Source organism: Chelon labrosus (genome assembly GCF_963514085.1).
Source record: "Chelon labrosus genome assembly, chromosome: 15".
NCBI lineage: Eukaryota > Metazoa > Chordata > Actinopteri > Mugiliformes > Mugilidae > Chelon > Chelon labrosus.
In genome coordinates this window covers 13216693-13490682 of record NC_140348.1, presented here as the reverse complement: position 1 = coordinate 13490682, position 273990 = coordinate 13216693, and the positions used below count along the sequence as shown (strand labels likewise).

At 41.6% G+C, this 273990-nt stretch overlaps 4 protein-coding genes across 8 annotated transcripts; 1 reads left to right on the top strand and 3 right to left on the bottom strand.

Annotated features, from left to right (window-relative positions):
- Positions 1–5984: 5984 nt before the first annotated feature.
- plek (pleckstrin) lies at positions 5985–11879 on the bottom strand. Of its 2 annotated transcripts, XM_084562473.1 has the most exons (9): positions 11756–11879; positions 8428–8583; positions 8092–8273; positions 7616–7707; positions 7316–7500; positions 7110–7214; positions 6806–6889; positions 6621–6690; positions 5989–6505 (listed from the first exon to the last, which is right to left on the bottom strand). In XM_084562473.1, the coding sequence occupies exons 1-9, from the start codon at positions 11795–11797 to the stop codon at positions 6366–6368; spliced, it is 1056 nt and encodes a 351-aa protein (XP_084418599.1). In that variant the 5' UTR covers positions 11798–11879; the 3' UTR covers positions 5989–6365. The 2 variants fall into 2 exon arrangements, with proteins under 2 accessions (XP_084418598.1, XP_084418599.1); XM_084562472.1 differs by lacking the exon at positions 11756–11879 and having other exon boundaries at positions 5985–6505; positions 8428–8759.
- Positions 11880–50104: 38225 nt separating this feature from the next.
- On the bottom strand, positions 50105–57921 carry LOC311500818 (uncharacterized protein). Of its 4 annotated transcripts, none has more exons than XR_014699495.1 (8): positions 57347–57921; positions 56532–56744; positions 56075–56210; positions 55127–55638; positions 53111–53259; positions 52502–52973; positions 51507–51721; positions 50105–51349 (listed from the first exon to the last, which is right to left on the bottom strand). XR_014699495.1 is itself a non-coding variant. In XM_084562421.1 (6 exons), exons 1-6 carry the CDS (start codon positions 57676–57678, stop codon positions 52789–52791), a joined length of 1527 nt encoding a protein of 508 aa, XP_084418547.1. In that variant the 5' UTR covers positions 57679–57921; the 3' UTR covers positions 52452–52788. The 4 variants fall into 4 exon arrangements, 1 of the variants encoding a protein (XP_084418547.1); XR_014699496.1 differs by having other exon boundaries at positions 52522–52973; XR_014699497.1 differs by having other exon boundaries at positions 52502–52674.
- Positions 57922–107983: 50062 nt separating this feature from the next.
- LOC311499936 (protocadherin-15-like) lies at positions 107984–236781 on the top strand (the record flags this gene model as incomplete). The annotated part of the gene is given in 41 exon segments (XM_084561076.1): positions 107984–108005; positions 110527–110592; positions 132518–132678; positions 133588–133743; positions 135456–135575; positions 135679–135789; positions 137484–137654; positions 142021–142129; positions 142239–142351; positions 145355–145561; positions 145780–145800; positions 147614–147748; positions 151121–151270; positions 152653–152846; positions 153659–153791; positions 153988–154067; positions 157690–157783; positions 163237–163365; positions 171477–171782; positions 174342–174572; positions 177017–177133; positions 181058–181198; positions 184483–184595; positions 199925–200034; positions 200519–200659; positions 204139–204266; positions 209458–209673; positions 211789–211877; positions 213655–213831; positions 217372–217438; positions 217440–217457; positions 217459–217476; positions 217478–217513; positions 217515–217603; positions 220563–220682; positions 222770–224304; positions 229324–229412; positions 229566–229639; positions 231428–231542; positions 231705–233567; positions 234251–236781. Coding segments are annotated over 41 exon segments (8619 nt in total). The 3' UTR covers positions 234905–236781.
- Positions 236782–267889: 31108 nt separating this feature from the next.
- Positions 267890–270035, bottom strand: LOC311500878 (dickkopf-related protein 1-like). The gene is made up of 4 exons (XM_084562507.1): positions 269591–270035; positions 269333–269477; positions 268998–269132; positions 267890–268882 (listed from the first exon to the last, which is right to left on the bottom strand). The coding sequence occupies exons 1-4, from the start codon at positions 269804–269806 to the stop codon at positions 268617–268619; spliced, it is 762 nt and encodes a 253-aa protein (XP_084418633.1). The 5' UTR covers positions 269807–270035; the 3' UTR covers positions 267890–268616.
- Between the last annotated feature and the right edge of the window lie 3955 nt (positions 270036–273990).

Below are 273990 nucleotides of genomic sequence, written 5' to 3'. Positions count from 1 at the left end.
GCCGTGGCAAGCTCTTCCATCAATAACAATCTTATCAGCGAAAATACCGGGGGGCTTTGAATCTTTGCCAATCACATCTTTCAATTACTACATGGATCTGAAGGCTCATTGTCAAAGATGAAGACACGATGCTGACATAACAGATGGATTACTTAGGGCATGTGGACAGACTCATCAAACCCACGAAAGTTAAATAACAAATTGTTTCAGTTCTAGTTGTATATATATATATACACACTGTGGTTATTTACAGTGTGTTGCTCTCTTTTGTCCTGGCAAACCTTGTTTTTTACACTGGTCATTTATTGTCACCTGGACAGTTGCGGTACAAATTCAATGAGCCTCTCTAGGGTCATGGAGGAGCCCTCAGTGTAATAGAAAATTAAGTGTTCTGGTTTACTGGCTTTGGAAATAGCTTCTCCTTCACCCCAGGGATAAGAAGGAAAATGGAAAATAACGAGGAAGGCACCTTTTTTTTGTTGTTTGCTGTAGCCCTGTTGGTGCTTCGGGTAAGAAGGCAATCTGGATTACTGTCATGAGTGAATTATATGTACTGTATCTGCAGCTCAAATGAATTAGAATGATGCATGTTATATGCAAAGCATTATCCAACTTAAAATAATGCTAAACACGGTTGTACACACATACACATATTGTATGAGCGGTACACTTTACATGTTATTTTTATGGATCACATACAAAATATTAGATGAGTGTATCTCTATAAATACATTCCAGTTAGGGACTAATGCCTTGTTGAAATTCTTATATGGCAGACATCATCCTTAGTCCAGTTAAATGCCAAATACTGTAATATTTCTGTATGGAAGATAACTTATATAGAGACCCTAGTCAGTACTATTATATCTCCGTTCTCACTCTATCTTCCCTGAGATGTTTATGATAAGTTGTGTAAACCTGAATATGGAATTTTTCAGATGAATATTTTTCTGTGGATAAATCAAATCAGACATAAATTATTATTCAAAGCAGAGCATGTGGTGGATCATCATACAAGAACATTTACATTTACATTAAACCATTTCAGGTCCAATCACTCCCACCTGTCCTTTTGCTCCCTAGATAAACACCTGGCATTTTCGGTCTCTCTGGAGCTGTTCAGACTGAGACGCATCTGTCCATATCCGATACGAATGCGATATGAAACTACCTCTGGACGTGGTTTGCAACCGTTTGGCAAAAATCGGATTTCATGTGATCTGTCACTGTTCAGACTTCAAAATCGAGATCCGATTCAAATCTGAATGGGCTAAAAATCGGATTTTGGCTGGCAGTCTGAACGCAGCCTAAGTTGACCTGAATCCACTTCCCCAATCAACACATCCAGTACTTGCAATCCTGATTGTCTTTGAGGTATTTCATTCAAGCATTACCTTTTGCCTGTTCCTTCTGCTTTGTTTGCGTGCCTGGTTCTGCGAAACCTTGTAAAAAAAAAAATAAAAAATCTTTTGCGGCCTCTAATCTGAGTTGTGACAGTGGCATGTTTTATTGAATAAAACCCAGTTGAAATAAAATTACTTCATTCTCTCCGAATCGCAGAGAATGACCTTTTGGAAACAATAAATAGCATGAGTCATTTCTAGTATCTTCGGACATCTTGTCCACCTTCTGTTTTGTTGTTGTTCAATGAAACATGAACACTCATCTCATTACCGAGAGATAGTACCACTCCGAAAAACTGCTACGCTTACATTCCTCATGCTAAATTCTCTGGTGCGGACTCTCATTCTAACCCTGTGATCCTAACCTAACTCGCGCACATTTGGCTGCAAACCATCTAATCGGATGAATTCAACAGAAGTTGGTCATGAGTTAAAGGAGTTGTGAAACCGTGCAGGGATCATGCAGGGATTGCCGGCTATTGTTGAGACTTGCCCAGTGCCAGATGCCCAGTGAACACTGCGCTGACTTTGATGCTTAACCAACTGGATGGACTGCCAACCCTAACCCAAAATCCTGACCACTCTAAGCCACATCATGACCCACAGCATATTCTGCAGGACACATCTCCAGATCCAGATCTACCATCCCAAGGCATTATTTTAATGAAGTCAACAAACTAAAGGCCATTTTTAAGTTTAAACTGTAGCTATGAGAAAAACAGGAGTCTATTGCATTACATGGGGAGTTCTGTACTCGTGTCAAAAATGCATCGAGCATGATAGAGTTTAAATGAAGCTGCCATTCTCCTTACATTACCAGTTAATGGATCTTGCCTTTGGGGAAATTTCATTCACTGTATGTACAAGAAGGGTTCTGTCTTATCTGGGCAATTATTCTGCCATTTCTGCTGCTGGCAGCTATTATAACATGAAAGTAGATTACTAATGTACTAATCATGCTGGTCTGCTTAATAGCTTAAGGTTTTTGAATATATTGAGTTGGATGGGTTATCACTCTGAACTGTCACAATAGCAACTGGTCAAGGCATACACACAGTGCATTGCATGTATGTAATCAAACCAGACTAGACATTAAAAATCTCCCACAGGTGTTTAATAAGATAGAGATGGTCACACAAAGGTCGTGGCATGTGATTCACATTTTTTCCGTGCTTATCAAACCTTTCAGTGATCCATCTTCATCAGATACTCCTTCATTGCTTAGACCTCTATATTCAGGCAACCTTTGCCTCCAAAGTCCCATTGAAGCATGTTGCAAAGGCGAACGCCGAACCCAGAAGCAGAACACAACAAGCCGAGTTTCAGGATTCCACAGGTGTTTATTCTTTAAAAAGGCTTTGAGCAGGGTAGAGACAGCTTCCTTTCTGTTCTTGCAATTTCCAGAGGGTCCAGAACTAGCAGCAGCAGGCACAACAAGCAGGAAGTCAGGATCAGAGGAGCAGGGTCTACCAAGAAAAGAACCGAACAACTTACTTGAATGAGTGGTGAAACATCTGCTAATGTTATGCCTGATCTCCATGAAGAAAAAAACATACTTTAGCTGGGTAGTCAGATATCAGCAGCTTTGAAGTTATAACAAAGACAGCACATACTAATTTTAAATGCTGTTAATAAGTAACATGTTGCAGACATAGTCTGGTGAGCAGTTGATGGAAGACGAGCTTTATGCCTGAGGAGCTTTGAAATATTCCACCTGAGCGGAATCTGAGCTGAGCTCCAACAGCGGGGTACAGATCCAATTTAAAAGCTCGCATTATTTGAAAGCACACCCACGTAAACACACTCCTCTTGGGGGAGTTGCCGGGTCGAAGGCGAGATAAACTTTGTTCCATGCTGGACAGAAAGGGGCTTTCAAAATACGTCGCGATGAGTCAGAAGCCGCCTGACGTTTCTGGCGCTGCGTTAATGTCAATGCAGAGAAAACGCTGCTCTTCTGCTAAACATTGTTACACTCAAATAAATTTTCATTTTCCATTTCACTCAGATCAATAGAAAAGTGGTCTACAGCGCTTCCTCCGGTGTAGCTTATTAGCAGTTGGAAAACATCAAACAGGTGCTGTACCATCTCCTGGTAACACATCAGGAGTATTTTTAAAGGCATGGCTGGTAACTGTGCTCGGTCTCAGCAGGGTGAAACTCCATTATGTTGCTTTCAGCTGTGTGATCAGTCATTTGGTGTAGTACCAATGGTGTTGCCTTTGCAATATCATTCTGCCTCTTATGTCGAATAACTATGATATGAGTATCATTTTTATTGAGTTGCACAGCAAATGCTACCTTTTAAATAAAGGTTAAGTCTGTGCCATTCAGACAGGTGGAGGCAACACAGAGTTGGCCTCCTAATGCTGCTACATGGATGAAGATGGCATATCAATGATTCTGAACATTTTAACTCAATTTTACCAATCCGCTTTTTGTTGACAACTTGAGGACTGAATGTTTTCTTATGAGTGTTTTTGCCGATTAATTGGTCCCATTTTACAGTGTCTGAAACTTGATGGATTGTGCCGTTTTCCTCTCACTTTTGTCTCACTGTGTTTTCCTTCAGAGGAGGAACGCACGCACTATTGATGCAGTCTTAAACCAACCACACATATGGTTTATTCGTTCGCTCAGTGCACGAGCTCCCAATCGATGCCAGCTGCTGAAAGGATGCGTTGGTTGAGAGTGACAAGTTTCCTTTCTTCCACCTTGATCAGTGTTTTACACAGTGACTGAAAGAGCTGCTGTGCCGTAGCGTTGTGCTGTGCTTGAGCCTGACAGTGAGACATTTATTGAATTATTTGCATTTTCCACCCAGCTCGGCGGGCTCTAGACATCTCTGTTTGTGTCTTCCCGATCCTGATCTTTACCACATCTAACACCTCAAATTTCTGTGTTACAAGTCGTTGTACTGTGCACGGCATCTGCACAGCAAATGTGTATGTACAGGTTGAGATTTTACATTTTAAGCATCTGGCTGCTATTTTCAGATTAATCTGGACAATTTGTTTGTGGATTAAACATAGGAATGGTTAATTTAAATGGACCAGTTATCATATTTCCATGTCATATTTTGAGTGACGTGACCATGCTGTTTCTCCACACTCAGTTCCAGCTTAACACAATCAGTGTCTCTGTCCTTTACTGAATGATGACATTTGCAAGCTGACACACACACATACATACATACATACATGTGTATCAAGCGCTTAGGCTATAAATAGGTTACGAAACGCAGGGTGTTTGCATCTCACATCACGGATTCATAAAACTGGTAAAGCGGTGTGATTATTCTAATGTACTCTTCTCAATGTTTTTATAATTACAGTAAATTCACCACAACCATTGGATGAAATGTCCCGCTTTGCCGTGACTCACTTCAACAATCCTAGGCTGATATATAGTGCCCTCATGTGTTCGGATGTTAAAACACCCATATGCAAGCAGACACAATGACGCATTGGTTTAGTGCTTAGAAACCCAAGAAAATATAAATCAAACAAAAAAGGTTGCAGTTGAAGCCAGCTACACATCGTACACACCTTTCTTACAAAAATTAGGAAAATGTAGAAAAGGAGCTCAACAGACAGGCCAGTGTAAAACATCCTCCACACCATTAAACCTAGTACAGAACCCGATTAAGTGTCCTTTTAAGCGACGGCTTCCACAGTGGGGAGCCATGGGTAGACTTGTACTCTCATTTTCTGTCCAGTTTTCTTTCAGTCCTACAGATCTGGAGAATGAAAGGCCCAATTAACAGAGACCCGGGCATTGCATAATCTTTATTTAATTTTTGTAGAAATACTGGGATAAACCCACTTTAAAGTTTAATTAAAAGTTATAGCTAGTTAGTTATAGCAAGACATTGCTCAACAAAGTAACTGCTCACACAGCACCATGTCCCATGACAAATAGGTGGACCGTAAGTGGATAAGACAGGCTGGAAACCACCTAAAGTTTCATTTTGATATATTAACTTTGACTAATGCTACAGGTAGACAATGATCACCACTATTATCTGGGAATTTCTTCAGTTTCAGAAATCTGTGACTGTCTGAGTGTTTCTGTTGAGTTCTTTTATGTTCCAAGCCCTCAGCAAATAACTTAGAAAACATAGGGTCAATCCAACTAATTGAAAATATGGACAAAACTGTGAAGCTGGCACTTCTAATAAACTGGAAGTGACCCGCACTTTTCTGATGACTCAGTTGCCATCATTACAACTGAAGTTCCCTCGTCCTGTAACTCAAGCCGGTCACTACTGTCACAGATAAACTTTCTCACAGAAGCAGCCGGGGGGCCCTGTCAGATTCAAAGTGACACCGTGAAACTGTGAAGGCAGTGCGTGTTTCAGAGTCGGTTCACGCTGAGGAACTGAGTGTGCTGGTGTGATAGCTCTAGCTATCTGACACGTTTGACAGACAGGAGAGTGAGGAGGAAATCAGAGAAACCACAGCTGAGTGAATAATAAGCCTGAAAAAAATTCTCTTTCCTTGTAATGCCCCTTCTCCGCCTTGTTGCATTTTAGATTATGTTGCAAGATCTGTTTTAGGTTTGTGGCTTTATGAGACTGTCTGCTCATTGTTCTACACTGAAGCACATTTATAGACACATATGACTACCAAGTACAACTAAGATATTTTTATTTCACCATATTTTTAGTCCATTATCATTTTGTATCTGCTTTATAGTGAAGAACTCTCATATTGTTAAAGTTAAACAATATAACCTTCATTATTTCTTTATTAGTCACATGGTGCACAATACATTTTATCACTAGTTTGATGGTGTGAGTGAGACTTGCCAGTAACTCTAGTATGAATTAAAACAGCATGAATAGTTTAGTTTAGTTTAGTTTGGTTTCTATGCTTAGCAGTAATTGAACATCTATCAAACTTGTACAGTCAGGAAGTTCAGCTGTGGCTGACAGATATTCCCCCTGCTGCTCTACCATTCTTTTTATTTTCCACTTTTCGACACGGTCTGTATCGCTTTGATCCACTCCTTCCTTTCCTCTGTGGTAGCAGCTTGGAAGAAGTAGTGGACCTCATCTGAGGTGATGATCTCGAAGAGGTTGCCATCGACGTCGTATTTCTTGGCTGACGCCGGGGAAAGGACAAAGAGAAGCAGTCAAGAAATGGTATATATTTTCCGATCACAGTTTGTCACACTGCGGAAGCAACATGTGCATCCTGTGACAACAGGCTCACCCACCATCAGGCACAAACTCCACAGCTGTGACCACAGCCCCACGTAGATGGATGGAGCCCAGGGGATCATCACCCTGGTGAAAAGATAGGAGACAAGGAGAAGGATAAAAAAATATGATCAAGAAAACATGTGGATGTGGCCAGTTGTCTGTTTATTATGAGCAAGGTTGTACAAGTCAGTATATTTACCTTTGTAGGATCGTAGTAATGGATGTAAGCGGGGTCATCTCTCAGTATGAACTTTCGCACCTTCCAGTTTTTTCTCCTGTGTCCCTGTGACAAAAATACACAATGTTCTTTATCAGATTTAGTGACATAACTAAACAGCGAGCTTAGCCATGCATCAAGCACGTGGACTTCCTGTTTAAGTGAAAGTGACAACAAGGTTACTGTGTTACATCTCCATGATTATGTATGACACAGAAAAATGGCTTTGTCACACGCCTTGTGAATTAATGATGAAAAAGCATTTGTGCTACACAAACAGAATCACCTGCTTAAGTAAACATCCTTGTTTTATGATGTTCCCTCTGAATTCTTCCTTGACAAGCACATCTTCATCACTGGAGTAGCCTTCGCAGAAGAACCCACTGTCTGCCTGCAATCCCAGCCATGCACGCAAATTTATCAAATGAAATATACATATATATATATATATAAAACATTTATGACGAGGATACAACCCTCAGCTGAACTTACAAAGTAGTAAAGAGCTTTTGTGTCATCTAAGAAAGTGGTTTGCTCCGCACTCTCCGCACCCTCCTTTGACAGGTCACCTGCAGGCTGAAGAAAACCCTCATTCAGGAGCCCTGTTGCTAACATGAGGGCCTCGGGCCTGTTCCTCGCTTTCTCCTTCGAAATGAGCCACTCCACCGCTGTCGCACCTGTGGAAAAAATAGGGGGAAACAGTGGAAAATGATGAGAAGAATGCAAGATGACAAAAATAAATAAATCTTCCACACCTGTGGCATTACTGTAATAAATCGAAGACTGAAGTACCAGTGAAGCAGTGGTTGAAGACTCGATTATCCTGCTCCAGCTTTAACTCTTTCACTCCGTCATCCTGGTCTTTCATCAGTGCGTACAGCTCACTGAGAGAACACAATGTAAACGAGGCCATTAGTTCTTGCCATTCTACCGTTCTATCGCTAATCACAAGCATTTGTCCAAGCTCACACTAGTTTGGCGTTTGTGGCTAACTGCAGGCCTGTCAAGCTTCAGGTTCTCTATTCCTGCTGAACTAGTATGCACAAGGCTTTACCTTTTTGCTGTGTTTCATTAAAATCCAATAGCAAAAGGTCAAAGGATCGAATGCAAATTGCACATTTCTGCAGTTCTGTGACTTACAAGAGTTAGCAAGACCATAGATTACGACTGATTGTGGTTTGTTTTAACCAGGAAGTGCAGGGTTTAACCAAGGGTGGACTGAAATCAATTTATTAGTTTCAGGAAGAGGAAGACTTTTCTGCACTTACGCGAGGTTGACCGCGTCAGGCAGGCGAATGGAGCGTCTTGTGGACTTTCTGGCGAACCTTTTCCCACCCTGTAGGCAGGTGATGACTCTCTTGATGTCCTTGACCCAAAACTCTCTCTCCTCCACATGTGAGGCTTGGAAGAAGTGATCCTGCTTCTTGTCTGTGGTGATCTTGAAAACCAGCTTAATAAAACAAACATATATTTTTTTCTGTCAGTTAATCAGTATATAGGTTTAACTGTAAACATTAATTGTAGCCATGAACTAGATGTTCTGTCAAAACATTCTCCTACAGGACTAGCATTATAATCAATGGGTATACGTGGCACACTCTTACCGCCCTCTTGCTAAAATCCTGACAGGGGGTGATGAGTGTGGCTCCTTTTAGCGGGATCATTCCTTTTGGAGAACTGTCTGTCTTCTTTTTGTAGAATTCCACCCCATCTTCTGACAACACCACCCACACTGCCCTCCAGGAGTTTAGTACTGTACCCTGCAGATCAATGAGACAGATGCAGAACTGTAGGCAGCATTGAGCAAGAGTGCAAAGAAACTGTCTGTAGTCATGCATGCATGCACATGTTGAACATTAGGTGAATATTTCACATCTTCACTTATGTCATCACTGTGGGTGCTTGTGTCTTGGTGTGCTAACATTCTCTCACTAGTCATAATATAACCACCCGTGATAGTACCACACATTACATGTTCAACCCTGACTTTTCTTGAATTCATAGTGGAGAGCATTCTCGTTTCACTTTGTTTTGTTTCACATTCAGACTGTCTCAACATGAAGTGAAAATTACAAAAAAAAAAAAAAAACAGGCTTAAAATGGAAAGCTGGCTGCTGCCATCAGATTAAGCCTGAGAATGCAGAAATGAATCTACAGTTGTGGCAATAAGCGCGGGGAGGAGGAATCATTGACTCTGGCTTTTCTGGGCAATGACCTTGGCTTTCTGAAATGCTACTTCAGTTGGTTTAGTTTTTAACTAAACCAACTATGACACGCAAATTCGTGAAGCTAGGGGCAGCCGTGGCCTACTGGTTAGCACTTTGGGCTTGTGACCGGAGGGTTGCCGGTTCGAACCCCCCGACCGGTAGAAGAAAGCGGCTGAAGTGCCCTTGAGCAAGGCACCTAACCCCTCACTGCTCCCCGAGCGCCGCTGTAGCATGGCAGCTCACTGCTCCGGGTTAGTGTGTGCTTCACCTCACTGTGTGCTTGTGTGTTCACTAATTCACGGATGGGATAAATGCAGAGACCAAATTCCTTGTATACACAAGTATACTTGGCCGAGAGACACTTAATCTTAATCTTAACAAACTGTTATCCTGTCGAGCTTGCATGGTAGCCTGCGCCACTGGACACTCTTAACTCCCTCTGAATGCAGAAGAGTGGCTGTGCTTAACGTAAGGTCACCAAAAACACCAAACAAGAATATTCAATAAGTCATTGCTCCTCTTTTAAAACAATACTGGTAAATGTGACAGAAATGAACATACAAGTGACATTTTATGTGGAAAAAGTAAGCCTACCCTTGTCTAATGCCAGTGATTATAGGCTCCTCAGGAAGTGAGAGGCAGAAGCTGTCTTAAGTGAATCTGAACTGACTGGCATCATTATGCCAAGATCTAAAAAGCTATCTAAGGCCCATGAAACTGGAAATTGATATATTTGAAATAAATTATTCTAATGCAAGGGAAGTCATCTACAAGTGGTACAGATTTAAAATGCCACTTTGCTCAGGACTGTCCGTCCCAATGAAGTCAGATATGACTTCACAGGGAAGGGCAGGGCAGAAAAAAAAAAATAAAAAAAAGAAGTGAATTCTGCATTTGAAAGTAGTGTGTCACCATAAAGGTCATTTCTGCTAAAGGACATCACTTACGGAGGCTTAGAGTGTGCTTGCTATAACTATCACATCTGTTGATATTTATGTTTAGTAACTGGCTGAAATGTGTTCCGTGTCGTGTTCAGCTTCGTCTTTGTACCGTTTCAAGAGGAATTTTCTTTCTCAAAGTAAGCTCAAAATGCCCACGGGATGTACTGTTTATGTCACTTAATATGACAAGAAAAGGAACCAGAGATCATTTAATTTAGGCAGTAAGGGTGTTATTAGTAATGTTATTAGTAACTAATTTTATTAGTTCTTCACATTCTCATTAAAGCACCACTGGTTCCACTATTTGAACCGACAGACATGAACACAAACCACATTGTCCGCAATACAGTGCACATGTACCCTCTCTGATTTTGAAAGTAATTTCCATGTATTTGCATGCATATATAATCTCACTGACTTCTGCTCCCACTAGCATCAATGCCGACTGGGTCTTTTCTTATCTTATAGAAAGCCCAACAACGAACACCCAAAAGTCAGGATCCTGTACCCCGCTCTTCTTGTGGCGCTCATCCCCCACACAGTTTTTGTTCCTCCTGACAAAGGAAAAAATAGCCACAAATATATGGTTTCATTTTTAATAAGTGCAAGTGGGTGTGTGCGGGAAACAAGTTCAAGCGCCAGATGGATCATTTCACTGCGGACACACTGTGACACGCTGATATGATGAATGCACGATACAGTATGGAGGTCTGTCTGTCAGACAATACCTGATAATAATAAGAAAATTATAATTAATTAATTCTGAAATACCATTATGTTAATCTGTATGCTTGAAATAAACAGCTGAAAGTTACTTGGCTCACATGCATCTTTCATTCATTAAGTTTATTTTTTTGACCCGCTTTTCACCTTAAGTGTCATATTTAATGACATTTCATTGGCGCTTTAGTTGTAATTTATAAACAGAGACATTATGGCATTAATGAACCATTTTTTCTTAAACCTAATCCAACTTTATGCATGGCCACCGGAACAGCTGTGGCTCTGTTCACAGCAACCGTACTGTCATCAGATTGTTCAGAAGATAACATTTTCTGTGATGTACCAATCATCTTTAAAGACGAAGAAGTAACACTTTAGTTACTGCCATCCACACTGAATTAAAATGTGTGTGCATCACAATAAAGATTAAAAAAAGGGGTAGTGAATAAATGGTGACACTCAGTTCAAACAAAATAAAAGGAAGAAAACTGAGCGCACAAGAGCAGTTTGTAAAAACACCTCACCGACGTGTCGCTGACATGGCAGGTGTGCAGAAACAAAAAGTCACACTTGGCTCTTTCGAAAAAAAAAAAAAAAAAAGGTGTGCGATGAAGTGTATACATGTGTAAAGCGGCAACTTTCTCATGGCAGTTAAATTCCAGTTTTCACACTGGTAGCAGCTAGTGAACTTTGCATTGTGCGTGTGCCATGTAGCCTGTATAGGCCAGGAAATTGTCTGACCTTTGACTGGATTTAACTTTCATGACATTCTTAGTTTTTTTTTTTTTTCTTTTCTTTCATGTTTTACTCTAGACAGAAGTAGGAAGTTTCTGTTGCAACTGTACAACAGAAGTGAGTGCTGTTTATGTAGCAACGTTCGGATGGCTTGCACATACTATGTATTCCTCTAAACTCTGGTCTGATGTGGAACATTTTAAATTCGTTTTAAATTTTAAGTATGTCTTGATTATAAATGCTGCAAATATTTGTTGCAGTACCAATGAAGTTCCATATAATCTACACAAAGCAATACCTTGAGGTAGTTATTATTTTATTCTTACCTTTTTGACCAAGTATCCCTCTCTGATCTCTTGTGGCTCCATTGCTTTTGTTCCACTCCGCTGCTGATGACTGAAGCTTATCACGGTTTAGTAGGTAACGAAAGCTTTACCCCACCCACTTCAGTTAGTCTACTCTCTCTCTCTCTCTGTGTCTCTCTCGCACTTTTATGAAAACCACTAACGCAAACACAGACGCACAGGCAGGAAGTTGCGCTGTTGGGTGTGTGACTGTGCTGACTGGTCAACCAGCTTCCTCCTCTCTGAGTTATTATTAGTCACAGCTCCTGCTCGTCAGTTAGGGTTGAAACGAGAGAAGTTTGCAGTTTTGATAAAAAAAATAATAAAATTTACTGGAACCAGATGAGGCTGAGCTGGGGAAGAAACCTAAAGAAGCACGATGTCTTCCCATTTTTTTTTTACTTGTCTCTTCATTCACTTCCACATGTTGCTTTGATGCATTTTATACCTTACATGACAATACTTGCTTCTGTGTAATGGAAAAAGAAGCTTCCTTTGTCTGCTGAGTCAATACAGTCTGTGCATGCTTTGACGCTCCAGTGAAGCTTATGAGTGTTTGGGTGGATCTTTATATTTCTTGCGATTTTGCCATATAAGGTTTGCCATGTTGTGTGATGGCTTGTTTCCTTTGTATTGCTGTGAAAGGTATCTAAACTAAAACTAAAAGCCCAGTGTGGGAGTGCATCTTGACCCACTGCGTTCATCTACTCTATTCTTAGCTAAAATATGAGTAGCTATGAGCGGTGGGCGCGTCACACCCTCCGATCCGAGTCAGATACTGGTTGACCTATTTGTGGAAAACAAAGGTTCCTCTTTTCCGAATTGCTCAATGTTCCTGCGGCACAGTGCACCGTGGTTGCTGCAGACTACAAACGCAGCGCAGTCTAGTTTATTTATAACTGGTTTTAAATAAATGTATGTAAAAAGGTGCATAAACCAGCAGTTCTCAGAAACGGAGCCACAGTGAACACTGGAGTACACTACATATATTATCTTTTTATTCACCGTAACACTGGTAACGGCTAAGTTCAGCGGAACTTACTCACTCCTTATCAGCGAATGTGTCATGTGGCTTAACAAACTGTAGACATTTCATTCCGTTAAAGGAAGCCTTGCCATCCGTTACGTCAGTTCTTCCCATTATCAGCTTCAGTGGAATCACTCTAGATGCAACAACGTAGGGATGAAGCAAGGAACATGTTTAAATTATTCCGAGATCCCTCACAAAGACTCTCTGCATACTTTTTTTTTATTTTATTTCAGAAATGATTAAACATAACAAGATTCTTCGCCTTATTGATCTACATGAAGCAGCTTCCTGTGTGCACATAAAAACAGTCAATATCTGCACAGTAGCACGTTCCGATGCTCTATGTGATCAGTATAATGTGTTAGAATTGTGTAGGCAGTGTTGTTATGTTTCTTCTCAGTTCTGTTTTTATCAGAGGCTTTGATGCAGCTCAGTGGCCTTTCTGCATGTGATAATGCTGTTTTGCAGTGACGTGGCTTGAAACCCTTGTCCTGGTTGTGGCGACAGGGAGGAGACCCACTAACAACATCCGTTTCAGTGCTCTATTTTTGTAATGTTGTTAAGGTACCTCTAGAGGGCATAACAAGTACATTTTGAACAAAATAAGAAGAGCGACGTCAGGGAGAATCAGTGGACTGCAGTTAGGGGTTACCATAGAAATAAAAAAGAGGGTGTGAAAGGTAAAAAACTGTTGTACACTGATCAGTTATAACATTATGACCTCTTCCCTAATATTGTGTTTAATGCCAAAACACTTCTGACTCATCAGATAATGGACGTGGGTCTTCTGAGGGTGTCCTGTGGTATCTGGCAACAGAATGTTGTTAGTGGGGGCCTTTGGGTCCTATGGGTTGAGGGGAGGGGCCTCTGTGATACTTTATCAGTTTGGGATCTAGTGAATTTGGAGGCCAGGTCAACACCTTGTGCACCTTCATGTTTTTTGAGTTGTTCCTAAACCGTTTTTCGTGTGTGTATGCCCGTGTCAGGCTGCATCCTGCTGGGGATGGCTGCTGCCATCAAGGAGTGTCATTGCTATGGGGTGGGCGTGCTTCATCTGGCCGAGGGGGATGCTACATGTCTAAGTAACATCCACACGAATGCCAGGTCCGAACTTTTCCCACAGTGGTTTTAATGTTGCGGCTGATCGGTGCTGATGTAAACGCTGTTCAGAGGTATAAAAGTGATGCTAGGTTAACATGATTGATTTAACCGATTAGGCATTCATAATAAAGACAAACGCAAAGAAGTGCTGATAATTAGATCTCACGTGTCTAATAATCTCCCCCCTAATGGGACAAGCGTTTGAACTAACTGCTGCATTTTAATTAACCAGTGTTTTTATGGCGAGGCCATACTATGAAAAGTCACCTTCTGATGATGATCTCATTCCTATAAACACAGATCACCGGGATGTTCTCCGTGACCGTGGCATTTATCAAAAGGGACGCCGGCCACACTGTTGTCTGTCTACCATGAGTTATGCTTTTCTGTTGCCCATGATATGAATAAACATCAAGGGTGCCGGCGTTTATGAGTTTATTGATGAATCTCGGGGCGGTGACTTTCATTAACTGTCAACATGAGAGACATCTTTCCGTGTTGGCGAGTGAAAAGGAGCTCAAGGTGTGGAATTTTAATACCTCCAGGGAAACATAGAGATGGAAGCGACAAGGACGCCACAGAACATTCGCAGTATCTTCTTCTAGTTAAGAGCAGTCGTTAAATTAAAACACATTTATGTGAGATACAGTATATAAAGCTGCACCAAGACACTCCCAAACAAAGAAACTCACACATGCAGTGTAGTGAAAGAATGATGTACTCATCCTGGGTATAGGGAGAAGACACACATCTTCTAGCACTAAGCGTAAGCATGATGAAACTGATGAAACAGGACTTTTAAAAAGTGAAAAATAAAAGCACACTTGCCGTCTTACAGTCTTACAGTAACCCTTTTCACATCTAAAAAAAATAGTCACGCACTTATATCTTATATTTTATAATATTATAATATTAAAACATTTTAATTTACTACTGTTATTACATATTATTGAGGATTGTGTCGTTTAGAATACTCTCATATTGTGGTGATCCATTGTTCAATATAACTTATAAGTCAGTGTGCATGAATAATCACACTGACTTAAATATAATAAATTCTTATTGATCAGTGGTTGAATTTAGCTCCAGTCTAATAAATGAAAGAATTAAAATGCTGCTTAGAATAAAATCAACTTTATTAATCAATATACTGTATACTGTATATATACAACAAATTTTCTACATTCATCCAAATAAGCACACTTGGTGCAGTGGGCAGCCATCCAAGGTGCCTGGGGAGCACTTTGGGGGGTTTTGAGTACTTGCTCAAGGCCATGGACATAAACCTGCCCCAAGCTGCTTCTCCACAGCTCCCCCTGTTTTAATGCATAATACTAGATGCACGGTAATGATGCAGCCTATACTTTGGAGAAATTGTTGATGCATGGCTTGATTTTCTTTGTAAGTCTGTATTTTTATACTGTGCTATTACTACATTTACTGCACACACAGGATCGGCACTTGTGCAAGAGATCTATGTTGCGCCCGCTTCCATTTTTCATCCTCTCTTCCCTCATATTGAACACGGCAATAAATACTGCATGTGTTGTTCTTCCTGCTGCCCCACCCTTCGCCATAGCTCTTGTTTTGCAGCCCAGGGATTGAGACATCTACGTCCCAGTCCTCTGTACCTCACAAAGCGCCATCAATAATTCTGCTAAAGAGTGCACTGAGCTGAAAATGGGAAGGGTGGCTGAGGGAGGGGGGCAGTTGATGGCTTTTCACATGGCACACTCAATCTCTCTACCTCCCTCTGTTCCCAATGGGCTCTTACACTTCCTAACGTGACCTTCTGCAATGGTGTTTATCATTTATTTTTTTATTTTTTTTTGCTGTACGGACAAGAGGAACACACACTGCCTTTAGCTCTCTAATTAACAGGAAGCAGACACTCTGAGCAGCTGAAATAAGTTCAAGGGAGCTTTATTTGTCTATTTTATGCTGCGAAGACCCACGGGCTGTGGCCCTTATTAATCAGTGAAAATGGCTGGAAAGTTACCATAAGCAAAAGATTCTATAATGATGATGGAATTTATTCAGTGCTTGAAAAACATTTAGTATATTAAAACTTCTTGAACTGGGGAAGTTTCCAAAGATACTTTAAATTGTGTCTGGGGCCGTGCACAAATAAAAATAATTCAAAAAAAAGCTTGCAATGCTTGTTCACAGGGGCAGCTGGGAATTTCCGTTTGTTGACGAGACACGGTCTGAAAAAAGAGCCTTACGAATATTTCCATGAATCAAACATTGATGTAAATCAGTCTTCTCGGCTGAGACTGGTACTGGCCTTCCCTCGGGATCGGCATCACAACGTTTGTCTGTTGCTACACAATCTACAGAGACCAGTCACTCAGATCTCATGATGCCGCACAAATCATCCGACGTATTTTTCTTCTCACTAGATATGCATTTTACTATTTCGTTGGGAAATGTAATACGACCTCCGAGACTGGTCTTTGATACCCATTCATTATTCATCTTGCAAAATGATGATGCATTTTTAAAAGAGATGATTTTTCTTCGCACATTGGAGCGCTATCATTTTGACCCATGGTGATTTCACTGTATGTGATAGGTGATCATGACAACCCCTTTTTTTTTACTAACCATGCTGTTGTCTTTGTTCTTGCTACGCCAGTTGCCACACTTCTTATTCATTCCCCCGCTGTTCTACATTTCACCAACTGTCCTGTCAGTTCAGAGCTAGTAATGACTGATATGAACTCTGATTGCATCATAAACTTCTACTTTCTACTTGGCTGTCTTTGAGCTGTGCTTCGGGTTTGGTTAAGGACGAGGCTAGTGCCAGTGTGATCCTTGAATAACAAACCGCTACTGAATCGCAGCAATGTTGATCTGTCGGCTCACCACTTCAGTGCAGTCTGAAATATTTCATGGCTTGTTATGTAATTGTGGTTTGATGATGTTTTTTTGTTCTAGCATCATTAGGTGTTTTTTTCTTTTTTTCTTTGTTTATCTTCTTGAATTAATAAGTCATAAATCAACTTTGACCTCTTAGCTTTTCATCTACTGCCATCATCAGGTCATACTATTTGTCCAGTGCTGTGGTTTATTTCTAAATACTTACTCTTACTCCAACTTGGATACGATTATAAAGTGGCAGTCCCATTAGCCTGCTGGACCACAGATGTTACCATGCGAACACAGCTTACTCCTACAGACTTTTCACAATGAGCTCAGTTTTTAGATGAGAACATGCATACATATTATGTCCACAAAATTTGTTTTCTTGTTTGCTGGAACAAAACAGTTACCAAAAGAGCATAAACTACGAAAATAAAATAAAAAATAACATAAAAAAAAAAATAGCTCAATAATGGTGCTTAAAGTGGTATCATATACATGTGCAGTATTCCTACTGTCTTACTGTCGTTAAATCATTTACGTCTTTAAGTGGCCTGGACATCTCTCTGATCTATCCTCCTTACAGTGATTTTTTTCCTCTAATTACCTCTTGATTCAATCATCAATTAGGGCGTAAAATCCGAGATAAAGGGCAAAGACATTAGGTTCACAACTTTAATTGACAGCAAAGTAAAATGAATGAGCTGCTGGAGAGGATGGCCTAGTGTGGTGGGACTAATAAACCTGCAGGCTAGTTCAGGAGGAGGAGGACGGGGAGGGGGAGGATGAGGAGGGGGCGGCTCCTCCACCTGCCAATTAAATGAAGAGGAAATTAATGGGTAAACAGTTTCATTGGGGACCAGAAAAGAGTGATGGCGCTGGGGGCCCTGCAGAGAGCCACACCACTCTGCCACCGTAACCGCCACCAACCATGTGTTGTTAACAGCCTCGAGGAAGAAGCTAACTTGTTTATTTATTCTCATTATTTTTATTTTTTTTTCTAATCTCTCCGTGTCTTTGCCAGCAACTACCTTCAAGAGCTCAGTTCTGAGGCAAAACTATGCTAATGTGATCTTTTTTACAGTATATTTGCTCCATGCAGATAAATATTCCTATCCGTCTCCTCACAGCTGCTTTGCTGCCGGCTATGTCAGCCCATTATTTTGGATCTGAAAATGCTGCCATGTCTTTCTGGATGATTGGGTGCACAAGCCAGGTTATGGCTTTTTAAAAAAAATCCGCACTCTATATGGATTTCCATATTACTACACTGCACCTGTAACTAGTGAAACGGCCACACACTGGCAACGCCAAATGCAGCAACTGAAAGATTTTCAGTGCGCTCGTGTGTCTAAACCTTTTAAAAAGGTATTGATTTGAGCAAACAGCCCGGAGCCACTGAGGTGATTTCTTCTCATCACTGGACCAAAGCACTGATGAAGACTATCCATATGTCTGTCAGTTCCTGTGCCCTGAAGATTGTTTTTATTTCTCCTGCTTTTTACATAAGTTCTATTTGATATACTCTCACAGCACCTGTGGATGATTTTGCATCGTTACGCTCCTTTAGCTCCTAAAAATGGATGCTGACATTCATAGTCATGGCTCCAGGCCAAGCCATTTCGCCCACATCATTAGTGTACAAATGTTAAATTGTCTTTTCTTTTTTTTTTTCTTTCTCAAAGCTGGGATGAATTATTGTTCCAACCGTGGACTAATTCGCCTCAGGCCTTTATCTCACTTTGTCTGAGACATAAAAACAGATCAGTCTGCCTCCGCACCCTGTGAGATGTGACTTTGACAAGATGCTACTGTTTTTTTTTGGACGATTTTGCATTCCACAAAATAAAAATAAAAATAAAAACGTCACCTCAAAAATAGAAAGCAATCGCCGCTGACTCCCTCAGTACACACAAGAACCACTGTGGCGTGGTATGTTTTTAAAGATCAGCGAAACGCTTTGCAACATCTCTACTGTTGTGAATTATCAAGTTTTAATTAAAATGGGGTGTGTGTGTGTCTGTGTGAGAGCACTGGCATAGAAATAATGTGTTTTGATGGGAAGGGCTGGCTCGCTCCCTGCTCTGGGGGACAGAGGGTAGCAGGGAGTGAGAAGATGCCAAACAACAGACTGAGGCAGGATATAAATCAAATCTCTCTGGAGATAATAGGGCTCACAGCGCACGCACACACACACACACACGTACACACACACACAAACTGTTTTCTGGGGTCTGTCGGAGCTTCAGTACCCCAGACACCAGGTTAATGACTTCAGAACTCTGTGGGAACAGAAGCATGCAAAAGTGATTACAAGGGTAGAATAGTAATGGCGGTGAAACGCCTTAGAAATTAGATTTTTAGAAAAAGTTGAGGGGATAAAAACTGGTTTTCGGGAACGACTGACTTACCTTGTAGTGTCAGAAAACAGCGTGAGTCATTTCATCTCCACTGAAACAACAGAACAGTAGCATAAGGCTGTGGTTGAGGACGATAACGATCTCTCCACAGATTAAAACCATGCCCAAAGTCGGGGATGGGATGCAGTGATGGGACTTTCTGGTTCAGGAGCTAAGAGGCAGAGCAGGGAAGGACATCAGGAAATAGTCTACGCCTGAGTGGATATCACCCTGGCCTATTTAAGTGGCTTGATTCTCTTTTTACCTTCTAGCAGGTATTACAGACAGCTGGCCATAAGGTGTCATACTTTAGTTTATCTTTGCTCAGGTTCGATACATACAGTGTGTTCAGTTTAACCTCTCATGTTTAACTTCTCTTTTGGCCTCTTTGTGACAAATTGTGGGCATGTCAGCGATGGATGCTGACACCAGACAGCTGCAACCCTGTCCTCCTCGCCAAACAAGACAAGCTTCACAGATACTAAAATCAGTGGTGCATTCAGGTCACCTATGACAAGTTGTAGCATCAGACGTTTCAAGAAGCTACTCCCTGATGACAGCCAGACAGAGTAAAGGATCATGTTTAAATATATTCATACAGTATGACGTTATTTTTTCACAAGTAAAGCTGGCATCAGACGAGTGAAGTGCACGTAGGATTACTGGATTTTAAAAGCGTAACAACATATAATTTTTATGCAAATGAACGCCTCATCCTTGTCAGTAATTGTACAAACCCTTGAAATGAAAAGAAGGGTCTTGTTCAGTCTACAAATGCAGATTTTAAAGGCCTTGAACCGGGACACAACATGAGTGTTTTGATATCCACAGATGTCTCAAATTTCCACCAATTAGTTTGCATGTTTTCAGCCAACTTCTCCATTTTATCCGGTGGGATCCAGAGAGGTTCTCAGGTCAAGAGATACACGGTATAATTCCTCCACTGTCTGCCCACGAGTGCACCCTGTTAAAGGTGCAGAGAAAATGTGCTTTGCTATCAAGTGAAATAGTGAAGCTGCTGACTTATCTTTCACAGTCTGGAACTACTGTATGATTCCCTTCATGCAAAGGTAACCCTCGGTCGGTCTGATCCATTAATCATCACATTCTGGTTGGTTACTGCAGCAACATGAGAAAAATGGTCCGTGCATACTGAGCCCAGAGGTCGACATCCTGCCTCAAGCAGCGTTTCAAGTGCTGCATATTGCAGTTCTTCACGAAGCCAGTATTGATTGGCTCGGACTGCTTTGACCATAAGTTAAGCATACAGTTGTGTTTCACATAGGGGTTCAGCAGCTTTTCATTCTCTCTCAGAAGGTATTTTAAAGCAAGTCAGTGTAAGCTGGACAAATTGGAACTGTCAACAACCCACCGTGAGCTTAGTAGTGAAAAATAAAAACTCAGGTCACTGACTTACAACTACTATTAACAAAGTGTTTAAGGGACGTTACAGAAGAAGGCATGTTTGCAGCCAATTGAACATTTTGAAGTACACCCTTTCACTAAAGAAAGTGACTACACCCAGTCAAGAAATGTGAAATGTATTAAACTTCATTTTCTGTACATATTGAGCCAACAGGATAGAATGATGCTAATGCTGACCTTTGACCCAAGCTAGCTATTCTCCCATGTGTTCAGCCTATACGTTAAGATAAGCTAAGTGGCTGCAGGCAGTAGTTTCACATTAATTCTATACGAGTGTCAAAAATCTCCACTGCCTCTTTACTTTCAGGTGAAATCTGATTCACCTACCAGATTAAAGTACGGTATGTTAACTGAGCAAAAAGAAGCTGATTTCCAAACATTTAATACTCTTCACCGATTCATCTATGCTTGACATACACACATATGCATGCGTCCTTCCCCTTGGCTGTTGGATCGCAGGCGCCTGTATTTTTGGCTCTGTAGAGATTTCACAGATAATCATGTCATAGTGGATTGATGCAAACGGATCAGAGTTGATCTCTAAACGTATCACTTGTGTACATGCAGCTCTGCAGTTTGCGGTGCCTGTTGTGATTACATAAAAAGATATATATCATGCGCTTACATCCACTTTAATCTGTCCTTTGGAAATCTTTAAGTTCCATGTAACAAATAACTTGACATACACTGTTTAGATAAATACATCTTCATCAATCATGCGAGAAGTTTTAAATTAAATAATATAGTAGATCAATTTATGGAAGAAATGCAATTTGGCAATTTGCCAGCATACATTTGCTGGCTTCATACATGCTATCCAACAAATATAAATGCCCTGTAGGGCTCTGTAATTTCCATTTCATTCATTATTTAAACATGTTATAAATATGGATTGCATGCCTTTGATGCATCATGCCGTATGTCACACGCATCATAAATCTGTATTGTTGTGACATGAACGATCCCCTTAATGACCCTGAACTAATGTTTTATTTAATTCTGTACAGTAAGTGTCATTCCACAAGAGTATTTTAAGCACCGGTTAAACTTTAGAAGGACCATAAACATGAGTCACTGTAGCTGTAAGTACATACCCTGTAGATAGACTAAGAGTTTTAAACCTGCTGTACACTTGTGCAAGCAATCAGAATATTTAACGTAACACGCTTTAAAATTGTTTAAAACTATAATAACTGCCTGTAACTGTTAATTATCACAAAGAAAACAAACCTAAACCATCTTAGACGTTTATCTACACAGTCTTTGTGCGTGTGCATAACCACTTCGTGAATGTTTACTACACCCGATAACATGGTAGCATGCAATTACTATGATATCTTTAACTGTAATTTTCATTTAATGAATCTTATGAACTCTGCATGTAATTTAAACACATCAAATTATGTTAAACGGGTACATTCACTGTGTACAAGTATACAAATTAGAAACACGTGCTCCTTTCCTTTGTATCTTTTTTCTTTGTTATTTCACTTTTATAGTCCATTATCAATCCTTCATTAACTAGTTTTCTCCATTACATGTCCTCATGTGTGTAACAACCTATTTATTGACCTAAAAGTGGGAGCGTTACCTGATTAGGCCATTATAAATGTTTTATTCAGTTAAAAGATGCAGCATATTCTGTTAATCTGGTTCAGCCACAAATCATTTCCAGATTGTCCCCTGTTCTGAGGCTTTCATGGAGAACATTGGGGTCCTGTCATGATTAACGGGAAAAGAGTCACCTTGAGTCTCTGCCCTCATTCTCAAGCGCATGAAACCCTGTCCTCTACACAAACAATGTACCGTGGAGAGATATGGAGTCAGTGTTATGTCTTGGATAAGCCTGATTTGGATGCAACCTCGAAATGTGCAGTAATTTACGAAGTCCAACCACCTGGCACTAACACACACAGTGATTGGCAACCACCTGCCATTGGCTAGGCTCTTGTTTGATTTGATCCTCGTGCCAAACTTCACCCTGACATTTGTGCTGCTTCATGCATACCAAGCAGAGGGCTGCCTGGGAGGTTAAGCAGTTCATTATCTGACTACAGACTTTGTGAAATCACCACTGACGATGACTGGCTAAGAGAAACTTTTATTTTATTTTTTATTTTCATTGGCAGAGAATCAGATGTGACAGTGAATATTTTTACCACAGACACACCACAATGTGCGCTCACTCACTTTGGGCCTATTAACTAAACGTGTCACAGTTTGTTCTGTGCGGCAGTATCTGTGTCATGTTCACGGTGTCCAAGATGTTAATCAATTCTGAAAAATTACAGGCAGTCCGTGAAGACGTGCCCCTGAATTTCTGAAAAGCAATTTAAGGGATGGCTGTGGTCTTCAGCCGAAAACGTTAGACAAAAACATGTTTGTGTTCTTCTTTCTTAAGAGGTGAAGATGAATATAGCGGTCAGAAATACCGCATTTAATTACACTGACATGTTTCTTTCACCTCGACATAATTTCTCGTGTTTGTATGTATGAATTAATGAGCATTAATTCACTGGCTTCAATAAATAGAGGTCACACACATGAAAATGGATATGCTGTCATGATTAATTAATGACTTCACTGTGCTGGCACTGTTTCGTAAAAGTCGGAGGCATCAGAATTGAAACAGTGTTATAGAATAATTGAACATAGCTAGAAACAATAGGGAGATACGGGGAAACTACAATTGTTAGAAAATGAAAGCAAGAGTAACAGGCTTTTGTGTAAATTAGCGTTCACGCTGGACAAAAAGTCACATGGCTTTGCAGCCACGCCACCACATGGTAAAGAAGACCCATATCTGACATCTTTATCTGCACAACAAGTGAGGACAGTGACTTCTTAAAGACAGAAAGCCTCAACGTTTCTTTCATATAATCCACATGTTTTATTCATCCGAAGCTTACTGTGAGATTTGTGGTTTGGCCAAGTGCTGAGTATTGAGCCATTTAGCACTAATTCTCCTTGAAATATCTGTCATTGTTTGTGCTTTAACAACAATACTATATCCCTTAAATCTGTCGGCTAATGGGGCTGTCAGACAACCACAAATGGATTTTAATTAGATCAAACGTCCCCCTTCATTCACGGCCAAAGTCCTGAGTGAACCAGACAGATTGAGTTATTATGATTAAGCTCTGTGTTTATGGACGAATGATTCCAGCCGACCTGAAAGATCGATAAAGGACACCTCAAGGACCATTTTCTTGAGAAGTAGCCTGTGTTGCATAATAAGGTTTCTCCAGCGTCCACGCGGTGATTAATTATGTTCAATATCAGTGTTGAGCTTAGCCATTTAGTTTGCGTAGAGAGTCATAAGCTGCTTTAATGCCGGCCTCAGATTCAAATGGTGGCTTTTAATCCTGAATAACATTCCCACCTGCAGTTCACAAATCTTTTAGATGTAGGATCACATCGAGATGTGCTTGATGTGTCACACAATATGTAGAACCACTGCTGAAGCTCCTCTCCTGGCAGCCAGAGGTTCACAGATGGGAAACACCTCACTCAGCACATTCTGCCGAGATGAAAGCTAATTAGTCACCTTTATGGCAGCGCTACTTTGCTTCCTGTGTTTTCATAATAATGATAATAACGAGGCTCCTGTCTGCAGCAGTTGCGCATTATATTTGTTGAAGGTTGTTTGGTGTGAAATGCGAAATATCGGAAAATGAAATGCAGTGAAGGCATTCCGTTTTGAGCTCACAGCACATCTCTGTGTCAAAAAGTGCTTACAGAAAAGCCTTATAATTTTTCACAGATATGTGTTTGACCATGGTTGACCTTGTAGCTTACTTCAGGTTGCGTTACCATGAGACAGTTTCTGTTTTTTTCGCTTAGCTGTTTTAGAAAGAAAAATATCTGTATATTTTGGCCCCACTACACCGATAATATTTCAACATTTCAGACATCAGACTCTGATATTCATTATATAATTTCTGTATATGTTAATGAATAGTTATGTTTTACGAGAGTTATAATCTACATTTTTAAATTATTTAAACTTAGTGTGCACGATCATGACCAAAGAAGTGTATGGTGGTTTAAATTTACTATAAATGTGACATTTATAGCAGTTTACCTCCTAACTTTATAAAACAGAGTAAAATATAATCAAATAATCTAATAACAAGCTACTGAAATCCACAACCTTCTCCACAACAGAAATTCACCTGCCTCATTTACAAGTCTGTGATAAGAAGTACATGGAAGTAAGTTTCTCCTCAGTCTGGTAAGGTGTTAGATGAAGAGTCCGTGAATTTATCCTCACGACAACAATGTCCGTGGACACCCCGAATGCATGTTCACGGTAAGACTATCCTTGCATGGAAACCATGGTAATCATCCATCTTAAAAGGTAACTTGTCAACCTTTCTGCGGCACAAACACTTAGACCAAATGAAGCATCAAGTTTGCAAAGATTTACACGGTATTATTCCAGGAAAGTGCTCATCTAAGTGCTTCCTGGAATGATCAGAGTGAAACACGTGTTTTTAAAAGATTTAGAGTCTTAAAAATGCAAATAGAATCAACTTTGTTCTTGACGAAATCATTTTCAAGATCTAGCCCATTGAAAATCATGTAATGCCAAACTCCATATCCATCACATGCATATTTATAACAGGACAGGTTGGAGTGGTCGGGCTGAATCTCAAGAGGTCATTTGACCGCTGGCTTTTTTTTTCACAGAGTCAGTGGTTGTGGACTTTTCAATAATTATATCTATACAACATAATGAGTGTAGCATAAAATCAGAATAGCGTGCATGAAAAATTAATGAGAAAGTGAAGAAGTAACCTTAAAATGGCAGTAAACATGAATCATTTGCTTTCCAGTGGTGTGTTTTTCTAAAGGGAGGCAGAGTTGGGCTCAACTTAGACTAAAAATATGAGCAGACACAAGTTTAAAGCCTACGTTCACTATCAAAGATTGTGCCTTAATTAATGCAAGGATGGTTATAAATTTACAAAATTCAAGGACAGGAAATGTCCGAGTGGGTGAGAGGATTTGACTGGAAGAGATGAGAGGGGTTGAGGGGAGAGGACGAATGAGGTTGAATGTCAATGTAGGGAGCTGAACTGTAAGTGTGTCACTGTGATTTCAGAAAATGTGTCCCTTGCCACACTGGCTTTTGCTACTTTTATTTTGAAATTACCAATGTCTTTCCCTTCTATGCTGTTAAAGCTTTTATAGGCCGGTTGTGGACCCAACTGCGACTATCTTAATTCTGTCTGGATTATATTTTTAAGTTAAGGTCTGAAATTCTCTTTCTCAGCAAGAAATTGAAGGGAAAATATACCACTGAAAATGCAGAGGCATTTGCATACACCAGGTTGAAAGTTTAGAATTTGCAGATTAGAGCTTAGATGGGATCAGAGTGGGATAAGCTCAGGAAAGACTGTACATATAGGCATGTTATGCTATACAGTCTCGCACTCACGAATAATGCTCTTGATACGGAGTGCGTTTTCACTCTGCTTAGCGAGATTTACAGCAGAGACGGGAACAAATCACAACTGATCTTTCCAATCCTGTCTGATGGATGGATGCTCTGCAGATTGTCAACGTTCGCAAACATGGCAGACTAAAAAACGCAGCTCCTTCTTATTCAAACATGAACTCAGGGCATAATGATGTAAAGCACATACGCGCAGCGGCGCCGCGCTATGTAGGAGTGTAGAATCTGATTTAACCTCTGTCTACCTCATTTTCTACAACAGTGGGCAGGCATGTGTTTATCTGAGGAAGCTGAGAAGCCAACAGGATATATATCATTTGCTTTAATATGCTGGCAACCACATTGTTTGGCTCATCTCAGGTAAATGTGGTCTACTGCCAATGGATTCCGAAAAAGAAGTGGACAATATATAGTAATTAGTTGAGTAGAAGTTGGGTAAAAATGTGTAACACAGAATTAGGTGATACATTTTGATTCAGGCTTTATAAACAGTCAAACAGAGGGGAGACAATATGAGGGTAAATTCCACATAGTTTTGTTTGGTCCTGACCCCACTGCATCACATTATGTCTCTCTTTTTTTAATCTTCGGCCTTTGTAAAAACACATTATTAATTTGAGGTAGAAGCCCTCACCTTTGCCACAAACTGTGCTTTCACATTTTAATGATCGAGAACCACCGTAATTATGATCAAAGCAGGGGGGAAAAGTCCACCAGACCTGTCAGACTTTTGATTTGCTGCAAAAAGAGGACTGCCAATACCAGTTTCAGATATAAAATTCTAACTTCAGTCATGAAGTAGAATGAAAATCTGTTGTATTCAACGATGTTTCACCAGACCAAAACCTGATATGAGTTAAAATCAGTTTGATGAGAGAAAAACAACTGCATTCAGGAGGATGAGATGTGTAACACTGGGGTTATGGAAGTTAACCACATAGGACATGGCTTGAAACTGAGGGAAAAGTACACGGGTTTAAATTGCATGATCCTGATTGGGTAATTGGGAACAGGTGGAAGTGGGTGTGGCAGTCAGGTGACGGCTCCATACAGGAAACAGTGCGGGTCACTGTGGGGAAACTGAGAGCAGCGTGTGGGAAGACATGGAGAATTGCCAGCAGAAAACAAATAATAATACAAACACTGTTAAGAACTGGTTATGGCACCCCTTATGGGGTGTCTTCATATAAACTGACAACACCAGCTGTATTGAGGGCATCCAGTGGAGCTGCATGAAGAAAGAAAGCTGTAAGGGTTGAATGGCTGCTCTCAGAGACGTTTGGGAATTCCTGACTGTGGATAAAAAAGCCCCAGCACAACTTTGGGTGGCGCCAGAGCGCAGGGAAAGAGGAAGTGGGTGAAACGCAGCACAACGCACGGGTTAATCTACCCGGAGAATCGCTTTATGGCTTCGGCCGTCTCCTCATCACGCAAGATGATGTGTGAATCTTTTAGGCGGGTGGTTGGACTTGCCACCTGTCAGAAATGCTGAAGAGACTACGCTGCTGAAGACCGTGCCGATCTCTCATGCCACTGCATTGGACAACGTTCACATTTCATTTTTTTTTTTCTTCTTTTTTTGTGCAGGGTTCCCTGCGCGAGTGAGATAAACATGGGCAAGTTTGTCTGACATCGGCGCAGGAGAAAGTGAGCCACACGGATAAGTGGTGAGATTATAAACGGAGTCTCTGTGCGCCCGCAAGGCTCCGACCCCTCTTGCTTTGAAGATTAGAGGGTTGACGACGTCTGAAGGACACTAAGAACGGGATTAGGTATTGTGCAGTCTAACCTACTTCTCATCACTCCTACATCTTGTCCTCTGAAAATTTGCGCAATGACCTTTGGTGCACTTGGAATACAGCGGGTGCGCCCGTGAGGTAAGAAAAAAAAAACATTTTGGTCACTGTTAAGTTTTAAGGCTGTTTGGGTAAATCATTTGAAGTTGTGCCACACAGCGAATTTCCCTCTGAACCCACTGCGATTTCTGTTTGGATATAGATATCATCCGTTAGAGCCTGTTACGCGCAAGTGCCATGGCATTGCCGTTCAATAGTTTCATCGAACAAGACAAGGGAAGTGGAAATTGGAGGGCTGTCGCTCATATTAGTCGTTGTTCAGCTTTATCCAGCGACCAAACACGACATTTTACAAGCTTGGTGCGCCAGGTTACTCAAACGCCTTGTCGATCCGACGCTCCATGCGCATGAGGGCTAATGCAATTTGCAAAATGTGCACCGTTCAGGGACGATCAATAGTTGAGGGATTCGTGTTTTATTCAGTGTTGACTGCGTGCTTAGAAACAACGTTAAAGCTGTTAAATGCCTCGACCCACTCTGACCAGAGCATCAAACATTTTGAGGCTTCTTCCTCTCGAGAACGCATACGATCTGGATCGTGGTTTCATTTTTTTTTTTCTTTTCCTTTTTTCTTTTTTAGCTCTCCTCACGCCAGAAACTAAAGGAGGCATCTTTGGATTTAGGATGGACAGAAATAATAAAACATGAAAAGCATGAAACGTAAATGAGCAAACAAAATCAGCTTTTCATTGTGCTGGATTACAGAACATTGTGTCTCTGCATCAGACTGAAAGAATGTGCAATTTGTGTAACAACTCCTGACCCAACAACTGAGTGCACAGAGAGCTCAGCGTGTACATGCCTTACATTTTTCATCTAAACAGTTGTATAAGCAGTAAAGCTTAGTGATTTGTTTGTTCTGAATCCTAACAGCATGAATCCAAAAGCTCCCTCTGCAACAAGCTGCCTCTGTGTTCAGAGGGACACTATAGTGTGACTGAGACCACCCCCATATTTTGTCAAGTTTATGTGCTTATGGGAGTCATTGTAGTTAGCTAGGGGGCTGGTTGGTATTCATCTGGCAACCGGTGAGATGAAATGAATTGATACTGTATCCTGGAATATGACCACATCACTGCTTACAGTCAGCATCTAGAAAAGCCTCATGATTCAATTATCCAGTTTTCGAAGGAGGTGTTTGAAATTCTCTCTTCTGCTCTCCTCATTGGTGTTTTATTTTATTCCTACTACAGTTTCCAACTGCTGCATGTTTGGGTAGTGCCCTCGAAGTGTGCAGGGAATATTTATAAAGCATTGCTGCAGGATGTCTTCATCAGTTTAAGGATGGGCCTGTTCTTTCTAGAGACGCACATTTGGGAAATGAGAGATGAGGAGTAGTAGCGTGGCTCAGGCTGGCCAGGCTCCATTGATATTCTGCCGGTGTCCCTCTCCATAGGCAGTCCATTGTCATGGTTCGCTCAGTGGGATAGTATCTGATGATTGAGGTGTATTGGAAGAGGGTTGAAAGGCGGCTTGTACAGAAACTAAAAGCTCATTTTGTTGAAGGTTAACGCTATCATCTCACAGTGAAGACGCGTTTGCATACTTTGAGAGTTGCATGGAGATGAGTAATCCCAAAGAAGAAAAAGATCAGCCTCTGGCATGATATGAAGTATCTGCAAATCTTTTTCAACCTACATTCAGTTGAATCTTCTCTGGGCTCAGGTCATCTGAGATGGCCTGACACCAAAGTGGAAGAGTGTGCTGTGGTCCGACGAGTCCACATTTCAGATTGTTTTTAGAAATCATGGACGTTGTGTCTTCCAGGGTAAAGAAAAGAAGGAACATCCAGACCGTTATCAGTGCAAAGTTCGAAATCCAGCAACTGTGATGGTATGGGCGTGTGTTAGTGCCTATGGCATGGGTAAGTTGCACCTATGTGAAAGCACCGTTAATGCTGAAAGGTGCATACTGGAGTAACGTATGCAGCCATCCTAGTAATGTCTCCTTCTGAGACGTCCACATATTACAACGGTGTCGCTTCGTAGTGGACAAAGTGCCGGCACTAGACTGACCTGCCTGCAGGCCAGATCTGTCTCCAATTGAAGATGTGTGGTGCATTTAGAAGCGCAAAATACGACAATGGAGACCCCGGACTGTTGAGTAACTGTTGTAGCAACAATGGGAAAGAATTCCATCTGCAAAGCTTCAACAATTAGTGTCCCCAGTTCCCAAATTCTGGAGTGTTGTTAAAAGGAAAGGTGATGTTACACAGTGGTGAACATGCCCCTGTTGTTTGGAATGTGTTGCAGGCATCAAAATCAAAATGAGTGAATATTTGCAAAGAAACAAAGTTTGAACGTTAAATATCTTGTCTTTGTAGTGTACTCAATTCAACATAGATTTGCAAATGATTTTTCAGCTTTCAAATGTTTTTTGTCCAACTTCATTAGAAGTGGTAGAATACCATCTAGAATAACACCTGGCTTTCCTGGCCCCTTTAGGTTCTCTAATTGCACCCCAGGTGGCACAAAAATAAAGAGTTTCCAATCAAGACAGACGCATTTCAGGTTTCAAAGGGTGCAGCTTCTCTAACATGAGGTCCAATAGTGCCACACTGTGTGGCCACGCAGCCTGTAGACGATTCATGGCCAGCCAAGCAGAAAAGATTTATCTGTCGTGGGTGCATGAAATTGCAATGCTCTGCAGTATTCTGTCCAGGGCAGGTGAGAGAAAGACGGATCCTTCGTTGCTTTGGGAAATAAAGAACCACAACAAGAGGAGCCCTGCTAAAAAAATAAAAATGGTAGCAAGCACTAATGGCCGCCCTAGGTAGAAACAATCAAGGTTTTTGCAGAGTGCCATTGTAGTTGACAAAATGAGATGCCAAAATGTACTAACTTTAACTCTCAGCTCAGCACTCATTTTTTTCACACTTTAGCTGGAACGCCTTCTCCATGTATACTGTAAATAACAATAAAAACTGACCAAAGAGTCGATAAGAATTCAGATTTTTCTTTTTGGTTTTGAAGCAACCCTTGAGGTCCTGTGACCTACAAATTTGAAATACAACATTTCATCAGCTCAGTATCGAGGTGTTGTAAATTTAATGCCAGAAGCCTAAAGCTGCATTAGGCCTTAGTAGAGCTTGACTAACCGTTGTGACCAGCGGACGTAGTAGAAATCTGTGTCCAGGTCTCCACTGAAGCGTAAAGGGAGTAGGTGATTGCATACAAGTTATCTTCATGTGACAACACCAATAATCTCAAAATGAAAGCAAGAGAGCTTGACGTGACAATGAAAAACCATGCGTACGAATACACAAATTCTCTTTCCTCTGCTTTTCGAGTTCCGTACTTCTCATGCTGCTCATTTTCTTCCAAATGAGAATTGTTTAGACAAGTGGCAGGTTTCTAAATTGCACTGTAGTGGGGACCTGAATCTGACAGAGCAGTGAAGGGTAATAGGTGCCTGAGCTCTCCTCTCACCCTCTTGTTAAATCTCAGTAACTACTGCTGGACAGTCATGTGGAGAGGGGAAAGCTTGAAGAGTTAGACAAGTATTATTAGGAATGCCTAGCTTTTGGACTTGTTGTTCTTTCTGAGAAAATACCAGTGTTAAATCAGACATTCGTTCCTTCAAAAATAACTACCCCAGTGTCTTCGAGAAGTGCTGTGGTCAACAGAGAAATAAGAGTTGCCCTGATTAACTCCCCATTGTGCACATGGGAGTGTAAGCCATGTGCAACCTTTTTCTACTGAAACACTCATCAGATGTGTCTGGGAATAATGAAGACAATGCATAATGGTGTTTCCTCTTTACTGAACTGGCCATTTTAATGGCGGTGTGAAACTACAATGCCAACTTTCTGATTACTTTAGCTGCAGAAGCTGAAACAGAGATGTTATCATGCTCTTGAAATTTGGTCCTTTGCCCGTTGAATCGGTAATTGGATAGCGGTTGAAAGATGTTTTCCAATCACTTGCCTTTCAGTTAAAGTCCATCTAATTTGCACAATCTAACGAGTGCATCGTTTGAACTTCTACCAATCTACAACTCATCATCGAGTAGCTCCCCTTGGATGAAATGTGTCTTTTTTTCTTTTTTTTTTTGGTTGGTAGTATTATTATTTTTGCCCACTGGACCACTGCTTATTTGAGCTTTGAGAGGAAACTGTACGACAGCACATATGCAGATTATCTTCGAAATTTGTGAGGAGATTTGCAAGTGACCATATGTTTGCTGACTGCATTTCTATTAGCATAAGTAAATATTTGCAATACAAGGCAAATAGAAAGATGTGAATTTCCATATTATGATAATAGCTTGGCTAAATATTGGTTGCACCATTCATAGGCGCGGACAGATGATATTGTGGCCATGCTTTATTATTACATTTCAGTAAGAGTATTTATCTTGGTTGGTATGGTAGATTATATAGCATATCTTCTGCAACTTTACCATGCAGGATGATTGCATGGACCCTTTGCTTTTATATGTACAGTATTCACTTCATGATCTAACTTAAATATGTGGGTTTTGCTTGTCACCAGCAGATTTTAGTACTGTGTGGCCACCAAGCAAATGGAAGTCCAATTTTTGCTCTCTTGTTGGTTTGGTTTGATCTCCACCAACTTCCGATAAAGATGCATGGCTCATCAGCAGCTCAATACTCCACTCCACCAATGGCTTGTCGCTCATTTTTGTCTTTTACTGCTTGGATCTGGGTTCAGAGCAGTTTTGCTACAGATTGGATCTGCATAGTATGCTGTGGGTCATTAAATTGAAACCGATGTAGATATGCTGTGCTGTAGATGTTTTATTCTGCTCTAAAGTTGGGCATTTTAACATTGAGTCTATGGAGATTGACTCCATTTTGGAGGCAACCTCAAGTGATCATTGGAGGCACTCCCTTGTTTCATTTTTCAGCCACAGATTTTGCCGCTTGGGCTCAATGGATAGAAAAAGAAATGGAATCAACTCCATGAAAACAACTTGTACCTTTATATGTTTGTGTGTACACAGTATGTAGTCCAGACTAGGACGTGTATTTGCATTTTGACATTTTGGTGTCACAGTGATTTGGATGTAAATTGTCATCACCTTATCCTGTCAGACATTTGTGTGAAATCTTGCCATAATTAGCCAATGAATTCTTGTGAAGCAAGCCCCTCAAGGCATTCTAGAGATATCACATTGACTAATGGGCCGTACAGAGCTTTTTTTGAGAAGATCCAAAAATACAGTGCCTCCTGCAGCGGCCGTCACCATCATTAAAAAGCACAAAAAAACCCCAAAACACTATGGCTGTAGAGCTTGGTGCTGCATCTTGTTTTGACTGATTCTGTCTTTTGTGCTGCTATTTTGAACTGGTCAATCAGTTTGAAGCTTGAAATACTTTTTATACTCAAGGATGCACTCAATCAAACCGAGCACTCGTGTTTAGTTGGAGCTGAGACCTCCCTGAGAGAAGCACAAGTTCGGTTTGAGTGTTGGTATAATGATGCCCGAACTGAATTGTGGAATAATCAGTTCTTTCATATTGAATTTCCAACAGTTCCAACATCTAGGTTGCACTGTTGGTAATAACGCGTGTACACAATAAAACCCCACCTACACCCAAGGCAACCTGCTAAGGGCTGTGAAGACGTTTTCGTCTCAGAGGGATGAACCTTGAAGCGCATAAAATCCACCCCCCGCCACCACCGATAAAGCATCTTCAAATTCTCTGGTTCTCTTGCCGTCTATTTTGAACACGCACTCAGACGCACACATACACACCTCTCCTTGAATATCTACTTCAAACCTAAAAATAGAAAGATGTGCACAATGCTATGTAGCGCTGAGACAATCGTAGACTGTGGGAGCGTGATTTGTGAGTCCGTGGTGACATTTCAATGATTACACCTCGGATATGGCGTGGATAACCGCAAGCTGTGGGGTTTTTCTCAGAATGTGCCACGTTTGGTTTGCTAAAAATAATCGCACACCTGTAGGTTTAATTCCCCAGGTAGTGTTGAAAGTAATTGAGGAGCAATTTGTGGCCTTGTGGTAGATGAACCAACCTCTATTTAAATGGCTCTGGTTCTAAGCATTAAAGTCAGGCAGTCAGATGTCTTCATGTGTCCAAAAAAAAAATATATATCATTTTAAAACGTATGTTTATTTACTTTGGTTTGTGATACTTTCTTAACATCTATAAAATCCACCTGTTTGCTGAGTATAAATGTATCAATGGCCAAAAACATTTTAATATATATAAAATGTATTCAGTAGACTCTGTAAATATGTCATAAAAGAAAATGGCCTTCTTATTCAGAAGCAAATCAAACAAAATTAGTTAGGTTTAAAAGGTTCTCAGTCATCCAGATCATATTATATCCAAAAACAGTGAAAAAGCTACTTGGATAAGTGGCAAAACATCTTTAAGAAACAAGTCCAATTGCTGTGATTCAAGTCAATGTTAGGATTTTTGTGTTTTTTTTGTTGTTTTTAAAAAAAAGTTGGTCGTCTTTTTGTTAAATCCCAGCTAAAGAGAAACAACAAGAAACAAGTTGTGTTTTGGTTTCATAATGTTCTTACTAGATAAATGCTTGAACAAAGGAGAGAGAACTGCAAAAGGTTCCGTAGTTGCTCTAACAAAGTGCAGCATTCTTACTAAACTACAAAATAAAAATGGCAGACAGTTCAGGTAAAACAATACCTGAAGTCCAGCAGAAAAATACTAGCTGTGTCGGTTTGAGTTAGCAGAGGGGATACTTAAGAATGGCCCAGATCCCCGCCCCAGTTGAACGGGCATAGTAGCAGCCAGACCCGGCACAGCACAAAATGGGCACAAAAACATGAGACACAATGGCGAGCTGCTCAGATTAACTCACAAGTGTGGTAACTAACATCACTGCTGCTCTTAAATAGGCATGCAGCAACACAGGTCGGCTGACTGGACAGCTAATCTGAAAGCCTCTCCCCTCAGGGTCGAGTACAGCCAGGCAGCGGAGTGACCTACCATGCAGTCACGGACGGGAGACCGCACAGCAAAACCTACAAACTAAAGCACTCTGAGAAGGTTAAGTACACAGTCATTTAGCCAGGATGTTAATAGCTTTCCGCAGCATCTTTCGTGATAAACGAGTATTTTCCAGTCATGCTGCTCTAACCACTGTTTGGTATCGGAATGGATCTCCCTTGTTGTTAAACTAAGCCTCTATTTGCACTTGTTAATGAGACATAAACAGCAGTTATAGCCTTCCTTTTAATTTGACTGTTGATAACTTTGCCCCAGACGGCACAATTAACAAAAACCTGAGCTGCATACAAACACTGACTTAGGGTCAAAGCAGAGCATAAATAACATTTATTCTGCTGAAGCCCTTGAATCACTTACATACCATATCGGCTCACTGCTCTACCAGCAGCACTAAAGGCAACACAACAGCCAAAACAGCAATGCGAGGACGCGTAACTTAAGCGGGCTGATAAATGGGCGACTTTTTGAGTGCGCATATTCAAGTGCAAGTGCTGTCAGTGCAAGTCAAAGATCAGAGGGCAGGTTGTGCTTCTCGTGACCTGACGCATCCGTTTTATTTATGTAGAGAAATTGTGTCTGAAATGTGCAGCGGGGAGAGCAGTTCCTTCGGGTGCTTGCTTTTATTTTGTGTGTACCAAGAGGATCTCAGATTGTGTTCTGAAAGGAGCCAGTCAAGGTTTCTGAGGACCAGAACAGCGTGGTCTGATTTATTTATTTCTTTTTGCCAGTATGCGAGTGGCTTTGACTTAAAGGTCAGATTATTTGGAATTTTTTTTTAAAAAAAGAAAAAAAATATAATTTCTTTTGTATTGAAATGTAAGAAGTTTAGAGCTAGCCACGGTTGATTGGGGAGTTTCTGAAATTCGTGTCATGCAAGGATGGTGAAAAGAGGAATTATGCGTTGTTGTTAGTGTTTATTTTCACCTGCTTGAACTTCAAGCATGTAAAGATTGAGTCAATACGTGACGGTTCACGTTTCCGTGTTTGAAGTTAAAAGAGCTGTTAAGAAAATGTGCTTAGCAAAACAAAGCTCCATCCTGGCAATTATTAATTATCTTTAATGCTCAGTGTATTATTTACTCCTAACGCGAACACATTGGCCTCCGTTTGACGTTCGAGTTCATTTTTTCCATAACGGCCATGTTTTACTCTGTGATGCTTGGCAGTGTAAACATCTGTGTTACTATCTGTTGCGAGGCGCATTTGTTTAGTCTTTGTGTCGTCTGAGACTTTGAGTGTCTTAAACGGCAAACAACAAGAAGCAAGCCGTCGGTTGCATTATTAATTTTTCTATTTAGTGTCCACAGGTGTGGTGTTCGTTATACGCAGTTCAGTTTTACAGAATGCAACCATGCAACAGGAATGTGGTTGATCTCGATAGCAGGGTCTGAAAACATGTTCCACCTAAATCCCTGCTAACCGATACAAACAAGCATCTAGTATATCAGAGAGCATCTCCTCTTCAAGATTGTCCCTCTTGTTTCTTTTGGAGGGCGAAGCACAGCAAGCCCAAGGGGTGAGCAGAGGCCAAAAGGAAGAAAATGTTAGAAGTAGCCCGAGTCAGTTTTGGCTTTGTTGGTGAATATTTAACTGTAACTGTGGCTGCTTTCATTAACATACAATGGTTTTACTGAATAATTAGCTCTGGGATAGTGTAGCGCTGCACTCTCGCAGTATTCATCCTTTCAGCAATGCAAAAATGAAAGCATTGACCTCGTATGACCTATATTATAATAAATTAGGGCACATGCTTTATAGTGGAGGAATTTTAAAAGGGATTCGGTAATATGAAAAAATACACGCAGCAGTCACACTGAGGTATTTGTAGCACTCAGCTCTGACATTTCCATAGTGTTAGAATTAGCAGGTAAGCATATAAGACATTGAAGGCTCATGATTCAAACATCTTTTCGCTTTCACCTTATTATGCTAAACAATAAAATCTCAAAAGCTTGATCATTGATCAAGTCTGTAAAATGTTTAGCTGGTAAACTGTCTGACTGACATTAACGTTAGCGAAGAGCAACTGTTCGTATAATAGCTCTAGTACGCTTGGCCAAAACGTGGCAGATGTGCGCGCCGGCATTCGGACTTTTATTGGCAAAAAGAGAACTTGCCTTACGCCTCTTTGGGTCCGAATGTCAATATTGTTTTAAGCTGTTTGAACAGACGACATGTCCCGTCATTCTTTCCTTGAGAGGGTAGTTTTCAAAGATCATCCAGCTTGATGGGTTCAGTCTACTTCTCTGCATGAAAACAATATCCAGCTGTTCGTTGAATACAGAGACCAGAGGCCTTCTGAGCAGATTTTGAAGTCAGTTTAGCTTCATTAAACATCACAGGATTTCTGTCATTGTCAGTGTAGGCACAAAAAAACAACAAAAATTTGAGCCTTAAGATTATGCACCGATCAGGCATAACATTATGACCACCTGCCTAATATTCTGTAGGTCTCCTTTGTGCCTCCAAAACAGTTGTGACTCATCAGAGAATGGACATGGGTCTTCCGAGGGTGTCCTGTGGTGTCTGGTAACAGTACGTTGTTAGTGGGGGCCTTTAGGTCATATGGATTGAGGGGAGGGTCCTCTGTGGATCATCCCACAGATACTTGATAAGTTTGGGATCTAGTGAATTTGGAGGCCAGGTCAACATCTTGTGCTTTCATGTTTTTTTGGTTTTGAGTTGTTCCTAAACTGTTTTTGTGTGTGTGTGCCTGTTTCAGTCTGCATCCTGCTGGGGATGGCTGCTGACATCAAGGAGTGTTATTGCTGTGGGTTGCCCATCTATGTGGTAGAATTGAAAGATGGAAGAAACTGATTCATCACAGCAGCTGCTTCTGTCCAACAAAAGCAAAGTATTCTGAATTTACAGGAAGGAGATTTCATCCATAAAACCAATGCAGCATAAGTCTGAGGTCTGTTGTTGCTTTTGGCTGTAAGTATATAAATTTAATTTCAGGCTGTAATAAAAAAAGCCTTCTCATTGCAGATGAGTCTGTTTGAGGTCTATTCACTGTCGCCCTTTTGTTACTTTGGTATATATGGTAGTTTATGCTCTGTTTATTTTGTCTCTTCAGTGATTTCTCCTGCCTCTGTGAAATTCTGTAAATTTAAAGAACCAGTCCTTCACAAATGTCTTTCATTAACGCCTTCTAATAGTTTTGTAGCCAAGTCTTCTTGTGACTGATGTGGCCTGGAAAAATGAACCCATTCATCATGAGAGGCGGGCTGTCATTGTTTTGACGTCCGCTGATAATCGGGTCAAATGAAGTAGAGCTTGACTTGATCGAAACCAATGCAGAGCCTCATTTCCAACACACGTACTCCATTAGTCGTCCCACAGTGCACAGACCCTACAGCGTCATAGTGCTGCTTTCGTTTTAAGAAGCAGAGCCTTGATTTGATCCTGACTTGCTCTGATGTCATTCAGACACTCGTGCGACCAAGGCAGCTCTATTTCTTCGGACTCAGGCACCACAGCTGCGCTCCCCCAGTTGGACAATCCCAAGGTGTGATGATAAACACCTGGATCTCTCCTTATATAGAGCCGACTGGTTCAGATGATGGCTCTACAACGTGGTGTGTTAAGAAACCATTGATTTTGCACTATGGAGGTTTAGTCTGTTAACACAATCAATGTTGTGGAGTCACTAGTGAGTTTTTATCGGTCTATTACAAATTATTCTCGGAGACTGCAAATATTATTGGATCGTTTTAGTCTACAATAATTTAATTCTTAAACTGAGCAACACAAAACTTGAAATTCTCAAAATAACATCTGTACAGTCCCTGAGTAATGGTAGTTATTATCTAATACTTAAGCCTATGTATTAATGTGGTGAATTTACTAGTAGTTTAGGAGGGATAGATCTAGCAGTCAATGTGCTAATCATGTGCTTTTCTGGCTGAGCATCTCAAACGAGCCTTTTGTTACATCAATAACAGCTGCAAGGAAAGAAATGGAAAGAAATCTCAGGATGTACAGTCTCTTATGTTATAGTATGGCCTTAAACTCCTGGGCAAGGCCTTGCTGTTTGGAAGGAAATAGCACTTCATCTCATGCTTCGCCTACTACTTACTTCTCACGTGTTGATTCGTCGCCACTCACTGAATCCAGCTATATAACGCCTCTGTCATGTTTCGTTTTTTTTTTTTTTTTTCTTCCATCGTGCTTGAGTTTTAAATTCAAACGTGCTACAGATTTCCTCGTAGAAAATGTTTCTTACTGGGAGCGTTGAAGATAATGGATTGAGTGTCAGAAGTTGAAACACCTGGATGAGGCAGTCACGTTGAGCATTTTCAACACCACTCTGAAGTTCTTGAACTCCTGTCGCTGTGTCTGTGAACCCACTTGTGGAGCGTTGACTGGGAACTGAGAGACTCATGAGTGGTCCGGCCAGTCAATTAGAGGAGCCTTCACCTAATTAACCTCTCTCTTTGTAACAGTACACGCTCGCTCAAGAGCTTGTAGACTGAAATACCAAAGTATATGTCAAGGCACTGAATAATGAGTCCGCTACAGGCCTTTCAGCCTGAAAAGACTTAACATACATACAGTTGCTGAAAAGGAATATGTAATTAGTTAATTCCCAGAGAGGAATACTTACAGGAATGGTTTGGAAATGTGTGGGTTTTCTGTTAACACGCTGTCAAAAATGCATCTGGGGAAAGTAGAACATGTTTTTCTGCTGTATCTGTTATCGTGAAAATCCTGGTTGATGGGTTACACTTTCCTGACAGGTGTGTGTCAGCTTTAGTGGATTTTTTTCTGCTCTATTTTCTGGTATGTTGGTACACACACGGTGATTGCTGGTTCAGTTCTGTAACAGTAACATGGAACTACTGTCTAATCATGCTGCTGTGTAGCATTGTTGTAATGTGTAGAATTCAGTACAGCCTCAGTCCTCTGGGTTTTTTTTTTTGCAGTTGTGTATCATCACCGATATACTGCATGTCAGAGTTGTAATCTTTTGCAAACAACAAAATTTTAAAAAGGAATATCTGAGGACCCCTGAGGCGGATTTCAGCCTGTGGTGAAGATTTGTTTGGTAGTCAGTAATTGTCCTTACCAAGGTAAACTGCAAGGTTTCCTCTTGGTACGGTTCTCTTTCGACTTTTTAAGCACCACTGTATAGCGTAGGCTGCAGTTAAGGAGAAGAAAATACTCACGACAACTGCTGTGGTCCCTTGTTCATGCTGATTTTCCCTTATTTTGTCATTTTATATCAAACATTTAATTAATCCAGTCTAGCAAGGAGTAGTGAACACTGTTTGAACACGACAGGCAAAACGGAATGAGGAGGGATGGGCCTTTAATGAAGAGGATAAGGTTTTAGCTTGGGAAAAAACTGAACACCAGCAAAGAGTGGAAATTAATCTGTCGCTTTGAAGTTAATGTGAGATCTTCAATTAAAAAGGAAAAAAAATATTTTTTTTTTCCTGCACTTTTCTTTTCTTAGCAAATATCCTTAACCTTTAGCGTAAAGAGACTTCTCATGTGCCTCGGGCAGCAGTGATTCTGTATCTTGTTTCACACTCCATGATATGAGAAATTTGGTGTTTTTGCTACATGTGGGATATGACACTCTTGGTCGACAGCAGCGTGCAGATGCACATGGTCAAGGCCCATTACCTCACCAGTGAGCGCTAGTACATTCAATAGAGAAAATTACTTTTTGCTTCAGTGAAATAAGTGAATTTTTTTCTCCATATGTGGGGATAAACACTTGCCATGGGGATCGGAAATGCAGTCGCAAGAAGAGGCCGTTTCAGTCATTTCACAAAAGGAAAAAAACAGGAGGTTATTTGCATTAAACGGGTACCACGCAGTAATCAAATTTGCACTCTTGCTTTGGTAAAGTTTACAACACAAGACATGCTCAGGAGAGGTGACTTTGAAGATTATATTATGAGCCATTTGTGATTTTTAAAATGAAATTCATTCCGTGGAATAGCTGGACCGTTTCTTTTAATGTAAATCTCTCAAGGTTGGCACTGACTTCAGTGCCAACCTCCAATAAAAATGGATTTACTCAAACATCAGTTGCATTGTACACATTTCAGGCGTGACCCTACCTCAGAGGGTGGACTAAGTATGAAACGAATCAACTTATTATTCTCATTTTTATATGCACAACTGACAGTAAACTATACAGTGATTCTTAAAAATACACAGGGCATGTGAAGTACTTCAACTTAACTTTATACAGCTGAATTAAATTCTGCAGTAAAGTGTCTCAGGGCTGCATACTTTTAGGAGGGGTCTAAAATATTTTTAGAAAGTTGCAGCAAATCAACATTTATTTCCGTCGGGTTGTTTTGTTTTTTGTTTTGCAAAGATGTCGAGATTTTGGGTCACAGTGTTCCACATTGTGGAATTCGTCTTGATTATCAGCAGCAGCAGCCGTACAAAGAACAAAGTTTGTATTGTAATAGAGGGCAGCGAGACATCTGTCATATTTTGGCACAATTTTAAGTTGTCTGGATTCTTGCAGCACCAGAGAAACTTTTTGTTCATTAGTAAAAAAATAACCTGGCAGTGAACTACAGTGAACAGGAACATGCACCGATCAGCCACAACATTAAAACCACTGACAGGAGAAGTAAATAACGACAATCTTGTGATAATGAAATGTTCTGCTGGGAAACTTTTGGACCTGGTATTCGTGTGGCTGTTACTTAGACATGTACCACCCCTCTAGACCAGACCAGACACCCCATAGCAATGACACCCCTTGATGGCAGCAGCCATCCCCAGCAGGATGCAGCCTGACACAGGTACACACACACAGATGTCAGTAATTTTAATGTTGTGGCTGATAGGTGTATGTTCCTGTTCGCTGTAGTTCACTGCCAGGTCGCTAATGATCCAAAAGTTTCTCTGGTGCTGCAAGAATCCAAACAACTTAAATGTGAAAAACAGCACAAGGTGTTGATCTGGCCTCCAAATTCTCTAGATTCCAAACTGATCAAGTATCTGTGGGATGTACTGGAACCAGCCTGATCCACAGAGGCCCCTCCCCTTGACATATAGGACCCAAAGGCTCCCACTAACAACATTCTGTTGCCAGACACCACGGGACACCCTCAGAAGGCCCATGTCCATTCTCTGATGAGTCACAACTGTTCTGAGACCTACACGATATTAGGAAGGCCGTCAGAATGTTATCATATAGTTACACTGTCTATTGATAACTTTGAATAAAAATGACGTGTGGACGCTTAGGAGATGAAGTTTACTATTGAACTGGTATAATACGAGTATACAGCCAAGCTAAAAATAGCCTACTCTTACTTTCTGAGGAGGACATCCATTAGAGAGGACATCAAATCAAACCTGTTGCCAGAATGCGCTCTGCTCTTGTCTAATCCTTCGCCCCAAGTACCTCCCTCATGAATTCTTCTGACAAGTCTGATAAAACCAGATGCCGGAGGACTATTTATACACCAAAACTGGCATTTGCATCCAAAAGTCAGCACAAATGCCATTCTCTTAACACCCGCAACAGGGGCCCCTTACAAATATTTCCTCAAGTTTGACAGCACATTTATTGAGCTGGCAGGCCAGGGGAGCAAATGGCTGAGTAACCTTGCATCCCGTCGTGAAGGTTATCACTTTCCGAGCAGTGTTAGAATGTCTTGCAGGTGAGATGACAATTTCACGACCAATTACTCTCCCTCTCACTCATCATTGCTTGACAATGTTGCCCTCTATGAAGTTGAGAATTATGCCCCCGTTACAGCTGAACTTTGCTCATCCTTTTTACTTTACATTTACCAAAACCCTCGGTTTAATAAACCATTTTATCACTCACGCTGGTAGAGAATTCTTCTGAAATGGATTTATAGAAATAAGGGCTTTTATTTGTGATGGCTGCTGGTAGCTGTTGTGTATATTTAGAACAAAACTACTGGGCAGGGTCCGTGCTGATGGATGCGGGGGGAAAAAAGCGATTCTGGAGTCGGTGCAGTCCTCGTGCTTGCAGGCTGTCAACCTGCCAGCACTCAGGCAAAACCTCAAGTGATTGCATACAGATTCTAACGCAGTCATACAAGGACCGCACAGGCTGGTAGAGACCGCATTTGCTGCAGAAGGCCCTGCACAGTTTGGAGCCGATGCGATTTCTATATTTAGGTTAAAGTCTTTTGTTAATTAATACCGCGACTTGTTAGGCAGAAAGAGTCGCTGACATCTATTCTACTGAGGGATCAAAAAATATTTTTCCACGTCCTCCAACGTTTTCCAAGGGGTTAATAACAAGATAAAACACTATTATGCTCCCACTCCTCAGCGGGGTGGCATTTACCCTGAAAAACACATATAGTACAGTGAAAATGGCCTTTATCAAAGCATCATGTGAGGGTGACATTTAAAAGAGTGCCACGTTGCTCTTGTAAGGCCGACATTAAAGAGGCTTCCTCACTGCTAGAGGCTTCATTAATGGATTTGTGAATGTGGGAAAAAAGCGGCCGGAGTTTTTATTGGCACTCAGCAGGATTGTACAGTAGCCATACACACCTTGTGATCTCGCTAAATTAGCTGTGAAATGCAGACTTGTGCTGATGTCAGGTTTTAATTGATGCCTTCTCTTTTACATTTTTTTTTTTTAACATAGCCAAATAGAGCATGGCAAACCCCTGAAATTAAAAAGCAAATCCTGGATCATGCAGTTTTTTCCTCTCTTTTTCCCCTCAAAACACAACCCGTTCATTCATTCTCCGTGCTCGTGTCAGCCTTTTTCAGGGTTGCTGTAGTAGGCTGCACTCATTTTCAGAATGTATTGACAATCTGGTCCATTACATTTATACAGTATAAATTATTTGTGTCTGACAAGCAATCCATCCCGTGTGCCTGTGTTCCCCACAGTGTGTTCCCAGTTTGGAGCTTTTGTTTCTTACGTTATGGTTCAGTATGATAGGTTATACAGCTAAATTGGACATGTCACCCTAGCTTATAGATTTTCCTTTGTGACCTTAAGTTCATACAGTAGAGCAGAGTGCAAGAGAAATAGCCTTGGTCTATTTATGTTTATAGTTCTCGTGTAATCGATTTCCATTTGTAGAACCCAGAGAAAATCTGGGCCATGTTTAGAAAGGCCAACAATGACTGAGCCATCAATGGCCAGCATTCCTTCTTGGAAGGAAAGAAAGAAAAACCTCTACCTCTGTGACATTTAACATGACGCTCGTGTATGTTAGTCAGACACATGTTTTGTCGTACACTTTCCCAGAATGGTTCACAGCACCACATGAGCGCCTGATGGCCTAATGTATTTTTTATTTAGTAACAGGTCAGTTCGAGGTCTTGATTTCGCGTAAACCCACACAGAAGTCAGAAAATGAGGACGCCAGCCTTCGAGCTCCTTGCAGTACTTTTGTCTTAGTAACGGTGTATTGAGTGTTTTCGGTACAGTTGTGGTCTTTCATTTCCTGCGGAGTAAGGTCTGCGCTAATTACTGCTAATATAATCACTGTCCAGTCAGTGATTATCTTGGTCCTCTGGTTATTCAAGGTTCCTTTTCATGCATTTGAAATGAGCCCACGTGCACTTCATCTGTTCATAAAAGGGGCATTGAGTGCACTCTAATTATTAAATTATATCCAATGTAAGGTGACGCTTATAGTAATTATTGCAGCTGTCTGGTTAATAGCTTCACCAGGCCATCTAATTGAATTAAAGACAAAATAACTGGTTGTCACAAAAAATTACCTCTCTCTAATCTACTGCCACGTTGGTGTTTCTTATTAATGAGCCCAAACCAAGCACCAAACTCTTTCATTGCAAATAAACCATTTTAATTAGTCACTGGGAAGGCTGCAGATTGGCATAAAAGCAGTTTCACTTTGTTAGAGTCGGCTGGATTCTCGCAAGATTCAAGAAATCATGAGATCACTTGATAATCCATTTTGCCTGGCTCCAAACGACGCACATAGCTTATCCACAGAGGTGCAGAGCAGTCAAGTGTCCTGTGAAGAACCTCTGGCAGCTATGGGTATATTTTTAGGTGCAAATTTTCCTTGTAAAGATGGCAAGATGCCAAGATATTTTACTAAACTGTCTGCTTTTTAGCTTTCAAAGCTTTGCATACTGTGGATTGTTGTGTTTAGCCTGTGATGACCCTTTCCCAAGTGCACTTTTCAGAAGGTTCTGTGTAACGAACCGTTCTGTGAGTCGGGTTAAAAGCAGTCCACAGTCCTCTATAAATTACTCTAAGTAAATCTTGGAGTACTTGCTGTCCACCGCTTCCTTATACTGCTTGGAAAGCATTAAATCCCCACAGCCAACTTAAAGGAACACGCATGTTCATAAATCTGCAGCCTCCGACTGGAGTAGCACCGCACCAGAGTGCAGCGATCGTTTCCTGTGATTATGTTTATTAAATAACATGCAAATGAGACCGCGCTGCTACATTGCAATGCCATGCAATACTGCGCACAATTTATGACGTGAGATGCGGTAAAATTAAAACTGAAATAGCACCAGATTGCTTCATAACCATTTTGTAGATTTCTATTGTCACGCAAGTTTGTGAAAAAACAAAACGCCATCTGCCTCTCGCAGCAGATTGGCGTGTTCGCGTCGCGCCTCTCTGCACAGAGACGGCTGTAAGATTTCCTGGAGAAGATTCTTGCATTTGTTGAGCTTTTGTTGGCACCCTCTCCTGTTGTTGGCACAGCTGTATAAGAGTGATAAGACCGGTGATGTGACTGGCTAATTTATTAACCACCACTCCCTTTGGTTCATATTCCACTGTTTTATATGTTAGACTGCATGCACACCTGCATGAACCAAAATGGCAGCGGCACAAGGAGTCTAGTGTCTAAGTTATTTTAGTGGAAAAGCCTCTAGATGAAGAATCAGGGTCTCTCCTTGGCTGCTTTGGGCACCATGGATACCTGTATCAAATATAGAACCAAAGTGAAAATATATAAAAGAAGGGGATCCGTGGGACTATTAAGTAAACAAGGATATGTTACAATTAACAAAGTAAATAATGTCGGAACAGACTGCATGCACCTGAGGGGGAAGTCCAGAAAAGTTAAAAGGAACTTCCTCTAGATTATGAGTTACACCTCACGTGGCAAAGTCATCAGTGTGCTGGATGCAGGAAAAAAATAAATAAATTAGTTTTCAATTATTTGTATCACTACTAGCTACAACTGACCCTTCCAGACAGTGTATAAATGATCAATTCCATGAAAAACGTTGTGGTCCTTGAAGTAATTTTTTTGTTGTTCACACCATCACAAAATGATTCTTTTAAGGGCATTCAGCTGTGTTACATGTCAACAGATGGATCACGCACTCACAGTGTAATGCAGTTGTTTCCTTGATCCTTTGTAGACACTCTCTCAATGGTACTGATGTAATCTTTAAGGGTGCAAGTGCTTGAGACCTGCGGCTAAAAAAGTGCTCTATGGACTCTGGAAAACAGCCATCATTGATCATCACTGTGCTGATAAAGATAAACCGAAACTCAATAGATTGCATTAGTCTTTTTACTTTGTATGTGGACTTTAATGGTATCGGCTGTAATTTCCAGGACTAAATGGAGAGATCTGTCTCATTCTATCTCTCTATCTCGTCTCTCATTTACTGAGTCCGTCCACACCCTTTTCCCCTCCAAAGTGCCAGTTTCAGTGTGGCTGTTTTCTCACGAGAGAGTGTCTCAGTGGCTTTCTCTGTCCATTAAAGCACATCAGCCATGACACGTGTCAATAATAAGGAATATCTCAGCTTAATGGCTGCCACCGCAGGTCCAGGGCTGGTCGTGTCACACGCTGAAGGATATTCTAAAGAGGAGGTGCTTTAAGCACCCAGGGTCGACAGCCCTGATGAATGATCTTGTGATGTCAGGTGTCATGTTACTTGCAGGGTGACTGCATCTGTGAGCAGGTGTGAAATTATTTAAAAATGTTTTATTTTGCTAGGGGCCGTCCTACCACTTATTGACTGTATGACCTCTTTGACTGTTACTGACAGGTGATCTTTCATTCATGGAAGTCAGTTACTTATTTTAGACGTGTTTTCACAGTTTAGTAACAGAAATAATTTACCAATGTTGTATCTTTCACAAACTTGACAATATAGTCTCCAAATTCTACCCTTCTCTACCCACTCTTAAACTCTGACTGTTACGTTTATTGGAAGAAGAACCACGTCAGAATCGCTAATGTCAATGATGGTATGAGGGGCCGTACAAGCCATAATTCATTCTTTCACTCTCACATACATACATTCTCCTCACACATACATACATTCTCCTTACACATACGTATATTTTCACTCACACATACATACATTCTCCTTACACATACGTATATTTTCACTCACACATACATACATTCTCCTTACACATACGTATATTTTCACTCACACACATACATTCTCCTTACACATACATATAGTTTCACTCACACACATACATACATACATTCTCCTTACACATACATATATTTTCACTCACACATACATACGTTCTCTTTACACATACATATATTTTCACTCTCACACACATACATATATTTTCACTCTCATATACATACATTCTCCTTTCACATACATATATTTTCACTCTCACACACAGACATTCTCCTTTCACATACACATATATACTTCTCACATATATACTTCTCACATATATAGCTCCTCCTCCTTAAGCAGGAAGTCACTCTCAAACCAGGAAATGCATACGCCAGACTTACTCAGCTTATCCTAACTTGATATTAAATAGCAGAACTTTACAATGAAGCTATTCAAAGTTATCCTGTTTTCTTATTTGGTGCAGTTTTGCATTTTTGGAGCAAGTAGCAATGAAGACGACATTAGACATTTTTTTAACAATGTCTTACAATGTATTGAACGACTGCAAGGAGAAACTACAGATTCTTTTGTTCATGAAAGGCTGTATGGACAACTTCGTGATCACATTCAAACCTTATCTGGATTTCTGTCAATCTCAAGATTTGTTGAAGATTCAAGAAATAGAGTTGCAGTCAATACATTAGAGTCCTTGTATGGATGTCTTCAGTGTTTGCTGACTGCTCATGAGGCCAGACAAAGAACCAGGACTGACAACAGTTATGCTCTGTTGCCTCCACCTGTCATGACTGGACATCAGGGCAGACCTAGATACAGCATTTCACAGGAGCAAATCTCTCATTTAGTATCCCTTGGAATGAACTGGCAAAGCATTGCAACATGCTTGGGGGTAAGCTGTCGGACTCTCTACAGGCACAGGCAGCGGCTTGGTGTTCAGCCACTAACATATGTAACACTATCAAATGACAACCTGAACAGAGCTATTGGTGAAATTCTTCAGTCTACCACAAATGCAGGTGAACGTTATGTGCATGGGAGCTTGAGGTCACGTGGACTACGCATTCAAAGGTGGCGTGTTAGACAGAGCCTGCAAGAAATTGACCCTATTGGACGGTCCTTCAGAAGACGCCGTGCAATACGTCGACGAGTTTACAGTGTTGCAACCCCTAATCAATTATGGTGAGTAAATTCCCAACAATACAACTTAGATTAAATCAAGTAGCATAAAGTCAGTAATCAGTTTCTTACAATACACTTGGATGTGGTGGAAGATGTACTTACTTTATTTGAATGAAAATAAGTGTAAAAACACTTGATTACAAGTATAAGTCATACATCAAAAGTAAAAGAGCTCATAATCAGATTATTCATTTGATTGATTGATTACATTCATGTTCTTATTTAACAAATAAATCATACGTTACTCAACAGTTACTCAGTACTTTAGTAGTTTTTTCAGTAATTATCTGGATGACTACTTTTTTACTTTTACTTGACTAATATTGTTCTAAAGTGACAATACTCATACTTGAGTACAATTTCTGGCTACTCTACCCACCTCTGATAATAATATATTAATCAAAAGAACCAAACACTTCTTTGCAATACTTTAACTACAGCAAGCTCACAATACTTATATACTTTTACTTAAATAAGATATTTAATGTAAGACTTTTACTTATAATTGAGTATTTTTACATTGCTGTATTTGTACTTTTACTTAAGTAAAGGATCTGAATACTTCTTACATCACTGTTTTTCCCACACAATTGACTATGATTTTAATTTCTCTTAGGCACATCGACGGAAACCACAAACTTGTGAGGTGGAGGATGGTATTTCATGGCTGTGTGGATGGTTTCAGTCGAACCATCATCTACCTTGCTTGTCTAGACAACAACAGAGCCTCTAGTGTTTTGTCTCTATTCATTGCTGGTGTTCAGAACTTTGGAATACCGTCTAGGGTTAGATCCGATCACGGAATGGAAAACACTGGTGTTGCCCGTTTCATGCTTTACAGGAGAGGACTGAACAGACGTAGTATTATTACTGGCAGATCAGTGCATAATCAAAGAATTGAGAGATTATGGGCAGAGCTAAATCGAGTAGTGTCATTTAATTTTGTTAATCTTTTCAACTTTATGGAGGAGCATGATGTTTTAGATTCACTTAATGAGTTACATTTATTTTGTCTTCATTATATTTATTTGCCACGAATTCAGAGAGCTGCCTCTGAATTTCAGAACCAGTGGAATAACCATGGTCTTTCAACACAAGGGGGGCTAACTCCTCTCCAGTTGTGGCAAAGGGGCATAGTCACCAATGCAGGAATACATAACCCAAGTATGAATGGTATTTGTGACATATACAGTGGCTTTGGTATTGATGCCAACAGATCACTCTCTGAGTTATCGACAAATAATGTTGTTGTTCCATCAATTAACATTTCCATCAGTAACACAACAATGGATGCAGTTCAGCAGACTTTTGATCCATTTGAAGATGATGGAAATCATGGTATTGATTTGTTTTGCAACCTTGTGCATTTTCTTCAAGAGAGGCATTCCTAAAATCATATTGAGTTCATTAAAGGAAACAAAACCCCTCAACAGATATTTCTGATTTGAAAAGGAAGAGCACGTGAACATAAATAGAAAAGGTCCACACAGGATATTTACTTCCTGTGGTTGTGTAATGCATAACACACTACCGATATTTGTGATAGTACAGCATTACACCTAAAAATATTGGCATATTTTAAAGTTCATTGTTGCCATTTATTTCATTTCTGTGTATGGGATGTTAATACCTTTATCTGTGTAATTCTGAGCTCAAACCTCTGTTTACATTTTACAGACATGTTTCTTGAAATGTTCAAAGAAATTGTTACCCAAACATTATGAAACTAATGTGAAACCACATTTTATTGAAGCTTTTGGCTCTGGAGAACTCAATAAATTGACTGAACTGTTACTTATTTTAACATGTCATCCTTTGCTGAATAGAATGCCTAAAATCAACATTAATACAGCATCAGTGGAATCTGTGAGACAAGGGGCATAAGAAGCAACACAAAAGCAGCACAAAAAATATTTACACATTACACATACACTCATCACCCACTGAAAAAACACACTTTAAGTTGTGTATGTTAAAACAGCAACTTGACTCTTGATTTAAACAAAAACAAAAACACAAGACTCAATTGTTAACTATATCTGACAATTCAGAAGAGTGTACACCATCCGCACATTTAATTAATTATTAATAATTAAAAAAAAAAATTAATTAAGTCTTAGAATACCTTTCCATTACATGCTTACATGTGTAAATCAGGGCCTGATTGTGGTGCTAGAAGAAAATCATTACAAATCATACATTTACAATAGAACTTGCCTTTGTTTTTGTACAAGTATGCCAAAGATAACCTGTTCCACCTATGACTTACCCTCAGATCCCATATAAATGTAAAGTTACTGAACTACAAAGTGAAGAAAATGAAAAGTATGAAATCAGTACACTACTGATCAAAAACAGGTGGGGACCGGTGAACAACATTGTTTACTTATCAATAAAAACAAGCAACAGTAAATTACATTCAGTTCCTACCTAAACTACAGAGTCAAGTTCCACAACAATTTAAAATTACATCACAATAAGTTTCTCATTACAAGTCTGCTTTTGCTTTCACTGAACTTTCTGAAAATCTGAACTGTAGCCTACTAAAGAAAATGTTAGCACCTTATTGTTTTAACAAAGATGCAACAATATGTATTTTTCAAACAAAACAATGTGGAATGATATCCACACCAACAACATCTGTCAGGAATTGTTTTGGAATTGATTGCTGACTTGAGTGTGAACTTGACCTTGACAGAATACTGAATACATGAATTAAGCTATGCCAAAACCATGGGTATTGCCCAATGCAAAGTCCATGTTTTCCTGAAAGTCTTTGTAAGAGGTGTGCAGTGGTAACTTCAAGCAATTGATGCAGGTGTTTGCAATGGGCAGTTTCGAAATGGTACCCGTGTTGTGCTCTTTGTGAAGAAATTCCACTGAAGGTTGTGGGGAGAAGCCAATTGGTGGACCAGTATTGGCACCGGTGGCAAAGGCGAGAATTGTCCCCAGCTTGTGCGTTCCCTCTTGATCTAGAGAAAGCAATACATTGGAAATTAGATTAAAATAAACAGAACAAAAAAAAACATAGCATGCATCACTAGGCCTACTCTTAAGTGATATACAGTGACAAGATGCAGTGCATTATTAATTTAAGTAAGACAAGAAACATATCATTTCTACATTAACCTTCTGCATCTGTTAGGTAGTCTCTCCAGAAAGTAACAACAACTTCTTCAGCACGCCTTCTGTTGCTGCCAACGGGAGATAGGCGGATGGTGAAGAGGCTGTCAACCAGGTCAGCTGTGAGGGTTGTAGGAGACCAGCATAGAAGGGGGCGAAAACTCTCCTGGTGAGCTTGGATTTTGTCCAGCACACCAAGTGTCCTCAGTCCATCCCGAAATCTGAGTAAAAATCACACTTTCTTTTTAAAGTGTTTTGGTTGGCGACTTCATTTTTTACAAAAAAAGTTTTCTTCACATGTAGCAGATGAATGAATCAAAGAAAAAACATATAATTATAAATATAGGAATTTAAATCCTATTAAAATATGCAAATATCTTGTACTTCAGGTTAGTTACAACAGTAAAGTATGTATGTCAAATTCATATTTTTCAGGGTACTTGGTAACCAGTGGTTGAAGAACTACTACTAAGACCTTTACTTATTGTAAAAACACTCCAAATCCTACTACAGTAGTAAGTAAGTTAGTTAGTATTATGAGCCTGATGTAGTTAAAGTATTGCAATAAAAGTAGTGTTTCGGTTCATCTGACTGATATATCATTATATGACATCATTAGATTATTAATAGTGAAGCATCAGTGTTAGAGCAGCATGTTACTGTTGTAGCTGCTGGAGGTGGAGCTAGTTTACACTACTTTATTAGTTAGCTAGTTTAGTCCAGTGGTTCCCAACCTAGGGGTGGGGCCCCTCCAAAGGGTCAGCAGATAAATGTGGTGTGTGCCGAGATGATTAATGGGAGAGGAAAGAAGAAAAAACTAATTACTGATACACAAATGTGTTTTCAATTTTTGGACTTGGCCAATTCATGTGGAGGGTGGGCATGGACTAGCACACTACACACTTAAACAGGAATGGCCTTAAGAAAACCCTTAACACAAGGCAGTCTTCATGGGTTTCAGTTCTTTATTGTAGAGGCAAAAAAGCTGGATACAAGTTTACCTCTCAAAAGGACCACGCACTCTGTGTATCACTTGGAACATCAGGATGTCATCTACAAGCAGATTCTTGTCTTCCAACCTTCGCAGTGGCCTCAGGCAGCCAGCATTGGCCAAGTAATCCTCAAGTGGCTCTGTTTTTGCTAGCAGATCTTCAAATGATGTACATTCTGTGACCTTCCAATAGATACAACAAACACAATTTGAAAGGGCTGTAATTAAACATCTTCCCCTCTACACGAGTCACTAGTGTTGATACAGATGCACATAGACCACAACATATTCTAAAACTCAGAAGAAAATTTTTTCACGCAGGTCACTATCTACAACATCTTCCAAAACTGGCTTAGCCAATTCTGGACCATCAACAAGGCAAGAGAAGAGAGTTGGGGACAGAAAGCTTGCAGGTGGACCCCCGTGTACAAAGCTTACTGCAATGGCCCTGCCTGCAATGAAGTACCTGTCCTCTCTCATGGCTGGAGAAAATAAAATAAAATAATTCATTTGACAGTTCATGTGTACAAAGACTTGACAAAATACCTGTACGATCATATAAAATGTAGTGATATAAAAATAATAATAAAATTATTATGAGATTACTATTAATACATACCAGTACTGTCAAAGGCCAAGTTCATTTTGCCACCTTCTCCCTCAAACATTGGAGATAGGGGCAAAGCTTCCATTAACAGTCTTAGAAATTCTCTTCTTGGTCCACCTAAGTCCACAGCCTCTTCTGGTACTCCCATATCATCAGAAAACCTGACAGAAATACTGTGACATGGATCATAGGTCCCTCGTTTAAAACCTCTGATGGCTCCATCCAGGACTGTGGATCGGTTAATGTTAAACTTGCATTTCCTCTGATGCAAGGAGTACAACAGTACCATGTTTTCGAATATCAGGCATACGGGTTAAAAGTTATGAGGTAAAACGCAGTTTTGCTAATTACATCGCCCCCTAGTGGCCGAATGACACCAAATTTATATTGCGCACTTCTAAGGGAGTCTCAAAGCGTGTGACTAAGTTTGGTCCTCGGAAGTCAAAGCGTCACCGAGATATAAGAAAACTTCCTGTTTGGCGGCTTTGCCGCCAACTGCGATTGGCTAACAGGAAAAGTTGGCATGAACTGTCACTGGGGCAACCCACAGTATCTGTGGATATCACAATTTCATTTCAAATAAAAACGCATCAAGAGATATGAGCAAAAACAATGTTTTGCTAATTATAGCGCCCCCTAGTGGCCACATGACACCAGATTTGTTTCGTGCACCTGGGACAGTGTCTGGAAGCATGCTACCAAATTTGGTTTCATTGCACCAAAGCGTTGCCGAGATATGAGCTCCAATGGAAAACGCCGCCTTCGCCGCCAATTTTGATTGGCTGTTGCGGCCAAACGGTTTCGAAGCTGAGGACGCTTGATAGTAAGGTTTGTGCGCATTGGCCCGTAGACGGTCTGTGCCAATTTCTGTGAGAATCGGACAAATTTGTGACCGCTGACAATTTAGTTTCGTTTTTCAACAAAATCGTAAATTGCGAAAAATCTATCATGACGCATTATGACGTCATAGGGTGCGTTGGAATCGCGATGATCCAAGGTTTCCAACGAGACCTTGTTTTCAAAAATCGGACATACGGTTCAAAAGTTACATTCACAAATGTACTTCAAACTTTGACCAGTTGGTGGCGCTAGACCGTGCTTAGTGCTTACATGTAACTCAGTCAAAGTAATATTGAGACTGCCCTTAAGCTATGTGCAAAATTTCGCAACTTTTTACCATACGGTTCTATGAGCTGCCATAGACTCCCATGGCGGAAGATTAGGAATAATAATAATAAGAAGAAAACCATGAATAACAATAGGTTTCCAGCAGCTACGCTGCTTGAACCCTAATAATAATAAGAAAACATACAAACACAATAGGCTTCTAGCAGCTTCGCTGCTTGAACCCTAACAAGACAAATATAAGTTATAGTATATACTTGTTAAGAATGCAGCATCATGTGTGTATTCTTCATGGTCATTGACAATTTTGAACATCAGAACATAACTGTCAAGTATAAAGTATATTAGTAAGCATTTAGTATAATACAAAGTCAAGAGGTTGTGATATGTAGCACAATAAGCTACGTTTTGTAAACTGTGTTCCAAGCATGCCGTGGCACCTGCCATTAAAGTAACCTCTCTCCTGATAGTAACAACCTTATCACTGTTGTTAGTCTTTGGAGTGATTCTTAACAAACAAACAAACAAACAAACAAAAGTAACTGTTATCTCCAGGGACAAAGTGCAGTTGTGTGGCTTATTGAAGTTTTTTAAAATAGTTTTTGGACAACAACTGAGCTGAACAGCACAGAAGAATAAGATATATCAGGCTTTGGATACAGGTACCGTTCTTCTAAGTAGAAATTTGTAAATTGTTGCTCTGCACAACATTTGTTGACAAAAATAAAAAATATAGAAAATTGCCAGCCTCATCATTTAACTTTTACATACCAGTGCTGTGAAGGGCCAATATACACATATGCATATAAACATAGCAGGTATGGCACCTGAATTCACTAATAATGCAACAAAACTGTCTTTGAAAGTGGCTACCATAACACATTTGCATTTTTTTGTACTAACCTTTCACTCTGTAGGCTTGCTAGTATAGCCTGGTTCAATTCCTCATCATCAGAAGACATGTCAGACAGTGCAGCCGTTACTGAAAGGTAGTTATCATAGTTTGTTGCAGTAGAGGGTAACACAGAACAAAGACTTGCTGGAGTGCTGCTCTGGTAAGGTGAGCTTGAGCTGTTATGGCAAGTCAGGACCACAGTTGGATCAGCTAAAGTTGTTCCTCCAAACGATGAGGTAGAAGGCTGACTGGAAGAAGGGCAGCTTTCCTGTGAGCACACTGGCAATTGACTCGAAGAACTGCTTGCTGAAGTGCTGGTGTGGTTGGTTGAGATACTGCTTTGGTGTGTCAAGGCAGGAGTTTGAGTGACTGCAGAGGTACAGGTTGGTGGGGAGGCAGTCATTTGGCTGGTAAAACTGTCTGAAGATTCAAATGAGTGTCTATCTCGTGTTAGAGATGAGGAGCGCAGCTGCCCTGCTGAACCAGTGTTTTCCTCACTGCTATAGCCTGTATTATCATCCTTGGAAAGACATAACAGATTGTCAGATATATTCATTTTCAACTGTAAATGGAACAGTACCTGGAAAGACCAAGATTTATGATTACAATTCTAAGAATTACTTTTGCTGTTCACGCTTTAAAAGTGCCCATAGAGTACCAGTATCCTCTCCTAATTTTAGCTCTCGGTTAGTCCAATTAAGCAGCTGTCAATTTATTCCATTTCTGTGCTTAGATTTAACATTTTAAAAACAGGCATTCCAACTCTGCACTAGTCTATAGAAAATGTATATAGTTTTTCAACACTCATAGCTACAAAGCTGAACTGAAACTTTAAGAACAACCAAGATAACAACATTAATCTTCATTCATTCATGTTTATGCACCAATTATAGTTGTTATTATGGTTATTATTATTACAATGCTCTGCAAGTCAGTTCAAATGTGATACAACATACCAAAATTGGCTTTGATGGTCTGATGTATAGGGCTTTAGATTTATAGACTTTATGTATGAGATTTGCATCCAGGTCTTGTCCAGCACGCAGTTTGGGTGAAATCAATCTGTTGCCACATGCCATCAGAAACTCAAGGCTGAAAAACAGTGGGTAAAAATGCAAAAGGTTAAAAAAAAAAGGGTCCAAAAAACTTTTTTGGATGCACAAGACACATTGAAAACTGATGCACTGACAGCCTGTGTTCCATTTCATCTTTGAAGATGGACACAGCAGAAAACCAGCAGTCAGAAAAATAAATGAGGAATGTAAGCAATGCCAAAAAAAAAAATCAAATGTACTAAATAACTGGCTTAATAGTTCAGGTTTGATCTGTTGTTTACATAATCTAATTACATGTGATTTTCACTGCTTGAGATATCCTTTTAATTTAGACTTGACATAAATAAAAAGTGCTTACCTCACATCAGCAGAGAGTTTTTCTCCAAAGGCATCCCGTATTTGTTCAGTGACAGTCCTCTGGTCCCAGGATTTCTGGAATTCAAATCCATTCAATATATGTCCTTGTTCGTGTAACTGTTGCTTTGTGCGATGTTTGACAACAAGACTGCTTGATGGCCTCGGAAGAAGGATGACGTCTTTGTTGAAAGTATCGTGATATTGTGTTTTGGCCCTACAAAACAAAGCAGAAATATATGTATTCATCTTAAATGCATTCTGTGCTCATCAACCCTTAAAACATGGCAAATGTTAGGTTGTAGGCTATTTTTTAGAATCCTACCACAGCTGTTCATTATAAGTACATTTTTCATTTTCTCAAGTTCATAAAATATTTTATATTAAAATAAAATATATAAATGAAATTTATATTGATATATGATGTATATATCACAGCTCTTTTAAAAAAATGGCATTGACTTATTGCTGAAAGATATCCTCTAACGTTACCTGCTTGAACCAGCAGCATTAGCGCCAGTTAACCACAAACTAAAATGTGTCATTTAATTTTTGCTATTTACAATCTCTTTGACTTGTGCTAAAAACGTTAGCGATCTAAAACTCCACTGTGTTGGCAATTTAAAAAAAATGCTTTGAAATAGTTAGGTTTGTCACTGCTCGAACTGAGTTGAACATGGATCAAATGAGCCTGACAGCTAACAGTTAGCGGACATTTTCTTAAACTAACCAGCTTTGACTGTGTTGCCAAAGTGTGTTGCTACATTAGCAGGAGTACGTTTAGGATTTAATGTTAGTTTAACGTTAGGTTGTTCTCACCGTTTCCTTGACCGGGTGTTCCAGTTGCCAAAGTGTTGCTGAGTCTGATATCGCAATGACGGCCGCCGCAGTCCTCCAGTTTGGCCTTGTGTCACATTAGCTGCTGCTTGGTCTGCTAAAGGAACTTGGTAGTTGCCTGGTCTGAAAAGTTCTCGCATCTCACTTTCCACCGCGCTATGAGTAACGTTAGGTGCAGCTGAGCCTGTCCTCTGCCGCTCAAGGGACGAGGACAAGGATGGGATGGTTTCAGGAGAAGACAAAATATTCCTTAGTACCCCAATAGCTTGCTGAAATGCCCGCGTCTCATCTCCCCCATGATCTCCCCCCTCCATGCTGATCGTGACCTGACGGACCTGACCTGCATGGCTCTGCTTGAGCTTCTCAGCCAATCACAGAGGGATTCTTCTTCCTCTTCCTTCGGTTTTATGGCGGGTTGCAACCATTATTAGGTGTATACCGCCACCTACTGTACCGGAGTATGTAGACAATGAATGTTGCCTTCCGTTTCCACTATACTCCTTCCGTTTCCACTATACTTTCACTCACACATACATACATTCTCCTTTCACATACATATATTCTCACTCACACATACATACATTTTCGTTTTACATACATATATTACTTCTAGTATGAAAATGTATAAATATGAGAGTGAACATATATATATATGTGCGAGTGAAAATATATGTATGTGTAAGGAGAATGTATGTGTATATGTGTGAGAGTGAAAATATTTTTTTGTGAAAGGAGAATGTATGCATGTGTAAGGAGAATGTATGTATGTGAGAGTGAAAATATATGTATGTGTGAGGAGAATGTATATATGTGTAAGGAGAATGTATGTGTGTGAGTGAGTGAAAATATATGTATGTGTAAGGAGAATGTATGTATGTGTGAGTGAAAATATATGTATGTGTAAGGAGAATGTATATATGTGTAAGGAGAATGTATGTATGTGAGAGTGAAAGAATGAATTATGGCTTGTACGGCCCCTCATATGATGGCAGTGAATTTCCCTTTTATCAAATTATGTCTTATCTTTTTTACTCTATTTTATCAGCATACCTGTGATTTAGATAATCACTGCTTCGTATTTGAGTCTTTGGCAGAAAAAAAATCATTTTTTACTGCAAATGTGAAAGGTCCTCTATCAGCCTCCCTTACAGTGTCCAACAGGACATCATTTCTTCAACCTAATTCAAAGCATTCAGATGACTGATGAAATTTCCATTTAACTTTTTATTTTACCGCTAAATAAAATTATCTGATAAGATCTATGGATTTATGTTTCCCAAACCATTGATCATATTATAAAAAATAGTTTTTTAGATGCACAAGCATTTACAAAGTGTATTAAGAAGAAAAACTTGGCCGAGATGAACCTACCGTACATTTTCAATGCCGCTGTGAACATTGATTCTAGCTTTGTTCGTCTTTTCATTGTTTCGCCAGCAGCAACGTTTCTGTCCCTCCTGGAAACTCATCACGTCATCTGAGGTTGACCCCACAAGGGACTAACTTGTACAAAATAAACCAAGCGTTTATATGGTTATTCAGTGCCAATCATTTCTTATTGAATGGATTATCAAAAGGTTTACACCACCCCTCTCAATCAGTCATCTAAAATAGGCCAATGTGTTCTGACTGAGGTGGTCACATGGGGCATTTTTGTTCTGACTGGGCTGTTGTTCCAATTATTAACTCGATACTAACTGAATACTAGTGTCCATCTAAACATAGCATTGATACGATTTGCATTATGGATGTTCAATGCTCGAGTTTGGATCACAGTTGGAGTGTCTTAGTCTTCAACTTATGAAAAGGAAATCTCCTCATGAAAACAAATGTTAATGCCAGAGTCACCAGTTTCAAACTCTGTCGGCACTGGCCTTAACAGGCTTTTAAGTGCTCAGGCAGAGCGATATGCTCGAGTGAACTGTTAAAATTGTCACATTCAGACGCTGCAGCGCTGGTAGCATAATGTGTCTGTAACAGTGAAAACAATGAGTGTGCAAAATATTTAATTCATGCGTTGCCTTAATCGCCACATTTAGAAAGTCGCTAACCTCAGTGGAGCTACAGCACACCAGCCTCGAGCTTGATGTTTGACTTGTGCTTGTGACTTTGAATTTACAGTGTTTACCTCATGCAGGGCTCCTAAGTGCCCGGTCAGTACAATGCATACTGTAATTACAATCAAAAGCTGGTGCGGGAGAAAACATAAACATTCAGAGAGTAAAGAGACTCCTTCCTCTTCAGAAATAAAATGCAAGGACAACCTGCACAAGTTCACCTTGTCATTTTTAGCTTCATTATTTCAATAGATAATGCCACATTGATATGCATACTTTAAACATATGCTGTTGCCTACATAACACAGTGCATTTTGAGGAGGTGCTTCTACTTTATCCTGGCCAAAGCTGCAAGACACGCACAAGCACTAAAGATAAAATAACGATTCTTCGCCTTACTTTAAAGTCATTTGCTCTTGCTCTGTGTAGCTGACAATTTAAAGGTTTCTGTGTCCCGTTTACACGACTCTGTTTTCTTAGAACAATAAGTCCTTTAATCTTAGCATCTTAGCAATCTCGACAATTAAATATCGATTTGCTTGGAAGAGCTCTCTCAAATACAGCCTAAGAATTCCGATGGATTTATTGTCTTAATGGGGTCATTTTCCATGAAAATGGATTTGAATGTGAGATTCTTTGTTTACTCGCAATTGGACGCGCTGTTATTTCTTAATATGACAAGGAGTGACTAATGCTCGGTTATTGTCATTACCGTCGGGCTGTAAGACGGGTAATTAAGAGTGTGGTGAAGCAGTGGGGGTGGGCTAAAGTCCATGGACCTCGTAATTCGTGTTCTCCAAAGCAAAGCAGATATTTCCCCTCAAGTTTTCTTTTTTCCTTTCTTTATCCTCACTTAATTCAACAACAATTCTTTGTGACCCTCTCCAGAAAACCTCCCTGAGGTTTTTCTTTCCTCATATGACGTTGAGTAAATTGATATTAACCACATGTAATCTTAATGGAATAGACATTTGGTTAAAAATAATTAGTTATACATCAATATCACTCTTATTATTTGTCCTTAAGGTACAGTCAGGGGGCGGTTAACATTTAGACTGGTGGAAATCGTTGGAGAAAAATTCAACTGCTCAAAAGGTTAAAAAAAACAAGACATCTAATTAGCTACCAGAACCCCCAGAGCTCACTAATTAAACCCATATAATATTAGCTTTATTCATGCAAAGCTGAATATGACGTGTTAGATCAGATAACCGGCAAATACTCCATAAAGTACTCGGCTGTTTTCCTCTGATTCCGGTCACTATGTGAAGCTTACATGATTACTGCCTTTCGAAAGTGATATCGATCATCTCATCTAAGAAGGAAAATAAGCATATTTCCCCAAAAGTCCCCTGAAATGCTCATGAAACAGTTCTTCATAATTGATCTTTTCAGAAAGCCTCACATGACTTAAAGGGGAATTACCATTTTTTACAACCTGGACCTTATTTCTGGCATAAAATACGATCGTTTACTCACCCATATAACTTTGGTGTCATTTGGAGTCGTTCAGAAGATATTTCGATCCAGCGGAGCACCACGTATATCCATATAATGGGAGTGACTGGGGCACCGAAACGCAGCCTCTAAATAACGCATTGTCTGCCGCGAAAACTCGTTCATTTCAACAATATTTTGTTATGATATGCTAGTGCTATTCCCTGTTGAGTCCGGAGTTACCTGTTATCTATTCGTGGACGTGCAGCGGTTTGTTGTTCTTTGGCCAGCTGTTCCTCTCTCTGCCTCGCATCCTCCTTTCAATGAGCTCCTCATCCGTAAACTCTGGCTCAAAACGGTAAGGACGTCCATCATAAACAAAGTCGTCGTCCACAACCTCAGAATCGGAAAAATATTCAGCCATGTTGGAAAAAACTAGCAGTAGCAAATTACAGGTAAACGAGCGGATGTGCGCGGCACTCAGAGATGACATCATCCAGGTCAGAGGTTAGCAGGTCAATCTACAGACCCCGGATGATGATAACAGGTAACTCCGGACTCAACAGGGAATAGCACTAGCGTATGATAACAAAATATTGGTGAAATGAACTAGTTTTGTAGCAGATAATGCGTTATTTAGAGGCTGTGTTTTCGGTGCCCCAGTCCCTCCCACTATATGGACATACGCGGTGCTCCACTGGATCTAAATATCTTTGGAACGACTCCAAATGACACAGAAGTTGTATGGGTGAGTAAACGATCATATTTTATGCCAGAAATAAGGTCCAGGTTGTAAAAAAAAAAAACAGTAATTCCCCTTTGACTGTAACCATATGAGAAATTTGTTGGTGTGGTATATTTTTGGGATACACCGACAGACCACGAGTGGCGCTTCTTATGGTGCTTCTTGAACAAGATTGCAAAATGTCAAAGGCTGTTGCAGCGGTGATAACACTGCCACTGGGAGATGCCATTTTGATGGCAGAGAAAAGCACTTTCACAACAGAGATTCTATGCAGTTTGATATTGCCAGTTCAAGATGGCTAAAAATAAAAATGCGCTGCTTTGTCATTATTTGCTGATATGCAAAAGGATCTTAAAGGATGAGCAGTTGTTATACACATATCTGCTCTGTAAGCCGCAGTATAACCTAATAAACGTGTCTCGCTTGAATTGTTTCCTTTTGGACAGACATGTTGGATGTAGCACTTGTCAGGGTGTAGCACTTGAGGCATTCAACTCTGTCCTTCTCCTCTTACTTCTCTCATATTTTCCCTCCCACTCCCCTACGGTGTTTCTTTGCTGCTTCCCCTCTGCTTTTTCCTTTTTCATGTTCCCTTTCTCACACTGTGTCCATCAGTTCCTTTTGTCTTGCTCTCCCTCTCTCCTCGCTTTTCTCTTTTTTCCTTTGAAGTGCAAAACAATAAGAGGGCAACACTCCCTGTTAAGCTCATAGGGAAATCCAGGCTTGAAACTGCATGGCACAGTGCAGCGCAGCAGAATCTTGTCCTCTGGACCGCAGGGAGATGAAAAGGGAGGAGGCGGCGTCAGAAGTATAGTCCCCATGCGGTGACAATGACAATGGCTGCACAGCGCCTTGATCCTCAGAGTCGTCAGCAGACTACATCAGCACAGCACGGTTGATGAACGCTGTGACTCATTTCCAGAGAACATGCCTTTCTGTCTGTGTCGCTCTGATTGTTGAACCTTGACAACTGTCCATTTCTTGACTGGATTCGAAAGAGACTATCAGGATGTAATTAAAGCCACCAGAAGATTTGCATGTCAAGACATTATTGGCTGTAATGATTTAGTCAGAGTATTTCATTAGTCCAGCTCATCAGAGAAGGAGAGGAGAAGGACAGTTACACGTCTTCCATTGTCTTCCTCTCCTGTCTTTCTTCCTTGCGTGTAGCCACAGACACATCCATGCAGTGATGAATGCTATTCATTACTAAGGGATGGAGCGGGAAATGAAGCAAAATTAGTGCTCTGGGAAGCAATCCGTGACTAGGGCAATATAGCATTGCCTGCTGAGGCATCTGAGACATGTGTTTATCCACTCCCACATATTTCCTTGAAGCTATACCTCACACTACGCTGTATGAACCTCTGAAATCTGATGCAGCCTCTCGTCTCTCCAATTTCTTCATTTTTGACTCTCACTTTCTTCCACAGATACTAATGCCAACACCGCATTACGTTCTTTTATGTGACCGTTTGTGCATTTAAGTCTCAGATGAAGTGTTATAATTAACCCTTGATCATCTCCCCCAGCGCAAGCCAATGCCTTCACAGTGAAAATGATTGATTCCACGTAAAGGATTTAGAGCCACATAACTATACATTCCGTATTTATTTTCACTCATCTCCATTGAGTCCATATCTCTGTAGAAATTCCACATGTACTTCATTTTCTTTGCCTAAAAATATTCTCAGTGGTTAAGCCACTTTGAGAAGCATGTGGGCTGTAGCACGCTTTCTCAGCGGGGCTCTGCGGCTTCATCTAATTGGCCTTTAATTTGTTTGATTACGACAATGAGGTGAGCAAGTGTTAATGTTTCTCCATGCTGATAGAATTGCCTGGATTTTTAGGCTCTCTGCAGGTCCTCTTACCCCTTAATTTGATAACTGCTAGTCTATATTGGAAATGATCTGAGACTGGAGTCGCAGTATAGGTCAATAGCAGTTGCATAGATGCATTAATTCGAGAGCTGATTTAATTATTAGATAGTATTTTTGTGTCAATGTTTCCGCCTGATTATCTGACAGTTCTGTCAGTCAGGCGAGAAGATAAATTCATCTGTGTTCAATACAGATTTTGTCCAGTATGTGTTTAGTGTAGCGCTGCATCAGGATGATATTAGTCTTGCCTGATAGTGCTTATACATTGTGTCTGCACAGAAGGTATAGCGTGAGCATCAGCTCCAGCCATACTCGATGAGGAAAGATACACTTTAACTTGCGTTTATCCCTATTGAAATGGGTCCAGTAGACGTCTTTGAGTCATGAATGATTATTGTCTGTACCACATTTTGTATAATTTAATTAGATGTTTCAAGATATTTTACTGATGGGCGGTTTAGGCTTCTGCTTCAGTTTGACCCCGTAGCTACGGTGACAGAGCATATGCAGACCCTAACGGCGTAGCCGGACGTGCACTTCCCCAGAAATGTAACTACGCGTTGCCACAAGAGCTGTGATTGGTCCGCTCGGTAATGGCATGTTTCCACTTTACTATTTAAGGCTGCTTCTCCATCTCCGCATTTTTTTAATTGATTGTTTTGGATCAATTAAGGTGGAACACGTCGAGGAAAGGTTAGGAGAGGAGGTTCGAAAATACACAAATTTGTATGACTAAACTTCGGGCAAACTTTCGGTGAAAGTTTCAGTTGCCATTGTTGAAAGTGGAGCAGGAAGTAGAAACAAAAAATAACCCGACTGGCAAAAAAGACACAGTGCCGACTAGCGTTTGGGTGGCGTTTTCACAGAGCGAGCCAGACTGATGATCGCACAAATGTAAGTCGCTCGCACTCGGCTTCAGCTACGTGCGTAGGTTGCAGTGTCTAGTCCCGCAGAGGCATAAACTCTGCTTGAGAAGGTGAAACTGAGACTTTCTCGTGGAAATGGGTGAAATGGGAATCCAAGGGTTATTTGGGCTCATGCTGCAGGGACCACAAATCTTCTAAATACAGAATTTCATGGCAGTCCCACCAGTAAGTTGTTGAGAACATACCAAATTTTTGACCTGACGTCTGTCAGTTCACACGCTACCAGCTTTTAAATCCAAATTCACTGCCACTGATCATCAGTTGCAGAAATATGATCACAGTAGTAAATTCCCCATCCTATATAGTATATGACTGTAGCTAAAATGAACTAGGCAACCCAGATCTGTGGCTATTGCTTCCTAGATGCTTGCAGCCTCCATGTCCAATAGTTGTTTATAGAGATGCAAGGTAGCGCCAACATGAAAGTTTGTTTTCCCTAATACAAAAGTAAATTGTGAGGTGTTTAAATTGGTCCACTGTATATCAAGCTTACTTTAGTGGTTGCCTTTGTTTCCAAAGCTTGGCTAATTGGCTGCACAATGACAACAGATATATTGAACGCATTTGCTTTACTCACAGACCTGTCATGATCGAGGTAGTTAATTATACAAAACAAAACAGTTTTTCAGACGGAGGATGCTCCAAACTCAATAACGTAAACAGCAGAGAAAACGGAGAAAAGCAAAATGTACAAAGGACCTGTATTTGTAACGTTAGATGTTTATTTACAGTTAAACACTTAACAGTTTGCGCATTTCTGCCATTAACAGAGAACTGATTACAAATCTAAATGCACGATGCTGCAAAATGTCATGTACTCGTGTTTTAGACTTTTGCATTTACCCACAGCATGCTTCTCTCACTGTATCCAGTACACTGTGTCAAAATGGGTTCAGCTTCAGCTTTGGTCCAGGAAATTAGATTTCAATCAGATAAAAGAAGAATCGGCCAGGATCCGGCACAATATATAACCTTGTACAGTACAAGGCTGCTCTCTATCTCTGACAACCTCTGGTGTTTGTAGGCTAGTTACTGTATGCATCACTGAACTCTATAATGGGGAAAGAAGACGTGGGGAGGTTATCTGGGAATGGAATTATGAATTACTTCCATATTCTCAAGATGACTGTACTATTTTCTATAATATGGCACGTCTCTTCATTTGTTTCTACCAAGATGCTGTTCATTATCTTTATATCATAATGTATATTGTGGATCTAACACTTATTTTGTTTATTTTTGCTTTGTAGGTGTGAGACTTTGACTAAAGGGCGAGATGTACGATCACAGGAACTCGTATCAGGTATGTCTGCCTGAAATTGTAATATTTTGGTAGTAACTTAAAAAAATATATATATAAAGGTTCTCTGATGTTCGTGTGCATGTGTGCTTTAGTGGTCTCTCTACTCGGCTAGTCAATTATGCTGTGATTTTGCTCTGGTGGACATCTCGGAGACATACTGAATCAGACAGGATGGACCACTGAGGTTTTTAAAGCATTGCTTTGTTATGTTTTATTTATGACCCTAAGATGATTCACCCTGACATTTGCTGATGCTCTCTGTCTCAAGCAAATCTCTTGCCATCATAAAACTGCTTGTCCAGGGTGCACCTGGTAAATATTTAAGGGGCTCCCTGAGATTCCCTTGATAGTCGGTGTCCCTGGCCTGTATAGTGTTGTATTTAGAGCAAGAATTTTAAGCATTACAAAGGTCTAATATTAGCTTCTAATCCTGGGAAGGAAAGTCGACTCAGAAACTCACTGCAACAATTATCGGAGTGTGGGAGCATTGGCGACCATTTCACATTGCTGGGAATTCTTTTAATCAATGACAGAAATAGTGCTAAATGTAGCTGTATGTGTGTACTTGGCCTCAGGGTTATGGCTCATCTCCCTGTTCATTATTGTTTCAACAGTGTCTCTGTTCACGGCGATGACTCTGTTTTTGCTTTTTTGTGGACTGAGGTGAAAAACCGGCAGCAAACGTTGATAATCAATAAATGGGGTGAGAGATTTAGAAGACAAAGTTGTTCATGGGACCTGCTGCTTGTGCAAAAAACGAAAACATTGTGTTTCTTAAAGCATTCTAAATGAATGACATGACTGACGGACAACTCGGTGTTAGCCTTGCTAGTCGGAAAAAAAAACTATACACCAGAAATCAATTGGTTTTGAGGGTTGTTTGTTGAATAACAACGGAATGGATCTATGCCTCTGCGAAGTTGCCAAACAAGCTGTGATTTATGTAATTATTGATAGAATGGTTATAAAATGCCTTTTTTACACCAGATTATACAGAGTTTTAGCTGATATTTGTATCGTCTCAATCCTTGCCCTACTCCAATTGATGCAAGATTTCCGGTTTTAGATGAGGATTTTAAAGTGTGCTCGATGCAGGTACTGAAATCTTTTACAAATGCACATGAGGACTCCATTGTAAATATTTCATATTCCTTTCACTTAATGTCTTTAACAATCTCTCTCTCTCTCTGTTTCTGACATTTCTTTGTTGTGTAAATGGGAAAAATCTAGTGTTGAATTTAGCTTTTAGTCCGCCACTACTGAAGGCCAAGTAGCTTCTACACAGAGGAACTATGCACACAGATTTGAAATTCACTCGTTGAGTGACAGGTTCGGAGTTTGGGTGTGTGAACTGAAGAACAAGGAGGAAGGAGAAGAGAGATGGGATAAATAAAGAGGCGGTGGTGCAGGAAGTGGGGCATGTTCTACAGCATAGGGGAGATGTGGTTGGAGCATAAAGGCGAGTGGAGACGGAGCTGATGGGGTTCAGATATTTGGACTCCAAGCAGCATGTTTGGTCGAGTACAGGTGCAGATATCAGGCTCAGACGGTGCTAAAATGGGGATCAGATCAACAATTAATGGGACGTAGGAGGCACAGCTGAGGTTGCATTAATGGCTTCAGCTCAGTGGTCTTAATCGAAAGACTAATACACTCCTGCACCACATTATAAAACAGACAGTGAAGGTAATCTTTGTTTTAAGTCCACAGCTGAGCCAACAATGGAGGCTTCAGCCGTTTCATCTCATGATTAATCACATTTGGCATTGTTATCTTTCAAAACAGTCCCTGCCTCTTTGTGGGATTTCTATCAGAATAGAGGGGAGAGAGAAGAGTGTGCCTTTGAGGCAATTCAATTCTGTGTTTTTCTACTGCTTTACTATAACACTAATATAATCTCCCTCCTCTTGCCTTGAATACATCTTTCGGGGGGAAAAAAACAGTAATCAGTAAACAGTTTCCTCTGCCTCACACCCCTTAATGGGATGTTAAAAACTGCGGCATGTTTATGACTGTTGTTTCACTCATCTGCAGTTTCATTTTCCAGTAGGTCCAAACAGCAATTGAGCAAGTCTGACAACTTGGCCTTTTTTTCCTTCTCTGTGTGTGTGTGTGTGTCCTGGTATCTTGGAACCTGCACTAAATCGATTAAAGATCACCTGGAAGCCTTTTAACTGGTTCACGGTACATACAACGGAAGCAGTGCGTGGATGGAGCGCACACAGCACGATGAAATACCTGGAATAATGTCTGTGTGTTATTTGGCAGCGAAGGTCACCCAGTTACATTCAAAAAATTGTCTGTTTAACCTTTTTCTTGTGCAGAGGCACTGTGAAGCAACGCTGGATTTCATAGATGGAATCATTCTGAAGTTGTCGTGCGGCAAACGTGACAAAGGAAATGTTGTTTTTCCTGTTGCTCTCCGAAGCATCTCTCTCCCAAAAAGTCTCACCTGTTCTGTACTGAATTTAACCTGACAGGAAAAAAAAAAAACAGCTCGGACAACTCACGTAGCATGCAAAGCTATTTGTGTTGTTCATTGGTAAAATTTTACGTTACCAACACCTGTTAAAACCCGATGCTTATGCTATTGATTTTTTTTTTAGACCAGGGAAACTTACAGTTATTTTAAAAGAGTTGGTGAAAATCCGGAGGAAAAGACTACAGATGTAACGTGAACTAGCTTAACTTTATGAGAGCAAGCTAGCTAGCACAGGTAGCTAGCCAACCATCAAATACTGTAGACTGTATAAATAGTTTTTAATAGTTGGATCATCATCATAATTTGGGTCTTTTATTAAGACAGTAGAGCCCCAACATTTCAATTTTGCATTAAGATTACCGTTGTAATTATGTGGGCATTGTACTCCTATAATATAAAGAAGATAGTTTTCAAATTATTATAACCTTTGCTCATGATCCAGACATTTGTTTAATAATCTGTTGTTAATATAATGGCCTATTATTTTCTTTTGATAGTTCTTGAGCATCATTATTGTTACTGGATTAGTCAGTGACCTACTCTACTGAATATCCACAACAAAAGAGAGAAAGAGAGATGAAAAATAAAGTCACCGGTTTGTCTTGTTACATTTTCTTTGCCAGTCTCAATCTCATTTTCCTGCTCAAAAGAACTAGACCAAGCTGCATTCACTGATATGCTAAATAAAATATTTATATAAAATATTTTCAAGTTTTGCTGCTTTCCTTTTTTTTCCACGTCTACTCATCAGTAAGCTGGTGTGTCTATGACGAAAGAGCATATTCTGGAAACGCATGATCTGATGAGTAATAAAATTGAGTCACCGCTGCTAAGCTCAAATCTGTGATTCGAGCCCAACTCTGAGGCACTTAATTTGCCGTTTGTCTGACAGCTGTCTGTCTCTGGCCTGGCCCTGCCCTGCCTCCAATGTTTTCTGCATGTCGCGGTTGTGGAGTTCTTGAAAATGGTCCCGATCTACCACCTTCATTTCTAGTCTTTGTAACGTCGTCTCTGCCTGATAGCCTTCGTGAAAGGAGTTCATAAGTGCCTGAAATTACATATTGTTCTTCACGAACATACGTGTGCCTGTGCGCTTACCCTCAGGAAACGGGAAAGAAGTGAACACGGAAATGAAGTCGCAGCTGCCACTTGGGGTGTTTGCAGGTGGAAATGAAAGAGGGATTTTTTTATTTGTCAGAAGCTTTTTGGCTGTGGGTTTGTCTCGTATAAACACGGCGAGCCTTAATTTCCTATCTGCTTAATGGGAACGGAGGTCAAGGGCATTTTTCAGTAAAGCAAAGTATATAGCTTTTGTTTTCTCTCCCTTTCACTCCGTATCTGCGCTTAACATCTTTATCTTGGCTCCATCTCAGTTTTATCCTCCGATAGCATCTACATCCTCTATCTCCCGTATCTTATCTGCAGTGCCAGGCACAAGGAATGGCGAATCAAAAGAGAGAGAGATAAAAGGAGAGCAGGACTTATAGTATTTGGTGGAGCGGGAGAAATGGGACATAAATGGTGTGGGAGAGGAAAAGGACTTTGCAGAATAACACATTGATGGCAAACATAGAAAAACAATCACTAAATTAGGTGTATCGAATAAAATTTTCAATGTTTAAAGCCTTTTCTCAGAGCAGTGTTTAGGTATTAATTCCTGTCGACAAGTGCGTTGTCACTGTCTGCTTTTGGGTATGTACTGATTAGCACTGATTGGTAAAAGACGCACTCCCATCTCGTTGCACGAATTCTAACCCTAATTAATGCTCACTGTGGTAATTACTTGATCCAAGTTTGCAAACTTGTTTGTCAAGTTTTGATGGATAATAATTCCTTGATATGAATCTGCCTAGTTCAAGAGGCTCTGCTGGCCATATGAAGAGGTCAGAGATGCTCTTCTAGGTGCTAATGGACTCTCTAGCGGTCAGGTCGCCTCTGGTTGTAAAAGCAGTAACCTGTGGTAGCTGTCAAAAGAACTCTCTTCCTGAGATTGCTAAGGTGCTCTCTGAAGAAGAGAAGAAAAAGGCAAAAAAAAAAAAAAATGGGAAGAAGGAACATTTTCATTACAACACTCAGTGTTGGTTTCTGTAGCCTTTGGGACTCCTAGTAACAGATCTGGTGCTGGTGCTTTAGTCCCCATGTGATCCAATTATCAAACCCCTTTGGCTTCTATGCCAGTGTGAGACATCACACAGCAGCGGGGCAACTCAAAGAAAGAAGTACAAGTATTAAAGAAGTAGCCATGCAGTTGGCTTCATTTCAGTTGCAGGCACTTTACCTATTTGATATTGTTTCTATATGACAAAGTTTACTTCATGAGACAAAGACAATTATGCCCCAATTCTGCAGGTTCTTTTCAGTGTTTCAGCACCTCTTAATTCAGTGTTTTGGTTCCAACTTGCCACTCTCATTGTCCCGTCATGTTTTTTTGCCAGCTGGCAGCTTTTTCCATTGTAAAAAAAATCTGATAGCGCCGCAGTGCACTTCTTGGTAACAACGTACGTTTAGCAGTTGACTTAAGAGCTGTACATTTTCCTAAGAATTTGGTGGTGACCAACATATAGCTAAAAAAAGAGATAAGAGAATAAGTGGAGGTCTTGGATCCATCAGGTGGCTAAAGACTTACAAGTGAATGTTAATACAGATATATATATATAGAATGTTAATAGGCAAATATTAGCTTTGTTCACATCAAGTTAAAGATTCACCCGTTAATGACAACAGCTCGTTTCCACTGCCCCCAAGCGGCCAAAACATGTAATGCGCAAACGACTTCATGTTTTTTTGCTCGTCTTGTTCTTTTGTTCTGATCATTAACCTGATGTACCGTGGCTCGTCTATCCCTTCAGTTAACCTCCCTAAAAGCCTTTTTAAATAGGACTCCTCATGCAGAAAATTCTTGACAGCAATAAAATATGAATCAACTCCAGGTCTGTACGAGAAATGCTTACACAGTTCCCTCAAATCTGGAAGCGGTAAGATTTTTTTTTTTGCAAAATTGTGCACTTTCAACTCAGTCAAATAGGACATTGTTAGATTAGCGCTTGCATTTCAATTCTTATTCTTATATTGCATGGAGTGTGGCCTACATCGGTGAGAAGCAGGGGAATACCACAACATTTTCAGCAAACTAGTCAGTTATTTTTAAATCCACCCCCTGTGCAGACTTAAGCCTATGGATATTCTGTGCTTCTCTGGTGAGTCAGTTAAACTGCTCTGGCCTCAACCCCCTATTGTATTTTGGTTAGAATGGCTCAGTAACTTGATGGTAACTCGCCTGCTCCCCATGTCACTGGATTCCTTATTTTATCTCTAGTTCTTTTTTGACCCCTCTCTTACTCCTTCTCTCACACACATACACACACACAACGCTGTCTTGTTGGCTTTCTCTGACCTACCTCCCTTCCTCTTTCTTGCTCCCTCCATTCCTCTCTCCCTCTTGCCCGCCCGCGGTCTCAGTTGCTCTGACCTCTCAATATCACACAAGCTGTCAGTGCCAAACTATGAATGTCCCATGACACTTATTCGACTCAGACACCCTTCGGCATTTCCGTTTCCACAGAGCCAATTTCAGTTTTTATAGGGGGCTGGGTTGGGGGCTAGTGTAAAGCCTGCAGTCAGAATAGGCTAAAGTTGAAGCCACACTAACAAGGGCCCTCAGCAGAACTATGTGTGTTTTGAATCTGTGTGTGCCTGTGTATCTTTATTATTATTTATTTTATTTTTTTTAGGAGACTGACTTACTCAAATCTAATAATAATAATAATCTAATCTAGACCCTCCTTTTAGCAATTCTCTTAAACTGCCCACCATCAAACGGCTTCACAGGTACAAATATTGTCGTGTTAAACACATTCCATTAATGTCTGTCTTACTTCTCTAAGATTAATAATTTTCATTCATCTCAGTGTACTATTAAAGGGCAGTGCACTGTGCTGATAAAGACTTATAGTAAAAAGGTCACCAGTAGGAGTCCTCGGTGCTTTTGTGCAGTCGAGGAGACTTTCTTTCAGCACCACGGACAGCACCAGTGACTTAACTGTGTGTGGGAGACTGCCCGCATACGTTTAATCATCTAACGCCACTGTTGTGAAGTTCACACTTCACAAGTGCTAGCACAGAGTGCACACGGGCTGAAACTATTTCATGTGCGTAGTTCTCTATTCTGTATGTTAAACTGCTTTCACTGCACTAGTTCATTTATGTCTTTTCTATAAAACCTCCTCCAACCTATCCCTCTCAGCTCCTCGTCGTTACCGCTCCCCCAGCTTAAAGAATTGACGTTTACTATTACAGAATCGCAGATATTACTTCTGAAAGCCAGCGTTGTTTAGTCGTAGTCGTACATTTTGGTAATGATTTCCTGTGATCATCATTCACTCGACGTTGTATCCCAAGACTGGTGTGATACTTCAACTCTATGTGTTGTTTGAGATTTGTTGCAGATGATGTTGGGTTTGCTTTAGCAAACCCAGAGGCGATGATTTGCATAAAATTGTTAGATTGATTTATTTATTTATTCCGCAGAAGGGGTACTGATTTGTTCTTAAACCTCCTTCAGTGAACTGGCCTGTTCAGTACTGGTAGATGCGTTGTCTGAAGCATATCAGGTGCCGTGAAACACTGCGCGTAATGTTCACGCTCATTTGCAAGCGCATACCATCAGTTCCGCTTTCACCAAAAACATGAGCAACCCAAGAGCTCTTTTAGCACAGTAATGCCCAACACTCTTTACAGCTTTACACCTCACACACAGAGCTATTGTATTATTATGAAAATGTTGGTTGAAGTTCTGATATTTCTTTGGACTCTGTTGGGAGCCTTGTGCAAAGCAGAGCTCTAAAGTTACAGCTCATACGTTTTGAGAAAATAAGCCTCTAATTTATGTCTGCTTTCTGGCGGCTAAGTAACTGCAGGTCGGTGCTCTTTAGGGGCGTCCTCATGAAGTCTGGTGCATATGGCTCCAGAAAATACACTGGGAGAGGAAGAGACAGAATTTGTCATCGCACTGAGCTGGGCTCAAAAAGTTAGTCATCCCTATCGTACCTTAGAATTTCCTCACACTTGCTGTCACACATGAGCACATCTGGAAGGTGTCCTCTCTTCTTTTGAGCTGTGGTGCTTAGTGCAGTAAATGTGTTGTTTTGGAAAATTCAACCCCTAAACACACATAATAACGGGTGTAATTGCAGGTATAAGCGTAGAGCTGAGATTTGAGCCCGTCATCTCTTTTGTGGCTTTAGATCTTTGTGTGTCTGCGTATGTGGCTGTACATGCAGTGCTGTGCACGAGCTCACATTCCTGTGGGACTGCCTAAAGGGAGCTCACAGGCAGGAGGATTTGGGGGACGGTACAGCTGAGTGCATACTCACAGTCCAGGGAAATGATGCTTCAACAAGAAGAATTGCTCCGTTTGTCCTGAGTGGGAAAACAATATTCAATATGAAGCTTGCATTTTTGTACTTCTGTTACTCCTTTTCCTGATTTTTCGTTCACGAGGCTTGAAGCATCACCAGAGCTGCTTTGATGAATTTGTTGACAGTGTAACGGACAACCTTAAATCAGCAAAGCAACATCAGAGAGATTTCTGAAAGAAGTCATCCAAGGAAAAGAGTTCATTTTCTGTTCATTCACGTATGACCATGTTCGCTGAGCCTCTGAAAGATTTATTGTGCCATTGATTCAATGAAGCTCAAAAGAAGCGCACATCACCGGCTGACTCAAACCCAGTTCGGTTGCACTTTGCACATTTTCATGTTGACTGGAGAGTTTTTTTAATTTCACATTGGTGAACTAAATTGATAGTTCTAAATGGATGTTCGCATGTCCAACCAATTACCCAAACGCTGCCTCTGTCCAAGTCTGAAAGCATCCAGTCACCCTTCTAAAACAACTCATATTCAAACATTTAAAGTACACAAAAACCTTTTAATGTGTCGGCAAAATTATATAAATATACAGTATACTTTCTACACAAAAATGAATGCTGCATTTTCTGTATTTCTCAAATGTGAGATGAGAAGGCGTTCTTTGAGAACAATTAAACCATTGCTTTCTGTCACTGCAGGCAGCACGTCTCGGCGAAAAGCTTTAAAGAAATGACTGAAGGGGCTGTATTAATGCGACATCATTAATAGGAATTTCCCCGAAGAAGACTCGTCTGCTCAAACCTCGGCTGAATACAAATAAGCAGAGTACGCCATTCGTAAAAGGCCCTGCAGGCTTCCCTAGTTGTACAGCAAAAAGCCACAAACATCGATACAACTCTGAGCGTCCTCAGAAGAATACACAGGGCCTCAAAGTCAACTCTCCTGCTCCTGGTTAAAAGCATTCTGTGCATGCATAATTAGTTTTAGAGAATGAGAGCATTGGAAGTTTTAGTTATGTCTTACTTGTCCAAGTCTAGCCAGAAAAGCATCCCTTCTAATAAAAGGAAGGCTGTTTCTATACTTCTTTTTATAAACACTATTAGCATGGCAGACTGCAGAACAGTGATATTATGAATTATTGAATAATGAAGAGTGAAGGGCCAGTGAATTGCTAGTTATGAAACCTAATTAAACAAGCGCCTGCAGTTTTTGCTTTCTTTTTTTTTTTCTTCTCTCTTTCTCTTTGACTTGACTGTGTAACTTACATTTGCACATACACATACATTTTAACATATGTACTTTAATGCACAACGCATCCGGACACAGAAACTTGGATATCTGTGGTGCTGGTTTGGTCCTAAGAAGACTTCACTGGGGTGAAGAGATGATCCCTTAATCGCCCTTCTCCGTGGTGTGTCTTCGGTCGTGCCTGAACCGTGGCCCTTCGTTTTCTGTGGGGCAACAGAGACGGTATAAGAGGGAGAATTAGTTCTGTAGTCGGGGCTGATTATTGGAGAGCTTTTGCTCAAATGCTTTCCTCATACCAAAAACAAGCTAGGCCAAGTGGAGGTAGGGTTTAACCCGGATTAGCTTGTCATGCTCTTCCAAGATACTACTATATTCTGGTCATTTTTTTTTTTTAATAACATTTTTATTTTTTAATTTCATAGAACGACTAATTGTGCATTCAAGTGATATTGGAATACCATTAAAAAAATAATTGAACTTCACCTGCCAAGTCATAACAACAGCTGGCAAAGTCAGATTTGGTGGACGTGCGTCACCCTTAGCAAATGTTACAGTTTTGTTTCCAGCAAGGTGTTTGTCCATCTCTCCCAAGCACCGAACGCCAGATGTACGGTTGTTTTCATGATTTAAATTAATCAGATGACGTGTTTTCCCCCGATCCGTCCCTTTTCTCTTTTGCTGTCATGTGAACACTTGAAACGGCTATCAGTGTCTCGTTCAGATGCTTGGAGCAAAAAAGCACATCTAGTTTGCAGCATCCTAATTGTTTCCACATTCCAACTTAAAAGCACATGAGCGCCCTTGAAGCTAGAGAAACGGCTTCCCGGCGAAATTGAAGAGCGCGTGAGTAAACCATAAATATGCAGTTGTCTTGTCCTGCCTTGACTCCTAATAACAGGTCTCGGTGTGTCGTTTGGAGATGTGCTGCACGTCTTTTAAAATTACAAATCGACCAACAGTGATAAAATAAACAAATACAGCCGGGTTGTTTTGAAAAGGTAGTTGCAACCTCTGCCATTCAAACTGACATGATAAACCCTCTGATGAGCCTAAGGTCCTGAATTATGAATGGTGAAGAAAATCTACCCACGTTCATTTAATAAAGATGCAGTTTAAAGCTTCAAATGTAAGTTAGACTGTTGCTTAAGTTGTATGGCCCTTAAATATCACGTTATCAATGCTATTGATATGGTTTTAAACTGGATTATTATGCATTATTATGTTTAATTATCTTAAACAATTGTCATGTGTGTACAGTCGTGGTTGCCACAGAATGAATCCCTCTGAATAATGGTGATCTCCCAGTTTCACCAGTTTCAAGCCAATGTAGAAATGCCCATGGGATACAACTACACCATGTTGGAACACTCGGATTTATAGGACCCTATTCGTGCAGGGTCACAATTCAGTCTGTTCATCTGTCCAGAACATCTGCTGTGCTGTGGCTGCGATGATGCATGGACCCGAGAGTGTCGCTTTAGTTTCCACGGATTAGGCGGTTGTGATACTCCTTTGTTCCATGTAATTTGAGTTTATTGTTCCTCCCTCTGCTTTACTTAAAAGTCTTAATAGATGCTGGCAAGCTGTTCAGATCTCACCGAATTACATTTGCAGTTTGACAAAGGTAATTTTGCACACATATTTTTGTAAGAATTGTCTGAAATTGAACTGCGGTTGACATTGTCTTTGTGTGTAAACTGTTTTATTGAATATTCCCTGCAACCTTTTGATGAGAATTATTCAGCCAAGCGGCTAATTAGAGTAATTAGAGTACATTGATGGAGTTTTATTTGTTGTTGGTTGGCTATAGGGGAAAAAAAACCCTCCATGATTGTTGGAAAGTGACAAGTGAATCATGGCAAACTGCCTCCAGCGGTATTATTTCTAAGCTCCTATTGGTGCACACACAACAGAGAAATGGTTTTAGCTTTGAAATAATTGGCAGGCGCCTGCAAGTGGCTTTTGATGACCTTCAGAACCCATAGTTTAAGGCACTGAGAGTATGGCACTGCAGTTAACGCAAAAAGATACCGTTGTGGATTAGTTTGACCTTCATGTGAAGGTTAGGTGACTTTTCTGCCTTCTTCGTGCCTCACATGGACGCAAGACATCCTGTTGAATGTAATCCATCTTTCTCAGGGAGTGTGGACCTGAGTTAGGTGCTAGGTGCATATCAAGCTGATATGGTGGGAGGAGGGGCAGCGGAGCTTTAGCCGGTCTCACCTTTCATGACCGGTGTAATAAGATTACCTGCTTCACACGTCATGACGAGAGAGAGAGAGAGGGAGTGAGAGAAAGAGAGCGAGAGAGAGCTACTCCATGCTTTATCTCGCTCTGGACCTACAGTCCTCCGGCGGAGTGCCTTCTCTTGCTGTATCGCGCTCAGGACACCGGGGCAGCAGAGTGCTGATGTGCCCGTGTGAGGAGGCAGTCGCTGCGCCTTCAGCCGGTATTAGTGGCTCCTGTGGATTGATGAAAGAGCTTTTTCCTTGAGCACATCTAAAACTAAAACATGGTAAGACGTTTTCTTCTTGTTGGTTTAGACGGCCGTCGTTATGATTTACGCGCAGTGACAACCACGCGAGCGTCGCAATACGCGCGGCTATGCCAAATATTCTCCCTGAGTAGTGGGTCTTTATGACCACGGAATAACCCTCATATCGCTGCCAGTATTTTCACTGTATCATGTCGATTCCCTGCCGTGAAATGAGTAATCCATTGGCAAGACGCAGACGTTCACCTCAACTCTGCCCTGATCTGCGCTGCTAATCTCTGGAGGAAACCTCTTGAAGTTTTTCCAAAAACTGTCTGCAAGCATGAGCGCTCACTTTGGATCCTGCGGGGATGGTATCACTTTCATGCCCGCGATTAACTGTAAAACCTAGTTTGGTTTAACTGCCTGTGAAAGATTTAAAATATTTAATTTATAATCTTTTTTTTTTTTCTTTCTTTTTCAATGAGGCTCATTGAGTGCATCAAAACCACAGCTGCATTTCTTATTAGCAGACTTTTGTAACTCCCCTCATATGCATTTCAATAAGAGCATTTTGTCATGCATATTCATGTAATAACTTCCCCTGCGAGAGTGTGCAGTAGCCCATCACACTGCGGGACATGATGCATACCCCTTCAAAACTTCATTCTCTCGCACAGTCGGGCTTTTCACTGACTCACACGAGCTCTTGCACAGAAATGTAACAAGACTGATTTGGTCCTGACTCATTTTTAGAGAGAAACCTCTTAACAGCCCAAAAATGACTATGTATTCACTATGAACACAAATATCCAGCATGCCTCATGTTGCAGTCGAAGCCTGCAGATGATTGTAAGTGTGGTCCAGATACTTCAGAGATGTAATTTTAAAAATGAGTAAACCGATCAGCCTGGATGGAATGTCGGTGATTAACACTGGCCATGTGTTTGCATCATTTCTGATGGCACTTGGGGCGCAAACTTAATTAATCTAACATGACTGTATTGATGCTTGGGGTGATTTAAACTACTGGAAATCTGTTTTTTCCTCAGCAGACATTTTTCAAATGTCCATGCAGCAAAGCCACAGGTGTGAGAATGTGTATCCTGTCCCTTTCTGCCGCTGCCTTAATAACACATGGTGTAAAAGCATTAAGTATTAAAATGTTTACGTTAATAATACTCTTGAGCTAAGCTTTCAAACTGAGCCTTTTAACTATATCCTTTTAGAAAAATAATCAAAAAGTAAGGATTTGTTACAACAACACAGAGACAGGCTTTTGCATTAATAATACAATCCGAGGGTAACTACCTAGTGATTCTATGCAGACTTCTTCCTTTTCATGTTGGTCTTTCAGCTTCAAATGGAGAAGTTCCCTTCCCTGTGTGTTTCGGTTTCATACCTTAGCATTCAACGCATGGCGGCTAAAAGTCTGCAACAGGTTCTGACGCACTACACCTGAAGAGAGAGCAGAAGATAAAAATATGTTTTTCTTTAGCTGCTCAGAATAGACTTTCTTATGTTGTCATGTGGGGGAATTGCTTTATGCAAAGATAGCAAGGAGTTATCCGAGAGAGAGAATAATTTGCACTTGTACACCAGATAAGCATGGCCCTTCATATTCTTCGGGAAACTCAACCGGATCCTAGTACTAGTATTGAATATATATATATATATATATATATATATATATATATATATATATATATATGCACTGCATTTCTGTGGTTGTTAATATAATATCAAATTACTGCTAACTGTTCCAGCTCTGAAAGCATGATGGCAAACTTGACAAATCCATCGGTTGAATGCATGCAAAAATTTGGAGGACCTTGGTAGTATTCAGTGGCGGGCCGTGCATTTTCCACCTAGGCCTTCAATGCCCTCCAACTTTATTTGAAACACCTCTTAATACGATTGTTATGACGCCACTGCTATAGAAACCATCAACAACATATGGATGTGCAATAAAACAGGATGTTGCATCGTTTCTCGTATAGCAAGATGAATGCCATCACTAAAGCAAGAAACTCACTTAAAATAATTCAAAAAGTCTCCTCTCACTCACTGCAGCCACCAGTGCCACATACGTCAAATCCAGCAGAAACATCAATGTCAGCCCAATAAAATGACAAAAATATACACAAAAGATGTAAATATAATTCATTTTACTCAACTTAAGAAACAGTTTAGAGTTCTCCTTGGAGCTTGTCAACCAAAGGTAGCGCTCATAGTCGCTGTCTTGAAATTTTTCCCGACTGTGTCAGCTAGCTCCATGACTGAGTGGCCTCTCCTCACATTATCCAGCTTTTCCTTCAAAGTCCGGCGCGAAAATGTCTTTCTAAGCAGATCTGCAGCCAAATCGATAGCCTTCCACCATCGTGGGTTCGCAAAATAGCTTGAAAACAGGATCAGGTCGCAAGAGATGAGCATGAACCGCTAGCTTGGCTTAAACGGAGCGGCTCCTTGACCGTCAAATCTGAGGATGCGGAAACGCCACCAAGAATACGAACTTGAAATGTGAGTGGTTTAAGGAACAACATCATTGTAATGTATTTCAAGCTTTAGCCGCGTGCAGTTTTAATTGTGGAGGCCCAGGCAGATTTCTTTGACTCCGGCAACACGTGACGGCTGAAATATGGTTCGATAAAAGCTCTAATACAAGGTTACACTGCCAGAAGCACCGCAGCTGAGGGACAGACGAGCCATGAAATGAAAAGAATAGGCTATTGGGAATAATTTAATAAGATTAATGGGAAAATATTAAAATGTAAGACAGTGATTTTGATAAAGTTTATGTCAGCAGAGAAGGCTTTGCTGTCCCTGACGACCCACCACTGGTAGTATTTGTAAGATTTGTATGTTTCGCAGGTTTTAAGCTATTTTTATAACTGCCACCAAAACATATGTTAGATGATGTGAAATTGCAATTTCGATCCCAAGCTTTATGTTAGATTTTTCTTTATCAAAGTGTTTCTTTAGTGTGACAATGTATGATTTGATTTATATGCTTTCTTGGTCATACCTCTGGTATGAGCTTCTGGTTGAAGGTATATAGCTTTTTATTTTCTGTTTTTCAATAAGATGGAGGACAGTCCGCTTAGGGCATCTTCTGTTTAAATATTAACACAGCGAACAAAGGAGGATATAAAATACTGCAGTAACTGAAGTGAACCAGAGGGGATACATTAGTCAGTGGTGAATTATCCTTAGAAGTAATGGAGTGTCTTGTTCATACCAAAGGATGAGGGATGTGGAAAGCCCAGTGGGTGTGGTGCTTATAAGTAGCAGTCAAAATGACACTAATCTTCCCACTGCATGGTCAGCCTCAACTTTATGCAGCAGGTTATTTATTTCAGGCGGTGCAGCCTTCCAGTGAACCGCATGGCTTTCCATGTCATTTTGTCTCCTCTTTCAGTATAGGAATGAATGGAGTCCACAGTTATGCAGCTTAAGGCGCATCGTGCTCAGATCCCGCTGGGTGAGCAGAGTGCAGTCTTCACCTCTTTATTACATATGTTAACAGCAGGCAGATGTGTGTGTGTGTGTATGTGTGATACAACAGTAATTAACAAGGGCTGCAACACTCCCATAACTGACTAATGATCTAATCTTGTCTGTTGCATCAGCGCCCCACACGTAATGCATTCTGGTGCTGTAACAAATAAGGCTGCACTAATATTGCAGCCCTTGAGAAATGAAGGTAGAAAACAATCTTGGGAGTTTAAAGCGGCGCTAATTTTAGGCTCATAGCGCTGGCTTGTTCTTAACTATGTAACATAAGCCGCTGCTGGTTAAATGTGTATGCTGGCAATATTCTTTGTTTTAGTCGCATTTTAGAAAATCATTTTAAAGACCATCTGGGTTCGGTGCTGCGGTACTCAGCACAGAGCCCATTGGCTCCTGCTGGAGAAGTAAATCTTTCAAAACGGTTCACATGAAGGCCTGTATGTACTTTTCTGTGACATTTTAGCAAATGTCACTTAAATGGGAGTAAAAAATGTGTTAGGGATGACAGTACATCTGCTATAGGTTTGATCCACAGGTGGTTGTTTACAGCAGAACACATATGTGAGATTGATGTTAATTGTGATCAGGGGCTGTGCTGTACAGAGTTATGTTGTGTTAGACTTTTTTCCAACATCATTTGAGGTCTGTGACACGGAAGAATATGCTACAGTATAACAGATGTTTGCTACACAGGCATTACTTCTGCATGCAGTTTGAAGCAACACTCATGAGAATGGCGTGAGTGAACCAAAACTGAAAGGTTGCATGCTTAAAAAAAAACAAAGATCTATTATTTATATAAATAATACCCAGCCAAACTCTATTATTGAGACACTTTAAAGCACCTGAACCTCAGGTTTCACAACGCGAAGAAACAGAGTGAATTATTAAAATAGGATTTCATCATAGGATAAGGAATATTTCCCCCGCAGTGCATTACTATCATAACCTACTTATCATTCAGCAAATATGACTTTATTCATATGCACAATGGACACCTCAGGGCAACCATTTCAATATTATTTGATAAGATACTCGTGTGTAGTGACGCCTGAAATAATTTGGGCCCAAGCGCGTGGTGGGAGGAAGAGGAAACGGGAGCCTCTGTGGAATGTTTTCTTCCTTTTCCTCTTCACTTTCGCCTTGGTGCTTCAGTTTCCAATGATGTTATTTCACAGATTAAGAGGAGATGCTGTGGGTTGTAAGCTTGTGTTGTGATTTACTGTCAGTCTCTCTGTTTCCATGCGGGGAAGGGCAGGTACTGCACAGCAAGACCACCATTATCAGATCAGCAGCTCAGTGTCAGATATCAGAGGTAGTAAACTCTCTATTTCATCTCCACCACCTGTGGTGGAATGAAACGAAAGGAATGTTCCAATAGAAACCATTAGCACTGAATCTGTGTAAAAACACACCGTTTATCCGTTGTAATTGACGCCATAACATTTCGAAGCAATGAAAAAAGTCAAATTAGGTCGTTAAAGGAGAAAAGAAAGAAAACTACCTTGGGGAAAGCGCCCAAGGCAAACAATCTTGTGGTCACATTTTGCTTTGATTATTGCAGAACAATTTAATATTTACATGTGTCTAGCTAACATTGATATGGTTTGCTGACACACTGAAGCTTCATTTGCTTCAGTTTGAGGTGCAACAACGTCTTGTTTCGATGATGGCTTGCATTTATCACATTAGAAATGGTTGATGGAAAAGGCAAGATTCGGAAAAGAAATATCTTCAAATGTGCAAATAACTTTTTATGCTAACTTCATTTTCTTTTTTAAGCGTCAATGGAATAGGAGACGGAAACATAATTTCCAAATAACCTTTAACCTTGTCACTGCCACCTTTTATTTTCTTTTCTTTTTTAGAAGAGATCTCTTTTGTGTGTAAGCCTGCATTTTTCTTTTTTTTTTCTGCAGTTAGCTTTTTTTTTTTTTTTTTTTATAAAGCTTCCTAATCTCTTCTTCTTCTCTGCTTATTGCAGCCATGTGTGTAACATCTAACAACTACGCAGCCCAGAGATTTTTGCTAGCCAGTGTATTACCTTTTTAGCAACATTTGAAAATGTTTGCTTCAGATCCGCCTCACAATTGTATTGAAGCACGGCCATTAATAGCGAATTATCTGTTTCATGGTATCTGTTTTACTGAATTAAATCCAGTTCCCAGCTATGTTCTTGGAATGTCTAATGTGAACAGCTCTCATGGGATCTCCTACTGGCCTGAGATTGGGCTCTGACTGGGTCTAAAGGCACATTCATTTTCTCTGAGGGATTTATTTCAATGAATAGTGCCATTGTAGCGCTGCATCATTGAATTCCTACGTGGCTCTAACTCGCGGACAGCATACCAGACGTTATCCTGTAAGATGGCTCCATGAACTTAATGTCAGTAAGTTGTGCAGGCCATAACATCGGCTTTAGCTTTGCACTGATGTTTCAATGCAGTAGCATTTTTACACCATGGCCTGTTTTCTTCTCAAAAATTTCAAATTTAGTTTCATTAGCCACAATACTAGAATGACCAGGTTCGTGGACAGTGCACTGATAGCACTGTAGCTACACTTTTTAATTTGCAATCTTTTCCAGCTCTATCTAAATCAAAAACTCATGTTTCAGAAATCAGATCCGTGCAATGTCCTTCTGCAAGGCATGGTTCACATCAGAAGATTCTTCATGTAAATAGCAAACTCTGGAGTATTTTTATGAGACCAATTAGCTCCAACCCACACCTTCAATCTCTTTCAATTGATTCAACTCCACGTTTCATCCCCTGACTCCAATTAGCTTTTCAGATGTTGTTAGCATAGGGCTGTGAATGGTTTAATGACGTGTTCACTGTAGATGATGAAAGCAACAATTTGTGTGTTATCAGTTGGGATAGTTTTTATTTATTCATTGTGACTTGGGTGAAGATCTGGCCTCATTTAAGGCAAATGTATTCACTTATTCTGCTGTATGTTACTGAGTCTTTGCTGGCACGTGAAAGGCCAATTTCAATACGAATGAGTGCACTTTGTCTTTTATACCAGCCATTACAGAGTCCTTTGGAGCATTTGAAACAGTCAGAGGAAGTTACCAAGGTGAGTGGGTTGCATTGTGTGATGGCAGACATGCCATTTCAGCAGGATTTTTAGAAGACATAGCATTTATTTTACACCTATTGACTGAGTTCATAGTGTATAAGACATTTCTTTAGAATATGAATAATACGGCCCTCCTCCTATTTCAGAAATCTATATCTGGCAGTGGCAGCCATATGAATTTGTAGGAGTGGTTTCCTGAACTTGGAAGGTCAAATTCAACAGTAAGATATTTTATTTTTTGAGGTCCACATTGCAAGCCGGCAGTAGTATTGTATTGTATTGTATTGTATTGTTCAAGATGTATGAAGTCTTCCACAAGATAAATTTGTCATCCATTTTCTGCAGTACAATCTGTCCAGTTTGTATTTTTCTTTCACATTGATCTAGATAAATGCACCTCAGGTGACCACATTCAAACATTCCCTTTATGGTTTTATTTTTCTGTGTGGGGATTAGTCATTCCATTATGTGTTAAAGCTTTGAGGCAAACCCTGTGACAATCACAGCCACGCTGCGATTAGCAGGGGTAAAAGTCATCCATTGAGGTGAAAGATTTACGAAAAGTCAAAGGCATTTTTTTGTTTTTGTTCTGGCATCAGCTGCATGTGTTTAACGCCATGTGGCTAAGTGGTTCCTATTGTGCAGAGCGGTGCGCCTTGTGACATGGATAGGACATTGTTGATGCTAAGCAGACACAGAGTGGTTGAGGCACCCGTGTGGACTGAGCTCAGTGAGGGTTTAGAGATTTAGAATGTGGTCATGAGATGACTATGGCAGAGGGATTAGAACCTCCGAGATCTGTGCCTCTCTCGCCCTGAATTAAAGGAAATGAGAGGTTTAGTGGACTAGCGGGCCCTGTTGACATTAGCTGTAGTCGAATACATTAACTACTTACTGCCCGCATATTGGTTTACTTTGAACTGCCTATTACGGGTTATTTAATGTGTATATACCGTATGCACACAAATCTGTGAGTGTGCAATGATAGTATACCCTCTTTTTAATCCATGTAATTTTGACTTTCTCCTGCCTGCCCCATAGTTACTCCTTCATGTCCTGCAGCCATCTCTTTTTCCTGACACTAGATAATAGAGTGGCATAAATGCCAACAGTCCATTACTGCTTATCATCTGTTATCTTTTCTACTCTGTGGTATGTAATAGCTTGTTTCAAAATGTGCAGTAACCTATGATTATAGAGTCTGCCCGATTGTAGATTCAACTTAATGCTTCAGATTTATTTCACATCATTCTTGTAATATACACCAACTTGATGCAACCTGGACACATCCTCAGGGATGTTACCTGGGGTCATGGAGTATTTCGCGTCTTTCGAACATCATACACTCTCTAACACAGGCGACCCAGCTAGGGTTGATCAGGCCCCATCTTGTGTCCAGGCAGCGCTACTCTGCCCATGGCTCTCCTCTCACCATCCACAGCCACCTTGAGGCAACTTCTGCCTCCTCAATGACTTTCTTGATGGCCCTTCACTTACTGGTCCCTGTGATGCCCAGCATGTTGTTGGCCCTGCAGAGAGACTGGCCCGCAAACCCTCAGCATCCCACCTCAATGGGCTCGCACCACGCTCGCCGCCCGTTGTTCCGGCACTCCTCCACTAGCTCGGCATATCTTGCCCTCTTCCTCTCATTAGCCTCCTCAATGCGGCCCTCCCAAGGGACAGTGAGTTCCAGGAGAACGATCTGTTTGGAGGCTTCTGAGATGAGCAACAAGTCTGGCCAGAGTGTTGTAATGGTGAATGTTTCTGGGAATTTCAGTTGCTTCCCCAGGTCATCTTTCAACTCCCAGTCTTGTGCTGTTGCTAGCAGGGTAGAGGAGGTGGCCCTGGTGGCTGGTGGAGGCTTCTCCCCAGCCTGGATGAAAGTGATGGTTTTCTTCGCCAGGTGGAGGCATTTGCAGTGGCTAATTCCACAGCTGATGGTGTTCGCTATGGCCTTCAAGACTTAGTCATGGTGCCAGATGTAGCGCCCCTTGCCCAGGGCTTTTGAACAGCAGCTGAGGATGTGGTCCAGGGTCCCCCTCTTCAGGCACAGGTTGCAGGCTGGAGACTCCACCATTCCCTAGCGGATCATGTTGGATGGGCTTGGTAATACATCGTAGACTGCCTGGATCAGGAATCGCATACGATGGAGCTCAGCTTTCCACAACTCCGCCCATGAGACTTTGTGGTTCGCTGTCTGGTCCCATTTTGTCCAAGCTGTTGCTGCATTCCAACAATCCTGCTCACCCGCCCTTCTACTATTTATACCCATACCTTTTCCTGCACCAGTGATGTCCTGTCCTTCCCCTGTGCCTGTCGTATCTGTCGTAGCGAGATGTTGTACTGCTTCCAAGGCCCGCTCTTCCATGAGTCACTGCACCCACCAGTGCCTTGTGCTGTAGCCGTGACTCAGGAACGCCCACCGCTTCTGCTGCCCCTCACCCAGCCTGGGAGACCTTCGGGTCCTCTTATTCTCTATATTGCAGCACCTCCCTAATACAGCTCACCTTGAACTCTTCATTCAGGCTTCTGATAGGAAGCTTCAGCTTGTCGTTCTGGCCGTACAGGGAGATGTTGCTCAGGCTCCAAGGTAGACAGAACCATTTCTGTAGGAACCTGCTGGCTCTCCTCTCAAAGCCTTTAAAGCAGAATAGTGAAGAATGAAGTATCCTTTCATTCCATGACAGCAGTAGTATTCACATTCCCCAAATGGCAAGATCTTTACCAGGAGATACCTGCATTTTTTCTTTGGTTGTATTTCCACAGACTCACCATTTTCACACAGTGCAAGCAGTAAAAAACAGCAGCCGTACAACAAGCTGATAAGTGACTCCACTGCTGTGGCCCTGGGGGTTGACAGGGACTAACTCATTTTCGAAGCCAGCATCAAGTGGCCATTCGAGGAACTGTGGTTTTCTGCACCAGCTTCATTTTTCAGCTCTTGTGGTGTCTGCTTGGGTTCAGCCTGGGACAATTTCCTCCATCAGCCTAAAGTTTTGTCTTGTGCAACACTGTCTCAATGCGCATATGACCGTAACTTTGACCAACGAGTAAGTGCTGTTTTCTAAAGTTCCAAGTTTAATACAAATACAGATTTGCATCCTCTTGCTAAATTTTTATTTTTTATTTTAGTTTGGCGTTTATCTCCTAACATGCTGTGTGTGTGTTTTATGCACTGTGTAACATTAAAAACCTTTCATTGATGCAGTGTAGGTAAGCTTCTATCGTAAAATAACAGTGGGATGTTTAAAGTATGTGTCACCCAGTTAAGAATGTTTCATTTAGGAAATTAGCATATGCAACAAGATGTGGGCCTGTTGGTTGCAGTTTTTATCCACATATTAAAGCAAGGTAACATGAAGCAGTCAGACACCAGGCATGTTTGTGGCTAACCAACAGATTTCCCACCTATTTTTGAATGACGCTCATCATCACATTGTTACTGCGGCACATTTATAGAGTGAAACACATGATTGCTAATTTCCTCTTTCCTCTTACTTCTTGTACTTGCAACAAGTTTATTTTTTTAACATGTGAAAGGACATTGCATAAACAGGTGCACAGGGTTTATCATGTTCAAACCATCCCATCCCATCAAAATAATCATGAGAGCATTTCAGGCCCACATTAAATCTTTCATTTGCTACTAGCATCACCGCAAAAGCACATAATGGTGTTTACATGTTTTCCCATTAGGGTCAGTCTTTCCAGCCAAAATACCCAGGCTAAACATGCCAGCTGTTATGTCTGCGTTTGGCATTAGCACCTGTCAGCTCAGCACGCGTCTTCGCGGGGAAATTGATAGAATCCACCTCCTGTCACAGGTGGGTTGGCACAAAAGTTACATAATTAGAGACACCGAATGACCATTAACTGCATAACAGCTTTTCAGTTCTGTGTCGAGTGCACACAGGGATCCCCGCACGCACTGAGGGCTACTCTCTCCCATAGCATATACATACAATGAGCACTCACTTAGGAATCACTCATCTCATAATAGCAGTTACATCATCGTGCAGAGGGACACACCTGCAGTGTTGGCGACTGGAGACACACATGTAAATTGAATTTTAGAGAAATGCTGTAGGATTTGCTATAAGCCATGACAAAAATCTCCAAAACAAATGCGGCTAGTGTTGATCATATGATTACTTTATGTGCTTTTTTTTTATTATTATTTATTTAAACCTTACCTGCTTAGTAGTTGTTGGTACCAATGAGTCTAAAGTACCAAAGTACACGTGCTTGTTTTCATCACATCACATTTAGGCTTTCTAAATGGGTAGCAGCTGCAAGAAAGAGGGCTTTCATTTCTCTTCTAAACCATCAACAATTTTGTCTGATTCCACGTGGGGGGAAAAAAATAATTTGAAAGCCTGCGTTTCAGCTAAAATGCAATGGAACTAGTACTGTTTTTTTTTTGTGTGTGTGTTTGGTCAATATAACAATGTTTTTTTGCCAAAGATGGATAAATAATTGCAAACCCTAATATGTGATCACGTTGGTATATTTCGCCTAGCACTTAATCCATTTCTCTTTGTCTTACCCTGTGCCATCATGAAGCAATAAGTAATGCATCAAGTGCATTATTCAAAAGATTAAAACTACTCCGATATCTCCATAAAAGGGGTTGTTTGCTCAAATACATTATTAATAAGTTGGTGTATTTGGACCTACTTTAATGCCATAAGATAAATATGCAACATTTTGCAAGAGTGACATTGAAATATGAATATGAAAAGGTTATAAACATGTTAATTTGTGGCATTTAAAAGGGTGACATAGCAGCGTGGAAAACGGAAAACCTAGATGTAAAACTAATTTTTCATTTCCACGTGACTTTAAGAGCAGATTAAAAAATGGTTTATGAACTGCAGTGCGTGCATAGTGAATCTTTACCTTCATTACATTTTGGTTTCCTTTGGTTCAGACATCACCGACCACCAGGATTTGTAAATGTAAGCATAACGTACGCAGTTTAGTAATACTGGGTTGAATTTGAACAGATAGTTGCCTGGTGCAACTGAAATAGTGCAGGGGCAGTTCAGGGCCTGACACAGCAGAGAGCATGAGTAACAGTGTCCTCTCAAACGTCTTCTTCTTGTCTCCGTGATCAAATACCTTATTATAATCAGTTAATGAATTGTCTTGGTATCTATGAACTGGTGTTGGTGAGAGTACAGATAAACACAGAGGAGGAGAGAGATAAGGCTTTGGAAGCAGCTGCTTGCCTGGATGTTTAGCCTGATCTCTTTCTGTTTGGTCTTTCAAGGCTATCGCTAGCTGGGCGTGAGCCATGTGCAGGCCAGACCGTTAGCCAGGGCTAATCACTCCCGTCATTAGAGCACTGGGGCTCTGGGGCTCCCTTGTTACCACTGATTACATTTCTCAGTAGGTAATGAATAGCACTGCCTAGCTTTAGCAGCTCTAGCCGCACACACTTAACATTTCTTATATTTATTAATTTGTTTGCTTTAGCCATACATGCATGTGCCTTTTTGAGTGACCTTGCTTAAAGTGGTGTCGGGTTCACTTACACTCCCTAGTTTTGCGTTACACACTATAGTTGAGCAGGTGGTGTTACATTACTGTGATGTCACATGCTGGATTTGGGGGCTGTTGCCAAGTTAAGCTCAACTTTCAGTCTCAGGTAAGACATTGTATACTAGTGATGTATCGTACTGAGTGTCACGTTGAACACAGAAAAAAACACAAAGGGATGTTTGCTTTTAGGCTAGCTATGACTTTGCTCTTCTTAGCTACAGGATCTTTGCAGCAAAGCACTGCAGCTTTTGTAGTTATAGCCCGGGCCATATCGGTGATTAGATATTATTATTATTATAATATTATTTCTAATGTGCGCTGGTGTTTGTTGCCTTCCTGTTTCAAGCCCAATGACTAGACATAGCATACAATTTCTGGATATATTGGAACAGTTTCTTGCCAGGAGCTTAATGCCATCTGTGTGTGCTCCTTTAATTGGGATTTACATGTGTAGATAACAGCAAATCTCCTTACAAAGCCTCTCCTCAAAACAAGCTGTTTTCCCGGTGCATGCGCAGTCGTTACCATTTGCAGTGCACACAGTCTGCGTGTTCAGAAATATTGCTGATGTCCGGTAGATTCAGCCTGCATATAATGCAGGATTGCGTGTTTACACAGAAAATGTATGGGCTTCCCACACATCACTAGCTACCACTTCCTCAACTTTAAAAGAAGGGAACTTAAACACACCAAATTTAGTCTTTTCATTGTCTCAGTTTAGACTGAACTCCGCTGATTCAGTTTTTTCATGTAGTGAAACCTCCGATGCTTATTTTTACATGAAATTTGAATGTGAACTGTCTTAGGCTTCAACAAGACAGCAGACCAATCATGAAATTTATATCAGAACTCCTTTGGACTGTAGCAAGGCTACCCATTTCAGGTTTACTCACCACTTTATAGATGCTCAATATTGGGTGGCTGTGACTCTGCTTGAAGTAGGGGTAGTACTGACTAGTCGATTTTACTGCTGTGCCATGACGTTTTAAGCAGGAAGTCGACTAGTCGCCGATCACGTGACAATAACAACACGGACACCTCGGAAAGACAGGTGAGGAGCCCGTGGGTCACTGTAGCAGTTCATCAAGTGTGTGGAAATACTTAACTAAAGATCAAGCCCATTCTACCGTGACATGCAGAATATGTAAGTCAGTCCTGAAACACAACAAAATGCACATCCGCTAACGCCAGCAGAGAAACGGTCCAGGCAGTTAATTAACAACTTCACCAAAAGTCCTGCCGTTGCAGAGAGAAGGAGGCTGGTGAATTTCATTGTCTAAAGTTATTAGACCTTCAGTTGCTATACATGGAAAATGATTCAGATATATATCGCATTTTTGTATACTTTTTTTTATCCCGACTACACTGTGAACTATAGTTCAATTTAATGCTATGACATGCCGATTAATATAGGCTAAACATATCTGCAGCACCCCGTGTACTAGCTTCTGTTAACATTCAGAAAACCCTCCGTGGCATCTTTTGTGTATTCAGAATATAGATTTCATTGTTGCACAGCATTACTTTCTAGTAGAAAGAACACTATAGAAAGTTTCTAGAAAGTTTTCTGTGACGCCATTGACTAGTCGATGTTGACTGGACTTTCAACACATATTTGTCGACTTTAAAAAATCAGAAGTCGTTCAACCCCCCTGGCGTGAACCAAATCTGTCTACATGTTTAAAAAATCATTTAGCATGACAATGTACTCCAAACAGTGGCATGCCATTATTAGCATGTGAGGGTGAATGGAAGGGTTTGTAAAGTGGTTTGTGACAGCATCCATGAACTGCTCACATACATTACAACAAGCTGGGTGAAAGTCGTGGTGTGTTTGAGACTAAACAAGTCTCAAAGTCTCTAAAGTTGACTGATCTCTTAGTTGGCGGCTGTGGCTCAGTAGGTAGGTAGAGTTGTCCACGAACCAGAGGGTTAGCGGTTCAATCCCCGGAATGTGCCACATGTCAAAGTGTCCTTGAGCAAGACACTGAACCCCCAGTTGCTCCCAGTGCGTGGCACTGGTGTGTGAATGTGTGTGCTTGTGTAAGCGAATGGGTAGATGTGTCTGTGACTGTAAAGCGCTTTAAGTACCAATAGGTAGAAAAGCGCCATATAAAAGCAAGGCCATTTACATCATCATCATCATCATCATCAGAACAACTTATCTGCAACTGCTGTGCATGGTTCAACATATTATGCATTTTCTCCCTGTATTTGTGTGGTTGTGTTTCTGTGATAAACTTGTTTATCCTAGAACCTAATTTCTTGATGTAAGGAAAAGTGAGAAGTCACATATAACACAACAACACTCAACTTATAATATTAGCATATTTTTCTGTAAAGTACATTAGTTGGAATAGGAGATTTGTCTTTCCAGGGTGCACGAAATTATGCATAACATCTCAGTGGCTTTCCGCCAACTAAGTCAGTCTGGACAGGTGAGAGACAGAACATGCTGCGTAGCTGTAGGGTATGTGTTTTTAATGAATGCAGATGGTGACGGGAGAAATACGCGAGAAGTCCAACACGGGTGCAGGCTGGGTCAAGTTAGATGAGAGTCTCCTGGAAACGCCTGAAGGGATGATAAGGGTGTTGATGAGACATGGTTTTACATCACATGTAAATTGGGAAGCTGAAGCAAACAATGCACACAAATGATCTATCATGTTAATGTGTGCGAAGAGTGCAGAGCTGCTGTGTTAATGAAATTCTTATTAAAAAAAATCGTATAAAGCGTGCCTTTTTTACCAACAACTTCCTCTTGTTCATTTTGCATTATGTCTATGCTCCAAGCAGTTGTTCGGCTGATCAGTATTTACCATATAAAACAATTTATTTCTTAAGTATTTGTTATCCCTGTGCCTGTGAAAGCTAGTTTCCCATAGTTGTATTCATCTAAACTTGACAGGACAGTCTGCTGCTATTATAATTTAAATTAGGAGGTAGTAGGGTTGTAAACATGGTGATTAAACACTTCTTGAGTACGCACCCTGGCACTATTCTGTAAAATAGCATCTGCTGATATCTAATTTATGAAGCCATGTGCTGTTGTTATCTCCCAGGTTTTACGAGTTAGACGTTTGCATAATTTACAGTGCATTGTTTTTCATCTTGATCAATTGGATGTCATGGTACCCTGTACTGTAAATGGAGAGGAGGAGGAGCTGCTCAAAACCTAATCTGCTGTTTTTTATTGCTCTGATGAACCCACAGTTTTCATTACCTGCACTGAGGGGAGGAAGCTGATGTCAAATCTCTTGAGAAATGGTGGTATTCACTAGTTGGTGTTCGAGGCATCCAGTTGCTGAATGTTCAGCTCAGTTTTGGATTCCATGGAATTCAGTGTCTCCAAATACTTTGCACAGAAGGGTATAAACCTTGTACCGTACTGCATGTCATTGTAGCACGTCTTTAGAACACCACAGTACGTGAGATATCACAGTGTAGAATTATTAAAGAGTATATCTACATTAGTTTGTCTACCACATTGATGTCACGTTTACTGACTTTTAACAGACTTTCAGATGATGCTATGTTTTAGGTGTACAAATGTATGTCTAAAACAGTAATTTTAAGCAAACTGTGACTAAGAAGTACCCAAATCCATATCCTTATTGGTACAGTCATAATGATTTCAACAATACTGCTTTATACTAGTATTTAGAATGTGATGAAATATGTAACTGTCGAGATAACAGACTGGTGGTGCGGTGAGTCAGTGAGATGCCTATAATCCATTTTGTTCTGCTACAGTTGTTGACTGTGCTATTCAGATTTAATACACTAGTCTTAGACAGACCAGCTCAAATATCATCTTCTGTCAGCCATAAGAGAGGGAAGACATCAACACCTTCACTTAACAACTGGAAAACATCAGTGAGGTGTCATTACTGCACTATCACAGATGCACACTCTGGCGATTCCGGTGCTTTCATATAACGGAGCTTATATGTGTTTTGACGTAAAACAGTTCACTCAGATCACACAGGGAAGGTACATAAAGGTCTACTCTTGCGCCCAAGTTGTTTCAGTCCATCAGAGTACCAAGCGTGCGCTAAGTTTTATTGTTTATTCCTCATAATGAGTCAAAGCCAGTCTTTTCTTTCTGTAGACTAAAGCAGGGAAATGGGCTTGTGGACGAAACCCTGCTTGTCACTGTGATCTGCTTTTTGTTTGGTTTCCTCCAGTGCTATGACGCAAATGGCGGAGCACCTCAGTAACACCTGAAATAATAGCTCTACCTTTTACTGGTCCACCGACTCGGCGCCTTATGAATTGAAAGACCACAATTTTGATGTTTGAGTGGTTTTCTCACCTTGTTTCTGACTGTTTCGAAGACTAATGAAGAAAAAAAAAAAAAGGGCAAAAATATGAATATGGCTGCGTTGCGTCTGTTATTTTGACGAAACATAAAGTGAATTTACTTCAGGATACTGACAAATTAAAAATTGATTGCGTAGTGACCTGCAAGCTGTACATGAATACAAATTAGCTATTGATTTGTACTCGTTTTGAAATTTTTGGTCAAACTAAATCCTCGACTGATATCAGTTTCGAATTGGATATGACGGAAGAAGTTACCACGTGTCCTTGTGTTGTTGACATTTAACATTAAAGTTAATAAAAAGTTGTGATTTCTGTTATCGGGACATCTCTGACAGTCTGTCAACACCAAAGCACACGAACAGGATGAGGTGGAAAAAAGAACTCAATGCCGGATGAGAGGCGATCGAAGCAACACGGACAGGGCAAGAAAGAGAGAGACGAGCTTTTTTTTTTCCCCCATTCAGGGAGCGCCAAAACCCCTGCACTTAGGGGGCAAAGAACAGCATCTCCACTGTCTGTGTAATCCATAACTGTGATTGCTTCATTCACATCCTCCCCCACATCATTTTAAACACCACCTCCTCTTTCTTATCCTCCCTCAAAGTTCCATCACTCCTTTGCCAAAAAGATACAGTGGCAGAGATACTGTATAAACATATCGTCTTTTTATTCGGCAGAACCACTTAACTCGGAGAGAGTGGTGATTGAATTACTGTGACATGATCTGCATTAAGGTAGAGCAGAGTGGAATTGAACCGTTGCCCCTAGAGTTTCATCAAAACATTGTGTTGTGTGCTGAAAAAATGGATTTCTGCTCATGATGTGACTCATGGGCCACTCTGAAAGGACTGCTACAGAGTATTCATGCCATTTTTCTTTCACCGTCCGGTCAGCAATCTCCCCAGTATCCCTGTTCATTAAGTTTGAAGGAGCATCGTTGTTAGCCTATGTAAATGAGATACAGCGTTCCCATGTCAACCAAAAGAAGATTTGGAGGAAGTCGGGGAAAGAAATGACTTCTCTCTTCAGGGTGGCTGGTTGTTCAGGTCTGAGTTTTCTCATGTGAAAAGGATCAAAGCAATCGTACTCAGCCCTCTTAAGAAAGATAGATGTACGAATGTGGGAAATCAAATCTGCTTCAAAAGGGAACACCACTGGGAGCCGGAGAGATGAGAAGGCAGTGACTGAATAGGGAACCAGTGTGAAATCACTCTTGTTGTTGTAGTGTAAAAGAAGAGAACACAGTCGTCTCCTGCTGTCCTCCGAATGTTTGTGCAGGGTGTCTGTTGTTTGGCTACGCCGGGTAAAGTGGTATAAAATGTGTCTGGGCGAGTGTGTGCGCAGCTTTGAAAGAAAGCAAGTAAGGTAATACATCCTGCGCGCCGTGTGTGCGACAGACAAAAACGAGCGGAAAGGAGAGGGAAATCACCATTAAATGAGGAAGTGCTGATAGTGTGAGTTAGAGATTTTATTTTTGTCAAACACGCTTTGATATGAGAGTGTTGATGCTTGTGAGCCCCCTTTCGCTCCCTTAGCATATGCTATGAAAGCTGATTTCACAGCTTATTGCCTGCTCTGAGAGTAAACCTTGTGAGGAAGGTATGACATCAAATAGCTCAGACAGATAGAACCCCTCTATTCCCCACACTGACACTTTACCTTCCTCTCGCTCGGGGTGGAGGCTGTGTGCGAGGTGCACAACAAGATATAATATATCATCTGCTCCGCTTTGGTTGTAGTTTCCACTCGAGTCTGAAAAGGGTTCCTACTATAAACCAGGTACTGCGTGGACATGAAAGATTGTGCTTAATGTTTTGATTCAAGGTTCAGACAGGGATGTTTTTTGCATCATTGTCTGAAGGGATGCACAAATAATTTTCATATTTTCTAGTCTCTATAAAATAGTCAGTCTTTGTAGACAGTTTGATTCTAAGCTCTAAAACACTTGTTGTTTGCTTCTTGGACAAGAATATAGGTTTGAAAGCTGAAAAAAGTCATTTAAACCTAATTTAAGAACTTTGTTCGTCTTTTAGTCCTTACGAACTACCTAGTTGTACTAGTTAGCTAAGTGGCTGGCTGCTGCAGAGGTAATGTCTGTTGTGGATGAGAGGACAAACTGGTCAGGAAAGGAGTGCTGTGTTTGCCTTAGTGCACCACTTAAGACTGATCACACCGTCTGAACACTCAGCATTGCTTGCTCTGAATCCTGCTGGGGAAAATAATCAAAATCATGTTTCACTAACATTGAATACATAATTAGAATATTATTTGATTTTGCACCATGGTAATAGTTTTTAATGCACAGCGTGTGAGAGGATGCAAATTAAATTAGGGCCATAATTCTATTTAAATCTGTGTATATTGTAAATCAAAAAGTATTACCAGGGGGTTATAGAATTTAACGTTAGCAAATTAAGATTAATATGATCTTCAGAAATACTGACCTAATGATAATGCTGTAGTACATGTGCGTGTTGGTCACAGTTGTGCATGCTTAAAGCCCAAAGGGCTCACTGAGACATGAATGAAAAATCCTCACTTGTCTTTTTGTTTCCTTCTTCTTCTTTTTTTTTTTTTCACGTCTTTGTCCAGGTGGGCAGGCAATAAGGCTTGACAGAAGATGCAACGGGGGTGGTGGCTCGTCAGATGGCTGGGGACAGGAATGGCAATCCTCTCTTTGCTAACCCACAGCTGGGGCCAGGACACAGAAGGTATGAGCAGCCAGCACAGAGGTGATCACCCTCAGGCCTCCCCCGATTCAGTTAACCGTAGCTACACTGCCAAAAAGGAGACTTGTAAGGTGGAAAAGGCAATGTTTTTTTTTTTTTTTTCTCCTCTTCTGTCAGGCGGCCAGCATGGTGGAAAAGTTTTTGTATAACACCACTGCACTGTTGTTACTGATTCTGAATTCTGTGCCAGTCTGAAGTGTGGATTCCTTGAACAAGTTCACCAACTCTTGCTAAATGAATAAGAAGGAAACTTTTTTCTTTTCTTTTTTTTTACTTTGCTGCAAAAATTTCCATCTCCTATTCACTGTTTGTATTCCCCTGATTTGGTTGTTACTGCAAATAATGTGCAAAACGAAATATAATTTCAATATCGTTACAATGTTGATTCGTGTCCAGCGCACCACAGAGGTGTTCAGGTGTCAGGTGCTGCCGACATTGTGCACATTGCCACATAGCTAAAATGAAATTTGCACATACAGTATTCTTACAATCCTCCCGTTCAAGTTTACATAATGTTTTCCATTATTTAAAGAGAGGATTCAAATCCAACTTTCTTCCTACACAGTTGACTGATCGCACTAAGAGGATTCTCCTTGTAGTTTAATGTTTAAGTTCCCATATTACAGAGCGCATCTTAGCATTTATAGTCTCAGCTCGCTGGCTTTGTAGCAGGTGCCAGTTAAAAGTGAATTCCAGCTCTGTAAGACTGGCATGTCTTTAAACATAATGCTAAAGGGAGGCTGCACACACACACACAGACACGCTTCAATTCCCACCCCAGTGTGGCAATGTTGAGATTCAGGCCAATTTTAAGATGCTGTACTTTTCAGAAGCAAATTCCCTTTATCCCAGCCCCATTTCCTTCTCTCTTTTCATCCATTTCCTGCTTCCCAGGCCTCGGTGACAGGTTTATTAATGTGAAAGCCTTTTTACATAAGAGTATTACCTCTTCTTATGAAGTTTGAATTAAGATTTTATTGTTGACATGTTACATGATACATTTCTGCTAGAGAAGAGTAGACCTACTTTATGGCTCTCTGAATCTTTGAAGGAGAACTTTGCTTTGTTTTTTTGGATGGAGTCTTACACCGAGACTCTGACCACATTAATAGATCAGTGGTGTTGTGAAGATGAGGAGGCCATTGACCCCAAAACACAGCTGTGGGACTCAAAAACGGCCAGATGGAATATAAGTTTGCGGGGAATTTCTTTCAAAACTGATGGCTTTTATACATGTGTATATTATTAATTTGAAGTATCTATTTATAAATGTTGATTGACATACAGAACTAATGACTCACTAACCTTAAGGTAAATTTATTCTGCTTCAGGAAAGCCGTATTTGCTTGAGCAAGTGTGCTTAATGTAATGTATGTGCTTTCCCTGCTCACACATCAATATAGGGTAGAAAATGTCTTGAAGCATGCCTTGCAAAAATGTTTTAATATAACAAATAGCAATTATCGTTTAATTTACAATTGCTAGATTAGTAGAGTTCCGGAGTACTTAGTATTTTAAAATACTATTTTAAAATACTAAGTACTTGGTGCTTACATTCGGTGTGAGCTCCACATGGTGGTCAGCCAATTCCCCCTATAGGGCGTGAGCAGAGCAGTGGTCGGCAGATACGTCCCAAGGGAGAGAAAAACCACTCTAACAACCCTGAATAGAAGTCTGAAATAGGTGGAAAAAATCCATAATGCCACAGATGACAGGTGATCCCACCTCTCCCCTCAAAACTCCTCTGCTTTTCAACAGCAAAGCCCAGACACACACTCTAAAGCTGACTGTGTTGTTGCAATTGCACAGTGGAGGTTCGCAAAAGTTTCAACTGTGCGCCGGCAGGAGCAGGGGCAGGGACAGATGTACTTCTAACAATAAGTGGAAGTGTACTTGGCTTACTTGCATCCATAAGACGAATTGGCATGGCGTGTGCTCAAGTACTCTGGCGGAATGAGTCAGAGACTTTGGCCACATCACGGCACTCTAGACTGAGCGGTAAATTAAGTTGGTGTTATAAAACCTTGCTCATGCATAATAGATGTGGTGCTTTTTAAACCTTATTTTGGGGCAAATTAACCAAACATTTTCAAAAAAAAAGTTATGACTATGTGACTTAGCTGTAGCTCCCTCCCCATTCATTTAAATCCCTTTTAACCCAAGTACACGCTCAGGGTTATTACTAAGATGGCCGCCCCGAGTCAAGACTTACCTACAAGGACTTTTTTTTTCCAATTCTGGCTATGCAGGAAGGCAAATGAAAGTGTGTTTCAAGTTAAAACCCTATACAACTTTAATTAAAATTGCCTGTCTGCCTAGCTTTTACAGCTAACCCTTGTTAGCATTCCATAGCTAACAAGGGTTAGCTAGCAACTGGTCAACTGCAAAGATAACAGACTATTTTGACTGTAACTGTTTAAGTCAAAGGGTGTCCCAACAGATGCATCATACTAAATAAATTGTGATTATGTCTGAATGCATGAACTTCCACCCCTAGTTTCTCCACATATACAATGACATCCTGGTAAGTCTTTGTCCCTGCTGTTTTGTTGAAATCCGACATTGTCCTCTGACCGTGCCATAAAGGCATTCTTTCTGCTGATTGCAGTTGTTGCTGCAGCCTGTAATTTCACTGGTTGCAGGCAGAAATGATTATAAGACAACAAAAATATGCTCTGATTGGATCAGAGTCTGACGGCAAATCATCCACGGTGCCAGTGCAGCAGGTGAGACGCAGAATATCAGTGTTGTTGTGTTCCGAAGGGCGAGGGCAAATAAGGGTGCTGCGGTTGTCTCCCTTTGCCATTCACTGTCTCCCAGGGATAATCTTGATTTGAGCAAGGATATTCCACTCCCCTCAACACTACATCCCTCATCTCCTCACTCATAAATCTTCCCGCTCTGCCCACCTCAAGCCGTCCTTGGCTTTCTACTCTGTCAACGTGTTTGTTCTCTGTCGATCAAATGAAAATGGCAACCAGACGTTTTTAAAGGGCATTGAGCTGTGGGCAGATTTCCTTTTCAGTGGATGTCACGGCGGCTTTCAAGTTTTTGTTTAATTGACAAAAAGATGCTATGTCTTCTAATTAATGTGAATGTGGACACGGTGCACGCATACTGACATTGACAAACCTTGGGATTCTTCTTTGAGACAGTTAATTTACTTGATTGAAAAAAAAGCTCCAAATGCTTTTGTGTTATTGTCCCTCGCCTGCATTCATTCTGTAACCTCTTAGAGTGTATTGAAAAAAACAAAAGCTTATTTATGAATACTACTGCGTGCTCACTTTTCAGTAACTAATGGCTCATTCTCTACCGTTTGAAGATCTTCTTCTGCATCTGTTAATACAAAAATGGTCGATTTCCGTGTGATAGAGAGCGGTGTTAAGAGAATTCCTCCCACTTTCCGTCTTTATTCTGTCCCTTAATTATTTTCACACAGTGTCATTTTTCATTAACAATCCTCTCTTCCTTGGGCCATCACCTCATGTTCCCGTCCTTACCTTGCGGCATCTGACCCTGATTCGGCTAGGCTCCACGGAGAATAATTTTTGACTGCACACGTGAAAGTAAACCCCGCAGTGTGCCTCATGTATGTCCGTCGATCCTTGTGTGACTGTGGACTAGCATGCAGCAGTTAAGCAAATGGTAATGAAAGGTCAAACTTCAGCCCGGAGCACAGCGACAGATGTACGCTCTCCATACTTCAAAATCCCTCCTTTGCTAAATCCAGATAATAGACCAGTGCACATGCGCACGCCCTGGCATAAACATTCCTAGGTGTATCCGTGTTTTCCTGTGACTGTGTGTGTGTGTGTGTGTGTGGATGAGTTCCTGCGGCTGTGGCTGTGGACGCTTCTGCCTTGTGCCATCAGCCTACCTTCTTCTCTCGCACATTTCCCATCTCTACCCTCTCTTCCCATCTGCACATCCATTCTGACCCACAATTGTTTGTCTATTTTTGGGATTGTCTGATTAGGGGCCAGATGTGCAGACTGTGTCTGGCTGCAGCAGAAGCCTGTGGAGTGGGGGGGTGGGGGGGAGGGGTGGAGTGACAGAGGGAAGGGGTTTTAATCTGCTCGCCAGTAGGCTGTAATCAGGCTCTGGGAAGCAGAGGGAGGGGGTACTCTCAGTAAGACTAGGGCCCTGTGCTGCCTGGGGTGTGTACCAACAGGCCCATCTTAAAGCTCAGTACGTGAGCATGTGCGTGCTCAACTATTCACTGGGGGTGTGATTGCAACCTTTCCTCTGCTGTCTGTGTGGTTAACCTCACATAGAGACAGGCAGCCATGAGGGGGGGAATCTGAAGTAGAATACAGGAAAGAGTCTCCGTAGAGATTACACGTCAGTAAACTAATCCCCTTTTTCTCTTTCATTATGAGATGCTAATAATTTACACGATGCTGCGTGAATCTATTCCCACCTCTGTCTCTCTGATGTTGTTCTTCACTACAATACCTACTGCTGCCCTCTCCTTTTTCCAATCTTCTCTGCCTACCTCTCATTTTCTTTCCATTTGCCGCCGTACACACATTCAACCCCACATGTGATCCTTAAAAAAAGAACAGACACAATTACAGCAAGAAGCCCCACAGAGAGACCCACACTTTTAATGATTTGTCAGGAAAGAGAGATTTGGCCAGTCAGAAGCATTGCCACCGCACAGTCTGCCTCCACATTGATTTTGCTGCTTTTCTCTCATGTAAGAGAATAGTGAATTGGCTGGATGTCATGCAAGGAGGAGCTGTGCTGCAGGTTCAGTTGTACACAAAACAGAGCTGACGCATACTTTCCCATTTGTTTTGCATTGGTCAGATAGCTGTGCTGTTCCTTGTTCTGTAATCTCTTGGAAGACTATTGGCACGGATTCAAAGCTGCACGTATCCCTTGACCACAAGGGGATAAAACTTGGATTCAATTATCTGAATCTAAAAATAATGTGTTTCATCTGTTCTATTATATGTTTCTGTGCATAAAGTATAGACTTTTTGAGGAAAACATGTTTAAAGCTAAATGTTATAGACATTTTTACAAACCACATGTAACTATTGTATTTAAACACCATGAGGTTTTATTGTCTTTGAATATTTTCTTCTAAATAATCAGTTACTGATGTTACAAGAAGATTGTGACATATTAAAAAATAACTGAGGTCTGCTGTAAAATAGGTTGAAAGAAAACACCTAATCATGTAGTATGCAAGGTAATATGCATCTAAAATTTCAGCCCTGAGCCTAAAAAAGCAATTACAAAAACTGACTCATCATCTTTGTTTCATATACTACGGTGCACTATGCATTTTGTTCACGTTTAATGTCAGTGTATTTCCTGTTCCATGCAATAAACAGCAATTATTTGAACATTTAGCTGCAGGATAATCATTGCACATTTTGCACCTGCATGAAATGTAGGGTGAGTATGACAGTGATTACTTCTTGAACTGGAACATCTGTAGTATAGTAAGTGTATGCGAATGTAATAGCTCAGTTGTAAGGGCGCTAGTGGACAGATGAGCACTGTGTTTATGGCAAGACTGCAAGCTTGGTGTATGTGGACAACAGTGTCGGGCCGTGGATTTTCCACCTAGGCCTTCAATGCACTACAACCTTTTTCAAAACGCTTCTTAATAAGAGTGTTTTGACGCCGCTGCTATAGAAACCATCATCGATATATGGATACGCAATAAAACAGGATGTTGAACTAATGGTTCAACGTCCTGTGTATTTTCTAAAGCAAGAAACTCACTTAGAACAATTCAAAAAGTCTCCTCTCACTCACCAGCGCCACATACATCAAATCCAGCAGAAGCATCAATGTCTGCCCAATTAAATGTCAAAAATATACACAAAATATGTAAATATAATTCATTATACTCACCAGAACTTAATTTAGAGTTCCTCTGAGCCTCTCAACCAAGGGAAGTGCTCATACTTGCTGTCCTAAAAGTTTTCATGGCTGGCTACCTCCAGAATTGGGTAGTCTTTCTCGAAAAAAAATCCAGCTTTTCCTGGAAAGTACGCTGTGAAAATGGCTTTCTAAGAAGATCTCCAACCAAATCAATAGCATCTCCTCCTTCACCATTGTGAGTTCAAGACCCTTCAGTCAGAGGACACAAAAATGAGATGCTACCGTAGGCCACAGAGAAGGCCTAAGATATGAACTTGAAATGTGATTGGTTAAAGGAACAGCGTCATTACAATGTATTTCAAGCTTCAGACTCCGGCAACACGTGATGGCTGAAATATGAAAGCTCTAATGCAAAGTTACACTGCCAGGAGCACCGCAGCTGAGAGGCAGACAAGCCATAAAATGAAAAGAATAGGCTATTGGGAAATATTTAATAAGATTAATGGAATAAAATGATAATGTAAGTCAGTGATTTTGATAGTTTAGGCCAGCAGAGAAGGCTTCACTGGCCCTGATGGCCAACCAGTGGTGGACAATATGTAGTACAGTACATAATTAAAACATGTACCTGAGCATTGGTCATAAAATACTGAAAGCATCTTAGAGTTTTTGCTCATTAAAACAGATGTGCATTAAACAAAATGAATATTAGAACATCAATGTTTCTGTTTAATGTGAGTGGTCATATACATCTTTGTCAGCCAACCCCTAGGCCTTAGCCCTGCTCACTGTAACAGAGACTGCTCATCTGTTTTGACCTGCTGCCTCCCCGTAAGCCATTATGTGGCAGTGTGTGCCACTGGACAGCCGCCCTTAGTCCCTCTCGGCGTCCTTTGCAAGGCCCTACTGGACCTGTCCCAGAATGCCCCTCTGCCCCACTGGACATGGATCTATGCAAAATAAACTCCGTCCATCCAACTGGGAAATTAAACCGGTGTCCATGTTTGTCTCCACTCATCCCTGTCCTGGGCTGACTGCCACTCTGGGGATTAGTCATAACTCTAACCTCCAACCTTGAAGTTTTTTTTATGGGTTCTGGTCAAGCTGGAGGTCAGCATGCGTTCCAGACGTTCCTCCCTCAGGTTGACCATTGTGCATGAAAGCAGAAAAATTATCCATTTAAGATTTTCCTCTCCTTTCAAGAATATCTTTCCACGAGCTTTGTTAGACATTTGCTTATCTCCGCGTATGGCTTGATATTTATGTAGGCAGGTGTGTTTACATATGGGCATATAGTATGGAACATTTGATGATAAGATCTGCCATTCATCTATAGGATGAGAAATGAGTTCCGGCTTTCCCCTTCACTGCCTTTGTCCTTTCTTCATGATTTTTTATTTATTTTTTTTGATTCCCAATTTCTTTGACAGTTTTTAATGACTCCCCACATCCTGATAGAGCAGCAAGTGTGATTCAATGCAGATTTTTAGATGGTTTGCTCTTCTTAGTTATCTAAATAAGTTGCTTCTGCTCCTATGTTGGTGTGTTGTAAAGGTCTGGCAGATTGATTGAGACTCCGGAGCCTCCTGGACCACATTGCTTGTTAGGTTAGTTGTCCTTTCAAGTCTTTTTTTTTTTTTTTTTCTTTTTCTTTTTTTTGAGATCTCCACTCCCAGGGAGCTGCAGTTTGATTTATTGGTTGCTAAAAAGGTGCTTTTGCAGATGAAGCCACAGGAAAGGCACAGGCTATTGAATCGAGTGGCAGGGTAAAAATGCCTTTTGAAACTAAATGTCAGCGAGCAAAATTCATCTCGTCACCGCCTTGTTGCTCCAGCAATGTAGCAGTCGATGAGCCCCCTTGTAAAGGCTGGAATTGCTTAGGAAGTCATCTAAAGCTGGTCTTATTTGAAAATTATAATGAAAGAACTCGGAAAAAAAGCAGGCATATTCTCTACGTTGGTGATGAAAGCTTGAATTTTCTAGTAGACACATTGAAGTGTAGAGACACTGGAAACTCTGACACTCAAAAAATATATAAAGATACTGTAAGACATTACAAAAGTGGTTGTTGAGTGTCGTTTAAAAAGGAACCTATTAAGAAGAATCTCATTGTTGTGTTTCCATCGTCTGATGACTTCTGCTCAGTTCTCTTCAGTTTTGTGAGATGTTACAGTTTGGCAGGGGAAACTGTTGTTTTGTTCAATCACAAGCGTTCTGCGGATTGATTGGGGCTCGCTTGCAATCATTTTATTCTGCCCGATTCCACAAGACAAGCAGTAATCATTTGTAATTGAAGTTTCACGGCTTCAAGTCAACATTGTTAGGTTGATTAGTGAGAAGATCTCTTTCGGTGAGAGCAAATTACGCCAAGGTCAAAATTAGAAGGCTTTGATTGTCTTTGGATTGGGTCTCTGAAGTGTACAGTGCCCTGATTATTATTAGTGATTGAAAGCTGCTTGTTTCATTTCTTTATGATTCAATTCATTTTAAATATCTGACACCACCAACTGAGTAATATATTTAAATGCAACAGACATATAAGGTCATTAAAAGTAATGTTCATTAAGATTTACTAACAACTGTTACCTGTAACTGGAAGAGAGCCACATTAGAAAAGTGGTGGTACATTAGATAATGCGTAAGCACGTGATCTCGGTCCCATTTGAAGAGAAAGTCGTGCAACAAACAAAGAAACCTAAATTCCTGGTTAATACTGAGATTTACTGCTGCCGCCTAAGTAATGCAAATATAGAGTATGAACCTTACAGTTTAAAATACCCACCTAATGTGTTTTTACAGGTGACAAATGTCACAGGAATCATATCTTAGCTGCCCTCTTTAGGGTTGACACACCGAACCGGCTTAAAAGAATTCCTAGCAACAAAGGCCGACAGTGTGATCAGTGATCTTTTTACCTTCAGCTTGCAGTAGCCTGTAGCCTCGTTCAAAAGGGGAAACCAAAAGAGCTAGGACTTGCTAGGAAGAACAACAAACTATTGGTCAGAGCCGACCTTTCCTGATTCATGCTGATCACCTGGTCTACAGTTTGTTCAGAATATTCAGATCACATAAAGATCAAGCTCAGGATGAGCAATCGGTCAGAGGAAACTCTACTGACCTCAAACTTCCAAAACAAAAGTTAACAAAGAGAGAGAGATAAAGTTCAAAAACTGCAATGTTTCTTGCAGGTTGATAGGAGCCCTAGATTTCTATTCTTATATCTGGTTACTGATAAAAATACAAGTCCAACACTATTACCTGACTTCAGGCTTAAGACCTCGGTAATTGAGTGCCCCATGCTGCTCCGTACCCATCTGCCTGAGCTGCGCAATCAGCTCTATCTTTTGTTTTTCACTGGTTACCATTTTTAAACAATATCTCCACAAAATAGACATTGGCTCGTGCACACCGAGAAGAACATGACTCACAGAATATATACATTTTGATCCCTGTCCACATCCAGTGTCAGAGATTTATACATGATGTAGCTACTGTATCTCGTGCTTCCTACTGCACCAAATCATCTGTTCCTCTTTCTCTCCTGTTCGACTTACATATATGTGCATCCTAAAGTGAGTAAGTTTTTAGGTTTGGTTATGTTCTGTCAGATTGGGGGATAAACGTAGAAGTAGTTCAGTATATATGTGTATGCATTAGGCACTGCATATTAGATTCTCTTGCGTCATTATTCTTTAGTTCTGGTGGAGGATTCGGTAGAACAATTTGGCACATTCTTGCCATGGGAAATCACATCGGCCACAAAACATCTTTTATGTTCTCTCATTATGCTGGAAGGCTTTTTAAAATGGGAGGAAAGCTTGATGTCAAATATTACTTGAAAATATCACCAGCTGCTAAAAGGTGCGAATGTGGCAAGAAGTTTGGATTATTCCAATTCTGTAGTGACTATGAAATTTGTAGCTTTGAGTTTTAATGTGTGCATTACTATTCACATCCATTTGAGTGCAATATACACCGATCGGGCATAACATTATGACCACCTTCCTAAAATTGTGTAGGTCTCCCTTGTGCCTCCAAAACAGTTGTGACTCATCAGAGAATTCTGAGGGTGTCCTGTGGTGTCTGGCAACAGGATGTTGTTAGTGGGGGCCTTTGGGTCCTATGGGTTGGGAGGAGGGGCCTCTGTGTATCAGGCTTGTTCCAGTACATCCCACAGATACTTGATCAGTTTGGGATCTTGGGAATCTGGAAGCCCTTGTGCTGTTCTTCATGATGTTTGAGTTGTTCCTAAACCATTTGTGTGTGTGTGCCTGTGTCAGGCTGCATCCTGCTGGGGATGGCTTCTGTCATCAAGGATTGTCATTGCTATGGGGTGGGGGTACATGGTCTGGTCCAGGTAAATCTAAGTAACATCAACACAAATGCCAAGACCAAACGTTTCCCAGCGAAACACTTTATCGTCACGAGATGGTCAATGTTAATCGCTTCTCCTGTCAGTGGTTTTAATGTTGTGGCTGATCGGTGTACGTTTGCACTGTGATTACAATATAGGGCAGTGCAAATGGAGGTGCTATTCTTTCTCTGCTCGGTTCTGCCTTTTGTCTTCAAACCAGACTGCTCACATCTTCCTCTCCTACTGTTGCAACTACCACTTAAAGTCGTACACGCACAGACGTTCACCCGCAGAAACACACACACACACACACACACACACACACACACACACATTTCTGCCTGAACGCACACATGTAAAACTAACAAAACAGGCTGCCTGTGATCCTTTAAAAAGCTTCTCAAAATGAGTGCAAGTAACTTTTATTCCACACACACACACACACACGCAAGCCCACTCTTCTACTTCTACTTCACACAGAGTATATTCTCTCAGAGCAGATCTGCATATTTATTTTGATGTTGCTTGTTGTTTATGTCTCAGATTGCGAGGTGTGACCCACTTGCTCTGTTCATTTTGTCGCTATTAAAGGAAACCCTATTTCTTCAGCTATTCGGGCTCAGGTTTTCTAATTGCTGTGAAATCCCAGAACTTGGGGACATTAACAGTGATCATACTTTTAGGAATTAGCAGTGCAAGATGAGTATTTGTTGGTAATTATTCCACACAGGGGTGAGGAGATTGTGTGTGCCTTTCAACATACTGGCTTTCTCTGAGAATGGATCTTCACTTTGACGCACGAGGAGAAAAGATAACAGACTTCACATGGATCTCTGCTCTCGATAGGTCTTTACCAAAACAAGTTCGGGTCGTAACAGTAGTACATATTAGAAGGAACAATATGCAATTAATAATTTGCATAAAAATATTCCCTGTTGTAGCCTCAGGTTTTCATTACCATTTAATTGCTAATTATTGTGTGTATCTGCACTTTGGAAACTGCCGTAATTAAAATGCAGCAACATCACATCCGAAGGTTTTTGCTATCTATGATTAATATGCACTTTTAAACCATCACATTAGTGAAGGCTCATGGGCATGCATATTTAATAAGAAAGCTATCCGCTCTTTTGCACCTGGCAACAGGTGCATAGTCGCGCGACTAAAGTCAGGGAACATAAGGCGGGTGTGAAACACTAGAGCGCTGACTGTTGATGATGGTGTTACTCTGTCCCTCTCTGATTTCATGTAATGTAAGATGAAACTGCCTGACAGCAAGCTGCTTGAGATTCTATATCTTACAAGATGGAGGCAGAGCAATTTAAGAGTAAGAAAGGAGGATATGTTGAATAACCCGTCTTTCATTCTTTTTTTTCCCCACTCTTTCCAGAACTTGCTGTCTCTTAATTCACATGTAGCAAGTGTATGTATCATGCACCCCACTACTACTCTTGGGGAATAATATCTTGCATGTGCTACTAGTAAGAAGCGATATTCTGGGCATGTCTGTATGGGTGGTGGTTCACAAACGTCCTCTGTTTCTACAGTGAAGACCCTTTTCGGCGTATCTTCCTACAACTCTCTGTCTTCTCCCTTATCTTAATATTTTGTATAATGATATGTTTCTCTTCTCTCCTAACTTCAGAGCTGCTCCTTAACCGTTTCATGCTTTTCTTCCTTTCATGCTTCTGCTCTGTTTCCCTCTGGCTACACTAACCTCTGACTCCTTCAGACTGGCAGTATGAGGGTAAGAGAGCGAGCATCTGTTATCTGTTTTCTTGTTTATTAATGCACTCCCATATTCTCTCTTTTACCATTTCCTTTTATCTCTCCCTCTTCCCCTGTTGAAAGACGTTTAATCCTGAACTTTCCTCACGTCAGCCGCTCCGGCGCGTTAACTTGCGACGCCATTCATCCCGACTAGACACCTCCCTTTCTCCTGCCCCCTCCTCCTCCTCCTCCACCTCTCCGACTGCCCCATCTGGCGCCGTCTGTCAAGCTGCCATTACCTGTGTCCCATGTGCTCGTACTATCTAGCTGCTGTGACCTCCATCTGTGGAGCTGCTCTCGTCAGTGCTCTGCTTATGATGTTGCCACACGCTTTCACTACCCCGTTTGTCTGGTGTCACTATTGCACAGTCCATTCTTGTTGATGTTTCATTGATGCCACCTGCTGTAAAGCGATCACATCAGTGTGACGGCTTATGGGATGACAGCAACGCTTTGAGGTTTATTCCCTCAGACAAATGAAATATTTACACTGTCAATGATTGTATGTCATTTTTTAAGGCAATCATTTCACAGTGCTATATCGGTCCTATTCATTGTCCTATTCAAGTATTAAAATTCATTCTGCCGAAAAATTCATTACATTATTACATTTTTAATGCTGGTGCATAAATGCATACTGAAATCAGTATTTTAATGCTGAAGCCGGTTGAAGCAGAGTTTTAACAACTGTATGCATAAAACTAGGTATTTAGGTTTCCGACCTTTTTTTCTGATAAAATATTGGATCGTTTTTCCTCTTTAGGGCATCAAACTGCAATTTGAATAAAATTTATCTGAGCAGATTATCAGGCATGCAAACTCCTCACCTTTCGGCGAAATTCGCCGTTTTCAATCCAAATTGGGTGACTTATGTGATTCGTGCAAATCCGAGGAGAAAATATTTGGGGGGGGGGGGGGGGGGGGTAGCCTACTCGTTGACTTTTATTTTAATATATTTTAATAATATAATAATATAATGTTCTATATACCGTAAATCCTCTAATATTGGCCTGTATTCCATTAGCGGCCGGGTCTCCAACATTTGCCGGTCTCGCTGTCAGCGGAGGTAAATAAAGGCCGGTCATCTCGGCGGGTCAGGGTTTCGGCGGCACGGTGTGGGAGGATCCCCTCAGCGGGACCTCTCCCCGGCGTCGGCCGGCCCCCGCCGGGCGCATTTCCTCCGTGGCGGTGCGCCGCGACCGGCTCTGGGTCGACCTGGAAGTGCTCGGGGCGAAGGTGGCTCGTCGGCTCCGGCCGCGAGCTTTACAGCGACCCCCCGCATCTCACTTGGGGTCCCTGGGGTCGTGGAATCAGTGCTCACTGCGCCCTCTCTCCGTGCGGGGAGGGACGGGTCCCACTCGCTCCCGGCGCGACTGCCGACCGGCAGCGGACTCACTGTCCTCAGTGCGCTCCGACCGCGTCGCGCCGCTCATTTGTTGTTAATATTCTGTATGCATACCATGTTATGGTAACGGTACGTTTTCAATAAATGAACCTAGTATTTTATAGGTTCAAATAGACACAAAATCTTGTTTTTATTCATTCTACTCGTAGTTCGTTTTGCTCAAATAGAAATTAAGGCCTGCCTCTAATTCTGGCCTCCTTCCAATAAAGGCCTGGACCGCCTTTCTCTGTTTTCTCTGTTTACCAAGGGGGGGGGGGGGGGGGGGGGGGGGGGGGGGGGGTGTTCGTGGCCATTTCCCTCTTCACACTCTTCTCACCTTTTTGACCCCTGACCAGTTTGCATGCCTGGATTATAGCGCAATGCCTCTTTGTTGGAAATTCTAGTAGTACAGTAAGGTTAAGGAAGGGAAACCCCGGCTTAATCGTTAAAATGTTCATAAGCATTTGGTACGCTTAAATTAAAAACGAAAACCTGAAACAAGCTCCCAAGTGACTGTAAAGGAGATTTAAGCTTAAATAAATGTCCCTAGTTACTTTCCGCCAGTTCTATAAATCAACATGTTTGATTTATTATTAACTCTATTTGTTAATTGTTATCCTTTGCTTTGGTTCTGCCTAATATGCGGTCAGTTCTTTCTATAATATTAATTCACGTTTTCTTTTGGCGTGTGCAGAATGTAAGCTGTCTCGGCCAGGCCCCCCTGCAACCATAGTGACCATTGACGAGGAGAGCCCCAACGGTATGTACCACACAGTTGCCCTTCCTTCCTCTCCCAGTCCTGCTGCCACTTTGTGCCATATGCCTGAATGGTAAACGCTGCTGTGCTCAAGCGCAATGGATTACACTGTTGGGGTTGTTTTTGTACTACAGCGAGTGTTGCTTTGGTAATCTAATACATATTAATACTGCCCCTATTGGGAGTGTTGAGCTACGTGGAGCTACGTGGAGCGACAGTCGCTCGATGGCTCTTGATGCGCGCTGGTTGTAGGAGATGTTTTGTCAGACACACTGGATTGTCATTTTGATTGTGTTTTAAATTAAAGATAAACATATTCTACTTGTTCTTGGTATGTGTATTTGTGTCGCTCTCCCGGGGTAGAGCGGAAATGTGCATCCTTGTCTGAGTGAATACAGATGGTGTTTGGCATACAGCAGTAACCCGGGGCTCCGTTAATGAGATGTCTGCTCCATGCACAGGTTGTATATTTACTGTGCTATACCTGTGCTACAGAAGTACAGGAATCACTGAAGCATAGATCTCACAAGCAGCACTTGAGTAGGTCAAACTATTCTGCTCCTCCCTCTCTTTTCTTCAGGCATGTTTTCTCAGGCCTCTCCATCACCTGTACCCGCTTATCAGCTGTCCACAGTTCTGCTATTTTTTTCCTCCCTTACCTTCATAGCTCTACACATTTTGAGGGTTTGCCACCTGCGTTTTGCTGATGGCGTTCTCTGTTTGTGCAAATGTGTGTGTATGTGATAGGGAGTGCTGGCTGCTGCTTGGGGAGGAGCTATATGTTCATTGATGGATTGACAAAGGCTTTTCCCCTAAATGGAGCAGGTGTGCGTTTGTCTCCCTCACTTCTCTCTGCAGATATTAGTGCTGCAGGTTAACAGAGTTTAATAAGCAGCTCTCACTACAGATGGCATCAAGAGCTTATTTATACAAACAGAATGCTATTTCACAGATGCTCCGCTTCCCTGCAATACTGCATGTATCTGGGCAATGCTTTATTGGGTGGCTTTGCACCTTAGAAAGAAAATTGTTTGTGCACATGCCACATGTGCACACACCTTATGGGCATATTTGCATACCAAGAGTAGGAATTGGTGGCTCTGTGTCAGGTCAGACTGCCCATTCCTCAGTGCAATAGCATGCAATTCAGGCTGTCATACTTCCTCACCTACTCCTTCCTCTCTGCGTGTGCATCTGCGATTTGGGACTTTGATCGATTGCTGGGGGAATTTGTGAGATGGAGGTAGCCAAGCCTGTATCCGAAAGCCTCTCTCGCCCCACATGTGCCGATGCTCTGTGTGAGGGATTTGTACTAATCTTCCTCATAAAGCTCTCATTTACCTGGGATATGGGTCTCTTCTGGCCCCAGCGTCCTTTTATTTATCTCTCCATGATGAAACGGCCCAGGGCCCGTCCTGCCCGTAATGGAATGTAAAACAGGCAACCCGCCGTTATTGACCAAAGCAATTATCCTTCTAAATGTGTTTCATCTCTTCTCTTCTGTCACACAAATGGCACATAATAAGATCCCATCTTTTTTGAGCATTTGCCTTTATATTCCTTTTCGTGTCGGTGAATGGGAACGCAAACAACATAATCGCCCATATGTCTGGCTTCGTTTGATCAGGGTCAGAAAATATACACAAGCAAATAAATATATAATGCCCTTTCCCTTGGCTTCTCCAAAGAACAAATTCAATCTGAAGCAGACGAGCCAAAAGGTATAGGGTTCCCTGTGGAAAAGGTGTGTTGCTCAGAAACATGATAACATTTGCAACTGTTGCAGGCCCTACACTTTACCAACAGTTGTTCTTTCATAGATTGTCTGTGTGGAATTATATTGGACTTTTCAGTATAGACATTTAGAAATCGGCCCTTATTTAATCCCTTTTCATTTGAGCTTGCTATGTTTTATACTTGGAGGTTTTCACTTTAGAAAAGGGGAAAGTCACAAGGGGATAGCAACCCAGTTGCACAAATGAAGCATAACATGTTTAATTTATTTAAGCTGCTGCTTCTGCACACCCACTGACAGGTGCCAGACACAACACATAAAGTCTCACACATTTAAAAAGCGGATCTCCACTGGGAGAGCAACGCTGGTTTTATATAGGCTGCTTAGCTTATTTAGCCCATGAGCTAAATCCAAAAGCACTTAATGAGATTCAAGAGGTATCTGTCTGATTGTATAGGGGCAGCTGCTTATGGAGAGAGACAGAGTAGTTTTCCATTGATGGAAAGCTTCCTACAGCAGCACTGGGAAATCAGCGTGTCTGTAAATGAGGATGCTGTCTCCTAGCTTTTATCCTCTCTCTGCAAATTCATGATTTGTATCAACTGTTGCCTGAAGCGTGTGAGGATCCTCTCAACCCTCTGCATATTGAGCAACAGCTTATAGAAAATCAGAAATGAGTGTTACTGAAGGGCTTTAAAGGGAAGTCAATTTGGCATTCTTTTATGTGGTGTGCTGTCAAGGTAGATTCAATCTAAATGCTTATGAATCTTTGCATATTATTGAAGGTTGACACCCACTTGAGTAAGGTAATCAGTGTTAAAAATCCTCCACAGGCAGATGATGCAAGTAATCGTATCAGTCACGAAAACACGAGCTTGACCTTACCATTATACACAGGATGTGCTGAATGTTCAGAACAAGTGGTTTGATGGAAAATATACAAGATTCAACCTTGGTGGAGTAATGCAATGTTGCAAGCACAACGTTTTCTTTCCGTTTGGGAACTAATTTTATTCATAAAACGGTGTGAGTCGGTTGCAAGTACTGGCCTGGGGAGTTATGCTGCTTCAACTTATTGCCATTTGAGATACACCTAGACTTACGGTGGTTATGGTTATGGTGGCTATGGTTATGACAAGCTCTTTGGTTGATTCATTATAATCCTCCTATTAAGACTGCAGCTAATAAAAAGTTCACATTAGCTCCTAATAATATTACCTGAAATATTAAAGGGGAATTACCATTTTTTACAACCTGGACCTTATTTCTGGCATAAAATACGATCGTTTACTCACCCATATAACTTTGGTGCCATTTGGAGTCGATCAGACGATATTTAGATCCGCTTATATCCATATAGTGGGAGTGACTGGGGCACCGAAACGCAGCCTCTTAATAACGCATTATCTGTAGCGAAGCTACCTGTTATCTATTTGTGGACGTGCAGCGGTTTGTTGTTCTTTGGCCAGCTGTTCCTCTCTCTGCCTCCACATCCTCCTTTCAACGAGCTCCTCATCCATATACTCTGGCTCAAAACGGTGAGGACGACCATCATAAACAAAGTCATTGTCCACAACCTCAGAATTGGAAAAATATTCAGCCATGTTGCAAAAAACTAGCAGTAGCAAATTACAGGTAAACAAGCCGGACGGGGTCTGCGCGGCGCTCAGAGAAGACATCATCCAGGTTAGTAGGTCAATCGACAGACCCCGGATGATGATAACAAGTAACTTCACAGTCAAACGGGGAATAGCAGTAGCATATCATAACAAAATATTGGTGAAATGAACTAGTTTCACAGCAGATAATGCATTATTTAGAGACTGCGTTGCAGTGCCCCAGTCGCTCCCACTATATGGATATATGCGGATCTAAATATCGTCCAAACGAATCCAAATGACACCAAGTGTCAGTGGGTGAGTAAACGATCGTATCTTATGCCAGAAATAAGGTCCAGGTTGTAAAAAAACGGTAATTCCCCTTTAAGTAACATTTAAAACTGAGGCACAGTATCGACTTACGACCTTTCCCAACAATGACTTTGGTTATTTTTTAATTATAATTTAATTTGGCTTCATATTTGTACTGAAAATACTGGTAAATATTGTGACTTAATCTTCTCTATCAGGAAGCAGCAAGCAGCCCAGTGTCATGAGAATTAGTGAAACCGTCATAAAATGTGATTGTAAAATGTAAAGTTGGTCATGTACATAGATACGAATTTTCCTTTTCGTAACTCAACAGCCACAGAAAGCTAGACCAAACAGCAACACAAAGGAAAGGAACCGATCAGGTCAACATTAAAAGTTTTAAAAATGGAATAAATTTCATGGACCCCTCACAGGACTCCAGCCCAGTTTCCTGGGTGACAGTCTAGAAACTAGAAACATCAGCACTCCTCTAATCCCTTAGAGCAGTTTGTTGTCCTACTTTATACTTAAAAGTCATGGTCTGTCATGGGGGGAAAAAAATCATGTGATAGAAAGCACAATCTTTTTCTATGAAATACAGTCCTTTTCCTGCTGCTGCATCTTCACTGTTATTTCTGAACTCGCGATAAAGTAAACTGCACAAAACTCATCGGACAGAAAATGAAATGACGACTGTGCCGGAGTCTGTTTGATGCTGAAAGTGAGAGTGTGCAGTGGTTCTGCTGCTCTCTCCGGTCTGCTGTCACCTCTTTGCTTCCACCGATTTATTGGTATGTTCGCTTTTCCGCTTGTGTTTTTAGACCTAAAGACAACTGACCACAAAGCAGCCTCGACATGGCATTATAGGACTTGACAGAACTGAAATGACGGCAAACGGCAAATATAGAGAGCGTGCCAATGCTGAATACCAAACCTATTTAAAGGTCTCTCATTTCATTCTGGATGACTAGCATGCTTTCTCCATGAGCGGAATACCAGGTACGATTTCTCCAGTTTAGCCGGGATTCAAAGGGCTTGGGGGCACGTCAAGAAAGTGTTAAATGTGTTAGGTTTAAACAATTAATGAGATGAGCCAGCCTACGTGAGTGTTTTCTTCTCAGCCACCAAGGACTCATTAGCTCCTCTACTTAAACCCTCGCACTGTTTCTCTCCACTAAGCTTGTCATGAGTTCAATCAGGCTCTCTGTTGCTTCATTTTCCTTTTTTTATATTAGCACGTTGTGTTGTTTTTCTATTTTTTTTTCTTATTAATATTTATTTCCTGACACACATCTTGTAGGATCTTGGCTAGAAATAAAATGTGTGCTTCAAGTTAAGGGCCAATGTTCTTTATTAAAACTGACATAGCACAAGCCTACCCGGAAACTCTGTCATTGTTAATTGGGCCTGGAACACAGGAAGACAGGAACCCTATAATCCAAGGTTAGTCCAACAGTAGACTAAAAGTTCAGTTTAACACCCCCCACAGATGTAGCACCATGCCTTACTATGATGAATCTTCGAACACCTATTCTCCTGAAGGCAACTGGACTCGAACAATAGTAGTTGTCAGCGGGGGTGCAAACTGATGTATGGGGCTTTCAGTGTCCCCCTGTACAAATTGCAAGGGTATAATTTGTAACTCTTTTACCATGAGTGGTACCAAGTATCGATCACTGAATGAAGAGGTGGACAAAGCCTCACCGTTTGGTTTAAAAATAGAACTCGTTAAAAAACCAAACTTAAAATATGTTAATATTCTCACAACATAAGCTCTAATTTTGCTGATCAGGATTATTGGGCATTTCTGTTATGACTAATAATTGCAAGAGTGGAAACATCTGAAGAAACTGAGGCGAAGTTACCCAAGTGGCCAATTTGATTTTGTGGAGCTGTTAACGAAATGAGCGCCGCTGTCCTGTGTGCACGTGCTTTGGGCATTTCTAAAGTGTGTTTGTGCTTGTTTGTGCTAAAGCACAGTTACAGTGTGTGTGTGACTGAATGATACATGACCAGGGACGTGCTGCGCTTGTTCACGATTTTTTTTTCCCTCAGATCTCTGATTCTGTCTATTCCCTGTTCTCGCATTAACACGGGTCTCTGTTCAGTTCTGTGATCGTGTCCAGTTGTGACGACTGCTAGGTCATCAGTATATAATTAGAGTGAAGCTGAAAGGCCAGGATTAGTGTACAACACCTGCTCCTTGTGGATTAGAGAGCAAAACCGAGGGTGGGATGTTCAGAGAGGCTCTAATACATAGTGCATACAGTACACTTTGACTACCCTAGTAAAGCCACCGTTTTGTATAATTTATGCATATTTATGTTATATAAGGCAATTTATGTTAAACTCTGTCTGCTGTCCTGAAACTGGAGGTCTTTGTTTATCAGATTTCAAAATGGCTTGCAAGTGTTTTTTAATCCCAAGTAGATGGGGAGGTGGCAATGGAGGGTCCTCCCCATCTCCTTGCCCCTAATTAGACTACGATTTGTGTTAATGCTGTTGTTTGTCTTTAGAAGTAGGAAACATTTTTTAGTGTTTGATGTGCAAATAAAGACGGCAATTACAGTGTATTGTGGAGATAAATGGTCGGCATAATTACCTCTGTTCCTGTTGTAAATCACTTTGTGCTTATCCCCATTACGCCATAAAAAGAGGCCTTTCATGTGTTACGCTGTGCTGTGTAATTATTTGAATGAACGTACTTGGATTGTTTGAGATTTTAAATATCAAATGAAAATCGCTCTGTATCTGAGATGCAAATAATCTCAGTCCAGTTGCTTAATCTGATGGAAAATGGGCGAGCATGTGAAGTGAATGGTCAACAGGCTCACCCAACCCCCCAGTTTTGTTTACTCTCTTCATATTTTTTGGGGCAGAGGTGATGGAAATAAAAGGCTTTCTTATGAGTTCTGGCCCTGGAGTGAGGACACTACATTATTCAACTGGTTTCCCCCAGAATATGGTTAGGATTGTCACCCTAGATTAATAGTGTCATCACAAAAAGTGTGTGTTTTTTTTCTCATCTCTCTAAGGGAATCCCAGTGTTCTTTCACTGCAGCGTCTCCCACTATGTACAGTACGTGAACAGACTATAGAGCAGGATGATAGTTGCTAGTTTTCCACACTGCACTGTGACACAGATGAGCTGGGAAACTGCAGTCTGTGAAAAGTTCGCCTCTGTGTGAGCAACACTGCAACAAAGCCTCTTCATCGTGTACACATATTATGCAGTGAGCCTCTTAAACAGAATACCTCCAATTTGTACCACAACTCGGTGGACAAGCTGCTTTAATGAAACAGCGATGCCATGGTTGTGGACACCATAATGATGCTTGAGGCGGCTTTAATGATGCTGATATTTTCTGACTCATAACTGGTAACATACAATGAAATTAAGTCTTTGAAGCTGTCGAGAGCAAAGAAGAAGGAGCGAGGTTTTAGCCCATTCATTCAATGTGCATAATTCCACAACTTGTAGCACTTCATAGTAGGTTGATTCTACAGTACACTTAAGGAAGGTAAGGTCCGAATTTGTTATGAAAGGAAACACACATTCATTAGTTATGTATGTGTTCATGCATTTGGGAGTGTGTGCTAGAAAACATCTTTGTTTGTTTTTTTTTTGGACCAAACCTCATCTTAAACTGGCATATTCACTAATACTGCCTGTTATTGTTGGATTATTTGTGTTTGCTAGTTGGTCATTTGCATTTTTCCAGTAATAAGGTGCAAAACATTCAGCAATTCCTATCCAGCACATCCCAATCGGATCATGGATTAATTTAATCCTCACATTAGGCTGAACAGACATTAAAGTGATTGGTCATTCAGATCCCATGAGGTAAAATTGTGATGGTAATGCTGACACTTTTTCTTTTGGCTCAAACATTTACACACTCACACACTGGGAGAGATTTAGGGTTACTTAAATCATGAAATTTATGTTTTGCACTATATTGCCAAACGTATTCACTCACCCATCCAAATGATTGGATTCAGGTGTTCCAATCAAAATAAAATCAAGCACCTAGGCATGCAGACTGCTTCTTCAGACATTTGTGAAAGAATGGGTCCCTCGCAGGAGCTCAGTGAATTCCAGCGTGGTACTGTGATAGGATGCCACCTGTGTCCAGTCGTGAAATTTCCTCACTACTAAATATTTCACCGTCAACTGTCAGTGGTATTATAACAAAGTGGAAGCGATCGGGAACGACAGCAACTCAGCCACGAAGTGGCAGGCCTCGTAAAATGACAGAGTAGGGTCAGCAGATGCTGAGGTTCATAGTGCACAGAGGTCACCAACTTCAGACTACAGACCTCCAAACTTCATGTGGCCTTCAGATTAGCTCAAGAACAGTGCATAGAGAGCTTCATGGAATGGGTTTCCATGGCCGAGCAGCTGCATCCAAGCTATACATCACCAAATGCAATGCAAAGCGTCAGGTGCAGTGGTGTAGAGCAGTGGAGGCGCGTTGTCTGGAGTGATGAATCACCCTTCTCCATCTGGCAAGTATCTGGTACAAAGCAAGGTCCATAAAGACATGGATGAGCGAGTTTGGTGTGGAAGAACTTGACTGGCCTGCAGATTCCTGAAGTCAACCCGATAAAACACCTTTGGGATGAATTAGAGCGAAGACTGCGAGCCAGGCCTTCTCGTTCAACATCAGTGTTCTGACCCCACAAATGCGCTTCTGGAAGAATGGTCAAAAATTCCCATAAACACACTCCTAAACCTTGTGGAAAGCCTTCCCATAAGAGTTGAAGCTGTTATAGCTAAAGGGTGGGCTGACGTCAGATTAAACCCTATGGATTAAGAATGGGATGTCACTTCAACAAGTTCATATGCGTATAAAGGCAGATGAGCGAATACTTTTGGCAATATAGTGTATATTGCCTATCCCTAACATCTAAATGATAGTTTCGTATTTTAGAGTTTGTCAATCCCTGGAAATTCTTGGCCTTTGGTAGCATCTACTAATTTTACTTTCAGTGAGATTCTTTCTTGTATTTCATTGCCCCTTCATCTTGGTTGTCTCTCCTTAACCTGGAGCACTGTTGAGTTTGGAACTCAGCTCGAATATGTAAGGACCACTCAGGCCACTGGAGCTGACCAATCAGACAAGAGTGTGCTTTTAAGGAGAACAGCACTCACCATAGCTTCCTGGTTTTATAGAAAACACATAAATGTGTAGACTCAAATAGCACACCACTAATTATTCCATGGGAACTTTTGGAAGTAATAGTTTACCCAACTACCGGCTCCATCTCAAAAGCTACAGTCCTCCTGTTTGCTGCTAAGACTAGGGTCGATGGTGTTGGTCAGGTGTGGATACCCTAGAATGCTAGTACCTCTAGCAGGTTACAAATTTCACTCTCGTTCAGTTATTCTTTGCCAGTGTAAGAATTTAGCAGTAGCATTTGATAGTTATACCAACATAGTAGGGGAGGGGGGGGGGGGGGCGTTGGCTTGTAGATGCAGTGATGCCCTCTGTTTGTCAGTGGATTTTTTTTTTTTATAGTAAGTGACTGTGATTACACGCACAAAAGAAACAAATTTGCTGTCGAGGCAGCAAATTAGATTTTGCACGCATTGCAATAACCTGGTTAGAGTAAAACCTGTGATTGTGGCAAGATTTCCCCCTTTCGATACCCTCTGCCTTATTTTTTGAATTACTTTTGATTACTTTTGAGTGTGATTTTGTACATGACACATCATCTTAAAGAGACGCTTTTGGAATATTTGGACACCTGCTGCAGTGAGAGGACTGTCGTGCGTGAGAGCACATTTTCCTCGCACAAAATGCGGTTAATGACGGGAAAATCTGAAATCTTGCTGTGTCTTAGCAATGCAAATGCAACTTTTTTTGTTGTTGTTGCAGAAAGCTGACGGTAAATTACTTACATGTTGATGAAGGCAGCTTTGCTTTTATTTGCCTTGTATTATGACTAACAGAGGTTGTGACCAAACTGAAAAATATTCTGTTACTTTACTGTCAAGAAGTATAAATGTCATTCCTCTGCATTGTAGCAGTTTTGGCTGTGTTGATGAATATTTATCACACACGTTTCCAAAGCTTATAAGCAAGAGAGGTACGTTTGCCCCGTTGCTCTTGTCATGCCTTTGTGCAGTTGCATTGGGAATTGTTTAAAAGTGTTAGCACTTCAAATAATCAGGATATCCTTCAAGTTAATGTTCTAGGAATACACTACATCAGCCCTTCATTCTTTATCAATGGACTGTCTCTGGGCTGTAAATGGGACTGCCACCACATATAAAAAGCTTGCTTTTTCAAATTCGAACTTCAGAGACTATATTTGAGATGTGGAAATATACACCATACAATACGCTACAGAAAACATAACTGGTGAAGAAAGTATGACTCAGTACTTTACTGATAAACCCACTGAACTTGAACATCAAACGAAATCTCCATAAACTACTTGGATCCTGCCTCGGTCATGATCACAAAAAATATACTTATAAACGGCCCTGTGCATGTTTCCATTCTTAGGCAGAATTTTATTCAATGAACCCTATTTATCTAAAGTATGAACGACGTCCTCAAAAGCATAGCAGTGACGACAGATCAAAGCTGTCTAAACATTAGTAGAACATGGCTCATAGATCGAGGCTGTTCATTCTCTTTTGAAAAGACTTCGCTCTCACATACCCCTCATGTTACTCAAGGTAATGAATGCCCTTTCCATCCTGGCAACAGGTTTCTCCTCTTAAGGGTTCGACCTGTTTAAAGGGCTTTTAGGAAGCAGATGAAGGTCTTGGGCTACCATGCCTTGCATAGTAAGTGATTCGTTGTGAGTAACCCTAGATACGTGCCGCGAGGATGATTTACAGTCGTCTGACATGAATGTGAATGTGATGTCACTGATCTATGCTAAGTGCATTAGGCCCTTTTCCAAAAGTCAAGATGTTTGACCATGATTTTTAAAAAGGAGCAGAGTTCACCCACATGGATTATTCCACCCACCAACTTTCCCAGTACCAAATGATAGCTCAAGTCTTAGAATACAGAATACAGAAAGCTTTATTAATCCTCAAAGGGCAATTCAGTTTCTACAGTCCATCATCTAGACATACAACCATCCACACAACAATAATACAGAGCAGGAGTAGCATGATATGGCCTGGGTCCAAGTACAATTAATAAGTAATAAACATCAGAAGCAGACTACATAGGTTTACGTAGGTTTGTCACTTGCTCTTGTGGCACAATGATTTTAACCCTGTAACAGTGTGTATGTGTGTAGTCCACTGCCTGCACTATACAGCCAACCAATGAGGTGATGATTGTCAATACATGGTTGTGGGTGCGGGTGGAAATGATTATTGCCCATGTCTAGACTGTAGCATTTATCTTGACTACATATTCTATAAAGTTAATCTATCTTGGAATTAGAGGTGACATTCAAATATTTCTATACACTAAGTGCATATTTAGGCTGTATGTTTTATTGTCCTTTAGTGGTTGAAGCAACAACAACCCCGCAATCGGTCTTCTTAAGAAATGGTGCTGATGGCCTAATGTAGTTACCAACATCATCTTTTAAGTTTGTGCCGTCCATCTTTCAGCACACAATCTCCTGCAGCAAAGCAGCCAACGTTTATCTCTTGGAAAGCACTTGATTCTTATGTAAATGGAACATCACCACCCCAATGACGGCTGCTTTTAGCGTCATGGCATGGATTTATGATGATAACCGGATGCTTTTATGGTTTGCTGTATCTGTGGCAATTTACTCTACATTATATTCCATTCATTCACTCATATAACTGTGTAGGAGGCCCTCAGTAGTCTGGAGTCTGGCCCACAAACTAAATCACTTTGCATTGTTCTGATTTTATGCATGTTGCACATGTTGTAAAACTTTTGCAGGACACTTTTGTGTTAAACCGTATAATGAAATGACACAAGACAAACAAAGTCATCCATCTATATGGCAGATATGACAAAACTCTAAATCAAGTAGTTATGTGTCAAATTTGTTAGCACATTTTTATGATTCTAGTGTGATATCTGGTGCTCCACTGTTCACTTGAAGTTGTAAGTGTGTGTCCTTATTTATGTCAAAAGAGTCCAATTAAGTATTGGAATCCTTTTTCTTTTTAACGTGCAAATGTTTGAGCTATTTCACTTTTCATCAGTTCCAGCTCTGACAAGTTTTACCTCCGCCTGGACTTCAAATTGATTTTTATAGGCTTAATGAAGATGACTTTCTGTCTGCTTCATTTCTAGCAGGTGGTGCCAACGAATCTTTGCACACTGGGGATACTTCGCTAAAACCAACAAGCCTTAACAAGTGCAATACATCACCAAAGAAAAGTTGAGACACAAATCTGTGTGGGAATGGGAAACAGTGGCAATATTTGGCAACTGGCCCAAGAGGTCCCTTGTTCCAAGCTTTCTACTGTGTTCATCACTTTCAAACTAGCCTGTGCAGAGGCTTGAGGCAGCGCTGTGGAATCTGTGCATGAGCAAGGCAGACAGGATCGTTCCCAGTGCTGCAATGCAATGTGGTTAAAGAAATTATTTTGCACTTTGTGTTGATGTATCTTATGCATGCACCGTAGTGATATTTGGGCGCGTATCAGGGTGAGATTACTGTAAAGTATTTTCTATTCCAGTTGCCAGTATGTATAAAATGTTACAGCTCGAAGGCAGTAAGTCAATTTCTCACACTTGCTGTTGATATAAACTGAAGCTCATTGTTGCTTTCTTTGCCAAACTTTGAACGATGTATCTCATAGGGGAATACATTGGCCCGCACTCTCCAATCACTAGTGATGTGTTATGCGCAAAAGAGACGACTCTCAGAGCCGATGCTTGGTAGTGAATCAGAAGAGCCGATTCCCATCAAGTGAGAGCCGACTCCCCACTACTTTTTTTTTTCTTTTGCCCGTGTGAGGATGGGGGCAGAAGTTTGTTTTTATGGGCACGCCATGTGGCCAATCACATGTGATACCATTACATGAAAGCAGAGAGGGGGACAGACGCTGTGGGCAACCAATTAAATCACATATTCAATATTTAATGCCCTTTTTCACACGCGGTTTAGGCTTCTGTGTCTATTTGACGCCAAACCTATGGCGACAGCCCAGACCATATACAGACCCTAAAGGCTCATTCAGGGTACTGCAGGACATAGACGCCATAACCTACGCACGTAGACTACACCGGTGTGAGCCATTTAAACTTGTACACTCGTCAGTCTGGCTCGCTCTGTGAAAACGTCGCTGCTGTATCTTTTTTGCCAGTCAGGTTAATTTTGGTTTCTACTTCCTGCTTCACTTTCTACTTCCTGCTTCTCTTTCAACAATGGCGACAAGTCATACAAATGTTTGTATCTCTGAACCTCCTCAGTTAGCCTTTCCTAGATGTGTTCCATCTTTATTGATCCAAAACAACCAATTAGGAAATTGCAGAGATGGAGAAGCTGCCGGAAACACGCTACTACCAACTGGACCAATCACAACTCTTGCGGTCTGCGTTGCCACGGTGCAGAGTTAGATTTCTGGGGAGGTTACGGCATCAGCTGCGGCATGTAGGGTCTACGTAGCTATGCTGTCAAATTGACGCAGAAGCTTAAACCACCTATTAGACAGCAGACAGTGGTGAACAGGGCAGATATTCACAATAATAATAAAAAACAAAAGTAATAATGCTTTTGTAACAAAATAACTGAACAAAATGAGACAATAATTAGGGTTCTCATAAAAACATTGAATGCAATTTTGAAGACAAACCGTATGTATTTGCTGTGTTGGGCTAAAATATTAGGCAATAAATAATACTAAATCAAGAGGTGTTCGGGAGCCGCAAGAGCCGACTCTTATTTGGGAAACGTGGCAAAAGAGCAGACTCTCCGAAAAGAGCCGAACTTCCCATCACTACCAATCGCTTGATGCAGGTCGTGCGGTTATCCTTGAAATAAATTGAGGTTTTGTTGATAGTAGAGCATCTGCAACACTGCTTCCTGCCTTACGGAATATGGAGTGACCCTGATCCTATCGATATGTTAAAGTCAGAGTTAAAAACTTGACATGTGTGACAGAGTACACCAAACTTCTTCTTTAATTGTTGTGCTGTCTGCACAATATATCATTTTTGAATAGATTATAGCCAGCCAGCGACAGTTCTGCCAATGCCAATTGGTTGGCTGAGGTTAAGTTTTGTGTGGATTATTTATTTTGATTGCCAAGATATTTTGTACAGACAATCTTGGAGCCCAGATGATGCTTTCTGTTGACTTTCCCTTTAGTGATAATTGGTTTCAAAGAGGTCTCTTGTTGGTAATGCTTAAAATACTCAGAGTATTTGCAATACTCAGAGATGTGGCACTGAAGAAAGTGTGTGGTTCAAGATTGAGAAAGAGCTGTACCAACTGGAAAGTAGGTTGGACATTAATGCACCAGTATACCTTGGTGATTTTCATGCATCTCTTTGCGCTGAGGAAATGACATTTGAATGCTTTCTGGGCAATACACAGGCAAATTAGCTGCCTTCTAAAGCGAAGGCAAAAGTGTCACCATGGCTGAATTTAAACTAATTTTGAAGGATGACAGGGTTCCACCCACAATGAAAAGGAAGTTAAAAAAAAACAAAAAAACACTCTACCCACATTTCTCCAGGGAAGAGACCGTTTCTTAGAGCACTTCTTGGGATCACTGTTTACTAAAGGAAACAGCTGCGGCTATTTTTCATCCGTTACTTTGACTACAGTTATTTAAGAAAGGAAAAAGAAAAATGCCGCAAATAGACAGATGTTTTTCAAGTGAAATTATATCAAAAGTAATTAAGGGTTACAGTGCATTTGGAATGCTAACATGGCTGTGATATTGCATGTCAACTCATTTGGTGGCGGCTGTAATACACATACACTATTTTAATTTTGGCAGTGTGTGCTGTGCAGTGGGTCCCTTGACAGCTGGTGCACATATTTGCACTTTCTGTGTTTATGAGAGTCTGCTCCTGAGTGAGACGGGGAGTCCGTGTGTGGGGACAGCAATCAGAAAAGACTGGAAGAAAGTGAACTTAAATAGAGCAGAGAACAAGTTTTGGAGAAAGTCGAACACTTCTGTAGGGGTTTTTCTGAGACACTGATCTTCCAATCTTTTTATGTGCATTCTTAGTTATTCTTCCCATAATTGCTGCTTGACAACCACTTAGTGCAGATAAACAGACATTCTCATTTTTCATCTCGGGTGTAGATCATCCATTTATTTGTCTGCATAATCATGTCGGGCAGCATTGTTCATTGTACAATGATGTGCTGCAGAAGCGTGAGTCATGACTGCACAGTGCTTTCCTGTGATATTTACACTGATGGAGTATTTCATATGGAAAGATGTAGAGTACCTATTTTTTATTATATGTCGTATAATAAAAACATTACACAAACAATAAGAGACGCTGGTTGAAGCAGCAGATATGAAAATAAAAATTAGAATCCGCCTGTCTGCTCCCATAAGATGAGATAAAACAAGGTAAGATAATCCTTTATTTATCTCACAGTGGGAATTTTTTTTCAGTGTTGCAGCAGCACACAGTCCAAAGGACAGTGCAGACAAGAGATGAATAAGAGAGTAAATAGTAGTAGTAGTTATACAATAGTAGTACGGAAGGTCCTGCGGTAACGCTCCTTCAACATGTGCAGGAGAAGCAGACGGCTGCTGAAGGCGCTGCCCAGTGCTTTTCTAGCACCATCAAGGGGGTGGGATTGGTTTTCCATTAGGGATGACAGCTCTGCTATCATCCTCCGATCACCCACCATCTCCACAGGCTCAAGAGGGCAGCCCAGCCCAGCCCAGAGCAGAGCCGGCCTTCTTCGCCAGTCTGTTCAGTCTTTTTTATGTCTGCCACTGAGATGCTGCCACTCCAGCAGACCACTCAGTAGACGAAGGCTGATGCCACCACGGATTCAAAAAAAGGACCTCAGGAGTGGTCCCTGCACTCCAGTGGACCAAAGAGTCCTTAGCAGGTATAGAGTCTGCTCTTGCACTTTCTTATAAAGTGCTCCATCGTGGTCAGCCCAGTCCAGTTTTTTGCTTGGGTGAACACCCAGGTACTTATAGGAGTCCACTATCTCGAAGTAAATTCCCTTAATTATATGTATTCTCCATATACGTACATGTACATATCTTAACATTGTAAACAATGTTATTTGTATTTATTGTATTTTTCATCGCCGCTGTTGACATGCCTTTTACGGCAGGGGTGTCAAACTCATTGTAGTTCAAGGGCCACATAAAGCGCAATTTGTATTAACCTATAAAAAATGACAACTCCAGACATTTCTTTTTGTTTTTGTTCAAAGAAGAACAAGTACGTTATGAAAATGTTTACAATTAATCAACTGTACTATTACAAAACATGTAATGAGCAACCGGACATTTCTTAAGAATAAGAAGTGCAATTTCCGTTTAGTTCTAGGTCTTAGTGTTGTGTTATGTTCACAACTCTTACTAAAACGGTGTAAACCCTAGGAATGACAGTTGCAGTTAATATCTTCAATGTAATTTTTCCATTTTACAAAATTCATCCCGTGGCCCAGATTGGACCATCTGGCAGGCCGGTATGGCCCCCCCGGGCCGTATGTTGACACTCCTGCGGTGAAAAATTTCAAGAACAAATTTAATTCAGACTTTGTAGACTGTTTTATTGTTCCTGTAACTTTTGAAGGATCTGCTTTTATTTTTCTCACTGCAGCAACTAATTAGAACTTCATTTATACTCATGCAGCAAATGTGTAATGTGCAAACATCCATTCCAATAACTACTCCTCACTCTGTATTTTAAAGACCTAAGTGACATTGCTATACAACCCACTTTCATCTATGAGAAACCATAGACTATAAGTGAAACCATCCTATTGCAAATAAATTGGCATTGAGGCAGTAGTAATGGATGTAGACGAGACCAAACCCCACCTGTGTTTGCCCATTCCCTTAGTAAAACTCTGTCGTCCAAAATAAACTTGGAAATAGATCACTAAAGTGTAGATGTCGAAAAGGCAATGTGAAAATGAGAAATAAAACAAGGGGCTTCCCAGCAGAGATCCTTTAAAATAACATAGTTTTAGTGTGGTGTTGTTACCCGAAAGTTTAGGTTTAAGCAGCAGATCCCTGATAGTCTGGTAATACCCACCCAATGCCCACAGAGTCTGTTAAACAATGTTGTAACTCTGTCTGAACAAAGCTGTAGAAAAAGGTAGTCGAGGCCGGAACATTTCCAACATACTGTACGGGCTTTATGAGTTACAAGTCAAACTGTTGTATGTTGATATCCAGCTGATTTCAGAAGAGAGCAATCTGTGTACTATGATTGAAAGCTATTCTCTCACAAAAACAATTTTAGACCACATCCTTTTACAACATATCACAGTTTTTACATGCATGCTTGCTTTCCACTCTCATTTGAATGAAAAAAAAAATGTGGTTTCGTTTTGATTTCTTTGAGCTCAAACTCTGTCGAACACTTTGAAAGGGGAAGAAAAAGTTGTTAGCTGATTCCAGCCTTTGGCAACATTTGTTCTGCTGTTGTTTTAATTTTTAGTTCCGAGTTAACAGCTTGTGTGGCTCCCCCCAAACCAGCCTTTGGTGTGCTTCCTTGTGGCAAACTAAGATTGTGGATTACGTTCACATATTTCAAACCGGACTTTGTGGCAATACCAAAGAATCTTTCAATACAACTAATTTTTTATTTTTTTTAATACTAATCCTGGAACCTTATCTGAAATTGACTTCCACACTTATCTGCTGCCATCGTCTATGGATGCCAACATTATTGATATTTGGGATAAAAGTGAGCCCTCTATGTTGTCTCTGTGGGGTTAGTTTGCTGTGAAGCCCAGATCAGAGGCGACTCTGACCGGGGATGACACTGACTGAATCAAAAGCTGTTGAAAGGGGTTATTTTATTCATTTGGAACTTAAATGAATTTAGTGCATATATGCTATATAGCATGGGAAACTATGGGAAGCCCTTTTCTGAATAGCTCTGACAGACTCTGGCATCTTCCTGGCTGAAATTGAGAGAGGAAATGCCCAGAACAGTGGGAGTATTGCCTGTCACAGCAAAAAAAAAAAAAAAAAAAACGGGCGTTCAATTAACTTGAGAAAGAAGGAAGACTCTCTGTGCCCTCCCGTGTAATACTATCAGCCACGTAATTTCCAAGCTGACAGTTTCAGAAAGATGTAGCCCTCCACTCAAGTTATGGAGGCAGTCATCTTTATGAAAAGCTGTGTCTTAGATTAATGAAGCAGCAACAGGGGGCTCTTTTGGCTTTTAAATTAAATTCTGAGAAGAGCCATTTTTCAGAGAAAGTTTTGGCCAAGTGGGACAGATAATTATTGGTCCTTGTGATCACAACACAAAAATGCATCAAACCTTGACTGCAAACAAGGAGCGCTGTCATTAATAAGGGCCTAAAAATGCAGCAGTGGGTATTATAATTATAATGCAAAAGCTTCCATCACACCTCCATCTGTGCTTCTTCCAGAGCATCCTAATGACTAAACCTGCTTTATGAAATGATAAATTACAAGATGTGAGGGGCAGCAATTAAAAAGCCCATTAAAACACCACCATCCTCTTTAAGTTTTACAGCTGGTAGATTAGCGAGGCAAGTCAAGTGCTTTTAGTTTCGGCAGTACTTTCATACACGGCTATGATTCACTAGCTTAAAAAATTCATATTCACCTTTTGGAGAGAAAACATAATGCACTTCAGAATGACCAGCTGACTTTTCGTTTGAAATTTATAAAATGCAATCTGGGTGAGTAAAGGTGGAACAAAGTTAATAAAAGGAAGACTTTTCAAACTTTTGAAAACTCTTGGCAGATGCGATTTTGTTCAAGTCCTTGAACTATAACTGATTGCTCAGATTATAATGATGCTGTAATTTTTATATGCTTCCGTCCTCTCATGAATGTTATTATATTTCTGAGATGAAAGGTCTGCTTCAGTGGCTATGAAACAAGCAACATATGCCCGTAAATGGAAATTTTGTAAAGTTTCCCTGCCCATCCAAGAATTTCTAATGAGATCAGCCAACCGCATGACTCACAAATTAAAGCAATGCAATTTCCAACAATTTCTACCAACCAAGTCCTGTCATCTAAAGCTACTAACAAGCGTAAACAGTGACATTCAAATTCACAATGTGTGTAAAGGGAGGCATTTCACAGTATATCGCGCATGACATGGATCTCCTCAATAAATAAATCATGGGCTTTATTCAGACATACACTATATTACCAAAAGTATTCGCTCACCTGCCTTTACTCATTCTATGAACTGAAGTGCCATCCCATTCCTAACTCATAGAATTCAATATGATGTCGGTCCACCTTTTGCAGCTATTACAGCTTCAACTCTTCTGGGAAGACTGTCCACAAGGTTGAGGAGAGTGTTTATAGGAATTTTTGACCATTCTTCCAAAAGCGCATTGGTGAGGTCACACACTGATGTTGGTCGAGAAGGCCTGGCTCTCAGTCTCCGCTCTAATTCATCCCAAAGGTGTTCTATCGGGTTCAGGTCAGGACTCTGTGCAGGCCAGTCAAGTTCATCCACACCAGACTCTGTCATCCACGTCTTTATGGACCTTGCTTTGTGCACTGGTGCACAGTCATGTTGGAAGAGGAAGGGGCCCGCTCCAAACTGTTCCCACAAGGTTGGGAGCATGGAATTGTCCAAAATGTTTTGGTATCCTGAAGCATTCAATGTTCCTTTCACTGGAACTAAGGGGCCAAGCCCAGCTCCTGAAAAACAACCCCATACCATAATTCCTCCTCCACCAAATTTCACAGTTGGCACAATGCAATCTGAAATGTACCGTTCTCCTGGCAACCTCCAAACCCAGACTCGTCCATCAGATTGCCAGATGGAAAAGCGTGATTCATCACTCCAGAGAACGCGTCTCCACTGCTCTAGAGGCCAGTGGCGGCGTGCTTTACACCATTGCATCCGACGCCTTGCATTGCACTTGGTGATGTGTGGCTTGGCTGCAGCTGCTCGGCCATGGAAACCCATTCCATGAAGCTCTCTGCGTACTGTACTTGGGCTAATCTGAAGGTCACATGAAGTTTGTAGCTCTGTAGCAATTGACTGTGCAGAAAGTCGGCGACCTCTTTGCACTATGCGCTTCAGCATCCGCTGACCCCTCTCCGTCACTTTACGTGGCCTACCACTTCGTGGCTGAGTTGCTGTTTTTCCCAAACGCTTCCATTTTGTTATAATAGAGCTGACAGTTGACTGTGGAATATTTAGGAGCGAGGAAATTTCACGACTGGATTTGTTGCACAAGTGGCATCCTATGACAGTTCCACGCTGGAATTCACTGAGCTCCTGAGAGCGGCCCATTCTTTCACAAATGTCTTGTTTCACAGTCTGCATGCCTGAGTGCTTGAATTTATACACCTGGGGCCAGGCCAAGTGATTAGAACACCTGATTCTGATCATTTGAATGGGTGAGCGAATACTTTTGGTAATATAGTGTAGCTCCGGCAATGACAGCTGTCAAAAACACCCCACTGTGCTCTGTTACAACTCCACACAGTGTTATAAGAGAGTGAGTCACTGTGCCAAGGGTATGAAAGCAGTGACCAGTTTCAGTTAATTATATCGAAGCAGAAAGGAGAAGGACTCATTCTGCATCTATTTCTGTGGCATTGATCTAACGTGCCGTTGTCGGCTTAAAACTTCACTGTTGTTGTTTCTTAGCTCTTTGGGCTAAATCCTGTCCACGCGGTTCTGCAGCAGATGCATCCTGACAGTTCGTGGAAATGAAATGATAGAAACACTAAAATAGACTGTTCCATATTGCAGGAAACAATATGCTCCTCAATGCCGTGCAATTCAGTTGAAAACACAAGACGAAATTGAATTAAAATGCATTTTGGATCACAAAATGTGGTCGAGCCTTCTATAAGTGGAATTCTGGTGTTCCCGGGGATGTGATGTGAAACCTGATTATGTTAGCTTTCCGCAGCCTGTGTGTTTAAAACCAGAGTAAGTTATAACCAAGATGAGTTTCTTCGCAAGGCATTGCGGAACAATTGGAACAATTGGCTCTCACTTTCTGCCGATTGATGGTTGAGTGAATGTCCACTGGCTGTATGTCAACCATATGCCAATTTTTTGAGATATATACATTAAAATACATATTAAGGATGGCACAGCGGAGTGGTGGTTTGCCCTGATGCTTCACAACAACAAGGTTCTGGGTTCTAATCCATGGGCCAACTGGGCCTTGTGTCTGCGTGGGTTCTCTCCGGGTACTCCAGCTTCCTCCCACCGTCCAAAGTTAGGTTAATCGGTGATTCTAAATTGGCCGTAGGTGTGCATATGAGTGTGAATGGTTGTCTGTCTGTCTGTGTTAGCCCTGCGATAGACTGGCGACCAGTCCAGGTTGAACCCCACCTCTCGCCTGAGGACAGCTGAGATAGCCCCCCCACCCCCCCCGGGCGACCCTTCACGGGACAAGCTGTTATAGATTATTATGAATGAATGAATGAAAATATGTATTAAATAACTCAAGTTGCAGTAAGAATGACATATTCTTAAAATGACAACAAAATTAAAAAAAAAAAAAAAAGGATTTCCTTGACTTTTTAAGCAAATGTCGAATCAGAAGCTATCATAATAAAAGGAAACACAGTTATAAGGGGAAATTTTTTTATTATAAATGTGCTGACTGAGGATTTCTTGGTCAGTCAGTGCTATCCTTCTCAGTTTTGTATCGTCAGTAATGCTATACGCATATGGCTTGAGTAGCTGGGAGGAGCAGCTGTGGCCAGTAAGCAGCCTTAGCCTTGAGCTCCTATCTAAGCAAACCACCAGTCATTTCATAAATCCACTAATTTAGCCACTTAGGAATCAAGCAATCCTCAGATTCAACTGGCTTTGGGAGGGTTGTTTTTAGAGAGCTGCTGTGGCAGTTTAATTAGTCTTTGATAAAAGCTGAGGAGTATGAACCTGGAGGTTTTGCTACCCCCAGGGATGGTGATTTACCTACATAAGATGGGGAACAGTCTACGTGGTTTAAAGCCATGAGGTCTTCTTAGGCAGTTTTTAAATGTGCACTGTGGGATTAAAATAAAAAAAAACGTACACTCTCGTGGTTGATGATGATATAATGACCACAAATCATTTGTCAGTGGGTAGCATAAGCCTTTCAAAGAGCTGTGTAACAAAAGTTCAAAACTGTGATGGAGAATGTCGGTCTACCAACACAGCCATTCAAGACCTGTGCTCTGTCTTCACAGGTACAGTTTTGGTGGAAAACATGCAGATAAATGGCCGTGCCCAAGACCCAGGCAGAACCATCTCACTGACACTGCTGGACAACTACGACTACTGGGTAATACTGGAGCCAACGCGGCAGAGACTCTACCTCAACAGCACTGGGCGCGTACTGGACAGAGATGTGAGTACGGGACTGAGGTCATGAAAAGTTGCGTCAGAAGTGTGCATTGATTAAAAGAGTTTTGCTAATTTTGCTAATTCTATTCTCCACCATAAACCCATTTTGTTTTTATTTTAAAAACAAATGTGAATTCAGACATGTCGCAACTGAGTTGGTGGTAATTTGTGTCAGTGTGGCTTCAGAAAATCCCCTAGTTCTAAATATAGTCGGTGAATATATGAATATGTTTGCATCAGTACATAATGTGTGCACTTCAGCTCTCCCAGGGTATCCAATTACCCACAGTGCTTACCAATGTCTAAATGATACAATATAGGATGTGAGATGTGTGGCGCTGAGGGATTAGTACAGGGTCTTGCTCCTGTGGGAAAAGAAGTTGTTTGAAAGCTTGTAGTCAGATTACATGGTCTGAGGGGAAGACGGATGGAATATGGAATATCTCAGAAATGTGTCTAGTAGAAATGACAAAATTTGAGGAGCACGTGGGAGACGAACGTCTACAAGTGATGAGACAGAAACTAGCTTCCTGCAGTTTATTGTAGATCAAGTTTACCCTCGCTGTTAAATTCAGAGTGAAGCATTGTTGCCCATAGAAAAGGTTGCAGATGGCCAAAAGACATTCCAACAGACTGTAGTAATATTCTACAGTTAAAATCAGACGGTACAGAGCAGCTTAACATATAAAATAATAGCCGTGATTAGTTTATACCAGCACTGTGGAAGCATCACAATGAATAAGAGGAGTGAATAAAGGAATAGCTGAGTTCTCACTTTATTACCGCTCATGATGTATGCATGTTCTTTATAAACTGATACTGTCAGCAGTAACTCGCTGTGACCCCCGCCAGCTGAAGGTAGCTTGAACCATACAGCAACTTCCGCACATTTCTTTCTATTTCTTTCTTTCAGCCCCCCAACTACATCACCACCATTGTGGTTCAGGTGCAGTGCACCAATGAGCTGGTCGGTACCGTCATTTTTCACGAGGTACGGATTGTCGTGAGGGACAGGAACGACAACGCCCCTCGCTTTCAGCAGCCACGCTACTACGTCGCCGTGAATGAGGTAAGGGGAAGAATTCCTCTAGTTGTCTGAGTCTTTAGCTTCTTTAAACATGAAGGCTACTGCGGGACTTAGACGTTGTAACCTACGCACGTGGCCTACGCCGATGCGAGCCATTTACACTTGTGAGCACGTCAGTCAAGCTCTCTCTGTAAAAACGCTAGTCGTGCTTTGTCTTTTTTGCCAGTCGGTAAACTTTTGTTTCTACTTACTGCTTCACTTTCAACAATTGCGACTGAAACTTTCACCGAAGACGAGTCATACAAATGTTTGTGTCTCCAAACCTCCTCAGTTAACCTTTTCTCGATGTGTTCCATCTTTACTGATCCAAAACCAACAATTCAAAAATTGCGGTACTACTAATCACATCTCTTGTGGTCAGTGTTGTCGCAACGTGTAGTTACATTTCCGGGGAGGTGTATGTCAGGCTACGGTGCTAGGGTCTGCATAAGTTCTCGGCTGTTGCCTTAGCTACGACGTCAAATTGCCTGTGACTCGTACTCGTAACTTTTCTCAGACACAGCAGCCACATTCTTTGGTCCCATTCAGCCATTTGTATCAGTATGCTTTCAAATAGTGACCAGTTGTTATACGAGCCCTCGAGTTTTGCTCGTACAACTACAACACGACACCTCGTTGTTCCTCTACCGACTACATCCTTTGCACCTGTCTTTCATATTGATACAGACTGCATATACTGTATGTAGCACAGTGTGACTAGGAGGACTTCACACCTCTGTATGTTTTTATGAATCTTGGATTTTCAACACTTTTGGGCCACTTCTGCCTGCAGCCCTGAGTTTCCTTAGGCAGGGTCTACATAGGTGACGTTGTGGGAGGCATTGCTTTTTGCCACAGATACATTTTTTAAATACCAGAGGGGTTGCCAAAGGTGTTGACATTTTGAAACCCATACTTTCAAACTTATGTTTCAGCATACAAATGCAATGAGTGTCAGACGTATATTTGGTTGTTGACTAGATGTTATTGAGAAACTTGTCTATCTGACTACCTGCAGTTATTAGTTAAAACTTTCTAATTAACTGCAAATAATGTTTCGGATTTGATATATAAACAATAGTTGCAGCTTAGGTATCTTAGGCGAACATTTGGGAATTTTGTTGCGGCTTGCTCTGCATTCAGCCGTATACATTTAATGAGCACCAGACAGAAACACCATTTTCCTCAGCCTGCAACACCTGCAGTGATTCAGCCCAGTCTGCCAAACCTTCCGACTTTAATGCCATATGATAATTCCCGTGCCGAGTTCTATGCAAACACAACCTTTGTCTTCATTGTTCACACGTTGCGTGTTCAAAATTCCCGTCACAGTGAGTTATCATAGCCATATGAAACTGCCCCAACAGTATAGTGAGTCATTCTATGTTGCTGTCAACTCCCCTGAGCAAGATCTCCTGCCCTCTGCCTGTTCCTGTGGACTTTACAGAGGGCTCTGGGGAACAGCAGTGGTTCTCATACATACTTTTTGTTATTCTGTCAGCGGTGCACATAAGCCTTCAGGTTGCTGCTGACTGCAACATTTTCCCTTTTTGATTTTTTTTTTCTTGCTTTTTGTATATTAATGTTGTAGAGTGGCAGCAGTAATAGCCATATGAGTGTGCTCTCTGCTGTAAGTTGATGTTGTACTCACAGGGGGCTGGTTGAGCTGTTGACTTTTTTTTTTCTCTCTCTCCCACTCTCATATTTTTCTCTAGCTCACGCCGGTTGGAACAACCATTTTCACTGGCTTCTCAGGATTTAACGGCGCCACAGACATTGACGACGGCCCCAACGGACATATTGAATACAGCATCCTTTACAACCCCAGTGACCCGGTATATGGACAAGTCACGCCACAGTAAACACCCTCTACGCTATTGTAAATTTCTCCAGCAATTATGACCACCCTTCTTCCTTTTTTCTTTCTTTTTCTGTCAGGAATCTAACAGAACTGTAAGCGTTGCAAACACCCTTTCAGGAAACATTATACTGGCAGAGAGGCTTAACTATGAGGAGAGGACACGCTATCTGGTTTTGGTCCAAGCCAATGTAAGTGAACTAATAAATAAGTTATAGGTTGTCTGTTTCAGGACTGACCTTGAGGATAGAGAACGCTCAATGCCACTGAACGCTGAAATTAATTTTCCGAGCTTAAAGTCAAACCTTTGCTGCATAATTTCTGCTCCTCGGTATAGTTTGAAGGCCGTGTCTGATCTACTGTATATTCTCTCTTCTTTTTGATTAACTGTAGACATCATTTAGCATTCAACAGGGCTGCATTTAACTTAATTGTAACATCCCAATCTTCAATATTATGAGAACTCAAACTAGTGTTTCATTAGAACTAACTTTAGCTGTCTTTGACTTGCACTGAGATATCTGTTTACAGTCAGCTTTGCATATCAGTGCTAATTTAATTATGTGTTTTACTCGAGCGTGTGCATCTCCCTCAACAGTCTCGCCGGACAACATGACTGGAAAAAAAAATATTGTAAAACAAGTTAACTTAATGATGCAGTTAAGGGAGGATGAATTATGTTGAAGGCTTTTTTATGTTCTTTTCTCGGTCCTTACACTTTAGTCATTAAGCAAGAAATATCTGTTGATGAAGAGACATAGAAAAGCTGCGGGCCAAGAATTTGACATCAATTAAAGAAACACCCAGACTGCAATCTAAAAGTCCCCCGTTCCTTAATGGACAGTACCGGATGTTACAAAGCCTTATTGTGTGAGAGCGTCAATATATGGAACCTGTCTGTGCTGAAAAAAGAAGAAGTTGTCATTATAATCTTTTCCCGATCGCTGATTATGTAACCGCATAGCAAGCAGCGGTCAAACATAACACTCAATACTTTGAAATGGAAGCAGTAAAGTAGCGCAGGACAGGTAATGATTTAGCAGTCAAGCCATCTCCTGTTCTCTCCATTTCCTGCATGAAAGAGCAAAAATTCAACACTTTAGGCCAACAAGAAGTTTTCCAGTGAGATGTCATTTTCTCTCCCAAAAGGACATCAGAAAAGAGAGAGGAAGAGGCTGTGGTATTTACCACAACTCTGCACTGTGCGTGTCAAAAGTTCAGTTACACTGAGTTCTTTGAAGGACTGTGCTGCTCGCTCCTCACGGTGCCACTCCAGACAGCCAATATTCCTGCTTGTGTTTTATTGCCAAGAATTATTTTTGCAGAACGTAGTTGAGTGGTGCTGTTCTGATTGTTCTGACGTTGGATGTATGTCTGTAAACATCTTTTCAATGAGTATTTGAGGAGGTGTCAGCCATGAATTTATTATGCAGCAAAACGCTGAGCAGATCAGACAGGTAACTTAATCAAACAGAATGCTTTAAAATCAAGTAATACATTTATATCGCCATAAATAAAACCATTTCTTTTCATCAAAAATATTTGAGAGACTTTTTTTTTTATTTACTGGTTCAACAAATCCTCCTTGTTGCATTTAAATAACAAATGTCATTAAACATTGATCATACTGTGGGGTAAAAGCACAATCAGAATTTTCTCAGCTGACCTTTTCGTTGAAAATATTTATAAAATAATCTACTTAAAGCTTAAAATGTGCTCCAGTTACCTGCCCTGTAGCCAAATAAATGCAGGATTAAAACAGCACACATGCATGGCTGTGAGCTTCCATAGTTGGCAACACTATAACGCATGTTAAAGAACAGAGATCTGTTACGACTTTAACATGTTATATTGGTTTTACCCTGAGCCTTTGTCTGTCTCCCAGGACCGCGCTCCATACCCCCCCAACCGACTAACCGCTACCACCACCCTCACCGTGGACGTTCTGGATGGAGACGATCTGGGCCCCATGTTCCTGCCTTGTGTTTTGGTGAACAACACTCGCGACTGCAACCCCCTCACCTACCGTGTTGCCATCCCTGAATTCACTGAGCCGGTAAGAATCGGGCCGACAGGCAAACGGCAAGGTCATTTTCAGCCGATTTCCTCGAGGTAATAGTATGTGCATATCTCAGGTTTTTTGCACGCAGGTTGTTCTTGTTTGTCGATCTGTGTCTTTGTGTGTATGCATTATGTGCGTAATGTCAGTTTAACACAGTAAATAAGTGCAAATGAGGAGGCCTGCACTGTGTGAGCCGTTTGGTTCTTCTTTGCGTATGTATTCACATATGAATCAGATTTATGATACATGTGTGCGTCATGAAAGACTTTTTAAATGCTCTAATTGTCCTCTCACACCTTGCCTTTGCCTCCTCACCTAGAGGCAGAGTATGTTTTGCTGTTTTTGTCTCAGCGTGGCAATTCTAGGGGCATTTTCTGGTCTGTTGTACCAGCAATTAGAGCTGAAGGCTGAGCTGACCTGGGATGACAGCTACACACCACCGGAATTCGTAGAAGCTAGAAAAACAGAGAAAAATTGCATGGCAGCTGAGAATAAGAGATAAACAGTCTGAGGTAGCAAGCCAGTGCATCAATAGAAATTATATTAATCTATTTTACTGTGTGTATTTACATGCATGAAATGATCATCAGGATCAACTGAAATGATTCATAATGAGCTCTGCTGAATTATTGAATTTGACCCCTAGACTAGTTAACAAGAGATTCCCCTCAAGGTGCAATTAGTAGCTGTTCTGGAGGTTTCAGCCATACAGCACGTTCCTCATCATTAGTGTAGACTAGACTCCATCGGACTGAGCTGTATTGAGTCGAGTTTCTTTGTGTTGGAGCGGGATGGGTTGGGTTTGATTGGATTTACCGGGCTGGACTGGATTGTGCTTGGCATTGTTGCGTCCTCACAGCAGGAAGGTTTGAATCCCAGCAGGTGTCCTGTTAGAGTTCTCCGCGCTTCACTTCCCTCCCACAGCTCAGGCATTCAACATACAAAGTATAAATTACAAACACTAAACTGGCCAAAAATATGGATGCTTGCCAGAATAACATTTCTTTTCACACTCTCATTCTCAAGTATTGTTTTCCATGCACTGTATCATATGTGGTTAATGTGAAAGGATTACTGCAGTTCCTGTATTTCTCGTGTAGTTTACCATCTAGGATTTGTATATTTCAGTGAATGTTGAGTGATGACTCATTCACCAAGGGTCCGATTAAGGAGGAATTATGTAGCCTAGCGTTTTCAATCCACTTTATAATGGCAGCTTTAGCCACAGGTGCTTTCCGGTGCTCATTTGTTTTCTGTCTCCATCGCTACCAGCCATGACTGATAGTCGTACACAAAGAATGCTGAGGAAGTTTTGCTGCAGAGTTTTGTTGGCTTATTTTTGTGGTTTGTCTTAAGCTTTGAGGAAACTAAAGGTTACAGCAAGGCAAAAAAAAGTCTTAGAATAAAGTAAAAAAGATAACTTGGTATCTCAACCGTTGTTTTTCATGCACTGTGTCATATGTGGTTAATGTGAATGTGAGTTACTGCAGTGTCATAAGCGTTTTCTAAGTGTGCGTTTGCTTTATATATACATTGTAGTGATCACGTCTGTCAGTGTCAAATCGATGACAATAAGCTGATGACCGCATTTTCTTCTTTTATTTCTCGTGCCGTTTTCCATCTCGGTGAGATTTGTATATTTACATGAATGTTGAGCAGTGAATCAGATTCACCAAGCGTCCGATTAAGGACGAATCATCCAGCCTATTTTCAGTCCACTTAATAATGGCAGGTGTTTTCCGGTGCTCATTTCTTTTCCGTCTCCGTCACTGCCAGCCACGGCTAATAGTCGTACACAAGGAGTGCTGAGGAAGTTTTGCTGCAGAATTTTGTTGGCTTATTTTTGTGGTTCGTCATAAGCTTTGAGGAAACTAAAGGTTACAGCAAGGCAAAAAAGCCTGAGATTAAAGTTTCCACATCGTCATAAAAAAAAAAAAAAGATTTTCCAAACATGGCATTTATTTAGTTGAGAATGCTGCTCTCAAGCTGTACTGTAAAAAGACAACATCAAGTATGGCTTATGTGTACTAGGGGGACAAATATCAGACATGGTAGTATAACAGCGATTAAAGTGAACAGAGACGCAGACAAAGAGACAACACAGAAGCCTTCAAAAAAGACACAATGGGACAACGGGCCCTACACAGAATGGCACAGACATGTACAGTATGTGTATGTACTTGTAGTGTACCGTTAGCTGGGATTGGGTGGATGAGGCATAGCCGGTCACCGTTGTTCGTCCAGTCTTTCCATTCAGGGTTGGCCGGTGTAATGTATAATTTATGATAAAAGGTTTGCAGACTGCTAAGTATGCAGGACCTCGGAGCACCCGCTACACCGACCAAAGCTTTTTCATCAATGTGAGGACTGTTGGCATATTTCCCCATCAGTTTCAAAGCTTCATACTAATAGATGTTACAGTGACCTTTTCATTATTCACCTCTCTACTGTACTGTACATGTCAAGTGTTTCTTTGATTTTTCAAGAACTGCCAATGCATTACAACATTTACTTCCTATTTTCTTTTAGTTAATTTAATCTTATAGCAGCTTTGTTAGGAATGACCTACATTAGCGTTGCAGTTTTCAGTCAGTTTTTGCTGGTGTCTGATTTTTCTCCATTCTGCTGTGTAACCGTTATGCTAACATGTCTGTCCACGGGGAGATTTGTCTTCCCATAATTGATGAGTGTATTATAATTAATCACAATGGCACGACAGGCATTATTAAGTTGATCTGTATTTATTTTTCGCCCTGGGGGGATATAATGTGGGCTCTGGAGTCCCCCGGATAATGACTGCTGGAGGAGGGTATTATAGCTAATCATCATTGTGCAGAGCTAGGGGGATTTGATTTAGCGCACCTCCAGACATTGTAAAAGCAAGAGGGCTGGTTGGGGAGGGGTTTAAGGATTACTCCAGAGCCGAGGGATATAAATATGCCCCCTTGGGGAGGGATCCTTCTGCCAGAGAGATGTTAACCATGCGCATGTCTATGCTAAGAAAGTTCGGCAAAGGCCTCTTAGCATGCTCGCGTTCACTGTATCAGCCATATGGAGGCATTCTGCATGAGGAGCGCTATTCTTAAATGTGATGTTCTAAACATATTCCCACTTAACCATATGTTGGTGCAAAAAGCGTAGAGGTGGAGCCGGGATAATTAGTGCTGACGATGTCTGAGTATGCATGAGCAGGAAAAGTAGCCTTCAGCATCACTAACAGATTATCCGTGGTGTGAAACACTGTTTTGCATATTTAGGAGCTTGCTGATGAGAAGTAGATCTGAAAGGTTTATTAATCAAGTATCCTATTAATTGGCCAGTATGCTAAAGATTGTGACTGATAAGGCAATTGCCTACATCAGAAGTGATTAAATGGATAGCAGAAAGGCTGTTTGATGTTTTTCAAGTCCTAATACGGGAAATGTGGGGAAAGACTACATGGCTGCAGCTGTCTAACTCCAGTAGTTTTGGTGACCGGAGGATAAATCCACATCACAGTTAGTGTACTCCTCCAAAGAATTTACATTATTGCTGGATCGCATTATTAGCAGGTAGGGCTGAGGTTATGTTTCCCTCTTCCACTTTAAAAGCAGAAAACACCGTAATGGGCCAGACAGCGAGTCCAGAGCAGCCTCTCTGGAGGATGCTGCTTTTATGTGGAGGGGCAGAGTTTAAAGGAATGTACAACACTTCACCATAACAATATACAGCAGCCAGAAATATTAATATATAGCATGCAAAATGTTTTCTGGGGCAGATGATATCTTTTTTTTAAGCAGAATTTTTCATTTTAGAAGACTAAAAATCCTGTCTCTCTGCATAATAATGCACTCAAAGTTATTTTTGGAGACTATATCTCCTGTGCTAACGTGATAAGCAGAAAATAAAGGGATTTGGGATGTGATTGTCTTGTTATCTTGCCGACTGACTCTCCCAACCCTTGTTGCAGAGCAAACTAGCAGGTAGGGCTGAGGTTATGTTTCCCTCTTCCACTTTAAAAGCAGAAAACACCGTAATGGGCCAGACAGCGAGTCCAGAGCAGCCTCTCTGGAGGATGCTGCTTTTATGTGGAGGGGCAGAGTTTAAAGGAATGTACAACACTTCACCATAACAATATACAGCAGCCAGAAATATTAATATATAGCATGCAAAATGTTTTCTGGGGCAGATGATATCTTTTTTTTAAGCAGAATTTTTCATTTTAGAAGACTAAAAATCCTGTCTCTCTGCATAATAATGCACTCAAAGTTATTTTTGGAGACTATATCTCCTGTGCTAACGTGATAAGCAGAAAATAAAGGGATTTGGGATGTGATTGTCTTGTTATCTTGCCGACTGACTCTCCCAACCCTTGTTGCAGAGCAAACTAAACCCGCTGAATGTGACCCCTCCAATACGGGCCGTGGACATGGACAGAAACATACAGCCCCCATCGGAAAGACCTGGGATCCTCTACTACATCCTGGTTGGTAGGTTCGACACAAAACTTCGCTGACGACATTTAACACGTTTTGTTTAAGGTTCGCTGTTTCTTGGTCGTCTTGATGGTGCCATAATCATTCTTATTCGTTGTTGCAGGTCAACCGGCCGCATATCGAGAATATTTCTCCCTGAACAGAACCACTGCAGAGCTGCGTGTTCTTCAGCCAGTTAGCAGGGACTTGTATCAAAGATTCACACTGATCATCAAGGTAAACATTCAAATAAATTTTGACTTGAACCGTTGAATTCCTCCTTACTCACCTCTCATCTTCTGCATTGTCAGAATCCGTCCTATTTTGTTTTTTTAACAGTTGTAGGATGTCACCTACAACATTGTAGTGAGACTTATGACTGGACAGAACTAAAAACTAAGAAACTGGTGAAGTTTCCCGTCATAGGCTTGTTAAAATAAAGCATGAAAAAACATTTACTGAACCTGGTGAAGCCTGATTTTCTTCTTGCTTAAACCCAAGGTAAAATATTGATTGCTTAGCTTCCTCTGCATTATACAAACAAAGCTGTTTTGTTCAGCATCTAAATTATATTTTTATACTACTTGCACTGCATGAAGTTGAACTCGTGTCTTGATAGCTTTAGCATGCATCCTTACCTGCTCTTCCTAGATAACCCCACTGCTGAAGGCCATTAACCTCAAATTTACCTTCTTAGGAGATGGGAGTGAGAAAGATGTTATGATTTATGGACTTTTGCGAGAGGATGGGCTGCTGCACCTTCATGAATCCTAATTTAGAGCTGAGACGGGGATTGCATCGTTGCTGCTGGTGCAAAGCAGCAGTGCAGATGAACTTTCCATCTACCCATCGCACCTCTAAACTCCTCTGAGCACTGTGTAACCTGCAGTTTACTTGGATAGCTGGGGAGCAAAGAGATGAGAGGAAGACCTGATTATCGCAAGAGGAAGGGCAGGCGGATCTTAAGGGAAAGATTTTGCATCTCTTTTGGAGGTTTGCTCATCGCTTGGGGAAGGGAGAGAGTTCAAAGACCGGACAGGAAGAGACCAAGATGGGTGGAGAGATGTGTGTGTGGAGGATGGTAGGAGCCTTATCTACCTGAGTCATGGGACACAGAGGGGCAGAAAAATGAGAATTAGACCTTGGTATGTTGGGAGTGCACTGATGCACCGTAGTATGTTGTGTACATAGCTAGCTGGTGGTGAAATTAGCTGCAAAGACTGAAGCATAACCTAGTAAACACATCTGTTATTCTTTAAAAGCCATCAGTGATACTGATGACGGCACATCCACCACGATGACTGGCATGAAATGAAGACAAGTGGCAAAGGCAGACGGGGATGGAGAAAAATAGTTTGGGAAAAAGCTACAGTGTGACACTCCAAGGATGATGGAATCACGATGGCAAAATCAAGATTGAGTGATAAACAGTGACTTTTGGTGGTGGCGAATCTCCTGCAGGCCCGTGTGTTGTAGCAGCGGAGAGTGGGTCATTTAACACTGCCTCCGTGAAATAGGGACACCGCTAAAGAGCTAAATCTCCAGGGAACATTGTAATCCTACACCTTGTCTTTTCTCCGTCTGACAAAAACGAGTGTGTGTGTGTGTGAGAGAGAGAGAGAGAGAGAGAGAGAGAATGTCGAGAAAAGGGAGAACATCTAGGAACACACATTATGTCTGTCAATGATGGCACTTTTCCCTCAGGTGTTTTTGTGAGCAGATTGGATCTCCGGGTCACCACAGTGTGGGTGGTCTTTATTATCACTCAGATAAGGGGAAAAGGGAGAAGATGTTCGGGAAAAATAGTCGAGCATAACATTGTGATGGAAATAATAAAAGGTGTGAACCCTAGCTGGAGGGAAACTCAGCAGGATGTGTAGTAGGGTCTTCCATAGTAGGGTATATAGCTGAGTGAATAACCATGAAACGATAGAAAGGTTTTTATTTTTGTTTGCTTGTACGTTTGCCCCTACACTTTCTGCTATTTAGCATTAGAAGTATACTCTTCTGTTATAATCGGCCCTCTGCAACACAAGCCCAGTGAAATCGAGCTAATGTGCAGAATTAGTTCCAGGTCATGGCTTAAACTGATGTCGGCTCTGTCCCCTCCTCTCCATCTGTATATCCAAAGCCTTAATGTTCCTGAAGCCTTCCAGTGTGGGAGGCAGCGGTGACACATGTGCTTAAGATCGTAGTGACAGCCTAACCAGACCACATTGGTTTTGGTTTGATCTCGCCGGGGCTCCAGTAGTGTCACATGCGACTCCGGTTTAAGCGGAGCTCCTTTAGGTTTTTGTACAGTTTGAACAGCTGAGACAACATGCGTTTTGTTTTGTTCGTGATGTGCTGTGCTGGAAGACGAAGGGGAAGGAAGGCGTGTTTGCATTCTGGCAGACTGCTACAGTTTAGGATGTGCATGTGATACAAATACCAATAACTTATTGTGGATTTTGGATGCAGGTCCGCGTTTCACACTCCACTTGTGCGTTTTTCAGAGAGCGTTCAGCTCTAGGGATTTATCTGTAAGCTATATTGTAACATTTATTCTGTTGAGTTACACTGCATGGTCTAGTATTACGTAATGTTTAGCAGATTAAGAAATCAGCAAAGAAGTTGTTGGTTTGTCTAGAACTGAATCCTGACTTTTAACCTTGCTTTGAATTCTGCATTATTGTCTTTAGGGCTGGTGAATAAGTATTGTTCCATGACAGGATGCTGCATGTTTTTTATTTTTTTTTTTTTATTTTAACCTGCTAAAGGGATGAGGTGTTTATCTTAACAAATTGTCCAGTGGTTCATTCTCGAGCTTTCAGGCAAAACAGAGATGAACATAATTTAATTCAGTTGGGTTTTTCACACTCGGCAATGAAAACAGACTTGGAAGCCGTGCTAGAACACTCCTTTAATAGTTAAGTGGTTAATTTTGGCATTGACTCAGCTAGTAATATTCCCAATGAGCCTCTTGTATCACTGGTCACTCATTTGACAGAGTGGGAGAGCCACTAATTACTGTCTCTACTACAAATGATGGTATTTGCGTTAAGTGCCCTGGTAATTACCAAGCCCTATTCCTGAGTGGACTCCTGATTAAATTTAGTCAATAAAGCTTTTTTATAATTGAAATGACTCTGAGAAATTATGTCTTTCTGCCTCCGAGTCTGTGTAAAAGCAGTTACAGCAAAACTTTTAGCCTTGTTGATATTTCCAAAGTGTGACTTTTCCTCTTTTTCTTTTTTCCAGGCAGAGCAGGATAATGGTCATCCCCTCCCAGCCTACGCGGACCTCATTATCGAAATCCTGGATGAGAATAACCAGGCGCCCTATTTCCAGTTTGCCACCTATCAGGGCTACGTGAGCGAGTCTTCCCCAGTGGGTACGACCATCTCGGCCAGCGCCAACCTCAGCACGCCCTTGGGAATCATCGCTTTGGATAATGACATTGAGGAGGTAGAGAGAGAGAGAACCTTGACCCTTTATCGGCACAAAAGTCGCTGTTGCCCGCCCCCTTACACATGTCCATGCGTGTTTGCGCAAACACAAAGCAGTGCATTGATTAAATATTGATTAGAGATCCACGTTTACTGATGTGTTTGTGTTGCGTACTCACAGAAAGTAACATGCTTGTGAGTCATTCTCCTGCTGTATTTTTTTTGTCCTTGTTGTAGCTGGCTCCCGGCGATACACCTGTAGGTAAAGGTGTTGTTTTGAGTTGCAGTGACACACACGCGCACACACACACACACACACACACACAGTGTAATAAAGGGATGTCCTGATCCAATGTCTGACAGTTAATAAAAGCCCATTTAAATATTGAGTATCTTTCAATACTGAGCTTAATCCAATATTTATGTTTTCCTGTGTGATACAGCAGCACTGGGCACACTTAATAACCTAAAGTGATATCAGTGAAGGAAATTCAATTTGGGAATTTGACGGCTTAATATCTCCGCATTAAACCTGCGTCACAGCTCAAACTGGCTTCCTTAAATATTCCGGACCTTCTGTTGATCTTCACTTTGGACAAAAATTGTAAAGGTTGAATCGATTTTCTTCACTTGCTTGGTGGGTGCACGACAGGCGCTCGTCTTGCCCACTGTGGCACAATGCTAATATGCACACATCATTCATTTAAACTGTTAAACTGCTCTGACAGCCGCCATACCTGCAGCGAGCTAAGTTTCAATAAACAAAGGAGGAGAAGCGGTTAGGCTTTCTATATCCAATCGAGATCCGACCTTGATAGCCTTAATCCCCTCTCTGCAAATTGGCTCAGGACATCCCTGCTGTTAATGCATGCACTCCACTACCAAAAGTGAAAACAAAATGAAAGTGCTCATCTCTGCTGGAGACATCCTGAACTCATAATTATCAGCTTTGTGGCTATATTTTGGATAAAGCAAAAAAATAACTATTTGCTGATCAAATTATATGCTTGTGTCACTTCACAGTTTAATAAACGGTGAACCAAATACTTAGGAGGTCTCCAGTAATGATGGGTGTGTAGATCGACTCTTGTATCCTCATGAGAGCATTCTGTGTGTGTGTTTGAAGTGTTTTGGAAGTGGTGTTCTTTTTTAAATGCGGATTGATGTCAAGGCAAAGTTTTTGCAAGTGTTGCCTTTGAATAGTTATTTTAGGAATGAATTATTATGAATTAATTCCTGTGTGTGTAGTCGGGTGAAGGGGTTGTTCTGACACACTTGGTTGTTAAAAAACAAAAAAACGATCATGTGTGTTCACCTACCACAGCGCAGAGCGCCTATAATTCCGTGCACCAACTCCGCCGATGGAGCCATTGACGAAAACACACAGTCGCGCACATTCACAGCAGATGTTTAACGTTTAAAATATACCATTAGTGAGTGATTGGAGGTGATTAACAAAGCAAAGTGGAGTGGAAACAGAAATAACAGAATCAATAAACTGCCCGGTCCTGATGTTTACCAAACTCTTAAGAAGACTCACTGATGGACATGAATCGAAGCCGACTTGCAGCAATGAACCACAGTGGACTACGGAATTATTTGTTTACACAGCAGTGATGACACATCTTTAGTTGAGGCGTCATTTTAACATTTTCTCAAGCAGTTTTGCATCTGGACACCCTTCGTAAAAGCTTTACAACCCTGCGTTTTACCATTTTTTTTTTTTTCCATCAGATAAACACGAGCACTAATGGGTGTGTTTTAGCAGAAGCCGCTTCCTCTCTCCCTCTCTTTCTTTGATTCAGTCATGTTCAGAAACACGTTGGTTCTTTGATTCGATCATGTTAAGACGTCATTTGTGTACGGTCCCGTCCTCGGCTCCTTCACCACTGTTTTCTGAAGTCGGATGGGAAACCTCCCAGCAGATTACTTGCTCAACTCTTTGTCACATCAAAATGTACTGTTTGATAGGTTTTCGGAGCCCCACAGCTGTGGCCTTGCAAGAACTGATGAAACACTCATGTCACCATGGTAACATCTTCTCGTTTTTGGTGTATTTTTCTGTTGGAAGACCAAAGACCCCATGGTGAAGATTACCCTGGATGAGTACACGGCGATCTTCAGCCTGACCCCAACGGGGATAATCCGCTACCTGAAGCTCCTCAAACCCGTGGACCGGGAGACGCAGATGACCTATACTTTCACGGTAGGCCTACTAGACTCAATGTAGCTACCTGTGAGACGGCGCTATAGCCCCATGACCTTCATCTCTTCTACATTAATAGAAGTCCCAGGTTAGCACTATACCAAGAGGCACTTAGAGACACAAAGCTGGTCTGACACTTCCAGAGCAGTGTGACCTTTATTACTGGACAAATAGTAGTGAAGTAAGACAGTCTGTTCACGTGATTTACAAATTTCTATCCAAAGTTAACCAAAGGCAGAATGTGTTATTAATGTTTCCTTACTTTCTTAATCTGTTTGGTTGTGGCTCTGTCTGCCCTCACTTGTGGAATTGTTCTTGTTCTTTGAAATGAACACTGTAATATGGCAGCTCCAAATGGTTGGACATTTCGGAGTTCAAGAAATAGGGGGAAAACTTTTTCCTGACTGGTTCACTCCTAAGGAAACAAAATTCTGCCTACCAAAACCTCACAAACGAATATGTATATCACTGTGCAGCAGCTTCACTTTTTACTGATTTACTGTTATACCCCTCACGGTCAACAAAAGATTATATTTCTCCTATATATCTCTTAATTTGTGAGAACTTTGTGAGATGGTAAAGTCTGTCTGATTCCACATCTATCTTTACATTCCTGTAGGACTCTAAAGTGAGTTACTGGAAGACTTAGTCCTGTTTTATTAATCTTTCCGTTGTATATTTTTGGTTTTCATTGCTGTTACGCCGGCATCAGCAGCCTGGTTCACCCAAAATACAGTAGCCCGTCCATCCATGGGGATTCCTCTGGTTTAGAGTATCAGTGAGCCAACAGTGAGCTCTGTGGGAACGGTTTCCGGGGGACTCCCAAGAGTTTCTGAACAGGAATGATCTGGTAGACTACAGGTTTCGACGTAAAGTTGGTTCGGTCGGGGTATAGAAAATGTCTCGGATATGAGCAAACGCGGTTTATTAACGTTTATTGTGTTTATTTGGTTGTGCTCAGGTTTGTTTATCTCGTATATATATTTTTTTTTTTCCTCTGTGCGTTGGGGTACGAGCAGCTCAAATGCTGGTAAGTGCTGAGAAAGCTTTTAAGCTCAAGATCCGGTCTGACAACACTTTACAGTAGAAGCTGTCAGTATGGGGTGACTCTTAGTTGTTCATTTTTAGATTTCCACTGCCCTCGCGGTGCTTTAGAAGGGCAGCTTTTATTCAGTGCCACATGTAAAGGAGAAATTCCCTTCCTGTCCCTGCTACAGTATCTCCTCGTGTTTCCATCTAGAATAAAAGATAGTGTTCGTTGCCTGGTGAAGACCCTGCTGCACATTATCACATGTCACACATATACTACGCCCTCAGTTCGTGGTGTGATCTGAGACGGGCAGTAGGATTATGTTTAGTGACAAGTCAAATGGAGACAGCAGCCACGGCATGACCTGGCAGCCAGACTCCAGCTGCTTGAGTCATGACTTGCTACAGTACAGTAACACAGACTAGATGTGTTTGTGTGAGCTAAATGTGTGCTGAACTGTGACGTGGCTTTGTCAAGTCGTGGGTGCAATTTTGACTCTAACCAGCAGGTGACGCAAACTTCTTGCACTCCAAATTTCAGGTGCCGCGGACCGTAAAATGAATTGCTTTAAAAGTGTATGAGTTCTGAAAACATGAATGGATGCGTGGAATCAAAGAGACTGTCTTGTGGTTTTAAGTGTGTGGATTTTTGTTCTTTGAAAAGCTGCCATATAGTTTATAGAGAACAATTTCACAGCTGTCTAGTTGTGAGGCGACGTTTCCATATTTTACCACAAAAAGTAGCATTTCAGAATAATTTGATTATTGGTTTAGATAATGTTTACCGTGGCATGTTTGATCACTACATAATTGAATCCCCTCTCTCATTACACTCCTAAGTCATGTGCTCTGTTTGTATGCTACAAAAGCTATTAACTTGAACTAACAAGCTGTCAGTAAAGGATGTGTTTTAGCAGATTTATTCAGCTACTCATCTCATGTACAGTACACCTGACAGAACTGCTATGCTTCTGTTTTAATCTATCCAGCTATCTGCTTAGGCTAGGTAACAGCTTGTGTTTTATTCATGCCTCACGTGAGCAACCGTGGCTTTAAGTTTTACACATGTACTCTAAGCACTGCGATCGCGCTTTGGGCCCTGAGTGCCGCTATAAGGCCCACGATCCACGCGCCAGATGCAGGATAAATAAAGGAAATCATCATTCTGTGTTCAAAACCCATCCGTGTGTCTCAGCAGGTCAGAGTGATACAAGGCTAAACAGGGTGTCTTACAGAATTAATCTTAAATGGTGATATTATCAGACATTCCCAGTGATAGCGGGGCTCTCCGAGTTCCTGCTAAAAGCTTGTTAACATGTTTACATGGAGACTTTGAAGTTGGTGCTGCAGCTTTTGTGAAGATGATGAGCAATCTTGTCTTTGTTTAAATGCTAGCATCAAATCATTTTATAATTACTTTCTTAAGTACCCCAGACTGAAAAGGGAGGGAGTACACGGATCCAATATAGATCAGCCTCCTGAGGTTATTATGCTCATGTTTTGTTTGTATTTTTACTGTTCTCGTGTGTGTGTGTGTGTGTGTGTGTGTGTGTGTGTGTGTGTGTGTGTGAGAGAGAGAGAGAGAGAGCGAGAGGGGATGAGAGGGATGAGCAGGCAGGCACGGCATTGTTTACATTTGTCAGTACTTGCAAAGTACGGAGTATCTATACATACAGTTAAGGAGGACTTGGTAAATCCAAACCTGCTTTCCTCCTTGGCTCCCGAAAACTGTCTGCCGCCTCTCTCCTGGGTCTGTCTGCCGAACGGAAACATCGTTTGATATACTGTTATCATGTATTTCCGTTGAACACTTTAACTTTGAATGCTGGGGTGCTACTAAAGGCGCCCTCCTCCTCCTAGTGCACGGTGTAAGCAGCAAGACTTGTCATTTCCATCTCAGCGCTGAGTGGAAATTTTGGGGGAAAAGCAATTTCCCCCTCACAAACATGTATTTCTTGCTGCTGCCACAGTTGTTGTTTAGATCTCCTCTCCTCTTCCACTTCATTTCTTGCTCTGCTCAGTCCATTTTCATTCCCCCCTTGCCGAGTACTGGAGACCAGAGATGCCAGGGACACATCAGCATGTAGTTTGTTCAGTTTGCCCACTGTCCTTTAGGCGAGCTTTGTACAAACGCTCTTTTCTCATCTCTGAAGGCTTGTCTAATGTTAAGGGAAGGAAATTTTGACTCATACAAAGGCAAATTGCGAGTGACATTGTTGTGGTGGTAAAAAAATGTTCATGAAAAAAAAAAAAATCATTTGTCTGTGGTTTATTTGAACCAGTCGACTTTGTTTCTCCAGTTTCTAAAGCTTTAGTAAGCATTTGTCTCTCTTGCGTTTGCAGATGGTGGCATCAGATGGTGTCCAGCAGAGTAGCCCGGTGACCGTCAACGTCCTGGTCATAGATGCCAATGACAACACGCCGACGTTTGCCGAGGTCTCCTACAGTGTTGAAGTCTTCACAGACATGCAGCCGGGAGAGACGGTGCTGCAGGTAATCGATCGAGGGGATCGTCCTCTCGCCTTTCTCCTTCCCTCTTGGTCTCTTGCTCTGGCACTCTGCCCTACGCCTTCGTCTTTGTCCCCATCACGCGGAATCTCCGCCGCACTCGTTCTTTCACGCTCAAAGCAAATAAGCACCACGATCCAGCACGCTTTGTTGACAGGCAAACCCCCGACACGGTTCCCTTCATCTCATCTGCGGTCATGAAAGACAAGACTGAGACTGGGTTTTATCTCTATTTGCAGGGTCCAGGCCGGGGTAATTCTTAGTGGAAGGCATCAGTGATTACAGTTTGTCAGCCAGGTTTTGCTTAACAACAGGATTTATTCAGGTTTTTTTAATTTTATGGATAAAGATTATAGTTCGTTCTGATTCCCTTGGTGCACTGGCTTTACAGTTCATGATTTCTTTTTTCTCTTCTGCGTCCACACACATGCTAACCTGACCCTTATCTATGCTCAAGAAATACTGTATGTGTTACATTTAGATGCAGTCTCCGAGATGTAAATTCATAATCTCGCTCTGCTGTAAAAACGGGAAGTTCCGTCATTTTGTTGTCTCTCATTTTACAGTTGGAGCCTGATCTTTTTGTCTTTCGGTTGATCTCTCCTCTCAGCGCAGCCTCTCCAAAAAATGTCAGACAATGAAAAGGTCAAGTTTAATCGGTTTTAACAAAAAAAGAAAAAAGAAAAAAAACAAACAGCCGTTTCACCCGCCCAGAAATGAGGCCAAGGGTCACAGAGCGTCTGGTATGACCGCTTAACCGATTTTTATAAGCTGTTTATGAGAGCTGTGTCCCCCCCGAGGACGCCACTGCTTATTTGATGCTACAGCATTTACTCTCACGTCAGGAGCATGAAAGAGGAGGACGGCTAGCTTGGATTAAAGCTAGCCTTGAAGATGTGAAGCCAAGAACATCATGAGGGCTCGTAATTACAAGCAGCAGGATGTACTTTATAAATGGCTTGTAGGTTTAGTAATTGCTTAATTCTTGTAATAGGACAGCATAAAATAAATATTATATACATTCTATTTTATATTCTGTTCTACCCTACTCCAGTCTTTTCTATTCTATTTATTTTATTCTATTCTACACCACCAAAGAACTATTGCAGCTGCCTTTCTACAACTCTGCCATCCATCTTACATGAAAGGCAACATGCAATTGATTCCTCCTGGTCCAAATGTTATTCTCCATTTAAAGCCACTTCACTGAAATCAGTTGGTCTGATTGCAGCATCCGTAGCAGGTATACATTTCTGTAAATGTCAGCCACTTGTTTCTATCGGTGCATGAGTAGCAAATGCCGTGCATCCGTCGTGTAATAACATGCCTAAATGAAATCTAACACGCATCCGTATCCGTTCTCTCAGTTAACAGCCGTGGATGCTGATGAGGGGCTGAACGGTCTGGTGACCTACGAGATACTGGCTGGCGCCCAGGGAGACTTCGTGATAAGTAATCGCACCGGACGCATCATCGTGGCCCCTGGTGTCACTCTAATCGTGGGGCGGTCGTACGCACTGACTGTCAAGGCCTCTGACAATGCGCCTGAGACACAGAGGAGGTACAGTAGCCCTTCACCTTGCTAAAACTCTCATGGTCGTTTTTTACAGAAAAAAAATAGGGGTTTTAATAACTTATTGTGATTAATTACTTGTATACATACAAATTCATTGTCTGCCTGTTGAAGGGGCTGAAACATCCAGTGTGTGTGTCGTTTTACCTGCAGCTGTTTTCTCAGAACTCTGATTTAGTATTAATAGTAGCTGTGTAAGAAAGTCTTCTCTTGGATGAATTATGAAGAAGTAACATTTCTGACAGGCTGTTGGCTGTGGTGTACTGTCTCTTTATGTTTGTGATTAAAAAGCAAAGATGTAAAACAAAGGTTGGCATAAATCTGTTGCAGCACAAGAACACGGCAACAAACTCCAGCAGATTAAAAGCCAACATAATGACAACTGGGCTATTGTGCCATGTCAGGTCATCTTCAAGCGCATTTATACATGCACATTTTATAGCAGTTCAACCAAAGATGTCTCACACAGCCGATGAATAAAACATAACGGAGTCAGTTTGGTTTTATGGCTGTTGCTGTGAACAGCAGAACAAGACGGCTGATGATAAGCACTCATGAACAAATGAACGAATGAGAGGCTTGTTCTTTTTTGACACGCCGGTATATAAAGAAACATTCAACCAAAAAAACCCTTCTTCTTTCTTTTCTGAAGTCAAAAGCCCCACACAAGTGAACTTTGATTTATTTTGCGAGCGTTTTTCACAGTGCTGTGGGCAAAGAGCATCGGCACAGCTCAACAGGTTGTAAATCAGAAATTGACGCTGTCAGTGGTCTGGTGTTTTTTTTTTTCTTTCTGCCAGGAGCTCCATCACTACAGTCTACATTGAGGTTTTGCCACCCAACAACCAGAGCCCCCCACGCTTCCCTCTCCTCACCTACGGCCTAGAAGTCAGCGAAGCAATGAGGATCGGAGCTATTCTGCTCAACCTACAGGTGAGTCACAAACCCATAAATGTATGGACCCTCGCACAAGACATAATTGCATATTTACACATTTTTTTTTCTCTAGTTTTCACTCCAATCCAACATAGTTGCTGCTCAGCTGTCCTATGTGCCCTATGTTTTACCCTCCAGCTTTAATGGTAGTATGTGACCTTCACACTGCTGTTATTTTTTGTCCTTCCCCCAGGCCACTGACAGAGAAAACGATCCGATCACATATCGCATTGTGAGTGGGGATTCTGAGGATATCTTCAACCTCACTGAAACGTAAGTCCAGATGGGCTTGTGCGTTGTTTTTCCTCCACCTTCTCCAGTGTCCTCTTAAAAGTTTGGCTGCACAAGTGTTACTGGTAAACAGTTTAATATGCCACTATGTTTGCCTGTTACATATGGTTTGCTCCACTGTTCCTCCCAATGCATGCTGAACTGCATGGGCAGGTACGGTGAATGAATACAAACCGCTTTGTTGCACTGAAATACACCCAGCATAAATGGCAAGCCACTCCATATCTATTGTGATCCTTGCAAGAGAACTCTTTAAACACTGACATCAGTTTGAGAGTTTATTGAGTTTATTGAGGAGCAAGACAGAGCTCTTGTGCGCAGCGGCTAGTTTATCAAGAGTGGTATCGAACTTATGATTTAAGAGTCGCAAACACAAGGACAACTTAAAAATTAAGCCCTTTGTTCTTCGTGTCTTTCCTATCGACGGGCTGCTGCAAAGGTCTGACAAAGACAGTGAGGTTAATGGCGAACTTGGATTTCGCGATCATGACGGCCCCGGTTCTCAGACGCTGTCTCGCAGACCCGACTTGTGGCTCGGAATAACTCTGTAGAAGTAATGACACAAAATAAACCGTTATTGGATCAGCGGGCATCTGTGTTTTCTCGGCTTTTCTCCTGCTCTGTGCCCTTGTCAACCCCTGCAAGATTAAACAAGGCATAAAACAACAAATATATCTGGAAGGGAAAAGGAATGCAAATATCTCACCTTAAATCTCATAACCAATATCAGCACTTGAAAAAAGGTGTGGAGCAAGGAAAAGGCATAAAATATTGAAGTGGTTGGTGCGTTTTTTTGTTTTGTTTTTTCTTCCTATTCATGAAAGATGGAAGCAAATATGGAGAGAGGAGACACTTGGAGACTGAAAATGTAGGACTGTGCCAGACACGTGTCTCGCTAATTGATTAAAGCCTGTTTTCCCTGCGTCCTCTGTCTCCAAGCTATGCAAGGAACAAAGACTGTGTTGCTGCACTGTATCCCAGCATTTTGTTTGTTTCTAATTAGCCCCACGGTGTTAAAACAGTTAATGGCAAGCAAAACTAGGCTGACACAATTAAAAGAACACATGTCTGTTATTGTTGCTATTGCCATTGTATTCTGCCAGTGACAGAAATCATGCTTAAATAAACTGATCCAATCTCCTCCAGGACATGCTCTGTGTGGTAGAACTATTACAATCACGCCACAAGCTCCCAGCAGTCTATCGATGTAATAACTGAGTGACTGCTGATAAAGTACATTATGAATCAAAAAAAAAATAAATGATTAGCCTGTACAGTTGATGACTGTGCAGTATACAGAGACCCACTTCAAATGTCATTTTCCAACCCTCCGAACCCCATAAGGACTCTCTGAAGAATTTTTTTGCATTGCTGCATGTTCAGATTTAGGCCGTTTCATTCCAGCTATTATGAATAATGATCTCTCCTGTCTAGAACTCCTTATAAATGGACCAGGGTCCCCTGAAGGAGGTGTAAATCCTTCATATTCACTCACCATTACTTCTCCCCTTACTCTCTCTCTTGCTCCACCGGAAAGAAATAGGGAGTTCATTTCAACTTAAAAAAAAAATAAAAAAATCACATCAGTACGGACTATTTTGGTCAAAAATCTGTCGAGAATAAGTTGAAAGCATCCTTTTAAAATGATCCAATGCATCGCTCTTGATTTGAATGACAGTCATTTTAATCTTGGGTTAAGTATAGAGTCTACAAACCCCACTGTTATTCTGACCAGCCTACTTACTTATCTTTTTTAGCCGAAGCATTTTTTTTGTTACTTCTCAAAGTGGTATAAACCTAACCTGGAAGCCGTGCCAACTTTGATGCTTACAGTGTATTGCACTCGGCAGCCGACTCTCTTGCTTCAAAGTGAAATTGAAACTGAAATTGAAAGGAGTTTAGACGAGGTTGCACGTTTCTTTTGTCTGCTGAAACCAAACACTAATCTTCTGGTTGGAGTCAGTTTTAAATAAACACACTAACTAATAACTATGTTCCTTTTGGTGAATCAGTAACGTTCATCTGTTCTTGAATCAGAACTTTTTAATCTGATTTGACAGAATTTCATCTGTTAAGATTTTAAATATGTTAACCGAAGTGTGCACTGACTGAAATTAAGATTTAGTGACACTGAATCCTGCCTCTGTAATTTATCTAGCCAGACTGGCCCTCTGGTTTAATATTCATGCCACCTGGAACTCACGCCTTGTGCATCGCATCCAATTTACCATTTGGAGACATGATCTGAGCTGAATGAAAGATCAACTGCTACTGTGACTGGGATGGATAGCCTCTAACCTGCACCGCCGACACTCTAGACGCCGTTGTTAATGGCGTCCCGCACGGCAGACAACATCTTTTCATTTGCGGCGGCTGGGGAGCGGAGGCAGGACGCTATCGCGCACATGATCTGTGAACCTCTCAGACACAGCCGCTCGAGTGCAGTTCAGCACTCCAGCTGTAGCGAGGAATAAACTCCCCGGGGTGGCTGAGCGGCATTAATCATTCCAATCTTTGTCATCGTCACCATCAAGTTCATCATCATTATCGCCGTAATTATAACGTAATTATAACGGTGATCAATGTGTATCATCATTCACGTCAAATCTTCTTTTACCTTTAGCCTCGCTGAGAATAGAGAAGACTGTTTTCTATTCTCCTTCTTATGTATAAATAAACATGAACACAGCAGCCAGTGATGGATGGTGTGCTGCATTTTTATGGTGTTTTCAGAAAGCCGCGTTTGCCCTCTTGAGTTACTGATCATCATCAGGTGTGGTGGATGAAAAGTGGTGCGCTCACTCCTTTATGGGGCGAGTGCTTAGAGAAGTAGTTATGTTGATTGAGGTTTTTCTTCTTTGTCAATTCAAAAATTTTAAAATACAATGCTAGTTTGATGATTATGGGCTGCTGCAGAGGCAGGAGGAAGGTAGTGGCCAGGATCTGCTTGGACTGTTTGGTCACAAGGGCTTTAAATTAGAAATGCGAGAGGGCTGAGGGGACAGCGGGGAATTGCGATGGGTATTAATCTAGCAGTGCATTCAGATGCATTCATCTTTCCCTCTGTTTGAGATTCTGGCAGAGCCTCTCCTTCGTGTGCCAGTGAAATTGTTTTGTGCATGCTGCGTGTGTGTGTGTGTTTCTATGGAGCCGCACTTGCACTCGTGTTTCTTGTACGTGTTTCTTGTGTGCAAACAAAGATAAGTCTACACGGGAATTCATCCGCACTTAGTGATGCCAGAGTGGCAAATTACGCCTCGCGAACGAGCGGGAGGGCCGCTGTGTCTGCTGCGTTAGAAGGAAATAATGTGACCGTAGTTCATGTGGTTTGGGAGCAAGAGACTGGCTGCACGGAGAGAAAGACAGAGTGGGAGCGTTTAAACTCCCACCTGCTCCTCACCGTAATCCTCTTCAATCAGTGATCGTGTTTTGTAAATCTGTCATATCTGCTAAATAAACAGTGAAATACAGTCTTCTGCATCACACTCTGCTGCAGCAGCGATACATAACTCAAAATCTAATTCTTTATATCTTGTCCTTCTTTATAATAGCATTATAAGATATGTAATTATCTGCTCTGACCCCACTCTCTCTCTCTCTGCAGGATTGGCCTTCTACTTCTGGGTAAGCCTCTGGACAGAGAGACCACTGATCAGTACCGTCTGATCGTAACCGCGTCCGACGGCAACCCTGGAGGGGTAAGGCACAACCCTTTTTATTAAACCGCTGGCCTGCTTCCTCTGCATTGATGACCTTCGCGAAATTTAAAACACATTAAGCTCAAATAAGATCTTCTCAAACAAGCTCGGAAATTTGGCTCTCTGAAGCAAGTGGAAAAATCTAACAGTGTTTGAAACTGAGTTTAATAGCCTGTGATTTTGTCACAAATTCATAGAATCTGTGGTGGCACTGGGAGTCCGGACTACCAGTTATTATGCCAAACCAATGCAACGCCAGAATAATAAGAGCTGTCTGCGCCTTTTAGCCCATACTCTGTATCTTGGAAATGATATTTTTGTGACTTTGGGAACCCTTGAGTTCCTCGGGTAGTTATTCATTGAATAATGGAAAGCCATTGTGAAAGTGACTGCTATGAATAGAATTGCAAAAGAGCTAGTTGTTTTTTTACAGTTCCTCAGGAGTGAATTTCAGGTCCGTCAGTCCACAAGTCATTTTCTTTTGTTCAGAACAGAATGATTGTCGCTCACCAAGTGTTCCCCTTTACAATTACGAAGGGAGCTGGCTATACCCGCCCCGCAATATTAATATTAAAAAAAAATCTGATGTTCTAGACAGGTTTAAAAGAATTTTACCGTGATTAATTTCATATTGTCATGAAAAACGAATGTTCACGTCTTACTTTTTACATTGGACCAAAATAGCCATAATCTGATGTGTTGAACATGATGTGTTTTTTTTAATGAATGTAGCATTGTGGCCCACATGGATAACAATGATAACACTTAGAGTGGTTTGGAGCACACTTCACATGCAAAAAATAAAATAAATTACAGTCATTAAATCTGGTGACTCAAGAAATAAAGCAAAAATAGTAAAAGAAGCAAGCACAGGCGAACTTGATGCTACATTTCCCATCATGCAAGAAGATATCACCTTTTAGTAACGGTGCATTGAACTGAGAAGTTTGAATTTATAGTGGGCCATTTCCAGCCTCAAAAGCTGCATTTATAGTAGTGTAAGCCATTATACTTAATACCATTGGTGTCTATTTGTGTCTCATTGTTAAAAAATCCTGTTCAACTTCTATGTGTGAACATATCGCCACTGTTTGGAGATAAATGGAATGCACCAGTCACCCTCCTTGTCTGGTATGTGCCATTATTTTTAACAGGCGTTCCGTGCTCTTGACATCACAATCAATTATAGGGAGCCTCTGGTATATTCTTAAACTTTACAGAGCTCCAGCAGACGTTCTAACACTATTTCACAGGCTGAGTTGCACTAACCATGACTGGTAAAATAATATTTAAGTGCCTACTCAGTGCCGCTTTAAAAACCCGCTGCCCATTCAAAAGACCTTTGAGCTTAAACGCTCACTGAGCTGTTTTTGTAACTTAGCCTTGAGGAACGGCGCGGACCGTAACCAAAAGTGAATGCTGGCCGCTCAGGCCCCCACCGAGAGCCGATAATCATATAAACTGTCCTAATTTAATTAGACTTCACCTCAGCTGGCTCAGTTTATGCAGCTGTCTCGGTTCCAGGCAGAGGTGAAATGTGGCCTCCTTTTTAGGATGCCGTATGTGATAGGTAATGAACATTAGCTGATGAGCTGTCGCAGGAGTGATGTTGATTGCCCCCACCTCACCTGCACACTCATAAACACTCAGATCTACAGCTCCTTTTCGTCTATTGGCAGACGTCGGCGAGCTGGTCAAGTGGAGTTACATAAGGAGCCTCTGTGAGAGGTGTCCCAGTATTTGAGAGATCTCCAGAGCCGCAAAGGGAGAACGGAGTGTCGCAGTTGGAGTGGGAGGGGCGGAAGGAATGAAAAGTGACAGGGTCAGTGAGAAAAATAAATAAAGAGAGTGCAAGATGGGGCTTCGCCTCACAGAATGAGGTAACCACAAGCTAGTAGTCTTTGTCCTAATACTGATGGACAGGTTGTAGAAACCGACACGCTTTACCTTTGCTGTATGTTGTGTGCGCGCGAGACATCTTCCACGGGGTAAATTACAGGCTGGCTTATGTGGGCAAAATGTCAGTGGTAGGAAGAAAGGCTGTCACAACAGGAAGGAAGCTGAATGAGGGAGAGGGGTAAAGGTTTGTAGGAGTGCGGGGGTGAGGAACTCACTCAGTGCGACAGAGTACTGCAAGGACAGCCAGAAACAGGAAAAGGATCAAAATAAGCACAGGAGGAGGGGACAGAAAGGAGATAGAGAGCGATAGAGACAAGGACGGGGACGCCAGGGATTTGGATGTGTAATTAGCGCAGAACTTCGGTAACCATGGAAACCTGACACAAGGAGCGAAGCAAGCCATCTTTCCCCCCGGTGATACTTCTCACGGAGTACAGTCAAATCTGCAGACACGCACATGCATGCGCAAACGGTTCTTTGTAATATTAACTCTTTGCGTCCTCTCATGCGTGAAACAAATTGTGCTCATCTGTGTGACAAATTCCGAGTTTGTATTCTCAGCAGCGCAAGCTTTAATCAAAACTGCCAGGCGGACTCGGATCCAAAAAAACAACTCACGCTGGGGTGTTGGATAAAACTGTTCTTCTTGCCCTCAGAGGAGACAGAACATGACTCCTAACAGCCTGATCATATCAGTCGCTGCATCATGACTCCTGGTCAGGATTGTCACTTAAAAGCAAAGCACCATCAGTCACGACCGGGGGTCTTTGAGACAGTGAGGACAGAAGACTAGACATCACAGAGCGCCATCTATTTTATGTTAAATAAATAATAACAGCTCATTAATCGCACTCGTCGAGGTAGAATTTTTGGCTTTGATAAGAACACCCACACCAGGATGGAGAGACTAATTACCTTCAGGCCTGCTGTAAAATTAAAAATAAGTAGCTCCCATTACAGCACTGATATCGAGCTGCATCCTGTTACATCCTAGTTTTAGTGGTGATACTGCAACAGCTGTGTGGATGATTTTCAAGATGGGTTTCCGTGTCGGTTTATGCATGAAGCGACTAATTATGTATCTCTCAGAAGTTACAACAATGGTGAGGGATTTCCCAAAGGACGGTGAGATTAAGGTGACATTAAGTAGGTCATCTTCCTCGTGACACGTGCAGCTGAATGTCTCGTCTCCCGGGGTGACTTCAAACAGCTGTCTTTTTTTCCTTGCAAAGGCCATCTCCTCCCACAACCCACCTATCCTTCCTTTCCCAAAGGAGGGTATTTACACCTTTGCATACATGTTTGTCCCAGGGTGGTGTGACGTCATAGATTTTGCATATTCAGCCACTTTCTGTGGTGATTTATTGGATTGCTACGGTTGTGTGTCATTGTTTGAAGGTTACCAGCGGTGCAATGTTCCACATTGGCCTTCCACATGAATGAATACGCTGGGGGGAATTTGCACTAAAGACGTAAACATACAAACATTATTTCATTTATTGTAAACATGTGTTTTGAGTAACACATGGTCTACAATTATCTAATTTAATATAAAGAAAAAAGAGTTGACTTTTATGAGGTGTGGTGGTTAGCACTGATGCCTCACAGCGAGAAGGTTCTGGGTTCAAATCCATCAGCCTGGGGCCTTTCTGTGTGGAGTTTGCATGTTTTCCCTGTGTCTGAGTGGGTTCTCCGGGTTCTCCGGCTTCTTCCCACCGTCCAAAGACATGCTCATTAGGTTAACTGGTGATTCTAAATTGCTGAGTGTGGTCTCTCTCTGTTAGTCCTGCGTTAGACTGGCGACCTGTCCAGGGCGTACCCCAGCTCTCCCACGATGACAGCTGGGATAGGCTCCAGCCCCCCCGCGACCCTCCAGGGGACAAGTAGTTACAGAAAATGAATGAATGAATGACTTTTACGAGTAACTGGATTCTGGATCCTTGTTGTATTGAACCTATATTTTAAAAGTAAAAGCATTTATTCACAGGAATGGACATAGAACTCTGAATTTATATGCATTAAAACCGGTGCACCATCTTCAGTGTTAAAAGTTGTTAGCTTTTCATTACAACTACAATGCATTACTTTTACAGGGAGATATAATTTTTTTTTGCCCATAGACTTCAGGAGGGAAAAGCTGAACCACTGTCATCTAGCATATTGAACCGCCTATACAGTATTAAACATTAATGGGAAAGGAACAAACATTATACACATGACCTGAAAGTACTTTCAGATGTTTAGGAATTTGCTTTAAAAGCTCCCACCAGTTCTGCTGGGTGTCTGTTTTCTCTCTCGGTGACGGCTAAAAAGCATTACAGTAGTTTGACTAACAAGATGACATTTAAAAACACTTTTATGAAACATTTGGGGTGGAACTGTTGTTCCAACCGATTCTGCTATTTATGCAGTCGCCTGGCTTTTAACGTTTTCCCTAAACAAGGAATTATTTATGAGTCTAATAGTGCTTTTCGCAGGGTTTGGTGCCGCACATTATAGCGGAAGCAGGCTGCCACATCTGAAATAAACTATAGCTTACTGTCCCTCCTAACCAATTTCCTGGGGAAAACCCTGCTGAGTTGGCAGTGACTAAATTCTTTCCTTTAGTTAATAATACATTGAGCACTGTGCAAAAGTTTATGCTGCTTCAGAAGCTTACATTCTCATCCATTACACAATACTATCGGGGAAGCATCTGATTGGTCTCAATTTTTTTTCTGCACATCTAAATCCCCAAAAGAGCTGTGGCAAGTTCTCCAAGATGCTTGGAACAGCCTGTCTGCCATGTACAGTACCTTGAAGCACTATACACAAGTGTGTTGGGGGAGATTTGTGATGTTTTAAAGGCAAAGGGTGGTCACACCAAGTGTTGAATTGATTTAGTTTATGTATCCTTGTTTTAACTGTACTTTATTTCTAGTGCCTAAATATTTTTGCACAGTACTGTGTTTCACTTCAGTTTTGGGTGGTTGATGACATTTTCAATGCAGATCAACATTTGAGTCCTTGTCACTAGAATTAGCTTAGATTTATACTTTAAATGCCACTTTTTTCTAATGATGATGTTTCTGATAGCAAAAAAAAACAGTTTGGCATTTGGTTCTTTTTTTTTTCCTCCTTTCATTTATATTGTCTGCTCACAAATGGCTTCTGTTAAAACTGCTATCTTTCGTTGACTGGAAAAAGAAAAGCTTTTTATGCACATGAAAGCTCATGTTTCCACTGATAGCTGCAGCTGTTATTTTTTATATTTGTCTTAAAATGTCTGCACAAAAAAAAGTGTTTATCTTATGGTTCATAGAGTTAAAAGTGCTTCTTTCAATTCAGATCCTTTTAAAATTCCTTCTTGAACACAGGAAATTTCATTTTAACAGTCAACCTTTAAATTATTAATCTTAAAGTTTATTCCAGATTTTTTTACGCAAAAGGCATAAATTCAAGCAAATTTAATAATACATTATTATTCTGTTTATGATCATTGTCGTTGACAAATTTTATATATGAAGTAATAAAATATTGATCTTTAATGTGTTCTCTTTTTTTCTCTCCTTTAGACGTCAACTACTACAGTGAACATAGTCGTCACCGATGTCAATGATAATGATCCTGAGTTTGACCTCACCGTAACCACTAATTTTACTGTGCAAGAAGAACAGGCCAATTTGTTCGTAGGACAAGTCGTGGTAAGTGTGATATTTCATAAAAAATGTTGATTTTAAATGAACAAGCAAGTTTCCAGTTTCCATTGTGTTCACCTATCCAAAATTACCTCGCGTTTTTCTACTTGGTCGGTCTTGTTGGACAGATTTGTCACCCACAGCTGCTTCCCTGATGACTGTCTAGGTTTAGCTCCACTGAGCAGCCATATTTTTCTAATTACTGTTGTAGATTAATTAGTCTGATGCTTGTCAGTGGATTAATCATGGAATAATGATAGCTGGCACCCTGCGTAAATATATGATCATATACAGTGTCACTTATAAGTATTTGCACCTCTTAGAGTTTTCCACATTTCTGTGAAAAATAGACTCAAAACATCAGCAGATTTTCACACAAGCCCTGAAAGTAGGCAAAGAGAGCCTAATCAAAGGAGTGAAATAGAAATACCATTCTGTTTTACATGTTTATTCAACAAAATGAACAATTTGTACAAATCTGTGAGGTGCAAAAGTCTGTGAACCCTTGTTTTCAGTATCTGGTGTGACTCCCTTGTGCAGCAATAACAGCAACCAAATGTCTCTGATCAGTCGTCTGCGTCTGGGGGAGACTTTCGCCCATTCCTCAGTACAGAACCGCATCAGTTCTGAGATGTTTCCTCACATGAGCTGCTTGCCTCAGGTGCTTCCACAACATTTCCTTTTGGATTAAGGTCTGGACTTTGACTTGGCCGTTTCAAAACATTCATGTGTGCTTGGGCTCGTTTTCTTGCTGCGTGACCCAGTTTCTCCTAAGATTCATCACATGGATAGATGTCCTGCCGTTTTCTTTTATAATTACCTGGTATAATTTGGAATTCATTGAAAGCCACCCCAGTGTTTCACGGATTAGATGAGGTTCTGATCTTTTGCATCTGAATGTTTTTCCACTCATTTAAGCCAAACTATTCTTGTTTGGTCTCATCCAGCCACTAAACATTTTCCCCACAGTCTTCTGACTTGTCCATGTGTTTAGAAAACTGCAGAATGGCAGGAATGTTCTTTATGGAGAGCCGTGGCTTTGTCCATGCCACTCTATCGGTGCACACCATGGTTGTTCAGAGCTCTCTTGATGGTGGACTCATGAACGTTAACATTAGACAATATGAAAGAGGCCTGTAGTTGCTTAGAAGTTAGCCCGGGTTCCTTTGTGACCTCTCAGACTATTACGTCTTGCTTTTGGAGTGATCTTTGTCGAGGGTAGCAGTCATCTCAGATCTGCTCCATTTGTTCACAACCTGTCTGACTGTGGATTTGTTGATTCCAAACTCTTTCATGATGCTTTTGTAACCTTTTCCAGCCTGATGAGCAACGACAACTCTTTTTTTGAAGTCCTCAAGATCCTCCGTTGTCCGTGCCACAAATGCACTTTCACAAACGTGTAGTGAAGATCAGACTGTAATAAATCCCTAATTTTTTTATATATATATATAAATGAAACGGGGCACTGAACAACACCTGAGTCTCATTACAGTGATTGGAAAAACTTCTGAACAGATGGACTCTAATTAACTTGTAATCCTAGAGGTGCATTACTTTTGCACCTCACAGATATGTGATATTGTTCCTGACTAAACTGACACCAACATATAACTTTTTATTTAATTTTTGTGATTGGGTGCTCTTTGTCTACTTTCAGAACTTGTGTGAGAATCCACTGATGTTTTCAGTCATTTTTATTTCGGAGGGGTGCAAAATACTTTAAAGCGCCTCCATACAACATGTCTGTGAGGGTTCTCTTCAAGAAACTCTACAAGTCCACATTCTGTAACGTTTTTGGATATACCATGACTTACAGACATGTTGAACGTTTTTAGATACTCTATACAGCGTGCAAACAGTATGACAAACGAGGCAATACAAGCCTCATCTTGTTTTGTTGTTTTTATTGCCTCTAGATTCGTCTTACAGTCTCAGTCGCTGAATTTAAATACTCGCCTCCACATTTCCTCCACAACTCGGTGTTTTGACTCTCAACTGTTTAGCTTCAAAATAATGAGCAAGGATAGATTAGGGGTCAGGCGGGTTGCATGTGGTTCTGGCATTAATACAAAAATGATTTCTTCGCCTTATAGAAATAGTTTAGTTTGAGTCTGGAAGTTGTCTGATGCAGGTTCACAGTGTCAGACAAATAACACAAATTTACCATGGTCCAAATTCATATAATTAAAAAAAAAAATGTTCCAAGACAAATTAAGGTAATTTACTTGATAACGAGCTGCCTGATTACCAGATAATAAACATTAGCGAGCTGAATAATTCTATTTAATGTGGATAAAAGTGTTTGTGGCTTTATACTGCAATAACTTTAGTAAGCTTATTAAGTGCATTTTGATTATTAATGTCCTTGCCAACCACACTTGTCCACGTCCTTGTAGTTGCTTGTGAAAACAAAGGGCTTACGTTGTTACTACGGGTAAACGGGCATATCAGTGATATTTGCCAGCTTCCAGGAAATATACTTTTAACACTAGGCATCCCATTACATTTTTAGGGGGTGATAAAAAGGCCCCATACTAAATGTAAGGAGTTTATGAAGTGTGAACTAAGACCAAAGGACATATGAAGGAAGCTTGGTGTTGACGTCCGTTAAAGCTACCTTCAGTCTCACTCCTAAATGTTTCTCAGAAATGCAGCCAGCAGCATCAGCTAGGCTGGTGCTTAGCCCACCGCAGCGATGCTCTGCCTCTGTCCGTCTTCAAGAGGGTTTTCACGGATGGCCCCTTGCCAGCCTGAGCTGAGGCTCGTCCTGAAATAGAAAGTACATTACAGTATTTAGCTGAAGACAATCCTGCACATGCACATAGAAAGGCTACTGGGTTTAGCCTGTTGTAGCTAATCAAGTCTAGAATGTATGGAAGAAACGGCTTGCATATGTAAAAATAAATTTGGAGAATGTAATACAAAAGATTAGGTTATGTGAAAATACCATGAATTAGACTTTTTTCTAATTTTCTGTCATTTTGCTGATGACAGAAAATAAGGCTGTAGACAATTTTCAAACTGTATGTCTGACTTGTTCGACTCCCTTTATGCAAAATTCTTTAAGATAGTATCATTCGTCACATCTATGCAGACACGGATTTACAAAGTTACTGTTTCGGTGCTTAAAAAAAGCAAAAGCTGCTTGTGAACTGGGTCCATCCTTCAGCCACCCGAGGACCTAAAACTTTCAAAATGCTTTTATGATCAAAAACGAATAGCAAAAAAATTATTCATAAAAGATGCCCTGTTGCTGTAGTCGGCAAGCGAGAAAGCAAGCTAAGTGCGCAGGGCAAGAGGTGCTCCTGATCTGTTCATGGGACGCACCTGACAAGTTTGTTAATTTGACCATGACCTTGTGCTGAAAAAATAAAATAAAAGAGAAAAACCAAAAAGTTGTGCAGCCAAAGCATCGTCACCCAACAAACACTGTTTAATTCTTTCTCTATGTTTCATCAGCCGTCCTGATAGGCTGACAAATGTTCAGTAACTGCCAGCTCTCTGTCCACCAGCCTGAATAACATCTTGTGATGTGGAGAGTCTTTGTAGAGGTTTTGAGCTTTGTGCAAGAACATGTCTCTTTTAAGTCAGTCTTATTGTACAAATGTTCCCCCTATAAGAACAGTAACCTACAGCTCACTGTCACATGACATGCTGAGTTAGTAACACAAGAGGGAGTGGATAAGATGCAGACTGGTGGAATTAAGCTACCCTTTGTGTCTACTCGGGTATTTTATATTTAAATGTGGCGTGTTGCAGTAAAATCAGTTAATTTTCCCCTGCACCGTGTTGAATACACCAGCAAGAAAGCTTCAAGCAGTTGCCAGCATTGAAGTTGACTGCAGTGCAAATGCTACTAAGTAGCTTAAAGCTAGCGTTAAAGTGTGTTGGATTATCGCTACTGTAACTGGAGCTGGTAACCACCTATTATTTTACACACGCTCCCGAGACGATTTACAAGGTTATCGCAACTGACAGCATTGCTGGTTATGCTAATAGAGTTGTTCCGTCTGTGACTGACAAATCCTACACCATATAAGCCCATTCTGTTTGCTCAGAGCCAGGGAGCCATAATCTGAGCATGCAGATGACCGGAGGACAAATCGATTAGCATTTGTGTCAAACACATCATGGTCGCATTATGTAAAATTGTTGCTAATTGGACAGGCTGTTGAGCACAAGGCCATTTTTTTTTGACGAGCAGATTCTTTGGTAAAGTGAGTTTGATGGCTCAAGACATATGCAAACAATGCTATGCTGCATTTCACTTGATTGACACACACTAAGTGGAGTAAGTAATCAGTGCTTAAATTTATGTTTCAAAACACTGTACCCAGATGGGAAAAGCAAGATATAATTTGTTACTATAATAGAAGTGGGCAATTCAGAATGAATTTTGGATTTCTGGCTTAATTATCCAAAGTGAGAGGAATATGTTCTCTTTCAAAATGCAAAAAAATAATTCAGTCAGCCTGGTTAACCAGTCAACCGGCAGCACACAGAGAAGAAACATTTCTGTGGTATTTTATGTCAGATGTCTGCGTGGTCGTGTTTTTCACGAGTGCCCTCACCTACTCAATCTGCTTTTGGCGCAGCAAGCACCTGCACCCTCAGGATGTTCTGTTGGTACCACAATCGATATTCCAAGCCTGCCCACTGTCAGAGGTCTGTGCAGGTTAACATCACCAAATAACCCCTGGGTCCTGACTGGAAAAAATATTCTGACTCTAAATACTGCTTGAATGCAACGAAAACTCTCACCAACATTTATACATGTGGCCGATAGTCCCCAGAAAATAGGCTGGCTGCACCAAGTCCAGAACACGGACTGCATATAAACATCAACCAGTTCTCTATAACGTCACCCATGGGATTCCAGAAGAGCGAGCTTGAAGCTCACTCTGTTGGCTCTGGCTGTCGACATCTTGGCAGTGCCTGACGCTGACTCCGTCCAACTCCCGACTAAATCATAAATGGGGCAGAGAGGTGGGGTGTGAGTTGAGTTGAAGCAGATGGTTGACACCTAGGCAGGCAGGCAGCTAGCGACCTGTGATGGCGCCCAGCACAGTGGCCATGTTCTTAATTATGTATAATGTTAAAGTTTCAGTGGGAAGTTATATAAAAATGTACTGTCAGGTACGGCTGTTATAGTTGGGGGAATTAGAAATAGAGGCCGAGACAGTGGGATCTGCAGTTATTGGCACTTCCTCATTGGCTACATGTTTAAACTCCAGAGGCTGCCACTTGGGCCAGAACATGAACATGTTGGTTATGTACTTAGTCTACTGAAGACTACAAAAAGATTCAAATTTTATATTTGGTTTTACTGTCTGCGGATTAACTGGATTGCCCTTCTTACATGGAAAAACAGTGATCAGTTCTCTTACATAATTACCGCAGAGAAGTAGTTATTCGTATGTACATGTTGACTCAGTGCAGCTCTGTCCATTGTAATTATGAGTTTGGGAAACAGGGTCTTGAATGCGTTGTCTACGATAAAGGATAAAAAATATTTTAAAAAAAACAGAAGATCTGATTAAAATCCAGAGTGTGCCTGACTTTACAGTGTCTGCTATTGATGACTGATCAGGACATCCGCAGGGTGTTTTTGATTTCATGGCCCAGGGGCTGCTGTCGTGGTTTTTTTGTCTGCAATTATGTGCCTCTCAACCATTGCGAAAAAATCAGACACCCTCCTCAAAAACAAACCAAAAAAACACACATTAAATTTGAACTCTGATTTGTTTTGCTTAATGCCGAGGTCCTTTTTTTTTTTTTTTTTATCATCCCCGGCTTTGAATATTTGTCAGGCACTCTATGTAAAACAAATTAGGTTCAGCTTTTAGAAATCATCTGTGCATGTGTATCTTCCCTCTTCCACTGCTCCTCATAGGCCTCTTTTTTTTTTTTCTCCTCAGTGCAGCCTTGTCCTTACTAGCACAGAGATTATTGCCAAACAGATGAAATGTAGCTTGTTCTGGGAATGGTGTTTTTCTTTCTGTGCCCCTTTTCGCAATTACAACAAAGAATTACCAGAACACAGGAGACCGTTAGAACACACAGCATAATAATGATCCTTCATTTCTGCACAGGAGTTAATATCAGAAAAGAATCGCCTGGATCATCACTGCGTAGAACTATGTTTCCCTCTGTAGTTCTTCAGATTTCTCCTTTTTGTTTTTATTCTAATAATTTTATTTTGCCATAAAAGGGTGTTTAAGCATTCAGTGATTTGCTTTGATGAAATGCAACAATTGCATGAAAAAAAAAAAAAAAAGAAGCATCTGGTCTTTAAGACTCATAAAAAATTATTCATGAGTTTGTGGCAGACTCTAATCTCGGTTTGAAGAATAGGGAATGAAACGTGTGAGAGCTGTTTAGGCTCGGCTGTGGTACTGTAGCTTTGTTGGCTTTGTGCTTGAAACTTCTGTAAATATGCAAGGCGTTAGGATATAGCCGAGCTCTAATGGATCATGTAATGGATCAAACTCACAACAGATGGTGTTTACCTTAAAAAAACCTGTGCATTTCAGTTCTAAAATATTTTATTCATGTGCCGTTTCATAGTGAATATTTATCCTACTTCTGTAATGAAAAGAGGCACAGTGGTTAGTGCTTGTTACTCACAGCAAGAAGGTCCTCGGCTCGAATCCCCGGGGTGGAGAGGGTTTGATTCTCAGGGCCTTTCTGTGTGGAGTTTGCATGTTCTCCCTGTGTTTGTGTGGGTTTCTTCCTTGCACACCGGGTGCCCTCCCACCACCATGGGTGCTAGGCGCCGTGTCAGGTTGGCCCTACCTTTACCTTTTATTGATGTTTTATTAAACATAATAATTGTCTCAGACAAGAGCAGATATACTGGTGTGTTTTTATTAAAATCTATAACTTGCTTTTGGGAGCTTTGATTGGCTGCTTTAAAACAATAAAAGCCGCACCTGTCAGGTATGAAGTCACCCAAAGTGAAGTCAAACAAAAGATTTGATTTAATCCTTGTGATGTCTTTGCGTTTATCTGTGCACCTATTTGTCCTCCCGGGCTGTTTTGGCTGCTTATAAAGCATGATGTATAGTTTTCTCTGTTTCCAACACATTATCAAACATTTTACATTTATTTTTGTAATTTCTGGTATGATACACCTAATTTACAAAAAAGTACAAATTGTTTTTGAGTAAAAAAAAAAAAAAAAAAAAAGCAGTTTTTGTAATAATCCTGAATTATTTTCACTATGGTTAGGACCAGAGACATATGTGTTGATCCATTATCACATGTGTTCATTGTGCAAAGCGCAATAGTGTGACCCATTGCACGACTAAAATTTAACCGGGTCAATTTGACCTGGTTAAATATACAAATATATGCCTAGTCAATTAATTTGACTTGTAAAGAGCATAGTAGGGGATCATCCATGTCATTTTCAGGTAATTATATTGAAGAAAATCAAAGTTATCAAGGTCAAGGTGTCTTTAATTGTCTTCCTTGGGAGAAATTTGTCTTGGGCAGAGGGGTCTGCTGCACAGACAACACATTCAACACATTCCACTCATGCATCCAGAATTAGTAAAAAGAAACGCACAATTATATGATAAATAAAAATACATCATCAATAGGTTCAGGTAAAAAGTGACACTGGGATGAACAAGTGTTTGTATCTGTTGTTTTTACATAGAGGAAGTCTGTATCTTCTTCCTGAGCTGAGTAAAATATATTCAGAGTGCAGTACATGAGACGTATCAGATAGAATAATGACTGCAAGTCTGAGAGTTGTTTGTTCAAACAGGTCTTGGGGAGTCAGGTGCTGCCATACCAATGATTTTTCCTGCCGTTTCTATCAGATTTAGTATTTGAGTTTTTGATTTAACAGTCAAGTTGCCGAGCCAGGTGGTAATGTCGTACCGTAACACAGACTCAATAGTTGCTCTGTAGAAAATCAACATAATATTCGATTTTCTGCAGAGCAACTATTATGACAGTTTACATTTTGAAATCGGGTCAAATTGACCCAAAGACAACAGGGTTAAGCAGTTGTTTGCGCCCAGATATTAATATTTCATGTATTACACTGACTACACAAAGGTAATCATCAATCGCTGAGCCCCCCTGATCATTTTCTCTCTCCGCAGGCCACAGATCCAGATGCAGGAGCCAATGGCCAAGTGCGCTACCGGATTGTGAACCATCCTGACTTGTTTTTAATCAGCGCTAATGGAAGCATCTACACAAGAGTCCCACTTGACCGGGAGTTAAGGAGCCTGTACGTCTTGGTGGTAGAAGCTTCGGATGGGGCAGTGGACCCTCGACGGACCACTTTGACCCTCTCAATCCAGGTTGCCGATATCGATGACAACAGCCCCGTCTTCTCAGAGCAAACCTATGTGGTGAACGTACCTGAGAACAGCCCTGTGGGAACTGTGATCCTGCAGCTGAGCGTAAGAGCCTCATATGCAAGCGTTCCTTGCCAAAGCCGTTGTCTCTTTCTCCATGTGTGTCCCAGTCTCCTGTAGAGCATGCTTGTATTAACTGCCTATCCTTTACCTTCAATTGCTGGCTATTTAGAGTTTAAAATGTCATTTGCTTCCAGATGGAAACATTCACACAGACAAAAACATACAGTCTTATATACACAGCAGAGAAAAACATGCCATCACAGCTGTCTGGGTATTTTCAGACAGAAAAAGACTGTCTCAGTCATAAGTTATAACCAGGCTTTGGTAGAGAGGTATTTTTTCCCATCCTCGGCAACAAACATTAATGTAATGCCCCATTCATTTTTGAAAAACTCACTGGAATCTGTTTTTAGATATTGCTTCAACACAGTCAGAAGTCAGTGCATGTGTTTACACTGAAGTGAGGTATAGGGAAACCCTGTGCACGCAGAGCAAACTTGAGCAGAAGGGCGAGTAATTGCTGCCATATTGTGAGTGACATTTCCCGGTGAGGGATAAAGCAGGAGGGGATGGTGAGGAGAAGGGGAGGTGGGGGTTGAAGGTTGGGGTGGGTGAGTGACAGTTGCACTGTGACACTATTAATGTCCCAGACGATGACGCTTCACCTCTAAATGGGCGGGGGTGGCAGGCAAGATACCTAAAAACCCAGAGTGAGATAAACCAACGTCTGCCTCACACAGTCAAGAAAGCGGCTGATACAGGCAGAATAAAATGCACGACCTATACTTTGCCAGCATGTGTTTTAGAGGATGAACTCTGTTGACTTAGACAATCCTCTGAGTTTTCCTCAACTTTTGTAAAGAGGGTTTTAGCTTTCGAGTTTTCTCTGAAATACACTGCGTGGCCAAACAAAAGGTCACACACTCTAATATTTTGTTGGACCGCCTTTAGCTTTGATTACAGCACGCACATCTCAAAGATTCTGTTTCTTTGGACACATAATGTTTCTGAACCTAGACCTGACCAACTGCAGCAACCCCAGATCATAACACTGCCCCCACAGGCTTGTACAGTAGGCACTAGGCATGATGGGTGCATCACTTCATCTGTCTCTCTTCTTACCCTGATGAACCCATCACTCTGGAACAGGGTAAATATGGACTCATCAGACCACATGACCTTCTTCCATTGCTCCAGAGTCCAGTCTTTATGCTCCCTAGCAAATTGAAGCCTTTTTTTCTGGTTAGCCTCACTGATTAGTGGTTTTCTTAAGGCTACACAGCTGTTCAGTCCCAATCTCTTGAGTTCCCTTCGCATTGTACGTGTGGAAATGCTCTTACTTTGACTATTAAACATAGCCCTGAGTTCTACTGTTGTTTTTCTTTGATTTCAGGATTCAGGATTTTTTTTTATGACCACATTTCTTCCTTGTAGACGAAGGTCCCCCACTATCCTTCCAGTTTTTAATAATGCGTTGGACAGTTCTTAGCCCAATTTTAGTAGTTTCTGCAATCTCCTTAGATGTTTTCTCTGCTTGATGTGTGCCAATAACTTGACCCTTCTCAAACAGACTAATGATTGCGGGGATCCCTCTTTGCACCGAGGTGTTTGTGATTTATTTATTTTTTAAATATTAGATGGATAGCAGTCAGCCATGGCGGAGACATTCATTGTCCTGTACAATACCTGCAAAACTCATGAGCTTTAGCCAAACATTGTGTTTTGTTCTATCTAGCAAATGTTGGGACTTTACTGACTATAGAAATAGATTCTTAAGCATAGTTTATAGTTGTGCATCACTTTGGTTGTGGCTATGGTGTTCCCTATGCAGCATAACATGGCATGTACCTCTTTGGAAATGTAGCTACCCATCAGCGTGACACAGACCGCAACTACTGTCTCAGTGGCTGTTCAAGCACAGCCCGTTCACCCTTGTTCAGCCTCCAACACACGATCTACTCATATGTCTTCTCATATGTTCTCTGCTGCAATGATTTCATTGAAAGCAACTGTTGTTCAACATTAACTTCAATTCCAACATGAGCCGCTCATTCCCACTAGCCATTGTGTGAAGTACAGCTGACTGGTCACCACTTAGCATACTAGTGAGGTGTCAGCAGTGTAGGCTCCACGTAGACCGGTTGCGGGGAGTATAAACCAAGCTTCAGTCTTGCTTTGTCAATCAGTTAGTCTTTGTGTTTGCATCTGTGTGAGGGGTTTATCTTCACAACATGCAGTCTGCGTCTAGATACCGAATCTCGTAATTTGCTATTGCAGTAGCCTTAGTAAATAATGTCCAGTTTGAGACTTGTGACTTAATGCTGTGCTTTCGGTAGTGGTTTAATTAAATCAGAGCCTGATTAATGATTGATGCAAGTACCCCCCACTGCACAAAAATGCAAAATTAGAATAGAAACATTAATATTCACTATCTACAGCCCATACCCATCATCTTGTCTATATAACATATAAGGTCTCACTTTTGAAAATGTAATACATGACTTTGATTCTCTGTCTTTTCATAATTCTATGTTTTTTCTTCATATTCACCGTGTCTTCCCTTAATACTCACCCCTCTTCTTTTCTTCCTCCTTCTTCCAGGCCGTGGACGCAGACCTGTTCTCCAATGTCACATATCAGATCAAGACTGAATCGGCCAGGCAGCTGTTTTCTCTGAACCCTGTCACCGGGGAGTTAGCAGTGCTGCAAGCCCTGGACTTCGAGAACCTGGCAGCTATGGGCATGGGGGCCTCTTACACTTTCCAGGTGGAAGCTGTCGACCAAGGAGGGGTCACGCCCCCAGGGCAAGTTACCGTCACGGTCCGCATCACGGTAAGAGTCTGCAGGGAACCAGTCTACCCTAAGCTCTGAGTGGTCTCTTTTTCTTTTATCTATCCTCATTGTCCCACTGGAGGTGCAGCACTGACAGTGAATACATGATGAGTCATTAGCATAGTTTTACAGTAGTAATGGTGTGTGCATGAGCCACAATTCAAAAGGGATTTGGAGGCACAGTACAATATTGCACCTGTATTGCTGTTGTGATATGAAATTCAATTTTATGACTTTTATTCAAAAGCTCATTGCTTATCCTTTGTTCGGCACATTTTGGCCTCCCAACCTGCTTGTCCTCACAGCATCCCCATGAAGAGACAGCCGATGGGAAGGTGTTTCTGTCTTGCACACAGCTCTGTTCCAGACCTGAATGACTCGTTAGCTTTGTGACAGCAGCGATGTCAGTTTTGTTTTAGGAGCTTGTGTTATCTTCTCAGCCTTTCAAGAGATTAACAACTGAATCCTAACGACAGGATTATGCCTTGTGATACCTTTCATTTGCGTATGCATGAGCGTTTGTGCTTGTTAATTGTTGAGTGTTTTCACCCTGATTAATTCTTCAAAAGGTGCGCGCGTTTATCTCTGCGTATGGCGTCAACCCCCAGCGACTGTCTCGAAGTTTGCAGAATTAGCCTCGCAGTTTGGCGCAGAATTAGCCTCGCAGTTTGGCACAGAATAGAATGATGTGCTGAAGCTTATTCAAACAGGCTCCTCCACATGGTCTCCCAACCTTGAGCGTGAGTTTGTCTTTTGATAAGGACAAGCTTTTTGACATTCTTTGTTCCGTTACCCAGGAACGGCATTTGATAGGAAAAGGTATTGCATAGCCACAGATATAAAAACAGTGTCTGCCCTTTTAAATCTTTCAAATGAGTGAGCCTAATGGATGCACACAGGCTTCTAGGGGGGTTGGTCGTGCAGTTGATTCTGGTGATTCTTCTTCCTTGCCCCTATAACACCTCCAGAGGGTTATTTGAAGTTGCTTGTGTTTGAGTTTCCCTGGCATCGTATTTTTTTTTTTGTTGCTGTTTCTTTTATTGTATACCTCACTGTGATGGATTGAGTGTCCTGCTTGTCTTGTCTCGGTTCCAGCTAAGTCCAAACTTTTTCCTCTGTTCTTCACTTGAGAAATTGAAAGACTACATGTGTTTGTGTGTGTGTGCACGCAAGTACCGTATGTACATGCGTATTTTAAGCAAACATCAGTGTGACCATGCATTCATCTTGTCCACAGCTTTTTTTTTTGTTAACACTTGCAACACAAGGATCAGGCTTTGTTGTTCAAAGCAAGAGCTGGATCATAGATTTTCTGCTAGGAAACACTAAACCTGTGTATAGATCAAAGGGAGGCTGCCCTCCACCACAGAGTTTATAGAACACACGTTGTTGCCCGTGGCTCAACCAGCACAGTGGAAAGTAAAGAGAAAAGTTAAGAGAAGGGAAGATCAGGCTCCGGCACTTGAGAGTTAATCTATTCTTGAGAGATATGCGAGTGGCTTACTGTGGTTTCATTCTCACACGGCAAAGCGAGGGTAGCGCAGTTAACAAGATTTCATTTCTCTGCAGAGACACAATATGGTAGACTTCTGCTTGGCTCCGTGCATTATTTACTGGGTAAAGGCGATTAAAAGCCGTGGCGGTGTGGTGAGGTCCACACATGTGTTCTGGGGAGCATTAAATCACAAAACTGTGTAATGAGATGAGAAATATTGTCAACCCTACCTTCATATCTCACTAGTTGTGGTTGCAATGGACAGCTTTAGGATTTCAAATTTTTGAAGCTTATGTTTTTATGTGACCTGTCTGCTTTCTGGTTTTGGTTTTCAATGATTTTTGGGACATGGCTTTCGTTTGTTTTCATGTCTGTACACTTCTACGCTTAGAAATAGTCCAAACTCATGCTTTTCACCGTGACCTCATCTCCGTTACCTCAACAGGTCTCGAGAGGAGAAAATATTGTTAAACTAAACCCTTGAGCTTGGTTTTACTTGGTGTTGACAATAAGCTCATCTACCATCATCATTAAAGATGAACCAAGCACAATGTTAAGTGTATTGTTTGTGAAAATGGAGTTTCACAATCCCCATAGGATGAGAATTCTCTCACAATTGAATTAAACCTTGAAATGATCAACACTCTGACAGCAAGCTTGAAGACAAGGCAACACTGTAGTAATTTTATATTTCTTCAACTATAGATGTATTATGTAATGGTGTGATTAGAGGTATTACTCCATCAGCATGCACCTGTCATTAGCAAAAAAAAAAAATGTAGTAGAATATGTCAGTAATTTAATTGGATCATTTTAATACCATTTCTCTTCCTTACTACATATTAATCCATTTGAGAGTTACTGGAAATATTGCAGGGTTTAGTGACAAACACAGGCCACAGTTACAAATCTCACCTTACATTAACTCTTGATCTGTTTCTCATTTTAGGACATGAATGACTTCTCCCCCATCTTTAGCCAAGACCTGTATAAGGGCTTGGTGGCGCCCAATGCAGAGAAAGGAACGGTCATCGCTGCCGTTTTTGCTACTGACCAGGACCCACCGGTGAGTGTCAACATATGAGTGTGTCACTTTTCCAATTTATTTTTAAGGGGTGCGTTGTTGTGGGCGTTGATGAGAGAGCTTCCCTTGATGAGTTTTACCCATGAATTTAAGGATGTTTTTAAGAAGAGCTGCAGTGCTGTGTGGATGGTAATCCCACTCCTTTAGTTGTAACTGTAAGGAGATCCTGTTTAGCATCTTGTGTGAGTCATTTGCCAGTTACCTCAGACGGCATCATGTTTCCTCTCAGTCCTTTACTTCAATTTATTTGAGCGGGCCACCTTGGGACTTTAGTGTTAGTGTTGTTTTTTTTTTATTTGGTTTCATATGAAAGCCAAGGAATAGAAAAACATAATGCAGAAGAGAAATCAGGACAAATTGTTGAGGCTTTTCTGAGAATGTTTGTCTCCTTGACATAATTTACCTCAAATGAACTTTTTTTAGTAGCAGTGCCAAGCGCCTTAATATTTAATTGCACTTGGTGAGTCAGCAGTCTAACATTGTTCCTTTTCGCTCTATTTTTTCTTTTTATAGCAATCTCCCCAAACCAGTTTTTAGTCTTATGTGAAACATATTGAGCCTTATGTCTTTAGTAATTTTTTAGTAACCAAATAAGAAAGCAAACTTTTGAATTGGAATTTCCTAGCCCTGCCCTAATGGATTTTTTCTGGTGGTATGTCTTGAAGACTGGATAAGATTATAGTCTCTGTGCAACACATAAACACTGATGGATATGGACGCCTGTCAGTACTGTCTGTAGATGTTGGTATAACATGACAGTGACACTTTCTTTCTCTGAAGGAGACGCTCCCTCGTCCTGCTTTTGCTGTTCTCCACCCCACTGCTCCAATCCTTATTCTTGATATGAAGTCACGCCTCTTACTGTACAGAAACTATCCAGTAGTGGCAACAAATAAGAAATCGTTTCCATGAGCAGCCATGGGCTTGACGCGGGAAAATGGTTTGACAGACAGATGGATTAGATTTTCTAACGGTGGCTGACTAACCCAGTCTCTTATTGACTGTGGATATAGGAGCTCAAAGCATTTTATTGACAGGGTGACTGTCGTAGACATCTCTGTTTGCTGGAACAGAGCATAGTCTGCCGCTTTCTAACAAACAAATGTGCATACACACATCCCATCTCTGTTGCAGATCATATAAACCTGCACACACAAAGGAAGAGAGAAACAGATTTGGAGTGTTGATGTGACATACTGTAGGTGAGCGATGCATTATTTGTCTGTGAGGGATAATGGTTTAGAGCATCGCTGCTCGTATACTTCTTTTTTGTAGATTTTGTGAAGAAGGCTTGATATCCATCCACTTAGAGAAGTAATACTAATGGTTTTTAAAAAGTAACTGTATTTTTGGCATGCCACTCAACCCCGTAACATCGGTGTTAATATCATAAGCGAGGAGATCACCATGGAGACAAATATTCCAGTATGAACCTTTATTCTTGTGCACTGATTTGTGGACTATTTGTGACAGAATCTTTTTTTTTTTTTCTTCTGCATCTCAGTTCGTCACAGCAACGGCAGTTTCTGGTTATTGTGATTCACATTTTCTCTGCAATCTTTGAGTCACTTGCAACTCAAATCAATCATTAATCATTTCACAAAACTATGATGTTGCAATGGTGTCTTGACTTTGCTTCTCCCTCAGTTCAAGTTCTTCTTTTGTGTTGTTGTGTGTTTCAGAGGTGTCATTTATTTCTCCCCAGTGCTTCTGAGATTGTTCTTCATTTTATAAACTTGCCATTTTATGTTAAAACATATTGGTCTCTTTATATACAAAAACAAATGCAAACAAAACAAGAAATCCATTTTGAAACTAATCTTGTTTTTTTTAGAGACTGTTTTTTATGGCTTTTATTTGAGGACTTTATTTCTACATTTTTGGGGCTCGTCTGCAATGTTAATGACACAGTGAGTTCACTCCAGCAGCGGTCATAAAATATTCATAGCCTGTGAGGAGAATTCAATACAAGAAAAAGCGGCGTACAGCTGAAAAAGTCTGTGGATAGACATGAGGTAAAATGCTGCTGTAACTACACTACGCTATGTACTTCTCGTTTTAATGCATCGTTCTTGAGGTGCAGTGCAGAAACACCGGTTGCTTTGAAATTGTGCAATCTGCTCAAGAAATTACCAGATACAGTGTAGAAAAGTGCTGTCTGTTATTCTTCAGTGAATTATTGTTTTTCTTGTTGTATCAACGTGATTGTCTGATATAAAATATTCCCTCAAACCTGCATGTTATCTATAGATTAACTAAACTGGCTGCCGTGCACGCATTGATTGGCTCAAATGGATTCTAAACAATGATTTAAAAAGATATTAACTGCAGCACATGGAATCATTTTAACTGAATTACTTCATACTGACAGTATAACAAACACCAATCAGCGTGCACCTGTCCATATTACGGATATGTTCACACCGAAAACACCAAAGTTGACAAAACAAGATAACGTGGCAATTATTTCCAATGTTGATTGTTGAGCTGTGATATGCAAACTGCAATTTGCAAAGTCTGACTTTTTGGTCACGCATTTTAATAAAACACGGCCAAACTGACAACTTCTTTCGACTTCTGGTTTAGAGCCAGCTAATCCATTGGTCTCCATTAGGTTGCCCAAGTTGCGTAAGCAGATAGTCCGTCCCTCCTGCAGCTGAAAACAATGGCTAAATCTTTTAAGCCTGTAAAGTAAACCCTGTGCTTGTCTGACGAATAAGAATGTTTAGTAATATACACCAATGAGGCATAACATTATGACCACCTTCCTAATATTGTGTAGGTCTCCCTTGTGCCTCCAAAACAGTTCTGACTCATCAGAGAATAGACTTGGGTCTTCTGAGTGTCCTGTGTCTGGCAGCAGAATATTGTTAGTGGGGGATTGGGTCCTATGGGTTGAGGAGAGGGGCCTCTGTGGATCAGGCTTGTTCCAGCACATCCCACTGATACTTGATCAGTTTGGGATCTAGTGAATTTGGAGGCCAGGTGGGGGTGCCTGGTCTGGTCTAGGTGTGTGGTACATGTCTAAGTATCATCCACACAAATGTCAGGTCCAAAAGTTTCCCAGCGTAACATTGAATTGTCACAAGATGGTCAATGTTATTTACTTATGTCAGTGATTTAAATGTTGTGGGTGATCAGTGTAAATTCTTTACAGTATAAAGAATGGCACAAACTAGAAGCTGACTATACTGATGTTAAGCCTCAAGCAAAGCACTTGTTAACACATCTGCTGCCATCTCTGCATTAGATGCTTCTGTGGAAGGTGATCTAAATGTTACATCTTTTCCATTACATGCTAGAAAACAATTTGAGGAGCTTTTAGAGAGTAGTATTTATTTCAGAAAATCCCCTTAGTGAATTCAGTTTTGTAAACTCTTTGAGACACATTCGTGTGAGTAAGTCTCCCAAGGGCTCCTCTGCTACTACAGGCTTTACCTCTTTCTCTAGCCCCAGGTTTTACGCCGTCCCCGGGGAGCATAATTGGTTCAGGCAAGAGTGTAAAGCTTCAGGAATCTTATTAAAAATCACAGTGAACTTGGGAGTCCAAAGGGATGAAACAGGAATAAGATAAGCTATAGAGATGATTAGTAATCAGGAACCGTGATTAATCTTAATCAAAGGGTCATATTAAAGTCCAGACTGTCACTAATGAATGCAAGCATGTTACTCTGGGGACTAAAAAGAGGACTTTAATGGAGAAGTTTTTATTTCAGATGAAAGGAGTAGTTTTGAATCGATGAATAAAAGCGAGTTTCCTTTCAGGCTGTCTGATGAGGAACAGACTAATGACGGGAATGACTCGCTAAGAGCGGATGGATAAGAATATGACAAGGCATTTGACATGAGCAATTTTTCAGGTTACATCTACTGGTGGTTCATCTTTCTCTTTCTTCTCCCTCCCAGGGCACTCCCGCCAGTTTCGTCCGCTACAGAGTGGACCATGACAGGTCACCGTACAGCGGCAGCATCTTTGATGTGGAAGAGCAAACTGGAAGAGTTATCACTAAGGTCAACCTCAATGAACAGCCCAGTGTCACATTCAAGGTAAGTGTCAGTAATTACAAGGATGGCACAAAAGGCTGCTTCTGCGTGTAATGTGTTGTGGTCCATATATTTAGATAATGTAGATGAAGTACGACGTAACACCTTATTGTATATGAGACGGAAAAGGATGTTCTGTTTAAAGGAGCTTTCAGTGAATCCAATTTAATCTGTCCTTAATAAATGCATGCATATACATGAAATCTGTGGTACAGTTGGTATAGGTTCAGGTCTATTTTTTGTTACTTTGGATTTTGACCAAAACACATTCAAATCATAGTTATATATAATAAATATGGATTTAAAGTAAAGACTCTGAGCTTTAGTTTTGGTTTATTTACATCCAAGTTGAAGGAGGGATAAAGAAACCTCAGCTCTTTAATATGTAGCTCACTGTGAAACGTCTCAAGACCTTCTGGATTGCTACTGATGCCATATAAATAAAATAGAATTGAATGTACATAACTAGGACCAAAGCTTGGACAAGTGACTCACAAGCTGTCTCATACACAGATGTGGGATATTCCCTCATTATTTTTTCATCACTCGAGCAGGTAAAAGGTTTGCAGTTGATTCCAAGCGTGGCACTTGCATTTGTAAAGTGCTGCAGTTAAAAGAAGCTCTGAATGCAGGTCAAACAGGGTATCTTTAGGCAGTGACACAACAGTTGCACTGAAAGCATGACAAAGGAGGAAACCAGTTCTTCCCGTAAAGGGGAATTACCGTTTTTTACAACCTGGACCTTATTTCTGGCATAAATTACAATTGTTTACTCACCCATATAACTTTGGTGTCATTTGGAGTCGTTCGGAAGACATTTAGATCCAGTGGAGAGCTGCGTACAACCATATAGTGGGAGTGATTGGGGCACCGAAACACAGCCTCTAAATAATGCATTATCTGCCGTGAAACTCGTTAATTTCACCATTATTTATTTTTATTATTCCTCTCTCTGCCTCCGCATCCTCCTTTCAGTGAGCTCCTCATCCGTATATTCTGACTCAAAACGGTGAGGACGTCCATCATAAACAAAGTCGTCATCCACAACCTCAGAATCGGAAAAATATTCAGCCATGTTGCAAAATTAGGAGCACGCGGAATTCAGAAGTTAGTAGGTCAATGTACAGACCCCGGATGATGATAACTCCGGACTCAACGGTGAATAGCACTAGCGTATCATAACAAAATATTGGTGAAATGAACGAGTTTCGCGGCAGATAATGTGTTATTTAGAGGCTGCGTTTCGGTGCCCCAGTCCCTCCCACTATATGGATATACGCAGCGCTCCTCTGGATCTAAATATCTTCCAAATGACTCCAAATGACACAGAAGTTATATGGGTGAGTAAACGATCGTATTTTATGCCAGAAATAAGGTCCAGGTTGTAAGAAAAAATGCAATTCCCCTTTACGTCCACGTATTCCAGACTTCTGGCAGTCATTTTTTTCAAAGTAATCTCGACAAAGCATCAAAAATTTTCCTTTTACGTATGATTATGTTCATTTGTGGAATTACATTAGAGCCCCTGAAAAAGGGAATTGTTAACCAAAAGAATATTCAGTATTTAACACGAACATAGTTTAATAATCAGCTTAAATAATACCAACAAAATGCATCGGTGTCCGAACATCTAAGAACCCAACTGTATATCAGCAATTTATAGCACATATGGAGGGAGTGCAGGTGGAGGAAGCTGCAAAGCAAACAGTGCTGGCTTTCATTTATCAGCAGAGTGATGGCGAGGAGTGTAAGGTTACAATGGCGGCATCGTACACCTGCATAATTATTACCGACCGGGTGATTAGTAGTCTGCCGGTGATTGTGAGCCAGTGATTGTAAATTTTACAAGAGCAGCCTGGCCGAGACAGGCAGCAGAACAAATGACAGGGTTGCAGGCGGGATTATAGACATCTTATATGTGTCACAAATCATCACTGTCAGGGATCTAACAGGGGGGCAATGTGAATCAGTGGAAACATCTTCAACCGTATGTGCATGTCTTCAACATATTTAACCAAATGTGCAATTAGTTTAAATTAGTTTTAATTCATTTAATGAGATCAGGTCAGTAAGTTTTGGGTGACTCAAATTATGCTTCTGTACTTTTTCCCAATTCAGTATGAGCTTAACGGACAGATAGCAAGCCCAGAAAGTAACTTCCCATACTTTCTTGAAGGATTACGGTAGATTGAGCCAAAGCTAGTATGTGTGTACTGCGTGTATATAACATGTAGTGTTGAAATGTCTCCTTTTGGCCACATCCACAATTTGATTCCAATATAAAAACCCAATTTCAGCTTCATTTTTTTCACCAACTGCCAAATGTGAAGCTTTGCAGCTCAGTCGCAGTACTCGGACTACCTACTAATAAAGTAGAGCTTAATTTTGTTAGATTCGGATAAAAAGAAAAAAAAAGCAGATGTAATTTTTTATTATTTTTTCAGAGAAATGTGTCTTTACAGGGAGACTCATGTCTGCTTTACAAAGCCACAATGATAAAAAAAAAAAACATGGAGTTAATAATGATGATAAGACATCAGGATTAGCGAACACAGTTAATGATAATAACTATAATCATCTTGCTAAAAGTGAAATCCTGTATCACAGTTCTTTTACACAATGAACACCGTCTACTGCTCATAGGTGATATTAACAGATCTGCCTTTCTTGTTTTAGTGTGATATCTGTGAATATCAGAGGTTCGGAAATGTGTAATGACTTTTTGGGGGTTATTATTCTCTGTGTTTCCTGACTAGTCTCAGTGATCGCGTTATTGCCTCGATTGAGTTTTCTTATAGATTAAACCAATCCCCTCCCAGGCACTTACATAACCCCACTTAGAACGACCTTGCATGGGCATATCTATGGGTGTGAACACTGGAGCAGATATTAATAAGTCCTAATGTGTTGCTACCCTCCTACGTCATCTGTCTATCTCTAGCCGGCCCCTCTTTTTTCTCTTGTCTTTTCTTATTTTTTAAACATTTTACCATGTCTATGCTCATTCTGCTTGTCCCTTCCCCCCTCCCTGCTTCCCCGCAGCCCCATTCTCTGTAGATCAATACATTCACACTCGCTCTCTGGGAGCTTTGCGGGCTTCTCGCCAGATCCTATTTTGCCAGTCTGTCTTTATTACGATGCCAAGCATGTCTGCAAAAAATAAAAAAAAAATAGCTGGCAACGTCAAAAAAAGGAATGATCTGTGCAGTGAGTAGAAGAAATTGAACATTCGCGCGCGTGAATTTGCACGTGTTTGTGGCTTACCTGCGTTCTCTCGCCCGTTGCAGTTGTTCGTGATAGCTTTTGATGATGGGGAGCCGGTGAAGACCAACAGCACTTTGGTGGAGATCACTGTCCTCCAGCCTTCCCGCATCCCCATCTTCACCCAGGAAGAGTACAGGTAAGTCGCCTTGGCATGCTGCTTATGCTGCTGCCTCCACCTGTGACTTCACACACCAAAGAGCAGCTTAGGCTGTAGTGTCAGAAAGGGTGACACCGTGAAAAAGCCTGGAGGAAGTGGACACCGTGGCCACCATCCTTGACTGAGTTTTATGTATACATGTATATTAGGGCTACAGGTTAGATGCACATCTCATCACTGCTCAGAACCCCATTTGTTTGTCTGTGAGAGCAAAGCAGGGCTTCCCTCTGAGATTATAGAGGACCTCTTTTGACAAGATTTACTGTTCAGAGCGGAGAGAGAGAGAGAGAGAGGGATGAAGGGACATAATCTATACTGCTCAGAGACTGCTTCAGATGCAATATACAGTTGTACTGCGACAGGCCTGAGTAGAGTCCACATGTGCTGATAATGCAATGAAAATGCAAAATAAACACAGATTCCAGCATTAATGATTGTTGTCTGCCATGTTGTTCCGTTAAGGACAGTATCTGTTTGCAGTGTTCCCCAGACTGTGAAGCTTTATGGTCTGGTGGCAGTGTTGGCTTTAGGAGCTTAAAGTAAAGCCTGTTTTAAATGGATTGATCTACCCGCTTGGATGTCAGTCAAAGTGTGTAGTCTTGTCAGACTGTCCTCTGTAGCAGAATTCTGATGTGCCTTTATGCGTAAGACAGGGACTGCAACTCCTGTCCAACCTGTCAGCACATCTCGAGTTGTTGTATCTTTGCGGACAGGTTTGTCTTTCTGCCCGCCGCACTGCCTTTTGCTAATCTGCGCCCGCTTCAGCATCGCGGTGTATCTCCTCATACAAATGAGCGCGTGTGCGTCGAATAAATGCTTCCCCTGATGGTTTTTAATCCCGCACTCTGTGTGTGGGCTCACGTTCTTCCGTTGCTCAGCTTTATTCAGTGATTGATACACAGGCGCAGCAGCATAGCCGTTGAAAGGCCATTGATTAACGCTTTGAGTGAGCGGTCTGTCTGAAACGCACACAGAAGGTCGGGACCATAGGTGCAAACCTCCGTAGGGTGTCACTTTGACAATGCTTACCATACACAGTGGCGGGCTGGCTGTAAATTATGAGCCATGAAAGCATTAGCCAGGTGCTCGAGCCGCTCTCCTGCTGGAGAAGGTCCTCTCCAGTGGAGAGTTTCCAATCTGCTCACTCCGCGATGAACTGTCTCCTCATTCCTCGGCTCTCTATCTCTCCACATTGGCCTCTCCCCAAGGAACCTTCTGAACACAAATCACTTTCTAAATGTCCACAGAAGATCTCGTCTGTCTCTGTGAAGGCAGTTAGTTATAGCAGCAATCAGGTATGCTATGGCTACAGCTCCAGAGCACACAATTAAAACAACTCTGCAGGGCTTTGGCTGACTTAATGATTTTTTTTCCTCCTGCTTTATGGTTGGTCCCCTCCATCTGTCAGAGGGAAATGAGGGTCTCCCAGTCATTGTTGGCTTAAATAAATGGCTAATACCGGAGTTGCTAGTCAAGCAGCGTGTTGCCACTTGGTTTTCACAAGGTTTGAGCAAAACATCTTGAGTTATTTCTGGCAAAATGCTGTTATGTTTTAATAATTTTATAATTGTTTGGATGCACAAATCCAAAATTACTGAGAATCATGGATTAAGTAACTTTGCTGATATTGCGCCATAACAATATATACTGTCTTAATTAAATAATTTGATTGATTATAATACTGTGAAGAATGATCCCACTTTATACTGTTTCAACTGTCTAGACCACAAGTATCCTGCATGATTTTATCCAACTGAACTCATCAACCCCCCATAAACAATAATAGGCCAGACAGCCTGGTGTATGCTAACTGCCCAGCATGACATGTAACCTTTGGTGAATGTAAACAGAGAAAAAAGATGTTCTCAGATGTTGGTTGGTGGCCGACGAAGGAAAGTAATAAACTTTGTTATATCACTTTGTAATTATTAGATGTGTATGTGCAAATGAATGCAGCCAGAACAACTTGTGAAGCTGATGAGGGCTAAAAATGGGACCCCTGCCCTTTCCAAAGTGCTGCAGGATTCGATAATTTCTTACATGTGCTGCGACTTTTCTCTCTGGATTCATTAAAGCATAATCACTAACAGGTTTCTGCCCTTTTGCTCATGTGGGCCTACCTGATTGCAATTTATATAATGCTAATTGTGCTAGTTTGTAGCACTTTAACTGTGCATTAATTTAATTCTTTGTACAGTATTTTTATTTCCAATAAATCATGCATATTAATTACAGCTAATGAGCAAGATTTATTCAAGTTTGGGCCCTGTGATGAAACCACAGTGAATGTCTCTTTTACGTGAAACTCACAAACACAAACCTGCGAGGAAATCTTTAGCACTGGCCACATGGGAAGGGAATGAACATTTGTTGTCCCCTTGTTGGTGTGACTGTAGATGAGAGTTAAGCTTCGATTTAACATGGTCCCTCTATGCGAATCCCCCGCTCTTGAACTGAGGCTGCTTCTCTAGCCCAATGTAGCAAACCTGCGATCTGAGCAGTTTTCTGTGCTGTTATCTTCCCCACAGCACTTCCCCTGCTAAATCTACTCTAAATCACATGAGACTTTTGCCTCACTGCTTCTGAGTATGTCATTTTGCTCTCCTCTACCTCATTCTCCTCCCTTCACCCCGACCCTGCCAAGCTCCCACATCCCCAGAGTTTTTCCTCTCGGCTTATAACTCTCTCTGTCAGTTTCTTGCTCACTTTGTCTTCCCTTTGCTTCGGTCCTCACTTTACTGTCAATTGTCCTTCATTTTCTCCTCCTGAACTTGTGCAAAGTCCTCACTTTATTGGCGTACCTTTTATGTGCACTGTGGTTGTTAGTCAACAGTTAGTTGTTAAGCATTTTGGCAGATATATTTTATTTTTCCAAATGTAAAAATGTCTTTTACACTCATCTCACTGTATACATTTTCTTATTAGAGATTCCAATTAACTGTTTACATGGACGCTAAATAAATTGATCTAGTAAGATACAGTATATGCATTCTCATGCCCCAAAATACACTGATATAGCATTATGACCATCTGTCTAATATTGTGTAGGTCTCCCTTGTGCCTCCAAAACAGTTGTGACTCATCAGAGAATGGACATGGGCCTTCTGAGGGTGTCCTGTGGTGTCTGGTAACAGAATGCTGTTAGTGGGGGACTTTGGGTCCTATGGGTTGAGGGGAGGGGCCCCTGTGGATCATCCCACAGATACTTGATCAGTTTGGGATCTAGGTCAGGTCAACACCTTGTGCTGTTCTTCATATTTTTTGAGTTGCTCTTAAACCATTTTTGTGTGTGTGCCTGTGTCAGGCTGCATCCTGCTGGCGATGGCTACTGCCATCTATGGGGTGGGGGTGCCTGGTCTGGTCTAGGTGTGTGGTACAAGTAACATCCACATGAATGCCAGGTCCAAAAGTTTCCCAGCAGAACATTGAATTGTCACAAGATGGTCAATGTTATTGTCTCCTCCTGTCATAATGTTGTGGATGATCGGTGTATAATCAGAAAATCAGTTTTTTGACGCGCGCACAGCGGTTCTGCCCTCTGTGGAGCGTTGAATCTGCCAGATATTTAATGGATGAAGAAAACAAAGAGTTTTGTTCAGCTTTATTGACAGCTCTGAATGAATTCATTAGAAGAAGATCATCTTGATGGATGCACATTTGCCCTGATGAATTCCAGCTTTGTTCATCTTTTCTGAACAGCTCGTTTGACTGCAACTGTTTGGAAATTTGTCACTGCGTCTGAAGTTTACCCGTCGTGTGGCAAACATGAAAGGTGCGTGCATTATAATGGTCACATCAATCACTTACATGGTTCTTATGCGTTACTATTTTCCCTATTGAACTGATTATCAAAGGTTTTACGCCACCCCCTCTCAGTGTGATAGAACATTCATCCTGATGAGGTCAGTCTGTTCAGACTGAGTGGTTACATGAGGCATTTCTGTTCTGAGTGGTGGCTTATTATTCTAATTATCTATAAAAGCAGAAACTAGTGGTGCTAGTGGTGCTATTTCTGTTTTGTACATTTTTATATAAAATATTTTTCCCTATATTGAACTAATAAAAGTACGTTTGTTTATCCAAGTAAACATGACTTTTATAACACCTTTGCAACTTATTTCAGTAATCGGCCTTGGTGCTGCTTGAGGAGAATATCATTTGGAAGTGAAATGTCACGACATTATTTATTCCCTTTTCACTGCAGTCACAGACAGCAGATGTTGTTTCATACCTGTCGTATTAATATGCAGTCAAGCAATTCTGTGAAGAGCATACAGCTCATTACCGAGCGATACTTTTGCTTATGCTGTTAGCATAGCAAACAGTGTCAGCATTGAGTGTTATTACAATCAACAACCTGGTGTCAGTGCTTATGCTTGCTCCTCCGCTAATTACACAATTGCTGACAATACATGCTGTTTGCTGCTCAACATACACAGTAATATACATTTTCTTAGTTTCACCGTAGACTCTGCCTTTCTTTTCTACAACTTTTCTCAGCCTCAAGACACAGCTTTTTCCCGTTTCTCCACTGAAATTGTTGCCCTGGACCGGTAATGTGAATGTCAGTGGTAATATCTCAAACTGCAGGATATTATAGACCATGCCTCTTTTCTGCAGTTTCTTCATGTTTATAGACCGTAGAGACGGTCTCCGTGAATTTCCCCTGGATGTCCACCGACCACAGTGACTGATTTAATGTTCTCAGCAGTCCGACTTGCAAAATGACTAAGTAATACCTGAAGTGGATGGATCTCCTGTGACTGGAAATGCAAGCCACACTGGGCTCCACGTCCATTAGCCGCTAATCAAAAAGCAATAAATTACTCATCAAATTAAATAAAAATGTTTTCCGCAAAACCGACGCTGCTCCTTTGAACGAAAACAAAAACGAAGACAACAGCTCAGCTCTGTGCCCACCATCAAGTCAGTTCCTGACGTCAGGAGGGAAAGTGCATTTATCATTTTCAGAGTAAACCAATGCATCCAGATCACATTTCTAATTCAGACAAGGCTCTAATTCTCACATAATTAGGCAGATGACATGCTTTCACGGCATACATCTCTTTTATTGGCAGCCTTTTTGCAACTGTTGTTTTGCCAGACATGTACACAAGTGGTAGAGGTGCTCACAGCCTACACATCTGTGCTTATTGCCAGGGGTTTAAAGGGTTAGCTGTAAACCCTGCAGTGTGCTCTTCCGCTCTCTGGCATCACGCCTCGGTGAACAACTATATTTAAAAAAGCAACTCGAGCCCCCTCTGTCTCGGATCACTCTATTCATCTATCTATATTTCTTCCCCGCTGTACTTCCTTTCTCTTCTGAATCACACCTCTAAGGCGTGGAGCTCTTTCATGCTTCTGAAGGGCATGATTGATTTCCAGCCACAGTTTTGAAACCGCTGCCCCGAGGCTCGAGCTTCTGAACACCAGAAGCACGCTGACCTTTCACTTGTCTCTGCTAAATAGGCAGACATCACTCGGTTGTCTAACGGGCGCCAAGTCACACTCATTGCGCGCATCTCAAATATCAGCTAAAAGGTCGACTAAGAGACGGTAGACGGGCAGAATATGGTTTAAGGCTCAAACTAATTTTCCTGATCAGTTACTATATTCAGCACCTGTGTATAAAAACCAGTGCATGGTACTGCATAATTATGTTTAATCTGTTGAGTCTTTGGTCAGCTGTAAGAGTCGGCTGTCAGATCACAGTATATTAGCAAGACCTTCGAAAGGAAAGAGCTATTCATACATCTGTCAGACCTGCTCTCAAGGCTCATTACCAATAACACATTTTACATGTAAGATGCAGCTTTTTATAAAGTGAGAGCAGTCTAATGGCATGTGTAATGAATGCAGCGATAACTAACAACCTGGGTGACGGGGGACGTACATAAAGGGATAATATTAACTGTGCATAGTTTCCAATAGTTGTACTTTGTGTGATTTAGAAGCAGATTGGGATTGCTGCTTGGGATCCGATCACCCAAGACGCATTTAAGATCTGTCTTACCGTCGGAGTGAATATAATGGTTTAAGGAAGCACAACTCAGAGCCATGCACAGGTTTTTGACGTAAACACAAATAGCATTCAAATCTGCGTTGAAGTGATGTCTACACTTTGGAAATCTTTCTGAAAACATCAACATGCTGTATCAGGAAGTGCCCGGAAAAAAAACTGATAAATATGCTGGACATTGTTAAAGCTAAATATTTTAGCTATATTTTTTATGTGCTGGTTCGTCCAACAGTGTCTGTCGTGGATTTTTCCTCCATCCCTTCTACATTCTGTTCGTTGGAGAGGCACTAATGTCTTTCTGTGAGTGAAGCTGCCAGATGTACAATAGACAGTGGCAGCAATTTGACAGTAAAACATGCAGGATGGCGTAAGTACCTACATGGCACCGCATGATACCGCATTGAAAGCCTCAATAGCTGGCCCAGTTTGGACAACACACTCGTCGTTCCGCATTCAAACATTTGCTGGCCAGGTCTCCTCTTGTGTGCCAAATGACCCAGTGGATAATATGTGAAGTGATGTCCTGTGGGCTAACATGGCTAAGCTGGCACACAGCGTCTGCCTGCATAGTAAACGTTACTTCTCTGGCTTTGCTAATGTTTTCCATCTCGCCCTCCAGAAGACATTTTTGATTGAAGCCTGTTTTCTTTGTTGTGGAAAGAATGGTCCACTGTGAATACAAAAGAAATTCTCAGTCTGGTGTGGCAAGATAAGTGATCAGTGCACCGCACAGGGAGGAACATGATCAGAAGAAAGGCTGTAAACATTTTTTTCTTTTCTTTTTTTGTATACGACAGGATAGTTCAGTGAAAATACTTTTTTTCGAGCGCTACTTTGTGTCGAAGGAGTTGAATTTCTGAGACTTTTGTTAGCGCCACTCCATACTATTCTAAATCCTCATACCAGGCTTGAGTCGGCCGTTCGTAAATGTTGTGTGCTAATATCTGCTATTGTCAAATTTAGTTTTACAACTGAAGAAACTTTGCTGGAGGAAGTGATAAATTGTTAATTTGTGCGCGAATTTCGGAACACGAGGGCGCGCCTCCTGTTATGAGAAAATGTAAAGTAATAGTTTTGAATTGCCTAATGATAATGTTCTATTTTGAAGCTGCAGGGCTTTCATATTTAGCATAAGCTGTTGCAATTTTGGGATGCTGGAAGGACAAATTTGCACTTAATGCATAAATTCAAATGTGACAGATTCCTCTTTTAGATGAACATCTGATGCAGAATGATTTTGCATTTCCCCAACTCCTTTATTGATATTGCCTAGCTTTGACCCCATAATAAATTAGAATTATTTGAAGGACAACCCCAAATGCAATTGATTTATAAAACATGCAGTGTGGATGTATCTACATTTTCATCACTCTGTTGTCTTTGTGCTTCAGGCTTCTTGCTATGTTTCGCTTCTGAAGGTTTGCAGATAAACTTTGCGTTCACCTGCAGCACACATTTACACTTACCTCCAGTTCCAGACAGTTTGCTTTAGTTTTAGGTGAATTAAGACAAGGTATTTGCCTTTATAGTGTGATTTTTATATGTTCTGTAAACACGGCATTTAATATGAACTTTCTGATAGACAACACTAATGCACCAACCTTTATGCTGCTGCACCAGGTAGAAGTTGTATATCTTGCTGTGATTGTTTTCCTCCCAAAGTCAGTAGTATCTCGCATTTTCTAGGTAGGAAAATACATCTCAAATGAAATAGCTTTGTAATACCTTTGCCGTCAGACACAACAGTAATTTTGAAAAACCTTCTAAATATCCTGAGTGGTCTCGAGGTGATTTAAAAGCTATTTTTTATCCCTGTTTCTCGTTTACCTTTCTCCACTCCACATCTCTGTCCCTCTTCAGTCTTGCCAAACACAACCTGTAATCTCTAAAGTTCAACCTTCAGTCAACAGTGCGCTGCAGCTCCAACATTGAAATAATATTGCTTTAAATGAGGCATGGGGAAACACTTTTTTATCTGGCCATGGCTGAAACATTCATTCCAGTCCTGAATTGGATTTGAAATGTGTGATACGGTGTTTACTGCATCCAGCTTGTGGAACTACAATCTTACCATTAAATCCAATACCGAAGCATTCTGCTAGTCATTTTGAGTGTTTGCTACGCTAATGCAGTTTTAAAGATTCAACTTAAAAGGCCATTTCTTGCTTAAGTCGTGCTGTGTGACTGAGCTGACTGTGCCTTGGCTGTCAACATCACTTAGAACTGTGGTCTTCATACAGCACACGAGCTCTGGATGCGCAGCAGTGTTTTTCTGTTTTGTCTGCTTGTGTTCGAGGAGGAGCTGAAAAGCACTCTCCATGCGTAATTTAGTTTGAGTCAGAGGAGTCTCTGTTTGTCATTCTCAGAATTTGCTCCCAGGCAGGAACAAACAAGTTAACACCAGGCTGACACAACAGCTAACTAACAAACTCTGAAACACACAGTCACATCAGCTGTCATTGAATTAGGCGGATTCATAATCGCTGAACAGAATGTGCAGCGTAACACTGAGCAACAGTCATTTGTGGAAAATGTGCTGCGTCACATTTGTACGTACGTATTTATGTGCACCAGTGCACCGTTTCTGTTGACGTTTGCGAGCACATTGCAATTAATGGACTCGTGTACAGACTTCTTGTTGTTTGAGACCTTTGTGCAGCAGTACATTTACATACCCACCAGAACAACACAGAGTTCAGCAGAGACTCTGCGAGGTCTCCCCTTAGATCTCCCAGTGTGTCCACTGCCTCTTGTTCTCTTTGTGTTGCAGTGCATGAAAGGGGAGGAAAGGCAAGGTAGAAAGATAGTAGACATGGTAACAGTGGCTCCTGTGGCGCACACAACACCGCTTATACGCCTCTGCCTTGTCTCATAAGCATCACTTCGCCATTGGCCCTGGGGCAGCGAGCTCGCTGACACCTGTGTGCCGCCCTCGCTTCTCAGTGGTGTGTCATTCACCCTCTCTCATGTTGACACTGCGACTCTGTGCTGCTGCCTGTAGACAAGCATTTTCCCTATCCTCTCTCTCTCTCTCTCTCTCTCTCTCTCTCTCTCTCATTCTCTCTCATTCATTCTCTGGTTGAGATTTTCCTCATCTAAATATGAAAAGAATGAAAAGTGACTTTGGCCCTGCTCAGTGGTATATATATATATTCCATTATGCATAATTGACTCTTTGAATTTGCCTCCTATTTGACTCTTGAATGCACAACTTATGTACCCTCTCTGATCTCCTCAAGACTCAGTATATCTGCCAGTTCATAACTCCCGCCAGTTAATTATCTGATATAACCGAGTATTTTTGTTTGAGTAGCCGGTTAGTCATTCCACTTTGACCTTTCATGTTCCTGCTGCCCAATTTCAATACATTTGTCCATTAGTTTGCCCTTCCCTTTATCTACCCATCAGCGTCTACTAATCTTTCTGTCGTACTTCCTGTCTACATGTGGATATACCTTTATACTAATATGCACTCTTCAGACACCCTCACACCCCCCTTGGCATTTCTCAGCAGCTTACAACCCTCAGGCACAGCCACTTTGTACGGAAGTGATAACATGTCAGCTCTGCTTCTTCTTTGCAATCACACCCTGCGACTCGCTGCCAGCTCCACAGTCTTTCATACCCCACTCACATTAAGAGAACTACCTGAGAAAAAGCTGCGAGTAGGTCAGCGCGGGTTATCCGTCCTTCTTTCGGACTAGAGTTTTACCAAAGCTGCAGTCACCAAAGCTTGACAAAAATATGTATGAATGGTACAAATCTGTTGCATACAGATAGTCTTGACAGGACTTGAAGCTCCTTTGCTGAGTTGAGTCACGTTATAGCAGTTCGGAGGGAGCCATTTGTTCATAAGAGCCTATTGATCAAATCCTTTGCAGCCTTTTGAATCTTACTTGGAAACATAGCGCACAAAAGTGTAGGAAAGGTTTTGGATAAACATGTGAAGTCCTTGCATGAGGTCCATTGCTTCCATCTCAAGTTAACTCCACACTCAGGCTCAAATTTGTTATTTGAATGTGGTGAGCAGAAACTTAAGGCCACACAAGTGCAACACATGAGGTTGGTGCTAGCTGTAGTTCACATTAAATGGTGAGCACATGTTAAGTACAGTATATGTAGAGAATACCATACACAGTGTGAAGATGGACAGCAGAACTGCTCCTCAAAAGTGAAGCCAAAGCAAGTAGAGCTCCCCCTGGTGGCTGGCTGCAGTATAAGTCATAAGCTCCACCACCTCCATGTTAGTGGATGGGACTTGGGCCAAACTAAAACACTAAAATACATGTCAAATATTTTTTTTGAAGAATGGTTTCTCTCATTTCAGGTAGTTAATATAATGTCGATGAAATAATCTGTTGTTTGGATAAGTTCCGTTTTAGTTAGTTATTCGACAATATGCAATGTGACATAATGCAGACTACCAGTTGCCATCCCAACCACTCAGTAAAGTGGTCCCATAGGACCGTAGGACGTAAAAAAAAACAAGTAATAAGTACATGTCCATGTAAGTGGTGGAGGCAGAGCATAGTATTAATTAAATGAAAACATGAGTGTGTCTGGCGGAAGAATGCTAACCATGAGAGATGATTTCCAGTACAGCTGTTTCATATGTTGAGCATGAAGAAGACTAATGACATTCACATTGCCCACCTTAGTAAAAAAATAAATAAATAAATAACAAGGCAACAACTATTTAAAGGGGAACTAATGTTTTTTACAACCTGGACCTTATTTCTGATTTCACAAAAAACAGTAGTTCCCCTTTAAGATATTCTATCTTGAATACAGGTGAATGTTCTTACTAACTTACTGTACATGGTACATGTGGTTTGTTTGTAGAGCTTTAGTAGACTTGACCAACAAGAGGACTGTTGGAATAGTTTCATCTGTGTATAGCATCTCCACCTGTTCATTGTTATTCTCCAGAAGAAACATTAGATCGCTGAAAAGTGTATTCGAAGTGAAGGCACATACAGTCGGTGACAACCACAGAGTTAGAGCTGGTTCCAGTGAATGCCACGTTTATGTGACAGATTTAGAGTCACGTTTTTTGGAGTGTGCTGCAGCTCGCTGCGCTCACATTGTTCAAGGGCTTGATTTCATTTATTTATTTATTTTTTGTCAGCTTGTTCTGAGCCAAACAGGTAATCTGCTTATGTGAAGGCCACATTAATAAATTGGTTCCCATCACTGTGGAGCATAGTGTGGCTTCATTCTCCTGGATGCCAGAGAGACAGCAATTATTCAGTGACAGCTCAATAGTACAGCGAGAGGCAAATTGAACAGAAGTCATTTAGTATTATCCAAACAGCGCATTATACACGTGTCGATAACAGCCCTGTATTTTTCCTGAAAGGGTTTGTGAGCATATGCAGTTCAGTGATTTCACATCAGTGTCCAGGCCAGGACATTATCTCTGAGGATGGTATGCTATATCATCCTGTGTATAACAGAATGGCTCCTGTTTTTCAGATTTATTCTCAATCTGAGATGTCCTTGGAGGTAGTTTGTCTCCCAAGACAGTAACTGTAGCAACTAGGATGGATAGATGTTTTTTGTTTTGTTTGTTTTATACTCCTAGTCCTTCAAGAATGTAGTGATTGTTGAACCTGCAAGCTGTCTGAAAGAATGTGTGAGTGCGGAGACGATGGCATTTATCGTCTCAAAACCTATGGATCCTATCAGCAGATGCACTTCTCTGTTTTTGTGTGGATTAAGTTTCTCTTGGTCTTCATCTTCGCCCTGATATATGACTTCAATGTCCTCTCACTGCTGCGATGCTATAAGGGAGGACTGCTGTATGAAATCACCTGGACTAAGCGTACTTTTATCATTAATAACACTGAAGGTGCTGCAACTGAGGGTTAAGAAAAGGTCAGCAAATAGAGACACGCATTGAACAACATGTTGTTAACTTGGGCTAAATGCGTCTAATTGCCTTTAGTCTGCGGTTTGTTTATAGCTCAGACTGCCACGATAGTGTTTACACCCTAAAATACCCTGCAACATTGACATTGACTGTATAATAGACTGTGACAGTTGCAGATTATGGCGTGAGTATTAAACCCACCACTCTCTCAGAGTGCTTTTTACCGCTGCTGTGAATAGGAGCCCAACTTTTAAAACTTCAAAAGGAGGCGAGGCAAGCCGCCGTGCATGCAAAACACACTCGCACACCTCATATGCTGGGATGACAGAATGAGCGAGTCACAGCGTCACAAAAGGGTGAAACGCTCAGAAATGACATTATCGGCTTGAATCACGCGCCGACATGCCACCAAGATAAGGTTCCTCTTCTATCCATGGCAGCAATTTCTGTCGAGAACGGTGACGGTCATGTCTGCTGGAGATGATTACACACTTGTATGCGCAACAGTCATGCATGCAGTTGCCAATGAGTGTTACGAAGTGAGACTTATCAGGGAAGAACGTATTGCTTACTTATTTAAATCTGTGCACAGAATAATTCATGCTGCATGTTTGGATATTATTTTTTGCCTTGGATATGATAATAAAACCGCTTGCACTGCAGCTAAAATTTGGTTGAAAGGTCATATTTACTGCATTGATGAATTACTGTATAAATGAGCTGGTTAAAAGTCAGCGATGGATTTAAACTCCCACCGCCTCTAAATAATTTTGCATTTTGATGTTTGTATCATTTTTGTTTTTATTCTGTTGTATCTTTAAGTGGCAAGTCCTGATTAGGGCTAAAGCAGCAGGACCAACAAAGCAGCCCAAATATGCTTTACCCTCACAACTTCCGCCAGCTTCTCCTGGTGGAAACCACCAGCATTCACAGCAAGCTCCAATTATTCTATAAGAATTGGATCCTTCCATATCCTTAGCATGAAGCAGTCAGTAAGAGAGCCCAAGCAACTTCTGCTGTTTTTTCTTTATACAGAGGAGCAGTTGCTGATGAGTGAGAGCAGCCATGCTACAGAGAAACCATCTTCTTGGTTGCTTAAACTTTCGCTCTCATTCTTGTGGTCACTACTGGTTCATTACTCTCCCCAAATATTGTGACCACAGTTGAGATTTGGAGCAAAGACTGATAGATGGATAGAAAATGAAAGTCTGTTTCATTTTACCACCACCTCCGCTCATGCACTTAACCATTAGCCAGTCTTGTGAGCTTTCATATGCTCACTATCGTGGGATTATGTGCGGAGATTTGGCTTCACTCCAAGCAGTTTGAATTGTTTATTTAAAAGTTGTATTTTTCTTCATAAACCGCGTTGCGCTCCTTTTGAGAAATGTCATTTACCTCACCGAAAATATAACAGAGTAACAAGTTGTATTGTTATCTCCAGACTGAATAAATTTTAAAGTTAACTGATCAAAGCAGTGAAAGCAAAACCGTCGGCTAGACGAGTGACTGTTGTTAAAGCAGCTTCAGATGTCTAAGAAGATTTCCTTTTTCTTTTCTCTTCCAAGCGGTTTTGAGAAATTCACACCGAGTGATACTTTTTCATTTAAACTGTAGGATTTTAAAGAAAAGAGAGCAAGAAAGCTAACTTTGACAATGAATCTAACATCAAAATGGTTGAAAATCTGTAGCGACAGTGTCAAATATCTTGTGTTGTTATGATGTCTCTATTTGATTTTATGTAAAGCAGCAAATTATATTGCCCCTCAGGGACACTAGAGTTTACTCTTCTTCATATACAGCATTGTGCAAATGTTTAAGCACCAAAGGGAAATCTCCCTGCAAAAGGTCATGACAAGTTTTTGTTCATTAACTGCACCAATTCTCCTGAGGGTACAGTTACCCAGGAGTATTTAATGTAGCAGGCAGGTGGGCTGTTCCAAGCGTCTTCGAGATATTTAACGTTACCAATGGAGATACTAGCTCCTTCCTAGATGTTATATCTTATAAAATGGTTAAATTACTTGCCAACATTTGCACAATCAGTTTAACTCATGCCCAGTCAGGATTTATTGTGTCAACATGAGCATGCAAAGAGATTCAGTATTCAAGAAGTTTATTGTCATATACACAGCAAAGGTTACACTGAAGGAAATCTTTACTTTGCAAGTTCCCTTCACACAGCTAAAATAGGCAACTAAGCTGAATTAAATGTGCAAATTCAAAATTGCAGTTAATCAGTGATGGTTCAGTGATTCAGTGGCCTGATGGCCTGTGGATAGAAACAGTTTTTTAGTCTGGTTGTCCTTGCTCTCATAGTCCTGTAGCGTCTGCCAGATGGCAGGAGTGCGATCAGGGTGTGCTGTTCGTGGTTGCAGTCCTTGATAATGTTGTGTCCCCTCCTGTAGTGGTGGGAAGGCTTCTCCACAGATGAACTGTGCTGTTTTAATGACACGCTGGAGAGCCTTCCCGCCTTGAATGGTGCAGTTCCCATACCACACTGTGATGGAGCATCTGTAAAAGTTGCTGAGGAGTTTGGAGGATAATCCTAATTTCCTCAGCTTCCTTAGGAAGAAGAGTCTCTGTTGAGCCTTCTTGACGATCTGCCGTGTGCTGTGAGTCCAGGTGAGATCCTCGCTGATGTGGGTGCCAAGGAGTTTGAAGGTCTTCACCCTCTCTACCAGAGTCCCATTGTAGTGGAGCGTGCTGGTCTCTTCCTCTGGTCAATTATCATCTCCTTAGTCATCTCACAGTTTAAGGAGAGAGTATTTTCCTGGCAGCAGAACGGTTCTGACGATATACAAATGGCAGGGGGCTCCAATGTGTCCAGGATGGCCTTTTTGATGTGGGTTGGCTGTTGGAATGAGGATGGTATCTTGGAGCTGAATCCAAAGGGATGACGGAAGACAGGGACAGGACCTGCCAGAGTCTTGATGCTGCAGGTGGTGGTGAAGGAGCGTACAGAGTTAGCAGGTGGATGAAAGAGACCTCTGATGAAGACCCCTAGAACAACCATTAAGAGGTAGAGATAGGGAGGAGTAGGGCTGTACAGTCGATGGCCAGAAAGTATCTACCGTACAGAGTGGAACAGATTGACAGATTTACAATGAATTTAAATCACAAGGTCTTCGTATTGACTCAATGAAGGCAGGCAAATAGATAATTGAGAGTGGTGACATAAATAATAAGAATCGAGTACTTTTGACAGCGTGGGAAAGCCGAAGAGTTTAGGGAAATGGAGTAAATGGAATAGCCCGCATTCCCTGTAGAAGAAAGAAAACAGAACATGAGGGCACTGATCTAACATAGTGAACATTCGCCAAAGTTTTATTCATTCAGTATCTGCAGTATTTCACTGTCGACCACAATATCGGACAACATTGTATGACTGATGATTTGTGTTCCATTTGTTTCCAGGTTTGCTGAAGTTAGCGAGTTGGCACCGGTTGGCACTCCAGTGGGGACTATTCTTGCTGCCGCCATCAATCAAACCATCTTCTACTCCATTGTTTCGGGAAATGAACTGGGTAATATGAGAGATTTTGTTCCCCAACACTCCCTCCCAAACACTCGTATTGTGAGAGAGCCTTCGTGTTTGAAGTACACCACTTTCTTACCTCCATTTTTTTATGCATTTCTGCACATAAAGCAAAGATACTTTTATGTCCGTGTGTGCTGAAAAAATATCAAAATATGTATTTTTACTAAGAGGGATATGTTGAGATTTTAAAACGTTTGGAAAGGTACCCAGATTATTTGGAGAAATTGTAGGTCTCTTATTATACCCATAGGTACTGCTTATAGACTTTGTGTACAAGTAGAGGAGACTGTTTTGGCATACTTGCAGAAAGCTTTTCACACTCGTTGGCAAAGTCTGAAGAGCGTAATTATACCCAGGAAGAGAGAAGAAGGAAGCTTTCAGTCAGTCTGTTGTCCCTTCTCTATATGTCATTGCAGCAGTCTTATCTTCCCAGTCTTTTCAGCTTTTTACGTGCTTTATTTTGGTTTCAGGTCATTTTCAGGTGAACAACAGGACAGGTGTTATCTCCACGGCCGCCCCTCTGGATTATGAAAATGTGACCAGCTACGTCCTCAGAGTCCAGGCCGACTCTATGATTGTTGTGATGTCCAACCTGCGTGTGCCTTCTAAAAGTAAGAAGTATCAGCCATTAAGTGGGTGAATGCGCAGGTTGTGCTGTGTTCAGGGGTGAAATGGCGTTTCATGTGATTCCAGGTATTGCATTTATGTATTTAATCATAATCCCTCACTGTGACAGGTTATGATTAAATAACCTTATAGAATTTCTATCTCAGACTATTTTTGTCCTTCATACTTATTTTCACTGTATTTGTGCAGAGATATTTTAAGTGTGGATTTTTTTCATGCATAATTCTGCCTTCCGAGGGAAAGAGTGAAGAAAATTGTCACTGATTGGTAACTTTAGATGGAGCTTTAAAATTGCAGCAATAGCACACGCTTCTCAATTTATTACAGTATTGTGATAGACCTTTTAGACTTAATATCTATTTGTGCTAGCTACATTGTGCATTGGATCAGTTTGGATCAAAATGAGGCGCATAGCTTTAGTTTTATGCTTTATGCACTGTTGCCTTTCTGCAGGATGTGATCGGTTGTTCAATTTTACACGCCATCCAGTATATTGGCAGATTTCGCTCTCATCTTCCAGTCATGAGGGCTGTTAAAATAACCTTGAAAATATGATTTATCCCATTGCGGGAGGGGAGCGCATCACTTTTATATGTCCAAATGCGCCCCAAGGGTGTAACGATGAAAAAATAGCCCATTTGTTTTAATTCAGATAGACCACCCCCAAAACGAGGGAGGGTGACATAACATTAATCATGACAAATTCTCAGTTAATGGAACTCCTGTGTGTTCCTGCTCTGAAAGCCTCTGTGAAAAAATAGATTGTGTAGAAACCAGTATGCTGTTGGATGACAAAGCTTGATGCCAGGGCTAAAAAAAAATTCTGCTGTCACAGTTCCTTTCCATTGTCTCTCTGATCTTTCTTTATGAAGTCTATGTATTATCACAGTCTGGACATGATGTGCATATTAGAATAATGACACAACCCCAACGGCATTAATAATTTTCTGCTCCGCTGCACTTCTAAAAATGAACAGAAGTGAGTTTAAGGGAGAAGTTTTCCTAAACCCGACCTTGCTGTAGAGTGACCATCGTTGTTTTATTGTCTATTTTGGAAAGATGAGCAAATTGCTCGAGCTTTCACCATCACAACGGAGGCTTCAGATACCACACTGACCATTCGAGAGGCACTCGAATTGCTGGAAGCTCTCTCTGCTGGCCGTGCTTCGGCTGGAATATCATTAGGATCGTTTATGGCCGGTTTACTTGCTTACAAGTTTTGGATAATGATTGATGAAGTGCTAACAACAAGTGGGGTTCAATGAATAATCAATGACCTATTCTTCCTGCCTCTCTTCTTCTACCACACTGTGTCTCTCTCATACTAATGACAGTAATTACAAGTTTGCAGCTCTCAGACACACACGCATAGCTTATTTGAAAGCAGAAGACTCGTTCTCACACAACTGTTTGTTTCTTTTCTCAGTTTTCTTTTCTCCTCATACTATGTCTCTTCTCATTATTTCATTTTTATCTAATTATTGGAGTATTAGTGGACTGATTCATCACATGGATGCACACTTTATATGTATCCACATGGTCAATAAGCGCATGTGCATACAGACAGACATTCATATGTACATGCACACATTTAAAAACCCAGAATAAGACAAAATTTAATTGAATGTTCCTAAACAGTAATGCACTCTTAGGTGCACTCAAACCCAAGCTTTCCCTCCTCCTAATGGGCCTGTTCCTTTCATGCATCTTCCTCGCGAGTGTGTGAGAGTGGAGTGGGGGAGCGCTGCATTCATGTTTTTTTATGTCCCGAGACTGGAATATGGCCACTTTCTATGGGAAGAGGAAGAAAGTCTGCAGACCTCTCTCCCATCCCCTCGAGTCCTCCCCGCTCCCCCCGCCCCGCGCCTCATGCGACAGCTTTTGTGTCTGCAATTTGACGAGCTGTGTTTTGTTTGTCCAACTCCCCCGGTGCATCCTTAGCGCCAATGCTACATGACTTCACAGTTTTTGTATTCCAACGGAGGAAAAATGCTTCTTGACACTGCATAATTTTTTCACCGTAGTTGCAGTGCAAGGATATGCTCCGTACATATTTATGCTGTACGTTGCATAGGTGTAACTGTGACTAATTTGGGGGGCGCGAATGTTTATACTCAGTCAAAGGGATAGGATGAATATTTCAAAAGCCTCACAAAAAGGCCAGTTAAGCAGCAATTTTCTGCCTCTTTGCCTCTCACAGTGTTTCCTCTAACTCTTGCTGCTTGATTATTGGATGCCGGCCTGAGTATTATTTCCAATAATGTGCAAAAGTCTTACCTGTTAAACTTTCACAGCCTGTTTATTGAAGGTATTGTCATGCGCCAAGCTGTAAGGAAAACAAACTTCTCAACAATAATGATGCAAGCTAGACCTCACTTAAAATAATGTCTCAGAAGGTATGATTATGTCATCCCTTTTATTATTTAGCAGAGCCAGAACACAGTGTTTTCGCTGATTGGCTGGTAAGCAGAACGCAAACGGGCTCAGTTGTTTTCCTGATCTACTTCTGAGGGAAGTGAGAGAGCAGTCATCAACACACTTCACCCACCGCTTTCCCTTCACGCGGAGTATTTGCTGTAATCAAAACATCAAAATTAACCTCCTCATTATCGACTCAAAGTTGTCCGCTTCCCCAAAATAGCTTCTCTCAAGGTTTCATTAGAAGGGGTTGAGTTAGGTGTAAGGGAACGTGGTTCTGTTTTCACTGTGCAATTACAAACCCACTTCTGAAAGCTATTGTGGTGCCTCTGAAAATTACTACTTAATGTGGAGAGGATTTTCCAAAACTCGCTCGGTTCGCTTTTCAGCCGAATGAAACCAAGAAAATTGTGTTCAGGTTTCCACATAAGCTGTTTTCTGTAAGATTCAAAAAGCTAAGTGAATCTGATTTCTCAATTAATTCCAAAATAAATCAAAATTGATGTCCACATTGATCAAAGTACCCTTCCTTAGATGAAGGAAAATGTCTTACTTCATTTTCTGCAACACTGGTGGTGACTAGTCAAAGATATGTTGTTTGATGAAAGCTTTGTAGATATACTGTGATGTTACTTCAAAAGTGAATCATTTTCAGAATGTTCTAGGACATTATTTCAAGCAATCTTTTGAAGTTGGGAGCAAGCTGATGACCATGAAAAAAATTCTTCTGACGTGACAATTCATGATTGTCGTCAATCCAGATGATTGAATGAGATGAGTTCTTTCAGCAGCTAGTGGCCACTGGTGATATAAACTTTTTAAACTTGTGTGTCCTAGTTCTAAATTTATGAGCGTTCAGAAAACCTGGCTTATCAGATGCTGGAATAGGTGCAACGAAGTACACAGACAGGAGTTTGTTAATTTCACGTAAACTAATAAAAGGGTTTATGCTAAACTATGCATACAAATTAGATTTGTATTTGTGGCTAAAGTGAAAGCCTTTCACAGGACCTGAATGCATTCTGGTGCCATTTGCTTTTTGCAGCTAACACAGCCAAGGTGTACATCGAGGTGCAGGATGAGAATGACCACCCTCCCGTCTTCTCCAGACAGCTCTACATAGGTGGCGTGACCGAAGACACCAAGATCTTCAGCTCTGTGCTCAAGATAGTGGTAAGAAAACTTAAGCTTTGTCCTTTGTTTTTGCTGGGTTTTGTATCACCATGCGCCGGAACGGGCTAAAACTGAAGCGCTTGATTCTGCTCCCACTTCCTCCAACTTGCCCCGCAGCCATGGTGGGAGAATTCATCCGATATGTTCTGTGTGTTCAGCACAGTTTGATCTCCCTCTCTGTTGCTCGCGACGTCTCTGCGTCAGTTTCGCTCTCCCACGCTGTCTGCCTTGTCTGCGAGCAGGTGGGATCAGATAAGCCGAGCAGTGTAATCCCCGTATGCTCACAAAGGCATGGCTGGACATCTTGTCTTATTATCAGCCTGCTTTGTCAAGGAGGTTTCCTTTTGTCGTCCTGTGTAATACAGCGCGTGTCCATTTTCGAGACGAGTGGGTGTCAGTCTACAATTAGGCTTATGTTTTTGTGTAATATCAGTAAGAATAAGTGCATGCAATCGCCATCTTGAAAAAAAAACATAATAAATTAGATGCAGGTAATATTAATGATATTAAATTTGTGTTCTTGCTTGTTCCTTACTGGGAAAAAATGTCTGCAGTGAAACCTCTCTTTCTACTGACAAAATTCTAGCATATACCCCTTGAACAGATACAGTTAAACGTCTCATTACTTACTTCTTAATGGCAAATATGTGTGTTCCTTTTCCTATAATCTGATTTGTGAAATGTGTTTCTGTGTATTTGTATTACTCATGTTGCGGGTAATCAGCTTCCTTTTGGGAACAAAAAGAAAGTCAGGCATTAATTACTGCATGGGTGATTATCTTTCAGCTGGAAACAAGTTATTTAACCCCAACTGATGCAATGAGTAGCTTCTCATTTCTTAAACAACCATGTCGAAAGACACATCCTGTGATCATGGGAAAGATGTTAGTCTGTTTGAGAAGGGTCAGATCATTGGCATGCATCAAACAGAAATCATCTAAGGAGATTGAAGAAACTACTTAAATTGGGTTAAGAACTGTCCAACACATTATTAGAAATTAGGATAGTGAGGAACCATTGTCTTTGAGGAAGAAATGTGGTCGGAAAAAATCCTGATTGATTGGCGATCACTTAAACGTTTGATTAAATCAAATCAAAGAAAAAGAACAGTAGAACTCAGGGCTATGTTTAATAGTGAAAATTAGGTGCAATTCCACACATACAATGTGAAGGGAACTCAAGGGATTGGGACTGAACAGCTGTGTAGCCTTAAGAAAACCACTAATCAGTGAGGCTAGCCGGAAAAAAGGGCTTCAATTTACTAGGGAGCATAAAGATTGGACTCTGGAGCATGGAAGAAGGTCATGTGGTCTGATGAGTCCAGATTTACCCTGTTCCAGAGTGATGGGGGCATCAGGGTAAGAAGAGAGGCAGATGAAGTGATGCACCCATCATGCCTAATGTCTACTGTACAAGCCTGTGGGGGCAGTGCTATGATCTGGGGTTGCTGCAGTTGCTCAGGTCTAGGTTCAGCAACATTATGTGCCCAAAGAATGAGGTCAGCTGACTACCTGAATATACTGAATGACCAGGTTATTCCATCAATTTCTTCCCTGATGGCAGGGGCATATTAAAAGATGACAATGCCAGGATTCATGGGGCTCAAATTGTGAAAGAGTGGCTCAGGGAGCATGAGACATAATTTTCACACATGGATTGGCCACCACAGACTCCAGACCTTAACCCCATTGAGAATCTTTAGGATGTGCTGGTGAAGGCTTTGCACAGTGGTCAGACTCTCCATCATCAATACAAGATCTTGGTGAAAAATTAATGCAACACTGGATGGAAATAAATCTGGTGACATTGCAGAGGCTTATCGAAACAATGCCACAGCGAATGAGTGCTGTAGTCAAAGCTAAAGACGGTCCTACAGAATATTAGTGTGTGTGACCTTTTTGTTTTTTGGTGTTGACCTTTTTTTGGCCAGGCAGTGTATAAAATGAAGGGAACAACAAAGTAATTATGTTCAAACTGAAACCTGAGACAGGGATGGAATATATCGTAGCTTTCAGACAAAGTACCCATCTATTATGTGTAATCATGTATTGTGCAGGTGTTGGAAATAGTGTCTGGTTATCAATTATTCTCTAAATGTGTAAAACCTATTGTGTAGGCTCAGATGTAGCACTGGGGGAAAAAAACACAATTGATTGAACAATCATGGCCTAGCTTAAACCATTTCAGGATCCTTCTTCGTCTCTTGTTTAACATATATGGACAGTGGTCAAATGGTCAAATTCTATCTGTTTTTTTTCACAGAAATTCTTGCAGTATGACTTATGTGAAGCGATTGCACCATACTTAATTAGCTGAGTTCAACTGTCTCTACCGCAAGATAATCATTAAAAATATTGCCAACATTTGGCATAGTCTGACACTCGTGACAGTCTGCGACTTGACTCTTAGCCAAAAATAGTATAGTCATATATTACAGTCACAAGCAGCAACTGTCAGACAGTTTTATGTAAGCAGATGAAATTTCCAGTACCAGTCGGGTTCGTGCTTTTTGTTGCTGAGGTCTACTTTCAGTGAGGTGGAAAAAAGCAGGTAATTATTGAATAAACAGGGTAAAAGTGGGCTGTTTAGGAGAAGAGTCTGAATACACCAATCAGACATAACATTATGACCACCTTCCTAGTATTGTGTAGGTCTCCCTTGTGCCTCCAAAACAGTTGTGACTCATCAGAGAATGGACATGGGTCTTCTGAGGGTGTCCTGTGGTGTCTGGCAACAGAATGTTGTTAGTGGGGGCCTACGGGTTGAGGGGAGGGGCCTCTGTGGATCATCCCACAGATACTTGATCAGTTTGGGATCTAGTGAATTTGGAGGCCAGGTCAACACCTTGTGCTGTTCTTAATGTTTTTTTTTTATTATTATATATTCCTAAACAGTTTTGTGTGTGTGCCTGTGTCAGGCTGCATCCTGCTGGGGATGGCTGCTGCCATCAAGGAGTGTCATTGCTATGGGGTAGGGGTGCCTGATCTGATCTAGGTGGGTGCTACATGTCTAAGTAAAATCCACATGAATGCCAGGTCCAAACGTTTCCCAGCAGAACATTGTATCGTCACAAGATGGTCAATGTTATTTACTTCTGTCAGTGGTCATAATGTTGTGCCTGATCAGTGTATATGATTCCATGCTGCTTTGTGTGGGACTTAAGTACCTGTGTTTTAATCAGGAAGTTATAGGATGGCTAAATGAACGTGAAATGAATGCTAATTTTCAGTTCCCTTCTTGACACTCTGCCCTGCTGGCACAAAGTACAAAGAAGAGTTTCTTGAACAAAAAAGCCTTAAGCTCTTAAAGCTCTTTTATAACATTCGTTCTTTGGTTTTCTAAACGATTTTTTAATATAGGCTAAACCATGGGGATCCGCGCATTTCCCCTTAGTGTTGTATAACAGATGGAAATAAACCTCAGTGGCAGTCTTTCCCCCACTGTCCATAAAACTTTTAATGGCTTGCCCTCCACAGACGATGCTGGTACGTATATATTTGTGAGGAAAAATGTATCCAGTGAGGATATCTTGATGATTTATGCTGTCCTTTCATCGGGACCTTGCCCCTCCCCACACCCTCCTGTGCCAATAGCTGGAGAGAAAAAAAAAAAGAAAAAAGAGATTGCTCCTATTTATCAGTGTCACTCGCCACAGACAGGCACTCAGAAAATTGATGCCTTCATGTGAGCTCAGTGGCCAATCAGAATGAATGCCTCAGAGGTCGATGGGCGAATTCCGTGGGCCAGATAAAGTGTTGTGACAAGCTGCACGTAGACTATGATCTTCACAAATTATATGTTGCTTTTGGGGATTTCATGGGCTTTACCTGTTGCGTCCTTGTTTTCTTTCAAGGACTAGGTAGAGCAGTGGGTCCAAATCTCGCGAAGATCTAAAATGTCATTGCTAAGATTGAATAGATTTATTATTTATGTTTTCATTATTTTTACAATAACTATGTGTCACATGCCTAATGTTGGGTGTCTCATAGAGAGTAATTGTGACTGCAGCTCTGCTCCATTGAGCGTCATAGTGGGTTCCAGCTCAGTGTTTAGCTGTCTAGCCACAACTTTACTGCTCTGGTTCAGCCTTACCACTCTCATAGGATCCTTTTTGATCACAGCAGGCAGCTGTTTTCAGAGAAGAAACTCAGACACAAACAGCAGGACACGGTGTAGCACTTAGCAGCTACAGACCCCGATATTTCCCTCGAGAGAGACGAAAAACAGAGGAGAAAGCGAATGAGTACTGGTCTTAAATGTGCTAGATAACCAGAAACACAACACCAAATTAAAAAATAATGTTTCTTGACGGCTGGGTGCGCAAATGAACAACAGTTTGCTAATAAGTTTTTCCAGTGTTGTGTAAAGGTGATAGTGTGCCACTGTGTTCACAGCTAGTTTCCAGTTCTCAGTTAGATAAAAAAAAAAGGAGCAATAGCAGCTTAAAAATAAAAATAAAAAAAACAACTAAATCATTATTAAAAAATATGTGTACGTGGTTGGAAACCTTGAAATCGCTTTAGTCTTTGAGTAACAATGGGGAAAGCTGCAGCTGTGTGAAACGAGCCACTTGAGGTAAAGATAAGTTATGAGCCTCCAGCTGCAGCTCTTTTCCATTTTGTCAGCTACTTTTACAGAACACCTGCACAGAACAAATCATAAGCAAGCATCTCCCCCAGGGATCACTTAAAAACTCCACTCTTGCACCTCGTTTGTTATTATTTTATTACCCTGTGATTAATGATTTGTTAACGAAAATGTGTCAAAGTGTCAGCGGTTCCCACTCCAGTCAGCTATCATGACGCTGAAACGGTTGCCCATCGGTGTTCACGTGAAACTAATTAAGAGTGGAGAAAAGGAAAATGTGGCTACTAACCTTCAGGAGCCTGTGGCTGGTCCTCGTGGACTGTTGTGAGAAAATTGAACTGTTTTGATTTGCCACGTAGCTGCGGAATAATTGTGTGATAAATAACAGCAAGACTGATGCACCATGGGGGGTATTTTGGGGTAAATCAGCGCACAAGGAGGAATATTTCTCTTCTGTCGCAATTTGCTGACGCCACCAATGGTTGGTGATGATCAGTGCTAGGCTCAGGCTGCACTGGTGTAACTTTGTTCATTTTTTCTTATCACTACTATTATTATTATTTCAAGTTTCCCTGTCTAATTTACTGCCACATTTGCGTTACAGGCCAATGATAAGGACACTGGAAATTTCAGTGCCATGGCTTACCGCCTGATTATTCCACCCACACCAGAGGGCCAGGACAGCTTCGTCATCGAGACCTACACTGGTATCATCAAGTCAGCCATGATGTTTCGAAATATGCGCAGGTCCTACTTCAAGTTTGAAGTTATTGCCACGGATGATTACGGAAAAGGTCTCAGCAGCAGTGCAGACGTGGTTGTAAGTACACAAACCATATGTATATTCAGTGTGCATGTGTGTTTGTAGAGATGAATAAATAAATATAAGACGCTGCTGATTACTTTCATGTGACAGGTATGACATATGCATATTGACTGCATGTTGTGTGTTTCTTCCAAAGCACAATATTTCTGCATAAAATGGTGCTTTCGAACGTATGTTGCAATGGAGTCAGGTGAAAATACAGATGCTGCTCTCCTGTCAGTGAGATAAATGTAAAGCTACAGCCAGCAGCCAGTTGGTTTAGCATAACGGCTGGAAAGGGTGAGAATCATCTGCCACCACCTCTCAAGCTTGCTGGTTAACACATCACAGCTCATTTGTTTAACCTGTTCAAAATCCGGAGTGTGCAGACTATGGGCAGGAAGTGTCACATTATTCTTTCATGGAAAGTCTGCATTGTGGCGTTGAAACAGAAAACACCTTCAGGTAGCATTAGGGAAAGTGTTGGCTAAAGCTATACCCATTCGAGGCACTCAGTATGAATCAGGAAATCTAGCCTCTGCTGCACAGATTCTCACCTTTCTTTTTTCTCTCTATGTGACGTCCTGTTACTTTATGGAAGTGCAATACTAAATAGCCGGAGTACCCTTTAAACATGTTATTTGTTTTACACTGTAGTGCAATCATTATGCAAGTGACATTTCTGTTGCATTTCAGCAGAATAAACATTCATTTTACAGTGTAATTTGTCAATCAGCGTAGCCTGTTTTACCTCTCGCATATTTTCGATAGCTAGTATCAATCTCACACAGAGTTCTTCGTTAGTTTGCCAGATGATCTTAATTATCTGGCTTATAATAGCGGTGTCACATTAATAAGAGAGTCATGTTTCTCAAACAGTTTGGGGAGGAAGAAATATATTTTTCTGGAGGAAAAAAAAAGAATAGTGGCATGTTTTGCACGACATATGAAAAGCATTCATATTTTTCAGAATATGACAAGGGATCATCTAACTGTGAAAAGATTTATAAGCGATTCGCCTTGACAAAAAAAGTCCAACAAAGACGTATAGGGGAAACTTAACATCAAACAAATGAATTGTATAATTACCCAAGGCCTTTGTGCACTGAGGCTCACAAAAGGAGAAAAGGATCACCGTTGTTCAACCCTACTGAGAACCGATGCAGCAATCATGTATAAGGTTGTGCAACCTTGAAACATCAGCCCTGGTAGGCAGTACTGATATGGTCAAATGAAAAACATGGATAAACTGGGATGTGTAGTTAAAGTGATCGTAAAACTGTAGGCATTGCACCACAATTCTGTCAGCATATAAAAAGATACTGCCATTTGTGAGAGTAAATTTAGTTTACTTTAGGCGGAAGCTCTTGTCTGTTTTTCATACTAACATGATCATTATGAGCGTAGATGATGGCCTTTCTTTGTCTTTTTTTTTTTTATTTTATTTTGTTATACTAAACATTTTCCTTCCAGTCTGTTGAATTATTCACAGTGGGTACAACACTCTCAACATGTGGCCTCTGCCACTAGCTGATGATCCAATTAAAGTCTTTCTTTCAGCCATGCGTATTAACTCTGCAAACACTATGCGCTTCTGCCTGCATGTATGTTCGTCTATATGCGTGTCTGCCTGTGTGAATTTCTTTCTCTCAATAATTTCCCCACACCCCCGCTGCGTTGGGGCTCAGCTTTGCCCCCGATTCAGTTCTTATCTTTCCTGGCTGTGGGCAGGCTTATTTTTCGTTTCAGTGAAATATGTCGGGCTAACAAGCCTCTAACGAGGCAGAAGGAGGGTCTGGGACATTGCCTGGATATGAGAGAGCAGCGAGTGCTTAACCATGGTGCTCGTTAATTTTCAAGGGGAAACCTAATTTCACAGGAGCCACATGGGAGATTTGGCTTCAGAGCACAGAGGCTGTTGCCTATGCACTTAACTGTGGCATCAGAATTAGGTCCTGTTAAGTTTGCCACATGGCACCAATACAAGCAGGCAATTAGAGGGTCCCCCAAAAGAAGCATTTAAATGAGACGACCAAACTCACAGTAGGACGTGTGACTAAGTGGCGTAATCACCATTTATTTCTGTTTTTTTGTTGCCATTTTCACCACTTTTTACCTCTATTTTCCCAGGTTTCTGTGGTCAACGCATTGGACATGCAGGTGGTTGTGTCTACTGTCCCACCCACTCTAGTGGAAGAGAACAGGGAGGAGCTCATTAGGTGAGACCGCAGACTGTATATACACTTGGGTGAAGCCTCCATAACATCACCCATAGGATTCCAGAAAAGCAGTTTGGAGTTCAGTGTGATATCTCTCTCTCCAAATAAAGGCAACAAGGTGGAGCAAAAGTGGAGCTGAGGCAGGCAGGTGATGCTTAAACAGACAGTTAGCAACCTGTGACTGCACCTGCCTGTCACTCAGAGCAGCTGCTCTCCTAATTAGGCATACAGTTGTCATACAGTTGTCATTAATGGGTAAATTAGCATCAGAGACCAAAGCCTATTTTTTTGGACCAGACTGGAAATGTGTTTATGTCTCCTTAAAAATTGGGCATTTTAACTTAAAGGGGAACTACTGTTTTTTACAACCTGGACCTTATTTCTTGCATAAAATATGACCCGCAACGGTCGGCTTGTTTACCTGTAATTTGCTACTGCTAGTTTTTTGCATCATGGCTGAATATTTTTCCGATTCTGAGGTTGTGGACGAACCATAGCTGTAGAAAATTACAGGTAAACAAGCCGACCGTCGCGGGTGTTGCGCTGTGCTCAGAGACGACATCATCCAGGTCAGAAGACATCATCCGGGGTCTGTAGGTCAATCTACAGACCCCGGATGATGATAACAGGTAACTCCGGACTCGACAGGGAATAGCTCTAGCGTACGATAACAAAATATTGGTGAAATGAACGTGTTTCGCGGCAAATAATGCGTTATTTAGAGGCTGCGTTTCGGTGCCCCAGTCACTCCCACTATATGGATATACGCAGGTTTAAATATCTCCAGATTTACTACAAATTACACAAAAGTTATATGGGTGAGTAAACGATTGTATTTTATGCCAGAAATAAGGTCCAGGTTGGAAAAAACAGTAGTTCCCCTTTAAGACTATGAGCATTGACTTGTGGTCACTTGAAGCCTCAAGTGGCCATTTGAGGAACTGCAGTTTTTGGTGCTTTGACTTAATTTTTCCAGGCCTCGGAGATTGCGGTTGTGCTAAATAACTATTAGGAAAAAACAACGTAAAGACAGATGTTATGTAAAACTGTGTTGACTTTTGCTGTTCGGTAACTACTGACCAATCGATTAAGACCATCAATGAGCCGATAAGACGGTTAAGTCTCCTCACTGGAGTCTATTCTCCTCGTCCAAATTAATTACTGATAGAGATTCATGAAGCATCTCTCTGCACCTCTTGGGACTTTGTTTAGCTTAATTAGTCAATCTGAAAGGCAAATTGGTGTTAATAGTTGTTTTTCAAAAGCTTACGCCTTCTATTCGCTTCCTCCCTCAGACTGTGGTCCTTAGGCCGTAAAACATACACATTAGTCATGTTAAGCTTTTTCGCAGCGATGCCGTTTGAGAGGTTTCAGATTTTGCACTGCGCTGGTGGTGATCCAGGACCATTTTACCTGAGTGCTCAAAGTGTTTATCCACCTTGGCAAAGGCAGATGGCATGGCTTTCCTTTATTGGCTGTAGTTTGAGGTGTGGATTTCTCCCTGCCTGAAAAAGATTATCGGAGCCTTACTTTGCCAAGAGCCCAGTGTGAAGAGGCAAACTGCTGCCCAATGGGACAATCACTGCCAGAGTGGAGTACTTAAGATTGGTGGCTGTCATATTGCTTCAGGCATAGAGTCGCCAGAAATGTTTGAACTAATGTGAACCCTGATTTCAGCTTATGTAGGTCTAAACATGAAATGCAATTTAGTGTTCAGTTCAGCTTTTACAGTTATTTTTCTGTGTAATACCGAGTTGTGATTTTGGTCTCATCTCAGTATTCTGGAGCGCCACGTCCAGGACCAGATTCCAGGTGCCAAGTTGATTGTGGAGTCCATCGGGCCACGTCGTCACGGTGATGGCTTTGAGCTAGAGGACTACTCTAAGTCGGACCTGATGGTATACGCCATTGACCCTCTCACGAACAGGGCCATTTCACCCAAGGAGCTCTTCAAGTGAGTGGGTGAATTTTATTACAAGAGGTCCAGTCTACTATTTGGTTTAAATTGATGCCATAATGTCCCTGCTGTGCTGCATGTTTAACCTCCAGCTTCTCTTTACCCTCTGTTCAAACAGTGAGTCAGCAAATATCTGTTTCCCAGGCTCCTCTTCTACAGTATCTCCACTCCACTGCTTCTTCTTTCTTTATAAGGCTTTGATTATCCTGCAGGTGCACCGTATCTGTCATATGTCATAGGAAAGTGGGAGTTATAAAGGAGTAAAGGAGGGGGTGAGGTCGTGGAGGGACAATGTGAGAGTGGGGCAGGGAGTATTTCAATCAGTCCATCAACCCATCACGCCAGTGCCTCAAAGGCTGCTCTTAGAGCCTGGAGATATGCCAGCAATATATTTTATTCCTTTTATTTCGGGACACAGAGCTAGAGAGTGCCCAGGGTCTGTCTGCCTGTCTCAGACAGTGTGCTAAAATACCAAAGAGAGGCAAAGCACCACAGGAAAAAGTGTGTACAAGACACTTTGTCATCCCATCAGAAGAAAAAAGACCATGGCTTTAGCTGGCACCTCAGGACAGCCTTGCACTCGACGTTCTCATGTTTTTTCATCCCTTCTGTCAAAACGATCAGACACCAATCCTAAAAAGCAGACTCTACCAGAGCATGAGAGTTTCCAATCAATAGGAAACACCCCCATCTGAGTTGTTCCCTTCACTCTTCGCCAATTTGTGCTCCTGCTTACCTTACTTGACACTGTCTCCTGTCTTTATTTATCTTCTGTCTTTATCATGCCAATTCTGTTCTGGGTTCTTCTCCTGAGAAATACCCCTTCCTCATCTCTTGAATGTGACTGTGATATTTTCACTTCATTTGAAAATCTCCCACTCAAATCACATTTAGAGGTGCTCTGTGTACGTACTGGATTTATCTATAAACATTACCTCTGTGTCCTTGACCATCAAACGAAAGCCGCATCTTTTTTAAGTTGGAGGCTGATGCAGGAGGTGTGTGGAGGGTGGCACTCGTGTCATAAAAAACTCCTTTTTCAATAACCAAATATAGCAATCATTGTGGCAATGACACTTTTTATGAGAGCCAGGCTAATTTTAAAAGAATTTAGCTACATACTTAATAATCCGCTTCCTTAGGTCGTGTGAGGAAAATAATTTAGATAAGAGGAGAACATCTTCCTATGCATTCAGTGCATGTCTGGCAATATTGTGGGGTAATTGTACGTCATATAGCCGCGACCATGCTGTCAAATGACAAAGGGAGAAGGAGAAAGACAACATTGTAAGTGGGTTCTTGCATTATACTGTCCTGTTTCACCTTGAATGCAGCACCCACAACGATTTGAGCTCTCTGGAGGATAGATTGCTGGAGAGTGCAGCTAATAACCTTCATCTCCACTCATTTATTCACCTATAGAAAAACAAAAATGACAGTAATTGGATGTGGCATTCTGCTCACTCCTGTGTCATGAAGAACGAAAACTGTTCTGTAGCAGCTTCTTAGTTTTCCGAAATAACCTTTCAGCAACAGCCGGTGGATTGTGGCTTGTACGCGTGTATATTTTACTAGACTGTTGATGCAAATTCTGCTAAAACAGATTGAAGTGGGAATCAACTCAGTTTGGTTTAGTAATTCATTTATTTTTTCATTTGCATTTAAAGGACTAGTGTGTAGGATTTAATGACATCTGCTGGTGAGGCTGCAAATTACAACCAACTGACTACTTTAATACACTATATTGCCAAAAGTATTCGCTCATCTACCTTTACATGCTTATGAATTCATCCCAAAGGTGTTCTATCAGGTTGAGGTCAGGACTCTGTGCAGACCAGTCAAGTTCTTCCACACCAAACTCACTCATCCGTGTCTTCATGGACCTTGCTTTGTGCACTGGTGCGCAGTCATGTTGGAACAGGAAGGGGCCACCCCCAAACTGTTCCCACAAAGTTGGGAGGATGAAATTGTCCAAAATCTCTTGTTATGCTGAAGCATTCAGAGTTCCTTTCACTGGAACTAAGGGGCCAAGACGAGCTCCTGAAAAACAACTCCACACCATAATCCCCCCCTCCACCAAACTTCACACTTGGCACAACGCAGTCAGACAAGTACTGTTCTCTGGGTAACCGCCAAACCCAGATTCGTGAATCAGATTTCCAGATGGAGAAGCGTGATTTGTTAGTCCAGAGAATGCATCTCCACTGCTCTAGAGTCCAGTGGCCTTACACCACTGCATCCAACACTTTGCATCACACTTGGTGATGTATGGCTTGGATGCAGCTGCTCAGCCATGGAAACCCGTTCCATGAAGCTCTCTACACACTGTTCTTGAGCTAATCTGAAGGCCACATGAAGTTTGGAGGTCTGTAGTGATTGACTCTGCAGAAAGTTGGTGACCTCTGCACACTATCAGGCATTTTACGTGGCCTGCCACTTTGTGGCTGAGTTGCTGTCATTCCCAATCACTTCCACTTTGTTATAATACCACTGACAGTTGACAGTGGAATATTTAGTAGCGAGGAAATTTCATGACTGGAGTTGTTGCACAGGTGGCATCGTATCACAGTGCCACGCTGGAATCCACTGAGCTCCTGAGAACGACACATTCTTTCACATATGTTTGTAGAAGCAGTCTACATGCCTAGGTGATTGGTTTTATACACCTGTGGCCATGGAAGTGATTGGAACACCTGAATTCAATTATTTGGATGGGTGAGTGAACACTTTTGGCAATATAGTGTATATCCCTTGATATAAAATGACAAAGGCCCTCTCTAAAGCACATTCCCTATGTAGATCTAAGGGTTCATTCTAAGCTAACAAAAACATTTAACATTTTACAGGTGACTAGAGACGATTGAATATATACTTTCAGCTAATAGATACCTCTAAATCCTACAAACTGGTCATTTAAATTGAAAATTTCTATATTGAGTGTTAAATTACTAAGACTCATGTCTCTTGTTGCCTTTAAATCATTTATATTGAGGTTATCAAAATGATAAAATAACACTGAATTTGAAATAAGAGCGGAAGAGATAATCAAATCTGCAATAACTCTAACTCTATAAGTATACTGACATAATCTTACAAACGGTTGCTTGTACAAATTTTCCTTCATTTAGAGCGCATATTTCTGGCGGCCTGGTGAATACACAATATTCACTTTTTTCTCTACACCTGTGGAAAATATCTGTCTCTTCAGCTGCAAAATAACCCACATAGTCACTGAGCCAACTGTGTTTCCTATCTTGTGCTGAGCAGGTAGTATACGGAGGGATTTTTTGAGCTTTTTGCAGAAAACCAGCTGCCATCTGTGGCCAAAAAATGATGCAGTGAGAATAGTCCCAAACAGTCAAGTTGTGGGGCTGACAGCTGAACAGCAGGCTGAAGTGGAAAAGCTGCAGATTCAGTTAAATCGTAAATCGGAAATCTGTGTAGTTTTTCATATATTCTCTTTTTGCTTTCAAAACTGAGTGGCTCTGGGCTGCTAGAAATGATTATTTTTTTCTCATTATCTCTTGTAAATTACAGATTTCTTGATGGGAACGTGCTGGAAATCAATAAGGAGTTCCAGCCGTACCTGGGCGAGGGCGGCCGCAATCCTCGAGATTCGCTCGCCCAGACGTTGTGGCCAGTTGTGAAGAAGGCTGCCCAGGCTGTGGGCTACACAGAGGGGGGCTCTCCTGGCGTTGGCCATCATCATCATCCTCTGCTGCATCCCTGCCATCCTCATCGTCATGGTCACCTACAAACAGTCAGTATTGTCGCCTTCGTAATAAACCCTGGCTTCTGCAGTCGATTAATCATCTTTAACTGGTTGTCAGGAAATTAGAAGTGGAATATATTTCAGTTGAACAGATCATTGTCTTGGGAGGCGTTATGCTACACTCACGGTTTTAGCTAAAGGGTTTGCTCCACATGGTCAACTCAGATAGTTTAATGCTGGAATGGAAACTATTGTTTACATCTTGTACCCTGTGGCCTGTTAGAACAGAGCCTACAGAAACACCAACAGCGTTGTTGAAAAGTGTATTTGTTAGTATTTAGGATGACGTGAGAGCATTTCCTGCTTGGCTGCTGCCGTTCTCTCTCTCTCCTCTCTCTCTCTCCTCTCTCTCTCATCTCTCTCTCTCTCTCTCTCTCTCTCACTCTCTCTCTCTCTCTCTCTCTCTCTCCTCTCTCTCTCTCTCTCTCTCCTCTCTCTCTCTCTCTCTCTCTCTCTCTCTCTCTCTCTCTCTCTCTCTCTCTCTCATCAGACATGCTGACTGCGCACTCTGCTGGGCTAATCTCCCTGCTCATGCTCTGTGAAAGCAGATTAATTAACACTCATTTGTGACAAACATCTACAGCCAATTGTGACCGTCACAGTGCGTCTTCACACTACTTAATCATCTCTGCCCGACACACGCACACAATAAACGGCATTCTCCTTTTTTTTTTTCCTCTCCTTTTGGCTCCGTATCTCCCTTTGACGCACGCGCTGCAGTTAAAAATATGATGCTTTTTGTTTAAAGCACCATTCAAACTGGTGAGGTCGTTGAACTCTTATTTGGCCAGCAGCCAGGTTCTTATCCCCGCTCATCGTTGATATGCTGCAAGCGCTCCACAGACAGTTATGTTTGGGAAATGTTTATTCACAGCAGATGGGTTGAGTGGTTGTTCTCATCCAAATGCACAGACCAAACACGCAGCAGAAAACTGTTGATGGTGACATTAGACCTAACGCGCAAACTGTCACAGCAGATGGCGCTTCGTTGGTGGCCCCATTATTTGGGTATAGATAAATGACTTAGGAAATGCATTTCTCATTTCCGTTAGTCAGCGTTAATTAACTGTTGCATAAATTTTGGAATGAATATCGTATTTTAAATATCAGTTTGTTCGGTCATGTGGAATAATTGAATTTTATTGTGAGTGGAGATATGAAGCGTACACTATTCATTTAAAGGGGAAAAAAAGCAATAACAGCCAGATGTCTATGGGCTTCTTACTATGCATAGAAAAAGAAGATATATGTTTTGTGGTTGGATGGGAAGTTAGTATGTTGGAGCTACTGTTATCTGAGTAAGGACTTCAATAATGACCTCGCCAACATGAAATACCTCTTAGCATCAAAACTGTATGAGGCTGCTAAATTATGTAATTATGCTTCTTTTTTTATCCCCCATCTCTCTGTGTCTCCTGCTGTTTCACCTTCATGCCTCTGCATCAAAACATATCATCAGGTTCAAAGAGTAAGTAATTCTTCGTATTTTACAAGTGATTGCCCTTTCATTGCTAGATGTGTGTGTGTGTGTGTGTGTGTGTGTGTGTGTGTGTGTTTCTCTCATCTTCCTTAAGCACTGGTTATTTAAAGATGAAGTGAATGTGTGATGAACAAAAATATATGGTAGCTAATGCCACACTTTTGAAATATCTCCAGCATAATGACATGAATCGGCACTGATTCATCTTGTAGGTTATAGGATGAGTGTGTAGTTTGGCTGAATAGATATTCTTCATTTGGAAAATCTGATGCAATACAAAAGGAAAATCAACCCAAAGTGAAGTCATAGTAACACTATGAATTCACTGGAATCAGTTGATCTGTCATATCTGTTATCATGTGTCCTATGCAAAATCTTACTGGTCAAAAAGAAAAAAGAAAAGTGTATAAGTTGCTGGTTTTTACAGGATGTAGGTTGGTTGTGAAGAGTCTCAGTCATCCAGGCCATGATATATCCAAAAAAAAAAAATCAAAAACAAAAGCAGCTGGACTTGTTTGAATTTCCTTGAAGATGTTTGGTCTCTTATCTAAGTGGCTTCTTCAGTTATAAAGAGGCTCTTGTCAAGTTTAGGTTTTTATTTGGGACATCCGTGGGTGGTCCGCACAGTTAGCTCACCGCTCTCTTGCAATTTAAAATTCTTGCTCTTAGGTCTCTCTTGTTCCATTACGCATCATTTTTTATATTAATGCTGAAAGAAATACTGAAAGTACTTTAAAGGAGAAAACATTGTTAGTGCTGCCGATCCTGCTGTGGATCACCTTTAGCCACTCTACGCAGCTTTCAGGGTAAACATTTAGATTGCGGACTGACTTCTGAACGAGCTAACGTGAGCTAATTATTTGCCTCAGGAGACGGCAGAACAAGCCAGGAATAAAATGGCAGTGAATATTGACTTTCGTAATGTAACCACATCGCAGCAAAGATGGCTTCAGTGTAATAATTGTGTAGTCGGCAATAGTTTGCTAGAATCAGGAATAATTGAAGATGAAATTCAGCCACAGGCCATTTATTCGAATACTTAATAAGTGAGTTAACATTTTGAGTTCTCTTTACTGTAAGTTTGTTTTGGTATCTATTTTCTGGCATTAACTGAAAACAAAGCTCGAAGCAGTTTTGCATTAAGATCAGAACTGATGCAAACCAGCCCTCTGTTTTTACCTCCAGCAACTCTTTAGACATGAGAGAGTAGTTTTAATTTCACCCCTACTTACACCATGCGCCTCTTGTTTTTCAAAAATGACTCATGAAAACACATGGTTAATTCATGTCAGAGACATCATGCATAAATGATGTTTCTGGTTTATTCTTAACTACAATTAAAACAGAAAGACACTAACTGGTATTTGTGGTTGATTTTTCTCTGCTTGTTTGTGTATTGATATTTTTCCGTCTTGTCGTTTTGCACCAAAACCTCACGCAACGCTGTAACGTATAAATGTTACCGCTTTGCCCCAGACGACAGGCCGAGTGCGCCAAAACGGCCAGGATACAGATGGCTCTGCCCCCGGGAGGAAAAGCACCTCCGGCGGCCGCTCCCAGCGCTAACCTGTACGAAGAGCTGGGCGACAGCAGCATGTGAGTCAACCTTGTCCCTTAAGTTTCTTCCTCCCACACACATCTCACCATTTCTCGTGAATCGGCAGGTACTTTATCTGGCGCTGCAGGATGCTTCTTTTAAGTTTTAGATGCTGATTGCCTGTGCTACTTTCTTGGCGTTTCCCTGCTTTTTACTCCAGTTTTAGATTCAAAATCATGTCTATCCTCTCTTGCAAAATGACCACTGGCAGCTCTGGTTGTTGATCAGAGAACTCCCCCTGCTGCTTCAGACGTATTGGTAGCTGCATCATTGGATCTCTGTTTTTTGTCTTCTAACTATGATCCACTTTTGTTGACCACACTGTTAGCCTCAGCACAGCTGGTGGTAAGACTTTAGCCTGTGTATGTGTTTCCAATTTGACTGCATGTGCATTTTTGCAAGACCCCCTCTCAAGGTAAGAGTGCGTTTAAGTTCACAAAAAAAATAACTAATAGTGGAAATAGAACAAATACAGGATATGGTCTGTGCTTAGTAATTACTTAAAGCCTTCCTTTGATCAATACCTGCAGTGCAATGAATGCTTCCTAAGCTTGTCTTTTCAACTTAAGTGTTTTGCCATCGGCACAATTGAATTTCGCCTTTCATAAAAAACACTGCCCCAAATGTGAAATGAAATGTTAATGCTTGCAGAGTAAATAAGGTTTGTATTGAAATGGCTGCCCCGCTGGGCTTAGCAATTTTGATTTACAGCATGTTAAAGCAATACCGCCGCTAACGTCTTAATTTCCATTTGAGAAAGAAAATTGAAATTTAATGGCTAGCTGCAAAGAGCTTTTGCAGCATTTACTGCAGATGTTGACCAACAGTCAGCAACAAGCAGAGGCTTTTGGTTGAGCAGCAAGGGAAAAGCTCTCATGGGTATTATATAGTTGCAAACGTTTGTGTATTTGGGGTTTATTTTCCAGCCTCCGCGGGGAACAAGAGGAGTTGATCCTGTAAATGTTAAAACACTGAAAAAAATAACGTGTAAAACAAAAGGTTTTCATGTTTTCAACATGTTGGTTTTATGCCACTAGTCCCACATACTGTGAAATGATCACTTAATGCTCGGGACGCAGGAAGAAACCCTTACCCTTGCCCTTTCGCCTCCCTGTCTTAATTTCTCATTAACGCCTCTGACATTTGTGTAGTCTTCTTACCATCTGTCTGTTTCCATCTTTGCATCATTTCATTTCCCTTGTCTCTCTGGATTCAGACTGCAGTAAGTAATCCTGACATATTAGCTTTGTGAATATTATGTCTATAAATATATTGCACAACAGCAACACCCTTACTCCCTCCCTTGTTTATAGCATTTGCTTTTTATAGTCAACTAGATTAGATTTTTAACTTAGCCTTTCCTAAAATTGAGGAAATCTCTTTCGATCATCTGAAGCCGTTTGCATAAATACATTTTAGTTGGCACAGTCGGTTTTGTTGATTGGCCTTGGTGAAGGGGTAGCAGTTTCACAGAGTAGGACATTTCTGTAGTTTTACAAATTGTGTGTAGTCGGGAAAAGAGAAGCACCTTTTTTTTTTTTTTTTGAGGTACTGCACTTCAAAAGATATCGCTGTAGCTGTCTGCTCTCTCCCTTCCCATTAGAGTGCCATCTCCTTTTGTGTTCTGTTGCCCTTACACATCCCTTCTCTCAGTGTTGTGACTGATTGTACTAATGCATCAAATATGGGCTGATGCTTGTTATTTGTACTAAATCCCAGCATATCTGTGGACATAATCATTTTACCGTTTCAAGATTTAATTGCGTGCTTAAGTTCCAAAATGTTTTTAAAAAGTATTTTCTATTTGATTTCCCTACAAATACAGACACTCGTCTGTACACTACTACAGACTTCTAAAGCACATTTGAAAACTGAACAAAATATAGTTCATTAAACCCAAGACCAATGAACACATTGTTGTGTTGAACGTACCCGTTAAACTCCGAGTCACAATACAAGGGGTCATTATCCTTCCACATATTATTTCACTTTGCTTTTGCCTCACACTTTTTTCTTTGCTTTGCTCACCTCTCTGCACCTGTTTCAAGTCTTTTTTCTTCTTCACCTCCACCTTTTACCGGAGCAGGGCTAAAAAGTCTGTCATTGAGGAGGCCGACCACCAGAGGATTCTTAGCACCTTTGCCTGTCGCGCCCTTGCAGCCCACAGCAACGGAGCGTTGCGTGTCAACATGCCCAAGTCAGAAAGCAACGTGACCTTCCTCTCTGACTGCAACCCACTCACCACCCACAACCCTGTCTATGATGATAACAGCCCCCTTGGCAGTCCGGATGGTTTGGAATGGGGGGAGAGTCCGTCTGGAAGGCGGTTCTGCTTTTCTCCTTCCCTCTCAGCAGGGTTAGGGTGCGCCCTGTCGATGCCTGCTCGCCTTCATGGAGGTCTGCAGGGCTGCGAGGTGCCAAGGAGACGAGCTCTTATGGACCCAGAGGACTGGGAGCTGCAGATACTACAATCAGGCATGAAAAGCAGGCATAGGCCGGAGAGTCTGGACACGCTTGAGCTGAGTGGCAGCACAGAGACCAAGTTGTCAGTCCGTGAGCAGGCCAGGCAGTTTGAGCAACAGGCCTTCCAGGAACACACCCTCAAGCAAAACCGAGATTCCCATGGCTCCCTCTCTTCCATTCTTTTCAGGGATAGAGATGGCAATGACATGCTGGAGGTGACCTCAGATACCCTACTTTCCATTATGGATTACTCCTACAGCCCCCTGTCTGTGGGCAGGGATGTGCCCCCCAGCATTATCATTACTCAGGGAGATGAGTCATGGGCCCCATCTAGCCAGAGACCAACTCCACCTGTTCTCAGGAAGTTCAGCTCCAGCATCTCGAGCTACATGACAGTGCAGCCTTGTCAGATCACTGTGGAGATCATACCAGATCCACCAGAGAATCCACCCCCTTCTCCACCCACTCCCCCTTCACCACCGCAGAAGCAGCATCCACCTCCCCCACCTCCCCCACCTCCCCCACCCCCATCTCCTCCATGTAGTCCTTCTCCCTCTCCACCCTCATCCTACTACTTTCATAAACCTCAAGATACCCCTCACTCCTCTCCTCCTCCTCCTCCTCCTCCTCCTATCAATAAACATTTTGCTCCCCCACCTCCACCGCCTCTTCCTCCCCCTCCCTCACCTTCTAGCGATCAAGCTCGTACAGTCGTCCAGTTTGTCCCGACCTCTCTGCCACCTGTGTCCTCACTTCGCCCTGTCTCAGAGAGAAAACCCCCTCCTCCTCTTCCACCATCACAAACCGACGCTGGGAAGAAGGAGCTGAAAGGGATCCTGAAACACATCCAGAACTTAGCTGACATCGAAAGGTCTGTTGCCAATCTGTACAGCCAAGTAGACAAAAATTGCAAGGTGCCCAAGTTTAACAAGAATCCACAAGTGGCTGAGGAATCAGAGGAGGGTGCTAACAAACTGCAGCGCTCTGATCCCGGCGATGAGCAGAGCACGCCAAAAACAGCCGACTCCAGCTCTGCAGTCCAGACCAACTCGACAAGTGTGAACTGGGCTGAAAATGGAGCGAGTCGACTGAACATAGCTGCTGAGGTTGAGCAGACAAGCCAGTTGAACTCGAACAGCGCAAACACTACTGAGCTCAGTGACCAATTCTCTTCTCAGTCCACAGTGTTCTGACTCTTTTCCTCCATGCTCTCAATGTTTCCATTTCTAAATCTCCATGCCTGTTTTTCTATTGTTTCTATGTTTTATTTTTTGCACATTTGTTAGTATTTTATATACGCTTTAGCCATGATGGAGAATTTTGACTGAGGTTTTCAGAGAGGAAACAAGGCTTTTTTTAAATACTTTGTGTGGAAATCAAGGGCGCAGACTTTAGTCTGCCACACTGACTGTATAATATGCTTATTGGCTTGCACTAGAAGAAAAAAATAATGGCTTTCACATTCAGTATGAGTCTGGCTGAGTTTATTTGCACATATTAATTATCTGAACTGGTATGAGATCTGTGATAGTGTTAAGTACGCCCCAGAGTTCACAGCTTAGTCAGTTCATTGTCTTATGTTTATGTTCTTAACAGTTCATAATCTCGACATTAACATTTCATAGCCAAAACTATTTTAATTAAATTTATACTAAATGCCTACAATTTTTAATCCCAGATCCCTGGGAGCCTTTTTTTTTTTTTTTTTTCCCAACCATTTGGCTGGCTGCGTATTGCTGCTATCTTTTACTTCTTCATGATGATAAGAGCCTGGAAATTTAGGAGGCTGTCTCTTCATGAATCCAAATTAGATAAATGAAAAAAAATATAATGGCAGATGTTTTTTGTTTTTTTTTAAGTTGAGAGCAGATTACCGTGACAGTTTTTTTCCCCCAAAGGTATCTGTGTAATAAGCTTTTTTAGTAAGGATGATCCAATATTTGTTGATGAAGATGATTTTTTAAAGTTATTATTTGAGCGTGTATTTTACAAGACACAATGATAAATGAAACAGAGGTGAAAAACTGCACAGACGTGGCATGCAGTGGAGGACGAATGTAGCTGCATACACTGAAACATTTCACAAAGAAAATGATGGATATTTTAATACAGTCCACATGAACTCCTTTTCTTTAGATGTAATAACTGAATGCCAATGGCAGACACATCTTTTTTATTTTGGTTGAAGCATTAGCTGTTAAAAAATGCATCGATTGGGTTCCCGGCAGGCTTAAGTTGAATAAAGAGAGCCAGCCTCTGGGAGACTTGTCTGTTCACATGTCTGCAGAGATCCTCACAGCATGATAAAGTACTCACTGTGATGTTCGTCTGCACCCTGGAAAAGGCTAATTAGAGAACCAATCAATCGTTAACCGGGGCCGCTGCCTGTGGGACTGTCAACTACTGTTACCCTCTCCTTTTCTTTTCCATCCCTCTGACCTTCTGCCTGTCTGTGTTTCTCTCTCTCCCACTTCCTCCCTCCCTGTAGTTGGTTACAATACTTTCCAATCCTTGGCCTCTTCTTGTTAATCTTTCCTTGTGGTTCTCGGGAGATTCTATTACCTCATTTAGACTCATTGCGATGCGGCCTCTGTCGCCCCCCACTTCTGCGCTCAGACTTTTCCACTTCATCTCCTCTCTGTCTTTCCCCCTTGCAGCCTTCATGTGTTTGTTTCACCCTCTATGCCCTAAGGCAAACGGTCTTAGCGAACCTCACTTCTTGAGCAATGTAATGTTTGATTCATCACACGTTCCCCTGATGGGCAGATCGAAGGCCTGCTAATTCTGTATTCCATGTTCACTACATGGGGTAATCTCTTTTGTAAAGAGGCTAGCGGCCCGCATGCTGTTTCTTTTAACCCGCAGAGTGGCGAGCCCTAATGGACAGCATTCTTTATATTCCATTTTTAAAATTGGTTTTATCAAACTCTTTTGTGTCCCAGTTGACCATTCAACGTAGGAACTTTAGAAAAAAAAGGACTCAAAAGGAAGAAAACTGAAAAGTTCTGAGTTGTTTTATGAGGAAAGTAAAATAATAGCTGAAGTCAAGATATGTTTTGAGTATAAATTTCCAATATGACACTAAACAAATCGGCGCATCAGAAATACTGCTTGTTTCATGAAAGCATCCGATCAATAGACTTGTCTCGGACTCAACAACTTTGAGTCGTGAAAGCACAGGTGTATTAACAATGTCTCAGTACCATTAGGTGTCCCAGTAAGTCATGACGTGATACACCTCTGCTATCCAGCATTAAACATGTCTGCTCTTGTGGTATTGACATCCTTGTAAGTGGAAATTTAATGTAGGTTATGTAAAGGTGGTCGACCATATCAAAATTGTATATGTATCATATTATAAAATTAGGAACAAAACTCAGTGTCAAAACCTCTGAACTTGGATTGTGAATACCACAAGAGGGGGCCCTTCATATCATCTTTTCTCGTGGACACGGTAAACACAGCCCCATTTGAAGGCAGCCAGGGGCGCACCATCAAGAGCGCAAGCCAAGCCATTGTTTGGGGCCCCCATGGAAAAGAAAATGAGAAAGAGGGCTACCTTTTGGCATATTTTGTAATAATAACCATTAACACTCTTGAACCTGTGATGCCCATAAAGTTAATCAACAATGCTCCACAACCTCCCCTTCCATCTATGACAGATTTTGCTAATTTGGACTCTGGGGGAGCACATGTGTGTCTTTGCCTGGGGCGGTATGAGTCCACAAAGCAGCCAACCAAAGCCTCTAAAATTATTAATACTGGGTTACATCCAATAAACTGTCCAGCCCACAACTATGCATAAAACCATTACTTGCATCTTTTAGAGATTAATATAATGAGATAAAACATTTAGCAGAAACCTTTTCTCTGTCCCAATGTTTCTGTGCTGTGCTATGCTATGCTATGCTATGCTATGCTAGCAGGTTGAACAGCTTTAGCTGCTCATTCACTTCATGTAAATGAGTGCATGATATCAACCTACTCATCAACCAACACTTGACAAGAGGAATTTTTCCCATTACTGCTTTTGTATTATTTCCTGTTTCCAACCATAATGAGTTTATTATGTTTTAGTGCTTTACCTGTGTGAGGTAACACGAGGTTCAGACACTAGATATCTCGAGCAGCAGCCTACCTGTTTACATCAAACATGCATTCCTTCGACGCCGGTCAACAAACAATCCCACTCCTCTTCTCTAGAGCTGATAATAACCTCATGAATATATAATGCGATGCTTTATATGTTTTCCTGGATAAGAACAGTGCATGATAGTCCACTTGTGGAGCACCTGTTGTAAACACGGAGGGAGGAATTGCGGAATTCAGTCTCCAGGAGAATAGCTCGGAAAATGTGTTGGCAAGCATGGGACACGTATATGATCTTTTATCGCAGATCATTCATATCATTTATAATAGATTATTCTTCTCAGCAGATTTGCTCGCGGAGAAACCAACTGTTAACAAAAAAAAAAATGTCTGCATCGCTTTTGCTTTTGTGAAGCTAGCATAATAAAGACCTTAGATCTTCTGGAATTTCTTTATATAGCATTTAAAAATGTGAAGCTGTTATTTACGGAGCCAATATCACCCAGCAGTTGTAGATGTGGTACACCAGGCTGTTCAGTATTCAAGTCCTGCTGTAATTCTGAGCTCACCTCTCACCTCTCTTTTTCCACATTTCTTCATCTCCCACCAAGTCCTCTCTTGTGCAAACTTCCTATGGCTACTGTCCACCGAACCATTTTTCTTCATGGTGCATGAAGCAGCCGTAGCCAGCAGCCAAGCCAACAGGTCATCCATCAGATCCCAGTCCCATCATCCACTCTGCCTGGGAGGTGTGGCATATGGCTCTGCCCTGTCCCCTTGTCCTGGCCCATAATAACAGATTACAGCTCTCCAGAGGAATCTCACATCATTGCTTGGCTATACATCTAAGTGTGTGAAAGTTGTCATTATTTATGGGCCCAGACAGGTTACAGTTGTACGCTTGTGAACCTGGAGGTTTTCAGCCGAGCTGCTCCATTACTCGCCGTTTCTCATTGACTCATACTAAAAGCACTGTAGATCCACTGCTGTCCCCAGGAGCTGTTTTTTTATGTGTTCAATAGAGGGAAATTACAGAGTAAATAGAGCCTAAGGTTTACCTGTTTCTGCTGAACAAAAAGGCATTACTATGGGTATATTATCATTTCATAACTACTTTCTTTGAAATCAAAAACGCTGCTTAAATCTAGATGTTCTGTTCATATCTGATGGACTCTTAAGATATAACTGCATAAACACTGACTTCTTCTCTTTCCGGTCTTCACAGCTTGTTTTCTATTTGCCTTTATTGTATTTTTTTTTTATTATTATTATTATTATTCTTGTTTGGATGACACAGCGGTCCACACCAGCTTGATAACAGCCTTAGGCACCATTTTTAAAACTGAACAATATCTACAATTCTGTAATTTAACACATGAAAATGCACAGTAAGTAAAGCTGCTGTTTCCTCACTGGTCAGCAGAATGGAGACACATAGCAGACTTAATGTTTCACTTATTGAAAAGCACTTGCGATGTTGCTGTCAATCCATATTCATTATTTGTCTTATTTGCTTTCCTTTCTGCGACAAACAGCAGGCGAGGCCAGGGCAGACAGGTAAGCATTCTCGTGATGTGATGTGGTTTTTTTCCATCTCATTGTTGTGCCGAGGCATTTTGTCACTAAAAGCAGCTTGACGCAGCTTATATCCTATTATTCTTATCTGCAATTCACTTGATGGAAAACACTGAATGAGATTAAGATGAGATCCCGCTGATAGAACGTCTGACACTGACAGTAAAGTTTAGGTTTGATTGGAAGTCCTGTTGTATTCTCCAATGTTCCCGTCAAATAGCAGATAAGCAGCTGAATGAGTTTTTCGGGAAAAAATAAAAACGTAAACATTCAAACTGTCAATGTCTGACGCACGTAGGATGTTTTATTTTTTCGTTGCAGTTTCCACATTGCTCGGTCAGCATCTTTCCATCTTCTTCCTTGCTTTGTTTCCATCAATAGTTTACCAGTCTTTTCACCTTACCCCCTCCATTGTGTGTAGCTTAGAGTTAGCAGTGGCAGACCAACATTTTCTGTCTTTGAAGTTGAAATCAAATATAGAGAAGTCTTCCTTGTGTTTGTGTCTCTCCTGAGCATCCCTTCCTTCCATTGCCTTATCCTTCTTCTGTACTAATCTTTGGCAGCAACAGCAACTGCTGAGGCCATCTCTTCTGAGACCTGAGGTAGAAACCCTCCTGCTTTTCTTAATTCACAGGGATTGTAGTCATTGCGCTGTACACAGTACTACTCACCCTGTATGCTGCTGCTGCTCTTCATTTGCCGTCTTTCTCCGAGGAGTGCTGAGTAATTTGTCTGTCTTCCTCTCTGAAATGCAGGAGCTCTCCATGGAGTCAGGTATCGACCCAGGCCAGGACTACTACTCACAGGACTACTATAATTATGACCAAGGGTGAGTGTGCAACCCGCCGACTGTCTCATCTCTCATTAGTCGCACTGTAATCCATGAAATTGATCTCCATCGGTTATCTTCGAGTTTAAAAAAAAATTATATCTTCAGGGCTAATTTATCGTAACCTTGCCTTGCTGAAGTCCTTGGAGGATCGAGAGCGTTTCAAAAGAAGTTCAGATCAAAATGATGTCCCCTTAAGCATCACATACCACCCGAGCGTTTACACTCTCTGCTCCCGTGAAATGAGATAAATTATCCTGCCGGATAAGTTGGGTAAAGTGTTTCCCATAGCTTAATGGACAGAGGGTGTTTTGGCTTGCCTGTAACATTGCCCATATGTTCTAAAGAGGAAAAACATGGAACTCAAAGCCGTAACAGCTGCTGAGAAATTGTTATTCATTAAACGCTGCCACTCTGTTGCAGGTGACTTGCACCACTCTGGGGAATTACGCTGCCAGTTTATCAAAACGGGGGAAAGCGTTTGCACCTAGCAGGCTTAAAAAAGGAAAAACTAACAAAAAAAATCTATCCATAGTGAAATTAGGTGTTGTAATTGCCACTGTAGTTACTCATCAGCCTCCCTTTCAAGTCACCTTTACTAACACTGATTACTGTGTCTGAATCGCACAGGGCTTCACTTGCAGCAAGCTGTAATTATATTCTAATGATATGTCACAAACTTCATTGTGAAAGCAGCTTTTGCAAATGAGTGTACCGTCACTGTGATTGGACACCTTTGATCGGGGTTTCTGTTTGGAATGAGATGCACGCGTAACCAGCAGTTAAGCTTTTAATCTAGCAATCACCAGACTGTGTGATCCTCACAGCGGACCTCAGACGTTCAGGAGGTGGCAGCGGCGCAAACTGCCACTGGTCTCTTCGCCCCAGGCATCTCATTAATTTACCATTGTAGAGTAAGACTAGTTATTCACATCGTAAATATCAGGCGAGTGAAGCTACGTCCACCCAGCTAATACAAAAGAACCTAATGATGGATGCTGATTAACTGTCATGTTTTGTACAGTCGACCATCCACTGCTGAAAAATGCAGCAGTGTATTCTGGCTCTGGATTATTTGTGAGGATGGTTAACCAGTTTATTTGAATGCCCTCCTGATGAAGGTTGCGGAACAGCGCATTGAAGAAGACTTATGTAGCCTGATTGAATTCAAGTATTTAAATGGGCTTTCAGGCATTACTCAGCATGTGCTCGCATTCTTGTCATTTATTAGGCTCTTTTGAAAAACATAGGTAAATATACTCCAGTGGGTTTTTTTCCCCTCATTGTACTCGTCCTTAATTGAAAAGTAAACTAGAGAAAATAAAAAAGTGAAGCAAACCACCACGTCTGTTGCTGCCCATCTGGCCTAAGAGGTTGAGGAGGAGGAGGCACAAAAAAGGGACCAGACGCAGTAATTAATGAGACCAGACTGATATAAAAGAGGACTATTTAGGAGGGCGAATTAAAAGTAATAACGAGAGGAATTACAAGCACAAAAAGGTGAGGCCTTTTATGAGCAATTGGACAAGGCCTATTGAAAATGGCCTTTTAGATAAAAGGAAAAAGAAAAAAGAAAGTGAATTAAGTTTATGGGTTTAATGCCAGATTACTAATATCAGGCCCCGGTGATCATCCTTGACCATCACTGTGTTAAATGACACATAGCACATTACTGGATATCAGTTCATTGTAACTGGTTTATTTTATTAAAGCTATAAGCAACTGATAATATTGTCCACAGTCACTTACAACACATTTTTTTATGTCTTGTGTGAATTTATTTCTCAGGTATGACTTTCCTCAGTATGGCAGTAGACGGAGGCTGATACCTCCGATGTATGATGAATACGGGGAGGTGATCATGGAGGATGATGGGTATTACTACAGTCCACATGGCCCTGAGGTATTACCGTTCCTTGGATGTGAATGTCATATTTTCAGTGATAATGTCAACAATGTCAACTACTGCCTTAATAGGTTGTGTGTCCAGTGTATTATTCAAACAGCGGTGTCGACCCTGTGACATTCTAAGAAATGTTTGCTGAATAAAATATGACTGTCTTAGGGCCGAGGCAGAGGCCGCGGTGGCATGCGGGGTAGAGGTGCACCGAAGAGGGTTGCATTTAGAGACGTTCCGCCTGAGGAAGAGCCTGAACAAGCTGAGCCAGCAGCAGAGGGTGAGCCTTCTAAGGCTGCCAAGAAACTGAAGTCTGTCATGAAACTCAGCAAACTCCTGGCGGCCAGCAAGGGAGGAGAACAGCCATCTGATGCTGGTCCCTCTGCATGGAAGAAAGCCAAGATGTTCAAGATGTTTGGCGCCGGTAAGAAGGACAAGGATTACGCCAAACTGATGTCAGCCCGCCGTATTGACAGCCAGGAGAGTCTGACTGACGGACCAGCTCTTACCGGGCCAATAGACAGCAAGTCTGAGACCCGCAGCAGGCTTGGCAAAGTTTTGAAGAAAATCAACATAAGCAACAGGTTGCAGGCCCGGAGGAAGTCACTTAGTAGTGTGAGTCGTGGTTCAGCCACAGGCAGTGAGAAAGACGAGGAGGCCTCACAAGCAACCAGTGAGGATGAAAAGAAGTCTAAAGTGTCTATTAGTGTGACAGAGAGTGAGCCAGAAGCAGGTGGAAGCAGTAAGGACAAGGGCTCCGATGAGGAATCCTCAGAAAAAAGCAGCATTGACAGAGATTACCTCAAAGTAGATTTAGACCGGGATGATGCCAACGAAAGCACTGTGGACTCAGAGGAAGAGCATGATGAAGAGCCGGAGGACTCCGACGAGGAAAGCAAGTCAAAATCTGAGGGCGATGAAACAGAGAAGGAATCTGTCAGTGAGAAAGAATCTGGGACTGACAAAGAATCCGAATCGGACAAAGAGTCAGAGTCAGAGAAATCATCAGCTACGGAGAAAGAGTCCGAAACTGAGAAAGATTCAGAGTCTGAGGAAGAGTCCAGATCGGAGAAAGAAACTGAATCGGGAACGGGCACGGCAACAGAGAAAAGTTCAGCAACAGAGAGAGATTCTGATGAAGAGTCTGAGGAGGATGAGGCTTCTGGGAGCACCCGAGAAAGTGGGTCTTCTGCTCGCTCTTCTATGAGATCTTCAGCTACTGGGACCAGTAGGGGGAGCGAGAGTGGCAGTGGCAGCGGCAGTGGTAGCGTTAGCAGTGCTGCATCTTTGTCTGGCTCAAGTGTTAGATCATCACAAAGAACTAGATCCTCTGTAATAACCACAGAGAAGTCCAGTGAAGAACTCAGCGAGGCTGAGTCAGGGACAGGGACAGCCAGCGAGACGGAGGCAGAGTCAGGTTCAGGATCAGGATCAGGATCAGGATCAGGCTCAGGCTCAGGCTCAGGCTCAGGAAGTGAAGGTTCTTCATCTCGAGGATCCAGTCAGAGAAAAAGATCAGGTTCAGACTTCAGTGAGAGGTCTTCATCCGGCAGTAAGATGACAGACCAAAGTTCCTTGGGCAGTGAGGAGAGTTCAGCTGGTTCCCGGTCAACCAGTCGCAGCCGTTCCCAAAAGTCGGTCCTGAGCCGTGGATCTGAGGACACGATCACAGAGGAGAGTGAAGAAGAGGAAGACGAGGAAGAGTCTGAGACAGCTGACGAAAGCAAAGAGTCTGCCAGCGAGCACAGTGATGAAGCGTCGTCTAGGAGGTCCAGTGTGGCGTCTGGAGACCCTGGGCCCTCTACTTCCTACGCCGGCCCACCTTACAGCTCTGAGGTCAGAAGCATTGGTGATACCTCCGTGGAGACGTACGGAGGACTGTCCCCTATCACCGAGGTGGACGAGGACGCCATATCCTCCGACAAATCTTCAGTCAGCGGCTCTGGATCAGGAGCCGGGAGTCCATCAAAGAGCTCAGGAGAAACCGGAGAAACGTCGGATGCTGATTCAGAGTCTGAAGGAAGCTCAACCGCCCTCTAGAGAGATATATTGTCTACTGTGAAGTAAGAGTGAATAAAATCAATTACTCTTGCATGGGAGTGAAGAAATATTGCCTGCCTCTACAGCGTGTTTCAAATGTCCACTTTTTCCTCATTTCCCCTTAGCAAGGAAAAACCTCTGCGGTTTCCTGCTGCAAAATATCTGAATCTCTTTCTTCCAGCTTTGACTCATTCTTCTCTTTGAAGTTTTCTCTTTGTGTTTTTTTTTTTTTTTTTGACTCTGCTTTTTGTATAACATTATCCTCCTGTTTCTACTGGGTTTTGCATGTTGCAGTGGTGTCATATATTTCTGGGTTTTCCTGTGATGTTGAAATTACTTTCTGAGAGACTATAGTGTTAGACTTTTCAGCCAGAAAGCAAATACTTGATCCTTTTCTGGACATTCTCTCTTCATTTTTGATTGAACACTTTTAGTAGAATAGCAACACCTCTTCAAAAGTCCTACTTTGTTGTTGGATGTGTTTGGATGTACATTCATGGTTTAGTTCAAGAGATTTGAGGAAGGTATATCTGTTTCAGTCCTCATGTGTCCAATACACAGGACTACATTTTACTAAATTTTTCAGTATTTATCTTTTCCAAACAAAGGCGTAAATCTTGGTGAGAATTCCCTCTGAATCTGCTGTGTTTTGTTTGCAAGACTCGACTATATAATACTTTCTATTGACATCGAGCTCTCCGCTCTCTCCTCCTCAGCCTGGGAGAAAGAAGCGGATTAAGCTGGCGGTAGATCGAGAGAATGACACCACCTCCACAGGAGAGGAGAGCACTACGGAGACCCAGCGGAACAGACTCCCCAACAGCCACAGCAACATCAATGGGAACGTCTACCTATCCCAGAACGGCACAATTGTCCGAACGAGGCGGCCACCCCATCTAAACAACCTAAAGCTGGGCTCTCCGTGCCGGCTGGGTAAGCATTTTAAAAAATTAGACAAATTGGGTGTGACTCACGAAGAACCCCTTCCCGATAGCACCGAGGGTTCGGGAAACGAAACAGAAAACGGAATAGTTACATGTGTTCCCTTCAGCAAGGACATCAACCTCAACACTCGGTCGTCTTTTGGCTCCCTGGGTTCAACCATTACAGAGCTCAAAAGTTTCGGGTCCAAAACCAGCATTGCCAAGGCCATAATTGACAGAAACAGCAGCGGCCCTTGCGTCAATGAGGAGCAAGAGACTTCTGTTGACAACCACAAGAACAGTAGGGAGACACTGGAGTCCCACAGTGACCACACATTATCAGATGAGGAGGAACTGTGGATGGGACCTTGGAACAGCCTGCACATACCAATGACAAAACTCTGACTGGCCATGCAGAAAATTAATTTCCCTTTTTTTATTGTTTTCCTATCTTTATCATGTTGTTTTTGGTTTCAAAAATAATCATAAAAATGTGTGCCTCAGCTGGATAAGCTCCAACCACTGACAGGTGATTGCACTTTTGTTCAAATTTAATTTAATCATAACGTGTTGAAGCTTCCTCGTTCCAAGTGTTTATCACCGGCAGGGCTATTACAGAACGGGACATCGAGCTGAACGGCAACGAGTGCCTCAAAGAAATATAGCATTTTATGTGAACTGTGCTTGACTGTAATTTTCACTCTTTATTCGACAGAGAAGACGGGCCTTTTTATTGAGTGACTCCTTGTTTGCTTTCTTTCTTTCTTTTTTTTTTCGGGTTCTGTTTTAATCGTGAAACGGATCACAGAGATTGTAGTTTAATTCACTATGATGTTAAAGGCATTCACAGAGAAATCATGGCAAAGAAATTGTGGTTATATAGTCTATGATAAAGTTTAAAAAAAAGAAACTTATTTTGCTAATAGTGTTCTACTTGCTAATAATCTAGATTGTCTATGATTATTTTATGTTGTGATCACTTGGCAACATTTTTTTTTTTTTTTTTTTTAAATTCCAGAAAAATATATGAAATTATTTTTGTCTATTTTGTATCTAACAGAGATTAAGAATCTAACATATGACATTAGAGACATAATATCCACATGACTGTCATCGCTGCTGTTATATTTCACTGTATTTTTGTTTTCCAACAGCGAAATATGACAGCATGACCAGAGTGTTTTTATATGGACATTTGTACCTACAGAATGTGGTATTTTCAACCCCTTTACATGATTCAGATTCACTCTGTTCATGTCATGATAATGGAAGGTAGACCAAAAAAAAAAAAAAAAAAATGTATCACATTCAACAATAAAGCTCTAACCTATTTTATTTTTTCGTACTGTGCGGCATAATTGCAGGCGCCGGCTGTTTCTGCCCTTTGCTCGCTGTGCTGTGGTAGCATGGATGACACGGAAATGCATTATTACTCGACTCTGTGAAATTAAATGCAGTCCTCGAATTGTTTAAAGGGAGCTGAAATGTAAAGTACCTCACAGCGGAAGAGCTCTGCAGTAATATACTAACAATACAGAGTCTGCAGAGAGAAGTTTGTCAGGCTGTCTCTGAGTGGGCTTTCACTTTAAAGCAAAGCAATGACAGGTCACCAAACACGGGCACATGGAGAGCTCCTGTATCTTTGAAAAGCTGTGCAATATGCTGGGGAGTGTAGGAAAAAGAGTAGGAGGCCCACTTTCTTACCTGTCAACACAAACTGCAAAAAAAAAAGAGGGGAAAACATGTTTTAACGGTGATTGTAAGCGGGAAAAAAAACACATTCTCAATTTATTTCTTCGGAGACTGACACATCTAACGTATCTGGAATGACATTTACAAAGAGTGTCTCATAGTCAATCAAGCCGCGAGAATGCCAGGCGAGTCTTTGCCGGCTGCGGTTCAGAAAGGAGCAGGAGTCGAAAGCCGCAGCGAAATGGTTTGAAAAGATGCTCAGAGAAAATAGGTCGGGAGGGAACCTTGTTCCCACCGTAACAAGCCCGGTGTCCTAAAGGATCAAAATAAACCTCTGCACTGTGGTGATGGAAAAATGCACGGGAGCAAGATCCGCGAAAAATCATGAAGATCAGCTCGGTTTAATCCGTGTTATTTGTGTCTTGTGTTTTCTGCCGCTCACTGACTATATAAAGGACCACCTGCTTCACACTCTGCACGCACATTCACAGGAAATACCACCGTTGACAGGAGAACACCACTGTACAGTCAGTGCATAGAGCTGTTTCAGGCTACAATAAAATGCACTGTTTTAAAACATATTTTATCTACTATTTAACAAAGCCTTAAAATGAAAACAGAATTCTTACCACTGGATATAAAATGCATCCTCATCTTCTAAAACACAAGAACATGCTTTACCAATCTCTTATTGTAATACTCTACCAATCAATTGGAATAAAAGACAGGCCCGATGAATAACTGAAGTATTTCCGTCTGTCATAGGATTATGTCCTAAGCTTTTTTTTTGTACTCTTCACAACAACCGTGCCACTCAGCAGATTAAATTAAAGCTTTAGAAATGGACGTATCCCTCTTAATGAATGTTAAGCTTGAGACAACCCGCAATCTAGTGTCTCCTCAAATTAGATTCCCTTGTCGTTTGCATATATTATTTATAAAAACCAAACTGTCGAAAGATGATGAAATGTTGCTCACCTTTAGGAAATTGCTAAGCAGATCCGAGGAGATCAGTATGGGGCTCGTACAGGGGGAGAGAGAAACGTGTGGAACGCGGTCGTAATTTGAAGTGATGCATGGGTCTTATTCGTCTTTAACAGGTTAATAAAAGAGAAATAATGTCACATTAATGTACACATTTGAACTTAAAAGAAGTGGGTTAAAATAAGATCATAAATATATATAATATAAACTCCTGGTTGGTCACATTTGCATGAACATTGTCTTCAAAATGGGTTGTTAGGTATCGATTAATTATTTTGAAATTCAGGTGCATGAGTAGGTGTTAGTTAGTGATGAATAGCTGAGGTCAAATGGTCGTCTTTCGTAGTTGATGCAGCACACGTTAAAACAATTAGTGGCTCTGTGGATGGCAATGTTGCTTGGTCCACCAATTTGCTCAACATTAAACAATCTTAACGAGTATTTGATGCATTTTCATAGAATTTTGTGGAGATTTTCATGAATCTTAGTGAGTTGGTGATCCCCTGATGGCAAACTAATATTGAATGGTTTATCGTGACATTTCACATGTTCACCCTCAAGATGAAACAACTTTTAGTATTTTTGTAAAGCTCTATCATCAGGTAAAAATGTTAATTTATCATCTAGATGACTAAATATCTACAAAATAATGACATTAACACCTGCTGTGTATTTTATTTTGTGCTAATTTAGCAAGTGTTAGCACGCTAAAATGCTAAGCAGCGATAGGACACAGGGCATGCACTGTGCTAAACTTAAGTTAGCGTTTGCCTCAAAGCGCCACTGTGCCCTTAGCGCAGCCTCAAGAGTCTTGTTTTAAATATGTTCTGTGACCTTAAACTCCAAATTTCATGCTACCAGATATGTTGAGTTTTATGAACTGATCACAGAAGTGGCGAGCAGTATTTCTCTACCCCTGTATCATATAATCTTCACCTGGGGGTTCATTTTAAATGTATTTATACATCCTCCAAAACAACTTCTGCCATAGTTCGTGTTTATGTGAAGTCATTTTCTGCAGCAGTAATTCTGCAATGTGGATGTAAATCATGACACAGAAACGGCCGTGCTTCACAGAGATTCATAAATCTCTTAAGGCTTTATGGAGGGTGATTATTCATACGCCGGGGAGTCTGCTAAGTTGGCAGTGCTCTGCATGCACCAAACAAAGGTGCAGGGTCATGCTCTGTCTGCACGCTAGCTCGTGACAGCTTGCTTGTTCTAACTGGACTTTAGAGGCCTTGTTTCTGGCCCTAAGTTTAATCAGAGCAAAGAGCTAATGCATACAGATAAACGCCTGATGCCTCTTTTAACAAGCGAACAAATTCATTGGCTTGCTGAGGGTGTAGTCGCGCTGCAGCAGAAAGAGCCACATAGCTCCTGATATGTTAACATTCAATTTGACAGGAAGAAGAAGTGGGAGCAACATCACAGAAATGCATCAATATTAAATCACCTTGTAATCAAATATTCATAGTGAATGTAAAACAGGAGCAGAACCTCAATAGGAATTGCGATTCAGATCTTTTTTTCAAATATACAAGTGTCACTAATATGAAGTGTAATAATAACCCTACAGACTAATGACTCCCAGCTGCCACTGCATTAACACATTTCTCAGGTGATCTCAACCTATTTGATGTCAGGAAATTATATTCTGGAGAGCACCCCAAAAAAAAAAAAAAAAAAAAAAAAGTACAGCTCCAGCTCCACTGCAACGAGTGTAACTCCTATTATTATCTCTAATATTTCATAACATAATCCACATGAGGAATTAAGAAGCTGTCAGGGTTATGAATCATTGTCTGCGCTACACAGGCAAACTGGGGAAAAAAAAAAAATAGGATCAGCACATCAGTTATTCTGAGGTTTCGGGTTTTGAAAACCTGATGATTCAAATGGCTCGGAAACCTACAAGCAAGTGATGTATGTGAGGAAACGGTGCGTTGATGATTGTCTGAAATGAAACACGGGAGGCCACAGTGTTAAAATTAGTGTTTGCCTTGTACGTCCATGTTTATTGATCTTTACCCGTGTGTATGGTGTGTAAAAAGAAGCAAACACGGCAGCCTCACTTGTATCATGGGTAAATACTGCATGTCATAAATATGTAAAGTGATGTTTGTTAGCTGACAAGCCATTACATAAGCATGAAGTTTTTATTTCCTGTGTGCACAGCAGGAGTGGCTCATACTTGCAGAGGAATGTGTTTCCCAGGTTCAGGAAAGCTCTGAATTGTTACTCCAGGTTCCCCACCGAGCCTCCTGAGTTTCACCTATTAGCATAGCCTATATAGGATATCCTGGCCTACAGCAGGCGATATGGTAATCTACCTATGACTCATTCTAAAGGAGATTATAACAAATCCCCAACGGAGGCAGGAGGAAACTCCACGTAATACCTATCCGTCACCACTGCTCACTGCATGCTCAGACCTGGGAGGGCTGGATTCTCCATTTCCTCCAAAGCCCGACTCCAAAATAAAATAATCACCACTTAAGTGTTTAAATAAAAATCTGTTGAGGATGTGAATACAAGAAAAAAGTCATGTCACCATACATATCATAATCCCGAAACAAAATAGAGAGGCGGCGAGTTGGGAGGAAAACACCTCAGACGCTGGTGAAATTACAGCTCGTGACGAACAACCAGTGTTTCATTATTATTATTTTTGTTGTTTGGCGAACTCTGGCTTTTCGCTCATTATACTAGATCAGGTCTGCCCTGCAGCCGGCACGGGGACAGATGGGAATAGTTTGGTGCTGCAGGGTAGACTGGGGCTCGTCGCAGGTTGGTTATTACGGCGGAGTCACATTAGAGGGTGCTGTGCAGTAGTGTTTATGCCAGACGTACACCATCTGGTGTATGGGACATTTATTTGATAAACAGCAAAACTGCGAGGAGATGGGATTATTTTTTTCTGTGTGTGTGTGTGTGTGTTTGTTTTAGCTTTGGTGATTTTATTTGAGCAGTAAACAAGATGCATGCTGCTGAGACACACACAGGAACGGGATGCTCCGTTAAACCTGCTGATGCTGAGCTGTTCCTGCTGGTCTACGGTAATGAATGGAGGAGTTTGGGTAAAATTTGTGTTACTGTGTTAAGAAAAACGTTGTAAATCTCTGAACTGTCTTCATTCAAAGCACATATAGAGGAACAACCGACTCTGGATCAGTGGTTTCAGGATCGGCACGAAGCTTTTAAGGTAAATCTGAAGTATTACCAAGATGTTAATAAGACAGGGGACCAGACCTTTCTCCAGTCTTTGCTTTTTTCTAATTATTTACGAGTGGATAATAGTTAACTGATTATTTTTACCTCTTCAGGTGCCAATGAATTGATGGACCGTATGCAACAGGTTCTGAGTAGCTTGCTCCTTTCACAAACGTTGCAGGAACATTGACTGTCTTATTACCCACTAAATATTTAGAAAGATATCCTTCAAGTAAAACCCAGATATCCACATAAACTAAAGACGTTCTTTAATGTTTCAGTATATTTTGTGATCTGCACAGACAAACCAGCCGAGGCATCGATCCCTGGTGGTCTGCCTGTCCATTAAGATTGAACGGTGATCTTTCAGTGTACGTGAAATGCAGCACAGAGACAGCGAGTTGTGTTGCGCTCCTCGTTTCGCCACTGCCAGATGAAGTCCCCTACTGTGCTGTGTTGTTCCCAGGCCCCTTTCTGTATCGCTTACAATGCGGAGACACTTATCGAGCTCTGATACAGCTGCAGCTCTCAGTAGTTCACTGCTCCTGCTGACAAGCGACGCCATTGCAGGAGGTCTGGCCTTTCCTGATCGATGCTAAATTCATCAGAGCTTCTCCGTCCGCCGCGACTCGATTAACTGCACTTAAGAGCATTTCATAAACATTCTGTGAATTCTCTTCGGGGCACTCATTTTGCCGGTGATCAATTTGGCTCTCACCTTTTCACTTTTTTTCCCCCTGCAGCTCAGCCACCTGTTAGGATTGCACCTCGTCCAGCTTCTGCTTACTAATGACGCTTCCCCGGGGGTGTCAGAAGTGATCGAAGCGATAACAGAGGAAGTCAGCTTAGAGTAACTTTTTGAATCCCCGCATGACCGCATGGAAGCATCCAGAACCACTAACCACTAGGGACAGCCTAGGAAATGACAAATGGCCAAGAAGGACATGTTTAACTGGACTGTTTTAGGAAGAACAAAATATTTGTAGCAAAAATGCATGAAACCCTTCCTTGCAAGTTATTCCCACACAGGCTTTGCATCACATTCTTTCCTCTGCCAAATCTCCTCTCTGTTGATGGCAGCAACGTTCCCAAGCTAATATTGTTCGTGAAGTTATTGAATGTTATTAAATGCCATAGTTAGGAAATGAAAATGATCAGCCAGTCCCTGAGATTTCCTGCTGTCACTCATACTGAATGTAGTCGCACAACGTTCGATTTTCACATGGTGAAACAGGGACGCAAGCGGAGAGACGATAATGAATATGGTGATGACTTGGAAATGTGGTGCCATTTGCTTCCTGAAGCATTAGTCATTGTTACATAAACCATTGACTATCTGTCATTTTTGCTGCTTTTTCATATTGTGATGCATTCGTGGGGGGTGGAATGAAGAAATTGAAAAATGCACATATAAATATTGGCGGAAAGTAGTTAAACAGTGCAAGACGGCAGAAATCATTAAGTTTTCCTTGAAAGAGTTTAGTCTCACGGGAGGGCAGATGTTGCGCACTCGCTGCCACAAGATGGCGCCTGACACTCACGGCTGGGGCTTCACATCTGCCAGTGGGATGGGATGGGGAAGGCAAATGAAGTGATGAAAACTGTTTAGAAAGAGGGGCTGCTGATGGAGGGGAAATTAATGATAATGCATTCGCCTGCAACAATCCTTAAACATTAGTGGCACTGCGTCGCGGCCGGTTATTCATCTTGTGTGTGTTAGTCCTCCACTAAGTGTGTAAGTAAGTGCCATAAATGATGGCGCTCATAATTCTCTTTGACCAAAACAGAAACATGAACGTAATAGTTGTTCAACTTAACCGAGCCTGATTGTCGAGTCAGAAGTTTCTCTTTTCTTGTTGCAGATTTTTGTTTGTTGTTCATGTCTTCTGTGGCAGCCCATTAAATATCACTCAAATATTCCTTAAATGAATACATTACTTTTATGGTTTTGCTCTGTAAGCATAGGGCCATAATGATGGTGGTTATGCGAGTGGCTTGTTGCTGCTTGCGCTTGCCTAATTTGTTAACTTTTAATCTGATAATTCTCATGTTTCTGTCTGACATGTGAAAAACAACACATCACTCCTATTTCCAGAGAGCGGTGCTTAGGCCGAAGCGAAGTACAAGTCCATCATCATCTCCTCATTTCCTGCTGCTATTTAGGACCGTGCCTCTCCAAAATAGGCACCCGATGACCGCAGGCAGAGCTATCCGGGGACCGCGCTTTCAAGCTAATTCGAGGATATTAGGATGTCTCTGGATGTTTTGTTTTGACATTTCTATACCTTCGTCGACCGTTGTGTGTGCAAAGCGTGTGCCATCTGACTTAATGCCATTTTAGAAGTCATCTCGGATGCTTTTAGGTTTCCCTAACTATATATTGTACATCTTGAGTGCTTTATAATTTCTATGCTGCACATTGTTATTTTGGAAATGTACTCGGAGCCCAAAGTAAGGTTTAACTGACAGACAGGTCACACACATACACACACACACGCACACACAGAGCAGCTCAGTGAGCCCAGTCCTACGGCATCCCGCCCAAAGGTTATATTCTATCCGAAATGTTGGGTGTGTAGTAAAATACATGCTCCACACTGTCTGGCTCTCCTAATGAAGGGGTTTATGACTGGCAGTCGTGTGTTTGTACCATGGATCATGCACCGCTCTATCACTGGATGCAGGCGCGGGATCATATCTCATCCTATATCTGCCAGCTGTGCAAGTCTGCAACAAGAGCTCAGTCTATTAGTCACAGTGGAGACATTATTCCGGGACGTGAAGTCATTATTTTTAATATGATTTCGATAGATCCTGGGGCTTAAAAATAGAACTGAATGTTGCTAGGAGGCCCTCTCACCTCTCATTGTTGTTAATTTCATAAACGGCGCATAATGGAGTTATTTCGTTATTATTATTTCGTGAGACAGGCGCAGTTGTACGTGGCCAAACTTGTCAGACTTGCGAGCTTTCAGCACCCACAGTGTTAATGTATAATGTCAACGCAGTAGGGAGCCTTGTTAAAAAGCAATTAAGCCAAAATGATTTAAACATTGTGTGGTTTGGCCACTGGCGAGCCTCGAGGTACACACTGTGTTGTTGTCTTAAAATGAGAATTTCACTGTCTGCTCATACAGAAAACCGCTATTTGTGTGAGTGTAGCTCTAACCACACTTTCCCACACCCGCCAAACCATACCGAACCACAGACTTCAGATGAGTATGCGCACCACACACACACACACTGGCACAGACATACACACACACACACTCAGTATTCACATGAAGAATAATTGAGGGGTTTGACTAGTTTTTGGTGCATTAAAACAGTAGCTGTTTTAAATGACAGGGGCTGAGACATACTTGCATTGATGTCTGCGAGGCTGGTAAAGATGGCTGATTACTCAAAGAGGACGTGGCATTCAGTAACTCTTATTATATTCCCCTTTATTCTGTTGAGTTTGACTGAATCACACCATTTAAGCTGTTCCTGACAGTAATACATTCCTAATCCATGGCTTTCTTTCTCAGTATATTCATTTCTTGAGTGATTTCAGGCGCAAGCCCTTCTGCAAACACTGTTATACTTGGTCTTATTTCTGATGATCAAAACATTACTGCTGACAGTTCAAGACTTCAACAGGCAACCCAGAGGTATTAAGTTGTTCACCCTGTTTCCAAAGCAGCAGCTCATCCCGTATTCCATGTGTTAATTTGCCGTTGTGTGTGCGTGTGTGCGTGTCTCCCAGTAAGTCTACCAGCGTTACGTAAGCAGCTTCATTTTTAGTTCCAGTGGCCGTTGTCTTAGACAAAGATTAGTGCTACGCCATAGTCAGACACATTTTAGCTGTTGGCAGATTGTTAGCTTACACTCTGTGTGCAAATGTGCTCATCACAGCCAGACTGCTTGGATGTGGTTTGGAACATCTGTGTGGTCTCCACTCCAGAAGAAGACAGACAGGGGAGAGACAGAGGGTGAGGAACAAGGGAAGGGAGGGGTGCTGGGACCCCATGTCTGCTCAGAGAGAAGCCCTCAGTTTTTCCATCACTGCTGTCGCCACCACTCCGGTCGTGGCGTTGCCTCTGAGCAGAGCCAGAGGACGGTGTGAGGCAGATGCAAAGCGTGTGTGTGTGTGTGTGTGTGTGTGTGTGTGTGTGGGAGAGGAAGAGAAAGAAAGACGGAGGAGAGAAAGCGAGGCTGGGACAAAGCGTCTGTGTGGGGAGCTGTCAGTCTCGGGGAAGACTTATGAAGCTGAAGGTTAGGTCTGGCAATCGCGGCGCTGCTGGCGGGCGCGGGGAGAGGGGCGTTGAAAAGAGTCTTGGTCCAAACCCGTGGTCAGCTCCCCCACCACCAGCAGCAGCAGCACCGCAGCCCAGCTCCCTGCCTGTATGCCTGTGGTGTTTATTTACGAGCCCGTTTAACCACGGCGCGGTCCCTGTGGTGGACTGACACAAGATGACAGCAGCCTAAATGTCTTGCCCTTTAAATCCAGCCTAATGGTCGCTTAGTGCAGTGGAGACAGGCACTGGGATAGGCGCCTGGGGTCTTTTCATAGGGGCCCTCTGAGTAACACATCAGCTAACACATCTATGGGCCACCATCCAGGGCCTTATTACTACCTGCTTGTGCGGCTGTGGCGCCACTGATTTAGCCGTGGCTGTGTGCGGAGGGACAATGCGAGCATGGGAATAGACACCATAGCCCTATTACTGCTGCTCTAACAATGATTTGGGATGTGAATGTCTTTTTAAGATCTGCGTTTGTGGCCGCAGGATGGATAGTTAAATATAAGGTTAAAAAAAAAAAGCTAGTTAATATGTTTTGGATGTTTGCACTCAGCTGAAGCCTACCAGTGAATTGTTAGAGCACAAAAGCTGCCGTCTGTTGTTGCCCGCGTTGCTTTTCAGACTAGATGACAAAGAGTTAATCCGTCGTGTTTTTGCCCCAAGTAACTCTGTGGTGAGTTAATAGCAGACGTCAGTGTTATTGGGCAAATTATATGCAATATGAGAGCAAACATACACTTCACATAAAAACGACCTGCGTAAACACACCATTCATAACTGCATACCAATCTGTGTGGGCTTACCAGCCAATGCAATTAGATGCTTTCTGAGAGGAAGAAAAGATTATCATCCAAAACCTCATGCCTTGCACAATTCGTGTGAAAAAAAAGAAGAGGTGTTTATTGTGAGTCAGATTCTGCCTGTCAATAATCCTCAACAGATCTTAGCTAAAGTCATTCTGATCACACCTCTGGGATCTGTGAGAGGAAACCGGCAGAGGGGAAAAAAGTCGGCCGCAAATCCCATGGGAATCCATTTCTGTTGAAGAGTCTTCCTCTGAATCACCTGTTGCCCTCACTCGAAGTCTCTACACCAACCTCAGCTTGTTGCTCAATACACACACACACACACACACACACACACTCACACACACACACAAAGGCTTTGAGCTTCAATCTGCATGCTCCGGTCCTGTGCAAACACAGATCAGACCATACTCATTGGGCCGTGTCTCTGGCACTCATCAGGCTGTTTGTACTGCAATTTCCTCCCCGCTCTTATCCATGTTTTGTCCACTGTCATTCCAGCGGGATTATGTGATGCTTTCATCATGCAGGAACATCAACGGAGGCAGTGAGGGAAATGCAAAGGAGGCATGTTGTTTTGCTCCTCTCATCAAACATAGTGTTATCATCACATGCCATAATGAATGCTGCAGTCTGGAGTTATCCTTGGAGCTAATTATTATTTTGTAGCTGCCCTCCTGTCCATCTAAACAAATACCGTATTTAAAGCAAACTCATATTCATTCCACTTCTTCTAACCACGGGAATATATTGCATGCAATTGTACTAATGGCATGACTCATATATCCACGTGTCAATAAGATAAGATAATCCTTCAATTTATCCTGCAGAGGGGAAACAGAAAGACTCTACTACTTTATACGTAGATTGTACTACATGTTTGTAAGTAAGCATCATTTTATGGTTTCCACTTGTCACAGAGATCTTTTCTTTTTACCTTTATCTGGTGATTTCCATAAACAAATTCATAAGAATGCACACCACCCATTAAATCAAGCCGATCTCGTTCTCTCTGCTTAAGTCCCTGCGCGCGGACTGTGTCATAAAAAAAAGACAAAGACAAATGGCGGGGACCAGTTCCATTAAATCAATTATCCAGTCTGACCCAGATAAAGTGTTCAAGTCTGAAACCTGTGGTGACTTTTATAGAAGACCATCTCAGTTTAGAATCGATTTTACTGTTCACCTTTGAGGCACAGGTGGTTTTGAAACTAAAACTATATTGCAAAGCTTTCAGGTCCCGGGGCACGTCTTTAATAGCCCCTCCAAAGTCAGGATCTTTTTTTCTTTTTTTCTTTTTTTGTACCAGAGCTGCAAAGTATTTCAAATGAACTGCTTGCGGAGCTTAAAGCTGACTTATGTGCGTCTTCTTAAAACTACTTTTTGTTGACGTGCTTTTGTGCAATAATCTTAATTATATGCTTCGCTGTCAGTTGCCTATTTATGCACTTGGTATATTCGCTAATGTTTTTTTTTTTAAAGGTGCAGCATGCTGTTATTTTTTTGCATAAGCCTGACATAACATTTCAGTTGCAAGCTTACGTGCCTCTGTGTGTTATATTCTTCCTAAACTAGACCAGTGATGTCAAAATACTCAACTGCGAGTTCTTAGAATAAGTCATCAGAGCAGATTAAGGCTCCGTCTAGACACAATCCGTGGTTAGTTTTGTGTTTTCTCTTCATATTAGTTAAGGCTTTGGTGAGGTTAAGATTATCCTAAGTCATTGCTTCGAGGCTTCGGCCACTCGTGCTTCTAATCTGTGGGGGGACAGTTCAGCTGATTGAGTCTTTGATGAGGTGCCCTCCGTCTCCAATACTGATGAGCTGTTAGTCGTCGCCACTGCCCAGCCATGCTGATGTGGTCTGGGCCTGCCGCCTCCCTTCTATCCTTGTTCATCCCAAGACAAACAGACGCAGTCATTACAATTAAGCGGCACTATTAAAGGGACAGTCTGCTGCCAGATTAAGCGAGGAGAAATGAAGTGGCTCTTTGTGTTGCTGCGAGCGGTCAGCTCATTAAAGGTGGAGGGTTTTTGCGAAGATTTGTTTGTTGCCCACGAGTCTTAATAAACTTATTAGCTTGCATGTGGAAATTCATGCACAAAGTCACGCTCCTGGAAAAAAAAAAAAAAAAAACAGCTTTGCGACTAGAGCGGAAGTTGATTTTGAGTTGAAGAGCGCCGCTTAGCATTTCAGGAGTGAATGAAAACAGGCCTGAGGAGACACTGAGGGCTCAGACTCAGTTCTTAAGGGGCCTTGAGACTTGAAGGATTAAGATTATGGGGGAGGTTCTTTTAAATGACTGATAGTACAAAGTGAGAGAGGGAGCAAGGCAGGGCAGGGCAGGAGTCTGTGTGGCGGACCAGCAGCAGCTTTACTCTTCAATCAGTGAGATGAAAATTGCCACTCGTGTCAAAGTAGAGGTGTTTACTGAAAAGAGGACAAGGGAGAAAAAGAAATAGAGAGAGACCTCTTTGAGAGGGAGAGTTATGCAACCTGTATGGTCCAAGTTCCCATGGAGCAAGGCGGCTAAATTTGGCCACTCGGGGCTTGAGTCTTAGGTGTTCGGGCCTAAATAGCAGAGGTGTTGAGAGGTAGGATTTAATATCACCAAATTATGTCGATACAAAAACCAAATGTAAACATCTCTGAGCGTGGCTAAAATGAGGGCTTTCTGGGAATAAAAGCAGGGCATCATAGTGTTGGACAGCTACGCTTTCTGAGGCGAGGCCAGAGAAAAAAAAAGCAACATCTGAAACGCCAAAAACCGTTTACGTCCAGGCTGTCGACATGTAAAATGTCACTCATGACCTCAGCTCTTAATCATTTACAGGGGTCTGAGCATTCCCTTTAGGAGTAGCTTGGTGTGGTTTGGTAGCATGGTGGTCTCAGCTGTGATTTATGATACAGTAGGCCCTTGTGGCGATGCTGCCTGCAGTGCATTTTGTGACTGCCTAGATTTCATCGATCGGTGTTGTGATGGAGAGCTGCAGCCCGGCCTGTTTGTCAAAGCGGGATGTCATTGTTAGGCCGCTTCACCAGTGATGAGGATTCCTGGAGCTTTATGACCCCTGTGGCCTCCATCATTTGCTTGTCTGTAAAATGTATTTTTAAATATGAGTTTCTCTCAAATTTGAGCTTTCTTTCAAACCCTGCCATCGTGATGCTAAAGAACACTGTGGCCTCCGTAATTCAGAGCAATTTAATGTCACCAAGAAAGACGGCTAGATTAAATGCTCGACCGTTTCGCTTTTTAGGGAAAGTGGATCATATTTTTTTGCGGAGTGCGCTCTGACATCTTCATAAATCAGAATAATCATAGGGTTGTGGTACACCCCTGCCTTGTTTGTGTCTTTGTTAATGCCATGCACATGTGACCAATGACATGCTTGCATAGATGAGTGAGGGCAAGCGCGCTGTCTGAGCCGTAGACGTGGTTGTATGTCCGCCCACCTCCGAGAGCGTATCATGGGGGTTGTTGTTTGGGTGTGCGTCTGTGGGCTTTGCAATAAAACAGTATCTGACATCTTAAAGCTGGAGGAGAAAATATCCTCTTGAAATTAGAATTTTAGCTTCAACCCACCTTTGATCTCAAGACACTTCACTTCTCCTGACATACCGACCTCACTGCATCGATCGTGGTGATCCGTTTTGTTTGGAGTTTTTTTTTCTCTACCCTGTCATACAGCAGAATCTATGAGTTTCAAAGAAGCACTCCGGGAACACCTTTATTGCGGCGATATATCTTGCCACGAATATCTCGATTTTCTTCAGGCCAGCTGGGCACCACATGCCTTATATCCGCGTTCCGTGGACCGCGCGGAGACAAGATATGACTTCCGCCTTTGTCTCGCTTCACCGGGTTCTCATCTACCGTCCAGACTGAAAGCATTTGGACAATTGTTCAACAGCAGAATTCAATATAAAATTAAACAAATGAAAAAACTGCATTAATTACTTCAACTGCATCAGTTTAAATTGGAGTGATTTATGCTATTTGACAGAACTGCATGAGAGATATATACATTTCGGGTAACTGGTGTTGCCATGTTTATTGGGCTGTAATATGTCTTACCAAAGAAGACACGTGTTGCTCGGGGTTGATTGAGACCTTTGGATGGAGGTAGGAGTTGAATTCGAGAGAAGGAGGAAAATAATGAGGCTGAAAATGAACAAAACTTTAAGGACAGATCACCGTGAATTTAATTAATTAGTTTTTTTATGTGCGTTAAGCCTAAAGATAGAAAGGCCAGCTTGCGGTTTGCAAAAACATGCAAATAGAACAACGGTCTGTGGAGACATGACATTAAAAACCATTCGCATCAAAGCGATAAGGGAAGAGAAAGAAAGTCCAGGGAAAAGAAGGACCAGCTCATGACTCAAAGCGCACCACCTCATCTGTCAAACACGGTGGCAGCTCTGTTACCGCCCGGGCACGTACAGCTGCCAGTGGAGGTGGCACGCTGAAACTCATTGAAGATGTCCCTGCTGACAGAATCTATGAAATGAATGCATTTGGATTTGGCCAAATCTGTGGACAACATTTCATCATTTAGCAAGACATAAACAAACCACAAAGGACACCCAGGAGCTTTTCAGGGTGAATGGTTGAACTATCCATAGCTGGCTGAGTCAATCACCTTGCCTGAGCCTGACTGATCTGCATTTCACTTGCCTAGGACCAAAGAGTGAGAGACAACACAAAACAAATATGATGATTTAGTTTGACTTACAGTCTCTCTGATTACTTTTGAATCCCTTCCTTTATTGATTTCAGACCTACTCAAATTAACTCTGGGTTTTGCATTCTTTCTTTTTAACCCTGAACAACAAATATCGGTTGTATTTGTGTCACTTTCTCTTATCCACAGACTCATATCAGTCACTGTATCTACAGTACATGCTGCACCCATCATCAGACACCGCATTTAAGGTCGAGTTTGTCTTTAAATAGATCCATGCCGTCTGAAGTGGAGGCAGGCCTCGCTCAGATAGTAGCTGATGAACGCTGGAATGCTTTTGGTCTTATCATGTTGTCATCGGGATCCAGCCACAGCAGACCGGCTTCAGGATGCAAGAGCGAGACACGATGTCTTCTTGAAGGCTTTGCAATAGGCTGAGTCATATATCATCATTTCCTTTCATCGTGCACGAGAAACCCACGTGAGAACGAGGATGTCCCTTTTTATATTTAGAAATAGATTCCTGCTTTGGTATTTAATTAGTTTTTGCGGCTAAGTTAAGGAACTTACAGGATTTAATCAACATGAGGCATTGTTTTCTTCTTATATCCATTGACATTACTTTATTGTCAGCTTATCAGACATATTGGGGACAGTTTGGGATTTGGTCTGTTTATTTGAATTTCCCGGTGTGTTTCTTAGACACAGTGTTTTCCACTAGTACTTCTTCTTCCAGTAGAAGTATCCAGTTACTTATTTTATGATCACACTCTTGTTTTATGAGGAACGTTACTGTAATAGCTGAATAATTGCCGATTCTAAAACAAGACGGCATGAAAAAACAACAAACTATTAACTCCGGCTGGCTGGATAGATTTGAGCACTGTGGTAACCGTCAGCCCGGTCCCTGGAATACGACTGGTGTTTCTTACATACTCAAAGCGCTGGTGGCTCAGGCGACAACAGCACGACTGGCTGTCTGTCAAAGTTTCCAGCCAGTTAGCCGAAGTCTACGGTGAGCGCAGATCTGGTTGTGATTACTATAACGGAGACAGTAAATCATGACGCAGCACGAGACTAATTTGTGGTGGGGGGAAAAAAAAGAGACCTGGCCCTTTCTTTATGGAGTCGCAGTTAACTACAAAAGACACATTAACATGTGCAAAGGAACATTTCAGCGGCAGCGAGTCCGAGTGGAGCAGCCACGGAAAAAAAAAAAAAAAAAAGGAAAAGAAGCTTCAGATAGTTTGGTGCTCATGAAATACTGTACAGGTGAGCGCCTTAAGCGGCAAGATGTGTTTCAGTTTACCTTGTCTCTGAGCTTTACTGGAAGGATTAACATCCCACTTCTAGAAGATATTCGCTCATTTGGAGAGTGCTCTTTAAGGCTTGACTAATAATCACTTTAAGAGGTCAGGCCTCAGTGCCCTGGTTACCAAACTTTTAGTGCCCAGTCTGGACATTTATTACATGTCATAATCCCTTCCCTCTCAGCTCAGTATTAAAGCCCACAAAGCATACTGTATATTTACATGTGGGGGCTTTAATGGCTACAGAGATATGAAACATGATCATCTTGCACCTTTCATCTTCTAATGCAGGGAAGCACCGACAGGACTGAAGACAACACAAGAAAGCCAACACTTCGTGAGCCGCTTCTTCTTCTTCTCCTCAGTAATGAACTCCTAACAACATTTTTGCCTCGTGAGGAATCATCCGCATGTGTCCCTCCACTCATTTGTGGAGCAATATTACGCTCCAGTATTCCCCTGGAGTCTGTGCGTCTCTGCACAAAGCTCATCACTCGACTCAGTCTGCTTAATTGCATTACAACCGGCACGAGAAATTGGAAAAAAGCACAGATGACTAATTTTTTTTTTGTTTGTAAGCTCACCTGTGGTGATGTTGTGCTTTAAAACAGGAGTCCTACTGTCTGTGAAGCGAATCTAAAAGGATTTTAGTCAGAATTTTCCACTCTGGTTTGAGACCAAGTGAGTAAACACTAATAAAAATTTTTGGGGCCATCGTGCCCTCCGTGAGCTGAGATCCAGTGCTGCAAAACAGCAGGCAGATAAAGTGGGATTGCCGTGCATATCGTCTTTCTGGGACAGACTGAATGACCTATCAGGACATTTATTCCTGGTTTGCTTGTGGTGCCGCAAAATATGTCTGTTTTGTGCAAAACCGCAAAATGACCCCAAAAGAGCATCCTTCCAGAGACGCTACAGGGGTATGGGATAACTAATAGGCTTAGTAAAGACTCCTTAATTTTTCAAGTCTCCCGTACAACACAAACAATGTTTAGAGAAGTGCTCAGTCTGCCCCTTAATCTTTGCTGTTGAGATGTTTTTGTCTCTGCTGCCCTGCTTTTCAGTTTAACTCCTTTGAATCTACCTCTCTGGGTCAAATGATTCCCTGGCTTCACAGCAGTTCTGCGGTGGCTCCACTAATGGCGCTGTAATTTTGCATCTCTTTGATGTTCTCCCCGACCGTTGTGTTACCTGAAGTCTGCACTTCTCTGAGGTTTTGGGATGGGGCAGGCTTGCTACCCTCTGCAGCCTAATTAAATGTAATTGCTCCATTTTGTAGTGGTGCCCGTGTGGAGAGGGGAAGCCTTGTAATAAGGGAGATTGCGTGAAGGGTCCGAGGATCACAGACGCCAAAGAGGAGCCACGAGGAGACGATCGGAGACGCTTCCCCCTCTGTCGCCTCCTCTGTCCTGAGCAGACCTAGTCATTACCCCTCCACTCTTCTCGCTCTGGCTCTGTCTCTCCTTTCCTTCTGCTGCTCTCTCTGCCCCTGCTGCTCCTTCATCCTCTCTGTCATCATCACTCTTCCTTCACTCTTCCTTCCATTCGCAGTCATGCACGTGCGCAGCGAGAATGTTTTGCACCGTATTCCACGCCAGCTCCGTTGTGCAATTACTTTGTTTTTCACACCCATCTCAAAATCTGTCATCTGGACATGAAACGGCAGGTAGATGAATCCTGAGTGTGTACAGGAAGTGTCTGGTATGATCTCTATGGCATTCCCTCAGGTGGCGTCACAGTTGTGGGTGCGAAAGCTGGAATTCTTGGAATCCTCCAGGCACCTCTGAGACTCCATAAGTGAGTCAGACACTGAAATGGGCTGTTTTGCCCCCTTGACACTGACTGGTGGAGCGACAGGAGACACATTCTTTCCGGGAAAGACGAGAGGGAAAAAAAGGAAATTACAGAGCAGGAGAGAGACAACATGACACACAGAGAGAGAGGGAGCGCCAGCTTGACCGTGACCCTGTGGGATGACAGGCTGACAGGGGATGTGTGATGATGTGTGTGCTGTGGGTACAAAGGTGACTTAGATCCAGGGATAAGCATCATTCCCCCTCTCTGTTGTCCTTTCTTTTATTTTTTTTTTGGGGGGGGGGGGGGGGGGGGGTAGAAAACATTCGCGTGGGGATGATGACATTCCTTCCTGCAGCATAAGCTCCCCATACTGCGTTAAGGCGTCCGCGGATGTGCCTCCCTCATCTTCCTCCTAGTCCTCCTCCTCCTCCACCCGTCATCTCCACTCTGTGGTGCCAGTGCGTCTGCCACACGGCCCGTTAAGGCTAATGCGACACAGGCTCCATATCACATTTCACCCTCACATGAGTACCCCCCTTCTTCTTCATCTCCCCGATCCTCATCCTCCAACCCCCCTCCCCCCACATCCCCCCGCTTCCTCTTTTCGACGCTGAGTAGGCTTGGCTGAGGACGCACACACACATTTGATCGGAGAGCACAGATCAATAAAAGCTCGGGATCCCAAAGCCATCATTTGACGTTTTATGATCCAGGAAAGTGTCCGCCAAATGATTTCTGTGCTTGTTAAAATAGTTGTGTGAAGTTGGAAATGGGTGGCAGTAGCCAAGCTTCTGCTCAGATGGAGAAAGAAAGAAGAGGAATGTGTGTGTGTGCGCGTGTGCTTTCCTGACAGTGAGAGTAAGGGGTCTCTCAAGGAGCAATGATAAAAGTTGAGGAGGGAAACATCAAAAGTGAGGCGGAGAACGAGTGTGGTGGGATCGCACACAGCGCCGGGCCTGCTGTCTTTCTCATGACCCCCCTGTCATGTGGCTTCCATGAGAACCAAACATCCAGCCACAGTTGTTTCCATACAAAACCGAGCTGCTTTGGTGATCCGAACGCTTTTTTTTCTTTTCTCTTCTTTTCTTTTTTTCCCTTGCTACCACAAAGCTAATCGTTTGGATGTTTCTGCAAGCCTGCTTTTTTTTTTTTCATCTTATCAAGGTCTCGGTATCACACGCGGTGACAAATTTGATAATTCCCCTCACGTCTGCAGCGCGATCGCAAACCTCTGCTTAATTCCTCTGTCACACATTTCTCATACCTACTCGGGTAAACACAGTTGAAACATCCAAAAAAAAAATAAAAAATATGCTTCTTCAAAAACACCGACACTGCGTATGTGTGCTTCATAAATCTGCCAACCTGATCACGCTCCTGCTCTAAACAGGGGGCATAACCAATTAACGAGGCCTACACAGTAATTAGCTGTCTGCATGTTGAATAACTCCACACTCCCAGCTCCCATTAGTGGCTTATAGCTGCAGAAGTTCATAATTATACCATGAATTGTATACGTGCTTGATTCATAATTATACCATCTATGTAATTATAGATTCATGCTTCCTCCTCGACCTGTTTTGACACATATTGCATGACCTCTTGTGATCAGAGCTATTGGCGCATAAATGTTATTGAGTCAGGGATTGCTGCAGATCTTTCTGCAAATGTCTTTGTTGTTTCCAAACACTGGGTAAAAACTGTTTTGGTATTAAAAAAATTGGAAACCGTTCAATCTCTCGTGTCTGAGGGTGAGATTTTACGTCCCTGTTGCAAAATCAAATAGTACCCACTCATAAAGAGGCTGTTTTCATTCATTTATTTTTTTGTTCTTCTCATTTTTTTCCTTTTTTTTTTTTTTTTCCTCCGAGGGTTGATGAAGCATTCACAACATGAAACTGCATATTTTCTAACCACGTGTCTGGTCTATGATTAGTGCCTTTTCACTCCGCAGTCAAAGTATAGTAGGTGCCCTGGAATTAATGTAATTGTTTGAAGTGTAAAGCATCAGATGGCATTCATTTGTGAGCTTATCAAATCCAGATGGAGCCATATTTTACTCAGCATGATTCAAATATCCATCTCTTTGAGTCTGCTTGCAATTAAACCATTCAGTGAACGTTCAACAGCCTGAGAAAAATCTGGTCTTTTGGAATCAGTGGGACAAAAAGCAGGGTGAGCTGTTAACACCGGGAAAGACCACCCCTGATTTTCACTGTAAATGATATTACACGTCCAATAGTGCTTAAGTCCTACTTCAAAGCAAAGCAGACAATACAACTGGGACTGGGTTTTGTCCTGTGTGAGAAAATCAGTAGTGTTTAGAGTGCTGAAGAGTTAATCTCTTCTTTGGATACACAACAGTGGTGGCATTCCTACAAGAAAGGTACAAGAAACATGGCGAATCAGGTGAAAAATAGAGATTGAGCCAGTGGACCAATAAAAAGTGCATTATGGGAAACTCCAGATGTTTTGTCAGATCGACAATAACAAGTTCCTGTCAGAAATCGCCCTCTGGCAACATGGGGTTGTAATTTCAACCCCATTAAGATGCATTAGTGTTAATTTGTTTAAAGACAAGGAGCTGTTGTTTTGTGAGAAGAAAGCCTATTGTACTGAGACTGGGGTGTGGTCAGCGCCAATTAGATTTATCTGCAAATGTTGGCAAATGAAAACATCACTTCTTAATGAATGGAAAATATCTGTGTGCGGCTGATTACAACAACTAAACCCACAGATCCGATTAATTAAATAGGCTGTTTGCTTTGTGGCTAAAGAGAAGAAAGGCAGAGAAATGTGTAAACATTTTTGATATTAAAGTGCAGCTAACTGACAGAAACGGGACTGCCTGTGATACAAATCATCTTCTAACCACATAATGAGATGGTATGAATGTGTTTCTTTGAGATGGCGCGGCTAAATCCCGGTGACAGCAAATCTGCTGTGTGTCTTTCTCATGGAGTTCAAAAGGTAAAGCTCCAGATCAGGTGACTGCATTAAAGTCTCTCGTTTATTTCCTTTCCTTTCACTTTCCCAAAAGCCAAAATAAGGTAAGATTAAGGACAAATGCGTGGAAAACAGGCAGAGGCAACTTGCAATGCAATTTAATCTTGCTCTTTTTTTATTCATTTGAACAGAGAGGAAAAGGATCCAGAAATACCAATAAAGGATTTGACAGCATCTCGGAGAATGAGTTTTTCCCGCAGGAGATGGAGGTGGACCAGTGAATCCTGAATAATCTTCACATGGGTCAAAAGGGCAACACATAAATGAAATAAATAAATACATAAAATACATTTTGGCCTCTCTCATTAGTGCAGAGCACCGTGGGGACTTCCTGGGCTAATAACTGGGATGAGGTTTGCATTACTTTGTGTCTCAGCAGCAGGAGAGGAACACAACCCTTTAATACAGCAGCTTCAATTACACCACATCAGGAAAACGATGTCCTCTTAGATCCCATTAATGCTCAAGCGTAGCGTGCCTGGTGCCGCGTGTGTGCGTGTGTGTGCGTGCGTTTGTGTGTGCGTTCGTGCTTGGTTAACTTTGATTCCTACAAGAATTGCTCCGGGTCTCTGAAATTTGTCAGACTTGTCCTTTAGTGTGCGCTGGAAAGACTGATGTGTTTAAAAGCTCTAACTGTGCACCAACATCTGTTAAATTGCCGCCATTGATAATCATCGCAACTACCGGCAAATTGTTGCATCTTATCGCCGGCAATTAACGAAATACGGAACTTCTAAAACACCCTCCGGCTGTCTTCTCTCTTCCTCTCTCTCTCTCTCTCACTGTCAGCTGCTCAGACATATGTGGCCTCATGTCAGGGGATGCCTCTCCTTGTGAATGCCCATTGAAGGAAGCTATTTTGCCAAATGCCATAGCCATTGGGTTGCTTCATATCCTGTCAGATAAGGGGCCACAAAGAGCCCTCTTTTTTTTTCCCACTCCTAAACTGCTCCTTACATCTCAACATCCTCTTCTCTTCCTCCCCGCTCCCCTCCTCTTGTTAGTTGATAAAGAGCGTTGTAATGTCAGGAAGGACACACATTCCTCACAATGTACTCACAGATCTCTGAGGAGCTGGAGTTAGCTTCCTCGCAATGTGTGTGACAGATCAGAGGGAAGGAGAAAGGGGAAAGAGAGAGGGAAAGACTGGAGGAACGGCGATACGCAGCAAAACTGAGTAATACATGTGGTTAAATGAAAACTTGACATACAAGGCAGGAGGCGGCCCTCACATAAATAATGACCCCTCAGGCGAGCAACCCATTTCAGCCCATTAGCTACGTTTAATTATTAACGGTGCACCCCTGTTGGCCGTAGTAAAGGGGCATACACACAGGAAGAGACTGGCAGCAACGTGGCAACAAGAGACCGTGTAATGCCAATGAAAAATTCAGCAAGTTGTAGAGATGATACGCGGAAAAAAGCAAGTGGGTGGGCTCCACGTTGAAGTAATCTCAACTTTGAGATGACACAATTGGGGAAAACGACCAGTGGGAGCGACTAATGCAACCGACTGGCATGTGACGCAAACACAGAATTGCCCAAATGTTTGCCACAAGGGAACACTGTTTACAACTTTGGTGCCTACCACCAAATTCATCGTGACAGCTAGAACATCCAGCCCTGTCTATACACAAGCAATATTTTTATGCTCTGTTTGTTTAACTTGGAAACATTTGGGGTCATACACAAGAGGGTTGCTAGGCAACCAGAGCCTGGGACATCCACTAGTAACCAACTGTCAGCTACGAAACGATGAGCAATGAGCAAATTGTTTTATACAAGGACAGAAGCAATGGGAGGAGGTCAGGGTGGATGGATGGGTCAAAAAAAAAAAAAAAACATCAGACTTCATTCCGCATTTCAAACCAATGCTCTGTCTAATTTTGGACATTGACCTTTCCGTAACCTTAACCGTGTGTTTATTATTGTAACCATGACTGTAAAGAGGTTCTATTTAAACCCACACCCTGATCTTTCCCTAAAACTAAACAGTTTATTTGTTTAAATCTATCCAAACACAGGTGAAAAATATCAAAGCTACGCCCAGCCGCTAATAACATTCCTGCGGTTTGTATACAGAGGGCAGGGACTAATGTGAATATGTTCATTCACGCTAAAGGACTTGTTGCAAGCTAAACATGAGAGGTGTCGTGTTTTGCTTGCAAGACTGGATTTACAACAATAATAATAACTCTAAAGTTTATAGCATCTGTCTTGCAACTGCAATTCGAAGTGCTTTTAAATTAAAATAAAAGCAGATGTATCGTGGCTTTATCTCTAATAATATATATATTTTGTTTGTTTTTCAACTGAATCAGCTACTCTTCTCCTCTGTGGAAAAACAGCAGCTCTGAGAGCCAGACTTGGCTTCATCCCGACTGGAATGTCTCACAGCTCCTGCACAACATTAAAAAAGCAAAACTTTATTTGATTGCACTGCAGGAGTCAACAGCAGCGAGGCCTCTGTCAACTAGTTCGTAAATTACAAGCACAACACAACAAAAAATCCTTCTGTTTCAAGCCAAATATTCAAAAAGAAAAAAAATCCCTTTAGGCAACATTTGGACGTCTCGCAAGCAGAACGCTCAATAAAAAGCAGGCTCGGTTCTCTGCCCCAAAACCATTAGCGAGCCGATGTGTACCGATGTGGTACACAGGCGTTAATTGCGTCGTTGCTTGTAACTTGGAAGCCCTGTTTTTAGCGCTGTTGTTTTTGTAAACAGGGCTGTTTGAAAAGGGATTGTAAACACCTGTGTCCTGGAAAATATTGTATGTGATCAGCACACGTGGATGCTGAGGAGCTTGTCTCGCACTGATAAGTGTAATGCCATCCGTGTGTTTGCTCACAGACCGGTGATCTGTGTTATCTCACAGAAGCTTGTGGTTTCTTTAACGTCCATTTGAAGATACTTTATCACCTCTGCTCTCTTTAATCTCTAAACCGTGCTTTGGTTTCTTACTCATCCTATATTAGGATCCCGAAACTGGCCTAGAAACTGTCTCCAGATGCCACAGCTGTTGTCACTGATGACAAGAAAACAAGAGGAAACTGTCCAGTAATGACGGCAAATGGCAGCATTATTACATAAAAGACTGTTAGCATCGTTCATTCCCTAGATCAAGAAGTAATATTTGATATTTTCACAGGCGATTTTTTTTTTTTTATTATTTCACTTACATCCTGCACAACTTAAACCCTTGCTATGTCATATTTTACAGTCCATAACCGCCTAGGATTAATTTTCATCCCATTTGCACATTTTCAGTTTGTCAACATGAGCCCTGCTGACTCGGCACAAAAGCCAACTATATGTAGGACTAGCAAAAAAACAGTGTTACATATGAAACCATCCCAGTTTGGCTCCTATCAAAATGGCTGAGATGCTTGTGGCTTTGTGATTAAGCTGCTGCAAACCACACAGCCCAGGGAGAGTAAACCCAACATTTAAACCAAAACCCAGATACAGGCAGCCTGGGCAACAACAGTGGCATATTAGTAATTACCCCAAGACAAAATGTCCGTCATTTGTGTGTAACCCACATTCAGGCAATTCGGCTTCTCAGCACGGGGAATTATGTCTGGGAGGCTTGAGGGGGTTTGGGGTGGTATTACGCAGCCGTTTGACAGCCCTGAATAGTCTGGAGGAATTAAGATGACTTGTAGTAAAACTGGCTCATGTGATTAATGTTGAGATTTTCAGCTTCACTGCTGCAACGACGCTTTTTATGCTATTTTTCTTGCATGTATTTCACTGCTGTCTCTCTCCTCTCCCTTTCATTAATGGTCAAATGCAGATCACCTGGCAGTTGGACTTCAAAGCAAGCAACAATTGGATATCAACAACGCCATTACTTACCAAGTCCCTGTGAATCCCTTTCTGACCAGTGGGACCTTGTCTAGAGGGGAAAATAACCCATCTGTCCAACAAATGCTTCCATATGGACACAAAGAGAGCGGCGCATTCTTGTGGAAATGAAAGCAGCTCCTTTAATCTAAGAGACATAATCAATAAATGATAAGGCCTGTAGCCACGGGGCAAAGCGGTAGTTTGAAGATAACTTAAGACAATTTAGTGATGGGACAAAACGGGGCGGTGGGGGTGATGCTGAATTAAAACATTATGCACGGAGGACTGGAGTTACTTGCTAGGTAATCATGGGTTCCTATCAGCTCTTAAGATCACTTCCTGCAAGCTTAGCTCAGTCGTATTCAAGTGATCATTGTTTTATCTGGAAGGAATGCTAATTAGAGTTGTGGAGAAGCCAGCCTTTGCCGACATCACCGAAATACACTATGTGGTCACTTTAAATGAGACAATAGATGCCTTCACAACAACTATTATGCAAAGAGGTACCAGTTTGGAATGCAATCTCCGTCTAGCAAATATTTACCAGCACCCAAAGACTTGGGGAAACAGGCAGCCGGGATGGTTGATGGCTCTGAGTATAGAGAAGGGCTGAAATGTACGTTTCAGTTGCAGGGGGTTAGACTGAGGCTTCTGAGTGCCATTCAAACCCCATGGGGAATGTGCTGAGTTGGACCTCTGATGCGCAAGATAACCAAAGTAGCGGGCATTTTCAATCAACATGTCAACCCAAGTTTCAAGAGAGATTCAAAAATAACACAGAGAATGGAGGGAGGTTTTTTAGGCTTGGCTTTGATTTCATGGTACCATAGGCTCCAGGACGAGGATTATATTTAAGTGCCAGGAGAATTTGTTCATCTCTGGAGCAGTTTCTAATGATATAGAATGACCCAGGCGGGTGCTACTGGTCTTAAAATCCCTAAAAATAAAGATGCTTATTTGCAATCCCACATTTGGGCCATAGACACAGTGAGTGGCAAACTGTGACACCAGACAAGGAGTCTAATTTTCCCTTTTTTTATGGTCATTGCTGAGAATTCACCCTAACAAGCCTGGCAGCCACTGGCGCAATAAATATGGAAATGTATCATTTGACGTCTGTGTTACTGGTGACAGACAGCAGCGACAATGAGAGGGGGGAGAGCTTTCACGTCGTTATCCAATCTTAAGATACTCAAACGTAAGGACACTTTCAGATCATTTACTTTTTCTTTTATGAGAATCCTTACACTTTCTTACAATCCCAAAAATCCTCATCTATTCTTTTTTATCCTTATCTGCTTTATCTTTTATTTGACGGCAGCTCTCTGTAACAGATGGGTGTGTAGTTTGCGGTTTCTAGCAGCGGAGGCTTTTCTGAACAGCAGCTCCCTTCGATGACCACAGTTTATCAAATTACGGGAAAAGATGTCATGCACAATAAACCCAATTCTTTGTCTCTGGCTGTGGCTGACAGAGGACGCTGGTGTGTGTGCGTGCGTGTGTGTGTGTGTGTGTGATGTATACCTTTCTCTTAAAGTTAGCTGTGAGAGTGACAGTAATATGATGTTTCCCACCCACAACGGAGGAACACACACACAGTCGGCAACCTCAACATGGCTGTTTGCTGTGGCTATAGGGTGTTCCCAATCATTCCCTTGCCCACAACACAGACAATGAGCATGTTGCACTATTAAGGTTTGGTTCTGTGAGTGGAAGGACCAGACGGTGCACAAAGCAGATTTGAATCAGGATGTAATTTGTGTATTTATTCATTCATTTCATTGTTTGGTACTGGCGTTAAGACTTTTTTAAACTTTGAGCAGGTTTAAAAGCTGGAGGAGATGAGCTTGTGTCTTTGGAGAAAAGTGAACTTGACCACTGGGTTCATTTGCATTCACTCTGTGTTTCCTTTTGTCAGCTCATTTGGGCCTCCTTAGATGTTGGTGTAAACAAATCAACATTTAGATAGCGTACTAATGTGCTGCTGAGAAGACCCTCTGAAGATAACTACCTTTGATATGGCCCCCTGCGACTCACACTGTCCCCAGCTTAGCCCCACCAGCAGGGGCAAGACAATCCCATCCATTTGCCCCCTGCGGAGATCAAAGCTTCTGCCTCCTCTTCTCCATTCTATTACCGAGACCTCCGCCTTTGAAAAGTCCTTACACAAATGAGATTGTTCATCAGCAATTGTCTTTGGTGGGGTTAAGGACAGTGTTTTTGAAAGGATGAAGAACAAGCGGGGACATTAAAGAGGTCGGGTGTTGGAGGAGGAGAAGAGATTGACGGGGGAGAGGCAGGGTGGCATGAAAGAAGGTGGCGAGTGGCGAAAAGCTCTGATTAAGGCCTGATGACTGTTAACGGGACAATGGTTGAACCAGTGGGGCCATTACTGTGTCTTTGTCTGGTGAGATGCTTGCCTATTGGGTAAAGCTAATGCCATTACACTACAACTGGGGCTTTTGATACTCCCTCTTAAGCACAGAGATATTTGTCTGTGTCTCACAGAGACGCTCATCTCCTGTTGAGGGTGTTTTATGGAATGAACCGAGGCCTCAGAGACATCTATTTCCTGCCCCTCATAAAAGTAGTAGTCTGTCTGCTGTGAGCTTACTGATTAGACATGGTCACCGGCAATACCTACTGATGGCGCACACTTGTGCTGGGGTTTGCAAATCACTGGTTAAACTGTCTCTGCTCAGTACTCTTAGTTATTTTTCAAAGTACAAGGTTTCTGCGGTCGCCTCTATTCAATCAGCTGTGCTAATTGACTGTGACTCCATAAGCCTGCCATGTTTCAGTGTTATATAACTTTATTATTTACAGAATAGCAACTCAGTCTGCGATAGTTTTCCACCATCTCCCTCATCTCCCTCTGCAATATATATATATATATATATATATATATATATATATATATATATATATATATATTTTTTTTTTTTTTTTACTTCTTCGAAAACTTTGTAAATAATGAGTAAATTATATGTGTGAAGGAGCTTTGCGCAATGTGGTCGCGGCTGAGGCAGACTTTACACAGCAGCCAGGAGCTGAGCCAGCTCTGGCCCTGGCCCTTGTCTACCCAGCCCCAGGCCGCCAGCAGAGAGCTTCTGGACCAACCATAATGAAGAGTAGGCATTTTTATCCCCAGCGGCAACTCTGCCCCCCTCCTGTTGCATCTGTTCGCTCTCTGCACGTCTCGCGGACCGGGGGGCCGGCATTGCATATTGGGGTGTTATTTGTAAAAACAATGGACAGATTATTTGTTTCCACTGAAGTGGTTGCAGCTGTGAAAGCACTGGATATGTTGACAATGCAGAGATTGGAAAGAGTGAGGGACTCCACCTGAAGGATACAGGTCTTGGAGGACTGCAGTGGCAACATGTTCCTTGTGCGCTGCCGCCTCTGGTTTTTCTGGAAGAAAACAAAAAACAGTAGCGAAGAAAAAAAATAACCCCGTGTGTGAGTCCAGAATGCAACGGATCATAGCGAAACATGTCCAGTGTTCCATGCAGTGTCACAGTAACAGGCAGCTTGTTTCTGTTTTAGTCCAGCACCCCTTCAGATTTTAGGGCAGAACATCTGAGTTGCTTCATGTGGTGAACGGGGACTCAAACATGGTATGACTTCACCAGAGAGGGACCTGAGACCACAGCGGAGATATCAGCCGCAGATGGAAGGAACACCAGGATGGATCAAACCAGTCATCCATTAGTCTCCCCTGGTGAGCAAACCCAGTGTCAGAGCTCCTGGAAGAGCGGCATGAAACAGGCACGTCATGGTTGCCACATGGACGTCCTCACGCCCAGAGGTCTGATTAAGTGGAAACGTTTTAACAAGCGTGATGCTGTTATTACAAATGATTCGTTCAACATTTTAAAGAGAAAGAAGCTTCAAGAAGCTCGTTTTCCTAACTGTGCTTCTCTCCCAGGGCTGGAAGCAGCTACAATGGCATGTTAAAAGCTCACTAATTAAAGATTGGGTCAATTTTCTCATCTGATTCACAGCAATAAAGTAAATAAGCATATTTCACACAAATTGCAGCTTCACGTACAGAGTTGGCCTGGCTTAACGTGTAAAATCCAAGCCAGGTGGAAAACTGCACGAGCACTCTTTAAGGTGGAAAAAATGCAACTTTAATCAGGTGTTTTTAGTGTAAAAGGTTTTACTTTTTCTTGGCAAACAGCTGCAGCTGCAGCTGCATTGAGTTTTGTCATCACACTCAGGTTGCCAGATTTGGCACCATTGTGTTTATACAAAGAACAAAATAAAACCTGTGATCACCTGCCAGACATCAGCAAAATCAGACAGTGAAGGGGATGTCCCTAAAATCAGTAAATTTCTGACTTGTGTCATGTAGTCAGAGCTGGGCTATCTGACTGTATCTAACCTTTAAGACCCAGGCACGCCAAACATCTACACACTACATTGTTGGACCAAAAGACTGCATTTGAACACACCGCTAAGTTCCTATCAGCTTTTGGCAGTAGTCTGCATTCCTCATTAAACTGCATCTATCAGTATTAACCCGTTTTTTATGTTTACTGTTATTGTAAAATACTTTCTTACATAATACAATAGTCATAGCCTGTATACTAGTCATAGCTTGTTCCCTACTATTGCACTTCTGTGCACTTCTGGTTGGATGCCAAACTGCATTTGTATGTACCTGTACTAAATGCAATGGGGAAACACGCAGCCGTTAAGTTGAGTCTAATCTGAAGGGAAACACTAGAAGAGCTAAGACTAGCTAAGGAGCTAGGTTGCTAGAAAGAGCTACAAACTTGCTTGCAAAGCTGGCTTTTCCTGGAAGCCATTTATTTCATGTGTTCATTTATTTTAGATGAACTTGTTGTTCAGACAGAGTGATATTTCTCACAGCTGACTCAGCAATGATGATGATGATGTATTGTCTGAAAAGACGCTCGCTGTGAGGGGTCCTGCTAGAGGCAACAGTGCTGGACACATCGCCACAATTAGGGTGCCAGGTTTGTCGTGCCATGGCCCTTTAAACCAAGCACACCCTGTGACGAATGATGTCGATCCTCACACCCCACTATCAAAAAATTAAATCAGACAAGGTTCAAGGTTCAAGGTGACAGAGAGCCAATAACAAGTGAAATACAAGTACATAGGAAGTGAGCGAGAACAATTGTGCTGGTGAGTTACCTGGAACGTAACATGAAACCCAATCAAAGTACAAAACGTCATCACCCCACTCTGTGAAAAGCCTTGTTTCCTCTGTTGTGTTAACATCACCGAGTGGAGCAAACCTGTTCTCCACCTGTCCTCACACACTCAACACATTGTGCTGAATGACTTGTCCTTTGTTTAATTATTATTACCCCAAGGACAGTGCGATTTCCCCTTATTGCTCAATCAGGCTGACTGTCATCTCACAAAGATGAATAGTGAGCATTGTGTTTCTTCTCTATGAAGTAATCAGTGCCAGTACCCAGAAGTTTGACACCTCCCTGTGAAATTTTGTTTACATAAGAGCTTGGTTTTGATCCGAATACTCATTCCAGGAGTATGCCATCTCTTTCATCTGACAAAATAACATGCATCGCCTCTGTGTACTCTGCCTCGTCTCTTTACTCTTTCATCTCAGACCGTTCACTCATGAGCTTGTTAACTCAGGGATGTCTGTCAAGGGTGTTTGGCTGCAATGCTAGAATAACAATGGCAGATACAGCAGGTACTGAAACAGATGAAAGCTTTATTGTAGCTGTTAGATCGGCGAGAGAGATAGCACACTGTTGAATAAACAAATACACTCTGGGTTTTATTACCCATTAAATGTTATCATATTATGTCAAGTTGACTTGATGAATTCCAATCCAGCTTCATCAGAATGTGGGTTATGCGAATGAGACGCACAGAAAATGCGCAGTGGAATGAAAACAAAAATTGTTAATCAGTGTTTTCAGGACTCCTAGCATGCAAGTGTGTTGTTAAGATAAATGTTTGCTGTAGTTACACGTTTCCAGTCTTTGGAAGTGTACAGTAGCATGAAAACGCATGCCAGTGGAAGTGCTGATTCATTCTTGTGGTATGACAACACTAAGCGCTGTCGGTTAGGATGCCACTGCGTGGGCGAGCGCGCTGTTACTCCGAACCTCTCACACCCCTTGAATCTCCCGTGTGTGTGCGCATGCGTGTGTGTCTGTCAACGTGCAGAAGTTTCTAGGTTGCATGTGAGGACACGGCTGTGCGCGTCGTGGTGTGCTGCCGTTGTTGTTGTTGCTGCTGTTGTTTCTCCGGACTCCACTAAATGTGCCGTAGCTCCACACACACACACACACACAACCTGGCCGTCCTTGAGTTGGGGCACATGCCTGTGGCCTGTGTTAGCCTGTGGTTGGTATAATGATGACAGGCTCACACATACACACACAAACACACAGATTCCAGGACCCCCACAAACATGACTTGGCTGAGCATGCATGGTATATTGTGCTGCTGACAATGCTCCCATTACTCTTAATTGCTCCAAAGAATGGACACTAAATTGTTTAAATGGAGTGTGTCTCTATGAATGTCTGCCTGCCCCGTGGTCAACAGTGCTGGAGCAAATAAAGCGTAATCAGAAATATGATTCTGCTATTGTAGGTACCGTATTAATTATGCCAAAGAACTGACTCCTGGCAGTATCATCTTGCCATGTATTCTAACATTTCGTGTTATTTTTAATACATTTTGCAATGTGCTGTAGGCTGTTCTATTGGCCTTCTTCTAGAAAGTAGAAGTATAATATAATATGTTATAAAGTATCAATTGGAAATACTTCAGCACTTAATCTAACATCTTTCTTATGTACCACTCTTCTTCTGCGACAGTCAGGCTAAAGCTCACGGTGTCTTCTTTAGACTAAATGAATGATCACAGATGTAAACCGATGAAACTGGCTCAGTCAGATATCAAGAGCGTCGTGCGCTCCTTTTGATCTGACAGGAGAATCAAGCAAAGGTACAGTAATTTCCTTGCTATCTTCTAATCTAAACAGGCCTAATTACAGGCACCAAGGTGCATTTGAGAGGATTCATAGCCTACACATTAGAGCACATCCATTGCACAACATCCATTGCCAGGGTGTGCTGTGCAACTGGAGAGATTGAGAACCAAGATTCTTTTTTTTTTTTTTTTTGGTTGCGTCACAAAAAACAAAAAAAAAGCAGTGCCGTGGTGCACCTCATTTCATGAATCCTTGTGTAGATTGAGTAAGATGAAGTAATTAGAGGCTTTAGCTTGGATAGCTAGCTATCTGTTCTGCTGCACATGAAGGCAGGGAAGTTATAATTAGAAACTAGCCAACACCAAAGGTTTAGGTGGCAAACACTCACCGGGACACATATACTTTGTTATTACCTCTTTACAGTTATCATTTCATATGGCCGCATCCTGTCCTTTTTTTTTTTTTTTTTTTTTTTTAATGCTCATCTGATGACACAGCCCCCTCTGGTTGCCCTTCGCTTCCACAGACAGGATGTGACTCGAGGAGGCTCCGCACCGACTCATTAAAGTGAGTTCGCTGCGTGTCAGCCTGCACACGTTTCAGCTGTATGAGTAGTGCATCTGGACAGTGTATCTGGGCCAAGCATTTAAACCATCCACTCATTGTCGACCGCTGATTGGTGTAGACTGGGCAACGAGCTAAACACCGCAGTGATTGTTTAAATAACTTTTGCTTTCCAGAAGTGGACAGCTGCTACTTTTTCCAGAAACGCTTCTCGCATTTGCCAATCATTTTCTAAACTATGTGGTCTAGACTTAACTGCTGCTGGAGAATTTATATTCAACACTTCTTCTTCTTCTTTCTGTGTTATTGCTTTGTCAGTTAAAAAGAAAAATGACACTTCTTCTTCTTTCTGTGTTATTGCTTTGTCAGTTAAAAAGAAAAATGAGGGGCAGAAAGAAGGAGTAACTTTGTCCGATGTCATTTAATAAAACAAATATATTCAAATTTTCTATAGATAACATTTTTTTTTATAAAACAGTATATATACAATGCATGCAGCACCATGTCTTTATAATACTGGTGTTGACAGAATTCAATAGATCCATTAAGTGCCACATCCAGGATAATATGTACAATACAGTAATTTACTGCAATAATCACGGCTTGAAGTTCCATAAAAAGAAACAAAACAGCCCTGCCATTACTGACAACATGATACTTCTGAAATGTCACTTCCTAACATCCGGCTACTCATCCGTTAATGAGGAATTGGATCAGTCCATCTTGCATTGTTGCATCCCTCTGGGTGTATCGCTTTTCCAGGATTCATGTCTATCCTTCCGGGTGATGTGTTTGTGTCAGCAGCTTTGGCAGGAAAGAATGTCTTAGGTGTTGGTTTGTCTACGTGTGTGTGCGTGTGTGTGTCAGCATCTCTGGTGTATGCAAGGCTGAAAAGTGTTTGTCAGTGTCTGTGACTGATTTACGGGTGCGTGTCTGTGTGTGTTCCTCGTCTCCGTGTCCATGCGTTTGTGTCAGCGTCTCTGACAGGTGTGTAGGTTCCGGCCCACAGTCCTGCTGACACTGTGATCCCGCTCTCCCTTTTCTGGTCGGCAGGCCAGGCCCTCGCCACAGTCACAGCGCTGGAACAGCTCCAAGCCGTGGTTGCCTTTCCTGCGGTGGCGTGTGCACACCTGGCCCTCTGTCAGCACGGGCTTACAGATGCGAGACCAGAAGTGTCTGGCGCAGCACAGGCCCTCGGAGCAGTCTGCAGATCTCAGGCACGTATCTCCCTCTTGGCCTGGGGATAGAAGGAAGAAGAACACGTGTCACATAAAGCAAACATCGCTGAAAACTCTTTTTGTTGTCACTTGAACTTATCAGATAAGAGGGTTGACTCCTAACAGGGCGCTCACCTTTAACAGCATGAGGCTGATAGCCATGGGCAGTGGGAGGCCTCTTGGCCGGATGCTCCATGGTGTTGTTGTGTTTGTGCCAGCCAGTGATGATGGATGCATCTGCACCATCTATGTCATTTGCCTGACACACGCCTAGAAACATCATAGAGCAAAAGAAATGCATTAGTTTTATCACAGTACATAATAAGTTACTCATTTATTGAGAATTGATCGATATCTATAAACACCTCTAATATGACTGAAGAGGACAATCGCCCCCCTATTGGAATATCCGCAACAATGGGGTAATCATAAACAGCAGTATGTATTTCAAATTAGACTTCTCTGCTTACCATTGCTGCAGCGGTTTCCTGCACAACACATGGAGTCCCTTGCGCAACGCTTCCGGCTCTTACGGCACGGCAGACAGGCGCCTCGAGCGTCGTTGCAGAATTCATCACCTCCGCAGTCTTCGTCATCCGTACAAACACTTGACTGCTATAGTACGATAAAAACAAAAGCAGCGCGTCACAAATCATGTTGCCATCATAACACTTGGGTAAACTTTTTGCCGTGACGCACAGACTTTTACGCACGGGAGAGTTAATTACCTGCAAGGTGTCTACGGGTAATTTGTGTCCCACGCTACCGGGGGGTGAGGTGCGCGGACTTGGACTGACAGTGTCGGCGACTTTGCCAGCCGAAGCTCCGGGCAAGTTTTTGATGGCGTTGGAGTTCGTCAAGACAGCCCCTGCGTAAACGTCCCCAAGGTATCCAAACAGGGTGAGATACACAGCGAAGAAGCGGTGCGCTGACGGTATCTGCATGATTCCTTTCCCTTTAAATTCTGCTGCAAGCGCACAGAATAAAAAAAAAAAAACAGAACAAAATCCCTTCTGTTGCGTTGAAAATAATAACTGGGTGACAAAGTCCAAAGCGGCCTCGAATCCTGAATCCAAAAGTTTCCAGAGAGTTTCGGCACGATGCTTGGAAGTCTCCTGCCTCTCAGCCCTGGGATGATCTCTTTATACATGTGGACCTGTTTGTCTTCCCGCCCCTCGCTGTGCACAACAAAGGCGGAGGGGTGGAATTTCAAACAGAGCCCCACTGTACGGAAATGGCCATCTATTCTCCCTGCACAAGACTGCGTTTAACAGTGTTTGTGTAATGATAATGACCTGAAAAGTCTGTCTGAATGCCAAACGTTTACTGACGCGCAAGGGAAATAAAGTATACACACAGTCAATGCTTGCGTCATCTGGTATAAAATATCAATTTTAGTTTTAAGCGACAAAGTAAATGTTCATTTACATTTCTTTTTCTTTTTGCTTAAAACAACTTCACTTTTTAATCAGTGTTTTGTAACCGATTCTTATTTTTTCCCCAACAGTGAAAACAAACGTCTCCATACTCATATTTGAATTTTAAAGCTTCCTTATTTTATTTTACAAATCAAACTGACAATGAGACAAGGTATGTTCTTGTTTCTTTTTAGATCAATTATTCAATTAAAGAGAAAAAATGTTGATTTGACATATTTTTTATTTCAATTTTCATATTGTTCTAAGTTAGAGAACACATCTTTTACTTCTTAATCGATTTGTGCTTTACATCTGTAGAGTATTCCTCAATGTGTGTTTTTTTTTTCTCCACTTCGTCCCTCTTTCTTCCTTTCGTTTCTTCCTCCATAACTGCCCATCTTTGTAGAATATCGGTTTGATTTCCCAGTTTCTCTGACATTCGAGTAGACCGGCTGCCCTTTGGCTCTGCGGAGACGGTGATTGAAGTCACTCGCGTCGATTAACTACTTCATTTGATCCTTCTGATTGCGAAGGGGGCAATTATCCTCCAAAGTGTGCTTGATTACACCACTGGCGGACATCAATGTGTAGGATATGCGGACCATTAAGGGGTGTGAAAAGTTTACCGAATTAATGGACTTCCGCGGAGAGGCCTTTCAGGGCTGACTGGCACTTTGAGATTAAAGGCGACTCTGATCTCCCCTGCTCCCCTGACCCCTTTGGGCTCCTCCGCTGCGAGACATAACCACGCTGATGGGGTATTTACTTAGGAGCATTCAAATGAAGCCTCGGCGATGTGTATTTCGCTTAACCCCTGACAAACAAGCCTCGTCATGTTACCGTTTTCCGCGGACCTGCCCCAACATTTAAAGTCCCATTTGCGTGAAATTAAACAAATTATTTATCTCCAAGCCATATGCTCTACAATCAAAGTTGTAAAATCATTTAAGAAGAATCATAACTGACTGCTCACAGGTGCCCCAGTGCGCGATGGACACCTTCAGTTTGTCCATGAAGATATTTTGGCACTTGGACGTCATCTGCTGGTCACTCCGGCCTCTCTTTTTGCGTGTGAGGGCCTGTGCGTACGTGCGTGTGTTCAGTATGAGAGATGCGCCTTGAGACACCTGACAAACACACCAGCTCTTACATTTGCGCGTTTGAATTGCTGCATATCTTTTGAAGTGGAGCTTTTATCTCCACTTTACTAAATGTCAGTGCCGGTAAGGTGAGCTCCTTTGATGCACTTTGATCCCCTTTGATCTGGCAGAAGTGTCACCCTGTTGTTATAGCTGCAGCCATTTCCCTGTCCCCCCAAACAGATTTGTTGTGCGAATAACACGGAGACCAGAGAAGCTGAATCATCTGCACTTATCACTGAGTGGATGACATTAACTCCAGGGCTGATTATTAGATCTCGGGGACCCCTTAACAAGTTTACACCAGGTTGAGGCCCCTTTTTTGGTTTGTCTTACCATCAGCTCCCTCCTGCGGCGGCAGCGCCGAACTGCAACAAAGCTTTTACTCAACCGGTCGATTAAAAGAACTAAGAGACAAACACGACTCAAAAGTATTGTTTTTACTCTATAATTTTAAAAATCTTACACGTGGCACTCTGCAGAATGGATTTACAGCAGAAAAACAACAGAACACAGGGCAAATATCAATTAACTTCGCAGAAGGCAGTCAATAAAAAACAACTCAAAACCAGTGATTTGGAAAAGTGACGACACACATAAGGCTTTGTGATAAACATTATCTCCCCTTAACAGAGCAAAATACTTGTAGGTATATCTACAGAAGTAAGATTTGTTTATCGTTTTTAGCTCTCCTTTAACAAATCATTTAAATGTGTCAGTCTGCTGGACTTCCTGGGCTGAAATATGAGCTGTTTGTCTTTATTTGGACCAAACAATGAAACGAGAACCATGACATATTCTGATTCATGCTATTGTACCGTTAAAGATTGTCAACAGTGGTGAACGAAATTATTGTTTTCATATGCGTGAAATGTTCCCAAACTGCAAGTCATTCTTGCCATCTCTTGAGTTAAACAGGTGACGAATGGTTCTTCTGAGCTGTGGTTAATGCTCACTGGTGTTTTATATCAGGCCAGCGGTGGTTGGCTTCATAAGACCGCTTTAGATATGTAGAGAAGAGCATGTCATTGCAGCCGTGTCAGGTGTAACTTCGCTGTGAGATAAATCAAAAGGCGTAAGCAGGAAATTTATTTCTTATATATACTTTTGTCAGCCGTCAAATGACTAGAAATCCTCTTTCCATGGTGATTAATGTGTTTATTAGATATAACAAAGGATGAAAAGCAGCCATCTAAGAGGACACAGGGTTTTTTTCTTTTCTTTTTTTTGAGGTGTATATGTGTTCATGCAGCATCGAAAAGGTTCTTGTGATGTTAATTTTGTATGCCATTGACTTAAGGCACTTTACATTCCTTTAGATTTTATGTCGTGACTTGGTGATGAGCTGGGCGATGGTTGGGAGGCTGTGAGCTTTCACTGTCGACCCCCTAAAGAGACGTCTCAAAGTTTCCATAAGTCAAGGTAGGTCTTTAAGATAACGCGGACGCTGCCGACTTTAGCTCCGAAACAAAAGCATGACGGTGAATATATGGGGATGAACTCAACAAAACAGATCGAAAGACCTCTAGAATACCACCTTGCACAATTCGACAACTCGGCGTCAAGTGATACCAAACAAACCTTTTTACAAACGTACACAAACCTCCAATTTTCTAAAGAATGACATCAAGTACGTTACAAAGTAATCAAGCACAAAAAAAATAAAAAAAAAAAATAAATCACAATACGAAAAAACAATAACCAGTACTGTCATCTCAACGTCGCTTATTATTATTATCATAATTTATCAACAGCACCAAAGACATTGAATCCATGTTCACAGTAATGTCAGAACTATACAGGAGCGAACAGAGGACGTCCGGTTTGGGTTGAACGGTAAAAGGGCGGCATGGGTGATTTTCAAAAAACAACAAAAAAAACAAAACGAAGAAGAATGATTCAAATTAAAGAACACCTAGAAACAATGAGTGTGACTTCTGCTGAGGCCTTAAATGAGCTTTAACTGCTGATTTTCTCAGTTAATGGTCTTAAGTGCATAATGACACATTGCTTCATGGAAATACTCGCTGACATTTCATGTGTGCCGGTGTGTGTGAGTCATTACATTTTAAGCAGGGCACTTTAATAGTCTCTTTCCACTGAATGCACAGTGTTTGTGCTTTTCAAGGTAGATTAATCTTAAATAAAGTGTACTAAAGAATCAGATTTTAGCCCAGTCGTGTTCCTGTGTGACCATGTAATGTCAAATACCGCGTACCATTCGTTTAAGTGTACGTCAGATGTACGTCAAGTGAGAGGAAAAATCTGTGACATTCAGGTTAGTCTTGAGCACTTGATGCCAGTTTTGCTTGCAAACTGTAGGGTGCAGATCTCTGGAAAGTATCGCAGATTGCAGCAAGCGGCCGCATGTCAAAAAATAAAATAAAAATAAAAATCAGGGAGCGATTGCAATAACATCTAATCCCCTTCCAAAAAGTCAACCAAATATTGCAGAGGAACTACATAAAAATCAGTCATCAGTCTCTTCTCTTAATGAGCAGTCTCCCACATTTTCACACACTTATGTATCCTAAACTTAAGCAAGCTATCAAACATTCACACTAAACTTGT

Bases quoted from the DNA above. Each gene is read 5' to 3' on its own strand.
- plek (XM_084562472.1), bottom strand. From the start codon at position 8,661: ATGCATGACTACAGACAGTTTCTTTGCACTCTTGCTCAATGCTGCCTA. The intron at 8,274-8,427 runs GTAAGAGTGTGC...TGTTTTATTAAG, and splicing joins AGGATTTTAGCAAGAGGGCG to CTGGTTTTCAAGATCACCAC. The intron at 6,691-6,805 runs GTAAATATACTG...TCTTTTCACCAG, and splicing joins ATTACTACGATCCTACAAAG to GGTGATGATCCCCTGGGCTC.
- LOC311500818 (XM_084562421.1), bottom strand. From the start codon at position 57,678: ATGGAGGGGGGAGATCATGGGGGAGATGAGACGCGGGCATTTCAGCAA. The intron at 53,260-55,126 runs GTTAGTACAAAA...TATTTCTGTCAG, and splicing joins GCAAGCCTACAGAGTGAAAG to GTTTTCTGATGATATGGGAG. The intron at 52,974-53,110 runs GTATGTATTAAT...TATTTTCTCCAG, and splicing joins CTTGGCCTTTGACAGTACTG to CCATGAGAGAGGACAGGTAC.
- LOC311500878 (XM_084562507.1), bottom strand. From the start codon at position 269,806: ATGCAGATACCGTCAGCGCACCGCTTCTTCGCTGTGTATCTCACCCTG. The intron at 269,133-269,332 runs GTAAGCAGAGAA...TGATGTTTCTAG, and splicing joins AGGAAACCGCTGCAGCAATG to GCGTGTGTCAGGCAAATGAC. The intron at 268,883-268,997 runs GTGAGCGCCCTG...TTCTATCCCCAG, and splicing joins TCAGCCTCATGCTGTTAAAG to GCCAAGAGGGAGATACGTGC.